This window comes from Zootoca vivipara, chromosome 4, assembly GCF_963506605.1.
Source record: "Zootoca vivipara chromosome 4, rZooViv1.1, whole genome shotgun sequence".
Taxonomy (NCBI): Eukaryota; Metazoa; Chordata; class Lepidosauria; order Squamata; family Lacertidae; genus Zootoca; species Zootoca vivipara.
The window spans coordinates 86,476,669-86,765,026 of record NC_083279.1 but is presented as its reverse complement, the minus strand read 5'-3'; the positions used below and the strand labels follow the sequence as shown (position 1 = coordinate 86,765,026).

General features: G+C 46.1%; 6 protein-coding genes and 1 long non-coding RNA gene across 11 annotated transcripts; 2 read left to right on the top strand and 5 right to left on the bottom strand.

The window, feature by feature from the left end:
- Positions 1 to 31,190: 31,190 nt before the first annotated feature.
- Positions 31,191 to 35,549, bottom strand: LOC132592016 (uncharacterized protein K02A2.6-like; the record flags this gene model as incomplete). Its single annotated transcript, XM_060273870.1, has 1 exon — positions 31,191 to 35,549. A coding segment is annotated over exon 1 (3,882 nt), but the record flags the coding sequence as incomplete, so codon positions are not given.
- Positions 35,550 to 46,843: 11,294 nt separating this feature from the next.
- On the bottom strand, positions 46,844 to 61,983 carry FAM76B (family with sequence similarity 76 member B). Of its 3 annotated transcripts, XM_035115983.2 has the most exons (11): positions 61,500 to 61,983; positions 59,146 to 59,210; positions 58,744 to 58,798; positions 57,497 to 57,652; positions 55,694 to 55,890; positions 53,509 to 53,556; positions 53,286 to 53,366; positions 52,586 to 52,742; positions 51,510 to 51,611; positions 49,687 to 49,813; positions 46,844 to 49,341 (listed from the first exon to the last, which is right to left on the bottom strand). In XM_035115983.2, exons 1-10 carry the CDS (start codon positions 61,659 to 61,661, stop codon positions 49,724 to 49,726), a joined length of 1,113 nt encoding a protein of 370 aa, XP_034971874.1. In that variant the 5' UTR covers positions 61,662 to 61,983; the 3' UTR covers positions 46,844 to 49,341; positions 49,687 to 49,723. The 3 variants fall into 3 exon arrangements, with proteins under 3 accessions (XP_034971874.1, XP_034971873.1, XP_034971875.1); XM_035115982.2 differs by having other exon boundaries at positions 46,844 to 49,813; XM_035115984.2 differs by having other exon boundaries at positions 46,844 to 49,813; positions 52,586 to 52,721; positions 61,500 to 61,979.
- Positions 61,984 to 62,528: 545 nt separating this feature from the next.
- Positions 62,529 to 80,907, top strand: CEP57 (centrosomal protein 57). 3 transcript variants are annotated; one of them, XM_035115073.2, is made up of 11 exons: positions 62,529 to 62,688; positions 65,826 to 65,985; positions 68,853 to 69,050; positions 71,319 to 71,440; positions 72,302 to 72,418; positions 73,540 to 73,617; positions 75,594 to 75,710; positions 75,899 to 75,979; positions 76,655 to 76,881; positions 78,100 to 78,244; positions 79,427 to 80,907. In XM_035115073.2, exons 1-11 carry the CDS (start codon positions 62,659 to 62,661, stop codon positions 79,631 to 79,633), a joined length of 1,482 nt encoding a protein of 493 aa, XP_034970964.2. In that variant the 5' UTR covers positions 62,529 to 62,658; the 3' UTR covers positions 79,634 to 80,907. The 3 variants fall into 3 exon arrangements, with proteins under 3 accessions (XP_034970964.2, XP_060129852.1, XP_034970965.2); XM_060273869.1 differs by lacking the exon at positions 62,529 to 62,688 and having other exon boundaries at positions 62,722 to 65,985; XM_035115074.2 differs by lacking the exon at positions 62,529 to 62,688 and having other exon boundaries at positions 62,724 to 65,985; positions 68,871 to 69,050.
- A 5,001-nt stretch (positions 80,908 to 85,908) lies between these two features.
- MTMR2 (myotubularin related protein 2) lies at positions 85,909 to 123,073 on the bottom strand. Its single transcript, XM_035115072.2, has 15 exons — positions 122,829 to 123,073; positions 117,112 to 117,217; positions 107,873 to 107,948; positions 105,897 to 105,991; positions 104,069 to 104,179; positions 102,473 to 102,574; positions 100,189 to 100,272; positions 99,018 to 99,167; positions 98,398 to 98,586; positions 97,146 to 97,331; positions 94,328 to 94,534; positions 92,510 to 92,602; positions 91,419 to 91,532; positions 88,257 to 88,433; positions 85,909 to 86,892 (listed from the first exon to the last, which is right to left on the bottom strand). The coding sequence occupies exons 1-15, from the start codon at positions 122,912 to 122,914 to the stop codon at positions 86,731 to 86,733; spliced, it is 1,938 nt and encodes a 645-aa protein (XP_034970963.1). The 5' UTR covers positions 122,915 to 123,073; the 3' UTR covers positions 85,909 to 86,730.
- A 4,956-nt stretch (positions 123,074 to 128,029) lies between these two features.
- Positions 128,030 to 271,912, bottom strand: MAML2 (mastermind like transcriptional coactivator 2). The gene is made up of 5 exons (XM_035116594.2): positions 270,695 to 271,912; positions 164,854 to 166,308; positions 137,393 to 137,578; positions 133,971 to 134,082; positions 128,030 to 130,823 (listed from the first exon to the last, which is right to left on the bottom strand). Exons 1-5 carry the CDS (start codon positions 271,160 to 271,162, stop codon positions 129,832 to 129,834), a joined length of 3,213 nt encoding a protein of 1,070 aa, XP_034972485.2. The 5' UTR covers positions 271,163 to 271,912; the 3' UTR covers positions 128,030 to 129,831.
- On the top strand, positions 248,470 to 255,830 carry LOC132592015 (uncharacterized). The gene is made up of 2 exons (XR_009557514.1): positions 248,470 to 248,581; positions 255,227 to 255,830. It is a non-coding gene; the product is annotated as an uncharacterized LOC132592015 (long non-coding RNA).
- Positions 271,913 to 276,372: 4,460 nt separating the features above from the next.
- Positions 276,373 to 284,308, bottom strand: CCDC82 (coiled-coil domain containing 82). Its single transcript, XM_035116595.2, has 7 exons — positions 283,739 to 284,308; positions 281,715 to 281,934; positions 281,465 to 281,557; positions 281,196 to 281,320; positions 280,432 to 280,602; positions 278,724 to 278,909; positions 276,373 to 277,085 (listed from the first exon to the last, which is right to left on the bottom strand). Exons 1-7 carry the CDS (start codon positions 284,306 to 284,308, stop codon positions 277,020 to 277,022), a joined length of 1,431 nt encoding a protein of 476 aa, XP_034972486.2. The 3' UTR covers positions 276,373 to 277,019.
- Between the last annotated feature and the right edge of the window lie 4,050 nt (positions 284,309 to 288,358).

Below are 288,358 nucleotides of genomic sequence, written 5' to 3'. Positions count from 1 at the left end.
ACCCTTGTACCTTTGAGCAGGCTGTTTTTAATTCAAGCTGAGGTAATAGGAAGGCCAAAAGGATGTCACAGATTTCATGTGTTTGTCTTCAGAACAAAACAAAACAAAAACACACAAAACAAAACCAGAACAACTCTTTGCTTGAATGTGTACCAAATAATCTCTCTTCTACACAGTGTCCAAGACATTCCTGTGAATGCACCATAGTTTGCATCAAGCAAAATTGCCAATAGCTTTGTAAATATCAAGAGGAGAAGGGTAGGACGTAGAACCAGAGGCGCCATCTTGTTAAGAGGATTGAGGGGGCTCGTGTGTGGCACCACGCAACGTCATGACGTCAAGCATTGCACAACTCCCTGATGCCACACTTGTAAAGCTGCAAGGAGCTGGGGGCAGAGCGGAAAGCTCCCTGAATGTTGAAGGAGATCAGCCCCCTCAAAAAATACTTTGGGTGTGCTGAAATTGCCTCGGCCCCTAGGAGATGGTGTGCTTGTTGTATACCATCTCAGGGGAGCCTGTTCCTACAAACACCCCTCCTTGGAGAAGAAGAAGAAGAAGAAGAAGAAGAAGAAGAAGAAGAAGAAGAAGAAGAAGAAGAAGAAGAAGAAGAAGAAGAAGAAGAAGAAGAAGAGTTTGGATTTGATATCCCGCTTTATCACTACCCGAAGGAGTCTCAAAGCAGCTAACAATCTCCTTTCCCCTCCTCCCCCACAACAGACACCCTGTGAGGTGGGTGGGGCTGAGAGACTTCAGAGAAGTGTGACTAGCCCAAGGTCACCCAGCAGCTGCATGTGGAGGAGTGGAGACACGAACCCGGTTCCCCAGATTACGAGTCTACCGCTCTTAACCACTACACCACACTGGCTCTCTGGAGTGCTTTTTCGAGTGCTTTTTCGAGATGATAGAGATAGATGATAGAATGATAGATAGATGATAGATAGATAGATAGATAGATAGATAGATAGATAGATAGATGATAGATAGATAGATAGATAGAGATAGACAGACAGACAGACAGACAGACAGACAGACAGACAGACAGACAGACAGACAGACAGACAGACAGACAGATGATAGATAGATACATAAGATCTTTCCCAGAGCGGATAAATCCAGATCAAATAGGGTGGGGAATACAGGCTAGCATTCTGAGGCCAGCAACATAATGCGGGCCTTGCAAAAAATAAATTTAAAAAATGCACGCATTGGAATCCCACCAAAAATACCCACCTGGGAGCACCCACAGCATACTCCAAATGGTGATTGTTATCAGTCTTTTCAGTGATTTGCAATAACCCCACACCTCAGTGTTTTCCAGCTGGCAGAGGTGTGTGTGTGTGTGTGAACAATGAAGGGGAAATTAAAACAATTTTATCTAATTCAAAGCTTCTTTTCTCTGGTTGTGTATAGCTGAACGACATAATGGGCCTCGTTCGGCATCTTTTGAAGTTTACAGCCGTTTGCAGAAAAATTCAACGGGAAAGGAACATAGGATGACGACATACTGAAGATTATAACCATTTCCTTTCCAACACATTAATGACTGCAATCACACTCCATGGTGGTTTAGAGGCTTTGCAGAGGTGGCTTTCAAGTCTATCCAAGATTTATCCACTTTTCGGAATCTAGCTTTTGCAAGAAAGCCCAGAGGGTTTGGTAAATTCGCACCTCTTCTAGCTTAGCGGGCTCCACCTTTTTCAAATTGGCCTCTCCTGAGCATTCGCTTCCTCATGCCCACAGAAAATTGATAGGAAATGTAGGAAGCTGCCTTATCCTGAATGAGAGCCATTGGTCCATTTAGTTCTGTGTTTACGGCGGAGCAAGCTGATCGGGCCCCTGGGGCAGCGCGCATGCCCTGTGCCCAGGGGCGGGGCCAGCCGTCCGTGGGGGCAGGGCCAGCAGGGGCTGGACACTCCATGGGGCCTCTGAGGAGTCTGCCTGCCTCTTCCCACGAGAGGTTCGTGTGGGTGCTCTTATGAGCTTAATGCTCTGATGTGTGTGTGTTAAATGACGTGCCATATTACGCTGCTTATCTCCTAAGATGTGCAGGGATTTCAGAGCATGACTGTATCTCTGTTATGTACTGAGCTGAATCCTAGAACAATAGGATTCAGAATCAGCGGGAGCTACCCAATCCAACTCCAGGTGGAAGTGAATCCGCAACCTGATTGGCCTGCTGGAGCAGCCAATCAGGCGGCTGGCAGAAGCGAATCTGCTACCTGATTGGCCTGTAGGAGCAGCCAATCAGGCTGCAGGCAGAAGTCAATCCACAATATAATTGGCCCACAGGTGTAGCCCTGAAGTAGCCAATCACGCAAGGCCCATTGTGTAAATAATGTATATAAGCAGATGGTTTTGGGAATAGAGCCTTTCTTCTTCTCCTCTTCTCCTTGATGACTATGAGCTGAATAAAGAGCATGAAATTCACTCTCGACTCCGAGTACATTTCACTGGCGACGAAGGTGGGATCCTGCTGAGCTGACCGCCACCACGCACTGCACCGCAGCACCGCCACCTGCTGCACCGCTGCATCGCACTGTGCATCCAGGCTTCAGCTCCAGGACCCAAGGAACCCAGAATGGCAACCGACAGCAAGCGAAAGAAGTCACCAACGATGCCATGAAGAGGGCGACATTCTTCAGCGTCTGTGGAGAGGAGACGTTTGAAATCGCCCGGGCTCTCCTTGCACCTAGAGATGTCGCTACCGTCTCTTACAAAACAATAATGGAACGGCTGAAGGAGCACTTCTCACCACAGCCCTCGGTGGTAGCTTGCCGAAATGCCTTCTACGCAAAGCGGCAAGCCCCGGGGGAAACCATAACTGGGTTTGTGACCTCACTCCGCCAAGCCGCCCGGCTATGCAACTTCTCAGAGTTGGAGAACATGCTTCGTGACCGCCTCGTCGGTGGCCTGAGGGACGAGATGTTGCAACGACGCCTCTATGCCAAAAAAGACCTCACGTTCCAGATTGCTCTGGAGGAAGCCCTGGCAACCGAAGCCGCCGAGAGGTCAACGCAAGAGGCACGACCGGCCCCGCCATCCCAACCGAGGGTCTACCACGAAGACCTCACCGACGAATCCGAATCTGACAGGGAGGAAGTACACCGAGTACAGCGGCGCACTCAAGCAGCACACACACCACAGCAGCCTCGACGAGAAGGAGGGAACTGTGCAAGCTGCGGGGAGAACCACGAGAGGAGGACCTGTCGTTTCCGCAACGCAGAGTGCAGGCAGTGCAGAAAATTGGGACACATCGCCCGGGTGTGTCGGGCTCGACTCACCCGTCGACAAGCATCAGATGACCGACCCAGGAGCCCCAGGTCACACGGCACCATGCACCAAGGCAACTCGACGGAGATCACGGACTACCAGGTATTCCAGTTGCCCCATCCCAGCACTGAGAAAATTTATATAGAGGTACAGATAGAGGGAGCCCCATGCCGCATGGAGCTGGACACAGGTTCAACTCTATCCATAATCTCGGCCCGAACATTAAGGGAACTGTGCCCTAATGGGGGTCCCAAACTAAGGCCGGCCCCATTCACCCTCCGGGACTTCCAGAAACGTAAGGTCCCTACAATGGGGGTGGGGACCTTCAGGGTGCAATATCGAGGGCGAAAGCAACAATTGGACTTGCTGGTAGTTAAGGGCCCCTACGTTAGCTTACTGGGACTGGCATGGTTTGGACCTCTGGGGCTAGCCGTTACCGGGGTGAACCGCACTAGCTTACAAGTGGACGTGGACGCCATATGCAAAGAGTTTCCAGGGGTTTTCGATGGGGCATTGGGACGATATACAGGACCCCCCATTGCCCTACAGCTAGACCCCGCTGTACGACCCATCAGGCACAAGGCTCGCCGGGTCCCGTTCGCCCTGAAACCCCGCATAGACGAGGAATTGGACCGGCTCGTGGAGCAAGGAGTGCTGGAGCCGGTGCCCAACGCCCCCTGGGAAACTCCAATTGTCACACCCGTCAAGCCTAACGGTTCGGTCCGCATCTGTGCAGACTACAAATGCACCATAAACAAGGCTCTCACGGCCCATGCATACCCAGTGCCAGTGGTCAGCCATGTCCTCGCCACCCTGGCTGGGTCAAAAATCTTTGGCAAACTGGACTTGGCCCAAGCGTATCAACAGTTGCCTGTGGACGAAGCCACAGCAGAGGCTCAGACGATTGTGACGCACAGAGGGGCATTCAGAGTAAAGCGGCTGCAATTTGGCGTTAGCGTGGCACCAGGCATATTCCAGAATCTAATGGACTCTCTCCTTAAAGGGATTCCTGGCGTCACCCCCTTCTTCGATGATGTACTGATCGCCGGGCCCACACCAGAGGAATTTGAGGACCGCCTCCGCTCCGTCCTGCACCGTTTCCAGATGGCGGGCCTCAAGGTGAAGCGGGAAAAGTGTTTACTGGGAGTGCCGCAGGTGGACTTTCTGGGATTTAAGGTGGACGCAGAAGGGGTCCATCCAACCGGTGACAAGGTACGGGCCATTTGTGAGGCCCCAGCGCCCAAGAGCAAGCCCGAACTTCAGTCATTCTTGGGACTATTGAACTTTTACCATGCCTTCCTTCCCCATAAGGCAGCGGTAGCGGAGCCCCTACACAGACTCCTAGATAAAAGGGCCCCTTGGGTGTGGGGCCAGCGACAAAGGGCCGCATTCCAGGCAGTCAAGGACTTGCTCGTCTCGAACTCGGTCTTGGCACACTTCGACGAGAGGCTGCCAGTGGTGCTGGCATGCGACGCCTCTCCCTATGGCATCGGCGCTGTCCTGGGACACCAACTCCCGGATGGAAGAGAGGTGCCGGTGGCATACTTCTCCCAGACTCTTGCTGCAGCCGAACGAAACTACTCACAGATTGACAAGGAGGGTCTGGCAATCGTGAAGGGCGTAAAAAAATTCCATGATTTCTTGTACGGGCGGCCCTTTACCATAGTGACTGACCACAAGCCGTTGCTTGGCCTGTTTGCCCCCGAGAAGCAGACCCCCCAAGTGTTGTCTCCACGTGTCCTCAGGTGGTCAATTTTCCTTGCCGGCTACCAGTATGCACTAATCCACCGCCCTGGGAAGGCGATGGGCCATGCAGACGCCCTCAGCAGGCTACCACTACCAGAAACAGGCCCCGACCCAGCGCCTGCGCAAGAGGTTATGACCCTGGAGCTGCTTCCCGACCGACCCATTCAGGCACAAGAAGTTGCGCACCATTCCACAAAAGATAGGGTCATCTCCCGGGTCCTGGACTGGGTGTGGCGAGGATGGCCCAGCAGCAGCCCCGGGCCAGAATTCGCCGGCTACACAAACCGCAAACATGAACTGTCGGCCCACAAGGGGTGCCTGTTATGGGGAAGCAGGGTTGTTGTTCCCCAGCCCCTCCGCAAAAGGGTCCTTACAGCCCTACACGAGACACACCCAGGGGTAGTGAGGATGAAGGCCCTTGCCAGGAGTTATGTGTGGTGGCCGGGGATTGACAGAGAGATAGAGGCCTGGGTCCAACACTGCAAGACCTGCCAAGAATCCCGCCCGGATCCCCCAAGGGCCCCAGTCCAGCCCTGGGAGTCCGCCCGACATCCATGGTCACGCTTGCACGTGGACTTCGCTGGCCCCTTCCAGGGAAAAACATTCTTCATAGTGGTGGATTCCTACACCAAATGGCTGGAGGTCGCATTGGTACCGTCCACTTCTACGGCGGCAGCCATCCGGGTACTACGTAAGCTTTTTGCAACCCACGGGCTCCCTGACACCCTCGTCTCGGACAATGGAACCGCATTCACGTCAGAGGAGTTCCAGACCTTCACAGCGCAGAACGCCATCCGCCACATCCGCTCAGCACCATTCCACCCTGCCACCAATGGCCAAGCGGAGCGCATGGTGCGGACCACCAAGGACAGCCTCCGCCGCATAACACAAGGGGACTGGGAATACCGCCTTGCCGCATTTCTTCTAGCACAGCACAGCACCCCAAGCACAACGACGGGCCGGAGCCCAGCTGAACTACTCATGGGCCGGCGCCTTGCAACTAGACTGGACCGACTTCACCCCGACAGAGCTCAGGATGAGGTAGTGGTGGGGAAAGGCAGGAACCCCCGGACATTTGTGGCCCAGGACGCAGTGTACGCAAAGAATTTTGGGGCAGGCCCAGCATGGGTACCCGCCACAGTCACCAAGGTGACCGGTCCCGTGTCGTACGAGGTACTAACGGAAGGGGGGCAATGTTGGCGCCGCCACTGCGACCAGCTACGGCGACGATTCCCAGGAGGAACCCGGGAGGAGAGCGGGACAGAGGGGTCCCAAGGGGACAGCAGGGCAGTGAGGCCTGTAGAGCGAGAGGGGTGGGCAGGGGAAGCAGAAGCAGTAGGTACAGAGGGGCGCCCCGAGGCTGGAAGGACACCGGAACCAGAGCCACAACCTAGTGGTTCAGTGGCGCCAGACCAGACAGCCCCGGCACAGCCAGCAGCCTCGGAACACGAGCCAGAACCAGAACCCCTGACCAAGGAACACCCCAGGCCACAACGCACACGGAGGCGGCCAGCAGACCTTGGGGACTACGAATGCAACTTCCCGGGCAGGACTGGAACTTAGAGGGGAGGGGTGTTATGTACTGAGCTGAATCCTAGAACAATAGGATTCAGAATCAGCGGGAGCTACCCAATCCAACTCCAGGTGGAAGTGAATCCGCAACCTGATTGGCCTGCTGGAGCAGCCAATCAGGCGGCTGGCAGAAGCGAATCTGCTACCTGATTGGCCTGTAGGAGCAGCCAATCAGGCTGCAGGCAGAAGTCAATCCACAATATAATTGGCCCACAGGTGTAGCCCTGAAGTAGCCAATCACGCAAGGCCCATTGTGTAAATAATGTATATAAGCAGATGGTTTTGGGAATAGAGCCTTTCTTCTTCTCCTCTTCTCCTTGATGACTATGAGCTGAATAAAGAGCATGAAATTCACTCTCGACTCCGAGTACATTTCAATCTCCTTATTTATTCTTCTCTCACTCTAACTCTCCTTTTTATAATCATTCTGGCAAGTTCCCACAGGTACCACAGTAAGAATTGTTAAGCTTTCTCCTTGCTAATCTTCATAAAACGCAGGGTTCCCCACCACCAGTCAAAGGGTGGCTGGTTTGGGTGTGGTGAAACTTATTCAGGAGCTATCTGATGCTCAGGAAACAAGATAGCGCCTTTTATCAAAGACATCCAGGATTTAAGACACCCATACTCAGTGCTTGCCCCCCCCCCAATGTAACAATTTTCTGCCCCCCCCCCCGGCAGCAAAACGTCCTGGCTCAGTTTGCTCTTCACACAGCACATACTGATGCTTCATAAAATTTAATTTTTATGACTGGTTTTTTTAAAAAATGGCTGCTCAGTTGAACTGGATTTTGCCCTCCACAGAGCTATGCGATGCCCACTTGTGTGGATGGAGAAGGCCAAGCTACACTCAGAAGAAATATGTTTTCTCTAATAGTGTGGAATGTCAACTGCAATTTTGCTTCTAGCTTAAGAGGAGAAAAGCACCCTGAGTGATAAAACAACAACACCGAAACCAGCTGAGTTCTAATGAAAAAAGGTGGTTGCCAGACTTTGACACCGGCGGGGAAGAGACATCTTGGAAGCGTCAAAGTCATACAAAGTGTGAGCTGGTCGAGCCATGCCAGCGAAGATTATTTTTAAAAACCATCGGGGAGAAAAGCAACCTCTAACTCACATGGCCTTGTGAATGGGCACAGAAATGTCTTTGTTGGCTCTGGTCCTGCCTAGCGTAGATCAAAATTCCTAAGGCTTTGTAAACACGTCACAAACAAGCTGCGTCGTGACATTTTCAGGAGGGCCTATAAAAAGAAATGTCTCCCTCCCAGAGTCACCATGTGTTTTCGATTTCATTCAGCGATGGGCGGAACAGTGGTCTTTGTTAGAAACGCACAGCACTTCCCCCAGAGACGGGCTCCTCTTTATTCTTCTTTCAAGCAGCCCAGTAGACGAAGCTGAGGAGGATGGGAGGGGAAGCAGAACGGTGAGAAGATTTGCTTGGTGTATTATTCATGCGCCACCCTAAATTATTTATCCTGATTACTTAAGAAAGTACAAAAGTCCCCCGCAAGCTACTTAAGGGAGCCAGTACTCTCCATTACAGTGTAGACATACAATTCATCGGATGCTTACAAAAAAAATAAGAAAAGCCACAATTCAACACCGTCATGTTTCACACAGATTCTCTGCCTCAGTATCCTTTTGTATTGTGATAAAGTGAGAGGGGAGGGGGATGCAAATAAACAGGGGATGAACCATAGTTTAGTGACAGAGCCCATGCTCTGTACACACAAGATCTCAGGTTGATTCCCTGCTGTCACCTGTTAGGGTTGTCAAACAGTAGGGCCGGGCCTGGCCCAAGACATTTTGCTGCCTGAGGGAAAGGACAAAATGGCCGCTTCTTTTGATCCACAATACTTCAACTCTGCATCAAACCTGTGGGCTGCAGGTTAACTTAGGGGGGCACAGGGCAGCTCATGTGGCACACCAGCTCCATCCTCCTAAGAACATAATAAGCGCCCACTGTTCAGTTGTGTGAGCGGCCTCAACCCACCCGCCAATTACCGCCATGTTGAAGTGCACCCCTGGCCTCCCCAGACCTAGTGCAGCTCTCTAACATCATGGTTAGTCTCCAGGGGCCATCCAGGAACATGGATGTAAAATCACATTTGAGATATTCTCAACCAGGGGTCCCCAAACTTACCCGGCTTTGGGCCGGTTCCTCCGGCGCAATTGCATGGCGGGCCGGAGGGGAGGGGAACGTGCTCCCATACGCGTGCGCACTCGCTTTTTCTGGAGTGGGGTGGTGCCGGAAATGGCTTCTGCGCATGCCCAGACATCATTTCTGGTGCCGCCCCGCCCCAGAGATGGACAACTGAAGAAGAAGAAGAAGAGTTTGGATTTGATATCCCGCTTTATCACTACCCTAAGGAGTCTCAAAGCGGCTAACAATCTCCTTTCCCCTCCTCCCCCACAACAGACACCCTGTGAGGTGGGTGGGGCTGAGAGACTTCAGAGAAGTGTGACTAGCCCAAGGTCACCCAGCAGCTGCATGTGCAGGAGCGGAGACGCGAACCCAGTTCCCCAGATTACGAGTCTACCACTCTTAACCACTACACCACACTGGCTCTCCTGCGGCACGCTGGAAAGAGCGGGCGGCGGGGCCGTCAGGGGCTACACAATTGGCTCGCACGGGCCGCATCCGGCCCCCGAGCCTTAGTTTGGGGTCCCCTGTAATCTCAACTGTTCCACAGTTTCTGCAGACCGCCTGAAAACAGCTTGAGGACTGCTAGTGGTCTGTGGCTGGACCACAGTTTGAGGATCTCTGCCCTAAGGCACAATGTATGCCTGCAAAACTTTGAACTTAACAATGTCAACAAGCAAAATGGTTGGCAGCTTAGCCCAATGAAGGAGATGAAAACATACACTGAACAAAGCTGCTGAGCTGTAATCCATCTAAACAAGCAAGCAAGCTTTGAAAACCAAGGGAGATTTACTAGAAAGGGGTTTATTTGTTTTTTAATAATGACGCTTTTCAGCTCTGCAACAACCTGAATCTGAGGATCCAATCCTCCTTTTCAAAAACCGATTTACCTCCCCGCTTAAATACCCAGAAGACAAGTTAACCCAAAGAGAATGAGAAGTGATTTGCTGAGTCTTCACAGCATAGCAATAAACTCTCCCAACCATTTAAGAAGAACAAGGCAGAATTGCTTAGCTAAAATGTTGTTATATTTGCATCTTGCCACTTTCATGGGAAGATCTGAAACCTGACTCTAGAGAAATCACTCTGAGAAAGTTCAAAGGTATATGTAACCGGAACACACATCCTAAGTTCACACATATGTACTGGTGTGTTTTAAATAAGGTATCACTTCCTAGAAACGGGGTGGGGTGGGGAGGGAAGCACCCTTGAGCATAACAGAAAACTTACTGGAAGCATCAGCTAAATGTGTAGGGCACATGTGTGTGTGTGTGTTTGTGTGTGTGTCAGATTCAGTGGGCTAGATTCAACTACCCCATTCTGCTAGAGGAGGTCCAGTGCTGAGGGCCTTCTGGCGGTTCCCTCGCTGCGAGAAGCCAAGTTACAGGGAACCAGGCAGAGGGCCTTCTCGGTAGTGGCACCCGCCCTGTGGAACGCCCTCCCATCAGATGTCAAAGAGAAAAACAACTACCAGACTTTGAGAAGACATCTGAAGGCAGCCCTATTTAGGGAAGCTTTTAATGTTTAATAGATTGTTGTATTTTAATACTTCTGTTGGAAGCCACCCAGAGTGGCTGGGGAAACCCAGCCAGATGGGCGGTGTATAAATAATAAATTATTATTATTATTATTATTATTATTATTATTATTATTAATCCTAGCACAATGGAGCTTTCCCCCAACCTTTTCTCCCTCTGCTCCCTCCCTGCACCCCCAAACCCAGTCTGGAGGGTCTGGAGAAACCCCCCAGTGCAGTAATAATAATAATAATAATAATAATAATTTATACCCCGCCCATCTGATAATAATAATAATAATAATAATAATAATAATAATAATAATAATAATTTATACCCCGCCCATCTGGCTGGGTATCCCCAGCCACTGTGGGCGGCTTCCAACATAAAGATTAGAATACACTAATTTCTTACAGATTAAAAGCTTCCCTAAACAGGGCTGCCTTCAGATGTCTGCTGAAAGTCTGGTAGTTGTTTTTCTCTTTGACATCTGGTGGGAGGGCGTTCCACAGGGCAGGTGCCACTACTGAGAAGGCCCTCTGCCTGGTTCCCTGCAACTTGGCTTCTCGCAGCGAGGGAACCGCCAGAAGGCCCTCGGCACTGGACCTCAGTGTCCAGGCAGAGCGATGGAGGTGGAGACGCTCCTTCAGGTATACTGGACCGAGGCCGTTTAGGGTTTAAAGGTCAGCACCAACACTTTGAATTGTGCTCGGAAACGTACTGGGAGCCAATGCAGTTCCAGGGGGTGGAAAGGGGAGATTGTTTTGCCTGGCAAGCAAAAATGCTTGCAGTGATGGAATGATCTCTTAGGCACTATGTTTAATTCCTCCCATTGTTTAGAATTATAAGTGGAACGTGCTAGAAAATGTTTCAGGGCTCCTGATCAGGCTTCCAGCCAACCAGCCATGCCCTGTTCCAGGATACTCCATTCCACCCCCCTCCCACCTGGCTCTTCTGTCCTATTCCCACCAAACAGTCAGCCATCATTCCATGCTCACTTAGTAAGCTCTGTTTCATGTTTTTGGATTCCCTGCCCACTTGAGGTTTTTCCGCCTAAATATTTTTTGTACCTCTACAAATCTCAGGGTTCCCCAAGCCTGCTTATTCTTGCCACTTGTGAACGTGTGGCAGCTACATAAGGATATACACACAAGAGAATGATTTTATGACAAGTCTATACTGTATAGAGTTAGGAGAGTTATAAAACAACATATTATAAGTCCTCTCTTGTCCCAGCAAACAAAAAAACAAAAACAAAAAACACTGTGAAAATGCTTTTTTTAAAAACGTTTTGAAAAATACATTGAATTTTGCATAGCTTGCTGTCACCATCTAGTGCCCTGTTTGTATGCACTTTACCACACATTTAAAACGTTTTATTTGCAGCTGTGTAGCTGAGTCCTCTCTGTCTGTCTCTCTCAAATCAGCTACCGTATCATCAAGGATCACGAACAAATTATTCTGTACTTTGGATTTAGCATAATCTCATGTGTTGTGAGAAGAAGTTGCATATTGGGGGAACCTTGTGTCTGGGTCATTATGCCTGCCTCTAGAGTCCTTGGAGATTGTCTCCTTCTGAATTTGAGGATAGCCAAATTATTTGTGTCACTCTCATGTGCTGCCATAGATTGCCTCGTGTTGGCATGTCATGTCATATTCTCCACACAAACTCTGCCTCTCAAAATACGATAGCTGCTTCCATCCCCCCCCAGCCCCCCCATATTTACACAAAACAGGTATTACGGACTCACTGTAAAGACTGTGTTCATGGAAGACAATCATACTCGGTTATGAGTCATTGCCAAAGAATAAATAAGCTATGTGAGCACATAAAAGAATTTTGCCCTTGAGTTATTCAATGAAAATCTCAACTCTGGCCAGTTGGGCTGATTTCCCCTCTGCCCCAATGTATGTCCGGAGACAGCTGTTTTCATGGTCTTTGAAACTCGAGGCCTCCCGGTCCCAAATCTGATGTGGGGCCCGACTTCTTTGCCTTATATAGCCAGAGAAGTGGGTCTCCAGGAGGTCACGTTCAAAATGACAGTGAAAAAATGCAGTTGGGTTGGAAAACAAACAAGTTGTGGCTTATTGCCAGTGGCTTTCTGAGTTTCCCCTTTGTTCTTCTTTGATGAGAACCATACGGCCTTGCGGGGAGAGGTGGACCTGTATATGGTGAGAGCCCTGGTATTTAAAAAGAAAGAGGTAGGCTTGTGGAGGTTTCAAGCATGCCAAGGGGCCCACGGCACATGCCCTAGAACCCCCAGCTCCTCAAGGCCTGGCATCTCTTCCTGCTCCAGTCTGATGGGACGGTTGACGCCAGATATTCACCAATGCTTCTGACCCACATCTCCCTTCCACATTTTGTGATGGCTGTGGCTATACAGTAAACTGTTTTCCGTGTAAGGCATGAACACAGCCCCTGTGAACTTTCTAACTTACTTCTCTACTTCTTGGAAACTGCAAGAGAAAATACAACTGTGTATATATGGGGAACCTGGTTTGTTGCTAATGTAACCAAGGAACTATGGGAAGGGCCAGAGCACAGCATACCTGAGCATCTTGACCTGGAAGGTGTGCAGAGGGGGGCGGCCAAGGTGATCAAGGGTCTGGAAACTAAGCCTTATGAGGAACGGTTGAAGGAGTTGGGCATGTTTAGCCTGGATAAGAGGAGACTAAGAGGAGATATGATAGCCATCTTCAAATATCTCAGCGGCTGTCACGTGGAAGCTTGTTTTCTCCTGCTCTGGAGGGTAGGACTCAGACCAATGGCTTCAAGTTACCAGAAAGGAGATTCCGACTAAACATCAGGAAGAACCTTCTGACAGTCAGAGCTGTTCGACAGTGGAAGGCGAAGGGACTCCCTCGAGAGGTGGTGGATACTCCTTCCTTCCTTGGAGGCTTCTAAGCAGAGGTTGGATGGCCCTGTCATGGATGCTTTAGTTGAGATTCCTGCATTGCAAGGACTAGTTGGACTAGTTGGCCCTCGGGGTCCCCTCCAACTCTACAATTCTATGATTCTGTGATCTGCTTTGCATGCAGAAGGTCCCCAAATTGAAATTCCTGGCATCTCCAGGTAGACCTGGAAGAGACACACCTGTCTGGAAGCCGCTGCCAGTCAAGGCAAGCAACCAGTGGTCTGACTTGGTAAAAGCCAGCTTCCTGCACCCAAAATAATATGGCCAAGTATATATAAGCCATTCCCACCATCTTCACCTTTGCCCTTCCTCCAATTTAGAAACTCCCACGGATGCTATTCATTACAAAAAACTGGGACAAGAAAGTAAACAGGCAGCTGTGTGTACTGTTTGTGGTTAGGACCTTCAATAAAATCCCGTGGTGACGGGAGGGGGAGGGGGGGGTTAAGGAAATTTGTGGCTCAACCCAAAAGGAACACAAAAGCAAAACCCAGCCTGCAATTTGGAGGGCTTGGACCAGCCAAAGCTGTTTATGGACAGGGGCAGATTCAGGATTGAAGATCATGAAGAAGTCAAACGGCTTCAGAAATATACAATCTCTCTCTCTCTCTCTCTCTCTCTCTCTCTCTCTCTCTCTCTCTCTCTCTCTCTCTCTCTCTCTCTCAAAAGGGCCTTTTATGTGGCAGGCTGTCAGCTTAGTTTTTTTTTTTGTCAACCTCCTAAGTGCTCCAGGGCTTACTGCTTTTTTTAAAAAAGAAAAAGAATACAGGTAAAACTAGATTCCTGCAGTTTCAAGTGACTTGCATTTTCTAGGTCACATCTTCAAGACACCTCACACCTGTTCCTTAGCTCTCTAGGGTATTTAATTAGAAAATAAAAATAATGACATCCAGTTTAGTGTGGAAAGAGTGTTTCTGTTTTCACTATTAATTTTAATTTGTCTCACCCACTATGTGCTTTTTGGAATTTTTTTGCACACCACTTAGAAACTGCAGTAATGAAGTGGTATAAATAGCTCAAATTAGTAAGAGACTTGGCTCAGGAGTCCTGGATTCAAATTCCTGCTCAACCATGAATCCCACTGTACAATCTTGGGCTAGCTGCTCTTTCTTTGTTAAGCCTACCTTACAGGATTGTTGTGAAGGCTGAATGGCACTTAGAAGAGGGAGGGGGGCTGGCTGGCAAAAAATGTAAACAATAAATAAGAATAAAATAAGAATGGAGATTCGGATCTGTACAAATTCACTCATATAGGATGTGGGCTCCTTTATTTAAATCTAAGTATCCCAGTCCTAAAAAAAATTACTAGGAACTGTAATTTTCTGAGAAGTTCCAAATTGGTCACGACTTTCAAAAATCTTGATGAAGAGTATATATTGTTATAGGCTTGGGGAGGGGGTTGGCCTGGATGATATTGTCTGTGGTTCCCTTCCAAGTATATGTTTCTGAATCTCCGAGGTTAGAATCTATAAGAGCTGCCAAATCACCCAAACCAGCTTCTTTGTTAAATGGCTTGATTTGGCCAGTTAAATACTGCTGCTTAAAGGTAAAGGGACCCCTGACCATTAGGTCCAGTCGTGACCGACTCTGCGGTTGCAGCGCTCATCTTGCATTATTGGCCGAGGGAGCCGGCGTACAGCTTCCAGGTCATGTGGCCAGCATGACAAAGCCGCTTCTGGCGAACCAGAGCAGCACACGGAAATGCTGTTTACCTTCCTGTTGTAGCGGTACCTATTTATCTACTTGCACTTTGACGTGCTTTCGAACTGCTAGGTGGGCAGGAGCTGGGAGCGAGCAACGGGAGCTCACCCTGTCGCAGGGATTCAAACCGCCGACCTTCTGATCGGCAAGCCCTAGGCAAACCCACAGCAACACCTGTGTCCCAATACTGCTGCTTACCTGTCCCAAAACATTGCCCTATTGCCATATAAACAAATGGATGGGCCCATTCCCACATCACCTGGCTGGTTGGCAGGCCATCCTAGGAGGGAGATCCATAGTCTAAAGGTGAGCTGTGTGAGAGAGAGAGTTTTGGTGGATGCTGGAAGCCGGAGACACAGAGGCTTGCCTTGCTCTATGCTGGAACCAAACCTTAGGCTTCCCTGGAAACTTAATAGAGAAGCAAGATCTATTGGAGTGTTTATACTGTTAGCCCCTCGTGCCTTTTATTGTAGGTCTGTACCGGGGAGCTGAATTAAAAGGGGAACCACTTGATGAAATCTGTATCTGCTTGTGTCCTCCGTAGCTGCCGTTCCTCAGAAGCTCTTCAGTTTTATTGTAGTTTTCTTTAGTGATTATACACCCCCCCTTTTTTTTTGCTCTGAAACATGTATCTAACCAGATATAAATCGGCAAACGGCATCAGGGCCACATTTCTCCCCCCTGCTCCTCCAAATACATTGTGAGTGGAGAAGCTATGGCACAATGATCGAGCCTTGTGACAGCATCACACTGCAGCAAAAATAAGCGACTGGGCATGCTTAACTGGGCAAAATTGCCATTTGGATGCAATCCTAAGCATATGTTTTCTTGCAAGCAAGTCCCGCTGATATCAGTGGGGCTTACTTCTGAATAAATATGGAGAAGATTAGGCTTAGCCCTTGTAACCTCTGCTATTTTGCTTGGTCCCTCAGCCTGAGATGCATTTGGGGTGTGTGTGCAGGGGCGGGAGGAGGTTGGAAGGAAAAGCTTAGAAGACATTTTTGTTTTTTCACTCCACTGGCGTTCCAGCCTGTGTTCAAGTTCCATAATCCTATTTAATCACAGCAAATAGCTTTAAACCTTCATCCTTCTTGAATCGTATGCTTCTAGCTCAGGCCCTGCTTCTGTAAGAGCTTAGGGACAGCTCGTTGAGCAAAGTTTGCAAAAGGGCCCAACAGCATGGTTTTGATTTCTTGCAGACTCTCTTTATTCAGTACAGTGGCAGTACAGTGGTACCTCGCAAGACGAATGCTTCGCGCAACGAAAAACTCGCTAGATGAAAGCGCCTAGCGATTCTTTGTTGCCTCGCAAGACGAAGCTTTCTATGGCCGCGTCTCGCAATATGATTTTTTTTGCCGCTTTTTTTTTGCTGTCTGCTGTTTGTTTCCGCAAGATGAAAATTTTCTAAAACGGCACGACCCGTGGAATGAATTATTTTCGTCTTGCGAGGTACCACTGTACCTCGGTTTAAGAACAGTCCTGTTCACGAATGATTCGGTTTACGAACTCCTCAAAACCGGAAGTAGCCAGGGCAGTCTTAAGTTTATCTGGCGCTGTGGTGCAAGGATCCCTCCAGCGCCCCCCACCCCCACCTTTCCCTCTGGGCAGGCAGCAGCTGGAGGGTGGCTCCTCTGGGAGGACCGAGGTTCTGCCGCGGTGTGGCGTGGCATGGCGGAGGAGGGCAAGGTCGGCGCTGCCTGTGGGGCTGGAGGGCGGCTCCTATGGCAGGGAGGAGGGTCCAGGCGCGGCGCAGCATGGCGGAGGTGGACGAGGGCAGGGAGCTGATGCCGGGAGGCACCGTGTCCAGCCTCTGCCTCTTCCCTGGCGCCCTCCAGAACTTGGCGCCGTGGTTCCCCGCGCCACTAGCCTCTATGGCTAAGACGCCCGTGGATGTAGTGTCCCGGTTTGCGAATTTTACCTCAGTCTAAGAACGGAATCTGAACGGTGGAAGGCCACTGGCGGTGGGAGGCCTCATTAGGGAAAGCGCGCCTCGGTTTAAGAACGTTTTTTGTTTAAGAACGGACTTCCACAACAGGTTAAGTTCGTAAACCGAGATACCACTGCACTGGCCATCTATTAATCTACTACTCAACAACGAGGCACTCAGGGGTGTGTGTGTGTGTGTATCCTTAGAGTGTGTCACTTTTCAAAACAGAGGATGAACATCCTTGGGGGTGCACTTCTGACATCCTGAATCCCCGACGGCACTGGCTGCCAATTAGCTCCCAGACCCAATTCAAAGTGCTGGTTTTGACCTATAAAGCCTTAAATGGAGGTAGTTGCACCAGAGGAACCAGTCTGAGGATCCTGCTGGTGAGCCCACGCTGCTCCAACCTCCCTGTTGCCTTGCATCTCCCCCTCTCCTGGAAAAGTGGCAGAGAGACAGGTCTGCTGGGATGCTATAGGGCTGCTGCTCCACCCCACGGAGCAAGTTGCTACTGCCAGGTGATAAGCATATCCCTTGGGAGAGTGCACTCATTGTAAGCCCATGCCTGACTTTGCTCCCGCAGGACTGTTTAAAGGAAGGGTCCTCGGAGTATGCCTGCATTTCCTTGTTTTTCTTGAGCAGGGACTCAGTGTTGTGGGCTGCGAGGGCCATTAACGTGGGCCCAAGCAAATGCTCGGCTTGGCACCTTTTCCGAACAGACAACAAGACAGCAGGTTGCATGGCTGATTTCCCAGCAAAGGGCAGAACACAAGCGTGACAACAGGAAAACCACACAGCGCAGGAGTGTGCAAAGCAGCCTCAAAGGCAGCCAGCCTGAGGATTTTGCAGAGAAGCCCGGCTTCATCAGGACAAACCAGAAACCCACATAGCCTTGAATTCTTCTCTTTTGTATTAATAAATAGTTTTAATTCTATAAAATGTTTAATTGTTTTTTAATTATTGGTTTTTAAAATGTTTTAGCTGTTCCTGTTTTATCTGTAAGACACCTTGAGTCCCTGTCAGGGAAAAAGGTGGGATATTAACAACAACAACAACAACAACAACAACAACAACAACAACAACAACACAGTTTTTATAATTTTATTTATAATTTTCATTTACAACAATTATTCAACAAACATTCTAACATTTCAGATTTCTACCCCGTTCCCCCCTTTTCTGCGGTTCTTTACATTTTTTTCATCATTTCCTGCACACTCCGAATTACTTAACTTATTCTTTTATTCATCTACAGTGGTGCCTCGCTAGACGAATTTAATTCATTCCATGGGTCTTTTCTTATAACGAAAAATTCATCTAGCAAATCCCATAGGAATGCATTGATTATTATTTTTTAAATTGCCCATAGGAACGCATTAATTGAATTTCAATGCATTCCTATGGGAAACCGCGATTCGCTAGACGAATTTTTCCTAAAACGAATTCGTCTAGTGAGGCAACCTCCGCTCAAAAAATCCTTTCGTTAAGCGGAAATTTCGTTAAGCAGGGCATTCGTTAAGCGAGGCACCACTGTATTCCCATGTCTATCTCATATACGTCTTTGAAACTGCAGGCTTTTACAATAATCCTGCCCATGTCTTCATCTGTTTACAATTTGTTTGTAAAAACTCAATAAAACATGTGCATTCCTTTCTAAAAAGTTTGTTGATTTCTTATTCTTCCGGTTAAGTTTCGCCACTTCTGCATCCTCCGTTACTTCCTGTATCCATTCTTCTCTCTTCGGAACTTTTTCTTTCTTTCCATTTTTGGGCAAATAACATTCTTGCAACCACAATTTTAATACTTCTAGACCAGAATACTGTTGAATGATTGTGTAAAAGTGTCATTATTGTTTCACTGTACCTTTTAGAGTCAGGAAAGATTTAATGACTGGGGCTCTGCAGCTGTGGAGCAGCTCTACAGGTGTTGCTGTGAGGCTGATGATGCAGGGTATATCAGGGGTGTTGTGTGTTGCCTCTGTGCTGGGCGTTTTCCCAGTGTGCTCTTGGTGGGTGGTTTGGTTGTGTGGGTATTTTGTGTAAGCCTAATTTAATTTTTGTTATTTTACTTTCTCCATTAAACCAAGCATTTGTTTAAGTCTTGGTCTCTATGTGTAAGTTTCTCAACCAGTTTCTGCTGATTTTGCTTTTAACCCCAACATCTTGGTTATGGGCCCAGTGGTTGAGCGTGGAACTGCACATGTTAGTTTTTGGAGAAAGGTTTAGAAAGGTTTTTTCCCTCTTTTCTGCTGCAACGGTTTTGTGGGCTGGTGGTTGAAAAGTTCCAGCATGGCAGACCGTGTTGCTGAGGCTGAGAAGGCTTTAACATTCCCGCAACTAACGGCCGAGAACTACAGTCTATGGTCCTTTCGCATGGAAGCACTTCTAACTTCCCGTGATGTGTGGAAGTACGTGACCGAGGACCCTCCTGCTCCTATGACCGATGCCTGGTCGAAAGGTGATGCTAAAGCAAGGGCATTAATTAACTTGTCTGTTAGTGATCAGCAAGTTGTGTATATAAGAAATAAGAAAACTGCCAAAGAAATGTGGGACAGTCTTACGGCAGTGCACATTAGAAAGGAGTCAGCGTCTGCTCTAACATTTTTTTAAACGCCTGTACCAGACAAGGCTGCAGCCTGGAGGCGACCTGGCAGCACATTTAAGACGTCTGGAGGCGATACGCGGCGAACTAATTCAAAGAGACGTAGATATAACTGACATTCAATATGTGTTTATTATTCTTTGTTCTCTTGGTGAAGACTATGATGCCATAGCTAGTCAGATATCTGCTGTACCTCCAGCAAAATTAACTGTGGAAGGGGTAACAGCAAGATTGATGGGCGAGCTGGACAGAAGGGAGGCTTGTGGGATTAGCACTCCTATTTCTAAAAATAATGAGGAACGCCGTATGCAAGTCTGTGGTGATTCATCTGCTTTCAAAACTTCCAAGCATTGCTGGTTTTGTAAAAAGCAGGGGCACCTTGCGAGGGACTGCAGATTTAAAAAGCAAAATGCTTCAGGGTCCATTCCATTTCGTAAATCACAGACAGCAACCCAGCAGTCGGCAGCACATCGTAAAGATGGACGTGAGCCGCGAGCATTCCATGTTCATGAATTAGGTCGTAAAGTAATTAAAGATGACACGTGGAAATCGTTTGTAGTAGATTCCGGGGCGTCAATTCATCTTTGTAACGACCAAAGTCTGTTTGTTTCTTTCGAAGAGGAAATTGGCACCATTCATCTGGCCAACTCCGACGTTCTACAGTCGCTTGGCAGAGGTACTGTGAAACTTGACTCCTTAAACATCACAATAGCAAATTGCACTTACTGCCCATCAGTGGACAATTTATTATCAGTAAGTTGCTTTGCACGCCAAGGAGTAACTGTGTGCTTCACAAAATCACTATGTGAGTTCTACAAAGGGGGAAAGCGTGTATTGTATGCCAGAGAGTCTGAAGGTTTATATAGACTATATTTTAAAAAGCATTCACAGCCACCTGTGAACTGTAGAGTAACCCAGCCAAGTCAAGGGTTGAGAAAAAGTCAGGGGCTGAGAAATGTAAAGCCTCACTCCGGATGTATTCATGAGGCGCATAGACTTTTGGGACATTTAAATTTCACAGATGTGATAAAGACAGAGAAGATTGTTGATGGACTAAACCTAAAGCCATGTAAATACTATATGCAATGTGTATCTTGTTGTAAGAATAAGATAAAAGTTGCAAGAAAGGGTAAATGCTCAGGCAGGAAAGTAACAGAGCCATTTGAACGTGTGCATTGTGATTTAGTAGGGCCACTCCCTCCTTCCTTAGGAAATTCAAAATATTGGCTTACTCTTATTGATCAGTACAGCAGATATTGTTTTGTTTACACCATTGCTGAAAAGTCACAAGCACTTGAGAAGTACAAGATTTTTTGCAACTGGGTAAAAACCCACTTTAACAAACCTATAAAGCATTTGTTTTCTGACAGGGGGGGAGAGTTTGTTTCTGAGGAATTTTCACATTTCCTGGAAGCGCAGGGGACTGTTCACGAGTTGTCCTGCCCTAGAAGTCCTTGGCAGAATGGGATTGTAGAAGTAGTGCAACGTGATTTGCAGGCAGGTGTTAAAACTTACTTGCATGATGCTAATTTGGGGAAAGAATATTGGGCGGAATCTCTTCATGCCTATCTTTTTGTTAAAAACAGATCCTATCATTCTAGTTTAAATGTTACACCCTATGAAATGTTGTTTAAAAAACGCCCTAATTTAAAATACCTACGAATTTGGGGTTCAGACGTTATTATTCACTACCCTGCTAGACACAAGTTGGATGAGCGTAGTGTTCAAGGAAAGTTTATGGGCTACCAGCAGGGGGCGTACAGAGTTTATGTACCAGCAACTGGCAAATTTCATATTACCAGAAGCATGATTGAAACTGTAAATTGGAATAGAGTTGCTATTTTTCAAGATAGTGATGGTTTAGATAATGCTGATGAGGAGGAAGTAGAAGTAGAAGAGGAAGAAGCCTTGAGCAGGGGATACTAGTGAATCTGAAGACGAAAAGCCTGTTGTGTCTGGTGATTTGTTTGAAAATTTAAAGACACAGACACCTAAAGAAAGGTTAAGTTTTTCTGAGTTTTCTGAGAGTAAGAAAAGCCCACAAGAGTCTCAACAGTCTGATGATAGCAATTTACAGTCTGAAGCTAGAAGTCCAAATAGTTCTACTGATTCTGAAGGGCCTAGCTCTTCTTCAGGACTAAGACGTTCAGACAGAAAGAGACAGGAACCAAGACGGTTTTCAAAAGAGCAGTTATACACTGTGTATGCCAATAAAGCAGTTTTTGAGCCAAAATGCTACAACGATGTTCAAAAATTACCTTTGCATGAAGCTGTAAATTGGTACAAAGCTATGGATGCTGAAATAGCTTCTTTAAAAGAGCATAACACTTGGTCTCTTGTACCACAAACCCCAGACATGAGAGTTATTGATTCAAAATGGGTTTATAAAGTGAAAATGAATGATAAAAACGAAGTTGTAAGGTACAAGGCTAGGTTAGTAGCCAGAGGTTTCCAGCAAATCCCAGGTGAAGACTATGATTTGTGTTACTCACCGAGCGTAAAATATGAATCTGTTAAGCTTTTGTTAAAAGATGCATCCCAGCGTGGACATTCTGTCTATCATGTAGATATAAAAACTGCCTATTTGTTTGCAGATTTAGAAGAACAAATTTTTATGCGTGTCCCTGATGGCGTAATCGCCACTAAAGGAGTAGTGTGCAAACTAAATAAATCTCTTTATGGTTTGCATCAGAGTGGTAAAAACTGGCATCAGACTTTAGTGAAGGAATTGCTGAATTTTGGTTTTACACAAGGCAAGGCAGATAACTGTGTATTTACAAAAGAAAATGGAAATTCTGTGACCAAATTATGTGTGTTTGTAGATGTGTTTTCTACAAAAACTAAACATGAATATACACAGATAGTGTCACTGTTACAAGAAAAATTTGATGTGGTAGAATTAGGCAAAGCTAAAAACTATATATCCATGCAAATTGAAGAAGGCAAAAATGGTTCTTATCTGATTCATCAAACTGCAAAAATAGATGATCTTGTTGAAATGTTATGTTTAAAGAATGCAAATGGGAAAGAAACGCCTATGGTATGTGGTTTCACTTTTACAGATGGCAATAACACGTTCTCTGACAAAACTTTGTATCGCTCTGCCATAGGCAAGCTCAATTTTATTCAAAGAGTTTCAAGGCCAGATGTAACTTATGCTTTTCATTTTCTGGCAAAATTTGTAGAAAAACCCACTACCCAATGCTTCAAAGCTCTTAAGAGAGTGGTGATGTACCTCAAACACACAAAACGTTACAGATTGGAATTTACACCATCTATTGACAAAGGTTTTGAAATATATTGTGATGCATCTCATGCTGTAGAGCAAAATAATTACAAAGGTACATCTGGTATGGTTTATTTTTATAATGGGTGTCCTTTTGAATGGAAAGCACAGAATCAAAAAATTAATTGTCTTTCTTCAACTGAAAGTGAGTTATATGCCTGTACTCAGGCCATCCGTGATATAGAGTGGTATTTACAAATATTTGAAGACTTAAAGATGCCAGTATCACTCCCAGTAAAAGTTTATCTCGATTCCCAGAGTGGACTTGCTATCCTGTGCTCAGAAACCAACACACAGCGCACTAGAGTGTTGAGATTACGTTTACAATTTGTAAAGAATTTGATTTCTGACAAAACAATTGTTTTTGAATATGTCCCCGGTGACAGACAAGTTGCAGACATCTTTACTAAAGCACTTCCAAAAGTTGCGCATGAAAGACATGTACAAAGTTTGTCTCTGTTTCACAATAATGAACTGCAGGGGATATGTTGAATGATTGTGTAAAAGTGTCATTATTGTTTCACTGTACCTTTTAGAGTCAGGAAAGATTTAATGACTGGGGCTCTGCAGCTGTGGAGCAGCTCTACAGGTGTTGCTGTGAGGCTGATGATGCAGGGTATATCAGGGGTGTTGTGTGTTGCCTCTGTGCTGGGCGTTTTCCCAGTGTGCTCTTGGTGGGTGGTTTGGTTGTGTGGGTATTTTGTGTAAGCCTAATTTAATTTTTGTTATTTTACTTTCTCCATTAAACCAAGCATTTGTTTAAGTCTTGGTCTCTATGTGTAAGTTTCTCAACCAGTTTCTGCTGATTTTGCTTTTAACCCCAACAAATACATGATCAGCCAAGCAGGGCCCTTGCGGAACACTGAGTTTGCTTGTATGTGAATACACACCAGCTGTGGGTTGGATACGGAATGGAAGGAGTGTGGCTCAAATAAACAAGCACAGCCCCAAGCTCAGATTCTTGTTTGTGAAATCAAGGCAAGTGACACCTACTGCAAGCGGACCCCACCCTCAATTCTGCTCACCACTCAGGGGTTATTCTACGATTTCCACCTCTACCGCACAAGCAAGTGGCACATGCCCCCGGTTCGAACGTTTTCTTACCAAATGAAAAACAGCAGGGAAGGGGAAATGAGACAAGAAGGGAAGAAAAATTACAAAGAAAGAGAGACAGGAATGTTGGGAATAAATGAGCGAGCAAGGAAGGGTGCCTTGGGGGGGGGGGAAGGGAGATATCATTGGATTCTGTCCCTTCTCATATTATTTTGGGGTGAGATTATTATGACTATATATTTAATTTCTACACCAGCCTTCATATAAATATAACAGGGCGGTTTACAATTTAAAAGCACAGAAACACAAATTGGGGTGTGTGTTAATGGGTTTGTCCTGCTTTCTTTTAACCCGGTTGCATCAGTTACTAATCCTTTGTACAGCCTTTCTGCCTAAAATATAATTTTTGCCATTTGCAGCTGGGCTCTCATCCGTGCTTGCTAATGAACATCAAGTACGTATCTGCCAAGGAGCATCAACAGCCTGCTTCTGCTGCTCAACACTCCCCTATGTGCCTGTCTCCTCCGATAATCAGGAGAAGTCAAGGAAACGCACCCTTACTGGTGGAGACGCTGACAACACGACATCTAATCCAACCATATCTGGTTGGGATGTCAAGCATTTTACCAGCTTCCAAGGTCATCGAACATGATCTGAAAGATGACTTTGAACAATTTCGCAAGAATAACAGGCACTATGTGAGATGTAGTAATGTTTCAAGCCTACAGAAACAGTAAAACAACAACAACAACAACAACAACAACAACAACAACAACAACAACAACAACAACACTGTTTTACAGCTGCTGCTAAAGTATCCCCCAGCACAAAAGAATTAGGAACTATTGTAATTAGGAACTATTGACTAGAGGTCAAAGAGAACAATTACCAGACCTTTAGAAGGCATCTCAAGGCAGCCCTGTTTAGGGAAGCTTTTAATGTTTGATGGATTTCTGTATTTTAGAATTTCTGTTTTTTTGGAAGCCGCCCAGAGTGGCTGGGGGAACCCGGCCAGATGGGCGGGGTATAAATAATAAATTATTATTATTATTATTATTATTATTATTATTATTATTATACAAAAATGAGGCATTCATAATGCTGTACACCAGGGGTGGCCAACTCCCAAGAGACCGTGATCTACTCACAGAGTTAAAAACTGGCAGTGATCTACCCCCTTTTTGGGGTTCAGGTCAAAGTTATTGAGCTTTTCTAAGGAAGGAAATCCCCATGTTTTAGGGGTTCAGGGCAAAAGTTTTGAGCTTTTTTTAGGGGAGCGAAAGTTGGTGGGCTTCTTTGGTGGGGGAGCCAGTGATCTACCACAGACGTCCAGTGATCTACTGGTAGATCATGATCTACCTGTTCGACGTGCCTGCTGTACACGATCCTATGCCTGCCTTGCAAAATATTTGCAGTATATCGTACCAATATTTTGCCCTTGCAGATGTTGTAAATGAGACGTTTTGGAAGGTCTACACCTGGCTTGGGAAGTTCAGTGGGGCTTTCTCCAAAGTAGGTGACTTTAGGGTTGCACTTCTGATTCATTGAGATACTATTCTATGTTCCCATACCTATGAGCAGCGTCTTGGGAACACAACACAACAAGAATTAGACTTGAAGAATTAGACTTGAAGAAGGAATTCTTCCTGTTTAGGGAAGCTTTTAATCTTTAAGAAATTAGTGTATTTTAATATTTCTGTTGGAAGCCGCCCAGAGTGGCTGGGGAAACCCAGCCAGATGGGCGGGGTATAAATAATAATAATAATAATAATAATAATAATAATAATAATAATAATAAGACTTGAGGAGGGTCATCTGTTGTGGATGCTTTAGCTGAGATTCCTCAGCATTCCAACTCTACAATTCTGTGATTCTAAGGAGGCACCATAACAGTGCGATCCTATGCTTCTCTACTCAGAAGTAAGCTCCATTAAGTTCAAGGATACGTATTCTCAGATAAGTGGTTACTAGGATGGCAGCCAAAGTCTTTTCATCATCTGCTAAGTCATCTCACTAACCTACCTTTGCCCCTGCTCTTCAGCTCCAGCTTTTGCTGTTTACAGCCTGTACCATATTCCCCCTCCCCCCCTTATATTAAAAATTCCATCTCAGTAATTTTCAGATCTTTTCAGCAAAAAAAGAAATGGGAGGCAGTGTGTGTGTGTGTGTGTGTGTGTGTGGAGAGAGAGAAGCTGCAGTATGAAAGATGGGTTTAAATAAGAGGCTGCTTCAATGACTAACTGTTGTTGAGCTGTAAACATTTAGCCCACTCAAGATGTTCCCAAAAAGACTTGCTCAGCATGATAACACAGGGCTGCGAGCCAAGGATGAGGTAATGTCATAATTACTTTAGCAACACGCTGGCTGAGCCAGAAGCGAAGCAAAACCCTGTGCTCTCTGCATGGGAAGCCCTTGCTGGAGTTTGCAGGACTGCGGCTCCATTCGCCTTCTGCTTCATTTGCGACCGTGTTTCATACGCTGCAGGCAGTTATCTGAATCTTTGGGGCCAAAGTAGCCGCGACATTTCTCACATACACTTTGCCGTGGCGTAGATTTCCCTTTGACGAAGCCACAACAGAACTGCGACACCCCCAGAACCAACTAGTTACAATGGGCACGGACCCAATCCAGTTCACTGCTTCCTCATATAGGCAATTTGGTCAGACTCATGTTGTTGGCTTCGAGAACAGGTATTGCTTGCAGGTATTGCTAGACTCCAACTCCCAAGCATGGCCAGTGGTCAAGGAAGAAGGGCATTGGAGCCCATAACATCTGGTTTGCTAGCGGTCCCCCAGAAGCAGTCAGCCTTCAAATTACGACTTTTGCTTCACAATGATCAGACAGCTAAGCTGCTTGCCTTTCTTCTAATGTTTTTAAATTTTATTTTTAGGTTGTCCATTTCTTTATTATTCCTCTCAGGCAGGGTTTTTTTTTTTTTTGCTATGATTTTTCTTTGCGATCCCGAGACGATGCCAAAATCAACGGATAAGTTTAACATTTGCATAGATTCTTCAGAATATGAAGGGAAATGCAATATAACTCATATTATTTTAAGAAACAACTGTGCACGCGTGCATTTAAAACGAACAAGTTAAATGCAGTCAATTGGTTGCTTATAACCAGAAGTCGCTGCGAACAAATAGTCCTGTACTGTACTGTATACAGTTTGCAAAAACATGAGGCGGGGCCCTGGGTTAGTTGTTTCCTGTTTCTTTTCTTGACATTAATGTAGCACCTTTCCTGAGTCCACCCACGCCCCCAGGCAAGAGAGAGAGAGAGAGAGAGAGAGAGAGAGAGAGAGAGAGAGTTTCAGCATGCAACTGTTTATTCTAACAGAATTGTGTATCTGGGTGGGCGGGGCTTGCACAGGTTCGGATGGGTGCCAGAACTGGCCTGGCTCCGCGCCTGAGATGTTAAGCAGAGGTAACCATGAAATGTATTTTCTGGGCAGCTTCCAACAGAAAAATGAAATAAAATAATCGATTAAAGATTAAAAGCCTCCCTAAACAGGGCTGCCTTCAGATGTCTTCTAAAAATCTGGTAGCTGTTTTTCTCTTTGACATCTGATGGGAGGGCGTTCCACAGGGCGGGCGCCACCACCGAGAAGGCCCTTATGCAATATACATGTACATATGTAAACGCACATACCCGGTATGTACATGTATATTGCATAAGACAAAGGTTAGGACTCTCTTCTTTGTCAAGGGCTACGTTAGGGGGTGGAGGGCATGGCAGTGTGGAAAGTATGCCCACAGTTAAAAGCAGGAAGACACCAGCTTGTTAATACTAACTGTGGTGAATGTTTACCAGTTCCTAGTTTGGACAATGTGGGAAACTGTGGTTAAGGAAAAGTGGCAGAGAAAATTCAAGGCTGTCTCAGCCGCACAAGAGCCCGGGTTGATGCTAGGGCTCCATCAGGACTATCAATTAAAAGCAGTATTGTGCCAATTTTAAACCATAGAATCATAGAATCATAGAGTTGGAAGAGACCACAAGGGCCATCCAGTCCAATCCCCTGCCAAGCAGGAAACACCATCAAAGCATTCCTGACAGATGGCTGTCAAGCCTCTGCTTAAAGACCTCCAAAGAAGGTAGCAAATTCCACTGCCAAACAGCTCTTACTGTCAGGAAGTTCTTCCTAATGTTTAGGTGGAATCTTCTTTCTTGTAGTTTGAATCCATTGCTCCGTGTCCACTTCTCTGGAGCAGCAGAAAACAACCTTTCACCCTCCTCTATATGACATCCTTTTATATATTTGAACATGGCTATCATATCACCCCTTAACCTTCTCTTCTCCAGGCTAAACATACCCAGCTCCCTAAGCCGTTCCTTGTAAGGCATCGTTTCCAGGCCTTTGACCATTTTGGTTGCCCTCTTCTGGAGACGTTCCAGCTTGTCAGTATCTTTCTTGAACTGTGGTGCCCAGAACTGGACACAGTACTCCAGGTGTGGTCTGACCAGAGCAGAATACAGTGGTACTATTACTTCCCTTGATCTAGATGCTAGATCAAACCGTTATGGCTTCCTCCGAAGAATCATGGGAAGTGTAGTTTGTCAAGAGAGCTCTTAGAAGGTACCTGTTCCCCTCACAGAGCCACCACTCCCAGAGTTCCCTGGAAAGAGGGAACAACTGCAAAACTGTTCCAAGAACTCTGCGAGGGAATTAGGAGGACTCTTAACAACTCTAAGCGCCCTGAACAAACTACAGTTCCCAGCATTCTTTGAGGGAAGCCCTGACGGTTTAAAGTAGTATGGTTGTGTGGAATTGCGGTTAAGAGTGTTGGACCAGGACTTGGGGAGACCAGGGTTCAAATCCCCACCCGGCCATGAAGCTTACTGGGAGACCTCGTGCCACTCGCTGCCTCTCTCAGCCCAACCTACTTCACAGGGTTGTTGCTGGAATTAAAAAAGGAGCTGGGGGCGGGGGGGGGGAACCATGTATGCCACCTTGAGCTCCATAAGCTAAAAGTGGGATATAAATGAAATGAAAGAGAAGAGAGAGAGAGAGAGAGAGAGAGAGAGAGAGAGAGAGAGAGAGAGAGAGAGAGAGAGAGAGATGCTGCTTTGACTGTATGGGGCCCTAATGTCTATTGCCCCTGCAAACCATATTGAAGGTTTTACTTATATTTATTATTAAGGGGTATCATAGAATCATCAATCGTCTAGTCCAGGGGTCAGCAAACTTTTTCAGCAGGGAGTTTGTCAACTCAACTGTCGCTCAGACCTTGTGGGGGGGTCGGACTATATTTTGAAAAAAAAATATGAATGAATTCCTATGCCCCACAAATAACCCAGAGATGCATTTTAAATAAAAGGACACATTCTACTCATGCAAAAGCATGCTGGTTCCCGGACCGTCCGAGGGCCGGATTTAGAAGGCGATTAGGCCGGATCCGGCCCCTGGGCCTTAGGTTGGGGACCCTGGTCTAGTCCAACCCCCTGCAATGCAAGAATATGCAGCTGTCCCACACGGGGATCGAACCTGCAACCTTGACGTTATCAGTACCACATGTTAACCGACCGAGCTAAGCTGCAATGGAGCCGTCTGGACCGTTTAAAATGGTGTCATGATATTTAAATGGATAGCGCAGGTGGGGCCTAAGTTTGTTTACGTGGCACACAGCCGCGGTTTAGCGTGACATCCAGATGTGGCCAAAGGGAGTTGGCGCTCGAGGGTTGGCTGCTGTGGGGGGCCTCCTTTCCTCCTCCTAATGACTCCCGGGATTCCAGTGCCATGCAGATGTTTATGAGGCAGGAGCGAAGCCCTGCGCCCGCAACTCAAAGCTACGTGAGCCATTAGCTCCTTTCTGGAAAGGCGTGCCGTCCTCTTAATTGAAGTGCAGCTGTTTTCCAGGGGCTTGGTGTCCATTTAATGACAGCATTTACAGGGCGTGTTTGTTGTCCCTGCAAATACGGGAAGGTGCCTCAGCAAGTTAGGACACTACCAACTCATTGCTCAATGCATTATCCCAAAAAAACAGCCATGGAAATAATATTCCCTGAGGTTATTTAGCTCCTCGGGGGGGGGTGGGGACAAAACAAAACACAAACCTTTCATATTTTTTATTATTATTCAGAAAGGCAAGACCTTTTCCTAAATATCCTTCTGTTAACTTCATCAAAACGGGCAGATTGAGGCTGGGGAGAAAAAGGGGAAGGTTGGTCACCTGCCAGATAAATGTCTGCAGAGAAACATCATTAGAAAGCCCGCTTCATGGCTGTTCACGATCAATCTAAAACAGGCAGCTTCCCGGTGGTCTGTCTCTTGGTCACACCCTTGACGTCACACTCTACCCTAGCATGACGGGCAAAGGAAAGTGGTAGGAATCCTGCGGCCAAATGTTCCTTCAATGTTAAATCCAAAGCACAAGAAACTCCCTGCATATAGAAAGCCTGGAGAGCAAGGGGGGGAAGGTACTAGGCCCCAGAACTCGGCCTGTTCTGTTGGTTTTCTGTTTGCGGGGAGGTATTAAACTCAAGGGAACATTAAAAAGACGTCCCGCTCCATCCACATTCTCAAGCGCTGCCAGTCCATTTTGCCATCCTATTCTGCTGCAAGCCTGTTGCCAGTTCTCGTTTCTTGGGGCGGGGAGCCGACAAATGGGATCACTTGTTTATCAGCAGTGGCCGGGAGCCATTTCGATTTTCCACAACGCTCCAGAGCGCAGAGCATAGCTCCTAACACTGTGTGACCATAATTGTTTTCCACAGCGCCCCTGAGACGCTCTGTCTGAGGTCATGCTTCTTCTTCACCCAAAAGGCCTTGCCCTAAGGAAGACCTCCTTGGACCTTGGAGTGGGGAGGAGGAGACCCCTGCAGAAGCTTCTCCCTACCATACCTGCCAAGTTCCTCTCTAAAAAATAAGGGACCGGACCGGAAGTAGCATTCCGGAAGTAGCGTGGCGGCTGTTGTGACGTGGGGTTTGTGATTTCAGCTCTCTTGACAAAACATGCTGGAGACAGTTCTCTAGTAACAGCTCTTTATTTAAGTGAACAAGACTGACTGTGAGGGCAGGAAGGCTACATTTATAGGGGCAGGGAACTAGCTAGAAGGGGATACATTTTGGAGGGAACAATATCAGGCAATCACCGTGCTGCCTTTTGGAGGGAACCAATAAGACAGAGGATCCAAATACAGCAGCTTAAATGAACCAATAGTAGCTGTACCCTCTGGAACCAAAAGGCAGTTACTTTATCCTAATGCAAATACAGACAATAATAATACAGAGATAAAATCCTTTGACTCAATACACAACACCCCTCCCCCCCTAGTGAGCACAGCAGACATAATCCCTCAGGTACTGTGGGGTCCTACAACTTCTACTTGATCTCCTGACAACAGGTGTTGCAGGTTCTGGATTGGGTGTTACCTGTGGTGGAGGGGCTGCTATAGGGGTTTCGTCAGGAACAGATGGAGTCCCAGACATCTCAGGGTCCCCTACCTGGACCTCGTCATCCTGAGGACTAGCAGGCCCTGGTTCATTTGCGGAAGCCCCTGGTGACTGCACCTCTGGGCCATCTTCACTCTGGTCTCGCAGCTGTGCGTCATTAGCCAGGGATGAATTATCTGACTCCTCCCTGCTGAGCGCCCGGCGCCTCAGCTGATCTATATGTCTCTTCCAAACTTGCCCATTTTCCAAGGTCACATAATAGGACACAGGTCCACTAGCCCGGGTGATCACACCGGCCACCCACCGTGGACCTCGTGAATAGTTCCTCACCCAGACCAGATCTTCAGGGGCGAGATACCTTGTTGTGTCAGTCTCAGCCTGGGGGGTTGCTCTTGAATTACGGTTTGGCATTTTATCTGGGTGGACATAATCCAGCACCGTTACCAGTCTTCTACCTAAGAGCAGCTCAGCTGGCGACTTGCCCGTCGCAGTACACGGCGTCGCATGCTGCAAAAATAACATTCGTGCAATGCGAGCCGACCAGTTACCCTCCATTAAGCGCGCAATGGATTCTTTGGCTGTTCTTACCATGCGCTCAGCCTGCCCATTGGAGGATGGGTGAAAGGGCGCGGATGTGACCCCTCTTATGAAGTTATCAGCCAAGAATGCCCTGAATTCTTGGGATACAAAAGCTGCCCCATTATCTGATACAATGGTCTCAGGTAACCCGTGGGTTGCAAACAGCTGCCTCAACACCTTGATTACGGCAGCTGATGCCATGCTAGGGACCATCGCCACTTCTAACCATTTGGAATATGCATCAACGATAACCAAAAAGACCTTCCCTTGGAATGGCCCAGCAAAATCTATGTGCAGCCGGCTCCAGGGAGTCCTGGACTGCTCCCACCAGTGGACTGGTGCTCTGGCCACTTCTGGCCGCACCTCTTGGCATGCCTTGCATGTTCGTACCCATTGTTCTATGTTCTGGTCCATTCCAGGCCACCACACATAACATCGGGCTAGCGACTTCATCCTGACCATTCCCGGGTGTCCCATGTGAAGCGTCTCAAGAACCCTGTTTCTCAGTGGTGCTGGGATGATCACCCTATCTCCCCATAGGAGACAACCCTTATGCATGGACAATTCGTGCTGCCTTGTCGCATAAGGCCTGAATTTTTCTTCATGCGGACCACCTGGCCACCCCCTCCCCACCCAAGTGAGCACACGGAAGAGAACAGCATCTTTCCTCGTTTTCTCAGCTATATCAGTAGCTGTTACAGGAGCCCCAGGAAGTGTTTCTAGCATCATAATGTGCTCCGCCGGAGCAGGATCCTCATTGCTCCCGCCAGGAAGGGGCAATCGACTCAGCGCATCAGCGTGGCACAACTGTTTCCCCGGCACATGGGTCAAGGTGTACTGGAACCCATTCAGGAATATTGACCAACGCAACATTCTGGGGGAGAGAATTTGTGGCGTTTGTTTGTTTGGGTTGAACAACCCTAACAGTGGTTTGTGGTCCGTTTCAATGGAGAAATGGCGACCGTACAAATAATCATAGAACCTTTTGATTCCTGACACAATTGCTAGTGCCTCTTTATCAATTTGAGCATAGTTGCGCTCCGTGGGTGACAACGTACGGGAATAGAAAGAGATGGGCTTTTCCGACCCATCCGGTTCCCTATGACTCAGCACAGCCCCCAGGCCGTATTGAGAGGCATCACATGCCAGGACCAGCGGCTTCGACTCATCATAATGAGCAAGGACGCTCCTGCTACTCAGCATTTCTCGCAAGGAGTCAAAAGCCTTCTGCTGCTCCCGCCCCCAGCGCCACACATTCTTTTTCTGCAAAAGTCTATGTAATGGTTCAGCTACCGAAGCTTTCTGGGGTAAGAATGAATGATAAAAGTTAATAAGTCCCAGGAATGACTGCAACTCCGTCTTGTTCTGTGGTCGTGGTGCCTCGATGATGGCCTTAATCTTAGCATCTGTGGGGTGGATGCCTGATGCATCAATTTTAAACCCCAAGAAATCCACAGTTGGCACCCCAAAACTGCATTTTTCTTTTTTCAGTTGCAACCCCACCTCCTTGAACTTGAGCAACACTGCACGGACACGCGCAACCAGTTCCTGTGGGTCTTTTCCAGCAATCAAAACGTCATCAAAAAATGGCAAGACCCCCGGCAGACCCCTTAACAGGCGTTCCATGAGCCCTTGAAAAATCCCTGGGGCCACACAAACTCCGAACTGTAATCTGTTAACTCTGAACGCCCCTTTATGTGTGACAATAGTCTGTGCTTCCGCTGATTGTGGGGTTACTGGCAGCTGTTGGTAAGCTTGTGCCAGGTCAATTTTGGCGAACACCTTGCCCCCAGCCAGTTTAGCCAACAGATGTGATACGACTGGAATGGGGTATGAGTTTCCCCTGAGTGCCTTATTGATAGTACATTTGTAATCTGCACATATTCTGACTTCCCCATTTGCTTTAAGGGGCGTGACGATTGGAGTCTCCCACTTAGCAGAGTCCACGGGTGAGAGAACTCCTTGCTTGACCAATTTATCCAGCTCTGCCTCGATCTTGGGTTGCAGTGCAAATGGCACTCGCCTTGGTTTGAGTCGGATTGGGGCCACCCCGGGGTCCAACTCGAAGTCAACTGGGGGCCCTTTATAACAACCCAGTTTTCCATTAAAGAGACCAGCAAATTCCTTGCATAATGTCTCACTCATCTCAGGGCAGGTTTGGATTGAATTAAGCCCTGAGATACTCAGTCCCAGGGCGGGGAACCAGTCAGTGCCCAGGAGACTGGGGCGACTGCCCTTCGCAATCACCAGTTTGAGTACAGCCTGTTTGTCCCGGAACTGTACTCTCACGGCACACATTCCCATAACATGGATGCGGCCTGCTGAGTACGACTGCAAGGTTGCCGGGAAGGGCTCCAGAGGGGGCAACTTACCCCTGGAGAAGAATGTCTTCGCGGTCTGGTCCGACACAATGGTGAATGCAGATCCAGAGTCCACCTCCATGTCGCACTGCTGACCCTCAATCTTCACCTTGACGTGTGCCTTGCCTTGCGCTGGAAACTGCACGGCCCTCCCGTTGATCTCCGTTATGTAGTGGCAGTCCTTTCGAAAATGAGTTGCTGTGGGCGGTCTGCGATGCTCCAGTATAGGTGCTCCTGTTGCTCCTGACGCCGCCGATCTACAGACCCTGGCGATGTGACCTGTCTTCCCGCACATCCGGCACATAGCATCCCTGAAACGACAACTCTTCCGCCCATGGTTTCCGCCACAACCTGGGCAACTGCCTCCGCGATCTTTGTGCACTGTGCAGGCCTGACGCACCAACTCGACCCCACGGACTGGGCTCTGGCTCGGAGTAGCCTCTAGCTCGTCCATGGCATGCGCAACTTCTATCTGTGGCTTAGTGGCCTTGCGACTGGCATCAAGCTCCTCTCTTTCATAATTCTCCATGGCGGTGGCCTCCTTCAAGGCTGAAGCAAGGGTAACCTCTTCTTTAGCCACGATGCGTCTTCTGGCTTTCTTGCTGCTCAGACCACCAATAAACCGATCCAGGAGAGTCTCTTCCAGATTTTGGAAGCCGCAGTGCTGAGCGAGCTTCCGGAGTTCAGCCAGAAATGCGGATACAGACTCCCCAGCATGCTGCTGCCTCTTATGGAACTCCATCCGCCGGGCCATCTTGGTCTCAGTAGGCGCCAAGTGGCTTGTTAGGCAGGCAAGAATATCTTGGAGAGATGTCTCACTCAGCTTCGCTGGAGCAAGTAATGCCTTGGCTAGCTTGAAGGTCTCGGGCCCACAGTAGCTCAGGAATGTGGCCCTTCTTTTGCTGGCATCGGTGATCCCTTGAGCCACTGCGAAGAACTCGAAGCGTTCGACGTAGTCTTCCCAGGTGTGGGGTTCTGATGGCTGGAAGGGCTCCAATACCCTTGGACTCTCCATTGTCCTAGCGGGCAGGGTCGTCTTCTCAGCTGGCCAGTGAGTCTTGTTCTCAGCTGCAATCCGGACTCTGAGGCAGGGTTGTGTTTAACCGCTCCTCAGCATTCCGGATCCCATCCTCGTCGCCAGTTGTTGTGACGTGGGGTTTGTGATTTCAGCTCTCTTGACAAAACATGCTGGAGACAGTTCTCTAGTAACAGCTCTTTATTTAAGTGAACAAGACTGACTGTGAGGGCAGGAAGGCTACATTTATAGGGGCAGGGAACTAGCTAGAAGGGGATACATTTTGGAGGGAACAATATCAGGCAATCACCGTGCTGCCTTTTGGAGGGAACCAATAAGACAGAGGATCCAAATACAGCAGCTTAAATGAACCAATAGTAGCTGTACCCTCTGGAACCAAAAGGCAGTTACTTTATCCTAATGCAAATACAGACAATAATAATACAGAGATAAAATCCTTTGACTCAATACACAACAGCGGCCATTTTGGAACTGGGCGGAGCATGCTCAGAAGTGACTTTTGATGCTGCTGTGCCCAGTTCCAAAATGGCCGCCGCACCAGAAGTCGCGCTGCAGCCATTTTGGAACTGGGCAGAGCAGCATCAAAAGTCACTTCTGAGCATATTCCGCCCAGTTCCAAAATGGCCGCCACACCAGAATTAAACCGGGGAAAAACAAAAAAATCCATTTTTTTCGGCTGGGGACAGCTGGAAAAACGGGGGTTTCCAGGGGAAAACGGGAGACTTGGCAGCTATGCTCCCTACCTGCCCAGGGTTGGCAGTGAGCAGGTGCCCGAGAGGCTGCTGCCCCTGTGCCTCTGCCGCCTGAGGCGATTATCTCAGACTGCTAGCTCTGGTTGCTCTGGGCTGCCATCTGTTGCCCTGAGATTGACTGCATGTGAAAAAACCTGGTGTGAAAAAAAAAAGATAGGGCAGGGCAGGTTCTAGTTCTTACAAAACTAGCAAACCTGTTTCTAGGACGCGGCACAAGATTGGGAGAGATGAAATGAGTCACCCCCCCATGTCCACCTTTTTTATTTACTTAATCGTGTCTATATTATTTTAACCTGCAAAGGAATCCAAGCTGTTCACAGCAGAATCAAAGCTAAGCATAAAAGCAAGCACTATTTAAAAAATCACGCACGTCACAAATGCAGTTTACCCAAGTGTGACACCATTAAAATCCACTTAGGCTGCATTCCTAACCACATTTACGTGGAAGTAAGCCCTATTGAATTCAGCAGGACTTACTTCTGAGTAGACACAGCTAGGATCAAATTGTTAATCTGGGAGTAAACCTCAATTTGTCACGAACAGGATTGCAGTTAAAAGCTGCTCCTTGGAGCCCTGTTGGTGGAACAGAAATGAATGAGTAAAAATAAAACAAACTTCCTTAACTTTAAGGTGGCCTTTTCATTCATTTTGTTTTTCTTATAAAATAGCAGATATATATTTTGGGGACAAGTATTTACACAAGGCCCTGCCTATCTTTTTAAAGAGTAAACTATGAACTCCTTGGGACAGAACATATAAACTCCATTTCCTTTCATTGTCCAGTTCTAGAAACAAACAGACTTTGGAAAAGGTCTCCACTGAAATTGTTTTCTTTTTGACATCTTACTCCTGCATTGGTAGGGTTGCCAGACTCAATAGTGGACAGGACCTCTGTGCCTTTAATTGCCCTGCTCTCTTTTGAGTCTGGAAACCTTAAAGAGAAACCAGCAAACCCTTTGCTTGGAAATTAAACAAAGGGTCTGCTGGTTTCTCTTTAAGTTTCCAGACTCAAAAGAGAGCAGGGCAATTAAAGGCACAGAAGTCCTGTCCTCTATACAGTGTGTGGGCCTCAATCCAAGCTTACTTCTTCCATACTAGGCTGGGTCTCTGGGTCCTCCCCCCCACAGCATTTCAACAAGTAGCTTTCAGCCAAACACCCCCCACAATTAGGGCCTTCAGGTAGCAGACCCTCCAAGGGTCCCTATTTTCCAGGGACAGTCCTAGATTTACAGAAGCTGTCACAGTTTCTAATCTGATCCCAGAATGCCCAGCTTTTCCTTAGGACATCCTTCCAACTCTACTTTCATTTCTAACTTGTAGCAGCACCCCTGAGAAAGGCTTTAACAACCCTGAGATCCCATAGCAAGCCTAGTAGAGCATTAGCCAAGCTTGCAATAAAACCCCATATGGTGCATGGCTCAAGGTTAGTAGATCTGTCCTGTTTTTTTTTGCTTAGTTGTGGTCTTTGTAGACAGATTCAAGCAAGAGATACCATTGACTAAATTAGGCTTTTGGTCCACAGCACAGAAAATGTGTTCTTCTGTTGCTCTAGGACAAGGAGAAAAAAAGTAGCTATGTTCACCCAGCTGTAACTATTATTTGCAAAGACTTCCTAAGAGCAACGCTACTTGTATTAATGATGTAAAATGAAAAAGTTTTTTTTCTGTGTTATGCTTTCAGAACTGCTGTGTCCTTTAAAATATTGTGAGGGGCTGCAATAAAATTGTGACAGCAGCCAGATTGAATATCTATATCTGTCTGTCTGTCTGTCTACTTTTTCACCTGTGTAAAAATGTTGACTTGGGAAGCAGCCCTTATGTTTTTATTCATATGGTTATTATAATGTTTGCATTTAAGAAGCAATCATTGAAACTGAAAGTCCAATCAAATCAAAAAAGATTAAGCAGCTGGCACAAAATTCTACATATGAGCATGAGACTCTTAATATCAGGGTCATGGGTTCGATCCTCCTGGTGTTGGATACAACCCACGATGTCTTATCAGTCTCAAATGTCTATGTGCATGCCTCCTCTGGTCGCATACAAAGTTCAGTGGAGTAGATGGGAAGCATTACAGTGGAACCTCGGTTTATGAACACCTCGATTTACGAATTTTCGGTTTACGAACGCCGTGGACCCATCTGGAACGGATTAATTCACTTTCCATTACTTTCAATGGGAAAGTTCACTTCAGCTTATGAATGCTTCAGTTTATGAACAGACTTCCGGCACCAATTACACCCATGCTTCGGGTTAAGTACGCTTCAGGTTGAGTACTCCGCGGACCCGTCTGGAACGGATTAATCCACTTTCCATTACTTTCAATGGGAAAGTTCACTTCAGTTTATGAACGCTTCAGTTTATGAACAGACTTCCGGAACCAATTGTGTTCATAAACCGAGGTTCCACTGTATAGGAATATGGAAAGAGGCAGGCAGGCAAGGGAAAATAAACACTCCCCACCAGACTGGCCACTTATGCTTTACCAAAAAGAGGAAAGACCTTCCTCCCTTTCCGTCCCCCATGAAAGGGACAGATTTGCATGAAGTTTGCATATGCTGATTTATATGAAGAGATGAAATTTTAGAAATTATTACTAGTTTAAAGAGAAATGCAATGCATCTCACCATTGTAGGGAAGATAGGTTCATCAAGCAAGATATTCCACACAGCCTGCCCCCAAATGTTCCTGAATCCCAAGAGAAAATTAATAATTCAACCTAATTGTTGTAGCCGCCTCCTTTGGGCTCCTGTTGGCAGTAAATCCAGATTAGCAGACCCTCGCTGCTGCCAGCGGAGGCTTTGAAGAATCCTTTGCTGCTACAAAGCTAATGAGCTTTATGAGCAGAGAACCACCTTCTAAAGTTCAGCAGAAGGTATGTTTGTGTGCTCTGATTAAGCAAGCGCGAGTGGGAGGCAATGCAGATGGCTGAGAATATGCTACTGGTGAAACACACATGATGCTTTCACCAGAACACGATCTAACATTCTGCCTAATAGTGAATAGGTAGATACTGATGGCCATGGGCGTGAAGAAAAAATATTCTCTTACTGGGCCAGACACCCAAACACCCTTGGGTAGCTGCTGCAGTTCAAACCCCCTGGGACTATCATTTGAGTTCTGCATTGTCAAAGGCAATGTGGGAAATTTAAGATGGCAGCTTAGGTAAGCCTGCTGGAAGTGACCTGTGAAGGACTCCGCCTCACATGGGTGTAGACGGGGGGGCAGGAGGGGGCAGCTGCCCCCCCCCTAGAAGCAAAAAATTATTGTATTTTACAGACCATAACCAATACTTTGCCCCTCCAAAAACTGAAGTGGAAAGGGCTTTGCTTTAGCAAGAGCAGCTCTCCACTTGCTGGGGGCGGGAACACAGCTGCAACAAAAACACATCAAATAAATAAAGCAAAGTGGCTACCAGTACTTAAGCAGTTAAGACAATGGAGCAGAATATCCCTTCAGGCAAGGTCCACCCTATTCACCCTATTGTTATTCAGTGGGAGTTGTTAATGGGCATTCAGGGATCGCATTAACAGTTCTATTGGCGATTTAATGAGGGTGCAGAGGATTCAATTTGACTAAGGTGGCCCTGCAAGGCTAAAAGGAAGTGAATAAGAAGGGGGGGGGCTGTAGCTTTGATAGACACAGTGATGTTTATAAAAAGCATTGGTGTTCCAGTCTGCCCCTCCTCCTGCATCTGTATACTGTAAATCAGGGGTGGCCACCTCCCAAGAGACTCTGATCTACTCACAGAGTTAAAAACTGGGAGTGATCTACCCCCTTTTGGGGGGTTCAGGTCAAAGCTGTTGAGTTTTTTTAAGGAAGGGAAGCCCTGTTTTGGGGGGTTTAGGTCAAACTTGTTGAGCTTCTTTTAGGAGGGAGGGAGGCCCATTTTTGTTTAGGGCTTCAGGTCATAGTTCAGCTTTTTTTAGGGAGGAGGAAAAATTTGGGTGAGCTTTTTTTAGGGGTGCCAGTGATCTAGCAGTGATCTACCACAGACATCCAGTGATCTACTGGTAGATCACAATCTACCTGTTGGACGTGCCTGCTGTAAATCAAGCAGAGAGAAAGCTGCTTACAAGGCTCCTGTACAGGTGTACCGGTATCTTCCTCTTGCTGCAGAGTTCTAGCATCACAGCGTCACCCAGAGGCACCCACAAATGTGAGTTATCCCTCTCCCTATTTCTTCCTTCCTTTCCTCCCTCTTCCATCCTCAATAAAATACTGGGGGGGGGCAGATAAGCCCCCACATAGAAAGCCCATCAACATGGGGGGGGAGGACTCTTTAAAATACAGTATTTACCAGTAATTTCTTTTGGGGGGGAGAGGCACCTAGGCCTCTAGGAGTTGGCTGCTATGCCTAGGACAATTCAAGAAAGCAGAATCATGCATATGCTATGGTAATATATCTAGAGAATCATGGAATTGTAGTCGGAAGGGACCACAAGGGTCATCTAGTCCAACCCCCTGCAATGCAGGAATTTTTCCCCAATGTGGGGCTTGAACCCACAAAATGGTTGAAATATTATGCTGATATGCAGCAACGCCTCGGAGCCATCGAGACTGCGGCCCTGTCTTGCCTCGCCCTCGCCTGCCCTGCCACCCCCTCTCCCCTGCCCAACCCTCCCATCCTCTTGCTGCAGAGTTCCAGCTTCACAGCGTCACCCAGAGGCACCCACAAATATGAGGTATCCCTCTCTCTATTATTCCTTCCTTCCCTCCCTCTTCCATCCTTAATAAAATACTGGGGGGGCAGATAAGCCCCACATAGAAAGCCCATCAAAATGGGGGGGTGACTCTTTCAAATACGGTATTTACCAGTAATTGGGGGGGGGGCACCTAGGCCTCTAGGATTTGGCTGCTATGCCTAGGAGTAGGACAATTCAAGAAAGCAGAATGATGCATATGCTATGGTAATATATCAATGGAATCATAGAATTGTAGTCGGAAGGGACCACAAGGCTCATCTAGTCCAACCCCCTGCAATGCAGGATTTTCCCCCAAGGTGGGGCTTGAACCCACAACATGGTTGAAATATTATGCTGATATGCAGCAACGCCTCGGAGCTGTCGTGACTGCGGCCGTGCCTTCCCTCGCCCTCACCCGCCCTGCCACCCCCTCTCGCCTGCCCGACCCTCCCGTCCTCTTGCTGCAGAGTTCCAGCATCACAGCGTCACCCAGAGGCACCCACAAATATGAGTTATCCCTCTCTCTATTTCTTCCTTCCTTCCCTCCCTCTTCCATTCTTAATAAAATATGGGGGGGGGGCAGATAAGCCCCACATAGAAAGCCCATCAACATGGGGGGGATGACTCTTTCACATACGGTATTTACTAGTAATTGGGGGGGGGAGGCACCTAGGCCTCTAGGAGTTGGCTGCTATGCCTAGGAGTAGGACAATTCAAGAAAGCAGAATGATGCATATGCTATGGCAATATATCAATAGAATCATAGAATTGTAGTCGGAAGGGACCACAAGGGTCATCTAGTCCAACCCCCTGCAATGCAGGAATTTTTTCCTAAGGTGGGGCTTGAACCCACAACATGGTTGAAACATTATGCTGATATGCAGCAACGCCTCGGAGCCGTCGTGACTGCGGCCGTGCCTTGCCTTGCCCTCGCCCACCCTGTCACCCCCTCTTGCCTGCCCGACCCTCCCGTCCTCTCCAGCCAAGCAGGGTAGCCACCGCCGTTGCCAGCCCCAGAAGCACAAGGTGGCCGCTGCCGCCGCTGCCGCCGCCACGATGTCGTCAGGCCAGCTGGCCCTGTAGCCCCGCCCACGTTCCCACTTTGTGGCCCCGCCCCTGAATGATCATGGCTTGCCCCCCCCTAGTTTTGATCCTGGCTACGCCCTTGCCGCCTCACTCTGCCTTTGCCCTTGACAATCCTTTTTTGATAGAAACATTTAATTGATGATTCTTCTTTTTTAAATCTTCCAGGCGATGAGCTCTGCTCCAGATCAGTCCTCTCAGGAGACTAAAAGAAGCTCTATGGCTTCCCAAAGGTAGGAAATAATACTGCCGTTGATACGAGTTATAAACTTCTGAATTCTCCCTTTCAAGGCGAGAGGCGCATAATGGGCTTTTTGTGGGCAGAGATGGCGGAGGTTAGAGTCTGGTTTCAGTTCCTTTGGCTTGAACTTGGGTTTTGTCTTCCACATCTAGGTCAGAAGAGGAGCACCCTTCATTTAAGTGAAGCTGAATCCTGAGCGGGCAGAAACTCCCAGTATTAAGAGTGTTCTTATCTCAGCTGCAGCCGAGCCGAGGTGGAGGGGGCTGCCACTAGGCTGAGGAGGGAAAGAAGGGCTCCCATTTGTGGGCGCTTTGTGTGGGGCATCTCCCCAGCTCAGAAGAGGAGGCCCTTTCCCCACAGTCACGAGTCTTCAGCTGGCTCCCTCTGCAAAGCTGACACATCAAGCAAGCATATCAACAGGGTGAACCTCCTCCTGTGATACAGGCAGGAATTTGGGGGGGGATGGCTTAATGCAGTATTCAAAATTACTGTGTTGAGTGGATGCAGGCTGTGGGTCCAAACAGAGCCACTTCGGAACAGCTCCTTGGGTATGGGTACTTGTGAGATACTAGGGCATGGACAATAGCAGCAAAATTGCAGGGGACTCCCTTTGGAAGTATGAGTTACAATCAATGAATGCCACAAAATTTTCCGTCGTGTACAAGGGATTTGATTATTTGGTAATCTGGAATATTTTTTCATGAGTGACCTCAGGAAGAGAAGGAAGCCACTGCTCAGATCCCCAAGCGATCAATTCCTATGTCACAATCATACAGAGGAAAAATAATACTAGGTTGGATACAGACTAAGGGAGCTGTAGTTCCAGTTAAAATCTAAGGACCATAAGACAAGACATGACTAACTTTATCCCATTGATTTCAATGGGAACCATGTTATTAGTTTGTGGGAGGTTGGGTGTGTCCCCATCCCCCTGATTTTTATTATGCTGTTATTGTTATTATTATTATGTTGTGAACTGCCCTATGGATAAAGGGCAGTATACAAATTTAATGAAGAAAATAATAAAACTAACAGACTGCAATTCTGTATCTGTTTAGGATGTTTAGGATTGCTACTTTTGCCTGCAGCCAAACCACTAGAATTGCCACCTAACAGATTTGTGCTGCATCTGGTCTGCGGCTATAAATTTAAAAGTAAACCTTGGAGTTGCTCTGCCCCACACCTCAAATGTACAAAACTGACTTCCCCACAATTCAAGGCTTGGCACAGAGCCCCTGGGCAAAGCAAACCACTAATTTTTAGGACTATTCAGGACTATTCAATTGCTCATCTTCTAACATTGTGTATGCCATCAAATGCCAACAGTGCCCTTCAGCTCTCTATATTGGACAAACAGGCCAAACCCTACGCCAAAGGATAAATGGACATAAATCTGACATCAGGAACCATAAGACAGAGAAACCAGTAGGAGAACACTTCAATCTCCCAGGACATTCTATACAAGATCTCAAAGCAGCTGTTTTATTACAGAGAAATTTCAGAAACAGACTGGAAAGAGAAGTTGCTGAATTGGAACTCATTACCAAGCTTAAAACCATGGAGCCACCTGGGATGAATAGAGACATCGGATTCTTATCTCATTATGCATGATCAAGCTTTCTTTAGTGCCTCAGCCCTTGCTTTCCCCCCCTAGGAATAATTGCAGTAATCAGCAGTCGTTAACAGCCATCTCAGGTTTACCACTCCCATCAGCCCATCACCCATTCCCACCCACCCCCAGTATACATATAAGGGTCTGACACTTCTGTTTCCAGTGTATCTGAAGAAGTGTGCATGCACACAAAAGCTCATACCAAAATAAAAACTTAGTTGGTCTTTAAGGTGCTACTGAAGGAATTTTTTTTTATTTCACTAATTTTTAGTCATCCATTTACAAAGTAGTTGTTCTTGTCCTTGAATCTTGCTTGGGACTTGTTAGCTAGAACATGGTAATTTTAGAGATTACATCCAAATGATGTTTGGGTTTTTTTGGTGTGTGTGCTCTTCCAAGCACAATACAGGGTGCGGTGTTGAGATTCACAGTGCAATACTAGCTTCGACTCTGTGCCTCCTTTTCTCATGCCATTTCTCTTTTATTGGCGACTGCCCAAAGGCAATTTTGAACAGAAATGACTCCCGAGAACTTCCCCCGATGACCAGCCCTCAGTTTCAGAACTACATTCACTTCGGAAACCCATCAAAAGTCCAGTCCCAACCCCAAGAGCAAATTCACAAAAAGGGACCAAACTTTAAACAGGAAAAGGCACGAGTGACGTCATCAGTTCACATATGTTTAAATGGCAATGTTTCTGTACAGTACACAGAGAAGCAATGGCAGCAAAGTGAACTCAATTGTTCGTTGTTTATTGTAAACCTAGGCACTTAAACAGATATGCACCGTTCACAATTAAGAGTGTCACATAAACTCTTGAATAAGTAGCCACTCACCTGCCTACCACAAGAAGCTGCCACTTGGCAGTAAGATCTCCTCATAGTTCAAGCACTACTTGTTCCTCACCAAGAGGCCACCTATCCACCCATCCTCCAACTGTTACTATGTGGTACTACCTGAAAATGAAAATGTTTCAAACAGCTTGGGTATGGTTATGCCCTAGTAACACACACTTTTGGGTCACAAGACACTTTACATAGGAATGCTTCTAATATTGTATGTGGGACTAAAGCAGCATCTGGTGGCCAACTGTGTAAAGGCAGTTATTTGTAAATAGTTGGCGGTGAATATTAAAAATTAGACATACCATGTGAAACTTCTGTGCCAATTTTTCTTAAATCAAGGTACAATGCCTTCACTCTAGAGTGTGCATAAATTAAGGCCGTATAATATTTCCATGGTTCCCCCCCTTTCTAATTAAGAATTTCAGAACAACATAGTAAAAACTGTATTTCAATGCAGGAAAGATTCACAGATGGGTTCAAGACATTTTCTTGTTGTTTCACGTTTAATCCTTACTAATATTCATCACTCATCTGTGAGAAGTCAGTATTTTAGTGAAGTAATGCCTGTGCTTGGGACATGTGCCATCAACATTAGGCAGGCACCTTCATTATTCAGTTATCAGTGCTTGCTGAAAACTTTATTTTGACAAGCTTATTCAGACATAATTCAGGCATGTATATTTGTTTTAAAGGGACGCAGGTGGTGCTGTGGTCTAAACCGCAGAGCCTAGGGCTTGCCGATCTGAAGGTTGACAGTTCGAATCCCTGCGACGGGGTGAGCTCCCGTTGTTCAGTCCCAGCTCCTACCAACCTACTGTAGCAATTCGAAAGCACGTCAAAGTGCAAGTAGATAAATGGCAGGAAGGTAAATGGCGTTTCCGTGCGCTGCTCTGGTTTGCCAGAAGCAGCTTAGTCATGCTGGCCACATGACCCAGAAGCTGCCTGCAGACAAATGCTAGCTCCCTCGGCCAGTAAAGCGAGATGAGCGCCGCAACCCCAGAGTCGTTTGCGATTGGACTTAATTGTTAGGGGTCCCTTTACCTTTATACTTGTTTTTGAATTCTGTTGCTCTGTATTTTACTGCTAAGTTACTCTATTGTTTTATGTAGAGAAGTTTAAGGGAATGTTTTGGTTAAGTAGTTTGCACAATTTCTTACAAGTACTGATGGGGCTTCCCCCTTTTGCCTCATTGTAACAACTGACACAACACAGCATACAGCCACCGACATACCTGAAGCCCTGCAATGACTGGAGAACCTCAGACTTAACCCTCCACCAGAATGGCAACCATCACCCACCAAACGACACCAAGACAAAAATACAGCAAACGATTGGATGACAGTCAACAAGAGAAAGAAGAAACAACAGAAACGACAGGAGAAAGCAAAGACAGTCAAGTAACACTCACAGAACAGCCCTGCAGAACACACACCACACACCACAGATTGACAACCCCTGCAACAACAACGACTGCCAAATGAACCACCCAGAAACCACCTCGAACCAATCGACTGGTGAATAATGTTGTTAACAAAACCTCCAGATAAAAACCTGGCAAGCCAAAGGCCTACACTGCCTGAAATACTTTTACGAAAACAACAAACCCATACCAACACAAGAAATACAAGACAAACTAGGTGACACCCAAATACGTTGGCTAACACACTATCGTCTACATGCCTTCTTAAACAATCCAGCAGTAAAATCAGCAGCAACCAGGCCCTTGACCACCTTTGAAAACCTCCTCCCGACAGTAGAGGGACACGGCAAAGGAATGGCATCCACAACATACAAAATACTGCTCCAAAATTCCACAAACCCCCTTGACGCCATCAAAGAACAACGGGAGCACGACATAGGCTATGAGATTGACCCCACCCAATGGACTAGAATGTGGTCTAAACCTCCCTTTAAGTCCTTATCAGCCAAAAGAAGGGAACTCACCTACAGGTGGTACTTAACACCATGGAAACTGGCACTGATATGCCCAGGAACCTCACCAAGATGTTAGAGAGGCTGCACTTCCACAGGCACAAACCTCCACATGTGGTGGGAATGCCCTAAAATCCAACCCTTCTGGACAGCAGTCCTACAAGAGATATGCAAAATAACTAAACAGGTATTAGAACTCACCCTAGTATTGGCCCTACTGAACATCTTCCAAGATCATAATGACCACTCACATTATACAGAGCTCACAACCCACCTCACAAATGCAAACAAACCCCACTGCAGCCAACCACAGCCAATCAACCACACCCTGCCCCACAATACCTCTCACTACCAAGGAAATGTAATAAACTAATAGAAAGAGAACCGACAGTTGACACTGACCCCAAACCCCACATGTACACTATATAAACACCCCACCTCTCCTGTCCCCCAACCTTATACTGTACTCAACACTAATGCCTCACAACAAATTTGTAAGAGAATGTACAATCTGAAAAAGAGACAAGGCATGTACTTTTGTAAACAAAGAAAATCTTTAATAAAAATAAATAATAATAAAAAATAGCAGAGGTGCATAATGATGTTTTAACAAGCTTTTATTGTGAAATATTGGATTTAGAAAAAAGTACAAAAATGTCAACTGTCAAATGTGTGCCAGTACAGAATTTCAACAGTATATACACATGTAGCAAGCTGAACAGCTTTACCTCAGAATGGACATCCTTTCTAACTAAAAAGAAACCGCAATATTCACAGGCTTAAAATACATAAATAACTGAAGCCCAAGTGAAAGGTTTTGTTCAATGCTAATTAACAATTGGAAAACTGACTTAAATGCACATTATAGTACAATGTATCACCCTCAAAATCTACATTAAAAAGTTCACTGTGAAGATAGCTACAACTCCAGGATTTAATTCGCTAGTTCCTAGCCTTTAAAACTCCCAAGTGAAGAGAGGGTATGGAACTTATAAAACCAGAGTGATTTCTCTTCAAACACTGTAAAGTCCCTAAATGGGTCCATACTAGGATTTGTACAGTTCTGGCAGTTAAAAATTAAAATGCTGGGTCTCTTTTTCTAGAATGTTCCTGTTGCAGCATAAGCAGGTTTCAATGAGAATGATTTGATCAGAAAGTGAATCAGAATCATGGTAAAAGTTCTGGCAGGTTTTGGTATTAAAAAAAACCACCCAAATCTACCAGTGTCAGGTAGTCATTTGACTGGAAAAAGTATCAAAATACTCTGAAATGCAAGTCAGTAATGAAAAACAACCACCACCTTCTCAATGATTAAACAGTCCAATAGGATAGCAACAGTATATTCTACCCTAGCTGTTTTATCATGTTAAGATAATCATAGTATTTATAAATTTACAAAGTTCGTCTAGTATACAAAAAATTAAAAATAATCCTCAATATTGTAGAAAGCAGCTTTTTTTCCCTTTCAAATTACATTATTCAGTAGTCTGTTGGGAACAAATCCTCCCAATCTTCAGGGAGCTGGAGGTCCAAAAACAACACATTAATGCTAGCTGAAGCGCAAGTTATTCCTTTAAGTAACTTGATAGTAACTTGAGCACCTTTGAATCAAATAGGATTTCAATTTTATGGAAAAGCAGCTACATTTTTAAGCTGATGAGACCATGCCTTCTGGAATGAACTTTGAGTTTCTAGTAATTCCTATCATGACCCCCAAAGGGAAAATTTTTTAAAAAAATTACAAATCTGAAGAAATGTAAGATAGGGATTATTGCTTTCCATGTTCAGCTGAGGGATGTCTGCCTATTTATTACTGAACTCTCATGGTTTATTCAGAATCCTGGGACTTGTTCTAGGGATGCACAGTTGAGCTTGTGCAATGCTGACCAGACTTTATGGGCTTCGCTATTCCTCAGAACAAATTCCCATAGGACTTTCTGAATGCCAGCATCTGGCTCTTTATTGAGGAATGAGATACTTGTCTTAAGAGATTTATCCAATTCCTGCTGGGTAAATGTTGTTTCATCCTGTACTGATCCTACCTGACTACATGGCTGGCCCACAGACAGTGAAGACAGTGAGGGTCCATGGGGCTGGCTTTTGTGTCCCATGTGAGAGCTTCTCCGGGGCCATTTCTTTTGGCTCCTGGGTCCTAGAGCAGTGTGACTGCACCTTTAGCAATGTGACACTATTAGTGTGGGGATGTTTGTTTCACTCTTTAGAAATGAAAAGGCATATTCTCCTAGCAGTTTAAAAAGGCATAGTACGATGAAGTGTTATTGAAAGAAATTGCCAAAGAGTTATGTTAGCTCAAATACGGTTCCTGTGTCATTCAATTTAGAACATGGCACAGGGAATATTATGCAAATTAGCACTGAGATAAAAGGTGAAATATATTTTAGAAGCCCTACAGTTTAGTGTGTGTGGTGGTAGTGGTGGTGGTGGTGGGAAATTAAGTTAGGCACAACATGAGTTAAGACAAACACCTTCTACACAGACAAATCCGTTACAATTATGTACAGCCAGTATTTGTTTCCTGCCAGATCTTAACACCTTCTCTAGCATCCTAACAGCTCTGATCTTAACACCTGGTTATTCTGTACATACATTTATTTATATACATCCACAAAGGAACATTTAAACATGATTTTTTTAAAAAAAGAAAAGAAAAACTTTATATACAAAATACCAACATTCCTATAAATAATAAACAGTTAGGAGAAAAGGCACTTGCAAGAGAAAAAGTCTACAGTAAATTTTCAAAAAACACATTTTGTTCAGATACTTACAATAGGGAATCTCTCTTTAAATTTCTATCACAAGAAATGTAAAACACCGGTTATCACTAAGAATAAAACTGTTAAAATTCTTTTACATATTTATATCGGTAATAAGCTTCTTGTCATAAAAGCACCATGATTTTAGACTTTCAACGTACTCTTATTTTGACCAAAATATAATGCACAATTGTCAGGCATCCAGTGCTCCAGTTTCTGTTTCCAAGCTAGTTGTTGCTGGAATACTGATATGGTTGACCATTTTTTTTCTTGATGTGAATCTGCCCAGCTCCTCGGCAAGTTCTGCTTTTGCCTAGGTGTCCTGCATAAATCCAATTTAGATTAATGATTCTGCACAATAGCCATACTTGATGGATTGCTCCCTCAAACTGCTGGCTTGCATATGTTATTGCATGATGTGGTTAAAAATAAGAGCACTCTTACTGATTACCAGTAACTCTCCTGTAAAAATTCTTTTTAAAAAGCATTCTTCAAGCCAGCTGAAGTATTTTAATCCAAATGGCTTAAACTTAAAAAGAAAAGAAAAAGTTCCACTGCATTATCAGTTACAAAAAGGTGTAGGAAACATGCCAACTACTCTGTGTGCAAAAATATTCCTTTTTCCTCACTCCACAGGCTTCTAAGGAGTTTCCACAGAGTCATTTACCTTTTGAATATTAACACTCATGCAAACAGCCAGCACTTCATGGTGATGTGAGCATGCTCCCACTCTTGTCAAACTTCTTGCCCTTTGATAAAGCCGCAACTTGTTTGAGCAGTTCTCGGTTTTTTGCCTGCAAAAAACAACACACCCCTTATAATTCTGTAGGTTGTATTGTACATACATTGCCATGCAAGTTTGGAAAATGCTCCATTTCCCTCTTTGCACCATTCCCATGGTAGTTGCAGAAATGTCTAACAGATGTAGACTGTAGTGGCTGTGCTACTGAAAAGGGCTCAAAGCCATGGATCCAAAGGGCTATGTAAGGTTTTGGTACTCTAGTTCCTTCCCCACCCCAATCCTATTGCAAACTGTTTGGTATGATGAGGCGATGCTTGAGAAATAGATGTCTCGAGCCCTTTTTGGAACCCTGTCAGAGCATTCGTTAAATCTTGAAGTAAAAATACTGTATTATTAGATAGCTTCTTTTGATATTTTTTAAAGAAGGGCCTTAAAGCACATTTTCAGACATAAAGATGCTTAAATGGAAAGCTGTCTCAACATGACACTGTCCAAAGCTCTCCCCCCCCCCAGCCCAGTTTAATAATTCTGACTAATTTCTGATTCTTTGGGATTCAGCTGGAGCTTTACACTGTCTGAAGAGATTGGAATGTTGATGTCACCTAAAGAAACACACTAAAAAGCAGGGGCTTTTCCAATTTCAGCACTAGCAGCCTAGGAAGTTATCCAGGCAAATATGACCACCATTCATCAAACTAAGTCCCTCTCTATAAAACACAGACACGGCTGTGTACAACACTTAAGGCGCAGGTGAAACAGATTTGCACCAAAGCAGGTCTCCTAGTTAGCTATAAGACAATTTCTTTAGTTGCTATAGCTGAAAACAAAAATGGGGAACAACAACTTTAGTACAATTGGTAAAACATATCAAAATATCATGATGAATCCTGTTCAAGTTAGACCCCTGCTACTGAAAGTCAATCAATGGGACCTAACTGATGTAAGCCTTGCTAATTATTTCACCGCTGAGTGTTTATGGATAAAAAATTGCAAACATTGTTACGAAGATCAATTACAATCTACTCTTCATCAATGCTGGGATGACTAGAGATCCAGCTTGTGAAGTTCAATATCTGCAGAGGCCTATTGTGGGTTCCTCTTCTTGGTGTGATGCCAGAATTCAATTCTGTCTTGGGGTATGATATTGATAGTTCAAGAAGAGTGAACTGGATTCAAAAGGTTGCCTATCTCATGACCATTTGTTCTTATACTGTATAAATTATATATAACAGAACTATCATAAGCATTGGGAGCCAACTAAACTGACACCAGCTTAAGTTAAACTTGCATAAATTACCCCAATTCTGTTCAGCAGTGCTACTACCCACTGAGCTGGCCTAAGCCTCAAAGAGGGAAAAACAAGTCATAAAAAGAGTGTTTGAACTGCACCTCCCTTTTTCCCAGCATAAGCTCTGTCAGGTCATTTGATCAACCCTAAACAGAGTTAGGCTCCTTCATATGTCTCCCCTGCCTGGCAGCACCCCCACCACTTCCCATTTTTTAGGGCTTATGCCAGTGTAAAAACCACATGGCTCAGTCTGAGCCTCAGCTGTGGTAATTATGCCAGCGTATCTCCAGCTAAGCTTGGATGTGGTGCTTAAGACTGGCATAGTTCAGCTATGCTTGGGAACTGGCCAAGAGGTAGAGCAACTGGATCCTAACTCACCCATCCCAGTAGATCCTGGGTTTTGAATGCTCCCCAAGTCCTTAGCCCAATAATGTTGTCTGTGAATGATTGCGGTGTTTACCTGTAGCTGTTCCACAGTTTCCTTATGAGCTCTCTCCATGCTGTTCATCTTTGTTCTCAAGTTGGACTCTTGGTACTGAAAGTCTGCCTTCAGCTCTGTCAACTAGGAAAAAGAATGGAGATCTTTAAAATACTGTTCCAGGCCTCATTTAAAGTGATAACTCTCACGTCAATAAGATAAATTCCTGGTGTCTGTCAGATGAACATTTTAAAAGATGAAAAAGCAATTTCTTTCTATGAAAATAATGCATAGCATTAAATATTATATCTGCACAAACAAAATAAGCTGAGCACATCTGTAAGACACAATGTTGTCTAAACATTTTTTCTTAGTATAGTCCAGGTTATCATCCTTATGTAGTGTTAGGAAAAAACAAACAAACCGTACAGCAGTTATTCCCAGATGTCCTTCACAACACAATCGTAAGCCAGGCACTACACTTCTCTCTTGGGAAGAGAGCAAAATACAATGAAGCTGTGTGGGAGTTAAGATGCCCCCAAATGGGGGAAACTATGGATTTGGAGTGTAAACTCCAACCTACCTCTCAATGAACGCGAGCTCAATATTGGGAAAGGATCAAGAGGGAAGGCCTTCCAAAGCATCCAGAGTAACCCATATAAACTACAAACATGTTAAAATGTATCAGATATACTTGGGAAAATATTACCTCTGGCTAATACCACAATGGCTCACCCCCCTTTTCCCGAAAAGCAATTGTTTGATGGGCAGAAATGATGAGGATACAGTATTATCCTTATCCTTATTATTATTATTTGAATTTATATACCATCCTATACCTGGAGGCCTCAACCTCCTACCCTTTGTCAGCATCAAACCTTAGCCCAGGGTAGGTTCTGGCCAGCTGGGGAGGAGGGCTTATTGTGGGGGAAGAAGATAACATTGGCCCCTCAGGGACAAAAAAAGTTCATCTAAATATAATTATTTCGAGTAACATATGACCAAAATGCATTCCAAATGAACTCTGGGTTTGGGTTGTTTAATTCATATTTGTAATGCTGATTTCATTTGGAACTAGAACATTTACAAAATAGCTACACGTGAGTTGAGGCTTTTACCTTTTTATCTTTTTCCAGAATTGTTTGATCTCTTTGTTGCAAGAGGCGTTTCAGTGACATCACTTCTTCTTTCAGCTGACTAATGAGGACAAAGTTGTCAGTACCTCCGCTGTCTGCTGACTGATTTATAGAACTACTGTAAAGCGAAAAGTGTGGGCTGTGATTAAAGGAGGGGAGAAAACTGTATGTATTTGAATCAGTTTCACAAATGTCCTAATAAAAAAAAGTACTTTATAGAAATAGATGAAAGTGGCAAATTAACTTACTAATGGCACACATTATCAATACCTGCCGAAATATAATAAAGCATTAGCTTCCAACTTTCTAAATGAAGCAGCCTTTTACACAAATTCCAACTGTTTGTCAGAGACTGTTGTATACAATCTCTCACCTAATAAGATGCACATGGAACAAAGCTTGTCCATAAGAACCAAATCAAAGCCAGTTTATAGCTACGAATAACTGAACTGTTGCTTCTAGGTGCACTGCATGTTGGGCTGTTTTCCTTCCGCTATATTTTAGTTGATTACCCCCAAAACCAGGACTGTAGAGCCATCATTTTCCACTAAAGTTTACACCAAGGCATATGGCCAAAATATTAAGTCCTGTTGACTTTTTCAGAATAAAATGAAATGAAAAAGAAAAGGAAAACGAACAATAATTTCAATGGGAAAAACTGTAAGGAAGGCTATATTTTTACCTATCTCCATTAGATGGCTTGGATTCCATTTTGGGCTTTTTCTTTGGAGTTTCATTCTGAATAGCTGCAGAGGATTTATGGCTGAAAAGACGCCAACACAATCTGTATGACTATACATCTACATTTACACAAAACAGCATGTACATAGATTTCTAAACAATTTGACAGAGTAAGGAACAGGCTGGACTTACAAATTGTTGTTTTCTTAATAGTCAACATTTACCTCTGTTTCCACAATCCCTGATCTTGCTCTGGACTCAGACTGCTGATTCTGAAATGCAGAATGTGCAATAGGCTTAAGAACGGCCACAATCATGGTTTGCAAACAAAAAACAAAAACACCACACCCTATTTTATGTACGGCTACCAGTTCTGAATATTCTTCAGAGGCAGTCACATATATAATAACACACTGCAATCCTATATGGATGCAACCAAAGCATGTCTAACACTGGGCAGACCTGTTTTTTTTTCTGCAAGCAGAACTCCAGGCACAGCTATGTAAAAGTACTGCTGGCCACAATCACTTGACCTTCCTGGAGCAGCGGCAGGTCCAGAAGTACTCCCAGACTATGAGTCTGGTCTTTTAGTTACTTCTGCCTTGTCTGAATTATCATACTGGGATGGGCTGAATGTGGATTAACAACCTCCATAAAACAATTCAGGGTCTTCACTGTCTTTGAGGACTCAAAAGGAGAGTTGGGGTGGCACCCATATACTGATGGCACCATACTTCACTCATCCAGATAACTTTTTCAAGCAATTTCATGCAGCTAAAGAATAGCATGAGGACTCCACAGGCTAAAGGAAGTACACTAATTTCCCAAAAGCTTTTGAACAGGAACATTTTCTGAAAACCTAAATCAGGGAAGGCTAACCCCCTGTTCTGGTCCCAAACAAATTTGTTTGCTACCACCCGCTCTGATTTTAATGGCGGCAACAAAAATAAAAACATTGATGTAGTTACTACACTGCGGTGATGCAAATCACCTTCTCCCTGGTCATGAGACTGCTCTTCTGACAAGCAGAGAGGGGGTGATTAGCTGGAAGTGGGGGCTATATGCCTGTGTGCCATGGGTGTGTTTTGACGACATCCATCATTGGTATTGGGCCCTTGGGAGGGTTGCGGAAGGGTGAGAGCTGCTTTTGGGGCAAAGAAGGTAAGCCATCCCCGCTCTACAGATTGATTTAGTTTAGCATGTTTATTTCACTTGGGTTTAATAAACAAAGTTAAAAGCTTTGGAACTACCAAGCTTGCCTAATATTGTATTTGCAGTTTGCATCCATTTATTGCTGCTAACTTAAGAAAAGCTTCTGTGGAATATTTTCTGCTCCACATGACTGGGCCAGAGGTTAAATTCCCCTATACAAAGCAACCCACCAGCACCATGTAGGACCAGTGTGAACTGTGTCCCTCCATCTCAACTTGACCAGGAGGTTCAAAAGGAAGTCCCAGGATGTGCCTGAAAGCACAAGTCTGCCAGCCTGGCTGAAGCCAAGAAGGTCCGAGTCTGGGTCAGTGCCTGGATGGAAGACTTCCTGGAAAACCAGGTACACTACCTTAAGTTCCATGATGAGATACAAGTATAATAAAATACTGATGGTATTGAAAGCAGCTGATGTACAGCAGAACGAACATGGAAGCCGTTGGGCAATGTCTATTAACACAATTAGTTAGCATTTTCATTTTCTCATGACAAGTGAAATCTCTCTTCAACCTCAATGTATCTTATTTGGAATGTGCAGAGATTGGATGGCTATCTGTCATGGATGCTTTAGCTGATATTGCTGCACTGCAAGAGGCTGCACTAAGTGAACCTTGGAGCCCTTTCCAATTCTACAATTCTATGATTCTGGTGCACCTTTATGCATCTCTTCTTCATTCAGAAAGGGGTCATGCCTAGCTATTAGCAACAGCATTAGAATTGAGAGTTCAGCTTGCAACTAAAATGTTTCTAAACTGTTAGTGTTTCATATAGTTTTTGTGTTCTACAAAAACAACACAGACTCCCAGCTGTACACATATGGTCTCTAAAGGTTATGGCAGGATGTTGCGCAATATTTCTTTGAATAACAGACCCTGTTATTTTGAAAACTCTCTCAAGTTTGCAAAAGAATTTGCTATGTGGAAACCTTCTTTTTCAAGAAAACAAACCCAAAGCTCCCTTGGACAATTGGAACCAGTTGGGCAGATCCTTGGATCCTAGCCTATACAAAGAAACATTATTAGACCCAAGTCCCTATCTGCCATATCACACGTTCAACCTAACGAAATATTAATAGCAGAAATAAGTTTCAAGTGCAATAGATTAAATCTACCAATTTAATAGCAAAATTCTTACTGTATCTTGATTTAGTTTCAGAGAATACAGGTGCCACCTCTATTCCACAAGTTTCACAAAACTTACTTGTGATGGCTGCTGCTGTGACGGTGGTGGTGATGGCGATGGCGCTGGTGTTTCAAATGATGCTGGTCTTTTTCAGTAAGAGATGTGGAGGAGGAATTAGAATGTGAAGACCCTAAGCTCTTCCTCTGTTCCTTGGTCTTCTGCAGTACTCTCTTGTAGGACAGCGTACAGAGCCAACACAACAGCTTCCCATCAACCTTTTGGGAAATCATTCGCAGCAAGTTATGTTACACGTACTCAGTGCTAAAAAGACATACAACAGCCAAAATAAAATTATCAAATACTTCTGCTGTCATTCTTTGTGCACACATCTTAATACAAACAAGTTAAAAATACATAGTACAGAACAGCAGCACGTAAAATTAAACATACTGGGCATTCTGCTGAAAACTGGGTGAAAAATATTGCAACCTATTTCCTTTAGGTGATCACACCTGTCAAGATATAAAAGGCCTCTTCCATGGACAGAAGGGCTCTTCATTCAGCAGAGGACCCCACTAAAGGAAGGGAAGAGAATATTTTTGCCAAAACTCCCATAACCTTTATCAAGCAGTGCCGTGTCCCATAAAATTCTCAAGGTTTCTATTTTCAGAGGCTGGAGGGGAAATAGGAATCTGTAAAAATTACCTTGCCTCTTCCGTTGAGTGGAACCCCTCTCAAGGGGTATTAGGATCCAACACATACTCATTTCATACGTATATGGTAGACCCACTGAAATCAATGAACTTTCAATGGCTCTATCTGGACTATAACTAACATTGGATGTATCTCCCCTGTACAGTATCATTTAGACTTTCACCCAATTTCCAAGATACACCACAGTTCTTAGACATGGCCAATGATTTATCTAGGATCCATCATCCCAACTGGTTGCTAACTACAATCTTGGAGGAAAAGGTTCTCAGTAGGCTTTATCAAAGAGTCTACTCTAAACTTTAATATGTGAATACTCATCATACTGTAATAAAATAAATGCAATCTAAGGGACCACTTTCAGAAACAATGGGGCATTGTCCTAGTGTGGATGACAAGCAGCCATGCTGGACTAGCTAGGTCTGAGACTGGTCAGTGCCTAAGCTGGGAGACTGTCTGATAATATAAAAGTTCTATGAAGAAATGATGAAATAAAAATGATAATACAGTGGTACCTCGACTTACGAAGATGATCCGTTCTGCAGCGCTCTTCGTAAGTCGAGGTTTTTGGATGTCGAAGTGCCTGTTCTGTGCTTGCATGGACCGCGCACGCCGCTTCTGCGCAAAAAAACTTCCGGGGTTGTCAACTTCGTAAGTCGAAGCATTCGTATGTCGAGGTACCACTATACGTATATTATATTCCATCAGTAAAACTGGGCAGACTAGGCATACTTTCAATTATCTTGTTTACTGTTTTGTGAGTTTGAATTTTTCATGGGTCAGCAGTCAAGTGCTGCTATATAAACTGATAACTGAAGAGTAACACAAATACATAATATAAATTCTATTTCTCCATAATTATTTGGAAGCCTTCACTTAAAACTGACTAAAGGTTTATTATAGAACACCTCATGCCAGAAGTGCAGGGAGCATCCAGTTACAACACTGGTGTTAGAAGTGGGATCTGTGTTTCCTGGAGGAAAGGCTCATGAGCAAGGTGTGTCTGAGTTGGGGAACCCCATTCTCCACATGTAGTTGACAGTTTCAAGGATCAATGAACAGCACTCTCATAGACCATTAGTGTGATTCAAAATACAACAATACAATGTTGTTTATCATTCAGTTACCACTTTGAGATCAAGTATGAGCAGCAGCAAGACAAAGCTGTACCTTTCTTCTTCCTTCCTCTTTGCGATCAAAAGCACATTGCTGCTTACATTGCTCACATGTTTGAGGGGGTCCATATTTCTTCTCAGAGTTTGTGCAGCGCTGACATTTTGTGCCAATAAATGCTGCAATGATGTTACAGTACTGACAAGGTTTCGGCTGAAGAAAAAGAACAACAAATTAAGAATGCCATTCCTTGGTTCAATGTCAACATTTTATGCAGAAATGACCTAGAGCCACTGAAGAAAATAAAAAGTAAAACTGCTACTTTTATACAAGCTCATTTAGACAGACTTCACTTAGTAGTTACATGCTTGATGCTGAAACTATGTTACATTTTATTAACTGGTTCAAAGTTTCTTTAAACTTTCCTGATGTCAGCTGAGGGAAAAACATTATTTTGCTAACTGAAATGTGTTTCTTTTTATTAGGAAAATGTATAAACTGCTTAATAAAAAAATAAACAGTAATACATAGTATTTCCGTTATAATTATGGAACTGCAACTATGGAGTCTATGTATTTTCATGGTGAATTAGGCTATCAATTGCTATTAAGAACAATGACTGTGCTCTGCCTCTATGGTCAGAGGCAGAATGCTTCTGAATACTAGTTGCTGAACACTGCTAGAGGGGAGAGTGCTCTTGTGCTCAGTTCCTGCTTGCGGGCTTTCCACAGGCATCTGGCTGGCTTTTGTGAGGAGAGGATACTGGAGAAGATGGGTCGTTGTCCTGATCCAATAGGCTCTTCTTGTGTGGACCCTTCTCCTACAGTGAAAGTAAGCAATCTCTAGACTTTCCAAAAAAAACTATTACAGCCTGCTGCTTAAAGATACAATGGAGACTGCAAAGTGCATCTTCTTGGCTGCCCATACTGCCCCATGGTAGGTACAATTATGTGTCATAACCATAGCTGCCAAGTTTTCCCTTTTCTCGCGAGGAAGCCTATTCAGCATAAGGGAAAATCCCTTAAAAAAAGGGATAACTTGGCAGCTATGGTCATAACCAGTTTCAGTCAACCTTAGAGCTAGACCTGCCCTCAAGTCTGGTTTGCTTCGCATCCTGTAGCTCTCCAGAATACCAGGGATCCACTCTTCAGCATGTACATGTTTAAAACTTTATGCAACTTCAACCAGTGTGGAATAAAATGTCATAGTTGTTATTTTCTTTAATCCAAATCTGAATAAGTCCCTGTAGGCCTGACTATGAACTTAGCAGCCCAGTCACAAAAAAGATTAAGAATTTAACTCACCGTTCCAAATTGCTTTACATTTTGGGCACACTTCTTGCATATTGTGTTGGTTTTGCTAAAAGAAAAGGAAATAGACTCCAGTCTTTCAAATACTTAGTTACACAGAAGTACTCATATTCAGGACAGACGGCTGGCCCTTAAAAGGTTTCTAGTTCTCCAAAAAGGTGGCACAAGTTGCTCACCAAAGGCTCTTCTTTATTCTGCCTTGCTCTTTGGCCTCCTTCATGGGACCAGGGTAGGCAGTCAACATTTTCCCCAATATGTGGATGACTTTTAGCCATATAATTCAAGGTAAACTGCATATGGAATTTGGCTGACAAGCACTGCATTTATGGGGCATATAACAGTTTTCAAGTAATAGCTGATAGTTCACAAGTGTGAAATAACATGAAAAAGACTTACCTCTCTTGTTGAAACTCTGATCGACAGTAAGTACATTTTACCATGGGATGTGCAATGCGACATTCCTAGACAAAAAAAAAAGATGAAGTCAAAATTGTTTTACTATAGAGAAACTACTGTCACTAGAAATTCATCTCATTTTATCTTATTTGCTCTGTGGGCATTCCATGGTGCTCCCATGTATAAGTTACAGTTGTTCCAAGTCACTTTGGCTTTCCATATGTGGCTCCAAACTACACGGCAAGAGAATTCCTGATCTGACTTATTATACAGTCTATGTCACCATCATAAGATTGCAATATAAAGTGCTTTATTGCTTGATTATAAGCTGGGTTTAAGAGATGGCATTTAAGGTAACTAATTAAAAAAAACCTGACAGCTAATGCTGCAAAACCAAGTATCTTTTTGATACTGTGGACTCCGGCAAGTAGAATCTATCACATAGCTGCCATAACAAGCAATGATCTATGATGACTTTGATTGCCCAGGAAAGCTTGTGCCACAACAGACTAGCTAGCTCCCAGAGTACTATAGCCTGTTTTAAAAAGAAAACCAAAACAGGTGTTTCTTCATTACTGCAAGCAAGGGACGAAGTAACACATTTAGGGTTTTTTAAAAATGTGTGCCAAAGATGCATTGAATCAGTGGTGGAAAACCTGAGACCCTCCAGATGCTGTTAAGTCTCCAGGTACCATGGACAGAAAACTATGGGAAATTGCAGCCCAACCATCATTTGGAGGGCTGCAGGTTCTGCTCTGTTTAAAATGAACAAAGTCAAAATGTAAGTCATCAAAATTTTCCAATTTGTATAACAAATTCAGGACAGAACTACCCTGAGGAGGGATTGTCACTGAAAATGGTAAACCCCATCCCATCATCATGTGATAGCTGCATACTGTCTGACAGTGGAAGGGAAATCCACTATGGTTCAGAATGGGGTTGGAGCAAATGCAAAATACGATGACACGATAGAAGGAAGAATATCATACAGTGATGACATTCTGGGTGGCACCATCATATACAAATGGGCCACAACACCTACGCCACAGGGCAGTTTTGGTGGCAGACTAGCACCTCCCACTGAGTAATCTGAAATGAATTGATCAACCTGGAATTTGTCACTAAGGCTGCAATCCTATAGGCAACCTGGAGAACAAGTATCACTGAACTCAAATGAGACTTACTTTTGGGGTTGTCACATAACCTTTCCTCATCCCTTTTTTGTTGTTTGTAAAACTCTAATAGTTTGTAATCCTGAAAATGAGGCCTGTTTTTGCGACTGATCTATGTCAGCTTCTCTGAACATATAAAGAGCCTGCTGGCTGCCCATCCAGGCCAGCATCTTGTTCTCACAGTGGCCAACCAGGTGTCTGTGGGAAACCGGGCAAGGAGGATCCAAGCACAAGAGCACCTGACCCATCCTCGACTTGTACTCAGAAGCACTGCTGCTGCCTCCAACTGTGGAAGCACAGGATAGCCATCATGGCTAGTAGCCTTCAATAGTGCTCTCTTCTTCTGAAGTCATGCAAGTTGGTGGCCATCACTGTATCCCTGAGGGAGAGTGCCCCATAATTTTAACTATGCGCTACATGGAAGAGAAGAGCTTCCTGTTATCCGTTCTGAGCTTTCCAATGTTCAGCTTCACCAGATGCCAGCAGGGACGTTTCCTTCGCTTAAAAAAGTACAGAATAAATCCTCCAAGTGAAAAAGAAACTGCACAGCAGTGTAGGAAGAGTGTTGCTTTCCTGATGCTAAACCCTTCCCTTGCCTTCACTCCTCTGCTTGGTAAGCCCCCTTGTAATTCCAAGGCCACGGCTTCGTTAACTACGAACCCCGAAATCTGGGATCCACCCCAAACCTTTCCTAGGGTTTTTGTAGACGTTTTGTAGGGTCAAAATGCAGGGTTTTCCCTTACAATACCCTACGAAAGGTTTAGAGGGGGTCTCAAATTTAGGGGTTCCGAGTTAGTTGCTGTTGAGGGGGGGGGAGAGAAAGAACCTACAAAACGCAGGATTTGCACTACTAGCCTCTACAGAACTTTGGAGTGGATGGGGCGTTGGTTTTCTGGGTGTTAACCGCGACCCCCCGTTTGATGTATCACTTACTCAGTTTGGGAGCCCCACTAAAAGCTTTAGAGGGGACCCGTGATTTCGGGGTTCGTAGCTAAGGAAGCTCCAGGCCGCCCCGTTCCCCCCTCAACCCCCTTCAGCCCCGGAGGCGGGCGAGTCCCGCCGAGCAGCCGGATATCCTCTCGCCGCCCGCTCTGCCCTCCCCACCCCACGCAGCCGTCCTCCCTCGGCCTCCCCTCCCGGCCTACCCCCGCAGCCCCCCGGCCGGAATTCGGAGAGCGGCACCTTGCAGAGCTGCTGTCCCTGGGAGAGCTCCTCGAACGGGTAGCGTTGGTTGCACTTGGTGCAGGCGTAGAGAGCCGGGGCGGCGGCGACGGAGACGGACCCACCTCCGACGACGACGGCCGCCGCGACCGCCACCCCGGAGGCCCCGGATGTTGCCGCCATCCGCCTTCCCTTCACAGCGCCGAAGGAGCCGGGAAGGAACCAACCACCGGCGGGAGGGCGGGCAGGAGCGAACGAACGACTGAGAAAGAGGGAAGAGATTCTCCCCTCCCCCGCGCGCCTGTTGGTTCCTTCGGCTCCTTCGCCGCTTCTTCCGCCGCTTAGGCCCGGTTTCCTCCTTGTGTCGGCATCCGCGTCAAGAGGCCCTTCCGTTGCCCCCTCCTCCTCTTCCTTTCTCCTCACGCAAACAGAGGCCGAGCGCGAGCGAGGGAGTAAACCGACGGAGCGCGAGCCTCGGCGCCCTCGGCCAATCAGCGCGGCGCGGCAAGGCCGCCTTCAAACCTCGCTGCCCAATGAGGAGGCGGGGGAAACCGCGCGACGTCCCTCACCCACCACGCCCGCCGTCCTTGCGTCACGTTTTATAAGACCAGACCAAGGCGGAACCAGCTCTCCGCCGCCTTCTCTCATTGGCCGGGCGCCGGTGCCCTTCGGTCCAACGAAAGTCGCAGCAATAACCGCCTGCGCGAGGCTGCGCCTGCGCAGAAGGAAGACAAGCGCGGTTCGCTTCCTTCCTCCTGCCACCCACCGAAAGCTTCACAAACAAATCCAGAGCGTAGCTTCGCCGTAGCTTCTGATTCGCTCGCTCTTGAAACCCCAAGGCGATAATAAGGAAATAAATCCGAGCGGCTGCTGTGGCTGCTTTCCCTCCCCTTCTTGCTCAACTCTGGTTGGTTAATCCGGGCGTCCATCACCGACGCGGCTCTGTGACGCAAGCGCGCCGTAAAAGGCAAAGCGGGAGGGGCGGGGAAATGTTGCTCTTGGGAGGGGCGAGGCGAGACTCCGTTGGCTGCTTCACATGTCACTCAACAGAGTGGCCTTGTTGGCGCGGCCGCGGTGTTTGTGGGGCAGCTGGAGGAGGCGGGAGGCGACAGTAACCTCCGCTCTCCGGGCCCGCTGGCCTTAAAGGGACAGGCGCCCTCCGCCGGCGCCCCTTTGCGACATGGCGGTGGCGGGGGACCTGGAGAACACGGTGAGCCCGGAGGGGAGCCTGATGGAGCGGCAGGCCCTGAAACCACCTCTGGTTTCCCTTACGGGAGGTTGGGCGCAGCTGCTCAGGGAGGGGGAGGGGGAAATGAGGAAGGCGCTCTATACATGCGCTGGGGCACGCTCGTCCGCGAGGGTGAACTTTGCGGATTCTCGGCGCTGGCACAGTACTGTATAAGGGGGATCTCCAAGCGAGCCCTTCTTCGGACCCTGAGCCCTTTCAGCTCTCAACGGTATTCATTTTGTTGCATTTGTACCCCGCCGTTGGCGGCGGGCGAGTTTCTCTTCCTCCTCCTCGTTTTATCCCCGCAACAACCCCGTGAGGTGGGGTAGGCTGAGAGAGGAAGTGTGACTGTCGCGCAACGCCACCCAAGTGAGTGGCTGGAGACGGGGATTTAAACCCTGGTCGCAATATTTGCCGGGCGTCAATAGTCGGGGCTCTGCAGGACATTAAGCACCCACTTCCAGGCCTGGTATTTGAGATCTTTCCCCACCATAACTGGGTATACTGGGGCCCATCTGGACACCTTCGCCTGCAGAAGGTCACTTGCTCTCTAACACTGAACCTTAGCCTTTCCGTAGCTTCTTCCACAGCATCTCACACCACGTTTTGGATATCTTCCAAGTTCTCTCCATCACTCTCTGCAGTTAGCTTCCTGCGTGCTCAGAAGCCCTCACTGTTAGTTTTAGTTGGTCCACCCATCGCATAGGTGCTCATAGAATTGTAGAGTTGGGTTATCTGGTGCAATGCAGGAATCCTGCCCACAGCCATCCCTGGGTTCGCTCGAACCACCAACCACCTGGTTAACACCATTGACCCATTGCACCACAGAGGGCCATCCCCTGGTCTTTCAAAATTGCAGCGTCCCCATGCTGGCGCTGCTTCACTCTCCCACCATCTCTTTGCCAAATAAATGCCCTACAAATGTCTGTAAGGACATGGGAAGAATCTGCTGGGTCAGGCCAGCAGCCCTTATAAATGTAAGGAACTGCAGAAAGAGGGAGGAGGGAGTCGAAATAGAAAATGGTTAAACTAGCTATGGTTAAACTATGGTTGTTGTTGTTGTTTAGTCATTTAGTTGTGTCCGACTCTTCGTGACCCCATGGACCAAAGCACGCCAGGCACTCCTGTCTTCCACTGCCTCCCGCAGTTTGGTCAGACTCATGTTGGTGGTTTCGAGAACACTGTCCAGCCATCTCTTCCTCTGTCGTCCCCTTCTCCTTGTGCCCTCAATCTTTCCCAACATCAGGGTCTTTTCCAAGGAGTCTTCTCTTCTCATGAGGTGGCCAAAGTATTGGAGCCTCAGCTTCACGATCTGTCCTTCCAGTGAGCGCTCAGGGCTGATTTCCTTCAGAATGGATAGGTTTGATCTGGGTATAAATTCAATAAATGAATGGATTAAAAATTAAAAGAAAAAGGCCAGTGGCTCATTTATTCCAGCATCCTCTTATCGCAGTCGGCAACCAGATAGATGTCTGTGGGAAACCAGTGAGCAGAACATTAGCACGAGAGTGCTTTCATCTCCTGTGGTTTCCAGTAACTAGAATTCAGGGCCATGCCTGTAGGGTCCTGGTGTTTTATTCTTGCAGTCAGTCTGGCTGAGAGTGACTACAACTCCTATCAGCCTTAACCATGGGCCATGCTATGCTGTTGGAAACTGGAGTCCAACAACATCTGGAGAGCCACAAGATAGCCACTGTAGCTCTTGTAAGTAAGTGTGCATAAGGTTGGCTCATGGATCCATGCTCTAATTATAATAGCTGGGAGCTATGCTCCCTTTGACTCCTTTCTGGAATCTCTCAGATTGTATGGTCAGACTACTAAAAATCCTCAGACTCCGACCTCTTTCTTTGTACTGTATTGTCTCCATGCTTTCAGGGGCTCGCTTGAGTGCTTTTGCAGAATGAATAATTCTGATTAGTTTTTCTCCTCTACCCCGTCTTGTAAGTCTCCAGTTTCGTATTCCAGGAGAGAAGCTTGGTAACAGTGTTGCATAGGGACCAGCTGAGCAACATACGGAAACTAAGCATTTATCATTTAAATTGGACTCAGGTTGTGGGTGTGCACAATAAGCCATAAAAGATGCATGTGCTGCCCTCTGCCATGTGGCCTAAGCCATTCACTGAGGGTGTGTAGGAGGCAGGCAAAGGAGTAGAAACATAGCTACAGTGAAAGCGTGATCATGGCAGCTCACTTGTAGCCATGCCCTATTTGACGACATGATCCCGTTGTTTAATTGCAACCATACTTGCAAATCAGACGAACTAAGAGGGGCTTAGTACCCTGTTCATTCACATGTACCTCATTAGTAGTCCAAAAGAAAGAACTACCAACTTTTTGTAACTCTTCTGTGCCTGATCACCTAGACTAGACACTTGCTTATCAGAGGCTATCAGATTTGGCCACCTACAAGCCGACTCAGAATCAATCTGAAGTTGTTTGGACACTTCTGAGCAGGCAGGGCTGAGGGACACAGTCATAGCATGGGTCGAGTTTGTTGATTGCATTTCCCCCCTCACCGGGAACTCAGGATAATGTTCCTGGCCAGCTCTTATCTCTGATTACCTTTCTATCTTGCCTTTCCTCCGAGGAGCTCAAAATTCTATACATAATCTCACTCATAATCTCAATCATATCCTGCAAAATCCACTTACTGGGAAAGTAATTTCTGTTGAACTTGGCGGCACTTCAGTCAAAGTAAACTTGAAGAGAGTTGAAGTGCAAGTTTCCTGGATAGCTCAGTTGGTTAGAGCGTGGTGCGGGTAGTGCCAAGGTTGCAGGTTCGATTCCCGTAAGGGACACCTGCCGTATCCTGCATTGCAGGGGGTTGACTGGGTGGTCCTCCAGGTCCCTTCCAACTCTATGATTCTAAATATTCTCCATGACCCTAGTCTGCCACTGAAACCACAGTGCCATACTTGCTTGGTGTTTTCTGTCATGCTACTCCTGTTGACTGTTTGGTGAACTCTTAGGTTTTCCTAAAGACCTGCTTCGTCATCAAAGGCTTTTTGGACACTCACTCTAATTGCACTCTGAAAACTCAGATTGGTCTTTCTGGACGGATGAGGCATCCTCTGTGTCTATTAGACAGCTCAACTGACCATTTTTCCACCTCTTTCCAGGGTGCTGCTTTCCGTACAAGTCACAGGTCCCCATCCTTCACAGATGGGCTTTCAGCAGCATCGTATACGGAGTACCCTAGGCACAAACCTTTCATTAACGCTGACTTGCGACGACCTCCTGCCAAGCCAGTAATTGCATATCCAGAGAGTAACAGCAGAGGTAACGATTGACTTGGAGGAATTGGGATAGCGTTGGGAATAAGTTTGCGGTTTGTTTGTATGTCCTTCTGGAAGGTTCGCAACCCTTGAATCTGTGTGAAAGCACTACCCTTGTTGAGGGGATGGGATGCCCGTTGTTGTTGTTTTTTAAAACAATGACTTTTATAAAATCTTATCAGCTGATCTGAAGAAAACTAAAAGGTGGATTGTTTTAAAATGCGGTGGCTTTGTAAAAAATACGGTCCTTGTGGGTTTTTAAGAACCAGTTGACAATGGGTTGCTTTCTCCCCCCCAGGCTTATTCTTGACCCTTGTTTCCTCTACAGTCCTTGCTTCCCAACTCCCCAATGCCAAGGAAAGCAGCATTTTTGGGTTACTTCAACCAATAAACCATATGTTCTTTCAATGTGACTTTGGGAGGCCTTGCTCCATGTCCCCCACCCCTCTCTGAAGTGAAGCATGTGGATATTGCGGAGCAAGCCGTTTTCTGGAGCAGCACACTCTGGAATGGTTTGCGGAAAGAGATTTGTCAGGCCTGCTTGTTAGCCATTTCTGGGAGTCCTACCTGAATCTGCTGTTGCATCTATATTAGGAATGGGGAATGTCAGGCCCAGAGACCAAATGCAAACCCTCAGGCCTCTCTTTATGGTCATTGGGACTCCCCTTGTCCAGACCATATACTTAACTGAGCCACAACCCTCACCTTCCCAGCTTTTCACCCTCTTTAGTGCTTTTGAATGGCTGGGATGTGTCACTGGACTCTGATCATGCTTTTGGCTTGATTGGATGGAGGGCAGAGGGATATGTGAGGGTAAAGAAACAAGGCTACAGTACAAAGGCAACCTTCATACTTATCGCTCTTCCCATTTCTGTCTCTGGCTCAGACATCAGCAGAGCATGTCATTGTCCACTCATTTCTTACAGTTATGTGGGAATAGTCAAATCACAGGTGAAGATGGCGTTTGAGAAACTCAGAGCTTAAAACTACCCTGCTAATTAAACGTGGGTTGTGCTGGCAAGGAGCTCCGTTGGCTATTACAGAGAAGTGGGTCTGCTAATTATTGATGAGACTTCCTTTCAGCTCTGCCAGATGTCAGAGCCTGGGGAACTGAAGCCACACAGTGTTGGTAGCCTTCTGTTTTCCTCCTTGGCAGCAGAAGGTCCGCTTGCTGAAATAATTTATCTGGGAATTATTTTATGGTGTTAATGCTGTATGTGTGGCTAGTTGCAGACTCTCAAGTTCAGAGCTTCAAATGTGACTGGGATTTGGGAATGTGGAGTCCAGTTCCAGATACTTTTACTGAAAAAGCATAGAATATACACAGTGTTTCTAAAACTTGGGTCCCCAGCTGTTGTTGGACTACAGTTCCCATCATCCTTGACCACTGGTTCTGTTAGCTAGGGATGATGGGAGTTGTAGTCCCACAGCAGCTGTGGATCCAAGTTTGAAAAATACTGCCTTAACAAAAGTTCCAGGGAAGGAGCAATAGCAATATAATATCAGGAAGCTCTTGCTGAGGGCGAGCTTTAATGCCAAAAGTCCAGCGGTCACATTTCAAATGTAAGGCTGTGCCAATATCTATCCAATTTATTGAAAAATTTCTTTCCTCTGTGAAAGCAGCTCTCCTTTTTTCCTGCCTCGTTTTCAAAGCACTTTATCCAGGGCCGTCTTAAGCCCATCCAGCGCCCTGGCGCTAGGTCCCTCCAGCGGCCCCCTCCAGAGCCTCTCCAAGGGCCCGGGAGTACCAAGCGGACCGCAGCAGCAGCGGGAGGCCACCTCCGAGGACTCCGCGCTGCGCCTCCTTCTCATTTCCCCAGCGCTGGGTTCCGCTCAGTCAAGCTTCGCCACCAGCGCGCGCACCGTGGGACCAGCAAGAGCTGCTTGGGCACTGTGCGCGCACTGGTGGCGAAGCTCGAGTGAGCGGAACCCAGCGCTGGGGAAACGAGGAGGCGCAGGCAGCGCGGAGTCCTCGGAGAAAGAGAGAGACGCGGCGCAGCCTCTCAGCTCGTGGAACGCAGTCCTGGCCACATCGCCAGAACCCTGCGCTCACTTGGCGCCCTTCCAGCGCCCTCCAGCGCCCGGCGCCATGGTTCTCCGCGCCACTAGCCTCTATGGCTAGGACGGGCCTGACTTTATCATTCCTTTAGAATTTGGGTGGGTGTTGTGTTTCGAGCTTACCTCGAAGGTGGACAAGGGTGGTAAGTATGCTTTCCTTTCCAGTAACCATTTCTCCAGCACTCCTTAAGCCTCCCTCACTGCCTGCACATCCTGATTGACAAAAGTGCAATGGGAGGAGCCACCTTTAATTGGAGAGCAGACACCTAGGGAGGCTGCAGAGTGCAGAGTACTGGGGAGATGATTTGGAGAATGAAATAAGGGGCATTCATAAGCACCTCGCAACCACCACACCAATCAGGTAAGCACAACGAAACACGCCACACACCACCCATGAGAATTTCACTGCAATTTTCTCTTCCCCATCCCACTTTTGATAATTTTTATTGCTTTTTTTCTTGTTTAGTTGTGGGAAATGGCTTGGGGGGGGGGAAACATGGGGCAGATTTTCAGCATAGTGCTGATTAAAATATCTAAGATTCACAGAAAACTGGATTTTGTTGTAACTTCATCAGATGTATAGCCTAACCCAAGGAACTGGGAACAACATACATTATATCAGCATATCGCATTTGAGCTTCAACAACCATCCTTGTGAAATAGGTTAGGGAGGGAGCTTGGGACTTGCTCAGGTCCACACATTAAGCTTCACAGCTGGACAGTCTTTGAATGCAGCTTTCCGCAGTCTTCAATCCAACCCTGTATCTGCTGCGTCATGCTAGCTCATTAATAGCTGGTTCTAATTGTATTTAGCTTTGTTGTTGTTGTTAGCAATATTCTCAGCTCTGAAGAACCTGCAAGAGAAAATACGGCAGCTGGAGCTGGAACGGATTCAAGCAGAGGAGAGTGTGAAATCTCTGGCCAAGGAAACCTCAGACTATAAGAAAGTGCTGAGCGAACAGCTGATGGAAAAAGAGCAGACAAAGTCTGAGGTGTCCAGGAAAAACGAAGGTGTGCAAACGTCTCCTTTGCTCAACTACAAATTAATAATCCTAGGGGTATTTGGACGAGCCCCCTTAAGTTATTCAGTGAGGTCACTTCCCATGACCCAGTGTGTACGCTGGCCAAAGTATACCCCCCCAAATCTGTGCATCTGGACAGCATGTGAGCCTATCAGGATCTATAGTTTTGGTGGCACCCTATGGTATACAACAGGCATCCCCAAACTGCGGCCCTCCAGATGTTTTGGCCTACAACTCCCATGATCCCTAGTTAGCAGGACCAGTGGTCTGGGAAGATGGGAATTGTAGTCCAAAACTTCTGGAGGGCCGAAGTTTGGGGATGCCTGGTATACAAGAAGCAAGAAGCAGAGGGGTAGAAGAAACAGGATAATGTCCAAAAATTTACAGTCCAAAGCATTTTGGTGCATTGAAGAGGATTCTGGCAGTGGAAGTGTTTTCCAATGATCCAGCTCCCTGTCTATCTGGGGCAGATGTATGCTATGTGATGCCTAAAGCTGAGATGCTCTGAAAGAGGTGGGGAAAACAATTTATTTTTGCACGTTGCCTTCTTCAGATCCAAAAGATCATTATTCTGCAAGTAGCAGCTGTTCACTTAGAGTAAGGGTAGGCAGCCAAGTGCCATGGAGACCTTCTGGGTTATAAATTGACATTGTCCTTGGCCAGCAAAACCAATGGCCAGGGACGAGGAGAGGTGTAGCCCAGGACTTCTGATGGGCACCGGAATGCCTAACCCAGCTCAGCATGCTGAGCTCACCCTACACAACCACGCGGATGTACATTTGAGACGAGGATCAGTTGTGATGAGCAAGCTGCCTTTCAGGGGAGCTTGCCTGCCGTTTGAGATCTCCTCCTTCAGGAGAAGCTTCCAAGGAACCCCGGATCACCCTTAAACACAGTTTGAAAACCCTTGTGTTAGAGAATCGGTGTCGTTAAGGCAAGGTTGAAGAGATCTATCCAGGAGCCTTTACTGTATTGGTAGCCTCATGGAATTAGAATGCACAGCCCAGTTCCAAAAAAACTCCAGTTACCATGATACCTAATTGTTCTTACTTCTTGTGGAACTGACAGATGGCTCCCATTGTCAGCGTACGGCTGAAGTTGGGAGCATGGCTGTGCTTCAGCTGCTGCTCGTTCTCCGCTTGCCTCTTCTGTGTTGAGGCACATCTGCAGGTGGTTTGAGTATCTCAGCTTTGGGCTCTGCATAGTATATATCTGACGCACGTACGTATGGCATCTTATCTGCCCCATTGGTGTTCAGATGAGTGCTTCCTCCACTCCATCTCTTGGGCCATTTAGAATTTTGAAGAGCCTGTCCTTGCTCTATTGTAGGGCTGGGCAATATCTGCTTCCCAGCATCGTAATATACTGCCGATATGGCGGTATATTACGACGTCAGAAAGGAGGCTGGGAGGAAGAAGGTAGTTGCTGGCCACGGAGACAATTGGCATCACCGTGCACAGTTTCTGCCTCTTACTGGTGAGGTCAGATAGGCGGTGCTGCCACTGCAGAGCCACCAGCCTCCCCGGAACTGCCAGTCACGGCTCACCCCAATGATAGTTTCTCACCGCGCAAGCAATGGGTACTGGGAGCCGCTGTTTGGTTTGGTGCAAGGAAGAACGGAGGAAGGCGGCAGCCTGCCAGCGCTCATGCAGCCAGAGAAAGAAAGCAAAGATGTTGGCAGGCAGGCAGGCAGGCAGGCAGGCAGGCAGGCAGGCAGGCAGGCAGGCAAACCCCACTCCCAAGGCTGTGGAGGGAGGGAGTGGATGAGCATCGGGTGCCCGAGGGAAGTGCGCTGTGCTGGCTGTGAGTACATTGCCTGATTGGAAATTCTGAAATCGCTTTTGTGATTTTAACTTTAAACCGGTTTCAGGCAGCGTATCAATACATTGCCTAGGCCTAGTCTACTAGTCTCTTAGGGCTGTAGCCAACTAAATTCTTCATGGAGCAAACCCATTGAAATTAATGGACCTAGGTTGGACTTTTCTGAAATTGTAGTGGTTTACTCTGAGCAGTAGGGTTGTATCCATTGTTAGTCCCACTTGGACCCATTGAAATTGATGGACACGACAGACCTAGGCCCACCAATGAGTCTACCCTGAATACAGCTGGCAATGCCCCACAGCTTGCAACCTGTATAGTCCTCACGGGGTCCATTATTAGCATTGGGGCTGTAGTGTACTCACCTTCATATTCCTAGGTCTGGAAAGGACTGGAAATTCACAGATGTGATAGCCATCTCTCATTGCCCTCCCTTCAGAGTTGGAAGCTCAGCTGGCAGGTGCCGAGACTCGCTGCCGCCTTCTGGAAAAGCAGCTGGATTACATGAAACAAATGATTGCACAGGCAGAACTCGAAAAGACCACTGTCTTGCAGAAACAGGTACATCGTCTGCCTTGGTGTCATCTGGCCTTCTTAATGTGAACTCTATTAGTGTTGTCAGCAGCCATAATACATCTGGGCTATATACACACACACACACTTGTGGAACTCACTGCCACAAGATGTGGTGATGGCCACAAGCTTGGATGGCTTTCAAAGCTGAGTGAGACAAATTTCAGAGAAACAAAATAAAAAAATTCCTTCCAGCAGCACCTTAGATACCAACTAAGTTTGTCATTGGTATGAACTTTCGTATGAGAGAAGACATACTAGTCCTGGTGGGTATTCCCTACCTCCAGTATGAAAGTGCATCTGAAAATCAACTGCAGGTGAATTCCAACCGGAGGAGCTGTTGCCTCTTCATGTCCACCATTTGGGCTTCCTCAAATGTTACATCTGGTCAACCTCTGTGGGAAACTGAATGGCAGAGTAGGTGGACCTTCAGCCTGACCCAACCAGGCTATTATTAGGTTACGTTGTGGGACTGGGTTACCAGCATGCGGATCTTGAAAACTCTTCCCCTTCATTCAACAGTTTTGCCACCCTACCTGCTACTGGGGCCTGCTGTTGACATGATACAGGCCCTAGCCTCAAATGTCACAATATTTAGCCCTAGAATTAAAAGGGTTTGACACGAGCCTTTTGTGAGCTTCACACACACACACACCCTGCTTCACCTTTCTCCCATTATGTTGCTGTTTTTAGTGAGATGTCGCAGCTGACTAGGGCTGCAGACTTTTACTGCTGTTGGCCACCCCTGTGCTTTTCAGCGGCAGGCAGAAATTCAGCTGGCGAAGCTCTTCCCGTCACTTCTTTCCCCCCTCCCCACGCCATGAATAACTCTCCTCCTCCTCTTTCCAGGCCACATTAGAAAGAGAGAGAATCCTTGATCAATCGCATGTGACATCTAAATTGGAAAGGTTGGATCTGCTTGAGAAAGAATATGAAAGGCTTACGTCTATGCAGTCTCATGCAGAGGTAGGTTGTGTTCGTTCGGACGCCCGAGACCAGGTTTGTGTGCTCATTGTGGATGCTCAGCATTCTTGTAATGTGGTGATGGAGAACCTGTGACCTTCCCGATGTTCCTGGGCTACAAATCCCATCATCCCTGACCATTGGCCATGCTGGCTGGGGCGGATGGGAGATTCACCACTTGCTAAATCCCTGTCGTCATCATGCCCCGCTAATGGGCTTTCCAGACGAGATCTGGCTGGCCATTATTGGTCTGATACAAGAAGGGCTCCCTGAGTGTTTGAATCCACTCAATTTTTATACTAGAACTTGGAGCAGAGGTATATAAATGACCTCAGTGGGACTTGCTCCCAGAAAACGGTGTCTAGGGTTAGCAGTCTGAAAGCTGCAGTATTGTGTTTCTGCTATTTTAAAGGTAAGGATGCCACGTTTTGTGTTCTAAACACTGGGATATGTTTTATCCTTTCTTTTATTCGTATGCAAATGAAATCAGTTAAATTCATTTGATGAGTTGATGTAAATATTTCTTCAATCAGTTGGCAGCCGTACTAAATAGGGTAATGTTTAGATTTCTTCTGCTGCTGTAGTTTTCTGCATGGGAACCTCCGAATCCCAAATTCTGCTCCAATAAAACATGAATTCTGCTCGCAAGAAAACCTAGAAGCTCAGCCCCAAAATTATGCTATGCCACATTTATTTAGCTTAATATGGTGTGTGTCTTACACCCATATTTAGATTCCACCCCACCCCCCAAAATTGTGCCACCTATTTTGATTTTTGTAAATTTAGTTCTCTTCTGGATCCCCCTAGTGGTTGAATATAGCTGCATAGATAGCCATGCCTCCTCCTCTTGTGAGCTGTGGCCCTGATAGACTCCAGATCTGTTTCTATTATGTATTTGTTGCCTTTGTATCCTATTTCGGGAAGGTCAGAGCAGATCTTACTCCTCAGCAACCCTAAAAGGAGGCTAGATTATTTCTTCCCCTTAAAAGAAAGAGGGTGGGCTTAGGACGAGGCTACCCCCAGACAGAACTTTCCCTACGGGACACCCCGCAGGAGGCAGGGGGCAAGAGGCAAGACTAAATTGGCTGTTGGGTGATTTTAGGTTTTGCTTTTGTTTAAACTAGAAAAAAATGAAAGAGCTGGAAGAGAAGCTCCTGGAGGAAGAACAAGCGCGGAAAAGGGTGCAGGAAAAAGCGGCAGAGGCAAGTCCTTCCGATTTCTGGCCTGAATTTCTCTGCAGAGGAAAGAACTCCTGAGGGCATGTGGGATTTGTAATGCGTTTGAGGCCTCCTTGCAGAAACATGGAATGATCAGAAACTTCATTCTGTGTAGGCTACAGTCATGGTAGAAAGCTTTTCAGAAGATTGCAAGAATCTGTCCAGACACAAGCTGCTGGGTAACATAAAGTCTTGTCTACAGGCCTGCTAGTGGGCCAGTTATTGTGGTCTGCAGATTATTATTATTAATTTTAGGACACTACAACCATTTTCAGTTGAAAACCTACATCCAGTTTGTTGGGATAGAACTCCCCCATCTCCAGCCTTTAATGCAAATGCCTCCAATTACATGCAATAGACATAGATATTTGTGTATCAGTTCCATGCCTCCATATAAAGCAGACTTCTACAGCCTAGTGCCTGAATTTGCACTACAATTCCCATCATCCCTGACTCTTGCCCATGCTGGCTTGAGCTGCTGGGAGCTGGAGCCCCAACAACATCTGGAGGGCAGCAGGTTGGGAGAAGTTTTATATAGAAGCAATGGAACAGGAGTTTGGATAGCATATCTGGGTTGTTCCTATATAAGGCTCTGGTACCATCCAAGGGCAGGCTAGACTTTTGATGGGAAAAACCAGGGCTGGGATAAATATCTAATACAGTGGTACCTCGGTTTATGAACACAATTGGTTCCGGAAGTCTGTTCATAAACCGAAGCGTTCATAAACCGAAGCAAACTTTTCCATTGAAAGTAATGGAGAGTGGATTAATCCGTTCTAGATGATGAAACCCCCCCCTAAAGCAGCAATTTAATGGAGCGCTTCCGTGGCTGCAGCCCAGTCACGGAAGCGCTCCCCGGCCTCTGGGAGGCATTGGAACGAAGTCCCGGCTCCGATGCCTTCGTGGAGGCTGGGGCTTCGCTCCGATGCCTTCGCGGAGGCCGGGGAGCGCTTCCGTGGCTGCAACCCAGTCGCGGAAGCGCTCCTCGGCCTCTGGGAGGCATCGGAACGAAGTCCCGGCCTCTGGGAGGTATCGGAACGAAGTCCCGGCCTCCCCAAAGGTATCGGACGTTCCGGTGTCTTCAGGGAGGTTTGGCCTTCGCTCCGATGCCTTCAGGGAGGCCGGGCCTTCGCTCCGGGCCTCCAGGAGCCATCGGAGCAAAGGCCCGGCCTCCCCAAAGGCATCAGACACTCAGTAGGCCTCGGGCACCTTGGTTTACTAACTTCCGGGTTAGGAGTGTTCGTAAACCGAAAATTCGTAAACCGAGGTACCACTGTAATGCTTTGCACAGTAAACACAAGACACACTATATACACCCTATAAACAGTTGCCTTAAGAAGTCCTCTCTCTGAGCCCAAAGAGGGTTTTAGCTTTCAGAATCCTTGCTTGGACAAATTCCACAAAGCAAGAATGAAGTCCGGTTGCCAAAGTCCTGCAACTACACAGTTCTTCGTCCAGTTTTCCAACCAACAGTCTTTGGAGCTTCAATTTCTCTTCCCAACAGTTTCAATGTCTCTCAGCACATCTCCACAATTTGTCTCCCCTATTCGTCTCCATGCAGGAACGCTGAAAAATGGGCCTCTTACATAGGCCGGCTCTGCATGCCAGGTTGCGTAGCAGCAGAGATAAGGAATCACAAGCCCCCTGCAGCTGCGTTTTAGGAAGGAACATTCTTAACACTTTCCTCAATGAATTGATGCCTGTGGCTGAATGTTTAGCAGTTCTGGACTGTGTCAGTGATGAGGAGCTTCCAGCCCTTGAAATATTGTTGGACTACAGTTCCTATCCCCCGACCATTGTTATACTGGCTGGCTGGGGCTAATGGGACTTGGGAGTCCTGCAACATCTTTGGGGTGACCAATCTGTGGGCTGTGCCTTAGCTGGCAACCCCCCCAACTTAATCATCTATTATTTTGAATTAAAGAAAATAATAATAATAATCCCCAGGCTTATCTTGGCAGCTTCAGACTGGTTTGGAGAAGAACAGACAGTTGCTGGAAGCACAAACGCAGCCTGTGATGTTGACGGAGCCTTTGAAACCAAAGAAGATCAAGAAGAAAGCAAAGCAGATGGAAAAGGTACATCACCGGTGCTAAAAGAGCTTAGATCGCATCCCTGTTTACCTGTGGAACCCTCCGGTGCTGTAGACTCTGCTCTTTGTTGGCTGTAGTTTCGCCCATCATCAATCCTGGCTCCTCCCACCATTTGCTGCCACCTTTGTTTGACTTCATTTTTCCTAATGTGGGAGTTTCTCTTCTCTTTTTAGAATGACCCTGGAATGGTTCACTGCCACGCACAGCCTCACTATAGGCTGCGGCTGGGGGATGTGCCTTTTGTCGCTGGAAAGGTAAGGAATCAATGACTTCCCAAGCTCTGATAACTGAATGGAGGGCTCTGTGTTCAGAGACAATACTAGGAAATGGGGCTTCAAGGTACCCTAGAAGCCACCTGGTCCAACCTTCTGCTCGGGGCGGAGAATCTTGCAACCACGGCATTCCTGAGAGTTGGCTGCTCAACCTGTGCCTCATCTCCAGCAAAGGAGAGCCTGCCACCCCCAGAGGCTGTCTCTTCCATAGGCTAACAGCTGATTCCCTTAATGTTCAGCGAAATCGGCTGTCCTTTCCACCCACTGGTTCTTCTCCACTTTCTGCGCAGCATGTTGCTGGCATTCATCTGTCTCGGGAGATGGTGGAGGAGTGTGCCTTTGGAGGCAAGGTCAAGCTGTTGGGTGGTTGGAGCTCCTGCTGTGGCTGTAGAGGCTGATGTGGGAGAGGCATGTTTTGTTGCAGCTGGGGCAGATGAAGGTGCCCAGCTGTGGGTCTCAAACCCTCTGCACAACAAGCGGCCTTTCAGATATTGGAAGGCTGCTATCGCAGCTCCCCTTAATTTCCTGTCCCAAATTCCTAACTCCGTATAAGCCAGCGTCGTATGCACTGATGCACATCCGAGGTACATTTTGCTCAGCGTTCAATTACCCAGGTCGCCTTTGTCCTCTTCACCTTTCCCCTCCCTTTACTTTCAGTCCACAAGCCCCAGCCACTCTGTGGGAGCCAACGTCCAGCATGTGCTGCACCTGATGAAGCATCATTCGAAAGCCCTTTGCAATGAGCGCGTGGTCAGCAGTGTCCCCTTGAGCAAGCCGATGGGCAGAGGAAGGAGGAATTCCAGCTCTTCCATTTCTTCCACGTCCCAGGGAGACCTTTCCGAGGTGCTGTTGACGTTACAAGACGAACTCGGGCAGATGAGCTTGTGAGTCCAAAGCACGTGCGCGCCTTGCGGATCTTCTCTGTGTTTGTTCAGTTGTTTGACTCTCAATTCCGGTAGCCACCCCAAAGACCCCTTGAGCAGAAGTGCAGGTCATCCATCACAATTCTATCTATCTGAATGTAGTTGGAAGCAAAGTCTATGTTGCTTCCTCTCGGGGAGAGGAGCATTGGATTGCAGCCTTGGGAGTGTCAAAAGAAAAGTGTTAGGGCCGTTTTGACAGCTGGGTGGGGCTACCCACCTGCCAATCACCAGGCATCGCAATGATCCCACGTGACCCAAAAGAATGTATTTTCTTTGTGAGCAGGCTGGATTGGAAGAGCCTTGCTTTGCCGACTTGAAATCAAGCTTGGCAATGCAAAGGAATATTTGTGCACGCAGCAAGCCCTGCTTTGGGAACTCCAAAGCATCAACAGTTCTTCCGGGGCTCGCTGTCACTGCTGCTAGCGAGCCCCACTTGGCAAGGAATAATGGGCGCACGCTTCAAGACTTCCGATTGTTCCTTTGCAGATGTGTCCCTACCCACTACGACATCACAGATGATGTCACGTGTAGGGCAGGTGGGCATGGTTTGGGGGAAAGGGCCTCTATATGCTGACGAAGAAAAGGCACTCTGCGCATACTCAGAGACACTCTTCATTGGGTTCCTGGAACTGGAGAGGGGGCAAAGCAAATAAAATGATGTCCAGAGGAAGAAAAAGCATGGCCAGAGTGACCTGCTACTGCAAGAAAGTTGACTAAAATCATAGAATAGGACCATCCTGGCCCTGAGAAGAACCCCTGTTAAAATGTAGCATGGTAGCTTTGCTACGGTAAAGCATCTGTTTGGGGTTTTGCCGCCCCGCCCCACACAAATGCACTTAAAAGACAGACTTCTTGGTCCCATTGTAGCTGCCTCTCTTTCCCTGCCATTCCTAACGATGATTGATAGCTGACAATTTAATCCACCAATTCTGTTTTCCTCCAATCTATCGCAAACACCCTTTTAATCTAGATGTTGGTAAATGTGTTTATTCATCTGCCTGGTAACCAGCCGAAAAGAATAATATTTTTTTGTCGCTGGTTTAACAGCCCTAGATTTTGAAGTTGGATTGTTTCCTCTACTTGCAAAGAGACTCTGAAAATGTATATGAAGCCTGTTCTTAGTGAGCAAAGAGCAAGTTTAACCCCCCCCTCACCCTGAATCTTTCTATTGCATGTAAGCGATCACCAGCAGCTGGTAAAACTCATCCATGAGGCTCCAACGATTGCCGTAAGAGAAGACCTGGAGGGGGAGCTGGAAGTGCTGGTGAAGAAGATGGAAGCCAAGGCAGAACAGATTTGTAAAATCCAGAGGCATCGGGCGCGGGTGAGTTGCCTTTTTTATAATAGGTGGGCAAACAATTATGCAGTGCCCCGCTGGCCATCCCTACACAAGGCAAATGTACAACAGATAAAGGAGGTGCATCTGAGCTCTCTTCCATGGACGGAGGATGCTGTGGTTTTTCCAGATGTTGGACTGCCAACAGCAGCAGCCAGCATGGCCCATGATCTGGGGTGCTGGAAGTTGTAGTCCAGCAACATCTGGAGGGCCACAGGTGCCTGTCCTGCTCTACTCTGACTAGCAGCAGCTCCAGATGTTTTTGGACTCCCATCGCCTGGCCATGCTGGCTGGGTCCGAGTCCAGCATTGGTGGGCTGCAGGTTCCCCTTCTCCAATTTAATGCACTTATATTCCACCATTCAAAGTGTGAATTGGTCCATTGATGAGTATTTTATATTAATATGCACCACTTAAGATATTTGTTTTTCCATTAAGCCATGTATAATGTTTTGCGAAATAAATAAAAAACCTAAAAATGAATGCCAGGTTGGCTTCGAGCCGTAACTCAGTGGTAGAACATCTGCTTTGCATGCACAAGGTCCAGTCTCCAGGTAGAACAGCCGGGATAGCTTATTTTGTACATACATCATAAGACTCGTAATCTCAGGTTTGTGGGTTCGAGCCCCACATTGGACAAAAGATTCCTGCATTGCAGGGGGTTGGACTAGAAGACTCTTGTGGTCCCTTCCAACTCCACAATTCTATGACCACTGAAATATTGAAGAGCTGCTACCAGTCAGTGTAGACAATGCTAAGCTACATGGACCAATGGGTCCAACTCTGTATAAGGCAGCTTCCTATGAAAATAACATCTAGGGCATGCATCCCCAAACTGCGGCCCTCCAGATGTTTTGGCCTACAACTCCCATGATCCCTAGCTAAGAGGACCAGTGGTCAGGGATGATGGGAATTGTAGTCCAAAAACATCTGGAGGGCCGAAGTTTGGGGATGCCTGATCTAGAGCAACCTATGAGGAAAAAAGCATGTTATAAGTAGAGTAGCTGTAGAACATAACAGGTGTGTAGAATATAGTTTTCTCGATGAGAAGAAGAAGAATATCCCTTCCCGCAGTTGGTGAAGGGGATTGGAGGAAAGGAAGAATATTCCTGAGGTAAAAAGCAGGCCATTCTGAAATGCCCTCTCCCCTTCTCCTTTTTTGACCTCACAGCTGGCGAAGCAGAAGAGGGAAGGCAGGCTCTCTTGTCCTCAGCAGCCAAGCAGAAGCTGCGAAGCGAAAACGAAGGTCAACCGGGTGAAAGACGCCGGCCTGAAGAGGAGACCTGGAGAGCAGGGCAAGAAGAGCCTGCAGTTGCTGAGGGAAATGCAAAGCATACAGACCTCCCTTCAGAAAGATGACAACAGTTGGGACCGCTGAGGCGTCTTGCGTGTGTGATTTGTCGTTGTTTTTTGCACCTTTTCTGGCTTGCTGGCTCCAATCTCAGCTGCCTTCCTTGCCGGGCAAGACTCCGGCTTTGCTGCACTTTCTCAACGAAAGCCCCTCATTCCCCACCTGTGGGCCTGATCAGATTACAGCCCCTAATCCTGATGCAGGAGGTGGGGAGGGAAGAAATAAGATAACCCTTATTATTCTTGTAGCACGTTACCAATCCCTTTGCTGTGAACCATGGTATTCTTCTTTCCCTACAACTCAGGCAATTAATCTAATTAATTGCTCACCAGGGGTGACTCTTTTCTAAGCCTAGAGGCAGACAATAGTGATTTTCTCCCCGCCCCCCCCAACAGAAGATGGTACAATGGAGGCATAGTTGTCTCTGTTATGCAGTTTTTGCAGGCCTTTGCCCTGCTTCAAAAATGTCCACTGCTGTCTTGACCAGTGGGGCGAAAGACACACAAAGGTGTTATTACATTACCTTTCAACTCTCCTAAAATGCATTTGTCTTCAGCCTTAAACTGCTCCCTCCCCTGCATTTTTTTTTAAAAAAATTGCTTTATGTGTGGTGTTGGGTGTTTTCCACTTCAGATGTTCAAACGTTCTCAGTAAGATGTTCTCATTTCGAAATATGGAAGTTTTGTAAAGAGCGACCTCTTTAATATTCAGTTGACTACCTAAAGGCTTTTACCTCAGCTTATAATTAAGGACATTTCCTTCAGAGTTTTTCCATCCTTGGAATCTTAATAATGTGGTTTCAAAGAGGAACTGAACAGCTGTTTGTATCTTCTCTCTTGGTTTTTTTTCTCCTTGCAGAAGAGTGAAGTCAATGTGTTTCTTTTTAAAAACAAACAAACAAACAAACAAACAAACAAAAAAGCACCCCCGGTCATGGCTGTTCTGGTATTGGCAGCTGGTTTTTAGCTTGGCTTTTAATAATTTTATCCTTCACTGGGCTAGGAGATCTGGTGGCTGTTGTGGTCCTATGGATTTTTATAAAAACACACACGCACAGAGATATATTATTTATTACATTAATAATGTAAAGTCTTTCCAATGATTGGAATGTAATGACTCAAAAATTGTGCCTTTTGAGGTTTGATTAGGATCCAATAAAGGCAACTTGCCAATTGAATAAATGAGGCGGAAAACGGCTTCTCTTGAACTTTTCCACTTTACAAGTACTAGTGCAATGCAGGGATGCATATGCTCTAAATTGGGTCAGCAAACTTTTTCAGCAGGGGGCTGGTCCCTCAGACCTCGTGGGGGGGCTGTACTATTTTTTTGGGGGGGTGAACAAATTCCTATGCCCCACAAATAACTCAGAAATGCATTTTAAATAAAAGGACACATTCTACTCATGTAAAACCACGCCGATTCCCAGACCATCCACCGGCCGGATTTAGAAGGTGATTGGGGTGGATCCAGCCCCCAGGCCTTAGTTTGCCTACCCATGCTCTAAACAAATCTGGAAAGCCGGTTGCATTCAGAGGTTGATGCTTTTATGTATGTTAAGTATAGCCTGTGCTTCCTGCAGTGAGACTTGCTACCATGCAACCTGGACACTATGTGCAAAATCCTTATCACCCCCTAAAGCAAAAACAAGGTAGCAAGGACCCCTGGCTGTTCTTTTCTGTGGACCGGCTGCAAGCTCCCCTCCCTCACCCTCCTTTGTGAGCAGACAGCAAGGGCGATGCTGTGTTTGCCATCTGCACAGATACCCAGAGGAATAGCAGCAGGACCCACTGCTCAGGGAGCGTCGTGCGTCACCTGGGTCCCCCTGAGCCTTTTCTGCATCATGGCAGGGCTGCCTTTGCATGAACTGGAACGAGGCCACAGCAAATCGAAAGCAATTGAGTATGCCCTTCCTTTTGTCAAGAGTTGTGTCCCAATCCCTTCTTGGCCTTCAAGCCTTAAGCAAGCCAGTCTCTTTGGCAGTACAAGTGGAATGCAAAATGTTAAAACACGTGCCAACTTTGAGATATATTTGCAATTAAGTTGCTTCCACCTTACCTTAGTTTCACCACCAATTGAGCTCAGATACAGAAAGTACCTACCTTAAGGAAATGCCCACGTGTCCAGAACAAGTGACAGCTGTACTGTACAGTCATGTTAGTGGTGAGATCAAATGGTCATTTGTCCCTGGAGCGACTTGGAAGCACCTGAACGTTGATTGCTCCTTTGGAAAGGAGGCCACAAGCAGCCCCACGGAAGACTGATGCATGAATAAATATAAGGTGCTATTTCAAAGCTAAAAAAATAAAAATCTAAATCGTACATCAGTCTGAAATGTGCAATTGCTGGTTAGTTCCTTGGGAGGGCTGGAACCCTGCAAATATGCTCGTTCTTGCACGTTCCAAGTTTGACCGTATAAACTGTTGAAACACTACCAAGAAATGGCAAGAGAACATTTTGGTACTTTGTTTATCATAGCTCTTTCCGTTTCAGGCAATACATAGTCGATAATCATGTTAAAAATACACAGCAAAGCTGCCACCCAGGGCAAGCTAATACAGACAAAGGGCCTGCAGACTACGTTTTGGTCTACACAAGGGTCGGAGACCTGTGACCTCCAGCTACTGCTTGGCTACAGCTTACATCACCCCCAATCAGTGGCTGTCCTGGCAGGAGCTGATGGGAATTGGAGTCCAGGAAGATTTGAACCGGCACAAGAGTTCCCCCACTACCACCAATGGTCCAAATAGAGAACAGAATGGTAGAATAGATTGTACCACTTCAGACTGCAGGTGAGAGAAATGGCATGTTTTAAATGCTCTGTTGCGTGGGAAAGCAAGCAGAGTTTAAAAACAACGCTAGCACAGCATGGGCTGAGCTAGGCCCTTTCCCCCCCCCCCATTTTGCTAGTTTGTCGGGAGCTTTATATAGGGAAGAAAATTACGCCCCCCCCGCCCTGCGGCCTGAAGTGGGACAATCCACTCTCCTCATTCAGCTGCAGTGCCCCGAGTTGTCATAATCAACGTCCCCCGCCAGTTCACAAATAATTCCACTCTTTTGCTTCCACATAACAAAAACCGATGCCGGCAAGTAACAAAAAAGGAACAGGATTACGTTACACTGTAAAGTCAGAGCGATGCCATACTTTGCTGTGGCCATCTTCAAAAAGATCCTGAAAACACATTTGGGTTACAGGTGGGGTGTGTTTTTTTCCAGCATGTAAACTCTGTGCACTTGGGAGCAGTCGTCATGCCTCAAATGAGATGCTGCAATCCAGGAAAAGTAGAGGCACGATGGCCAAGAAAGTCTAGAACGGGGACCTGTGGAACTCGAGATGTTGAGCTCCCAGTTCCCCTCAGTTTCTGCCAGCGGGGAGGAGGGGCATTAGAGTCCAGCAATACCTAGAAGGTTACAAGTTGCACACCTGGGGCCTAAAGAGAAAAGGATGAGTCTTGCTCAGGGCCGGCTCTTCATAGCCCCCCGGTGGCGCAGTGCACCATGGCGCGGGGCTGGTAAGCTGGGCGCCGGTCCGGAAAGGAGGGCGCCGTGCGGCAAAGCCGCGCGGAAACCAATTGCGCCCTGCGAGGGCGGGGCGGGCGGCGGAGCGATCTCCGCCCCTCAGCACCAGGGCGCGCGATCTGCTCAAGACGGCCCTGGTCTTGCTTTTAGCAGATCCAAGTTGGGCCTAGTCTCATAACATGGGGATTACATCAATTTGGTCTACCATCCCTGCTCCCTCTTCTACCGAGCCTTTTATTCCCAGGCAATCGCTTCCATCACTGATGAAGGAGACACTGCCAGAAATAGAATTGTAGTGTCCCCTCCATAATTTCTGCCATATCCATCCTGGGAAAGGCAGAACGCTGGTTTAGAACATGAAATAACAACCAGCTAGTAATAGGTACTTGGAAACACATCAAAGTCCTGCTTGAACTTGAAGAGGTGGACATGCCCAACTCCTGCTGTTGCTTAAGGGTGGGGAACCCATGGCTCCCCAAAAGTTGCCGGACTACAACGCCCACCATCCCCGCCCATTGGCCATGCTGGCTGGGGAGGATGTGGGTTGTTACCTAACAGTTGGGGTCCAAGCTTGGTGAAACATGATTTATGGCAAGCCAGGGGCATCGGCAAGGATGGGGGAACCTGCGGCTGGTGATGGAGCTGTTAGTCTAACATGGGAAAGACCGTAGGCTCCTCACCCTGGCACAACAGCAAGAGTTGGACACACCAGCTTCGATTGCAAGCAGGATAAAAAAGCTAATTGGCCTGGCAGAGCTCACCTGTTTATAAGGCATTAGACAGGTGAGAGGAAAAGCGAGGAAACAAAATGGGTTCAAGATGGGTTGGGGGTTTAGGCAGCAAGCACTCGCCCGTCACAATGCAATCACTTGTTTTCTTGCTCACAGCACCATCGGTGGAGAGGCATATGGTGACCCTTTAGTGCTTTTAGCACAATGTCCAGCATTATGCGCAGTCAAGGGGGCAGAGGGAGCAGGTTTGTATGCTGCACAGACCTGGGGGAGCCGCAATGGGTCTCTGTGCAGGCTGAGAAAGGCGCCCTGCATCCGTAAATGGGATTCTTTAGAGAGCAAGACTCCAATCCTGAAGATCACAGCAGCTGAAGATCACAGCAGCTGGAAGACCACACATTATTCCCCATCCTTGTTTTGAAGGCCAAGGTGTCCAGACTTGGGGAGTGCAGGTTTCACCCCCACTGCCGTGGCGTCCCTAAGTGAAGCACTTACGTTTTGCCCCCACCCCCAAATTAGTAAAGGTGAGGCTCAGCTTCCACAGAGTTGAGTTAGGGGTAGGGTTGCCAGACTCAATAGAGGACAGGACTTCTGTGCCTTTAATTACCCTGCTCTCTTTTGAGTCTGAAAACCTTAAAGAAAAACCAGCAGACCCTTTGTTTAATTTCCAAGCAAAGGGTCTGCTGGTTTCTCTTTAAGGTTTCCAGACTCAAAAGAGAGCAGGGCAATTAAAGGCACAGAAGTCCTGTCCTCTATTGAGTCTGGCAACCCTAGTTTGGGGATTGGGGATGTTTTTGCTCCCTCTCAAAAGCCTATAGTTTATGTTTGCTCGGCTGAAGAAGACACACCTTACCAAACCGGTACCAAGACATTGGCACAAGAAGGGCAAGCGGTGTGTCTCTCACACAGCAGAAAAACCACGCTGGCAATCTGTGGCTACTTTTGCTGCAGGAGGTGGGACTGCAGGAGGCGGGTCTGTCGTCCTGAAATGCCTGTGTTTGCATGCACACCACTGAACGCAAGGTGGCTACAGCAGTACGACTGGGATGTGCCAACACACACACACACACACAAATATACACCAATCCCTTTTCAAGTCACTGAAACAACGCAGTAGAATCCAAGCAACAGAGACTACCATCAGAAAGCAACGTCACACCACCCACGGTCTAACACTTCTGAATGCAATTCCCCGCAACTCATCCCATGCAGAAAGGAGACCTTGCCCAACACCATTGCCATAGTATGTGTGTCAGTGTGTGGGTGCAATTATTTCCCCAAAGCATATGATTTATTCTCTTTTTTTTCCTGATGTCAGGAAAGAAAAAACACGTACTCTTGGCAAGCTTCAAAGCTCCAATAGCAATGGAAACCAGAGGAGAACTAGAAGACTATGGGTTGTTGGCACCCCATAGTTCAGGGATGGGGCACCCGTAGCCCTCCTGATGTCGTTGGACTCCCATCAGCCCCAGATGGCCTGGCCAGTTGCTCAGACTATGAGAATTGTTGTCCAACAACATCTGAACGCCACAGGTTCCCCATCCCTGCCTTAGGACAGTGTTGACATTTGTGTCGTAGGGAATGATGATTTTCTTGCCGCTGCAACTGATGGGGCTGGAGAATGTCCTGTCTAAAAGAAAGGGGGACACGGGTGCAATGTGGAAACCCTTTTCAATGGAACTTTCAAATAACACGACATTTCTACTCCTATTAAGTAAGGCATTGCTTTAGCACTGGAACGTGGTTAACTATATTTAACAGCAAATTGCTAGCAAGTAGTACCCAGATATTAACAAATGTAAAGCTCTAAAAGCCTCGGGACGATGCTCCCTTGTTTTGTTTTGTTTTAACCCAAATGATGAGAATTAAACTGTTTATAGCGAGCCATTCTTCGTTTCCCCAAATCTAGATTTTCAGGTTTAATTTTCAAGTGACCACCCGCAATGGATAAATTTTGCTAGCTGTTGATGTTGCCTCTTCAGGCGAGGGCAAGCAAACTGTTGTTCATGGTCCACCTGTGGACTGCAGCTGCCTGCAGTGGTTTTTGTGTGTGTGTGTGTGGCTACAAAACCTCTCAGCAAATATGGTGGCCGTGCAGGAGCAGAACCTGCCATATAAAGCTGGCACAGAAACTGTGTTCTGCTTCATACCTATAGAAAGATGGATTGCTGTCACCTTTGCTTGGGGAATCACTGGCAGCACAAAAGGATGTAAAGCACTGCCTTAAGAACACAATGAGATTGGGATTTCCTCCCAAATAATGGGACAAGCTCCTTTGTCGACAGTGTCCGGAAACCAAATGAGCACAACTGCTTCTTTGTGCAGACCAAGATTTCCCAATTCTTCCCTTTTCTGGAACGCAGTTGTTTGTTGTTACCATTTGCTTAGGTTCCTCTGAGTTTTTGGGAGCAGCTCATCGGATGGCGAAGGAGGGGGCAGGATGATGCAAGCTGCACTGTGCTCATCCCACTGTTTGAAGTCCTCAGCTTCCAGTGTGAGAGCAACGTTCTCCGGTTCAAAGCAACACCACCGCTTTCACGACTTGAGCTCAAGGAACAAGTGTCCTGGTTTCGTCTCGGGAGGCTGTGCCAGCAAGCTTCCTTGTAACTAGCACCCCGAGTAAGATAATTATATATGATGCCTTTAAACGACAATAAGCAGAACAAAAAAGAAAGAAAAAAGGCTTTCGCTTCCTGTAGTGTTACACCATCATCATCATAATAAACCCTGGTGCAGGGACGTAGCATAATAAATAGTATGTCTGACCTGCTTTCTAAGTTTACAGAGTTTTCTCTTTTTGAAGTTTCCATTTCTGGACAAGCTGCCATTATCGCATGATTCTGGAGAGATGACAAATTGAAGAGTCTGCAAGCTGCGTCATACCACAGTCTGGACTGGGGTGGCACACTGGGCAGGAGAGCTGCCTCTCTCAGAGGAGGAAGTGGAACGGTTGGTGATCTCTCGCTGCAGCTCTTCCACCTTCTTCTGGAGCTCGGCTCGTTTGGCCAGGAGTTCCTTGTAGCGGTTGTGCAATGGCTCCTACAGCAAGACAGGAAGATTCACACTCAAGTCTTGGGAGATGGAGGACAACCACAGGGAGGAGCTTCATTTGGACCAGAGATCAGCTATTTTTAGCCCTTTTTAACGCCAGAACTAAGACCCAGAACCCAGTGAAGTACATAGCTTGAAAGTTTTAAACAATCGTATTTTGCTTTTTAAAAATGTAAACAGCGAATGGAAATTTTTCTACTAACGTTTTTCTTTTCTTTCATCTTTTTAATTTTGTTTCCCTCTTTCTCTCTCTTCTTCCTTTTTTTTTTAAAAAAACCTTTTTCATCCCTCTATCATTTCTATCTTTCTGTTATTTTTGCGTCTTAATTTTTTACTTTGCTCTTGCTTTTATAAGCCAGTCTGGGTTAGCAAGGAGATTACACACAGATGGAGGTAGTGGATGGTTGGTAAACGACCCTGTGTGAGAGAAAGGGAAGGGAAGACCTCCTAGGGTCAGAGACTGGGATAAGAAAGGAAAACTTCCAGGTGACAGAGCTGGGAGGGTCCACCTCTTTCTCTGTGGGAGAAGAGTTTAGATCAGGCATCCCCAAACTTCGGCCCTCCAGATGTTTTGGACTACAATTCCCATCATCCCTGGCCACTGGTCCTGTTGGCTAGGGATCATGGGAGTTGTAGGCCAAAACATCTGGAGGACCGCAGTTTGGGGATGCCTGGTTTAGATCTACCTGGGAGAGAAGACTTTGTGTTTTGTCTTTTTAATTATTGCAGTGCAGTATGAAAAGTCTCAATAAAACAAAAAAGAAAAAAGAGAGAACACAGCAAAGCAATAACATGTAAGCCATAGTTGTGTTTTTTAAAAAAAAGGTAAAGGACCCTTGGACGGTTAAGTCCAGTCAAAGGCAAATTGGGTGCAGTGCTCATCTCGCTTTCAGGCCGAGGGAACCGGCATTTGTCCAGACAGCTTTCCTGGTCATATGGCCAGCATGACTAAATCGCTTCTGGCGCAACAGGACACTGTGATAAAAACCAGAGTGTACGGAAACGTCGTTTACCTTCCCACCAGAGCGGTACCTATTTATCTACTTGCATTTTGACGTGCTTGGCAGGAGCTGGGACAGAGCAACAGGAGCTCACCCCGTCGTGGGGATTCGAACCGCCAACCTTCTGATTGGCAAGCCCAAGCCAAGAGGCTCAGTGGTTTAGACCACAGCGCCACACACCTGCGTCCCATAGTTAATCGTGTCTGGCAAGGCCGCGAGCCTTTGGATCAAGCAAGATTCTTGTCCAGCGGTTCTCAGCCCGAGCATGCGCTCAGGCTCTGAGGAGCATGCAATGCAGAGAATCTTTGACCTCCCCGGTTTTCACCCCTTTCCTCCCCCTAGTCACCTTACCTGTGGCTTCATCCGCGGGTTCCACCTGATGTAGTAGCCTACCCAGAGTTCCAGGTGGCGCATGCTGGCCACGGGATACAAAACGTGGTTGGTGTAGCTGGCATAGAGAGGATTGGTGAAGTCTTCGAGCTGGCTGTTTACATAAGACCACAGCGAAACCGTCTTTTTGGGAAGGCCCTGAAAAACAGGAAGGAAGAGGGAAGCTTCACTGTATTTGTGGCACGTTAGGAGAATGCCTTAGCACAGTTCTGGGGAGCTTTAGCAACTTGCAGAGTTAGGACTACTATGTCTATTATCCTTGACCAGGAGTCACTGGAGGGCAACCTGTCGTCTACCGCCTGCTTTGTAGAAGAGGCGTGGACCTTCTAAGTATTTATTTCCCCCCCTTAAGATTTTATTAAAGCCTTGGCACATGGATCCACATGTGGTGGAACTGTAAAAAGATCAGACAGTGATATAGCTGAGAAAACGAGGAAAGATGCTGTTCTCTCCCGTGTGCTCACTTGGGTGGGGAGGGGGTGGCCAGGTGGTCCGCATGAAGAAAAATTCAGGCCTTATGCGACAAGGCAGCACGAATTGTCCATGCATAAGGGTTGTCTCCTATGGGGAGATAGGGTGATCATCCCAGCACCACTGAGAAACAGGGTTCTTGAGACGCTTCACATGGGACACCCAGGAATGGTCAGGATGAAGTCGCTAGCCCGATGTTATGTGTGGTGGCCTGGAATGGACCAGAACATAGAACAATGGGTACGAACATGCAAGGCATGCCAAGAGGTGCGGCCAGAAGTGGCCAGAGCACCAGTCCACTGGTGGGAGCAGTCCAGGACTCCCTGGAGCCGGCTGCACATAGATTTTGCTGGGCCATTCCAAGGGAAGGTCTTTTTGGTTATCGTTGATGCATATTCCAAATGGTATGCATATTCCATATTCCAAGTGGCGATGGTCCCTAGCATGGCATCAGCTGCCGTAATCAAGGTGTTGAGGCAGCTGTTTGCAACCCATGGGTTACCTGAGACCATTGTATCAGATAATGGGGCAGCTTTTGTATCCCAAGAATTCAGGGCATTCTTGGCTGATAACTTCATAAGAGGGGTCACATCCGCGCCCTTTCACCCATCCTCCAATGGGCAGGCTGAGCGCATGGTACGAACAGCCAAAGAATCCATTGCGCGCTTAATGGAGGGTAACTGGTCGGCTCGCATTGCACGAATGTTATTTTTGCAGCATGCGACGCCGTGTACTGCGACGGGCAAGTCGCCAGCCGAGCTGCTCTTAGGTAGAAGACTGGTAACGGTGCTGGATTATGTCCACCCAGATAAAATGCCAAACCGTAATTCAAGAGCAACCCCCCAGGCTGAGACTGACACAACAAGGTATCTCGCCCCTGAAGATCTGGTCTGGGTGAGGAACTATTCACGAGGTCCGCGATGGGTGGCCGGTGTGATCACCCGGGCTAGTGGACCTGTGTCCTATTATGTGACCTTGGAAAATGGACAAGTTTGGAAGAGACATATAGATCAGCTGAGGCGCAGGGCGCTCAGCAGGGAGGAGTCAGATAATTCATCCCTGGCTAATGACGCACAGCTGCAAGACCAGAGTGAAGATGGCCCAGAGGTGCAGTCACCAGGGGCTTCAGCAAATGAACCAGGGTCTGCTAGTCCTCAGGATGACGAGGTCCAGGTAGGGGACCCTGAGATGTCTGGGACTCCATCTGTTCCTGACGAAACCCCTATAGCAGCCCCTCCACCACAGGTAACACCCAATCCAGAACCTGCAACACCTGTTGTCAGGAGATCAGGTAGAAGTTGTGGGACCCCACAGTACCTGAGGGATTACGTCTGCTGTGCTCACTAGGGGGGGAGGGGTGTTGTGTATTGAGTCAAAGGATTTTATATCTGTATTATTATTGTCTGTATTTGCATTAGGATAAAGTAACTGCCTTTTGGTTCCAGAGGGTACAGCTACTATTGGTTCATTTAAGCTGCTGTATTTGGATCCTCTGTCTTATTGGTTCCCTCCAAAAGGCAGCACTGTGATTGCCTGATATTGTTCCCTCCAAAATGTATCCCTTCCTAGCCAGTCCCCTGTCCCTATAAATGTAGCCTTCCTGCCCTCACAGTCAGTCTTGTTCACTTTAATAAAGAGCTGTTACTAGAGAACTGTCTCCAGCATGTTTTGTCAAGAGAGCTGAAATCACAAACCCCACGTCACAACAGAAACGATTTATAATGAACTTAAGAAAATGTTTAAATGCTCTTTCCCTAAAAAGCCTGAAGCCTTCCCGCTAGGAATTATGGGTAATGAAATTTCAAAAAGGTTAAGGAGAGCCTTTATGTATGCTACAGTATCTGCCAGGATTCTAATCGCAAAAGGTTGGAAGGGAGGGGCTACCCCATCCAAATCAGACTGGCAAAATAAATTAAGAGAGTACGCTGAACAAGCGAGACTATCAGCAAGGTTACGAGACGTTACAGATGACAAATTTACCAAAGAGATATCTACAGAGTTTATGTAAAAGAATACTGTCAAAATATCAGTCCGTTGGTAGGTATTGATTGAGTTTCTGTCCGTTGATTATTTCTGTTATAGTTTTAAAACCAATAAAAAGGCATTAATAAAAAATAATAAAAATATTTTATTAAAGCCTTTTCATGATGCAATAAGATAAAAGCAACCAATCTAAAGAAAAACCAAAGCAGAGAAAGAGAAAAGAAAACACAGGGTCCTCTCTCAAAAGGAGCTCTCAAATCTTGTCTCACCCAGAAGGTGGTGGACCCTCTCAGATCTCCCCTGGGAGCATCCCTTTCCTCTCTCAATCTCTCAACTTGGGAGGTGGAATTTGTGGAATTTGCTGCCAAGGAGTGTGGTGGAGTCTCCTTCTTTGGAGGTCTTTAAGCGGAGGCTTGATGGCCATATGTCAGGAATGCTTTGATGGTGTTTCCTGCTTGGCAGGGGGTTGGACTGGATGGCCCTTGTGGTCTCTTCCAACTCTATGATTCTATTCTATGATTCCCTTCCTCTCACTCAGGGTCCTCCCATCCACCCTCATGTGTGAGTAATCCTTGGACCCCAGTAATGGTAGGTAGGAAAGCAAAATGTTTGTTGTTTTTTTAAAGCAGCCCCTGACGGGGTTTTGGGATGGTTGTTGCTGCTTTTTACCTCTTTGACTCTTTGCTGCTCACTGTTACACAGGAACGTCCCAAACAAGCAGCTGTACAGGTGGTCCAGGACGGTGATCAAGAAGCACTCGTTGAATTCAAACGCGGTGGGAAACTTCAAAAGACAAGCGGTTGAAATTTTGTTTTCACTGGACACTTCCCCAACGGGACATGAAAACATTATGCCTGCAAAGTGTTCATACTGGAGAAAATATGGGGCTGAGGAGTATCGATTGGGGGGGGAGGGAGAAATGGACCACCCCTCTTTTGACATTCAGAATTAATTTTATTTACTGAATTAATATTAATAATAATAATAATAATAATAATAATAATAATAATAATATATTTATACCCCGTCCATCTGGCTGGGTTTCCCCAACCACTCTGGGCAGCTCTCAACAGAATATTAATAATAAAAATAATAATGAAAAAGTGATAAAACATCAAACATTAAAAAGCTTCAAAAATATCTTATTCAGGTGTTCAGCTGTTGACAGAGATGGAAACCATGGTTTTTCATGTTAATTTTTAACCAGGCTTTTTAGAATCTGTATTAACAGGGCTGCCTTCAGATGTCTTATAAAAGTCAGATAGTTGTTTATTTCCTTGACATCTGATGGGAGGACGTTCCAGAAGGACGGGCGCCACTACCAAGAAGGCCCTCTGCCTGGTTCCCTGTAACCTCACTTCTCGCATGGAGGTAACTGACAGAAGACCCTCGGCGCTGGACCTCAGTGTCTGGGCAGAACGATGGGGGTGGAGACACTCCTTCAGGTATTGACTGGTTTTCACCGAAAGATCTCAAATCTATTTTATGTAGTTATAAAAGACTATTTATACACCATTATTCGCTCTCTCTCTAAATACACACATATATAATATGTATATGGAGTGGTCATTATCACATCTTGTGGTAGTGAGTTTCACAAGTTAAATTACACATGCATACTTTGTGCTTTAAAAAGCAACAATCCCCAAACACCACCCTTGTAACTAACTCGAATTCTCTCCCAATAAAAGCCCCTTATTTTAAAAAAGCCAATAAAAAAGCCCAATCTCTGTCCCAACAAAAGCCCCCAAGAAATTTACCTGTCTTGTCATCTGCCAGACACAGTCAACAAACTGGAGGAAAACAGGAGATCGGTCTGCATCCGCATGGTTTCTGTCTCCGTGACCGACTCTCTAAAACAAAACGAGAGGCCACAGGATGCGTATCTGAAAACCAGTATCGTTTATAGAAATAGGAGTTGTACAGATTAAATTGGGCAAATCACCAGCGTGCCGAGTCTACTCTGAGGATGACTTAAATGCGAGAGGAGAGAGTAAAAAAGACCCACAGGATACAAAATAACACACAAATTCATTTGACAGGCATATATGTACGTTTTCCTACCATTTCTGTTCCATAATGTATTTTTATTCTCTCTCTGTTATAATATATTCATGCTTTTAAATGTACCGGACTTCTCAATGTATAGGACAAGGTTTTTATTATTATTATTCAAAAATCATGTTAAAAATTGGGGGTTGTCTTACACATGGATGGTTTGTGGGGACATGGGATTGGTTGCTGCCACGAGTTGGAGGTTGTTATTGGTGGCTGTGGCAAGGTGTTGACTGGCTGCCGATTGGCTGCCGATTGGGTGGGTGATTTGCTGCTTTTGTCGGTGAGGGGACAGAGGTGGCTTTTCCGACGCGTGCGAGCGGCATTGTCTGTGAGCGATTTTCGGCAATCCCCCCTAAAAAAAGGTCAACAATTCTGGGCAATTCTACCCCCCCCCAAAGCTCAACAATCTCTCCCCCCCTTTTTCTTAATTTTGAGTCCCCCAAAATAGGAGATGTCTTATACATGTATATAAAAATACGCTAAGTTGTTTGGAGAACAATAAGAAGTTGTTGTTGTTGTTGTTTTCTCCAGTCCTTGAGAAAAGTGGGCATCTAGCATTAAGCTCATAACCCAAACTTCCTTGCCTTGTTTCCCTTTCTTAGAGATTTTTGGAACTCCACCAATTCCTTACCAACAGCCCTGGAGCAGTTCCCAGTTGTCTGCCCTCCTAAACCACCTCTTAAATTATTTAAGGCAGTGGTTGCCCAATGGGTGGTCTGTGGGTCTCAAGGGGTCCGCAGAACCCACCCAGGGGGTCTGTGGCACAATTCACGCAATACAAACTACCATAAAGATATCAAAAGTTTCAAAAGTAGGGGGTCCATGGCTTGGCTTTTGAAACACAGGGGGTCTGAAGTATTTATCTAATTGGGAACCATTGATTTAAGACAGACATCCCCAAACTGCGGCCCTCCAGATGTTTTGGCCTACAACTCTCATGATCCCTAGCTAAGAGGACCAGTGGTCAGGGGTGATGGGAATTGTAGTCCAAAACATCTGGAGAACCGAAGTTTAGGGATGCCTGATTTAAGATATAGCAGAGAGGCATGTAATTTTAGGGGGTGAAACTTAATTGTTGCACATTTCTTCAATGAGGGGCCTTAAAAATATGTTTTGAGGTGTGAGGAATCTGCTACTATTTTTGTGTTTGGGGAACATTTAGCTTGGCAAGTCTTTGTCTGATGAAGAAGCACGCCAACTTCTTTTGGGAAACCAAAGAATTTTAGTTTTGCCATCCGAAAGTGTCAGGTAATGTTAAACACGACCACTACTGATACTTGCGGTTACATCATTAGTAATCTGGCAATCGTTTTTCATGATTTCTATGCAATTTTTACACACGTTCCCATTTACCAAGCAAAATGAAACTGTATGAATTTAACCAAAATATCTTTTGGATTCCCCTGGACGCGTTACAACTTTTTAGCACCCCCTCATTCCTGGAATGCGAAAGCTGAAAAATTCCCACGCACCCTAAATTACAGCAGTCAGTTTGGTAGCTCCAGGGGTTGGCAACTCACCAGCTGGAATCTGTGCCCAAAACTCAGCCATTCCTTCTCCACTAGCACTTGAAAGCCCTGGATGGTCCGGTAGTAGCCATCCAGAATAAGCATGGCAAGCGAGGTGAGCTGAGCTGTTCTGTCCCAACCATCACTGCAATGCACGACCACGGAAGTCTTCCCCGACTCCACTTTGTCGGCAATACGAAGAGCGCCGGCGAGAATCAACTGGGGAGAAAAGGGGGCTTGCAGCTGCAACATCCATTACGAACAGAGAATGGCCTGACCTAAGGCAACATAAAAACCTCCTCCCCCCCCCCACGACAATTAAAATTGAGAATGGGAACAAAGTCTTGGGTTCGGGTCTTCATAGCCAGGTTGCAGAGAAGGCGAGGACCAAACGAACGAGAAAGGATGTCTTCACTTGGTTGCAAAATGCACCTGGCACCTGGCGAATTACAAATGCTGGATGTGTGCTTTCAGCAATACAGTATATAAAAGAATACAGAGGGCTCCGCTGCTCACAATGGTCAACCAGAAGTCCACAAGCACAACCTGAGGGAAACAGCACTCCCCACCCCCCGCAATTCCCCCCAAAAGGCACTCAGAGCCACACTGCCTCCGAAAATGGAGGTAGAACACAGCCACCGATAGCCTGATCTTGCATGGATTTCTCTAGTTCTTTCCGAAAGCTGTTGGCCATTGCTACCTCCTGTGGGAGTGAGTTCCACAGTTCCAGCTAGGGGCAGCTGCTTTCAGGGCCGGAGCGTCCATTAAGATGAACTAGGCAGCTGCCTAGGGCTCCAAAATGGAGGGGGCGCTGGCCGGCCTGCCCGCCGCCCACCGCCCCCCCAGTGCTGCCTGGGGCCGCCTTAGGCCGCCAGCCGGAGGTGCGCAGGGAGCGCGGGCCTGGGGCTGCCTCCTCCGCACCTCTCACTGAACAGCTGCAGCGAGGTGGCCCCGGGCTCGCGCTTCGTGCGGGGAGCACAAGCCTGGGGCCGCTTCCACTGCGCCTCTCAGCTGTTCAGTGGAGGCGGCCCCAGGCTCCCGCTCCCTGCACAAAGCTCCGGGGGAGCGCGAGCCTGGGGCTGCCTCCTCCATGCCTCTCACTGAACAGCTGAGAGGCGCAGGCGAGATGGCCCCAGGCTCACGCTCCCCATGCGGGAAGCGCGAGCCTGGGGACGCCTCCACTGTGCCTCTCAGCTGTTGAGCAGCTTCAGGCCGCTCTCTGGAGGTACGCGGGGAGCACAAGCCTGAACAGCTGAAAGGCGGGTGAGGCGGCCCCAGGCCTGCGCTCCCCACGCGCCTCCGGAGAGCTGCCTGAAGCCGCTGAGTGACGTGCCCCTGGTGTCTTCTGGTTTCTTCATACCTCTTCCCCCTCTTCTAATCATAATTCTATAAACTCACAGATACTTGTCATCAAGGTCTTTTGTGTGCAAGGGGTGGGGAGGCAGGTTAAGAGTTGTTTTCTCTTACGGTAATTCCTAAAGTTATGTACTTTGTGAATCTAGAACATCCCTCAAGCAGAACCCACTGCCATTTTTTAAAATGTGGTCTCATTTAGCTTCCAAATCAGTCAGCACTGAGCCACCTAAATTGATTGTAGAGAGAATAATTAAAATAATCTTTACAATTTATGATAAATCTGGGTTTTTGTTTTCTTTATGGTCAAACTAAATACTTTCATGAGGGCATAATGTAATTGAATCTCCTTTCCATTTTAAAATGCCATTTATTTCATTTCAAAAGATGTGTGCCTAAAATATTCATTTGTTTTCCTTTCACATGCTTCACAATGCATTTTGTGACTGCAAACATCTGTTTTTAAAACTTCTTTCAAAAAGTCTGAACACTTTAGAACAGCATTTAAAACTACTGGATATAGATACAGACGTATTGTTCCTTTGACATTCTAACCACCCTAAGAAAAAAATACTCATTACAAGGCAGTCAATTAGCACCTGTTTCTATAAATACAGCTATTTTCATGGTTGTCAACTCTTGTGAATTTTTTATATTTTATGTGATGTACAGCTTATTAAACTGGTAGGAAACATGCAAGCCTTACTCTGTGCTCTAAGTTGTTAAACTTAAAAGATAAATAACAGAAATCTAGCAAGGCCATAAAAAGAGAGAGAGAGGAAAAAATATTAAGAATAATATTAAAATGTTTTAATTACCAGCTTTCAACCCATAGCTGTAAAATGTAAAATAATGAAAGCTTTTTTTTAAAAAAAAGCATAAATTACCATGCTGCTGTTATTACCTCCTGCAATCTATTATACACTGACATTGCTTCCCTTCCCCCCCCTTTTAATTTTTCCAAAAAAGGTCAACAATTCTGAGAAATGGGGGGAGCGGGGCGCCAGAAGGTGATATCGCCTAGGGCGCAAAAAACCCTAGCACCGGCCCTGGCTGCTTTCTATTGTCTCAAAAGGGACAACTTGTGAGCATTTCAAGACTTCCTGCTCCTAAGGCTCATTAGCTACATACTCCTCTAACAAACCACACATTTTGGAGTTTTGTCTTCTCCCTCCCTCTTTCAAAAGCAATGAGGTGGGGCAGGGGGAGAGACTTCTTTTGAAGAGGCAGCCAGGTTCCTACACAAAACACTCAGATGAATTAAGCTTCTGCTCTCAATGGTCTCTTAGCTGCAATGTTGCAGCAGCTGCAGCAAGATAAGTCACAGAATATCTAGGTTTCTGCATCTGTGACGCTGCAGTTGGCAACCATGCTGGTGCTGCAGCCTGCCATGGATGGGGGGGAAGTTGCCAAAACCACACCGATAGGAGGACCCACACAGAGCCAGTCACACACACACACACACACACCAATGTACCTTGATGTGTTCCAGCCAATGGGTGGATTCCAAATTAGACAGCCAGTGCGTCTCTTCTATGTTGGGATAGACAATCTCTTTCAGCTTCCTCAATGACTCTCTCATAACATGGATATTATGGATGTCCAGGAAGACCAGCTCTGCGTTCTGATAGGCGTCCTCACTTTCATAGCCTCCTCCTTTGGCCTGAAGAAGAAAACGAAGGTTGGACCGCCTTTGTCAAACTTTTGCCAAGTGTGTTGTCCTACAGCAGAGACAGGGAATCTGTGGTGCGGCTTATGGGATGGGACTCCAATGCCCACCACCCAACTTTATCCAACTTTTTAGAATGCCCTTTGGGGATTGAGTGCTGCATTTTCTTTTTAAAAAATTCTGCTTTGATTTACCGCTCTTTTAATTCTACTGCTCCTTTCTAATTGTATTTTTAATCGAGTGTTCTGTTGGGCTGGATCCAAGCCTACCCTCCTTGGCTCAAGACCCTGGCTGCATAATATACACAGAGCACATGGCTCCCCCCCCCCCAAATAATCCTGGGAACTGTAGTTTGTTAAGGGTACTAGGAATTGCAGCACGCTGGGGGGTAAACTACAACTCCCAGGATTCTTTGCAGGCCCAGCAAAGGCACCTGCTAGAGGAAGGACAATTATTGATCAATTCCTCCTCCTTTCCTTTCTTCAAGTTCCAGAACCATCTCCCACACTATTCCCGAGCCTCCAACCCTCCAGAGAACATTTTTTGGGAGGAAACAGGGGAGGGGAGAATCGTATATCAGATTTTTTTGGTTTGTTTGTTTTTAATTACTGCTCAGATTCCTCAACATAGTTGCTACTGAGTAAGGATGGGGATCATAGCTGCCAAGTTCTCCCTTTTTTAAAGGGAAATTCCATTATGCTGAATAGGCTTCCTCGCGAGAAAAGGGAAAACTTGGCAGCTATGATGGGGATCCTTTTACAGCCAAGGGCTTCAATTCCGTTTTTGAGCGACATTTCAAGGGTCACATGCCAGTGGCAGGCGGGGCCAGTGCCAAAAGAAGGGGCAGAAACCAAGGAAAACCTTACTTCTGCGCACCAGGTGAGGTTTTGCACACACTTATACACCCAGGCATTATCAGAGTTCAGGCAAACAAGAACAGGGCCAGTGAGTGGGTTGGGAAGAGTACCGAGGGCCAGGCAGAGGGGCTCTGAGGGCCACATCTGGTGCCCAGGCATGAGGCTCCCGACTCCTGCTGTTGGGAAAGGCACGATTATCCAACCTTGTTGGCCACAGCGTTCACACTTGGCCTGGCGTCGAAGATGAATATTTTGTGCGACTGAGCGTTGGAGTCCATGACGGACTGCAGATACTTCTCGTCCTCTTTGCTACGTTTCCCGCTCACGCCGACCATCGGCTGGCTACAGCGCGTGACCGTGGCTTGGCTTTCCGGGTGAATCCAGGACAAAACCTTTTGAGGAGAAGGAAGGCTTTATTTATTCAAAAAGAAAAAACAAATACAAGTCTGAAGAAACGGACCACATCGGCACCATACATTTAAAGCGCTACGGCGCCGCTTTACACGGCCATGGCTTCCCCCAAAGAATTCTGGGAGCTGTAGGTTAAGGGTGCTGAGAATTGTTAGGAGGCCCCAAAGAATTTTTCGAGGATTTTTTAAAGGATACCCCTAGTCCCCTCCCCAGAGCTACAATTCCCCGGAACGGTTCAGCAATCAATCTCTCTTCACAGGGAACTCTGGGAATTGAAGCTCCGGGAGGGGAATATACAGCCCTTGAACTACAACTCCCAGAATTCTTTGGAGGAAGCTGCTTAAAGCGGTACCACAGCACTTTAAAGGCATTGGTGCGGCTGTGGCCACAGTAAGAGACAACCTAAGCTTACAGGTATGCGTCCCCTGGATCGGAATGCAGCCACCCGCTTCAGCTCCTCGTCCGAGATGTTGGCAGGAACCACCAGCAGGGCAGGGTAGGTGTCGCACAGTTCGTACTGCTCGTTCACCTTGGTCACCCTCCAGCTTTCGTTAGGAATCCCCTGTTTTGGAAAGAGATAGAGGTGTTTGGGCTTCCCATTCCCATCATTCAAATGGAAGCGCTTACATCAATACCTGCCTAAAATGTAACAGGAAACAAAGGGAGTCAAATATAATAATAATAATAATAATTTATTTATACCCCGCCCTCCCCAGTGAGAGCCAGGCTCAGGGCGGCTGACATCAATAAAATTACAATAAAACGTAAAAGAAAGAAAAACAATGGATTAAAATGCAGATTTAGATTTAAAATTTAGATTTAAAAATTGTTTTAAAATGGCCCAAATCAAAACCCAAAGGCCAGGCGGAACAGCTCCACCTTGCAGCCCCTGCAGAAAGTTGTCAAATCCCGCAGGGCCCTGGTCTTCTGTGAGAGAGCGTTCCACCAAGTCGGGGCCAATACTGAAAAGGCCCTGGCCCTAGTTGTGGCCAATCAATATACTAGAGGAATGCCGGTTTTGGGGGAACAACAGCAGAAGAAGGTTTAGTGCTTATGTCCCAACTGATCCAACAGGGCTCTGATAGTAATGATAATAATAATAATAATAATAATAATAATAATAATATGCTGCCTATCTGATACGTTTGCCCCAGTCACCATAAGTGGCAAGAGCAAGGAGGAATTCTGGCATTCCTGGACTGCAGCCTTCTTCAACTGGTGCCCTCCAAATGCTTTGGACTACAACTCCCATCATCCCTAACCACTGGCCGTGCTGTCTGTAGATGATAAGGAGCTGGAGACCCAAACATCTGGAGGTCACCAGTTGGGGAAGGCTGTAGTCCAGGAGTGCCAGAATTCCTCCTTGCTCTTGCCACTCATGGTGACCCCAGAGCCAGAATTTGACCAACCAAATTAAAAATTATTTAATGCAATGCTTGATCTGGGCCCAGCTTGGACTTGGGTGTTAAGTTCACCTACAGATCAGAGGTTCCTCAACCCTACATCAATAATATACAAGTGTATAGGATGCATTTTGACATACAGGAAGGAGTGTAAATCAGAGGTAGAATGGAGGTGCCTACCTGCCTCCTGTACTCCACAACAGGATCATAAACCTTCCAGCCATTTTCTGGGAAAACCTCTTTGTATTCAAATGCAAAAAGAGACTTAAAAAACGAGAGAGAGAGAGAGAGAGAGAGACCGAAAATCAGTTCTTTTCAGCTCAGTTTCCATTTTATTTGGCATCTCAAATAACAATTTCTGCACAGTCTTTTTTGTTTCTATAACACTGAGGCGTGAACAAAAAGAAACTGTCTTTGTACATTGCAATAAATACATCAGTGCACACTTCTTCATATTCCTTTGTATTCTGATCTATTACCTACAAAACCGCCAAGGGAGTGAAAAAGGGAGAGAAAGGGGGGCTGGGAAGAAAAGGGACTTTGTGAGAAAAGAATTATTTTTCCTGGCAGTGTAAATACAGAGCAGTCTTTCAAGGCAAACACCACATGGCTGACACCTATTCCTTTTTTTGTGATGGTTGCCTATGGAGCCATTTTGTACCAGCACCCACAACACTATTATAATGATAGAATTACAGAGTTGTAGAGTCGGGAGGGACTCTGAAGGTCATCTAGTCCAACCCCCTTCAATGCAGGAATCTCAGCTAAAGCATCCATGACAGGTAGCCATCCAACCTCTGCTTAAAACCTCCAAGGAAGGCGAGTCTACAACCTCCAGAGGGAGACCGTTCCACTGTCGAACAGCTCTTATTGTCAGAAAGATCTTCCTGATGTTGAGTCAAAATCTCCTTTCTTTTAACTTGAAGCCATTGGTTCGAGTCCTACAAACTTGAATTATCATTAAAGTTATAACCTGCCCTTCACCAGCCAGTCTCAGGGCAGCTTACAACAATTTAAAATTCAAAATTAATTCACCTTACGAGTATCCGGGCTTTTTAAAACCAAAAACAGCCCTGATATGCTCATGTTTTGTGGTGCGCTATGAGGAGGTTACTATCAGTGGTGGTACCAATATTTTTCACCTCAGGAATGGCAAGGGTGTCAGGATCTCAATGGCCTAGGGTTGCCAGGCTCAGTAGAGGACAGGACTTCTGTGCCTTTAATTGCCCTGCTCTCTTTTGAGTCTGGAAACCTTAAAGAGAAACCAGCAGACCCTTTGCTTGGAAATTAAACAAAGGGTCTGCTGGTTTCTCTTTAAGGTTTCCAGACTCAAAAGAGAGCAGGGCAATTAAAGTCACAGAAGTCCTGTCCTCTATTGAGTCTGGCAACCCTACAAACTGCCTCAATTTGGATTACAGTGTGCAGTTATGGGGTAAGCTAAACCAGCAATGACTTGGAGGGTTTCTGCCCGAGTCTAAGGCTGCAAGCACCAGTAAATTTCCCCTAACATGCTCCAAATTGCCACTGGGAAGCTTGGGGAATAAAAGTTCCCAGGTCTCCCAGCTCAAGATTAAGCAGGAGCCACTGGGAATTCTTTAAAGGTGTACCAGGTTGTACTTCTTAAATAAGAGGCCTTGAGCTCTTACGGAATCCCTCCTAGCTCAGTCAGTAGAGCATGTGACTCTTAATCTCAGGGTCATGGGTTCAAGCCCCATGTTGGGCAGAAGATTCCTGGACTAAATGACCCTTGTGGTCCTTTCTGACTTTACAGTTCTTTGATTCTTTGTTCTCCCACACCAACCCTTCCTGCTGGTGGGCTTGTTACCCTCTTCCAAGGCAAACCTTGTTCTTTTTTAATTCCCTCCAGGGAGAGAGGTCAAAAAGTCCAGGAATTTTCTGTGAAATGTCAGAAAAACTGAACGAATTGAGAGATGAGCTGGGAAAGTGTGCACAACACTATTTACGATGAGATCTATTGAAAGTGTGAGCGAGGTCCCAACTAAAGAGGAATGGAAACTTAAGTTGACAGAATATTCACAACTTGCAGATTTAACATATAGACCAAGAGAGCAAGAAGAACATACATTTAAAGAAGATTGCAAAACGTTTATTTATTGAGTGTGTGGAAAATTTAGGTGTACAGCTGAAAACGCTGGCAGCATTCTTGATGGATATGATAGTAGAAAACCAATTGGAACGGTTATTGTAAAATATGCAGGGATTGCAAGATATGCAAAATGAACCATATAAAGAGAAGAAGGGAAGTTGCTGGGTATTTTAAAGTTCGTAAAATGTTTATTTGAAATCGTAAAGCAGAAAATTTAATAAAAATTATATAATTTTTTTTTTTTTACTGGTGAAAGATTGTCATCCACTATGACCCGAAGTAATTTATCTCTTAAGAATGGTTAAATTCATGTCAATTCTACCACGTGCGCTGCAAGGGCAACAGAAAAGCACTTACCAAATGATTTGACACGGGAAACGCATATTTGGTCAAGTTCTCAAATATGGACCTTCTCGTGCGGCCCTCGGGGCGATGCGCAAACCGGAGGTTCCGGACATCCTGAAAAATGTTAGGCCAAACTCAGCAGACCAGCCTTCTGCAATCGGGTGCCCTCCAAATGTCACTGGACTACAAATGCCATCATTCCTGACCACTAGCTACCCTGGTGGGGGCTCTTTCTTACCCCCAAGTAGAACTGCAATATCTTAATGGGGGAAGGAGTGGCGGAAGCGGAGAGTTAGGACACAGCAAGAAGAGCACCTACATGACTGTAAAGTTCACACACCCTACACTTGACTTTACAGTGCAGGGTAGAGCCTTCTTTGGAATCCCAAGGACCTCATACAGGTAAAGATAAAGGGACCCCTGAACGTTAGGTCCAGTCACGGACGACTCTGGGGTTGCGGTGCTCATCTCGCTTTACTGGCCGTGGGAGCCAGTGTACAGCTTCCGGGTCATGTGGCCAGCATGACTAGGCCGCTTCTGCCAGAGCAGCGCACAGAAACGCCGTTTACCTTCCCACTGGAGCGGTACCTATTTATCTACTTGCACTTTGACATGCTTTCGAACTGCTAGGTTGGCAGGAGCTGGGACCGAGCAACAGGAGCTCACCCCGTCGCGGGGATTCGAACCACCGACTTTCTGATCGGCAAGCCCAAGAGGCTCAGTGGTTTAGACCACGGTGCCACTTGTGTCCCCCTAAAGGACCTCATATTTCAGTTCAAATAAGAACAGCATGCCAATGACGGAAACAGACGAGCCGTTCCCATGATGGGCTGAAGGTCTAGAAGCCTTGGGAATGGTTTTTGCAGTGTTTCTGTGCATCTTCTGAAACCTCAGCACTATTGTTGCTGGCCTCTATCTGTCTCGAGGGACAATGGAGTGTGCCTCCAGGGGTGAAGGAAAACTGCTGTGTTAGCAGCACCAAAGTGACTTCCCAAGGGCACAAGCCTGGGCAGTGTGTATGGAGGTCCTGGGCTGCCCAGATGACAAGACTGCCCCTTTCAGCCTCACTGATCCAAAGGAAAGCAGAATAATACGTTTGGCACCAGCTTGGCTGCAGGAGTTGCTGGAAGGAGGCGTACAAGACACCATCTTCGGGACTCCACTTCGGATTTCTGTAGGGTTTACTCCTGAGCCTTTTCATCCCCCAGTGGAGGTTTAGGATCAGAGTTTTCAATACAGAGCACTGGGGGGGGGGAATATACCATATTTTTCCGTGTATAAGACGCCCCCATGTATAAGACGACCCCTATTTCTTGAGCCCAAAATTAAGAAATAAATAATTGCAACATTCCGTGTATAAGACGACTCCCAATTTTAAACTTAACTTTTTTTGGGGGAAATATAGTCTTATACATGGAAAAATACAGTATTTTCTTCTTGGTTTTGCCAAATCAGCTTCAAGTCCTACATGGTAATTTTCTGCAGGTTGGCTCTATTTAAAGTAAGCGAAGAGGAATTTAAAAACGTGGTTTTTAGGAACATAACAGACCACTGCTGTGGGGCAAGATCCTACCCATAATTCACCAACCATAGATGGATCCGCTTTACCTTACACACAATCTCCAGGCCATATGAATTTTCACCGCGGCTAGAAGCGCCTCCAATTTTCTCCACTCTGTTGATCACGCCCAGAGGACCGTCAAGAACAAACGGAGGGTCCTGGGGAGGAAATGTAGTGTGTCAGTGAAAAGTCTAAAACCTCTTAAAACAAAGGACAGTCGTACCTTGGAAGTCTGTTTGACTTCCAAAATGTTCGGAAACCAAAGCGTGGCAACTGATTGGCTGCAGGAAGCTCCAATCAGAAGTCACGGAAGCCCCGTCAAACGTTCGGGTTCCAAAAATAGTTCACAAACCAGAACAGTCACTTCCGGGTTTGCGGCATTTGGGAGCCAAAACATTTGAGAATTCAGCTGTTTGAAAACCAAGGGACGACTTTATTACTGTTAGACAGAACTTGGAGCACCCAAAAGCTGAACGTCTTGATGATGAGGCTGGAGATCCACTGATACATTCATTTATTTTCTTACAGTCACACCCCACTTTTCTTTTTCCATGGAACATGGGGTTCCCAGGTGGTTACCCATCCAGACTACTTGGTTAGAGCACAGTTGTGGCATCCGTGCCTTGAGACAATTCAATAAACTCATGAGCGTGTAAAGCTAACTCGTACCAAGTCAGAAACTGGTCCACCTAAGCCAGTATTGTCTGCTATGACTGGCTGTATATTCTAGGCTCGGCATCCACTTACAAATTGCCAAAGAAAGAAAGAAAAGCAAATGCATACTCAAGAAAAGACTCTGATTTGCCTAGAAATGCATATGCTAATTCATAAAGATAGAGGCAAATTTAGAAATCACGTGTGATACCCAACTGAATAGATCTGCTAGAGCAAGGGCTTTGGGCTTTGCAAAAGGACTTTCCAAAGGGACTTTGCAAAGAGATCTTTCCATTAGAGCTGGGCGATGTGGTTTTCAAAATGGCAATAAATCACCAGCTAAACATTGCGACATACCGATATGTCACGATGTCTGAAATAAGGATGGAAGTATGTAGCAGGGCTGGGCGATATCTGGCTTTCAGCTTCTTGATATATCGCCAGCTAAACATCGAGATACACTGCTCTATCACGATGCTCGAAATAAGGATGGCGCTATGTAGGGACATTGGCTGGCTTCGGCCCCCCCCCCCGGCCGTATTGTGATTATTGCATAGCATGCGCACCTACACACATACATCATGATTTGTGATATATTGCCAGGTCAAAAACTATGAAACCGATATCACAATATGGGCTTTGAACCGGTTTGGGATGATATACTGCCCAACCCTACTCTCAATCTATTTTTTGGGGGGGGGTGTTCCCCCTAACCCTTCAGAGCAAGGCCAGACGTGGGGAGATGGGGGGAGAAGTTCTATGGAGCAAGTGAAAATCCTTGCACTATATAGTTGGATACTGCTCAATGACTATAGTTTGACTTCGCCCCAAAGGCACACTCCTCCTTTGTCTCCCAAGACAGATGGGTGCCAACTAACCAACCAACCAACAAGACTCTTCACCACATTGGGGAAGACTATGGCCAGGGCGCTTGCTTAGTGTCCTGTCTAGGTGGCTAAGTGCTGATGGAGCCCCTCCTCTTCTCCCTTCTTAGGGTTCTCTCTCTTTAAACCAGACTTGGATGAGACAGCAGCACAAAGAATGGGATGCTTCCAAAAGAGGACCATCCTCTAAAGGGGCATCCTCATCACAGGCTAGCCAATGATTTCAAAACATGCACTCTCTACCACTGAGCTCCGCCCCTTCGAACCTTGCACTTGAAATAAATAAGGTTACCCCCCAAAAAAAAACCAATGAAAAGTTGCTCAATTTGAGCCTTACCCTTTCCATGCTTTTAAAATATAGCCTGTAATTTGTAACTGTCAGAGTTCCTCTAATGGCGCCGGTGAATGGGCAGATGTGAGTAACATCTTTTGCTGGGAGAAAGAAAGAAATATGTTATATACACACACATATTATACGTATTTCCACATGGAGGTGCTGCAATGAGGCTTGGAACCCCTTTCAATGTCTCTCAAAGCAGGTTGGGGAGGGACTTTCAAGGGACGGTGCTGAACGAACAGCCTCTGCCCCAGTGGTTCTCAAAGGCAGGAGAGGATGGTTAAGTGTTGTGGGAAGATTCAAGGGCAATCAAATAAGCATTTAAACATTGTAGTGTAGTGTAGTGTAGTATAGTATCATTTACTTTTTTTAAATCTGCAGAATATGGAGAGATATATTTTCAAAATCAAACATGGCTAGGAGTTGCTTCTTTTTGCTTCCCAGTGTTATTTCTTATATATATATATATATATATATATATATATATATATATATATATATATATATATATATATATATATTTCAGTGTGGCGCAAGCCACTTTTTATTCCGAAAATGTGGCCCAGAGAACAAAGTTTGAGAACCACGGCTATCCTTTTAAATGTGTTGTAGGGTGGGTGTGGGTGGGAAGGTTATTGTTTTGTATTTTTAATCTTGTAGTTTAATGCCATGAACAGCGTTGAGATCTTCGGAGGGAAGGCAATATACAAATTTATGGAACAATAATAAAAATAATAATGACTGAAAGTCCCACAATTCTTGGTCATTGGTCCTGTTTGCTGGGCCTGAAGGGATTTGTAGTCCAGCAACACCTGGAGGGCCAAAGGGTTCCCTGCATACCTGCCAAGTCTCCCGCTGAAAAATGAGGGATCAGCAGCGGTGCAGCACCGGAAGTTGCGTAGAAGCAACTTCCGGGGCCGCTCTGCCCATGTGTTTATGAAGGGCCGCCTTGTGGCCACCACCAAGATGGCCGCCGGGCATGCATAGAAGCGACTTCTGGTGCCGCTCTGCCCAATTTCCGGTGCCCACACATGGGCAGAGCGACACCCAAAATGGAGGCTCCCTGGCAGGTAGGAAATCCGGGGGATTTCCGGGATTTTTCTCCATTCGGGAGAACAGCGGGAAACGGATTAAAATCCGAGGATTTCCCGCAAAAAACGGGATACTTGGCAGCTAAGGTTCCCTGCTCCAAGGTGAAATCAGCTCAACTTGTGCTTTTTCTTCCCACTGAAGAAAACTTTAAAAGCCTCTTCTCAGTGGCTCTCCTTCAGTTTCACCAAGAGAAGTGGGTGCGGTAATGTAAATGATGACTAAAGAACGGGAATTTCACACTTAACACCCACGCTCAGGCATATGGGAGTAGCATCATATAACACTGTTCATATCTATCCAGCCTAAGAGTACTGTTTTATGGATAGATAATGAAGCCTTTCTGGCTTTGCTTGAACATCTTGGCCAAATGTGCTTTGCGCTTGTCCCTTCCCCCCAGCAAAAAAAAACCCCCCAAACCCCTCTGGAGTTATTTAACAACTAACCCCATCCACAGTCACACATACATGAGGGTTTTACATATATTTACTAGCTGGTTATCGTTCCTGAACACAGAAGGAATTTCAACAAAGGGAAAGAGCTTTCTGTTCAATCCTAATAAAAGAAACAGTGCATTTTGTTCCGAGAAATTTCTCTCTCTCTTTTTAAAGGGGAAAAAATGGTATCATCCCATTTCTTCTATTCCTTTTGAATAAATAAATGGTTTTTATTATTATTGATTTTTCAACAAAAGCAACAAAGAAACAGAGTACAATTAAGGTTGGGGTATGGAGGCCAGTCAAAGTACAAATGATAGGAGCTCAGTCTTGATTTAACATACAGTATGTTGAAAAATAAAAGAATATCTGTTATTAAACCATTGTGTCTGCAACCCAGTGCTTTCTACCCTGGAAAAAAAAGAGTCAAAGAGAAATATCTGCACATACCCATGTCTTTAATGGTTTCTCCTGGCAGCAATGGGGGCTCCTCCATTTCAGCCAATTTATTAGATTCCCTGAGAACCTAAGATGGAAATCAGCTACATCAATGTTAAATACTTTTTTTTTATAAAGAAGAAAATTATTTTATTGTTTTCCAGGTAATGGCAAGATGAACAAGCCCCTGCTCAAAGAAGTGCAGCACTGATTTTCATAATAAAACAATACAAATTATAATGTCCATCACACAGCAATGCCGTATTTTTCTGTCTATAAGACGCCCCCGTCTATAAGACGCCCCACCCCCTATTTTGGGGGCCTCAAAATTTAGAAAATAAGGGGGGGGGTTTGAGCTTTTGGGGAGGATTGATTGGGGGGGAATACCGAAAATTGCTCACCCGCCGAAACGCAGCACACAACCGCTCGTGTCGCAGCTGCTTGATCACTGCCATTAGCCTTCCTGTTTGCCGCTGCCGCAGCCAATAAACAGCTGCCCTCGTTGCAGCAAGCGGGAGCGTGATTGGCAGCCGCTGGTGGCGATCGGGGAGCTGCAACGCGAGCATTTGTGTGCTGCGTTCTGGCGGGTGAGCGATTTTCGGCATCCCCCGTCCCAACAATCAAGCGTCCAATCGCCGCTTACAATCTCGGGATCTCGGGCTCGCGCCAAAAAAACACATTTGTGCGCACCCCTTCAGCACCACCCGTGTATAAGACGAGCCTAAATTTTGAACCTCATTTTTGGGTCAAGAAAGCTCGTCTTATACATGGGGAAAAACGGTATATTTCTACAGGGTGAGTTACAGGTAGGTAGCCGTGTTGGTCTGAGTCGAAGCAAAATAAAAAAATTCCTTCAGTAGCACCTTAAAGACCAACTAAGTTTTTATTTTGGTATGAGCTTTTGTGTGCATGCACACTTCTTCAGATACACTTGAAACAGAAGTAAGTCCCTTATATATATACAGAGGGTGGTGGGGGTAGGTGGGAATGGGTGATGGGCTGATGGGAGTGGTAAACCTGTAGATGGCAATTCATTGGAATTTTATTGGAACTCATTGGAACTCATTACCAAGCTTAAAACCATGGAGCCACCTGGGATGAATAAAGACATCGGATTCTTATCTCATTATGCATGATCAAGCTTTCTTTAGCGCCTAAGCCCTTGCTTCCCCCCCCCTCCCCAGGACTAATTGCAGTCATCAGCAGTCGTTAACAGCCATCTACAGGTTTACCACTCCCATCAGCCCATCACCCATTCCCACCCACCCCCACCACCCTCTGTATATATATATATATATATATATATATATAAGGGACTTACTTCTGTTTCAAGTGTATCTGAAGAAGTGTGCATGCACACGAAAGCTCATACCAAAATAAAAACTTAGTTGGTCTTTAAGGTGCTACTGAAGGAATTTTTTTATTTTGCTTCTACAGGGTGAGTCTTTTAAAAGAGGCCCTGTGGAACATGTGTACTCTGTAACCACATGGCCTCTTTTAAAGGACTTACCCCGTATAAGTCTCCACGTGAATTGGGAGCTCCACATTCATGTTCTTTTTTTGAAACAGTATATGAAATAAAACTAAGCCAAGCTGAATCATATATCATCAGACTTCTGGTTGCTCCTTTGTTTGTACAGTTTGTTAGTTCTTAGTGGGGGTTAGGAATGACTAAATCCTATAGTTGCAAAGACCAGGCTTGTTCATAAACCAACCAGCTGAAGTTTTACTCTTTCCATTAGTGAAAAAAATTACAATTATCCACTGATGATTGGATGCACAATAAAGGAAATAATGGACAGTCTGCTGCCATTCTTTCAGCGTGCCCAAAATCAGTCACACGAGGCAGCCGCTTCACTCCAATTGTCACACAATTCCTGTCTGAAAGTTGCTTCTCTGTAGGACCTGCACAGCAAATTGTACGTGTAGATTGCAATTTGTGACAAACCTGTCTCCATAAGGGCAAAAATGGGGAGCATATGACCCTCCAAATGTTGTTCCAGATTGCCCAACCAGCATTGACAATGCCCTGGGGTAAAGTGTGTATGTGTTTTAAAAACACGATACTGACAACAAGGACATCTTGCACCAAATGCTGGAGTTATTCCTTTTGCACTTTTATTTTACCTACGTGTAAACTGCTGCATATTTGGACCTGCACAGAATTATCACACTGCACTACTGCAGGATACTCACAACTTTCTACATAATAGATCTGCTGCAAAAAAAACCAAAAAACCACCCCACAACAACAGAACAAAAAACCAACCGCCTTGTTTTATTATGGTGGCGAAGGGGCTTTTTCTGGGGATTAAATAAACAGATGTGGGTTGGGGGAGAATAACTCAAGTCAGAACGATCGAAGCAGCCAGAAAAATCACTAATCCCATGGAAAAGCCTCGTGTCTTAATCTTTTGGCTTTTTACAAGGGGGGGGGGAGAAGGGGGGGAAATAAAATAATGCAGGAACACCATATGCAGATGGGCTGTTTTACGATGATGCACATGGAAGAATTCTGGAGGCAGCCAATCAAGCAGCAGGCCGTAGGCTTGCCAGCCAATCCGATTCTGCAGATCATCTCACAACATCCCATTTCGCTTACAAACCGGACACAAAGAATTAAGTTGGCACCCTGCTTTGAAGTAGCAGAAATACAGAAAGTCGTCACTCAAAGAATCTTATGTTGTTGCTGCTTTTTTCTGCAAAGTGCTGCAACGCGGACTGATAAATAAATAAATAAATAAATAAATAAATAAATAAATAGTGCAAGCGCCTAATAGTGCAGACACAATATTTCCATCTTGAATGCTTGCAAAGTTTCCTAACATCATCTACAGCCAGCTACGGTGTGTGTGTGTGTGTGTGTGTGTGCAGCCAGCATAACCCAGCACACAACTGACCGGCATCTTCCTGCAATTGCCCCATTCAGTTTACTAAAACCCCAAATTCCAGTTTTGGCATAAACACAAGAGTAAAGAAAAAATAAATAAAGACGCACATAAAGTCCACCACATTTCATGGATACAGGAACCCCAACATTCCTACAGTGACTTAGGGTGCTTACAGACTCTCGCTGGATTTAGTAGCATACCAGCAAATTTGTGTGGCGTCATTAAAACTGATGCAGCGCTCTTGCACAATGAGCCCACCTATGAAAACAGCAACGATCGACTTTTTGCAGCAAGGAAAGTGGTGGGGAATTGCAGGCGAAAGTATGGGATAACACTTGGTCTACACAACATCGCACGAACAAATCGGCTTAGCGAATAGCAGGCTCAAATAACTTTTCCCATAAATTTTGTGCAACCAAATCAGGCTGACTGCTCAATAAACAGGTTGCGTAGAAGCAACCTTAGTTTTATCTGTTTTGGTTGCTTTGCCAAAGCTACCTCCGCCATATTTCCTCAGACTCCACCTTCCCCTGGGCCACACCTAGACCTTTCTTTGAAGGCGGGAAGAGAGGTGACTTAAAAGCTACATTTCTTAAAGTTACAGCTGGTGTCAATAGCAATTCTGGGTGCCTTTGATCAGCCTCTCCTCTGAAGCATTTTCTCCTAAATCAGATCCAGGAACATGTTGTTGTTGTTTAGTCGTTTAGTCGTGTCCGACTCTTCGTGACCCCATGGACCAGAGCAGGCCAGGCACTCCTGTCTTGCACTGCCTCCCGCAGTTTGGTCAAACTCATGTTGGAAGCTTCAAGAACACTGTCCAACCAACTCGTCCTCTGTCGTCCCCTTCTCCTTGTGCCCTCCATCTTTCCCAACATCAAGGTCTTTTCCAAGGATTCTTCTCTTCTCATGAGGTGGCCAAAGTATTGGAGCCTCAGCTTCACGATCTGTCCTTCCAGGGAGCACTCAGGGCTGATTTCCTTAAGAATGGATAGGTTTTATCTTCTTGCAGTCCATGGGACTCTCAAGAGTCTCCTCCAGCACCACAATTCAAAAGCATCAATTCTTCGGCGATCAGCCTTCTTTATTGGCCAGCTTCTCCAGGAACATAGTGGCAACATTTAGCCCAGGAGGACAGAAAAGCTCACGCCGCCTAGTTCTCCCCTCAGACAGTTGACTTTTGCCCCGGTACAGATCTTCGCCCATTTCCCATTCATTCTAACATTATCCTCATAGAACGGCATACATTTTCTTCCTCCGAAAACATCCCTGAAATTGTCCAAGCTGCGCCCAAATACCCACCTCTCCTGCCACTGTTAAATTAACTTCAGCATGCCAATAAGTGGGAATGAAAACCCCTGTTTCCAGCTGTCAGTTAAAGCAGAAGGGAAGTACCAAGGGGAAAAAACTGGTGCAATAGCATTAACTCATCAGACCCCCCCCAAAAAAAATCACAAAAAAGGAAGTGGAGTGGGAGCAAAGTAAAATGTCTTTGCCATTGTGTCAAACGATGGAGCATTTGGCTTCATCACCCAGGGATGAATTTCACGCGGGAATTTTGTTTGCTGACACAAACCTGGAGCCGCAAATGTGAGGCGGCAGTAGCATCTCTTTGGAAAAATTCAAAGGTGAAAACCGGGCTTCCATCAGAGGCTGCCTTACACCTAGTCACTGGTCCCAGGATTATCAGAACTAGCTAGCAGTAGCTCTCCAGGGTTTCAAAGGGCAGCCTGACGACCCAAACCTGTTTGGAGATGCCAGGGATTCAATCTTTGCGTGCAAAAGGCGCACTCCGACAGCGAGCCACAAACCTCCTTTACAAAAAGAACAATAAGCTTTCTTGATCAAGAAGGCACACAAAACCCACACATATTTGGCAATAATAATAATAGTACAGGTAATAATAATTAACCATCTACTTTTGTTCAGATGCTCGGCAGGGCTGCCTAAGCTAAAGCACAGCCCGGAGAGAAGAAGAAGAAAATCCCTTACCCCGTTGTACATTGCAAAGAAAGAAAAGGAAAGAAGTCCACAGAAAGGTTCGCGATGGGAAGGAAGGCAGACGCCTCAGAGGAAATAACGGATCACGTCCCAAGAGGACATCCCAAGGCCATGGGCGAACTCCCTGAAGCGCTCAGCTACTCGTGAATGACAATCATAAATAGTTTCAGGGCGGCTTCCGCGCGGCACATTTAGTGCCTATCCAAACATCTAGGGGACCTTGAACATTATTAAGATCACCTTCCTCTTTGGCTGTCTCTTGAAACATGAACATGCTCCGGAGGCACTTCCTTTCCCCCTTGCCTCAGAGACAGAAGATTGACCGAGTCTGGCTCTCCCTGATCTCATTTGCACTAAATCAATATATTGTAACCTGGGCCGTGGCAGGTCTATGACGAGAGAGCTATAAATAGAGGGCAGGGGAAAGGACACTTGGTATTAAAAACGAATTCTGCTCAAATAGGCAGAATTCCTCCATGTCAGGAGACCATTGGGGTGGGGGTGGGGAGGACAGACGGGCGGAGAAGAGGCAATGCTGAGCTGTCTTTGGGAAAGAAAATGCACAGAAAGAAGGCAGAGTCAGTGGATGAGCTATGCTTGCCAAGCTCCAAGAAAAAAAAGGATGAGTTAAAAAGAAATTGCTGCACGACCTTCCTTCCTGTCAGGGACATTTCAGGCAATGCAGAAAAGAGAAGCCCTTGCATAGCCAACACAGGTTCCTGAAGGGCATTTCCATGTTTGGAAATATGACGCAGCACACACGTGTGTACACATTCACCGAAGCCAGTATTGTAAAACTCCACCTCGCACCCGTTCCTCGGCCTTCAGAAACTGAGGTGAGACAAAAACCCGAGCGACAGGGCCTTGTTAGCTGTGGCATCAACAGCCATGGAATGCCCTTTCAAGAAGGGAGGTACGCAGTGAAAATAATGGTGGTTATTTTTGCTTTTGTCCTGGGAACCATAGTTTGCTAAGGGAGCTGAGAGTTGCTAGGAGACCCTCTACTCCCCCCTCCTGGAACTACAGTTCCCAAAGTAATTTAACCATCAACCCCTCTTCCCAAGGAGCTCTGGTATGTGTGAGGAGAATAGAGTCCCCCTAACAACTGCCAGGTCCGTATAGTTAAAGCTATAGTTTTCCCAGTAGTGATGTATGGAAGTGAGAACTGGACCATAAAGAAGGCTGATCGCCGAAGAATTGATGCTTTTGAATTATGGTGCTGGAGGAGACTCTTGAGAGTCCCATGGACTGCAAGAAGATCAAACCTATCCATTCTTAAGGAAATCAGCCCTGAGTGCTCACTGGAAGGACAGATCGTGAAGCTGAGGCTCCAATACTTTGGCCACCTCATGAGAAGAGAAGAATCCTTGGAAAAGACCCTGATGTTGGGAAAGATTGAGGGCACTAGGAGAAGGGGACGACAGAGGACGAGATGGTTGGACAGTGTTCTCGAAGCTACGATCTTGAGTTTGACCAAACTGCAGGAGGCAGTGCAAGACAGGAGTGCCTGGCGTGCTATGGTCCATGGGGTCACGAAGAGTCGGACACGACTAAACGACTAAACAACAACAACAACAACAACAACTGCCAGCACACTTAACGAACTACAGCTCCCAGAATTCTTTTGGGGAAGCCATGACTGGTGGGGTGGCGGGTGGGGGGGGATGGACGCGGGTGGCGCTGTGGTCTAAACCACAGAGCCTAGGGCGTGCCGATCAGAAGGTTGGCGGTATGAATCCCCTCGACGGGGTGAGCTCCCGTTGCTCGGTCCCTGCTCCTGCCAATCTAGCAGTTCAAAAGCACGTCAAAGTGCAAGCAGATAAATAGGTACCGCTCCGGCGGGAAGGTAAACGGCGTTTCCGTGCGCTGCTCTGGTTTCGCCAGAAGCGGCTTAGTCATGCTAGCCACATAACCTGGAAAAACTGTCTGCAGAAGCAGACAAATGCCGGCTCCCTCGGCCAGTAAAGCGAGGGAGCGCCACAACCTCAGAGTCTTCTGCAACTGGACTTTACCTGGGTCCCTTTACCTTTACGACTGTTTAAAGCGCTTTCCGTGCATGGCATGAGTATGGCCAGAGTCTCAGCCCATTTCAGACGCCATTGGGAGGGACATCGCTGCTACTAAAAAGCTGAAGCACAGCTGGTCTGAAGTGAAGCTCACATTTGGGGGGGACGGACCGAAATGCTGTCATGATGCGGTTAGAAATGAAGCCAAATACTGAAATACACCTAAGCTACAGTGCCGGAGAAAGGTCGCAGTAAATATCCCACCAAAAATCCGCAGTGCACGAGAGACCTGCCTTTGCTGCTCGATTCCTGTTTGCGCTGGCTCAGCGTCTCCTACACTGAACAGGCACCCTTAAATTTTCCCACATTTCAACGGATGCCAGGACTGGACATGCCTCTCCCTTCTCCATTCTGAACAGAGGAGAGAGGCAAAGAGCCACCCCTCTGCAAGGGAGCACATTAATGGCTGAAAAAGGTGCTTCCCCCCACCCCTTATTTCAGGGGGTACTTGATGTGGGTACGGCATGCCTGTTTCATTTATTTATAAGCTGTGTATTATATATACTGTTTCATAAAGAAGAAGATCAAAGTGGTTTTCAACAAAAACACACAAAACCCTACAGTAAAATAACAGCCGCCACCAATTAACCGTTGCGGTCTGGGCACTCTTTGTGTTGTGCCACACGGCCGATGGCGGCCATTTTGTCAACCACCCCAATGTCAGCCAACCCTATGATTCTATGAACACTGGAAGTCGGAAACCTTTGCAGATCTCACTGCAAGTCACCACAAGGGGTGAGCTGGCTAAAAATAGCTTTATCATGTATACTGAGATAAGAATCCAATTTCTCTATTCAGACCAGGTCTCTCAATGGTTTTAAGTTTGGTAATAAGTTGCAATCCAGCAACTTCTCTTTCCAGTCTATTTCTGAAATTCTTTTGTAATAAGACAGCTACTTTGAGATCCTGGGAGATTGAAGTGTTCTCCTACTGGCTTCTCTGCCTTGTGATTCCTGATGTCAGATTTATGTCCATTTATCCTTTGGCGTAGGGTTTGGCCTGTTTACCCCCACCTATCTGGCTGGGTTTCCCCAGAAAACTCTGGGTGGCTTCCAACAAAACATTAAAATACAATAGCCCTTCAGATATTAAAAGCTTCCCTAAACAGGCCTGCCTTCAGATGTCTCCTAAAAGTCTGGTAGCTGTTTTTCTATTAGACATCTGGTGGGAGGGCGTCCCACAGGGCGGGTGCCACTACTGAGAAGGCCCTCTGCCTGGTTCCCTGTAACTTCGCTTCTCGCAGTGAGGGAACCGCCAAAAGGCCCTTCCTTGGCGCTGGATCTCAGTGTCCAGGCAGAACGATGGTGGTGGAGACGCTCCTTTAGGTAAGTGGCTGCGACCCTATTCCTCCACACCTGCCGCTCCTGCAACGTTATCAGGACAGATCCAAGAAAGCACTTCTTGCACAGCGCCTAGTTAAACTGTGGAACTCCCTCCCACAGGAGCAAGTAACGGCCACCAACCTGGATGGCCTTTCAAAAAGGATTGAAGCCTGCCAGCCCCTACTCTAGAATGCAGATCAATCTCCTGAGCACATTTTGCGGAAGCACACAGGAACATAGGAATCTGCATTATGCAGAGTCAGATCATCGATCTGCCTAGCTCAATATTGTCTACACTGACTGGCAGCAGCCCTCCAAGGTTTCAAGCAGGAGCCTGTCTCAGATATATCCTGAGGTGGCAATACTAGATGAATAGCCATTCTACATATGCAGGAAATCCAGTTGCTTCTCCTCTCCCACTTCCAGACTATGGCATTCAGAATTTCTGTGGGGAAATATATAGGGCTGTCATACATCCAGATTTTCCAGGACACAGCCAGGAAACAAGCTTGAAAATGGTGTCCAGGATTTTTGCTGAATTGCCAAATTGTCCGGGAAAACCTAGACATATGGCAAGTAGGGTGTTTTTTTTTTAAAAAAAGGCATTGTTTTAGAATTCCAGAAAAGCCCCGAAATAGGTTTTTTTTTTGGGGGGGGGAGAAAGGGAAGGTGTTATCAACAACTAAGACAAAAAACCCAAAAACAACTCAACAACATTTCTCTGGATTTTCACATTTGGGAATATGGCAACCCTATTACATGCTTGAATGCTATCTCGTGTATTAATCGACAAACATCAGGAGAGAAGTAATCTAATTGTAGCCTCCTCTTTGCACTACTAGTTTTCTATGTATAGAAAGTTTTTCTTCAAAGAGGAGCCCTGAAACTTTAACATAACAGTACTGTACTACAAATTCAATAAAAATAAAAATGAATGATCAAATGACTGCTGCTGTACATGCAGATTAGCTTACCCTTAGATCTGGAGAAAAATTTTCTGTGGAAGTGGAGACAGAATCTGATGAGACGACGGAAGCAGATTTTGTACGCACCGAATGATCTGAATGAGAGGTGGAAGCACTAAAGGAGGAGGAATAAGGGGGAGAAGGATGGAAAAAAGGCAGTTGTTTGGTGTTGCAGTATTGTACATTCTGGATAAATTTCTTTACAGGTTTGCTGTGATCAAGAGGTCCAAGGTGTGTAGCCTTTAACTATTCTGAGGTGCACAAAGTAACAAAGTTCATCAGGCCGTAACATGAGGGTATGGTTAAGGAGCAAACATTACGTTTTTTTTGGGACGCCACAATAAACCATAGCCTATCAGAACTGGAATGAGCCTACCCTCCAACCAGGCTTGTGGATATCTCCTCTGGTGCAGTATAAAGGAAATTAATCACAGTTTAATGCTACATCCGAGCTATGTAAACTATGAAATAAGCCAGCTTTGCAAACCACAGTTTGAAGTTGGTTTCTTTCAAACAAATCACAGTTAAGATTAACCAATTTGTTGGGGTCATACAACACAACAAGCTGCGGCTGATCGAAAACGGAGGCAAGAGTGCCATGGCAAAGGAGGTAAAGTGGGTAGGAAGGAGCCTGTCAGGATAAACCATGGTTTGTTATAATGACACCTGAATGCAGGCAGGGTAATGGAACTCTAGAGCAGCCTTTCTCGACTCTAGGTCCCCATAGGTCGTTGGACTACAACTCCCATTGTCCATGACCTGCTAGCTATGGATGATGGGAGTTGTAGTCCAACAACTTGAGAAAGGTTGCTCTGTCTAGAGGTAGAATTCAATCCTTCTGTTCAGAATCAGCAATGCCACTGCTGGGGTCGGGGGGCAGCCAGCCTTCCACACCAGCCCCTCCTGTTTGGCATTACTTAGTTTAGAATAAAGGTGAGTAACGGGAGACGGGGAGTGTACAAAATTATATACGCTGCAGAGAACATGGATAGGAAGGCATTTTTCTCCCTCTCTCATAATATTAGAACCGAAGGTCATCGGATGAAGCTGGACAGATGGCGAATGAGGAGAGCAGACAAAAAACTTCTTTCTTACCCATGATGATGGTTATATGTTACATCCAAAATCACCGTCTCATCATCATCATCTTACACAACGGCGATTCCTGACCATGTGGGGATTGCCTAAACAGGAAGCCTTTTCAAACGGCTGCTTTTCAAACATCCTGTTGAATGTCGAAATTAGACGGAGGGCCAGAGGGGCATGGCAACACCAGGGGTGGGGGTGGGGTGGGAGAAGGCCAATATTTGCAGAGCCCCTCTCTACATTTAGCCTCTGTGTGGAAGGGATAGCAGAAGGGCTGTGGATTAATATGAATCCACTGTTTACAGCTACATCTTAGCATGGATACCTGCGTATTTTTATATTGTAAACCACCCTGTGGTCTTTGGAGAATTGAACATGCGGCAGAGACTGTGGTAGCCTTAAGAAATATGATTTATTCACCTACTGACGCCTTTGGTTTGCATGGAGGGAGTCTAGATCTTACAGCAGGTGAGGCCCTGCCTTGGAAAGGAGGCTTAGACCTGTATTTTCCCACTGGCCTGCAATATTCTCTTCACAAATAATCAAAATCCTACCATTTTATTAATTTCTAGGGTTTAGGGCATGGGTAGACAAACTAAGGCCCGGCGGCCAGATCCGGCCCAACTGCCTTCTAAATCCGGCCTGCGGGCGGTCCAGGAATCAGTGTGTTTTTACATGAGTGGAATGTGTCCTTTTATTTAAAATGCATCTCTGGGTTATTTGTGGGGCACAGGAATTCGTTCACCCCCCCAAAAAAAATAGTCTGGCCCCCCACAAAGTCTGAGGGACAGCGGACTACCCCCCTGCTGAAAAAGTTTGCTGACCCCTGGTTTAGGGGGACCCCCCCAAAAAAATCTATAACAATAATAGAATCGTAGAGTTAGAGGGGACCCTGTCGGTCATCTAGACCAACCCCGTGCAATGCAGGAATATGCAGTTGTCCCTTGCAGGGATAGAAACTGTAACCTTGGCACTATAGCATCATGCTGTAAACAGCTGAGCTATAACAATATAGGAAGCTTCCCTTTACCGAGTCAGACTATTGGCCCATCTAGCTCCATACTGTCTACACTGGCTGGCAGCATCTCTCCACGTTCCCAGGAAATGGTCTTCAGTCCACAAAAGCTTCGTGCCACAATAAATCTGTTAAGCTACCACAATGCTCTTTCCTCGCATTTGCTCTAGCGTATGAACACAGTTACCTGTAACATAAACTACTGGGCTCTGAAATATTTTAACTTCTCCCACGCAACTGGTCTGAATGAGGTTTGCTGCTGCTTTGAATATCTGAATCTGGTTTCAGCCCTCGAAGGCTATAAAATGTTGATTTCTGGAGGAGGCCACACCAACATCTCCACCCAAAGGTGCTTATGCATTTATTTATCTGTGACTGTTGGAGGATATAGTTTCTGTAGGATATATTTTCCCAGAGCAAATTGAGACAGGTACAGTACCCTATACTGTGACCACGGGTGAACTTCTTTCTGGCTGCGCCCATTCGATGACCACACAATAGCCTACAGTGTCCCAAGCAGTAGTCATACACTATTAGATTTTTTTAAAAAAAATACTGGATTTTGTGGGGTGGGGGGGAAGCTAAATTACAGAATTCCTGCAGCCTGTGTAAGGCGCTTGGTAAACAAAGCCTGAATTGTTTGGTCCTTTTTGCTCCACTCCAAGAACAGAAAGCCAATCACGCATTGAAATGCAATACAGTGTTCCTATGGAACAATCCTCAGGCTCGCGTGAATCAGGCCATTCATGAGCCAAAAGGCCTCTAGGAGTGCAACCCTTTGGTTTTGGCTATAGAACCCAGCTTCCCGAGAATCTTTTGTTCTCCCTTTTCTTTTAAAAAATAGCATGTTTCTAGACCTTAAGGCTATGGAAGGCAACCTTGAAAGTCGATGAAGGGGGAAGAACCTCAAGACTTAACTACACACACACATATATGTAGTGACATGACTTAAGCCGCTTGCAACTGCTTTGTATTCTAAAAGGGGGGGAAGTCAGGAAAAACAGGTGGAGTTTAGCATTTTCCAAGCTAGCAGTGTGCACTCAGAATCGCCTCCCACTCCACCTGCTTTCCCAGTCATGGGGGGGGGGGGAGAGATACTGGACGTTCAGCATTCCACCCATTTTGAGAGCAAAGCAGCTAGCTAGAAGCATTTTGAACAAACACCTGACAAGAGTAAATAAAATCTGCCTCCTTTCTCCCTTTTCCAATTCCCAGCCATCAGGTGGCACAACTTTTAAACTGCTCGTCAAGTTTATGGAGGTAATTAAGAACACATTTTTCCGCTAACGGTTAGCTGATTTCTGATTCTAACATTTTCACTTGGTTTCTATTGTACAGTTTTTTATTTACTTGATTTTTATTTATTAGATTTATATACCAGTCTTTTCATCCTAAGATCTAAGGGTGATTCTCAGAATAATTTTATATGTAGGACTTGATGTACACCATACTTGAATACACACAAGTTAAACGGGTGCAAGTTGTGGGCCTACCGTACACACCGGAGAGGGGCCTGGGACGTCTTTGCCCAATAAGCATTACTTGATCTGTTTCGTTGTGCTGAACTCCTATCAGTGAAACTGCCCGTGAATCTCTGTGTGCATTGCCACCCAGGCATGTGCTGCTTTGATCTTAGATGTACACACCTCAGGTTAGAAGCTGGTTTGAGGGGAAAATGCACCAAACAGCAGCATTTCTCAAGAAGCTGTAGAATACTTGGGCTTGCGGCTAACATCATGCGCACTCAGCTTCAAACACCCGTGGTGGGAGCACACGGGAGCCAGAGTATACCGTAATGTGTACACAGCCTCAGAGTCAGGCAAGCGTACCCTGCACAACTATTTGCCTTTCTACATCTCTATGCGGAATCTGTTCAGTTTGGTTGTATTTTTTTTTAATGCTTTATTTATTGTTGATGGCAACTTTTGCCTTGTTACGATGATGGACTTTTGTCATGTTGCAAGCTGCCTGAGCATGGTTTGAAGTATGGAGAGGCAGCATGAAAATAAAATTATGTAAGAATGGAAATAAGGAAATAAACCATCAATTTAAAGCACATTGACGCCCCTTTAACGGGCATCGTTTCCTCCCCAAATCAACTGGACTGAATCATCCAGGGGTCCTTTACCTTTTTTTTAGCATGGAAACTGTAGTTTACCCCTCACATAGCTACACTTCCCAGCACCCTTAACAAACCAGAGTCCCCAAGATTTTGGGGAAGAAAGGGGACACTGTGATTACTGTACAATGTATGGTGTGTTTGCAACCAAGGTGTATGGGGAAAGGATCGTGAAAGGGTCAAAGCTTCAATTCCTGGCATCTCCAGGTTTTGAAAAAGTAGGTAGTAGATCCTCTCCCTGGAGTCCCTGGTACCTGAAGGAGCATCTCTGCTCCTCTTCGAAGATATTTTGTTGAGGCCCTTCTCCAGGTGTCTTTTGAAATCAGTTCCCAGAATTCCCTGGGAAGAGAGACTGGTAAGCCACTCTGGAATTTGCAGCTGGGGGGTGGGTTGGAATAGGGGTCTGCTAACAGCACTCTGCACCTCTAACAAACTACAGTTCCCAGGATTCTTTGGGGGAAGCCACAACTGCTTAAAGTGGTACCATGCTGCTTTAAATGTCTGGTGCGGACAGGGCAAGTTCACCCACAACCCTGCCTTAAAATATGATAGGTGAAATTCAGCGTTCCAAATCAAGGATGTGGTCAACCGCACAAGGCAGTCGGGTCAGGAAAAATGAGGCAATATAAAGTGAGAAATAAAATAAAATAAGAAAATGTCCTCTGATTGAATAAATTAAAAGAAAAAATAAAGATATACAATCACTTCCATTAGGAATGAAATAAAAATGCTGTAAAGCAAATACACACACAGAGAGAGAAAAACACACAAACAATCCTACAAGCATTGTCCTCTATTTCCCACCAGGAGCACAGCGCAACACGGAGAATGGTCCAAAACCTCACAGCGCGCAACCCTCTCCGCATTTACTCGGAAACAAGCCCCACTGTGTTCAGCGGCACTTATTCCCAGGTAAATACTAACGGGATTGCAGCATTAAAATGCAGTGTATGGAAGCCCTGTTCCGCCCTGTTCCATTAAGCGTTCGATCCTCTGCCTGTTTACTCAGAAGTAAAGCCTCACCGAGGGAGGGGTGGGGGAACAGGGCGCGCTCCGGAGCTCAGGACCGAAGCCGGCGCTTCCTCTACGGGATGGGCTCCCCCTGTGCAAAGCGCGCTGAGGATCCCACTGCAAGGAGCGCGCTTGGCATCGGGTGCCCTGGAACCACCCGGGGGGGATGATGCGAGAGGCGCTCACCAAGATGAGTGCCTCTGAGCATGTGCAGTTCCCTGATCACACCGAGCCCTTCCCTTCCCCTGGGTTTAACTACACAGGCCACCCAGGTGCAACGGGCGCAGCGTGTGCCGAATTAGGGCACCTCTCTCCCCCGCACTGACCTGAGCCAGTTAGAAGCGCAGGTTATGGAAAGCGGAGGGATGGGATACGGGGGTCCCTTTCCTCCCCCGCAGAACGAACAAACAAAACAAAACCCTAGAGATACGAAAGCGCCAAACAACACCTCTCCTCCAGGGCTTTCCCACGCTGGAGGGTGAAGGGCGGTTTTACCTGGAGAGGGAATCCGGGCTGGGCTGGCGGGTGGCGGGCGGAGCCTCCTTGGAGGCAATGCTCTCGCAGCTGGAACTCCTCTCCATGCTGGATCCCGTTAAGGGTGTGCAGAGGTTGTGTTGTGTGTGTTGCCGGGGGCGAGCGGGAAAGGAATCCTCCCCTCCCCGGGAAATCAAAGAGCAGAGCGGATTGTCAAAGGAGTGGGAAGCCGAGAGTGGCGAAGGAAGCTGCCATGTTAGCCCACAGTGCTGTGCGCACGGCCGGGGCGGATGATGCTCCGTCCCTCCACCCACTAAGGGAGGAGGAAGCTGCATCTCTCCTGCGCCCGGGAGGAGAAGCGGGAGGGCGGGAAAAGGAGGCGGCGGAGAGGCTTGCAAGACCCGCTTGTCATCATCATCTTCATTTGGGTCCCAAAGGGCTGCCTCTGGTTTTTGTGGGTCTTGGAATTAAGCTCTGTTAGGCGTGGGCTGCGTTGTCCCCGCCCCCCACAAATCAAGTAAATAAATAAATGAATAAGAAATACTCGTGGAAAGATTTTGACACACCTTTCTGAGCACTCGGGGTCATAGAATCAAAGAATTGGAAGGAATCTTGAGGATCATCTTAAATCCAAACCCCTTGTTAGGCAGGGATATTCAGCTGATCACACCTGCAACCTTGGCATTTATCAGCACCACGCTCCAACCAACTGAGCTATGTCAAAAGAAATTAATTTAACACACCAGTCGTCGAGACTATTTCGTTAGGAATCTGCTACCGGTAGAAAGAGCCAGACAGAGGATGAGGAGAGCAGTTGGGGGTCCTGCCCTCTCCCAGCATAAATCTTGGCTACGCCCATGCCCACAGGGGCACCGTTTTGCTGCTGTTGGGGCTTGAAGAACTGGGAGTCTGAAATCCTCGCCGATCTACGGTAAATGGTGCAGCATTAAACTACGGAACTCATCGCCACAAGATGCGGCGGTGGCCACCAATTTGGACAGCTTTAAAGGGGTCTGGAAAGCTTTGTTGAGGATAAGGCTGTCAATGGCTGTACTAGCTGTGTCCTGGCTCCAGGGTCGGTGGTGATTAAGACTCCCAAGTACCAGTTGTTGGGAAGCACAAGGAAGAGAGCTGGTGTGGATTGCTTCAGCTTACTTGGCTGGCTAGAAGGCAGGATGGGGTGGGCATGCCAGTGGAACCAGTCTAGCGTGCCCTTGGTGCCCAGACCTACCCACCACTGCCACCTCTAAGCAGGTGGCTTGATTGCTCCTGAGGCCAGTTCTGTGGCTCTATCTTGCTAGCTGCTCCCGAGAAAAAACCGGGGAAAGCAGGCATGATGTGTTTCTGATTGGTTGCTATGAGAACAGGATCCCGGCCTAGAATGGGCCTTTGTATAAAGGGAGGAAGTTTAGAATGGAAGCTGATGGGACATGCATGGTGGCAGGGAGTTTTCTAGGGGATCCTGTGTCCCTAGGGCATTTTAGTGTCAGGTAACAGATATAATAATAATAATAATAATAATAATAATAATAATAATAATAATAATATACCCTGCCCATCTGGCTGGGTTTCCCACTCTGGGCAGCTCACAACAAAATATTATTAATAGAACCGATAAAGATCAAACGTTAAAAACTTTCCTAAACAGGGTTGCCTTCTAAAAGTCAGATAAGTTGTTCATTTCCTTGACATCTGATGGGAGGGCGTTCCACAGGGCAGGCGCCACTACCGAGAAGGCCCTCTGCCTGGTTCCCTGTAACTTCACTTCTCGCAGTGAGGGAACCGCCAGAAGGCCCCTGGAGCTGGTCCTCAGTGTCCAGGCTGAACGGTGATGGTGGAGATACTCCTTCAGGTATACTGGGTATAAAGAGCCTGAAACTCTGGAGAGCCATGGCATAGGAAGGAAGCTTCCTTCTGCAGTGTTCTGGTCAACTGGCATCAAGAAAGTGGGATGAATGGTAAGGACTAGGAACTTGCCTACAAACTGATTCTTTAAAATGTTTCATATGGTTCAATTGCTTTGATGGATACCAGGCTACCTGCTTCGGTTCACACAGCTTGGCCCCCTCCCCATGCACACAAGTCTGTGCACGCTTGGAAAATCTCTCTGCCACGCAGAATGCTGATGGCTGTGGAATAGCGGGATGAGACCTGTCGTTCTAACATTTGAACAATTCCTTTTCATGGAGAATTGTCAGGAAACGAAAGGGAGAAGTGGAAAGGAGGAGGAAACCGGGTATTGTGAATAAAGGATGCAGGCATTGAAGGGGAAGCCAGGAGTTCTGCCTGCACTGTTTGCCTCTCAATACCAATTTCTCAGTGGGAATTGCAAGCAAGAGTGTTCTTGCACCCAGACCCTCCTTGCAGGCGGTTGGCCGCTGGGAGAATCGGATGCTGGAGTAGATGCCCTTTGTTCTTAGGCACCTGTTGGTCATCTCTGCCCCTCTGAAGGATGAGGAGAGGTGTGTGTGGGGGGGAAACAAGACAGAATTTGGTTTGTCCTTGAGGACTTAAAATCACAAGGCTTCCTAGGTGGTTTGGGTGCTGTCTGCCATGAGTGTAATTTACATTACTGGTACCTTGAACTCATTCTGGGGAGACCACCCATCATATTTACATCTTGTGTGCCTGTAGGCTAATATAGCCCCCCAAAATGAATCACCATTAAGAGGGCACAAATTTGCACATATTAATTTGTATGTATAGATGCAGATTTAGAAATAGCTGTAATCAGTTAAATGTTAAATGGGACATCCAGTACCTCTCGGGGGACAAGACTTTGACCAGGTGATTTCTGGGTGGCTTCTCAGTCTGCTGTCCAGGTCCTCAGTGTTGATGGGCGACAGAGCGCCACCTTACCTGGTTTTGCACCCAGCCCCAGCTAAGAATGGCTTGATTTGAACTAGGGATCCAGTACAACTGTATTTGTTTTTTTAATCTGTTCACTGTTGGGTTTTTCAGTCTTCTGGTCTTCTGGCAGTTGTGCAAACTTTCCTTCTCACGGTCAGATTCCCAAATACTGTACTAATTTCATTATCCTGGTGCCCTAAATTATTAGATGCTCTGAGGATATCTTCGTGCATGATGCTAAAAGTAGGGCTGGATTATAATGGTGCAATTGGAGCAATTGTACCTGGGCTTGACACCCGCAGGGGCCTCATTGCCTGTTGTTTTGCTCCTTGTGCATCTCAGCCCTTCATCTCCATGTGTTGTAATATACTAATATGCATAGTTCATTCATTCATTTTAAAAATAAAATAAGGTTTATTTAGTTCATGCAGTCCTTTAGGGAGAAGGGGAACGTTTTTTGTAGGTGGGGGGAAAAGGTCAACTGTACCAGGCCCTCCACCATCTTGGCTAAAATACATGTCTTTGGAATCTCTCATGTTTGTGCACCCATGTGAATGTTGTTGATTTTATTCCCACAAAAATGTGTGTAAGTGCAGAAACACCGCCTTCAGAAAAAAGAAAAATTGAAAAAACTCAAGGCAGTTGTGATGTGATCAAGGTTTCAAAAAGTCCTGGTTAAATAAATGAAAGGCAGCTTGCAACAAGGGTTTAAAAATATACATGAAATGAGAACCAGAAATAACTGACGATAAGCTGGAAGCTAATCAAGCAGGGTTACAAATAACAGGAAAAACAGTTGCAGCCAGGACGAATTGCTAATAGATTGCAACTGGTTTGAATTGGTGTTAAAGGCTCAGGCGAAAAGGTGAGACTTGGCTGGCATCTAAAAGATGTAATTTTATGTTGTGAACTGCCCTGAGATCTACGGCTAAAGGGCGGCATATGACTTCAATGAAGAATGATAAGAAAACGATACATGTATAAACTCCAAACAGATGTTCAGCTGAACATATTTAGATCCTGCTCAGGTGCACTCACTCAGCAGAGTTGTATGCTTGTAGGACTACTAGGACTTTGGCATCCCAGTTGGTGGTAGAATCAAACCAAGGGCTCTAAACTTATTCGAGTGAAGAGCTCACTCGGTGTTTTCTGAACCCCTGGGGTCCTGAAGACCTCTGGGATCCACTGGGATCCACTGTGGGAGGGTGGAAGCTCTCCCCCCAGGGTTATTCCAATGTAACAGTTCGTGAGAAGAAGCCCTAATTCCGCTCCAGGAAAGATGGTCAAGTGCTGCAAAGAGGAAACAGGTCTTGAGGAAGCAGCCCGATGCAAATTTTATCTGGAACACCACATCAAATTCCCCAGACATGTCTACAGTGTTATTTGCTTTCTCAGAATGAGCTGCGCACTTAAGGAATTTGGCAAGTGTTCGAGGTGCCACTACAAAGCCGGAGATCAAATCCTCAACTTTTATTTTGAGATTCTCCTCCTGCCTCCTTTTAAGCCATTTCTTAAGTCTCAGAATGAAAATAAAACAAAAAAAAAAACCCCCACCAACAACATTGTATATTAAGATACAAAAGGTAAGCATTTTTTCCCCTTTTCTGTATAAAATACAAAGTTTGGACAGTACACTTTTATTCCACATGTGTATAAATATAACCCAAAGAATATGATTTCAGTATTCCTACCAAAATATTACATTTTTTTGTACAAAAGTTTACAAAAAGTTTCTATATATTTACAACCCAATACTGAGAAGAGTTCCTGATTCAATAATGCAAAATATAAGGGTAGTGCATTTTTACTGTAACGATACAAAGAAGATATATAACGGTATAAAAAACTGCAGGGTCTGCCTTCGTTTTCAATTCATTAAAAAAAAACACCCCAGTGTTTCCCTGTTTTGATCACGAAGGTGCCATCAATGGGTAACTTTTCTTGCACGTGCCATTCTGAAATAAATGGAAAGAGGCACAAGCCCGTGGGCAGTTTCATAACTCTGATTAATTTCAGAAGCAGATGCTCAGAATCGGTGTCTAGCATCTTTGAGCTGCTATGGGCCCCCAACAGGAGTGTTAATAGCCCCCCCCCCAAAAAAGGTGGCTGGGGCTATGAGCTGCTCATCATTTTGATCACCCACAATGCCCCCAGTAGGGAGCATTGTCGATAATAAATATGGTGGGCGGCTCACTGGCGCAGCATCCCAACTGTCTTTTGTTGGATATAGTCTCAAACTATTGTCACAGTCATGGCTTCCCTCCAAAGGACCATGGGAAATTTAGTCTGCTAAGAGTGCTGGGAATTGTGTCTCTAGGAGGGGTGTCCCAATAACTCTAAGCACCCTGCAGTTCCTTCCTAGGATTCTCTGGGGGGGGAGAAACAAATTGGTTCCCTCCCCCTTTCTCTCTCAAAATAAGAGCACTGGAATTTTGTGCGTGTGTGTGTGTTTGTAAAGAGACACCGGGATTCCCTTATGCAGAGGACAGTCATTGGAAAATTTGGATTACCCTTAAAGAACAGCCCCACACCTCAGCCCTGATTGGCTGGATAAAGTGGGGAGATGTGAGGAAATGGCTCATGGTCTAGGACTGTGAGAGGGGATGCTTTTTGGAGGTGAAAGTTAATGTAGCCAGGTGTGTTTGTGTTGGGATGGAGAGGCTGAATATTACGCTTTCCCCTGGAGCTAATTAGTTTAAATCTTAGGCTCAAGTTCTCTAATCCTCAGTCAATTTGGTACTCCGTATTCATTCTGCTCTATAAGGAAGAGACTGGGCAGGCACAGCAAAGTCACTTGGTAGACTTGGATGGAGGCACTAATATTTCAATAATCTGGCACAGGGAGCTGCCTCATTCCAAGGCCACATCTGCACTATAAATCTATGGTGCCACTTTAGCACCAGAGAATCCTGGGAAATGCGGTTTCTTAAGGGTCTAGAGCTGCAATTTCCAGAGTTCCCAGGGAAGAAGGGTTGGTTGTTAAACCAATAGCTCTGTAGCTCTGGGAGGGGAACAGGGGGTCTCCTAACATCTCCCTGAGGCCCTTAAAAAAACAAAAACTTTTTATTTATACTTTTCAAGTTTATACATTTCACTAATTTTACAATCATTTTGACATTTCAAAGCTTGATTTTCTTCCCCCTCTTTCTGCGGTTCCTTATATTCAATAAACCATTTCCATTCTTTAATATATAAAAATTTGTTATCTTGATTTCTTAATTCTTCCGGTAAGTTTCGCCATGGCGAATCTCACAGAACCATTAACAAATTACACTTCCCAGGATTCCTGAGGGCAGGGGAAAGCCATGACCGTTAAAGTGGTATCATAGCACATACTGTGAATATCAGACCCCTTATTTGCCTACCTCAGTACAGTCATACCTTGGAAGTCGAACGGAATCCGTTCCGAAAGTCCGTTTGACTTTCAAAATATTCGGAAACCAAATTGTGGCTTCTGATTGGCTGCAGGAAGCTGCCAATCCTGCAGCTAATTAGAAGCTGCGGAAGCCCCGTCAGACTTTCGGCTTCCAAAAATAGTTCGCAAACCAGAACAGTCACTTCCGGGTTTGCAACGTTCGGGAGCCAAGCTGCTCGAAAACCAAGGTATTGCCTTTGTCTACACAGGCAATCTGTGGCCTTCCAGGGTTTCAGGCAGGTCATTCTGACCTTACCTGGTGGTGGAAGGAATAAAAGCTGTGACCCTCTCTATAAAAAGTATGCACTTGACCAATGCACTTTCCCGATTTTTCACAACTGCTCCTGATAAATTAACTCAACAGTTTCAGGCTGGACGTTTTCTGGGATATACCTTTTCTTCTCTGTTCAAAATTTGTGGTTATGTGTCCGCATGCCCAAGTGAACAGCTATGCAAGCTACACAAGAGTAGGACAAGCAACCAACGTCTCCTCCTGTGCTCTTGCTTAGCTTTCTAGGTACGAAGATGGGCCTACACATTTTGAACAGGCGCAGACACCTCTCTGATTCCGCTCCTCATTCCCGACTACGAGGAGCCCCTTGAACCATCGGGAGAGCAAAGTTTGGTTTTCCTGAAAACACTCCAAAGACACGTTCCCTCTGAAAAACTTTGCGGAGTGCAATCCTGGCTTTCGGGCCTTAAAAAACCAAACACCACTGCCACCCGCTCCGTGAGTTTGCAACCGCCTGCTGCTCTGCCTCAGGAGTGGCCACCTAGGATTTCATCAAGGTTGATGTCCTTCATCCAGTCATCGTTACCCGGCTCTGTTTTTAACAAAGAATCGATGAAGTCCGGGTCGCTGTTGAGGGCCGGCCCCATGCTGTCGCCTTGCTGGTTCAGAAAGTCAAATGCCAGGTCGCTGGTGTGGTCGGTTCCCTGGTAGGCCCTGGCAGAAGCCTGGCTACTACTAGATGGGAAATGGTTTGACGGCAAGGAGTTTGGCGCTGCCATGCTAACCCCGGGTGGATTTAAGTGTGGCACTGTCTGAGCCCGTACCTGGCCAGGCCTTGCCCCCAGGGATTTTGGCGCCCCAGACGCTTGCCCATTTAGAGTTTGGTTCATTTGGCTCGTGGGCGTTCTTATCTGTGGGGCGGCCAGCTGGTTAGGAGCAGGCCCCATGGCGCGCTGGGGAAACTGCTGGTGGGCAGATGTGTGCTGCAGCGGTTGGTTTGTATAGGGGCTGCCCGCGGGGAAAGGGGACCCCACGGCCTTGCGTGTTTCCTGCTGCTTCGCTCCTGTTTCTTGTGAGGCCCAGGTTGGAGTTGCCGAATTTGAGCTGACCATGACGTTCGGAGGCCTTGGTGCAGAAGAAGTCCCTTGGTTCAAGCTGAGTTTGCCTTGCTGAGAGCTGATCCCGGGCCCGCCGTCATACGCCAACAGGCTGTTATTACTGCCTTGCCCCGGCGGCCCTTGCCGAGATGCTGCGGAATTGCTTTGCTGGTTGGAGATCATTTGGTTCGGGTTCCTGTGCTGCGACACTTGGATCGCGCCTGATGCAGCCACGCTGTATGCGCTGGGTTGGCTGCAAGGAATGTTCCCGTAGCAGACCAGGTGGCGTGTCGTCGGGAGAGAAGGCATTCTGGCTCCGTGAGTGGTGGTCAAAAGACCGGATGCCTGTGGTGAGAGGCTGGGAGTTGAAATCGAGTTGGAAAAGCAGAGGTTGGAGCTGACGCTCACGGCTGGCGATCCACCTGGGAAAAGGGTGGCGGGAGGAGAAAGAAAAATATCTTATCGATCATGTAGTTCTAGGTTCTGAACAGGACCCATGAACCAGAGCATCCATGGGAAACCCTCCCACCAGAATCCCATCACAACCCTACCGGAGGAAAAGGAGCACGACTCTCTGGACATTTCTCTTAGCCCTGCCAGGTCCTTAGAACACAAGAGAATTATGTGTTGGTCCCTAAGCATCATCATCATCATATCTATACCCCGCCCATCTGGCTGGGTTTCCCCAGCCACTCTGGGCGGCTCCCAACAGAATATTAAAAACACAATAAAGCATCAGACATTAAAAACTTCCCTAAACAGGGCTGTCTTCTGATGTCTTCTAAAAGTCAGATACAGTAGTTGTTTATTTCCTTGACATCTGATGGGAGGGCATTCCACAGGGCAGGCGCCACTACCAAGAAGGCCCTCTGCCTGGTTCCTTGTAACCTCAATTCTTGCAGTGAGGGAACCGCCAGAAGGCCCTCGGAGATGGACCTCAGTGTCTGGGCTGAACGATAGGGGTGGAGATGCTCCTTCAGGTATACTGGGCCGAGGCCATTTAGGGCTTTAAAGGTCAGCACCAACACTTTGAATTGTGCTCAGAAACACACTGGGAGCCAATGAAGATCCTTTAGAACCAGTGTTATATGGTCCTGGTGGCCACTCCCAGTCACCAGTCTAGCTGCCGCATTCTGGATTAGTTGTAGTTTCTGAGTCACCTTCAAAGGTAGCCCCATGTAGAGTGGCTTGCAGCAGTCCAAGTGGGAGATAACCAGAGCATGCACCACTCTGGCGAGACAGTCTACAGGCAGGTAGGGTCTCAGCCTGAGTACCAGATGGAGCCATAGCTGCCAAGTTATCCCTTTTTTTAAGGGATTTTCCCTTATGCTGAATAGGCTTCCTCGTGAGAAAAGGGAAAACTTGGCAGCTATGGATGGAGCTGGTAGACAGCAGCCCTGGACACAGAACTGACAGTCCCAGTAGGAAATGAGAGCACTCTTCTGCTGCTGGGTTGGGACCCACTACCAGGTCGTGGCCTGATCTAAGGGGGGCTGCAACTGCAGCACCACCACCATACAAATATATGGTAAAAGGGTTAGAAATGGGCCTGCAATATCAGAATGTAGTAAGAGCCTGCTGGATCAGGTCAATGTCCCATCTAGTCCAGCGTCCTGTTCTCACTGTGCCCGACTGTATGCCTGTGGGAAGCTCACACTCAGGACCTGAGCACAAGAGCCCTCTCCCCTCCTGCAGTTTCCAGGGGCCGAGGTCCCTTCAGGCCCCCAATAAAATATTTGAGGGGGACGGCCTCCCCAAAGCTGATGGGCATTGCCCTTCAAATGGCATGTGTGTACTGCATCACGTGATCAAGCATGGTGGGGCTTACCTGGTCCCTCCCCAATATTTTATTCAAGTTGGCACCCTTGGTTTAACTTGTATCTGAGCTGAATCCCTCAAAGTTCAGCTTCGGTGGATGTCCAGTGAGGGGCAGTGACTGGCCCAAGGTCACCCAGTGAGCTTCATGGCTCGGGTGGGGACTTGAACCCTGGTCTCCAAACTTCTAGCCTGGCACCCTAACCACTACACCATTCTGGCTAGAATCGGCTCCTCCGTCATTGGAATAAAACAACCTTCCAGACCTAGCTGCCCGTGACAGTCCATTGCAAGCAAAAGATACCAAAGTGTTTTGGAGTCTCTTGAAGACTAGCAAAGCTGGAACATGTTGACTCGCATGCCCTATATTATTTGGGTAGAGACATGAGTTGCCTAAAAGGGCACCGCGGTTCGGACACTGGTTTTCTATCTCACTCCAAAGACAAAGTTTCCTTTTTCCCCTCTGAACTGCTTGCTATTTTTAGCACGCACCCCCCCCTTTTTTTTGGCCACACTGATTTAGACCAGATGGGAAGAAATTTCATTCCAATTAGCGTCGAGCAGAAAACATAACCAGACCTTCGATACCAAGAGGAGTGAGTCAGTGATACTGGGGGATGTGCCGGTTTTTTAATTCACGCCCAGGAATGACAATCGACATGAGGGGTGAGGCATACAGCCCCTCGGGCCCCCACTCCGAGATAGGGGTGGCAGAGGATTTAGTTCAGTCTGCATTTCCAAGTGCACTGACCTTATTCGCTACTCCCAGACTTACACACAGAGTGGAACACAGCTAACCATCCAATTGCATGCGCCTGTTGATTTTGCAATACGGTTTCAGTTAAAATAAAAATGCACATATGCATATTTGGGTGGAAAAGGCATACAAAACCAAAGCGTGGAGGCCGGGTGTGTGTGTGAGGTGGGGTGGAGCCAGTGCAAACATTCCTGGACATTTTTATAAGGTCTGAGTAGGGTTTACCAGTCCTAGCCTCCAGACAAGCACCCTTAGTTTGCAAACAGATGTCTGTCACACGCCCCCTTCGTAACTGGGGCAGAGAAACTTCTTCCGCCTGAGGGTTGCATGCCCTTCTCAGGCCCAAATGCCAGTGGTGGGTGGAGCGAGAGGCAAAAGCGAGCCGAGCGATGGATGCAAATTTTGCCTTTGCATGGTAGCTTAATTTCTACACATGCATGCACATCCCTCTCTATCCTCCAGCTAGACCATTAAGAGGCGGGGGATACTTCCAGCCTAGGAACCCCTTTTAAATTTCCCCAACACCACCTCCACTTTCAGGGGTGGTGTGTTTCTCAATACACGCCACCCTGGAAACCGCAGGAGGGGAGAGTGCTGCACCACTCAAGTGCTGCTTGTGGACTTCTTGCGGGAATCTGGTTGGCTACCGTGAGAGCAGAATGCTGGACTAGACGGGTCATTTGGCCTGACCCCAGAGACGGGGGGGACGGGTCGCAAACTGTCGGTAGGGCAGAGGGCTACATTTCCTATACAATGGAACCTTGGAAGCCAAACTCAAATGTTTCGGCTCACGAACGATCAAATACCGGAAGTGATTGTTCCGCCTTTTGAATGATTTCCAGAAGTGTCTGGCGTGGCTTCCGATTTGCTGCAGGACACTCCTGAACAGACTCCTGGAACGGATTAAATTCGAAAACCAAGGTACGACTGCACTCAAAACCAGTCGAGTCATTGGCAGCTGTCCTCTTCGTTTACTGCTGCCTTCAAGCGTGTTTACCTGAATACGGATGTGTTTGCTGCATGTTGACCTGGTTCCTTCTTTGGTCTTTATAATCTGGCGGGGGCCTCGTCAAGTGCCGGTTCAGCTGATCCTGCGGAGTCATTTTCTCCTATGGGATTGGAAAGAAAAGAGAAGGTGAACCCATTCTCTCCGTTAGCCAAATGGAGAGCGATCTGAACGCGAACACAACTCGGAACGGCTTTTGTATTCGGGGGAGACTCCTGCGATGCCGGTTTCAAGGCCATGGCACAGAAGGAAGCATGGGGAGGTTTTGCAGGTGTGTCTGGCGTGCAGATTCTGCCGCCTTCCCACATGACATCAGGCGGGGTGTCAGGGAACTGGCTGGGTCAGCAAAGATAGGATGAGGGCTGTGTATAGAGAAGCTTTAAATGTTTGATTGTGCTTTTTATATTTTGCTGGAAGCCACACAGAGTGGCTGGGGCACCCCAGTCAGATGGGAGGCATTTAACTAATAAAAAATAGAATAATAATAATAATAATAATAATAATAATAATAATAATATAACTACTGCTACTACTATTGGCTGTATGCTTCAAATCTAGGGAAAATGCTAGGGAATAGAGACAAAACTACACGTGATTCTAAGGGCATAGTTAGCAACTACATCAGGGTTTTAAAGTTTTAATTATAAATGTAGTGGTCCTCCCTATTTTCATCAAGACATAGGGAGAGAGAGAGGTGGGGGAAAGGAAATTTTTAACCCTTCCACCCCCAGTCACAATTCTAATGAAAACTGCACCCCCAGTGCCATTATTAGCCTTAGAAAAACGCTCCCCTTGCTGCCAAACCTGGACAGAATAATAAACCTATACCCAGCAATTGTGTTCTAAACACTACACACAATTATTTCAGTAACCTTTGCAACAGGGATCATGGAGCTGTAGAGTTGGAAGGGACCCTTAGGGTCATCTAGTCCAACCCCCTGCAATGAAGGAAACTAAAGCATCCATGAGACATGGCCATCCAACCGCTGCTTAAAAACCTCCCACCTCCCAAGGGAGTCCGTTCCACTGTCTAACCCGAGGCTCTCCAAATGGTGTCGAGACTCCATCTCCCACCAGCCCCAGCCATCATGCCCAATGACAACAACAACTGGTTCCCTACCCATGCTTTACAACAACCTTACAAGGTAGACCGGGCTTATTATCCCCATATTGCTTGCAGATGGGGTACAAAAAAAGAGAGGGTGGCTTGCAGAAAGCCAGCTGAATCTGGGACTGTGGTCTTCTGGCTGCCAAGATCCATGCCTACTTTTGACATACTTGGCAAGGCTTCCCTGCTATAACTAACACCCCCCCCCCAAAAAAAAGGGAGAGGGGGGAGGTGAAGCCAGCAGCACGAATTGGCTAAAAACTAGTTTTTTGAATGCTTTCCCTCTCAGCAGATTGTCAAAAGGAGTTCTCTCTTCCTACAGAAGGAAGGGATTTTCGGCCCAGCTCTGCAGTCTGCGAGAGGCGTCCAGTAAGCAGAGAACGTGTCGCCCGAAGGTATGCAGGCACTGAGCATGGGTGGTCCCCGTGCGCTGCCAGCATCTGCTGAGGAAGGAAATGGAACTTGCTGCTGTGCGCCAGCAGTTTGGCTGCCCTGTAACCTGCTTTCCTTGTGGCTGAACGCACAGCCTTCCCAACCGCCCTGTGTCAGGCTGCTAACTTGCACTGAGGAATCACTGCAAGGTTGGAAAGGGGAGAAGGGACCAACGCTTGGCAAACAAACATAGGCTCCACATGCAAAAGGTGTGGCAGGTTTAATTCCTTTGCATCCCCAATTCAAAGGACCTCAAGGCAACTCCACAAGGCACCAGGAACCAAAGGTCATATGACAAAGTCAAAAGTTTTTGGGAATTAGTTGATAATGAGCTAAAAAAACTATTTAAGTATACGTTCCCAAAAAACCCCGAGACTTTTTCGTTAGGGCTGATGGGAAATGACATTTAAAAAGCAGACCAAAGACTGTTCATGTAAGCCACAGTGGCAGCGAGAGTATTAATAGCCCAGAGATGGAAAGTGCAGGAACTACCTACAATTGCGGAATGGCGAGTGAAGATGTTGGAATATATAGAGCTGGCAAATTTGACATGCAGAATTCGAGACCAGGAGGACACGAAATTCAGAGAAGAGTGGAGTAAATTTATGGACTATGCAAAGGAGAACTATAAGAATTTAAAGACTCTGGCGGGCATAAATGAGATCCTACAACATTGATTTAATACGGGTATAATCTTTGGTATTGAGTTAGCATTTAATTTTGGGAGATTGTAAAACGCGCGAGTAAAGTGAATTAAGGTATCTACTTAAGGGAGGAGGGAAGTCAAAGCTTGATAGAGCCAAGTAATGTACAAATGTATCTGTTGATGTAAAAAAATCTGAGAAAAACAATAAAAATTCATTGATTAAAAAAGAAAAGAAAATACTTTCTATGTACACAGCGACAGGCGCACGGATACTACTAGCCCAGAGATGGAAAGAAGACAAAGTCCCTACCAGGGAAGAATGGCAAACTAAGCTGTTGTATTATGTCAAAATGGCAAAACTGGCCGGAAAGCTCAGGAACCAAGAAGACCAAAACTTCAATAAAGAATGGGAAAAGTTCATAATTTACTTGAGAGACCACTGTAAGCAGATGAAAAAATTAGCAGGACTGCAATAACACTTGTAATGTAGACGATATCAAGGATAAAATGGAGAGAAATAAAATTTGGATGATGAAATAATATGCAGTTGAAAAGGTTTATAATAGGACCCATGGAGGGGGATGTGGGAAGTCAAGAGATTCAGAGAAAACTCCAAATATGGATATGTATTTTGTATTGTTATAACTCTATACTTGTAAAATCAAATAAAAATTATTTCAAACATAGGAATAAAAATACAAGACACCAGGAAGTGTAGAGAGGGCAAAGCGGCGGTCTGTCTCAGCGTATGACAGTTTGCATTGCACATAAAGTTTAATCTAAACAGCTCACCCCAATCTCCACACTCACTGGCTGTGGTTTTGCACTACTCTAAATCCACGGGAGGGTCTGTTGTGCGAATTGTTCCCGTGTACAATTAGTGCAGGGAATCTTTTTGCACTTTAACAGTCTGGATTGGGACGCTAGCATAGGGCACGGGGGTGGGCCTTCAGCCCTCTGCAACCCACTGTGTTCCTGATCAAGAAATGGCACCCCACGCTTGCAATCTGCATTGGGGAAAAAGCTCCCGTTGGAAAAAAAGCTCCCGTGGAAAACAAAAGCTCCCATTTCCTCCTGTGGGAGCTTCCCTCACCCTCCAAATACAAGCAGAGCAGGTGAAATGGGCAGACTAAGAATGACCCAGTCGCTGTTTTCGCAATACCAGCTTCTGAATTCTACACGGCACCGATTTACATAGAAAATAGAAAAGGGAATCTGAAAATTTACCGCTTCAGTTAGTATCTTTTGTTGTTGTTGCTGCTGCTGGTGCTGCAGAAGGAGTTGTTGTTTCAGCTGCTGATTCAGCAGAGCCTGCTGAGGTGAGTTCATGTAGCTGCTCGCAGCATTTGGATTCGTGCAAGCGTTTGACGTTGGATTGGGGCCTGCGCTTTGGCCCAGCACGGAGTGTTGATCCTGCAAAAGAAAGAAGAAAAAAAGAGGAAGATAAAGACTTGCAAAGATGCACATAGGCAAAAATGGAAAACCAGTGCTTCCCCAGGCTTTTGGAGGCTGATTAAAATTATATAGCAATGGCTACATCAACAAAGATGTAGAAGCTGATCGTGAAGCTGAGGCTCCAATACTTTGGCCACCTCATGAGAAGAGAAGACTCCCTGGAAAAGACCCTGGTGTTGGGAAAGACGGAGGGCACTAGGAGAAGGGGACGACAGAGGACGAGATGGTTGGACAGTGTTCTCGAAGCTACGAACATGAGTTTGACCAAACTGCGGGAGGCAGTGCAAGACAGGAGTACCTGGCATGCTATGGTCCATGGGGTCACGAAGAGTCGGACACGACTAAACGACTAAACAACAACACATCAACAAAAACCATCAACACAGTCACAGCATGACCCACTTCTGAAACTTTCTTCTCTGTGGGGTGGAGAACTTTTTTGTCTATTTGCTATCCTTTCGCTCTCTCATTATTTGTCTCAAGCCAGTTCCCAATATTCCTCCCCGCTCACCCGATACCCCATTATACTCTAGCATGGCCCACAGACAGAGCTCAAAGCAGGGTTGTGCTTGATGGTCACCGGTACAAGGATCTGAAATTAAGGTGCAATGTGTATCTGTGCCCAGAGACTGTAATACACCCCAAAAGTACTAGAACTATAGAGTTGGAAGGGATTGTGTAAGTCACCTGGTCTTGCCTCCTGATCAATGCAGGATCTACTATGCAAGATGCAACTTTGGCTTCCCCAAAAGATCATCCCAGTGCTTCGATAGGCAACCTGCTTGTTGTTTGTGTTAATTAATTACCCGCCCTTCACCCTAGGGCAGGTAGCAACAATTAAAAGACAACAACATTATAAGCCATTTAAAAACCACAAAAAATTAAACCACAAAAATATATTCTCTTTCTCTCTCTCTCAAAAAAAAACTTTCTATCTCTGTCACACACTACCGTGACCAAGAAACAGAACCATGGACAGGGCTTGGCAGTTAACAAGGCAGCTCACCCTGGTCAAGGAACCTTTAGTTCTCAGTGGCTTCCATTCAATTCAATGGGACAAACTAAGGGTTGATTCACACTTCCTCGGATCCTGCTGATCCCCCCTGGAGAAAACTGCTCTTTTGCACTCAGTGGGAACAAATGGCAATTCAGGGTTTTTCCAGATTGACATTTGCTCCAATTTAGCACTAAAGAGTGGGTTTTTCCATGGGAAAGGAGCACGGCAGGGGGGAAACCGACAGACCTGTGCTTTATAGTCATGGGACAAGCAGAAGAGGGGATGAGCCCTAAAGTGGGGAAACTGATGGAATGGGACAAAACTGACCTCCTGGTCCAAGCAGTGACCGGCAATAGGCTCATTTTATCTCCATCTAATGGTGCCCCTGAATCAGATTTGAAAAGTCCAATTTCAAAGAGGAACCAGTACCACTGGGTACACAGCAGGGGTGAGAGCAATTAGTTACATAGACGTTTTAAAAAGTGGGTGACTGATCCAAGTTAATCTTAGGTTGCAAGATATTTTAAGGTTGCTGTTTGCTAAGGTCTTGTGCAAACTACCGTCCTCCTTAAAGTATTTTGAAAGGAAAATTATGGCTAAAGAGATTGGCTTTGCATTCCATTTCCAAGCTATGCTCTTCCTATTGTTGTCTTTTTATATCCTGTAATGGGATTCATGTGGTTTCACTTTGCAGACAGTGCAGATGTCCCCCCACTCATTGCTCTGAAGTTTATGGCAAAACTAAGGAATAAAAATTATTTCATTTCTCCAGAAACTACCACACTTTGCCTTTTTTCATATAAGCTGGGCAGCACACACACACACACACACAAGTCTCTGGCCCTGCTCCTCCATCGGGCTCAGATGCTCAGCTCATAACCACCAGAAGCCATATATTCAGTATTGTCGGTCTGACTTGCTGGAGCTCCCTCCTGGCTAAGATTGAACCAGCCCCCAACTCCCTGCTCAATTTTAGGTGTTTGACAAAGAACTTTCTATTCCAGTAGGCATTCAAGGTCCTTTTCTCTCTTTATGATAATGGATTTTATCCGTTGCATATGCTTTTTTGCAATTTTATATGTACACCGCTTAGAAACTTTGGTGATTAAGACATATATCGAAGGCTGTGAAATAGACGGCAGATAGATAATCGGGACCCCAGAGAGAGAGAGAGAGAGAGAGAGAGTTGCGCCCTTCCTTAAGCTCCAGATTTGCGCTTGCGATCACGTAGCAACAGCAACGGCAAAGCAGCCCTTCGTCACTAGCCTTGTCAAGCCTTGAAAGGCGGACAATGGTTGGCCGTGATGAATCATGAAGTGGTGTCTTGTTCGCTTCTGCACGTGCTCAGTGCAGCCTCCTGCCGGGGCAGTCTGACATATTTCCTGTCTGGGCTACAGGGTACCCATGCACGATCAAACAGTGCTGCATTTATTTTATTTTATAAAATGTCCACAATGCACAACGACACACACTTTTGAATTCCCGTGGGCCAACATTTCATCATTTTCTCTGGGTAAAAGTGTCTGAAAGCATGAATCATAGGAATACAGGAAGTACCAAGTCAGACCACTGGTCCATCTACCTCAGTATTTCCTACTCTGACTGGCAGCAGAGCCAGGGAGTCTCTCGTAGCCCTACTTGGAGGTGCCAGAGATTGAACTTGGGAGCTTCTGTATGCAATGCAGAGGCTCTGCCAGCGAGCTACCACCTGCCCCTAAATTGTAAAAGACAAAACATGTGCTTTGCTTAAGTGTCTTCTTCAATACACAGGCTTATAACTGGTGATCTGTTTTACTTTCTTACCAAACTGGGGTGCAGCGAGGACGGAGGGTTTTAACTACTTTGCCACCAAAAATCCCCCATCCCTGATGCTACTACTTTCTGAAAGACAGCAGGTGGAAATGGCAGCATCAAAGAGCAATTTCTGATTGGAAAATTAAAATCTCCCTCCTCAATGAACCACAGACCCTATCTCAGTTGCGGGGTACATGGCTGACTTTGAGATATAGAACTACAGTGGAACCTCAGTTCCGGAACGCCTCCGCTGTCGTACATTTCAGTTCTCGAACTCCAAAAACCTGGAAGTAAATGCTTCCTTTTTCGAACGTTTTTCGGAAGCCGAACGTGCTACGCAGCTTCTGCCGCGGGCAAGAAGCTCTTGCAACCAATGGGAAGCCATGCCTCGGTTTTTGAACGTTTTGGAAGCCGAACGGGCTTCCGGAACAGATTTCGTTTGAGAACCGAGGTACCACGGTATGTATCTTTATCTATAAACACATACATTCTAGGGGCTGACACCCCTGCAAACTTTGTTTGCCAACCCCTCTCCAACCTCCACCACCCCACTCCCACCAAAGCCCCCTACCCTTAGTCCTTGCCTAAGCCTTTCCCCTCCCAAACCTCTGCAGCTCACCTGTGCCACTCCTTGCTCAACCTGTTATACCAGGCATCCCCCAAACTGCGGCCTCCAGATGTTTTGGCCTACAACTCCCATGATCCCTAGCTAACAGGACCAGTGGTCAGGGATGATGGGAATTGTAGTCCAAAACATCTGGAGGGCCGAAGTTTGGGGATGCCTGTGTTATACCACTGCAAGCCCAGATTCCTCATTGACTCGGCCCACCTGTGCTGCAGCACCACATCCCTTGCTTGACCTGCCCAGCCACTGCAAACCCAGCTTGCTCGCTGCCTCCACCTGCATTGCCACACTGCCCCTTTGGTCAGCTTTCACCCACTGCCACAATCTCAGCTCCCTTGCCATTCCTCTTGCTCGCCCATGGTATACCCCTGTTACGATTCTACGAGTCTATTGGTCACAGGCCTAATAACTTAGATCCTTTACCTTATACATTGAGTGTAACACAGTTGGATGTGACCCACAGATCAGCGTGGTATTTGCGTTTGCTGGTGATGCACAATTTAATCGTAAGGCATATAATGGAAACGCATTTGTGACTGCTTACCAAGACAGGATTCTAAGCCGTTTACAAGGATGGAATTCAATGAGCCAAGCATTAAAGCTCAAACATCCCTAATTAAAATATGCAATAGGAAGAACCCCACTGAAACCGCGCGGTAATTAAAGCAAAAACTCAGGACGAGAGTTTGACCGACCTAAATGTCATTTTAGGTAGCATCTGGGGGCTGCGAAACCTCAGACAACGTTCCCAAAAGGTTCCTTGTCTGAGGTTTGGGCAGGCTTCCAAGAGGCGCTGATCCAACCATGATCCCCACAAAGTCACCCCTCCGACTTGGCAGAAGCTTCCTCGCGGAGGCTGCCAGAGCGTGGCTGTGTCGTCTGTTGCGGCCCCTTGCAAATCGAGGTGTGTTCCTCCCACCAGCTCAGGAGAAGGAAAGACCCACTGCGCTGGAAGGGTGGGGTGGGGGAGAGCCTAGCTTTCTGGGTACCCCTCTCTGTTGGAAGTCACTGTCCCAATTCCACCTTCCTAGAGATTTTGTTTGTTTGTTTGCAAGATGCCTTTTCTTTATCTATCTCAAATATTTTAAAGCTGCCCCTCACCAGAGAGTGACATCAGGGCAGGGTACCATAAGATGAGTTAAAACCAAGGGGGTCTCATGGGAATATAGAAAGCTGAGTCGGAACACTGGTCCTTTGCTGAGCCAGACAAAAGGTCCTCCTTGTTCCACAGTTTGCACTAGCGATGGAGAATCACAAGCCCAGTAGCCAAAAGAAACCCTCCAAATATTTTGATCTGGACCTTGCTACTTCTCAGGCCACACTTTTCCCAGCCTTGCTTCAAAATCCCTGAGAGTATATTTGCCTGGCTGGACTGTGTCCTTGATAATGATTCTAATATCCCAAGGGCTGTCCCATGGAAGATGGAACAAGCTTGTTTTCTCCTGCTCTGGAGGGAAGCACTTGAACCAATGGCTTCAACTTCAAGTTACAGGAAAGGAGATTTCCGACTAAATACCAGGAAGCACTTTCTGATGGTAAGAGCCGTTCAACAGTGCTTCCCTCGCGAGGTTGTGGACTCTCCTTCCTTGGAGGTTTTAAAGCAGAGGCTGGGTGGCCATCTGTCTTGGATGCTTTAGCTAGGATACCTGCATTGCAAGGGGGTTGGACTAGATGACCCCCGGGTCCCTTCCAAACTTTGCTATTCTATGGTTCTCACTTGCTTGGGTGGAGGACAGGAAGGGCCATGCTTGGTATGTTTTCGGTTGTTAGTTTGTTAATGTTGCTAATATTGTTTTGAGTGCTGTAGTGCTTTGTGAACCTTATAACATGATGTTTGTTGTGGTTGTGCTGCTTAGCTTATTTTTTTTAGTTGTTTTGTTAATACAGTAGTGTTTTGTAGAAGGGGGTTGTTTTGCTGACGACTAGTAATTACAACCGATGGTTAGTTGATTGTTCTATGTGATTCATGTTGCAACTGTGGGCGTTCTTATTATTATTGTTATTGCATGTGAGCAGCTTTGTGATTTGTGTCAGTGAAAAGCAGCACAGAAATATAATTTTAAAAATGTAATGAAATAATACTTGTTTGCGTGTGTAGGTCAACAAGAAAGGAGCTGAGAGAGAAAGAAAATATTCTGACACTGTCATGTTCTTAAGAGATTAAAGTAATCTTTTATATAGCACGGAGGAACTGAGATAGAGAAGGAAAGATTACTTGAGCCAAGAGTAATGTGTTTGCATGACTCAGTTGTTTCATTTACGCTGCCTCGTTGCCATAATCATGCACAATTTCTTCCAGGGAAGGGAGAAAATGTGGCTTAAAGGAATTGTCTTTTAAAAAGCAGGGAGGAGGAGGAGGAGGAGGAGGAGGAGAAAAGCGGGACGTAAAATTATATTTCCCACCTTACAGTAAATAAAAAGATATTTGAGGCCTGATATAATACATGCCTGACTGGTGATTGTCCTCTTTTGCAGAGTTTGGAAATTAACAACAGAAAAAGTTGTACGCTTCCCTCTCTCCTTTCAGTCAGCCCAACCACAGGTATGCCTGCCAGCGTTTCATTGCACATTCTTCTCATGCTCAAGGCCTGACAGTGAGATCATATCTACATTTCGTCCTGCTGAGGCCATCCTCGGTTTGTTCCAGCAATCCAAAAAGAGGGGTGGGTGGGAGGGAGGAAAAAGACCACATGGGGGCAACAGTTATTCTTAGGAACTGTGTAACTGTCGGGCACCCAGAGGTTTTACATTGTGCCATCTTTCCCCTCGCATTGTGGGGAAGGGCAATCATTCAGCGGGAGAGTACAGTAGCAGTACCTCGGTTTAAGAAGAACCCTGTTTATGAACTATTCCGTTTATGAACTCTGCAAAACCGGAAGTAGTGTCCCGGTTTGCAAACTCTACTTCGGTCTAAGAATGGAAGCCGAACGGTGGAAGGGCACCGGTGGCGGGAGACCTCATTAGGGAAAGCGCGCCTCTGTTTAAGAACAGACTTCTGGAATGGATTAAGTTCGTTAACCGAGGTACCACTGTACATGCTTTCAAACGCAGAAGATACCAGGTTCAATACTTGGGCTTTCCGCGTAGGACTCTGGGTCCGAATTGTCGGTGTAGGAGCCCAAGGGTAGGGAATCTCAGGGTCAGGGGCGGCCCTACAATGAGGCAGAGTGAGGCAGCTGCCTCAGGCGGCAGTTGCTGAGAAGCGGGGAGCCAGAGCTATGAGAGCCCTGTATGTACCACCTGCAATAGCCTGCTGCCCTCAAGTGCAGTGGAAGACATTGTCCTTTCACTAGTATTGGAGTAAGGTTGAACTACCAGTCCAATTGGCTTCTGTGTGCGCCTTGGGGAAGGGCGCCATCTTGTCCGTTGCCTCAGGCAGCGAAATGCCTTGGGCCGGCCCTAATCAGGGGGCTAATGTAGCCCTCCAGGCTTCTCTGCCTGGCTCTTGGGACTCTCCTGCCAAAGAGCGAGCCAGCAGTAAATCACACCATTCATAGTTGGAGTTAACTCTTTATTAGCAAAAAACCCATGATCTTCCCTTGGCTGTGTGTCAGGCCTATCGAGCACAGCAGCTCATCTCCGCTAGGCCTTACAACTTGAATCAGTTGCCAAGAATGAAAGTCCCCTCCTCCCCAGGACTTTCCCCTAGCAATCAGTTTACAGTTGCTGAACTATAGCTCAGTCGGTAGAGCATTTGCAGGGGGTTGGACTAGATTGACCCTCGTGGTCCCTTCCAATTCTACAACCTAGTGCCCTTCTTAAAATGTGACATGCACCCATCAGACCTGGACACAGTATTCCAGATGCAGCCTGACATAGGAAGATACCTGCCGGATCAGAACCAATGCTTTACAACCATCCACATTCTCATCCGACCATGCCCACCACTGGAATTTGGCCCCTGGAAAGCTGCCTATGACAAAATGCGGCCCTTGGGCTGGAAATTTACCTCTTCAAACAGGGGCTTGCACTATAAGGTCTTCAATACCCCAATCCACACTGCAGTTCTAAAGGTAGTTTAAAACCCATTTATTTAAATTAGTTTAATCATGGCTAAGCCTGTATACAACCTGTGCTTTTCAACAACATGCCTGGGATCCCTGGTCGGTTAACAGCTGCCCAACTTGTGCTTTCGGGGCCCTTCCCCATGCAAAACATGCGTTCTGCGCCACTGAGCTATGATCCCCTTTCCCAGCTTGTACATCAATTCAACAGAAAAGATAGCATCAGCATGCAGCTAAAATCAACAAATGACTCTGGTAGCCTTCAGGTGACAAAGCAGTAAGTCCAAAAGATCTCAGGGATGAGTTTAACCTTCTCCCTGCTCTCTAATTTCCGTTTCTCCAATTTACGATGCCTAACATAGTCTAGATATATGGGACCAGGGAAGAAGACCCCTGCTTTAAGGGGGTCCTTGCAAGAAGCAACTGAAAAGGGACGGCTGCCTCCGCCCCCCCAACGCAATCAAGGAAAGATTCCTAATCTCCTCCAACTGAAAGCTTTCGCCCTTGAGCTCTACTTGGCAGTTTCCTCAAAGTATCTCTTGGGTATCGCTGTTGGAATCGTGGTGCTTCTTGACTAGGTGCATCTTGGTTCTGATCCGGCAGGTATCTTCCTATGTCAGGCTGCATCTGGAATACTGTGTCCAGGTCTGATGTGTGCGTGTCACATTTTAAGAAGGGCATTGATAAACGAAGGGGAAGGGGCTTTGCATTCAGAAGGTCCCAAGTTTAATCCCTGGCACCTGCAGGTAGGGCCGGAAAACTGTCCTGCCTGAAACCCTGTGTTTTCTAGCTGAAAATACAGCTAGAAGGACTAAAGTAGAAAGCTCTCCAAGTGTCCCTATTTTCCAGGGATGTCCCTGATTTAGAGAAGCCGTCCTGGTTTCTGATTTGATCCTGGAATGCCCCACTTTTCCTTAGGATGTCCCTATTTTCATTGGAGAAATGTCGGAGGGCACGGCAGGATGTCCTTGTTTTCATCAGAGAAATGTTGGAGGGTATAGTGTTATCTTACGCCCGAGCTGTCTGAAGGCAATCCTGTATAGGGAAGTTTTTTTAAAAAATAATGTTTAATGTTTTATTATGTTTTATCATGTTGGAAGCTGCCCAGAGCGGCTGGGGCAACCCAGTAAGATGTGTGGGGTATAAATAGTGAAATTATCATTATGGAATGGGACGTCCCTATTTCCATTGGAGAAATGTTGGAGAGCATGGCTTCCTATGTTCTGCAGCGCAACATTTGGGCTGCATAAACACGACACATTCAAAGCAAGCTTTAAATGCACAGCATCTGCCCAGCTCAAACATTGGCTGCCCAACTTTCCTTTCAATTCTGTTTCTGATCTTTTCCGAAAATGCCCCTCGTGACCGGCAGGTGGCGCCTGCCTCCAACATCTAGCAGAGCTCTTATTTTGAGCCAGAGGCAATTAAGACATCTCTTACTATAATTGTTCCGTGTTCATTTTTCTCCTGCCGTCTTGTTTATTTTTCCCCCTCCCACTTAATCTATGGGAAAAAAGACACTCTCTTTCTCTCTCTCTCTGTGCGCGGAAACAGTAATACGCCAGTTGCCATCCCTCTTCTTCGCTGCCTGCTAACAAACAGCCTGCTAAGTTTTCTCTCCCTGACATCATAGGCACGCAGGTATTCAGGAAGGCCAACCGCAAGTTTAAAAATAGCTGGGAGCTGACTTAACCGTTCGGATCAGGGCACTTCACCTTTTCACTCTATTTGTTGGAGCAAATTGCTGAGTTTCCCTGGAAGCGGGTTATGTAACCTAGATCGTAGTGGGAGAAGGAAACACAAAGCAGAATTGGAATAAGCAGCCCCTGCTCCCCAAACACCCACCACGAAAGCCAGCGATGGAGGCAGCAAGAAAAGGGGCAGCTTAGAAGAGAGCCACCTTTCTTCGTGTCTAGTTGTACGGAGACTCTCCCTCTCTCCTTTTTTCTTCAGTCAATGAAGACATGGGTGTGATTGAATGACTTCTAATGTTTAATGACACGTTTGCTCCCGTGCCTTGCAAACTTTACACATGGCTGCACTGATCTCTTCCCAGCCAATCCCAGAGGCCAAATTCTTTTGTGCCGACACAAAGGAAATAGGGAGGAGATGGGGTTTGTGAGCACCATGAGGTCCTTCTTGGGTGGGGTGGAGAAAGCTTCTCAAAGTGGATTCATTTTTTTTTAATGGACTTGGGGAGTGAATCCGGTTTGGAATAGATTTCAGCCACTCCAGTCTGGTCTGAAAGAATCTGAATCAGGCTTCTTGGATGCCCCAAGGACCTGATTTTATTTAGTGCTTTTCCCATGCCTACTATACCACGCTCCCCCGAAAAGAGGACACCGGCTGGCATGCAATTTGCAAATGCGCCGGTGTATATGCACAAATGTTTACACACAGATGTGCATTCAAGTGGGCGTGGGTTTCTCGGCTGCGGACTGAGCGCTGTCTCCCTACTCTTGCAATGCGGCTGCTTTGCACGTTGCCAAAAATAAAACTGCATGGACTATATTGAGCCTGTGGGTCTTTAGTGGGTGTCCTCTAAGCACGATGTCAATTGGAAGCAGAGCAGCAGAGATGCAACACTACTACATCTGATTGAGGTTATGGCTTCCAGCCATGACAGCTATGTTCTACCACCGCTGGTGGAGGCAGCATGCCCCTAAATGCCAGTTGCTGGCAGACATAAGTGGCCAGACTGCTACATTATGGAGAGGCAATGAAGCCTGCATTGTCACCTCCACACCATCGATGTTGTGTCTAATAGGCAAAGGACCCCTGGACGGTTAAGTTCAGTGGAATTCAACTTTGGGGTGCGGCGCTCATCTCCGCTTTCAGGCAGAGGGAGCCAGCGTTTGTCTGCAGACAGCCTTTCCTAGTCATGTGTCCAGCATGACTAAACCGCTTCCGGCGCAACGGGACACCGTGACAGGTGCCAGAGCTCACGGAAACGCCGTGTACCTTCCTATTTATCTACTCGTGCTGGTATGCTATTGAACTGCTAGGTTGGCAGGAGCTGGGGCAGAGCAATGGGAGCTCACTCCGTTGCGGGGATTCGAACCGCCAACCTTATGATCAGCAAGCCCAAGAGGCTCGATGGTTTAGACCATGGGTAGGCAAACTAAGGCCCGGGGGCAAGATCCGGCCCAATTGCCTTATAAATCCGGCCCGCGGACAGTGTTTTTAAATGAGTACAATGTGTCCTTTTATTTTAAATGCACCTCTGGGTTATTTGTAGGGCATAGGAATTCGTTCATCCCCGCCCCCAAACAAATATAGTCCGGCCCCCCCCCCCCAAGGTCTGAGGGATAGTGGACCAGCCCCCTGCTGCAAAAGTTTGCTGACCCCTGGTTTAGACCACAGCGCCACCCGCATCCCTATGGGGGAATACTTCACCCCCTTTCCTCAAATGAGAGGGCAGACCAATTTTTTGTTGAAACCAACACACTCCTTGGAAGTCAGATACAAAGTCTGGACGGCTTGGTTTCGGCAGGCCAGCAAGTCTATTATGTTAGCAACCGTCTCGCCACAATCACTGTGAACACAAAAGCTATCACATAATCCCCTTGCTCTGTGTGAGATAAGTACAGTTGCGATAAATGAAGTACTTCTTTTCCTCGAGGATTAAATCTCCTTTTAGAGGTAGCTTTTGTTTCTGTTTCTGATCATCCTTTTTAATCAGCACAGATTGAGAATCAAAACAGACCCATAAAAGGCTTTAAACTCTCTCTCTCTCTCTCTCTCTCTCTCTCTCTCTCTCTCTCTCTCTCTCTCTCTCTCTCTCTCTCTCTCTCTCGCCACACACATTTCTCTTAAGGTATCAATAGATACCTTCTCCTGTTGGTCACACAGAGCTTTTGCCAAACCGTATAAAACAAGCCACAGTTTTGTGCCACAGGTTTTGAAATGGAATGTGTGTACGGTAATAAATGAAACAATTCTTCCTCCCCCCCCCCATTTCCTACTTTAGGGTGGTGATGGGAATTAGCAGAATCAACAAGAGATGGATGACTTCAAATCATTATTGAACAAGGGGCGATTCCTGTCGCCCTGCCATTTTTTGAGGAGGGTGGCCAAGAGACAGGGTTTCCCTTCAGACTGCAGAACACGGAGGAAGAATACACGACCTTCCAGATGTTGTTGGACTAACAACCTCCATCAGCTCTAGGCCACCAGCCACCATAGCCAATGGTCAAGGACGTTGGGAGCTGTAGCCCAGAAACTTCCGGAACGCCACAGATTCTCTACCTATGGTGTGGAATGAAATGGATTCGAAGTTACAAGAATGGCAATTCTGGCTCAACCTCAGGAAGAACTTTTTGAGGGTAAGAGCTGTTCCGACGGTGGAACTGACTCCCTCTCGGGAGATGGTAGACTCTCCTTCACTGGATGTTTTTAAGCAGAGGTTGGATGGCCATTATGTCATGGTTGCTTGAGTTGAGTTGAGATTTCTGTGTTGCAGGAGGTTGGACTAGATCAGCGTTTCTCAACCGCTGTTCCGCGGCACACTAGTGTGCCGCGAGACGCTGGCTGGTGTGCCGCGACGTGCGGCGATGAGAAGGGCGATTTGCATTGTCATGTGCCTGGCGGCCGCCAAAAAACAACACTGACCCACGGGAAAGCAATATTTCTCCTCCTCTTTCCCAAAGCTCAGTGCAAACGAGCCTGGCGGCCGCCAATACACAACACTGACCACCCGGAAAGCAATATTTGGCAAGTGTTTCTTACAGTCATAATTATAATATAGGGTGGCACAGAGTTAAATTTTTAACTTTTTTAATGGTGGTGTGCCTCGTGGGTTTTTTCACGGAACAAGTGTGCCGTGGCCCAAAAAAGGTTGAGAAACACTGGACTAGATGACCCTTGGGTCCCTTCCAATTCTACGACTCCTAAATAGAGTGGGCTTGATCCAGTGATCCCATGTGGTAAGGTTGCATTTTATGACACGTTAAAAGCCTGCTCACACATACCCTCCAACATTTCTCCGATGAAAATAGGGACGTCCCAAGGAAAAGCGGGACATTCCGGGATCAAATCAGGAACTGGAAATCCGGCTTCTGGACTGTCCCTGGAAAATAGGGACACTGGGAAAGTTTGCTAATGTTCTCCAGGACTATTACAGTGGTACCTCTACTTACGAATAACTCTACTTATGAATGTTTCTACTTACGAATGGAGCTCCGTCAGCCATCTTGGATGCTGTTTAGATAGGATTTTTTCTACTTAGGAATTTTTAGATAGAGTTGCTTCTACTTACAAATTTTTTCGACTTACAAATGTGCATTCGGAACGCATTAAATTTGTAAGTAGATACACCACTGTATTGATTTCATTACATCAGCAATCAATCCTATGGTCCATCAGGCCACAGGAAGATACACAGGAAGATGCTGAATCTAACTCAGGCTTGTCTACACTGACTGGCAGCTGCTCTCCAGGGTCTCGGGTAAGGAATCCTGCCCAGCCCTTCCTGAAGATGTTGGGGATTGATCCTGGGGCCTTCTGCATGCTTCTGAGATACCGTACATCCCTTCCGCTAAGAGGGTGGGGCAGGGGAGAGACAGACAGACAGACAGACATGGAAGAAAGCTGCATTCCAGTTACAGCAGCCTTGCCATGTGAGACATATCTTCCCTGTAGGGTTCCAGCTTAGGATGTGGTCTTGGCAGCATTTATCAGTGCTGGGGGTGAGACAGGAGAGGGTTCATTTCTCCGATTTAGTGGCAAGCCTGGACTTCAGCAGCCTTGGGTGGAAGCCAAGGAGGAGGAGTGAAGAGAACGTTGCTTCGCCAACCTTCCTTTGTCCCAGAAAGAAAACGAAATCTGGCAACTTTTTAGACCCAAGTATGCTCACTTCATGTGAAGTAAAAGCAAGAAAAGGAAAGGGGGGGGGGAGTGGGAAAAGAAAAGGTGGAGGCAGAAATTGCCAGCAAACCAGTGATTCAGGTTTACAAGAAGTAGCGTTGCTCACGAATGAGTAAGTGATATTCTGAGTCGGAATGATTTATAGCTAAAGACATTTCTCAAGGTGAAGTTGAATATGGATGGGCCCAGTTTGATTGCCTCTGTAGTAGACAAGAGGTTGGGAACCCCTGCCCCCCCCAAAAGCATCTGGAACCACAGAGCAATATTATCCATGCTCCAGCAGAGCCACTTGTTCCATGGGTAGCATTGGGGAATCTGGCAAACAAAATGTTGGGAAGCGTGCACCTTTCGCTCTAGAAAGCAGCTGAAAAAAATTCTGAGTCAGCCCTGGTTCCCATTACGATGGTGGCACTGGCAACTCTTGAAATAAATAAGTCTGCTACTCGGGTGGAGTCCAGGCGTCTCCCAGCATTAGAGGCACCCAAGTCTCATTTCTGATATTAATTTTTTGGGCAAATACAGGAATTGCGACTCATGGCTGCTTCCAGGATATACACACGTCATTAATGCGGGTAACCTCATGCCTAACTTTAACCAAGAGCAGCTGTTAATTCTTAGAGTGACCACTTATCCCCACAAAAAGGCAACAAAAGAGGTCACAGTTCTGCACAGAATTTGCGTTTGCTGATTTATAAGCAGAGAAGCATTTTTTGTTTGTAATTACAGTCATTTAAATAGCAATGCAGGGCCTCTCGCCACTGAGAGCTGGTCTGAGCAGGCCCATTCTGCTGTCTGGGTGCTAAGTAAAAGGTAAAGGGACCCCTGACCATTAGGTCCAGTCGTGACCAACTCTGGGGTTGCGGCGCTCATCTTGCGTTATTGGCCAAGGGAGCTGGCGTACAGCTTCCAGGTCATGTGGCCAGCATGACAAAGCCGCTTCTGGCGAACCAGAGCAGCACACGGAAATGTGTGTTTACCTTCCCGCTGTAGCGGTACCTATTTATCTACTTGCACTTTAATGTGCTTTCGAACTGCTAGGTTGGCAGGAGCAAGGACCGAGCAACGAGAGCTCACCCCGTTGCGGGGATTCGAACCGCTGACCTTTTGATCGGCAAGCCCTAGGCTCTGTGGTTTAACCCACAGCGCCATCCTAAACCTCATTCCCAAATTTAACCATCTGTAATGGTTACCCTTGGCGCTCTGAGCTGCCATAGTAATGGTTTAGAAGCATCTTCTTGAGCAGTAAAACCATTTTCAGTCTCCGATTGGTCCTGTCAATCCAGGCTGGCTCCCCAGACAGGAAGGCTAGAAAAAAAAACTCCCTGAATGAGCTGGGAATTTGTCGGGGCAACACCAACTTTCCTGGTTCTCCTGTATTTATGTTTTGGGTACCATTTGCACCTTGACAACAAGAGACCCAGTGTGGGGCCGTGGTTAGGTGCAGTGAGTTTCTACGGAAACAGCAGAGCGCAAAAAGAGAGCCCAGGAGATCAGGGTTCAAATCTCCCCCTAGCCGAGGAGTTCACTGGGCGATCTTGGCCCAGTCGCAGTCTCTCAGCCTCACTGGGCTGCTGTGAGGAAGAAAACCATGAACCCCATACTTGGGAGGAAAGCGGGGATCTAAATGTAATCACGAATAAAATAAAAATCATTGGAAACAGAACATGTGTTTATACCAAGCAATGACCAGATATGCCTTTCATCTCAAGTGCACACACACAAACACACACACAAACACAATAGTTAATGAGTTTCTACTTTTCCGCTGTGAGAGAAATTCCACAGTTACAGCTCCCAAGGGATTTGTGAAAGTGTTACCTCAAAACATCAAACATACATATCTGAAGGATCTTTTTTTTTTAGTTTGCTATTAAGTCTTCTAAAACGGCTGTGTTAATGAGCCTTTTTTCTCTGATGAAGGAAAATGATACTTTCTCCCTCAAGGCTTGAAGCAACATTCAGAGAATGGAAAGACAATAGCTGTGCAATGGCTAAGAGCCTGTGATTTATGGAAGTATAACGCCCCAGATTTCATTTTTTTGTATTCTTTAGTTGGAGGAGGAAAACTACAAAAGGCCTTTGTCAGATACCTTGGAGGAAACCCGCCAATCAGAGTATGTCCCTTCCTCTTCCTCTGTGATACCAATCTGGTGCCTCCAGACCAGGCATTTAGTACATTTTTGATCCAGTTTTCCTTTTAAAGCAGATTGATCAAATTCACACACACCCCATAAACAGGAGAAGCAAACATAGCCCCATTCACATTAATCCAAATGCTGGGATTCAGTTCGTCAACCAACCACTGTTTTTTCTTCTTCTTTTTTTAAAATGCATATATTAGGTAAAAGTGTGTAAATGTATGACATTATTAGTGAAAAAAAACATACAAAGATACATTATACTGAGACAAACTGCTTGCAGAAATGCATACGTTAGTCAAAATTGCACGCAACAAGGTGTTTGCTAGAAATTGAGAAGAATTTTCATGAGCGTTAAATAAAAAACATAGAATTGTAGCGTGAGAAGGGGAGCTTAAGTGGTGGAAATTTGGGGGTGCTGAGGAACGATTAATTACTATTTTAAATCAGTGACCAAGCCATTAAGTAATGGATATTACCAATTATGATTTTTTAAAATAAAAAAATGGATTTAGAACTCTATCCTTGGACTTGCTAGGCTGTCTTGGGCAATTTCCCATCCTTAAAATGATACTCAGACCTCCTAGAGCTGTCATGGAGGTGAGAAAAATACCAAAACATGTTAGAAATGTAGTTCAGCCAAGGAACTAATAGCTCGATCCTGTAAGCTGGTTGCTGAAACAACAGCTCACAATGAAGTGCAGCGTAGTACCGTAGCTCGAAGACCGGATGATGAATCAGAAAATCCCTGGGTCAAGTATCACCTCAGCAATGAGCTCACTATGAGGCCTTTGGCAATCCTTTCTGAACGTCAGTGACCCCCCTCCATTTCAAAACAACTCCCTCTAATACCAAACTCTGGGGATGTGTGCCAACAGCGCTGGAGCAAAAATAGGGTGACTGTGTGTGTGTGTGTGGGGGGGGATCAGCATGTTTGGGGTATGTGTGCGTGTGGATTCTGAGGCTTGCAGAAGTACATTACCCAAAGTAGCTTTCACAGTCAATCCCTCTTTTCCTGGGGGATTCTGGGAATTGTAGCGCTGTGGAGGAGAATGGGGTGTGTGTGTGTGTGTCTACTAACAACACCCAGGACCCTTTAACAAATAACAGTTCCCAGAATTCTTTGGGGGAAGCCATGAGCCTTTAAAGTTGTGTTGCAGCGCTTTAAACGCAGCCACAATCGAACCAGTGGTAAGCCTTATAAGAGCAAACCAGGATGAATGCTGAACAAACAGGAGTTCGTTCTTTTGAACGGCACGTCCTCTTCTTGGCTGCTTTTGGGTGTTTTCAAAGCAGAAATCCCACATCATACATCCTACCACACAGGACCATTGTGGTTTAATGAGGTTAACAGGGAAATGTGTCTGGTTTTTTGTTTTTTGTTTTCAGATGCTAGCTCCTGGATCCGGGCCTTGGGTGTATAAACACTCTTCTTCCCCCTCTCCGTACTTAATCTCAGCGAGATGCATCGTTAGAAGGGGCTGCCCTCCTGTTTCACATACTGACACAGATCTTTCCTAGCCGCCTGCTCGGACTTCTCACAGTCGTCTCGACCAATCAGGGTTGGGATCCAGTCCCTGGGGACGACTCAGGCATCCCACTTTGGCAGGGGCTCTCATTCCCATGGAAGGAAGTGCAGTTTTTACACCCTCCGCAGCAGCATTTCGACGTTAGATGGCCACATTCTCATACGTTCTTGCTCATTTCCTCACAAACGTCCCTCCTCAGCAAGAGGAGGCAAGCCATCCTGTGCAGAGCAAAGGAATGTCCGTGGCGGTCCACGCCCCCACCCCCATTTTGCTGGAAAGTAAATCAATGACAAGAAAGCATTAAAGCTGCCAGCAGCTACGTTGTACTGCATTGGAAAAAAACCTGGGCTTTCACGGTCTTTTCACATTTTGCACTCGCCCGGGTGTGGTGGGATGGGCGGCGCATGAACCCCGGAGGTGACCTAGTGCCAGGCCCCTGATGATGCAGGAAAACCCACAATTACAACACCCCTGACAGGTAGCCCATCCAAGCTTTTTGTTATCATTTGAACCCATCCAAGCTCTTTCTTTGTTATCATCCAAGTGCCCTTTGTTATCATTTGAACTTGTTGGCCCTACCCTCCGGAACAACCGTAAAACAAATCAGAAACTCGATCATTTGTGAGACAACCCTCCGAATAAAGGGAGGGGGGGAGAAGGGGGACCCATACTAGTCGGTTCAGAAAAAAACATTTTCAATTTTCACAGTCAGCTTGGGCTGATCTTCGTACTCTCTGAGGGGCTCGGCCCCCTTTTCTGCTTCTCGGCCCTCGTAAAACTGCTCAGATGGGCATTCCCTTCCTTGCAGTTTTGCAGCGTCCCTTTATTTAAGCCTAATAAACATTTAAGGCAGGAATGAGCACAAAGGCTACACAAAGCAGTGAGTCGGGGGGGGGGGCAGGCTGCCCTGGAAGTGGGCAGCGCCAGAGGTAGCACCCCTCCCTCATCCATACAGACATACAACTTCCCCCACACCCTCTGATTCACACCCAGAGATCACGACTTTTCCTGCTCTCTCTCTCTCTCTCTGACACACAACCTTTCCTTCCTTGTCTGTCTCCCCCATTCTCTCTCTCTCTCCCCGCCCCCCACTATAAACCCACCTCCCTAACTACATCAACGGGGAGTGAACTCGACCTGGGGAATAAGTCCCTCAACACTTGAACAGAGATCTTGGGAGAACATGTTGAAGTCTGCACTCCTCTATGATCCCAGGGCAGCTAAAATTTCTGTCCTCGGCGTTTCCCCCACCATACGGAGCAGTCTTTGGGTCCCCAGGTGTTGCTGCGACTACGAATCACATCATCCCTGGCCACGGGACCTGCTAGCTAAGGGGGATGGGAGTCGTAGTCCAATGTCTGGGGGCCCAAGGCTGAGAAAGGCTGATGCAGAGGATGGGTGTGTTAGGAGTCGTCCTACACACGAGTAGGGCCTTGGCAAAGTCATATGCCCGGCTGGCATGTTGTCTCCTTCCTGGTCGATCGTTCGGGAGCTTCTAAAGCTTTCTCCTGCCCGAACATCACAGCGACAGACCTCAGCAACTCAGCATTTGGCTAATCTACTTTATTTACAGGGTGATGAGCTAGGTAGCTGGGGGAAGTGGGCCACGCTGAGAGTGACTGCAGGTTGCATGATGCCCAGACCATGTGAAAGGGATGATGGGAGCTGGAGTCCAACTGCACACTGAGAGCTACAGGTTTTGCTTCTGTGTTTTTTTTATTTTAAGGAATTCACGTGGAACGTCATTTACAGCACAGTGGAGTTCTCTCAAGGGATGGTTCCTATCTGCTTCAGCTGAATCGCCAGCTGTGTCCTCATCTGGAGAAAGCGGACCTTGCCATAGGCACTCATGACCTGCATACAGCCAGGCTAGACTACTGAAATGCGTTGTTTCCGGGGCTGCCTTTGAAGGTAGCTTGGAGGCTACAGAAGACCTTCTTCTTTCAAACCTTTTCAATACATTTATAAAATAAATAAAATAAAATAAATAAGTGGAGATCTTTATCCCCAATTTATCTGTATTGAAACTACGTTTAATTGCTTGCGTACGTGTGTTTGTTTTTAAATAAAGTTTGCATTGTTTTAAATATGCAGAATCGTTTTCAATTGTCTTTTACACATGTTTTATGGGTATATCTGCTTTATTTGTTTTTATGATTGTGTATTTCATTGTTGTAAGCCACCCTGGGATTTTGGGGTGAAGGGCAGGTGAGAATCTGAACAAGCAAACAAACTTCACCTCGCACATAATACAGCTTCTAGGTTGCTTGTGGCACCAATTTATGGTGGTGGTGATTATCTTTAAAGAGGTAAAAGTTTGGGACCATGCTGTTTGAAGGATCACCTGCTTCAGCTTGCCTGAGCTCAAAGACTGGCCACAGTAGTCCTGCTCACTGGTCAGGGCACAGCAAACAACAAACAGGGTCTTTTCTGCGCTGGCCCCATACTTACAAACTGTGCTTCCAAGGGAAGGTACACTTGGCTCCCTTAATAATAATAATAATAATATTTATTCCCCGCCCATCTGCCTGGGTTTCCCCAGCCACTCTGGGCGGCTTCCAACAGAAATATTAAAATACAATAATTTATTAAACATTTAAAGCTTCCCTAGCATTTAGTTTCACATTGTTTTAATGGTTACTTATTTTACTACACTCAAGACCCTCCTAGTGTCCCTATTTTCCATGGGCAGTCCCGGATTTACAGAAGCTGGGCCAGTTTCTGAATTGATCCCAGAATGTCCCAATTTTCCTTAGGGTGTCCCTATTTTCACTGGAGAAATGTTGGAGGGTGTGGAGTTATGCGACCCCGTAACTATACAACCTTTAAAAGACACCTGAAGTCAGCCCTGTACAGGAAAGTTTTTAAATGTTAAATTATGTTTTTAATGTGTTGGAAGCCGTCCAAAGTGGCTGGGGTAACCCAGTCAGATGGGTGGAGTATAAACAATAAAATTATTCTCATTATTATGGAATAGGACGTCCCTATTTTCACCAGAGAAATATTGGAGGGTATGGTATATAAACGTCTACTTCTGCTTCATTGACTATGCAAAAGCCTTTGACTGTGTCGACCACAGCAAACTATGGCAAGTTCTTAAAGAAATGGGAGTGCCTGATCACCTCATCTGTCTCCTGAGAAATCTCTATGTGGGACAAGAAGCTACAGTTAGAACTGGATATGGAACAACTGATTGGTTCAAAATTGGGAAAGGAGTACGACAAGGTTGTATATTGTCTCCCTGCTTATTTAACTTATATGCAGAATTCATCATGCGAAAGGCTGGACTAGATGAATCCCAAGCCGGAATTAAGATTGCCGGAAGAAATATCAACAACCTCAGATATGCAGATGACACAACCTTGATGGCAGAAAGTGAGGAGGAATTAAAGAACCTTTTAATGAGGGTGAAAGAGGAGAGCGCAAAATATGGTCTGAAGCTCAACATCAAAAAAACCAAGATCATGGCCACTGGTCCCATCACCTCCTGGCAAATAGAAGGGGAAGAAATGGAGGCAGTGAGAGATTTTACTTTCTTGGGCTCCTTGATCACTGCAGATGGTGACAGCAGTCACGAAATTAAAAGACGCCTGCTTCTTGGGAGAAAAGCAATGACAAACCTAGACAGCATCTTAAAAAGCAGAGACATCACCTTGCCGACAAAGGTCCGTATAGTTAAAGCTATGGTTTTCCCAGTAGTGATATATGGAAGTGAGAGCTGGACCATAAAGAAGGCTGATCGCCGAAGAATTGATGCTTTTGAATTATGGTGCTGGAGGAGACTCTTGAGAGTCCCATGGACTGCTAGAAGATCAAACCTATCCATTCTTAAGGAAATCAGCCCTGAGTGCTCCCTGGAAGGACAGATCGTGAAGCTGAGGCTCCAATACTTTGGCCACCTCATGAGAAGAGAAGAATCCTTGGAAAAGACCTTGATGCTGGGAAAGATGGAGGGCACAAGGAGAAGGGGACGACAGAGGACAAGATGGTTGGACAGTGTTCTCGAAGCTACGAACATGAGTTTGACCAAACTGCGGGAGGCAGTGCAAGACAGGAGTGCCTGGCGTGCTATGGTCCATGGGGTCACGAAGAGTCGGACACGACTAAACGACTAAACAACAACAACATGGTATATAAATGTCATTAAAATAAATATTATGATTTTGATTTGGGAAGGTTACTTGAGTGCTGTGTGACTTATCCGGAATATTATTTCATGTTGTTGTTGTTGTTGTTGTTGTTGTTGTTGTTGTTGTTGTTGTTGTTGTTGTTATAATATTATTTCATGTTGTTGTTGCTGCTGCTGCTGTTTTTAAAAAAATTGCAAAAAGCTGTCAAGGTCCCTTTAAGGACAGTATAATATCTATATATAAAATAAATGCTCCTCTTGAACACCCTTAGGTGACATTGACTCCAGACTTCTGTGGCTTCATCATCAGCTCTCGCTGTCCTCCAGCGTCAATAGTTCGTAGTCCCTTTTGCTCATGCGGTATTTGAGATGAACAAATTTATAATTTACGGGCCTTTTACGGACTTGCTATTTCCACACAGAGGGCCTATTCATCAATCTCTCAGGAAGTCTCAACAAAGAAAGTGATTGATGGATATATATGGTTTCTTTAGTGCTCCTGTTCTTGATGCAGTAAATGATTCTGAGCTCGCCCTCCCCTCTCCGTGGCCCACTCACTCACACAGACACACAAACACCCGCTTCAATGCACACAGCATAATTTCCATGAACAACATGACCCATTTACTCTGATGTGGCAGAAGACAGAGGCCTTAAAGTGGGCCTGCAGGTCTTGAGGCTGCAACACGGACAAGCCTTCTGAAGCCCTTTTTGCAAAACTAGCATTTTGATTCCAGGGGCAGCTCTGCTGTAGTAGAGAGAGACGACCTTGTGAACTAGAGAACTGGTGAATATATCAATTCTGGCTTCTCTCGGTTCCTCGTTCCACTCCCCCCACCCATCTTAAATTCAGTTCTCAGAACCTAAGAAGAGCTTGCGGGATCAGGCCAATGGCCCTTTAAGCCAAGGGCGGACTTTGGTCTTTCAGATTTCAGCAGCAAGGCCAAAATTCTGCTCAATTGGAAGGGCACTGGTTACCCTAAAGAGGCCAGGATTGTGACCCACATGCATGGGGGAGGCCCGTAGCTCAGGGGCAGAACATTTGCTTTGTATGCAGAAGGTTCCAAGCAACAGAGGCTGGTCCATTTGGGGCAGATGGGGAACTGCCCCACCAGGCTCAGGCTGTGCTCAGCCAAGCAGCCCCCGGGTGCCTCTCTTGTTACTTACAATCAGTCAGATCTGCCTGTCACTGGCTCTGACTCTACCCTCTATTGACTACCCTGCCGTGCCCAATGGGTCCCAGCTGCCGCTGGTTCCAAGTTCCCTGGCACCTCTAGGTAGGGGTGAGAGAGGTCTCTTTCTGAAACCTTGGAGAGCTGCTGCCAGCCAGTGTAGAGAAACACTGAACTAGATGGACCGATGAGTCCGACTTAGCATAAATCACCTTCCCGTGCGTTCCTCTGAGCATCACCCCGGAGAATCCATGTGCGAAGAAACCTGTGTTCAACCCCGTATGCTTAATTTCACTTTTCCCGAGAACAGAAGGGCCATGTTATTGCTGTTCAGGCTCAGTGTGCTGTATTGCCGGTGGGTTCACTAACTGGGAGATGGGTACAGACCTGGCCATGGTTTGTTTCGTTTTCCTTTAAAGAGAGGCCCCCGCCCCAATGGACGACGTACAGCGCACTGGAGACGAATGAAGTGACTTATCAGCTCCAGTGTCTTTTGATCAAAGCACTGCAAGCGCTGAGGACTGCTGCCCTCCGTGGAATCTATGGGTCCTCAGAGCAAACATTCCGGCCTCCCTAATTCCCCCGCCTTCCTTTCACGTATGACTTTAATGAACTATTAATGTGCAAATCCATTGGTTAATGGGTCACTAATAGCTTCTAACTTGTTTTGATCTCCTTTGGGGAGGGGAGGGAACCATCTGGGGATCATGAGAACACGAGAATGACTAATGGGTGTGTTCACAGGTGACGCTAATAATAGGGTTCGTCTCCAAAGCTGTGATCTGTTTTGTTTTTGAACTTGCCAATATGGTTAATTCGTCACGCAGCGTAGAGAAAACTACCATTTCACAAAACAGAATCATACGACGTTTTAACTATGGCTGTTTTAAGTTAGACTGAGCATATCCTTTCCTGAAATTGGGGTGGGGGATCCAGATGTTGTTGAACAACACCTAACAGGCAGCATCTCTGTTTGTGGAGTTGTAATCCACAAACATCTGGAGGGCGAGAGGTTCCTAAAAGATGGGACACTAGACTACCACAATTGGTTATTCCCTTGGGGATATAGAGCTCATAGAGCCCAGGATGTTCTGCAGGAAAAACATGCACTCTGGAAAAAAATCGACAGCAGTGCAATACCTGCACTAAAGAATCAATTGTTCTGCACATGTGTAAGTCTCCCTCTCTGCAAGGAATTCTATGCATGCAATTGCACTTTTTGCAATGCATATTTTTAAAGGATGACCGCTGCGCTGCTTCCTTCCCATAATAAACATTTGATAAGGCCAATGTGTTGTGGCTTACTCTCCCATAGCTCACTGCGACATCAGAGAAGCTCAGTCAATAGCATAGGGTCGGGGTGTGTTTGTTTGTCTCAGAGGTCAAGAAGGACCCCACAAGCAAGTTTCCAAAGGTGCTTGAACATGTACGTGATTTATATGTTATTGTAAGATAGAAGAGTTTTGGATTTGATATCCTGCTTTATCACTACCAGAAGGAGTCTCAAAGCGGCTAACATTCTCCTTTCCCTTCCTCCCCCACTACAAACACTCTGTGAGGTGAGTGGGGCTGAGAGACTTCAAAGAAGTGTGACTAGCCCAAGGTTACCCAGCAGCTGCATGTGGAGGAGTGGAGACGCGAACCCGGTTCCCCAGATTACGAGTCTACCGCTCTTAACCACTACACCACACATATTTTTTTATATGTGGTCTTAATCTCTCTCCCCTTCCCACCCTGACTTCAGTCACTTTTGAAAGGGGAGCAGGGATAAGATGACTGAAATTTCATGTGCATGTATGAATGTGTGCTTGTGTGCACACAGCTGCACACTCATGCACGTACAACGCTACCAAATCTCACCTAAATTGATATTCAAGGGAAATGTGGAAGATCACAGAGAATATAGAAATTTGAGAAAGGAAGAACAAACTTGTGGAAAGTCTCTCCTGCAAAGCAACACAGAAGAAGCAGGGGGTGGGGGTGGGAATCCTGCACGGTGGCACAAACTACTGTGTTCACTTCCCCATTTCTCGAGAAACCAAGCAGTTCTCTTTCAATCGTATGCTCAGTCCCTAAAGGCAGAAGCCATGAAGTTAGAAAATCCCTTCCTCCCCCACCCGTGGCCTGACACAAAGCGCTAGTGACAGGCAGAGAAATAAGCCTTGTGCTTTCACTTAGCAAGCCTTAGCTTGATAAAGACATGTCTCAAAGTGCTTTTTCGAGACTTTAGAGCCAGAAAATTACAGAGGGTTATCAGCTGTGGATGAAAACAATGTAAACATTTAGGAAGAGTTCCAATTGCTTCTTTGACAGGAGAGCTACAACTGTTTTTCAAGACCTGTGTGCTTAGGGTTTCTTGCTTTTTAAATAATGGTGGCCTCAATTCAGCCTCTGTAGCAATGCTTATTAAGAAAGCACTCTGCTTAGTAAGCACTGGTGGCTGAGAAATAATCTTCTGCCACAACGTTTCAGATGCCTGTTAGCGAACAAGTTTGTCACAGACAACCTCCTTCTGCTGAACGGATACTGACTCGGCTCAGACGTAATGGCAAACCATGGTTATGTATTTGCTGCTATGTGCACAAGCAAAGACGAGCATCAAACCTGCATGCTGGCCCATATCCTGCCATCCTCCTTTGCAATCGAGGGGGTGGAGATTTAAAACATCTTTTCGTGGTTTGTGGCAAACTGCAATTTCCTGCTTTTTTTCTGAATATAGGAAACTGTGGTTTGTACAAAAGACAGTTAACAAACCAGGAAGCGAACCAAGATTAGACTGTGGTTTGGTATCCTAGTTTTTTAGTAAAATTAAACAGGAAACTGTGGTTTGATACAAACCATGAACACATGAGAACAAGGGAGGGAGGGAGCAGCAGCATATAAACCTGAGGCTTATTCATATAATGCCAGACAATAGTTTGTTATTACGACTGAGTGGGAACTCCTGAGTGTTTTATGTGCTATGTTTTCTTCCTACCTTCTCTACTGGTTATTGACTGAAATAAATATAAATACATTACAACGCTGTCGGAAAGCTGAGATTGACAGGAAGATGGTAGACTTGAGTTTGTGCAGACATTTCACACATCCCACCAAATGCAACGTCACCCTCATAGTACAGGGGAACATTTCTGAACGCACAGTTAAAAGCCATTGAGGCATCAGCAGCCAGGAGACAGTCCTTGCCTTGTGCCACCTCTCTGTTTACATGTCTGAAAATTCTGAGCTCAAGAAAAAAGAAAACCTGACACAAACCCACAGGCGTCTGATCGGCCACTGTGGGAAATAAAGTACCTACTGGACTACATAGGCCCTTGGTCAGTTCCATCTGGACTCATATGTTCTTATGTTTGTGCGGCTATCATTTTGCTACCGGCCTCACCATATTTAGGAACCTAAGGAAGTGCCTTATACTGAGTCATACTGCTGGTGTGTCTAACTTCAGGCTGTCAACACTGACTGGCAGTGTCAAACACGTACCATTCCCAGACCTACAGATGTCAGAGATTGAATCTGGGATCTTTTGCATGCAAAACAGCTGCTCAACCACTGAGTGGCGAATCTGTCCACCTTGGTTTCCCTCAGTATCTCATTTTTTTCAACCCTTTGTTCATTTCTCCACATAGGTTTGAGGCTGGTTTCTTTTAAAAGTAATAATAATAATAATAATAATAATAATAATAATAATAATAATTATACCCCGCCCATCTAGATGGGTTTCCTCAGCCACTCTGGGCAGCTCCCAACAGAGTATTAAAAACATAATAAAACATCAAACATCAAAAACTTCCCTAAACAGGGCTGCCTTCAGATGTCTTATAAAAGTCAGATAGTTGTTTATTTCCTTGACATCTGATGGGAGGGCGTTCCACAGGGCAGGTGCCACTACCAAGAAGGCCCTCTGCCAGGTTCCCTGTAACCTCACTTCTCGCAGGGAGGGAACTGACAGAAGGCCCTCGGAGCTGGACCTGTGTCTGGGCTGAATGATGGGGGTGGAGACGCTCCTTCAGGTATACTGGGCCGAGGCCGTTTAGGGTTTTAAAGGTCAGCACCAACACTTTGAATTGTGCTCGGAAATGTACTGGGAGCCACCAGCAATTTCTCCTAATTTTGTCTCCTACAGATGCATTCAAGCTCCCAGCAATATCTCAGTGCAGGCCTGGCGCCAGGACGCAGGATCCTCAGGCAAATTCTAGGGTCCTTTGGTCCCAGCAGGGCACCACTGGTGCGGCTGCTACCATCTCCGCAGCTGATGTGTGACTCATTTGAGTGGCGATGAAGCCTTAGGGAATGGCCCCGCCTGAGCAAAACACCTGTACTCGCTGGCGCCACCATCTGGATTACACCGGCCTTGCCCCTGGCGCGCGCACACACACACACACACTGGGAGCAATACAATTAAGATGGCAACCCAACGTGGGTGCTTTCTGTTGAATGGTAGGACAAATGCCTTGCTGGTTAGAGCGGTCCAACAGTGGAACCGATTACAGGGGTACCTCTGGTTATGAACTTAATTTGTTCCGGAGGTCCGTTCTTAACCTGAAACCGTTCTTAACCTGTAACCCGAGATGTTTGTAACCTGAGGTACCACTGTACCTTGAAGGGTAGTGTGCTCTCCCTTGTGAAGATCTTCAAGCAGATGGCTTAAAGGCCCTCTCTTGGGGGACACTCTTAACTTGAGATTTCCTGCGTCAAGTAGAAGTGGAGGGCTTGGGCTACATCCGGTGTGGGGACCCTCTGGCCCTCCAGATGTTGCCAAACTCCAACTCCCATCGCCCCTGTTCATTGGCCACGTTTGCTGGGCCTTATGGGAACTGCAGGTCGACAACCTCCATAGGGCCCCCTATCCTGAACCAGGTGGCCTGCTAAAAGGCCCCTGCATCTCCTCCCTGTTTCTAGGAGTGTAGAAAGCCCTTCCCCTCCCAACCCTACTGATTTCCACAAATCATTGAACTATCCTGTTGAAAGAAACAAGCTTACCAGCTGGTGCTGAGGCGGGGCAGGATACTGAAGCTGGCCTTGCAGCATTTTCTGCAGCAGGATCTTCTGCTGCAAAGCTAAGGGTATGTTTGGTGGCCTCTGCAGAGGCTGGCTTTGGAGGGGCTGGGGTGGCCGTGTCTGCTGCTGCTGCTGCTGGTTCTGCTGTTGCACCGCGGCAGAGTTAGGCTGCTGCTGCTGCTGCTGCTGCTGCTGTGCATAGTGCAGAATGGAAGGCTTGTTTTGGGAACCCAAAACGGAAGGCATCTGCTGGCTGGCTTGCTCCGAGTTGAAATGAAACAAAGGCTTGATGTTGTTCTGAGGCTCTTCCAGAGACATCTGGCCGCTGCTTATATAACCCCTGTTGAGGTCCTGAGGCTTTCGCTGCATCATCATGTTCATGGGATTCCCCTGGGGCATGGAGCTTGGCCGGTAAAGGTAGTTATTCATCGCTTTCGGCTGGTTCCCATTCCCGGGGACGCCAGGCATCCCAGAGCTTTGAGGGCTGAACTGCTGCTGGTGGAAAGGTGGGCTGGAGATCTTCTCCTGGACAAAGGACCCGGGAGAAGGCTCGACGGGCCAGGGGGACGGCGGCTGGCTTTGCTGGCACTGCTGAATAAGGGCATGTTGCTGCCGGTTGGCCGCGATCTGCTTCAACTGCTGGGCATGGGAGACCTCCTGCCAGCTGGCCAAGGGCCGGTTGGGAACTGAAGACCCTTGAGATGGAGGAGTCTGAGGTGCTGAAGGAATCGGCGATGAGGCGGACATAACAGCCCCGGACATAGTGTAAGCTGAGCCCGTGGAAGGAGGCCTCATCTGGGGAGACCCCACAGAAGCTTGGTTCAAGCCTGGCGAGTACTCTTGCTTGATCACCATCTTGTCCATCTGCAAGGAGGAAGACCTGGCTGAGGGAGCTCTCTGGACCTGCTGCTGCCCGAGGTCCATGCTAAAGGGCTCGTCTTTATTGATGGTGGCGTTGATCATGTTTTCCAGCTCGAGGTCGCTCATGGGCGGCACCGAAATATTTGTCAGCTCATTGAACAGCTCCTGAAGTTCCGGGTCCATCAACTGTTCCCCTGCGTCTTCTCCGTATCGGATGGGGAAAGGATTGCCCTGGGAGCCCTGCCCATCCAAGTGCTTGCTGCAAGAGCTGGTTTCACCAGGCTCTTTCTTGACCTCCTTTAGAGTCATGTTGAACATCCCGTTTGCGTTCGAGTGGGTGTTGCCGGTTGGGCTGCCGACTTTCCTCTGAGCGCCTTGTTCAGCCGTCAAGGTTCCCAACACCGGCTGGTTTGGGCAATTGTTGCCACAGTGTCCACCTTGCCCCACAGAAAGGTTATTATCGCCCACTCGGATCCTCTTAATATCAAGGAAGGTGCAGTCGGCAATGCCATTGGACCTCTTGTTAATGGCCGGCGACAGATTCACAACCAGTTTTCTCTTCAAGGAACCTTGGAGCTGGAAGGAACAAGGAGACTCTTTACTAGGCATTCAAAAACATCACTATAATTAATGAAACCAACATGTTGGCTTCTAACATGGTGCTTACAACATCAGTGGCGAAGTTTAATTCATGAATGTCTGCCCACTTTGGACATTACAGCAGTATCTTGTGTTAAAACAGTGAAATATTATCTTGTCTGCGGTCTTACTGACTGCTCGCAAACTATCAAGGCACCTGTAAGGATCTTATAATGCACTGTTTTTCCTCAAATGTCGGGAAATCCAGTGGAGGCCCATGCAGCCAGGTTTCTAAATACCTGGTCTGTTATGCACCCACAAGCCCATGCAAATGCATCTCCTAAGCCACATATTCATCCTACCAGCTGATCACGACTTTCATGCTTCTTCCCACCAACAACTCGCAACCCCTTCTGTCCCTTTTGTGTTCAACAGTTCAACTCCCGATCAGTTAAGATGTTCATGAGCATTCCACAACACTACCGGACTACAACTCCCACCATCCCTGAACATTCTGGCTGGGACTATGGGAGTTGGGAATCTAGCAACGATAGGAAGCCTGCAGGTTTCCTGGTCCTGCTGGTTCCAGGAGTGCCTGACAGTGACTAGATTGTACCACTTCAGCATTGCCAAACCTATATTTATTTCTCCTGCTTATAACGTTGTGAAAGCGACTCTCATTTTTGTCAACTTTCCAGTGTGATGTGAATTATAAGACTTCTTCAGGATTAAATGGATAAGACCACAGCTGAGCTAAATTTTTAAGTCACCTTCAGTCCGTAGGTCCAACTCTGAACAAAATCTATCTATAATTCAGGGAAGGGGAACTGGGGGCCCTACAGATTTGCTGGACTACAACTTGTATCATCCCTGACCATGGATTATGCTGACGGGCTGATGGGAGTTGGAGTCCAACAATATCTAGAGGGTCCCAGGTTGCCCAGACTTCCTGTAATGCAGGCATAGGCAACCTTCGGCCTTCCAGATGTTTTGGCCTACAACTCCCATGATCCCTAGCTAACAGGACCAGTGGTCAGGGATGATGGGAATTGTAGTCCAAAACATCTGGAGGGCCGAAGGTTGCCTATGCCTGCTGTAATGGATTTCAGGTGCACTAAATTCAACCAAAGGTAACAGTGTGGTGATATCAGTGATCAGAGACTCTTGGTTACCTAACTTGGTAAAATTTGAACATTAAGGAGAATGAGGTAATTCACAGGCTTTGTTGATTCCTTCCATTGCATGCTTTCTTTCCCGTAAACCCGGTAAACTACATTTGCTTCATTTCTCAGTTATCTTTGCACTCCCTTCTGCTAAACCGAAATCACTCTCCAAGTCCCACATTCTTCTTGTGAAGCAAGGAAGTCTCCAGGCAACAAAAGCCATATCCTGGCAGCACATTTTGCTCCTCTCAGTCTTTATTTCATTAATTTACTTCAAAAATAAATAAACCAGCAGCTCTTCAAAATCCCAGGAGCTCTTGGAGTTAAGTGAAAATAAATGCCTAAATCGACCACAATTCCCAAGACTGCAATCATGCCACTTCTCTTTTCACTACTGTATCTCCTAGATCCAAGCTGTTCTTTAAGTTATCTAGGGTATGCAAAGCAATTTGATGGTTTGGCACCGGGAGGGAGTATAGTGATAATGAAGATTAATATCATCCCTCCCCCACGTGCACACACCACTTCGTACTTGGAACTGGCTCCATCCATCCTTGTGATCTTCTATTTTTCATCTGCACCACTCAAATGCCTTTTATCAACTTATCATATGAAGCAGCCTTGCACTAAGTTAGTTCAATGGTCCAACCAGCCCTGACTTCACCTATATTGGCTGGCAGTGGCTCTCTAGGGGAGATCTAGGCTCTACTCTAATCCTTGATCTAGGCCAGTGTTTCTCAACCAGTGTGCCTCCAGATGTTTTGGGACTACAACTCCCATCATCCCTAGCTAGCAAGACCAGTGGTCAGGAATGATGGGAGTTGTAGTCCCAAAACATCTGGAGGCACACTGGTTGAGAAACACTGATCTAGGCTCTACTCTGACATAATTTCTGACATAAGTGTGCATGCACACGAAAGCTCGTACCAATGACAAACTTAGTTGGTCTCTAAGGTGCTACTGGAAGGAATTTTTTTATTTTGTTTCGACTACGTCAGATCAACGCGACTACCTACCTGTAACTATAATTTCGCGACTCTTCTATACTCCATTTTCTCCTAGAATGTGAGTGCAAGCACTCATACACAAGCACTGACCGACAGCTGATTGTTCGCGTTTGGGAAGCTTTATCTACGTGCTTCCCAAACTGGCAATCAGCTGATAGCAGGGGTGGCGTCCCCTCTTGCGCTGCCGGAAGCAAAATGGGAAGTGCCACCCACCCTGCCACTTCCACTGCCAGCATCTGTGCCAGTTTCAGGCAAGATTCAGGGTGAGAGCTTACAGATTTTAAGCATCACACACCTCGCCTGAAACCGGCACTGATGTTAGTGTCCCTTCTCTGCCAGTGGTGGAGGCGTTAGGGCAGGTCGGACGTCTGCAGGGGTGCCAACTTGGGGGGCTTATGCCACCCTTGTCTAATGGCTGTGCCGGCCTTGGCTGATGGACAGAGGGTGGTAAGCACTGGGCAAAAAGGGTCTTGCAGAAACCACTGACTAGCTGATTGGTGGTGCGTGGAAAGCCGCTTTTGTTCAGGCTCTGCCTTTACCTGTCCAAACCTAATATCATACATGGCTTCAGGTAAATGGGACGCACCTGTGACTTAGCTGAAACAGTCTCATGGGGATTATTATCATTAATGAGAATCAGGGCCGTCTTAAGCGCCCCTGGCGCCATGGTGCGCCGGATCCTTCCGGCGCCCTCCCGCCCCGTTTCCCAGCGTGGTGGGCGGGTGGGCACAGCGCGGCTGCCACAGGCGCTGCTGCAGGGGGGTGGGCGGGCAGGCACAGCGCGGTTGCCGTGGGCGTAGCTGTGCGGTGGACCGGCCGGCCAGTGGCGGGCGCAGCTCGTGGCGCCCTCCTGGCGGGCCGGCGCCATGGTGCCCTGTGCCACCCATAGCTGGGGAAGGTGGCACTTGGGGGGGGGGTCCCAACAACATCTGGAAGGCTGCAGGTCCACCAACCCTCCAAACTAGATATTCCCTTTGTCTCGAGTAGAAAGGTAATTTTGTTTTAAAGTAAAATTAAAGAGGGCACCTGGTTATTCCTTAGCATGGGAATCAATGTCTGGGAGCTCCTGCAATAAGTGTTTGTGTAGGGCAGGGGTGGCCTTTGAGATGTTGTCGGACTCTAATTCCCATCAGGCCTAGCCAGTGGAGCCAATAATCAAGGGTGATGGGAGTTGTGGTCCAACGAAATCGGGAGGGCTGAAGGTTCCCACTCCCATGTGTAGGGGACGGGTGTATTGAACCCACTGTAGCGCCAGCACACTGAACCAGCTTGCCAGCATGTTAATTAATATATATGATTTAAACACTTGCGTCCAAAACAAAACCTGTTGTTGAGAAAGGAATAAGGACGTTGGTTTGATTTGATCAATTAAGGGCCTGCGTTGGAACCACAGTGGCGTTCCTTTTGTTGTATTAGATTAAATTAACACGGCGTACACCCCCAAATTTGAATGGCAGACACAAAAGATTCATTTCCGTAACCTCTGCCTAAGAAATCTCTCATTGTGGCTTCTGTTCCAGTTGCTGGCACGCGATAATGATATCGGTTGGACAAATACTGCAGCTGATGAACCCATAGAATGTAATGTGTGGCTCACATTGTCCGAGAAGCAACGTAAGATGGGGGGGGGGGCAGCGGCACGGACGACGACAACACAGTGCAGCTTTAAATAGGTCAAAATCGTTAATCAGGAACGGAGCATTCATTACTCTGTGCAAAACAAATGGGCACGGGCGATCGGTGCTCCGTGCCGTACGAGATGTTTCTTTCCCCCGCCTCTTTCGTCCTGGAGAACTCTCCTTCCCCTCCCTTCCCAGATCTCCTCCAACCATGAATAAATTAACAATCTCTCACTGCTAAGATCTACAGAAATTAATGTCAATTTATATAACCAGGGGATGGGGGAAGCCAGGGAGAGGAGGAAGGCAAGCTGAGCGCGGGCGAAACGCGACTGCTTAGCTGATCCCATTCGGACGAGAGGGAGAAATATCAAAGGCATTATAAATGTTGACAGGATAATTAGGCATGTAAAAGAGGTCACTCAGCACCACCCACCACTGGAAGCAGCGCAATTGTTTACCGGTTTTAGAAGTCAGCTTAAAATATTAACACATACACAGCCGTGCACAGGAAAGCTCCTAATCCTAAAAAAAATGTTGCTGCTGCCATTTGGGTTTTTGCCTTTTCGACATCCTGCGTGGCAGATTTAAAACTAAGGGGGATTACCCGGCGCAGCTAAATTGTTTGTAATCTGGGCTTCCTGCAGAACCCGCCCCCACTGCGGGATTCTGCTTTGATTCTCAGATGTGTAGAATTCCTCACGCAACCGTGCCCTCTTCTTAGAGGTCCACGCAAGATGGAATTCCCTGGCATCAGCAGCTTTCAGGTGACTGGGAAGCTACTCAGTCACAGACGAGTGTCAGGTGTTTTCTAGGGTGCATTCCCAATTCATACTGGCCTAATAAACAGGAAACTCCCCACTTGTGCGTGATTGACTCACTGCAAGGTGTTGTGGATCAATTAAACAATTCGATTCAAACCCAAAAGTGGAGCGAAAGGGGCAAAAACAGCCCCCAAAGGGTGTGAAAACGGCCTAAAAGGTGTGAACCCAGGAGCCTTTGCACCGACCTTTGAGGCCTGTGGAGAGTTGGAGTTTGGGAAAGGAGCTTCGGAGAGTGCCTTGTTAGTGCTGCTATTTTGTTTAAAAGGGTTTCCAGAGGTTTGGAGCGTGTTTACAGGCTTTTTAGATGGTGTTCCCAATACACGCAACTTCACTCACACATGCGGTACCTGGGAACGCAACCCCTGCATAAGTGGGGTGTCACCTGTAGCTTGGTGAAAGGGTACTGTTTTCCTCCCTCCCATCCTCTTCACATGGCCCCGGGCACTGGCAACCCACGCTATGCCACCGGCTTCCTGTTCTGTTTCAATACATGTCCCCTAACCTGGAGGCAGGTGTGGAAGGGAACGAGTGGGCACTTATTCCCTTATTTATTAGCCCTGCCTAATGAATAAATAAAAAAATGTAGTATAAACACTGACAACTGGGAAACCCTGGCCTGCGAGCGCTCCAGTTGGAGAACAGCCTTTATCAAAGGTGTCATGAGCTTTGAAGAAACTCGATCTCAGGACGCAATGGAGAAACGTGCTAAGAGGAAGGCACGCTTGGCAAATCCACACCATGATCAACTCCCGCCCGGAAACCAATGTCCCCACTGTGGAAGGATGTGTGGATCCAGAATTGACCTCCACAGTCACTTACGGAGCCATTGTTAAAACTGTGTTTATGGAAGACAATCTTACTCGGCTACAAGTGATCGCCAAAGAAGAAAGAAGAAGCCATGCCTCAGATGTTTCCATATATATGTGCACGGGCTGAATGTCTGAATCCTGCCTGTCATGCCAGAGGCTCAGCTGATTTCATACTGTAGGAATAATACATTATATTTTCACTTATGAGTGTTGGAATTCTATGTCCGTGGGTGGAATGCAGGCACTCTACCTCTGAGCCAGCATGCCTCTTCCTTTTCTGTGCAGTTAAGAAGCTCTCCATTCCTTTCATGGGTATGTTTTGTTACTTGAAAATTAAAACATACGGAATCATAGAATCGTAGAGTTGCAAGGGACCTCGGGGGTCATCTAGTCCAACCCCTTGCAATGCAGGAATCTCAGCTAAAGCATCCATGACAGATGGCCATCCAACCTCTGCTTTTGCTTGGCTCAACCCCAGACTTAGAAAGGCTTGAGGGGAAAAACCAAGTTTCTGAAGGGTGTTCAGGACTGCTGTCTGCCAGCCTGACTGGAACTGGTCGCAGAGGATCAGTGGGGCTATTCCTCGGGGGAGCAGATTCAATGACAGCCATTTGTAGATTGATGTTAGGCAGATATAAGCCTCCTCTCTCATCATCCCCGTTTCTAGTCTGACCCATGCGTTTGAAACGCATCTGCGGACTTGTAGGAGAGCCAGTGTGGTGTAGTGGTTAAGAGCAATAGACTCGTAATCTGGGAATCTGCTCCTCCACATGCAGCTGCTGGGTGACCTTGGGCTAGTCACACTTCTTTGAAGTCTCTCAGCCCCACCCACCTCACAGGGTGTCTGTTGTGGGGGAGGAGGGGAAAGGAGATTGTTAGCTGCTTTGAGACTCCTTCGGGTAGTGATAAAGCGGGATATCAAATCCAAACTCTTCTTCTTCTTCTTCTTCTTCTTCTTCTTCTTCTTCTTCTTCTTCTTCTTCTTCTTCTTCTTCTTCTTCTTCTTCTTCTTCTTTTCTTCTTCTTCGAAGTTTGGATTGAACTCTCTCAAGGGGGAAGAAAGCAGAGGAAGGCGGGCCCAGAAAGGATCCAATGTCATAGATTTCTTCCTGGTGTTTGGTGGAAGAAGAAGAAGAAGAAGAAACAGTTCCTTGCCTTTTTTTGCCACTACTAGGACCAGCTCACATACTGGCTAGACAGAACACCTGAGCAGGCTGCATTACTGAACACCCGAGCAGGCTGCATTACTGCTGTGTGTATGGGAAGAGAGAAGGAAGCATGTGCAGGGTAGGTGGGTGGATGCGTACTTAACCCTTCCCAACAATCTGGCTCTCCCAAACACCCCATGGTTGTGGAAAGGGGGAAAGCACATGGGGGGGGGAGAGAGATAGGTGGTGTGTAAGAGATTCTTGCCACATGCAGTGGCTGCAAAAGAAAAGAAAAAGGAACATTTGTGGTGTCAAGCCCCTGTTCTGCAAGAGTTACTTATAAGCTTCCTCCTGAAATACGGTGTTCGATGGAGGGTAGAGGATGTGTGCTTTCTACCACCCCCACCTGTCAAGATTTTGGAGAACCTCAAAAGAGAGAGAGAGAGAGAGAGAGCGCTTCGGATCACCACTCTTTGCATTGCAGAGTATATCTCTCATGTAACTACTGTACAGTGGTGCCTCGCTAGACGAATTTAATTCGTTCCACGGGTCTTTTCTTATAACGAAAAATTCGTCTAGCGAATCCCATAGGAATGCATTGAATTTTTTTGAACTTTTTTTTTGCCCATAGGAACGCATTAATTGAATTTCAATGCATTCCTATGGGAAACCGCGATTCGCTAGACGAATTTTTCATAAAACGAATTCGTCTAGCGAGGCAACCTCCGCTCGAAAAATCCTTTCGTTAAGCGAAAATTTCGTTAAGCAGGGCATTCGTTAAGCGAGGCACCACTGTATATAAATTTATGACGGAGCTGTTTGTCAACTGACAAAAGAGGAGGGAAAAGGCAACCCTTTAAGGACTTAGCAGTGGCGGACGAGAGGCAATCTGGATTAGTGGTGTATGGCTATTCTCTTCCCCCATGTTCTTAGGGGAATTAGTAATGCAATCTGGCAGACCAAAAACCACAATCTTGTAAGGCAGCGGGAAAATGGCAGAAGGACATTGTTACAATAATAAATAAATTACATTGTCAGTTTGAAAAGACTGAAAAGTCAGTTTCCAGTCTGCAGATTTACTCTTCACGGGACAATGCTGTACAGAACTGCAACAACACTAAGAAAAATGCAGTTGAGCATCTCTTCTGAGCCCTCTTTTTTTCTTTTCTTTTTTAAAAAGGGAAACGGTTTGCTTTTAAATAAAAAACAAAACCCTAAAGTCTTTGTTTTGGTCTGGAGGTGCAGTCCGAGGTTTTCAATGGATGAGAGCCTGTGGTATAGTGGTTCAAGTGTTGGACTTGAACCCAGAAGACCAGGGTCACTTGCTGGGTGAGCACTCACTGTCTCTCTCCCCACAGCGTTGCGTTGGGGGTTAAATGAGGAGGGGAGCCACCTTGAGCTCCTTGGAGAAAAAGGTGCAATATAAATCCAAAATTTTGCTAGGGTGCAGAGCAGGGTTTGGGTGGGTCAAAGGCCAGAGCCTTGTGGAATTTGGGTGGTGAGGGGTGGAGTTTTAAGTGCATCAGAATGTGGATTCAAACCCAGCCACGTGCAATTTAAAACGGGACACAGGTGGCCATGGGCGTACCCAGGATCAAAACTAGGGGGGGGCAAGGGGAGGGGCCAAGGCACGGAAGGGGAGGGGCCACAAAGTGGGCGGGAACAGCGAACTCGCGCTCCGCCGGGCTGTGCCCCTCCCTAGAAGCAGGGCTGGTGGGCGGAGGCGGAGCCCAGCCCAGCGGAGCGCGAGTTCAGCGTTCCCGCCCGCCGCGCCGCGCTCCCTGGTTCCCCGCCGCGCTTGGCCTTGCCTGAGGGCGCGCCGGGGAGCTGGAGGGAGGGTGCGGCGCGGCGGGAATGGCGAACTCGCGCTCCGCCGGGCTGTGCTCCGCCTCTGCCCACCAGCCCTGCTTCTAGAGTAGGGCAGCTGCCCTAACTTGCCGAATGGTGGGTACGCCCTTGCAGGTGGCGCTGTGGGCTTGCCAATCATAAGGTCAGTGGTTTGAATCCACGCGATGGGGGTGAGCTCCCGTTGCTCTGTCCCAGCTCCTGCCAACATAGCAGTTCGAAAGCACACCAGTGCAAATAGATAAATAGGTACCGCTCCGGTGGGAAGGTAAACAGCACTTCCGTGCACTCTGGTTTCGGCCATGGTGTCCTATTGTGCCAGAAGTGGTTTAGTGCTGCTGGCCACATGACCCGGAAAGCTGTCTGTGGACAAACGCCGGCTCCCTCGGCCTGAAAGTGAGATGAGCGCCCCAACCCCATAGTCGCCTTTGACTGGACTTAACCGTCCAGGGGTTCTTTACCTTTATACCTAAAGGTGAGTCCCTCTCTCTCTCTCTCTCTCTCTCTCTCTCTCTCTCTCTCTCTCTCTCTCTCTCTCTCTCTCTCACACACACACACACACACACACACCAGCACACCTATAAAATACCCTACAACATTTCTCCAGTAGGGACATTCAGTGCTATTTTTCTAGAAAAAGAGGTGTTGGAACTCACCACGAACACCTCCCTCATTCTCTTGCAATGGCAATGACGGCCACCTGAGAGTTCCGGGGGGGGGGAGCCCTGGGGACGTCCTATTCCAGGGGTCAGCAACCTTTTCCAGACGTGGGCCAGTCCAGCATTCCTCAGACCATGTGGTGCGGCGGACTATTTTTTTTTGGGGGTGTGTGAATTCCTATGCCCCAAAAATAACACAGAGATTTAAATAAAAGGACACATTCTACTCATGTAAAAACATGCTGATGTAAAAACATGCTGATGTCCACGGGCCAGATTTCGAAGGATATTGAGCCGGATCCGGCCCCCGGGCCTTAGGTTGCCTAACCCTGTCCTATTCCATACCTTCCAACATTTCACTGATGAAAATAGGGGTGTCTTAAGGGAAAGCGGTACATTCTGTGGACAAACACCAGCTCCCTCGGCCTGAAAGTGAGATGAGCGCCCCAACCCCATAGTCGCCTTTGACTGGACTTAACCGTCCAGGGGTCCTTTACCTTTACCTTTACTTTATGTGGAATGTGAGAAGGTTCAACAATGATTTAAAATGCTGATATTACCACCACCGCCACAAACTCTCCACCTTTGGTCACTTTCTGGTTTCGGTCAATGTCTAGCTTGGGTTTTCCAGCCCCCAAAATACACTCCCACACAACATACACCTCAGGTGACAGAAAGGTTAGTTTCTCCCTCAAAACACCTCCCAAACAAAATCCAGAGCTCAGCTGCACACAGAAGCCTTTTGCTCCGTCGATTCGAGTCCTTTGAAAGACTAAAAAAGTACATTTTTTCCCAACACAAAACAAGGGCAATTTTGCATTGTGACCGCACAATCTGCATGATGGGCCACCTAGAATTGGGGGACTAAGATACTGCAACCCATTCATTCCTGTAATGCTTTTGTGGGAATGTTCCCAGTATATTACACACACACACACAGCTAAAATTAGGCTTAAAAGTATCTAGTAGAGCAGCGGCAGCTGTTTCTGGACTACAACTCCCATCATCCCTAGCTAACAGACCAGTGGTCAGGGATGATGGGAACTGTAGTCCCAAAACAGCTGGAGGGTCAAGTTTGGCTGCCATTGCAGTAGAGTAAGTTGTGTTGTGCGCTTGATGCCCACAGCAGTTTCTCCACACTTCAAATCTTTCTATAGGTCCCAAAAGGTTGGTGCCCCCCATATTACAACTGTGATTTATATTGGCCTTCCCCCAACCTGGTGCCTTCCAAATGTTATGGATTATAACTCAATATAATTATTGACCCCTGGCCGTGCTAGGCTGGGGCTGATGGGAGTTGTAGTACAAAACACTGAGTTTAGGAAAGCTGGTTTATATCAGTGTGACCTCTTCTGGGGCAGTGTCTGAATATCACACACACATCTCAGCGACCTCTGTTTTAATTTGGAGTTTTTCACTTTTCCAAATGGAGAGTTGCCAGGGATTTTGAAAATAAAATAAAATTGGAGTTGGAACCCTTTCTGGAATAGAGGTGTATAAATGGCTTTGTGCTAATGAGAATGCAGACCTGCTAACTTAAGAAAAAGTTTCGGCTTTCTATTAAATTACAAACCCAAAGGTTCGTCCTGACCACAGAAAACAGATTTCTACATCAGAACGGAGCGAGCCACTACGGGAAATAAAATTAAAAAGTGTGATGCCCTGAAAGGAGCTGGTTGTGTTTTTTTTTTGGGGGGGGGGTGAGGCTAAATATTCAGTGTGGCCTGGCTATTAAAATGCCATCAGATCAGCAACCACCCCAATATTAAAAGTTTGCTTTTCAATAAAACCTATTCAGCTGGAGGTCTCAGCTGTTTTAAAGTTGTGAGAGTTTGTCTTGGAATAGCAGAAGCTAAGGAAGAGCGAAAGCTAACAAGCATGAACAAGCATCTAAAGCAGGGGTCTGCAAGGTTTACCTTGCCTGGGCTGGTTCACTCCAGCGGAGATCCCTCCGTGGGCTGGATCCCCGCGATTTCTGGCGTCTGCGCAGGCGTGATTTCCGGCACCCCGGAAGCAAGTCCCCGCACTGCGCTGTGTTGGTTTCGCGCAGCACACGGGGACTCGCCAAGCGGGTGGCTTGGTTCGGGGGCAGCTCGTGGCTGGTTAAACGACCCCTGTGGGGGTCTACAGGCTTACAGGCTTTAGGTTGCCAACCCATGATCTAAAGCTATAGGTGGTGTTTGGGAGGGGAGTGTTTGCAGCAGAAACTCTTAAGGTTGTTTTGCCTTGCTATTGGCAGAGGAACTAACTAGCTGCAATGCCAAATCAGGCAGAGGAGAGAAACTGTATTAAGTTTGCCTTTTAAAGGCACACCTACCTAATCTGCCCTTTCTGAAGCAATATGCAAACCAGCACAACAGCCACCCCTCGAATGTCGCTCTTCTCTGAATTTTGCAATGTTGTTCAAGCTAGCTAAGCAACGTGTGCAAAAATACATTTGCTAAAGTGTAATGCATAGATTTGTGAAAACAGCATGCAAAAAGGTGTTCTGTGAGGGGGGAACTGTTCCGTAGAAATGGACGTATTAGGCAAAATTGCATTCAGAACTACGTATGTTGAGATAAATTTGCACTAAAAGGATGGTGAATTTTCATGACTTGAAACGATAATAATAGCAGATTGATGTAGAAATGTGGAGAAGTGAGAAAGCATGGATGATAGATTCACCCATCCCTAATACAAATGAAGGAAATTATTCCGAGTTTCCCATTTTCCTGCCATTTTGACCTATTATTTCTTTTACTCAAGCATTCCTTACACTGGAGTACTGCTAACCTCAACCTTCTGCCAATAAAGAAATAACTATTCAAATAATATTGATGAACTTCCATAATTAACTGCAATGCTTTACACTGATATGCAATATTATAATGAGATTCTTGTCCAGTTCCCAGTTCCAATGAAGAATATTTTCATGCTCCACTTATCAGTCACATGAAAAACCAACAGTGAAAATGATGTGAGGTTTGTTTGTTTGTTTGTCAAACAGGGTGATCTACATAGTGATGTGAGGCGAGAATATTCTCTGCTATAAAATTCTCCGGAGAATATTCTCCACAAACTGTAAATTCTAATGTAAGAACTAATTTTACAACCCACACTTTAAAAAAATCTAGTAAATAATAACTCAAGCTGTGATATTGCCAGTGTAAGTAATGAAAAATGATGCGGTTTTGACCCAGTTACATTACTGGGCATTGTGTCATTCACCATTGGCTACAGAAAACATTTTTTTAAAAAAAAGTTTTAAAAATGCTATTCATTTAATTTGATGAACATTTGAATTCGTATATATTTCAACTACATGTAATAGCCTTTTTTTTTTTTTACTATTTTGGTGTGACCTTATTCTTAGCAATTCTATACCCTTGGCCATACAGTGTGGGTTTTTGTTTTTTGGTTTTTTAAAAAACAGAAAGTAGCTTTAATGCTTTATGCACTTTAAGTATCTAGGACAATACAATTATGTGAGTCATTCACGTTGGATTTTCAATTTCAGGTTTGGTGCAAAAAAATTAATAATCCAAGAATGTGAATTCACTGCAGTGCCCCATTGAATAAAAATATCTGTACAGTTTTTGGTTGCCATCTGAACAAGTTTACCCATGAATAAACATGTATATTAACTAATTATATAATTTTCAATGCATAAAAATTATATCATTTCCAATGCATTAAAATGAATATTCTCCTATTTTAAATGAAAATTCTCTAATATTCTCATTAATCGAAAATATTCTTGAGAATATTCTCCAAAAGATTATTCTCGAGAATTTAACATCACTAGATCTGCATTTATCTACTGAGTGTTCACTCTCTCTCTCTCCCCTCCCTAAAGTGGAGACTTGGGGAGAGAGTGACGGAGGCGATTCCCACAAAGGAACTAAGTGAGGGGGGCAGGGGGGGCAGGTTGGGTGAGAGGAGGACCACAGGTCAGCGGCAGCAGCATCTGTTGCGCTGTTTGGAACATTGGTATACAGTGGTACCTCGGTTTAAGTACACAATTGGTTCCAGAAGTCTGTACTTAACCTGAAGCGAACTTTCCCACTTAAAGTAATGGAAAGTGGATTAATCTGTTCCAGACGGGTCCGTGGAGTACTTAAACTGAAGTGTACTTAACCTGAAGTATGAGTGTAATTGGTTCTGGAAGTCCGTACTTAACCTGAAGCGTACTTAACCTGAAGCGAACTTTCCCACTGAAAGTAATGGAAAGTGGATTAATCCGTTCCAGGCGGGTCCATGGAGTACTTAAACTGAAAGTACTCAAACCGAAGCGTACTTAAACCGAGGTATGACTTTTCAGCATTACGTAGCCTTGCATCCTGGTCACATGCACGCCCTTCTATTTAAAAGCACATGGCTCCCAACTAAGAATCCTGGGAAGTGTAGTTCTGTGAGGCGGAAACTACAGTTCCTGGGATTGTTATTTTTTTGGGGGGGGGAATCATGTGGCTTAAATGTGTGCTTTAAAAATATGGTTTGGATGTGGCACCTATTTCCTACAATGCCCAAACAGATGTGCCAAGGAAGTTCCAGTTACCGCCGGAACAAACATGTGCATGAAAACGACGGAGCCACAACCGTTCCCAAAACATTTCAAGTATGCAAATATAGCTGTATCACCCTTCCCCTCCTCCTGGGTCTGCGACCGGCCGCAGCTCACTCACTGGCAAAAGTCTGTGCAGGTTTGCCTCTGTGCAGCCTGCGAATGTTCCAAATAGGAATTTTCCAAATGGTCTCCCAGGTTTCTGCTGTTACATTTTAATGAACCCTTGCTATGGCCTGTTTTAAAGGACGTTAACATTGCGCCAGGTCCATAATCTCTTTTATGAAACATCAATGGCTGGTAGCTGGAAGTTGTTTTCATGTCGGGCTTGTACAAATTGTTCGGAACATAGAAAAAGGGGGGAGGGGAGTTGCTATAGTTACTCGTATAAAACGGCTTGGCGAGGAAAAGGAACACTTCACAGGTAACCCCCCCCCTACACTAAAGAAGTCAAAGTGGCTCGTTTCCCCCCCTTCAATCAGCAAAATGAGATTCTAGATTACAGATGAACTTTGTTTTTCAAGAGGGTATATTCCTTCATCCTCAAACAGTGGGTATGGAAAGTCCCTTTAACTGAAAATGCAAGAAGCTCTTCAGTGAATTATTGTGATAATATATTTATTGGCAAACTGTCCACCACCCTCAACTATCCATTTGCAAATAAACTGATCACTTGCAAAAGTAAAAGGAAAAAAACCCTTAATTTCTTTTTATAGACTGATGAAGGCTATCATAGCTCAAAATGCATCATGTTTCGAGATTTCCCGTTAAGGATACCTGATAGTCATCCTTTTTATTTTTATTTTTTTAAAAAGTGTTTGCTATACTTGATAATGTGGGTTCACCCTTCTGGCTTGTTTTTTCAAAACGTTGAAATTGCTGCAAAAAAAGGGAGAAAACTGGTGCAAAGAGGGAAATGATGACGATAATAATAATTTGCATTGCTCATTCCCATGTTCCTTTGGGGCTCACATCAGCTGGATCTGCCACTGTGAAGCTGGACAGCTGAGAGAGGAGGTCAGAATAAAAACACATTTCAATCTTGGCAGGGATTTCTGACTTCCAGGCCAACCCTTCATTAACAGCTTCTGTACATTATTGTTCTTCCTCTAAGGGCTGTAAAAATGAACCAAACCGTTGTCCAGCCTACACTTCCTTCCCTAGCTCTTCTGTTCCTTCAGGCTTTCCAGCCTTTGTTTCCCCTTTGTTCAGTTTGGAGACTGGCAGAGCTGAAATCTATATTTTACAAGGGGGAATTGCTAGGACCAAACAGCAAGAATCAGGTGGTATAGCCTGTCCACGACTGTACCACTTTGGCAAGGGGGGACGACAGGATTTTCTGGGCCTAGTACACTGCATGTGGATTGGGCCCTCCAACCCACTCGCAACAGAGGACACGGATTTGCATAAAATGTGCATAAGCGATGGGCAACACGCAAATCTTGTCTTCTTTTTTCAGGTGAGCTGAGGGCCCTCCCCCAAATTAATCAGTAATGCAATATCTGACAGGAAGAATATAAGTAGGCGAAGCTTTCCCTCTTAATTATAACTAGAAAGGGCTCAGCCTGCTGAATTGCTGCCTGCCATATAGCTGTTCAAGGACCTTTCCCCCAATGCCAACCCTGGGGCCCTGTTGACTGTGGTCTGCCTCCTAAAGGCCCCGGGCTGAAGGTTTGAAGCTGGGTAGCCTAGGAAAAAGGATGGGGAGCCAGCTGAAATTGGTTTTTCTATGTGATTGCGGACGGGGCAGGAAGCCCTTTCCTCTTCTGCATCTGGCTAACCTAGTAGGAGGTTGAATTTTTATATACTCGTCATTAAAAAACCAGAACACCCTCTCTGCACATAGCAAAATATTATTTGATGAAGCCCCAGCCTTTTAGTAGATTAATCTATTCATTATACAATGAAATAGAAGTTAATTTGTATTTCACCTAACCCTCAATATATGTACTTATCGGAGTTACCAAAAAAAGTATAAGAAACAGTTTAATAAATAAAAGCATTAACTCTGCTGGCAGTTCCTGTGAAATTTGTGGTGTGCTGGTGCAGCAGAGGACATTTTCTGCAGTAGCCCCCAGACTGGAGAATTCCCTTCCCTCTGAAGTTCATTTGGCCTTATCATTCTAATATTTTTACGCCGGGTCATCCCTCCTATTTAATGTTTGTTTATTACATGGTTTAACTTTATTGAGCTGTATGTAACCTGTGCCCTAGGACCATATGGTGAAGGGTGGGTTATAAATGCCTATAAATAAATAAATAAATAAATAAATAAATAAATAAATTGAATGAATAAATAAATTATTCAAAGGTGGCAACATTTTAAATATTTTCTTATTCATCTCCTATTACAGAAACACACCAGCACCAAAATAGCCTAAAACAGTAACCAAGATTGCCTGCAAAGGGCATACCTTTTAATTTGCAACTCACAAAACTTTGCCCTCGGTAAGGTAAAGGTGAAGGGACCCCTGACCATTAGGTCCAATCTTGACCAACTCTGGGGTTGTGGCGCTCATCTCACGTTATTGGCCGAGGGAGCCGGCGTACAGCTTCCAGGTCATGTGGCCAGCATGACTAAGCCGCTTCTGGCAAACCAGAGCAGCGCACGGAAACGCCGTTTACCTTCCCGCTGTAGCGGTACCTATTTATCTACCTGCACTTTGATGTGCTTTCGAACTGCTAGGTTGGCAGGAGCTGGGACCAAGCAACGGGAGCTCACCCCATCGCAGGGATTCAAACCGCCAACCTTCTGATCAGCAAGCCCTAGGCTCAGTGGCTTAACCCACAGCATCACTGTGGGTTCCACAAGGGCCTCCCTTGATTGATTTACTAAGTAGCAATGCAATTCCAGGCCGCACTATTACATTTTAACTTTTAAATTACGGTACAAGCGAAACCATTTGGTTCCAATGGGTAGGATTATTTATGTCAGTTTCAAGCTTACATGGAAGGAAGGTTCACAATCCTGGTGTATCACCTGAAAATAAAGAGGCTTTGGGATCCAGTGGATTAGAGGCTGTCTCTGCCCTGCCTCCATCTTGAACTCACAAAACCAAACATAGGCTACAAGCAGTGGGAACATGGCTTCTCACCAGTTGAGTTTCTCTCTGTGACTGGATAGACACCTCTGCTCCAGCCAGAGCATTTGAGGTTTAGGATTGAGGTACCCACTTATTAGTGCAGCCTGAAAACATACAGAATATTAAAAATGTGGAGAAATCCAATGTATCTGCTTTAGAACGTGCCGTCGGCATGACTAACCGAACAGATGAAATAATTTTGCATGGAAAACGATTCCTTTCTGATGCCAGTCACGCAAATAAAATGCAACATGTCAGGGTTGATTTCTGCAAGCAAGCTTAAAAAATTGGGTTCATTGCCTATAAATTAAATTAGTAAAAGTGAAATTCAAAACACGGGGCGCAATAACCTAGCTTGATTCAGCCTGTAGGGATTGACCAGAAGGAATTTATGTTCGCTGCTTTCTTGTATGCTCACATTCAAATGTTTATAGGCCAGAAAGTACCTACAAACATCGAGCAGACCTGCCAAGTCTCCAACAGCAACGACTCTGAAAGCTCTCTCATCTCTCTCCCGACTCTGCCCATATCCCAGTAAACACCGTAGTCACTGAGGGTTTCTAAATAATTCTATTGTAACTGAAAGCTAGCTTTTCCTTGGGGACTCGGGAAGGAGAGACATATTACAGTAATGCACAGATCCTCCAAAAATCACAAATGTAGCTCTTCGACGGTTTAAATCAATGGGAGCTGTTTCATCAGAGCAGAGTTTCTAAGAGCTAAGCTCCTCACCCAGTCAAGCAATGTGGTAGTTCTTGCTCATCTGTATCCCTTTTGTCTATAGGTGGCATGTTGTTGTTGTTCTTGTTGTTGTTGTTGTTTTTAACACTCTCCCATTTCAAAATACAGTCGTACCTTGAATCCTGAACGCCCTGGAAATCAGACATTTCGGCTCCCGGAAATGATTGTTCCGGTTTGCGAACGTTCTTTTGGAACCTGAATGTCCGACGTGGCTTCCGATTGGCTGCAGGAGCTTCCTGCACCCAATCAGAAGCCACAGTTTGGTTTTCAAGCATTTTGGAAGTAGAACGGAGTTCCGGAACGGATTCCATTCAACTTCCAAGGTACGACTTGTACAGAAGCCCCTGCGTGTGGAAAATACCGCAGCAGGGAGAAAGGATCTAGCAAGCTCTGCACCCGAGATGGCACAGGGCTTTAAAACTCACCAACCAAACAGAACATGGGGAAGCATTTAAAAAAGCAATTATCAAACCTGAGTAGAACAGTCCCACTTATGAGTTGGTGGAACATAAAGGTCAGTCTTTGATATGTCGGAATATGATTTCAGACCCTCCAAGTGTCCCTATTTTCCAGGGACAGTACCCGATTTACAAAGTCGTCTCGGTTTCTGATTTGATCCCGGAAAGTCCCACTTTTCCTTAGGATGTCCCTATTTTCATAGGAAAAATGTTGGAGGGTATGGAGTTATCCGACCCCTGAGCTATCTGAAGACAGCCCTGTATCAGAAAGCTTTTTAACTTTTAATGTTTTATTATGCTTTTATATGTTGGAAGCCACCCAGAATGGATGGGGCATCCTAGTCAGATGGGCTGGGTATAATAATAATAATAATAATAATAATAATAATAATAATAATAATACGTTCAGTAGCACCTTAAAGACCAACTAAGTTTTTATTTTGGTATGATTAAAGACCAAACTTAGTTGGTCTTTAAGGTGCTACTGAAGGAATTTTTTAATTTTGTTTTGACTCAGACCAACATGGCTACCTACCTGTAACTAATAATAATACGGTAATAGGACATTCCTATTTTCAACAGAGAAATGCAGGAAGGTATGTGCTTTGTTCAGGTCCGAGGTTTTTAGCTTCAGCAATGCAGCCATTTTGTGCCGGTACTTTTTCGTAAATTATTCATTAATTATAATTACTTAATTTTATTTAGTAAATTAGTTGATTTTCGTAAACCAACACCTCATGATAGATAGGTAAAGATATGGAGATCTTTCTATGGTTCTCTGAGAACTGGCCTGGCGACAACGCCAACCAAAACCATGGGACTTTGGTTCTGACGATGCTTTCCCCGAGACCAAATGCTACAGCAAAATTCATAAACTTAAGAGGACGAAGGTCCAGTGATGCAGCGAGATAAAAACCCCTCCACAGAAACTTTATATTTGTGTTCCCTCCATTTCAGTTTCTCTGACATATGGCAAAATGTGTCAACTTCCTGCAGTTTCTCTCTTTGAGAAGAATAAACAGCGAGGTGCTAATCCCTCTTGGTTGGGTCAGGCCATTTGCAAACCACATCTGTTAAAACACAAGCAGCCCAAAGATCACACACACAGCTTACGTGGAGTCCAAACTCTTGAGGCTTCAAACCTGGCGCTTTCAAGTTTTCGCTTGCTCAGAAAATGGAATCCGTGGGGATTAATGAGCCTAACAGCCAAGACTGAGGCGGCAGTAGTTAAGAACCAATTCATTTATCACATTTGTATCCCACCCTTCCTCCAGGGTACGCACGCACGGCGATGTACTTGTGTGTGTGTGTGTGTGTGTGTCTGTATTTTGTTCTCACAATAAACATGAGGTAAATTAGGTTAGGCGAAAGGCTTTTTGCTGACAAGAGGCACAGCAGCAAAACACTGTGTTCTACCCTCCATCCCAAATCAAAGCATACGATAATCAACAACAACTTTATTATTTATACAACACAACAACTAACACAACAACATTATTTATACCCAGTCCAGTCAAAGGCGACTATGGGGTTGCGGCACTCATCTCACTTTCAGGCCGAGGGAGCTGGCGTTTGTCCACAGACAGCTTTCCAGGTCATGTGGCCAGCATGACTAAACTGCTACTGGTGCAACAGGACACGTGGCGGAAGCCAGAGCGCACGGAAATGCGTTTCGATAGGCACCATCTCCATAGTTATTCTAGCCCTCCTCTTTCAACAAGCCTTCTAACTGGAGTTCCTTATCCAAATCTGTATCTGCACTGGATTTGGAATTGTTTTTACATGTGAAACCGTTTTTAGTTGTTTCCATGCACTATATGGAATCGTGCTTAATTGTGTACATGGGATTGTTGGCCATAGCTGCCAAGTCTCCCGTTTTTCACGGGAAACCCCCGGATTTTAATGTGTTTCCCGCTGTTATCCCAAATAGAAAAAAATCCCACAAATCCCCCAATTTCCTACCTGCCAGGGAGGCTCCTTCTGCACATATCTGGACATGCACAGAACCGATTTCGGGTGCCGCTCTACCCATGTCTGGGCACCGGAAATCGGGCAGAGTGGCACCGGAACACGCGTAGAAGCGACTTCCGGTACCGCTCTGCTCATGTCGGGACACCGGAAATCGGGCAGCGCCGACACCGGAAGATGCTTCTACGCATGTCCGGTGCCGCACTGCTGCTGATCCCGGATTTTCCAACGGGAGACTTGGCAGCTATGATTGTTGGCACATACAGAATTGTTTTTACACAGGGCTTTTATCGCTGGGTTTTTTGTTTCTACTGCGAAATCACTTTTGAGACATTTTTTAATAGGAAGTGATTCATAAAAGGAATCGCACGAACAAGTAAATGTACAGTACATTTTATATTGGGCAGGCATTGAGTTGGTGCTGTTCCAGCTGCCCGCCATCTTTATTTTCCCAGAGTGCCTCTGGGTCGACGAGTGGGCAACTGGAGCAGCCTCAGCCAGCATTTCGCAGAACATCCACCTCCTGTAAAATTTGTAAAAAAAAAAAAAAAGGGGAGGGGGATTTATTTGTTTTTAAAAGGGAGGGGGAGAGGTAGGGATCACTTCCCTCCCAGTAAGCTGGGAGGAGAGAGCAAAGCTACCAGACTGGTACTAGGAGTGAGACAAACCTGGGCGACCAGGGGAATTCAGTGTGCAATGTGGAAGAAAGCTTGGTGGCCAATGCAGCTTTATATGTAGATCAATGAGGTGTCCATGATGGGGTGGGGTGTACTCACATGGCGGCGTGCCCCGATTTCCCTCTCACCTAGCTGCAAATATGCCTGTGTGGCTGCAACGTAACAAGCACTCTGCACCGTTGGAAACAATATAGAGATCAAATTGCTGGGTGGATGGGTGCACAATTAATTCCCCCCCCCCAAAAAGGAACAATAATGCAGCTGGAGTGAAAAGGCAGGAGCAGAAAAGATACCAGGAATAAGGGACCGCAACCCGTTTGTCAAAATAGCAAGTGATCATATTAAGGATTATTGGGGTATAAGACTTTTATGCCAGGCTTTACGAAACTTTACCACTAAAACTGTGCACGCACCATGTGATCCTCTACTGGAGTGCAGGTTTGAATTTGTGTGCCCACAGGACATCCTGTTAGAAAATGAGGATGTAAGTGAGAAAGGTCCAGGTTTACTCCTGACACCCCCAGCCCGACCCCGATGTGCCAATTTTGTGTTTCTGGGGAACTTTCTTTATCTTATTTAATGTGGGCATGCAACTCAAACTTGCAATTCCCCACCTACAGCAGTCTGAAGTGATGGGATCAGTACAGGTGGTCACCCAAATAGGGGTGGCTAATCTGCGGCCCTACTGTAAGTAAGTAAGTAAGTAAGTAAGTAAGTAAGTAAGTAAGTAAGTAAGTAAGTAACTTTAATACGGTCCTACTGATATTGTTGGACCCTGGCTCCCATCAGCAGCAGCCAGCATGGCCATTGTCCAGGGATGATGGGAGTTGTAACCCAATAACACCTGGAGGCTACATGGTTTAGATCAGGGTTTCCTAACCTTGTTTTGGCCTGGGAAGGCACATCTGAAAATCTAACAAATTGCTGTGAGCACCACAAAATATCTATTTCACAGAAGAAAAAACTGGAGAGGTCCAGACCCTGCCCACTGAAACAAACAAAACCTCTGCACACATCCGAAAACAAGTGAAACACAGACAAAAAAAGAGAACCTTCAACCAATAACCAAATTATATTTTCAAAAAATGTAGGGGCCAAAGACTTAGGTGAGTGCTAAGAGGGTTTACAAGGGTGCTGTGGTGCCCATGGGTGCCACATTGGGGACCACTGTTTTAGGTGACTGGAATGATGCGCCAGGTGATGAGCCTTAGGTTCATGCCCTCCCTGTCTATTTTGTTCTTTGTGTGAGCAAGGAGAATGAAAGTTTCTCCTTTCACTTCCAAACAAACCACAGTTCTCTGTACATATGCCTGTTTTCACAGAACTGTGGTTTGCTCCAACCCAAGTTTAACTACCCAAGATCAACCCATAATTTCTTTTAACTAACTTTAGAAAAGGCCAGTTTCCCGAGAATGGCTACAACAAGGAACTCTGGTTAATTCTGAGGCCTTGACACCTGGGAAGGAGAAAGAAGGGAAAGGGAGGTGCGTGAGTCCAAGGCCACCTAAGCTGATTACCTGAAACAGGCTATGTAGTCCCAGCTGAGTTGTAGCAGGAGAATATTCTGAATATATAGATCAGTCCCCCATAAGAAAAGAACTATCAGTGTCCTCGGATCATCTCCCTAACACTCCCTATATTGCATATCCTACACATAACACGCAAGCTTGCAAAAGAGAGAAAGGCAAGAAAGTTATCCAATGACACCTTTCGTCAACCATCGGATACTGCCTGGTGGATTCTGGGGCAAGACAATTCAAGTAGGAGATCTTGTCTAAATAAGATTCATGAATCAGCCAAGCTATGCTGCGGGGAAGGGAGGGAATTAGCAATACCCCTTTCAAACATTAATTTGGGCTTTTTATCGGGACACAAAGCACCTCTAATATCTGAAAGCAGGCATTGTCTTCCCCTTTTGCCTGAGCCATGGCTTTGGTCCGACACAGCAGGGTCTGTTCACTCTTTCTTTCTAAAGTTGGGTCGTTATCAAAGAGTTGAATGGAGTTTGCCAATAAGCCTTTATTTAGCCATGCTGAAAAAGTGCTGACAAATGAGATTCTTCCTGCAGCAGTAAAACAAGGCAAAACTAAAAATACCTAATTACAAAAACACACAGAAGGCCTGTTGGGAAATGCACACGTCTGGGAAGATTTAAGCGAGCTTGTTTTAATAGGAAAGCTAAGGAAGATGGCTAATATTGTAATAATAATAATAATAATAATAATAATAATAATAATAATAATAATGTTCCAGCTCAAGTGTGTCAAAGCAAAGTGAAACGCAGAAGACAATTGGATTGTTTAGCTTGGAGAAGACTGTGGGTGACTTCATTATTGCTTTTATATACTGTGGGTTGGATCCAGAGAACTGTGCGCCGTGTTCTGCTCACAGAATAGAGTTTTCCTGAACCCTTTTTCCCATGCTGCCGCTCCACCTCACTGCCCCCACAAAGCCAATCCTCAAGACTGAAGGACCTTTGGGAATAGTATGCTTAGTTTATGGCATGGCAGCCTGTCCAGGGAGGGAGATGCTGTGCAAGTCGCGCTCCCTGCTTGTGTGAGCAAAAGCGCCTTCCCGTTCATGGAAGGAACCTCTAAATATAACCCACCAAGGGAACGTCTATCCATCAAACACATGTTGGCTTTGTGCCAGTTTTATGGTTGTGGCTTTGCCGAAAGAACTCTGGGAAGTGTAGTCTGGAGAAGGTGCTGAGAATTCTGTCCGGAATCCCTAGCTCCCTCTCATAAAACTACGGTTCCCAGAGTTCCCTTCGTTCTGCCCACCTCTTTGGAAGCTCATCCATTAAGGGAACACGGCTGAAAATGTTCCTTCCCCATTCCCCGGTTAAAGTCTAAGCTGCAGATATGGCGAAAGAGCTTCTGTAGGCATAAGACGCAGTACGTTGTTGCTGACATCTGATGGCGTGTGCGGTGTGGGTTTGTGCAGAGGAGCTGACGTCAACAAGGCTCAAAAGACCGGCAAGGGCATGGCTCCATCGCAGAAAACAGATAAGTGGGTCCTGCGACAAAATATTCAGGGTGCCAACCATGTTGTCTTCTTCTTGTCATGCTGTGGTTTTTTGTTCTGAGTTTTGCTCGTTAACCACAGCATGTTTGTTAATGGTTGGTGTGCAAATACTGAAAGCAACAAGATAGTAGTAGTAGTAATAATGATAACAACAATAAGTTTATTTATATGCTGCCCATCTGACTGGGTTGCGCCAGCCACTCTGGGTGGTTTCCAATAAAGTTCTTTTTTTAAAAAAAAAGTTAAAGGTAAAGGACCCCTGGACAATTACGTCCAGTAAAAGGCGACTGGGGTGTGGCACTCATCTTGCTTTCAGGCCCAGGGAGCTGGCGTTTGTCCACAGACAGCCTGCTGGGTCATGTGGCCAGCAGGACTAAACTGCTTCTGATGCAACGGAACACCGTGATGGAAGCCAGAGCGGACGGAAACGCCGTTTACCTTCCCGCCACAGCGGTACCTATTTATCTACTTGCATTGGGTGTGCTTTCGAACTGCTAGGTTGGCCGGAGCTGGGGCAGAGCAACGGGAGCTCACCCCGGCGCGTGGATTTGAACCGCCGACCTTCTGATCGGCAAGCCCAAGAGGCTCAGTGGTTTAGACCACAGCGCTACCCACATCCAAACAAAGTATTAAAACTCAAATGAAAGAAGAACCCTGTTGAATCAGATCAAAGATCCATCTAGTATAGCATCCTAGGCTCACAACGGCCTATAGGAAGCTCAGAGGCAGGATCCGAGCACACTGACACTCCCTCTACTTGTGCTTACTTGCAACTGGTATATTGCCTCTGACTGGACAGTATCTATCTGACAATGGCTGGTAGTCAATGGTAGTTGGTCCTCCATAAATTTGTCCAACCCTCTTTTCAAAGCCACTAACCCTCTTGCGGTCTTCCCCATGGCATCTGGTTGGCCTCCATGAGAACAGGTCACTGGACACGACGGGTTTTTGGTCTGATTCAGCTGCGCTTTTTGCATGCTCCTTTCTCCCGTTAGGGCAATCCTAATTGCTCCCGTTAGGGCAATCCTAATTGTAGCTCCTTCACTCTGTTGATCAGGAACCAGGAGACAGTGATCCTGAATTTTGGAGTTTTGATCCCACACTCTGCTGTGGGGATCTGTGGACGCGAAGCAATAATTCCTCTGCATATTTTAACACCAGATTTGAAGGGGCGGGAGGAAACACCACACACACACACACACACACACACACACTTCTATAAATATAAGCTGGGGAGAGTATGCAACGGACTATCATTTGCCTTTCAATTTGCAGCGCTTTTCAGTAGAGCTGTATGGATGCAGAAAAAGGTCAGGCTGCAAAATAAATAAACAAATAAATAAACAAATAAATTTGACCCGAATTCACAATCAATTTCATGCCCCTGATTTCAGAAGGTATGAAATGTTACATTCCTCTCGTTTCCTGTTTTCAACTAGAAGTGAAAACTCCAAAATGCTCTGAGCAAATTTGTTCTCACAGAAATATCCAGCTGTGGCCAGATGAGGCATGAGTGCCAGAACTCTCATGAGAAAGAACAACTATTTCTCAGGAAATTGTCGGCCTCGTTCTGCCAACTTGGGCGATTCAGAGGAGCATCTGAGCTCCTCTCACATTACACGCAGGGAGTCCAAACGCCATGTTTTATAATGAGTGTTACACTCCCCCACTCCCCAAGTTGGGATAGACGAATCTGCCAAGTTCGGTATCTCTCAGTTTCTCATTTTTCCAATCTTAAATTCGGTTCTCCACACAGGCACCTGGCTGGCCTCTGTGAGAAGGGGATGCTGAACCAGATGAACTAAAAAGCAAAATATCAGTTTGCATTGAAAGAAAAAAGTCCATGTGAAAATTCATCAACATTTTAGTGAGTATTTTTCCAAATACCCACATTTCTGCAATGCTATTTTGCCTACCAGAATGCATTTTTGTATGCTATTTCCCCCACTAAATACCTGCATTTTTATGCACACTACAATATATGTATTTTTGTACACATTACTTGGCTGAAGAACAGCAAAATGGAGAACTCTGAATTTTGAAGAATGGCTGTGTTTTGGGTTTGCAGTCAGACAAGCTAGCCAGGGGATTCTCTGTGGTGGCCCCTAAGTTGTGGGGTTCCCTCTCCATTGACATGCGCCCGACACCTTCCTTATGTAGTTTTATTAATCGAATGCTGAAGATTCACCTCTTTACCCTGGCCTTGGACACCTGAGACATACATTTTAGGATTCACTATATTCTCTTGATTGTAATTTTTAAAAACTGCTTTTAATACTGCATTTTTCAATTGCTGCAAGCTGCTCTGGGAGCTCACAGTGAAGATGGGTAAGAAATCTAAATAATAATAATAATAATAATAGCCATTAAATATTACTTAATGTCTAATCATCAGCATCATCTAAGACATTTTCTCTTCCACACAAATACACAATCTAGGGGTTGAAAAACTCCAAATGAGCCAATAAGTATTGTCAGAGTGTAGGTCAAAGAGAGCTCTGGCTGAGTTTTGTTTTCACAGGAAATCTTGAAGTTGTGTATGTATGTATGTATGTATGTATGTATGTATGTATGTATGCATTTCTGAAACTCCATGCACCCGGAAGCCCTTGCTAACATTTCCCCTCAGTGGCCAAACCTGATTGACATACCTTGAAAATCTCAGCACATAATGTTAAGCCTTCCCTCTGAGGAGAGAAATAAGAAGCCAGGAATAGGAGAGGAAGTTAACTGTGCTGACTTTGGCTTAGCGCTCGGTACAAACACAAACACTCACACGGAGCAAGACTGTTAAGCCCCTGTTTAGACTAAACAGGAAAAAATATGTACGCTAGTACAGCCATTTGAGGCACCAACTTCTGTTCTATGGAGCTAAACAATTTAATGGCCATTCCCATGCTCTTTCTCACAGCTAGAATCTACTACCGTGGGTGTCAGGGGTGGGGAAACTTAGGCCCCGGGGGCCAAATACCGTGTTTCTCATATTATAAGACACGTCTTATATTTATTTTTTCCTCAAAAAAACACACACTATGGCTTATTTTCAAGGGATGTCTTATTTTTTTCCTTCTCCTCCTGCCGCGGCCGGCATTGCTGCTGTGCCTATCACTATGTCTTATTTTCGGGGTATGGCTTATATTCCTTGTATGCTTAAAAATCCTGCTATGGCTTATTTTATGGGTATGTCTTAAAATATGAGAAACAGGGTATGGCCCTCCGACAGGGTGGATTTGATTTAAATCAAACTGATTTAAATCATGATTTAAATCACGATTTAAATCACTAGTCAGTAAGGCTTGATTTAAATCATAGTTTCTACATAAAGACTAATTCTTGCTGGTATAACTTTAATATGCAAGTAGATGAAGATTTTTAGAATAACAACTTTTCATATTAGTTTTTTATCCCCAGTTTAATAGTTTAATCATTCATATTTGGACAACTTTACTGTTGTACTTAGGAAGGAGAAAAATAATCATTACCTTAATAATAACAATTTAAATAGATTTATTCAACTGAAACAATAACATTACAACATATGTTATATGCTTAAACAAACATCCATGTTTGTTAACTAATTTGGCTAAACAAAAACAAAATATATATATTTTAAGAAACTTAGACTGTCAGCCCAGCCTACACATGAAAAACTTAAATACTGTCCACTCCAAACAATCAGAAAAATATTGTTTCTATTCTATTCACTGAACTTCTTGAAACTTAGCCCTGAAGGGGTTGTTTCTGTATTCATAGTTTGTAGAACAATAGGATTAAGGTATTTTTCTCAACTCTGTTCGTGTTATAACATTTTTGCTGTGAAGAAGAGGCATGTGATCTCTGTTGAGTCAAATTCAGTTTTGAGAACTACAAAAGTAAACCAAGCACCTGTGATAATATCTTGTAGGCAGAGAAACTGCCCAATAATCTTACAAAAACCTCTGGAAGAGCATGACATTGTGAATGGATTAATGGAATTTATTTACCCCCAAAATTAAACATATACAAACTTATTCTACATAAATAAAAAACTAATCTTTATTTCATGATGGAATAACCTTGGATGGTAATATATTTCCCTCAAAAAGCATTTTGTTTAAAAAAATCCTATTTAAATCAAAAAAATCGATTTAAATCAAAAAAATCCGATTTAAATCAAAAAAATCGAATTTTTTTGATTTTTTAAAAAAAAAATCATTGATTTTTATCCACCCTGCCCTCCGAGCTCTCCTCAAGCTTTTAGTACGGCTCAGCCATGCCCTTTCTCCTCAGGCTGCCAGGTTGATTTGCATCCTTGATAATGTCTTTGCTTGCCCAGATGTAGGGTAGAGAGGAGTGTATAACAATTCTACTATGCAAAGGTAAAAGTCACAGTAAACAGTCACGGCTTCCTCCCAAAGAATCCTGCGAACAGTAATAATATTATTTGTATCCCGTCCATCTGACTGGGTTGCCACTCTGGACAGCTTCCAGCATACAGTGGCACCTTGGTTTGCGACCGCAATCCGTTCCGCGGAGGCGGTCGCATGCCGAAGCGGTTGCTCCCTGAAGGCACGCTTCTGCGCGTGCACGAAGCACCGATAGAGCGCTTCTGCACGAGCTGCGCAGATCGCGTCTGCACATCTGACACCACGGAACACCGGATGTAAACACTTCCGGGTCCGCGGCAGTCACTCGCCGAAGCGGTCGCAAACAGATGTAGGTGTAAACCGAGGTTTGACTGTATACAAAAACATAGTAAAACGTTAAACACTAATTTTTTTAAAAAAACAAATCCCTATACAGAGTTGCCTTCTAATGTCTTCTAAAGGTTGTAGTTATTTATCTCCTTGACATCTGATGGGAGGTGCCACTACCGAGAAGGCCCTCTGCCCTGACTTCTCACAGTGAGGGAACCGCCAGAAAACCTTCACTAGTTTTTTTTTAACGGTGCTGAGAATTGTTAGGTGGCCCCTATTCCCTTCACAGAGCTACAACTCCCAGATTTCTCTGTGAAGAGGGGCTGATTGTTAAGCCGCTCTGGGAACTGTAGTTCTGTGAGGGGAACGGGGTCTCCTAACAATGCTTAACACCCGTAACATTTCAAGGGAGTGGGGAAGCCATGGCTGTCTAGCGGTATGCATCATGGTGGTTTAAATGTAGGCTGCAAACGTGGCCTTGGTCTGAACTGGTATAAGGTAGGCTCCAGTGTATTTTCCAAATATTTTTTTAGAGGGAAGACTGTAGCTCAGTGCACTGTAGTCCAAAAAAATGTCTGAAAAGCACCAGCATAAGGAATGCTGGGGTAAATATTATTTGGCTCCAAGAACCAATGGAGCAAAACTTCATTTATTCACACGGGTGTTTCTTAACATATGCAATGCACATTCTGATGAATTTCAGCGCTCTTGTAAGTCCTCTTGTGCTCTGTCTCACAGTCAATCACAATAAACGTGTTTTTTTTTAAGTGGCATGTGAATGACAACAATAAGCAGTAGTAGAGACCGTTTTCTGATTTGATCTGGGCCTTTCTAAACAAATGTAAATGGTGAAACCAAGCTGAGGTAAAAGTTCTCCTTCAAAGATGCGTGAGGCTGAGATGCCAAAGAAGTTTCCCTGAAGCCAAATGTAACCTTGGCAGATAAGGATCTGTTCAGCCAAATGCAGTCTAGCAATTTGAAAAGTCCATGTTATGCAATTCTCCACCAGAGTTGTTCGATGGCAAAAAAAGAGAGGTCAGAGTCATGAAACAATAAATAACCCACCATAAACCCTCGGGATTTAAGAGGGCTGGCTCCCCACCCCGAAGGTTATGAAATCAAAGTTTATTCATCAAAGCTTGACAACGGCCTATAGTGGAAAGAGAAGGCCTCCCTTCTCCAAATGTTCATTGTTTTACGTATCCAGAAGTCACAGAAAAGAACAGTAATGGCAAATATCCTCTCATGTCACGGGGAAGGACAGGGCACCTGCTTTGCATGCAGGAGGTCCCAAGTTCAACACCTGGTGTCTCCAGGTACAGCTGGAAACCTTGAAGAGCCACTGCCAGCCAGAGTGGGCAATACTGATCTAGATAGACCCATCGAGATTCCTGCATTGCAGGGGGTTGGACTAGATGACCATTGAGGTCCCTTGCAACTCTACAGTTCTATGAGCCTTTTAAGCCTCTGCTCCCAGTTTGCCACCTCCAGGCAACTACTGCAATCAAGCTGGTGCCATACATCTTGCTCTGCTTCCCTTTGGACCATATCAGTAAGGCTGAAATGGGGGGAGGGGGGTCTTGTTATCTGGACAGGACAGACCTCCATACACACTGCCCAGGATTGTGCCATGGGGAAGTCATTTTGGGAGGGAGGCAGCAGTCAAGAGTTACCGGTCTCTGCAGCCACAGCAGGCGCTGTGATTATCCGGCAGCCTGGCTTAGTCCCTGGCAGTGTTAGAAACTCAGATATGGCACCTTAAGCTCTAACTTTATGGTTGCCACAAAGGAATGCCTATTTGCCAGGGGGTTGGACTAGATGACCCCCGGGTTCCCCTTCCAAAGCTACAATTCTATGATCTCAACTACACTGACTGCAGCTTGCGCTTACAATTCATTTGTCCCAGTATGCAAGAAAGAGAAGCACACACAATGGAAATGGAATCAACTATGGACTAAGGCAGAAGTTTTTTTTTAACTGCGGTTGCTCCGGAAGTAGTTGTGAATGGACCCGTGCCAGTTGTGAAACGCGTCTGGTGCCTGGGGAATTTCAAATACTGGCCCCCGGATGTGCACTCCATTGACTTTTGAGGCAGTCAGATGCCAACAACAATAATGATCCCCTCCACCAGATTCAAACAACTGAAACCTCCATGTTCAGGAGCAGTCTACCACCTGGAAACCCCATGCATGCCACCTTGAGTTCCGTGATAGACGGAATTCAGGCAGTCATAAAACAACATGTGAGGATAACATTGCTCATCCCTGCAGAGCTGTTGTGCATTATTGTGATTATTACTGAGTGCAATTGCTCTGAATGCTTGAAAGACACTATTTAGATCCAAAGTATAATTAAGCTTTGTTAAAACAAAAACCAAACTACGACAAAAGATAGCTTTTCTTAATGGCTATTTTGGCTGCCCTCTTGACTGCTAAAATGAAATAGGCTTTATCCATTTCTGACTGCATGACAAGTTGAGAAGCGAACGGTTTTCATACTGAAAATAGCGGGTGGGTTGCAGCAGCGGGGCTGGAGTAAAGCTGGGTATCAAATAACATCACATCATTTGCCGATGGTGGACAGTGACCCTGTCTCATAGGATAAAAGTCCACTTGCGCCTGAGACAAAAGGCTTGAGAAATGGTCAGCAGAAAGGCTGAGGGGGTAGACTGGAAGGATATTTTCTCTCTTAAGACCCCAAAATACAACCCCCTTTTTGGGGGAGGGGGGAAGCATCAAAACACACACACACAAAAATAAATATCAAGCTTTAAGCTCCAGCTTCAAGCTCTCATTCGCAACCCGATGGCCAGACAGCTGCAGGAACTACCAGCACAGCGAACAGGATCCATGGATTGCTGCTGTATCTGCAAAATTAAGAGCATCTTCGTATGAGACGCATCGTACCATACACAACTGCACAGTGGAGCTGGCACACATCACCTAAATTTTAAAAGCAGGATGCACAGAAGGGTGATCACAATATGTTTGTTGTTGTTTTAAATAACGAAGAGGGGGGAGAGCAAAACACTTCTTTTTTCCCCCTTGCACGTATCTCAAAGGCATTGCAATTATATATTATATGCCAGATGTTGCTTAAAGTCACAGTTTCCTATGTTTCCGTAGGAACACCAGCTTTTTGGGAAAAAAACTGACACATATCCCAATCTCTGCCTGTAGTTATTCTTAATTCCTCAAACTAATTATTTTGACAACAAAGTAATAAAGCTCTGCCCTGAGCCAGAGCTTGTTATGCGTATCCATTCTGGAAACAAAGAGCTCTTGCACGCAAGGCCGGCCCACGCGTGAGGCAAGGTGAGGCGACCGATTCAGGGAGCAGAATCCACAGGGGCAGGAGAGCCTGTCACCAAGGAATGCAGTGGCAACAGCATCCTGGAAAGTTGGATCTGTCTCCTCCTCAGCAGTCCCACCTCTACAGAGACCCCCCACTCTGTCCTAGCGGAGGGGGCGGGCGCCATTTTGTCGTCTGCCTCAGGTGCCAAAATGTCTTGGACTGTGGACCTCTCCCAACCCCTGGGAGTTATGTTGACAGGTGGGAGTTGGGCCACCTACCTATTGAGCATCTGATGTCACCATAATTTCTCTCTGTGCTCCTTGGCCCATGCAGTTTGATAGCGGCTGTTTTGCTGTTTTTTTTCTTTTTATAAAAAAAATTTGTACTTATACATCAAACGAAGAAGCATTGAATAAAACGAACAAAAAATACAAAACAGAAGAAAATGCAAAAACAAAATTACAAGGATGTAAGCATAATAACCTAATCTGCATTCAAAAATTCAAAACTTTATATTCTCCCAAAAAAGGAAAAAGAAGAACGAAAAACAACACCCAAAAAAAGAAGAAAAAAGAAATTGACTTCCAACTAACTCCATGTGGATCTTTATTCCTCATATCACTGGTTGTCTGTAATGATTAAAATTTTGGAGAATTATTCTAATTACCTGTGAGGCTTTTATTCTAAGCTAAGCCAAGTATGAATCTGGGAATCGGTTCTCTCCATGTAATTTATAGACTTCCCACTCTCTCCTCATTTTCACCTTAGAATAATTTCTTATTAAACCTGTAAGTTTGGCCAATTCAAGGTATTCTGAATTCAGAATATCTTGAACTGATAGCGGCTGTTTTGATCAGTTGATAGGCAGCACTGTTTGGACTCAAACCACAAATCAAATCAGGTGTTTTCCTGTTGGACAGGTCAAGTGTTTTCCTGTGTGGCTTGTTGTAAATGCCAATCAGCAAATTGACACAGTAATTGTGTAGAGTTGGGCAGAGATCAGCTACACCAGTGTTTCTCAACCTTTTTTGGGCCACGGCACACTTGTTCCGTGAAAAAAATCACGAGGCACACCACCATTAAAAAAGTTAAAAAATTTAACTCTGTGCCGCCCTATATTGACTATATAATTATGACTGTAAGAAACACTTGCCAATTGCTGTGTTGGTTGCAATCTCCTGTAATAAGGCTTCACAAGCCGCTGATTTCTCTGCCAGCACAATCCTTTGCTCAGCAAGTTTCAGGTTGAGCTCATCCAGCCAGCTTCTTTAAGTTTGTCTAAAACCACCCTCCAGTCGTTTGCACTGAGCTTTGGGAAAGAGGAGGAGAAATATTGCTTTCCGGCGGGTCAGTGTTGTATATTGGCGGCCGCCAGGCACGTGACAATGCAAAGCGCCCTTCTCGTCGCCGCACGTCGCGGCACACCAGCCAGCGTCTCGTGGCACACTAGTGTGCCGCGGAACAGCGGTTGAGCTACACTATGGCGTTCTCAACTTGGGACACCATTGTGTGGTCAATTCCTGTGGGGCTTGCTATACGTGTCAGTCAGCTGAGGAATGACCGCCTATAAGAGCTGCTGTAGCAGTCAATCTTATGAAATTTCAAGGCGGGGATTGGACTACTGTACAACCTTTCAGCACCCCCCAACTCAGTGATATCACATTTGACTCCAGGGCTAGAGACAGCCAGTGGTTTTTAAGGGAGCTGAAAGCGGTCTGGGGAAAGCGTAGCCACTTCCTGTGGGATGCCCATGTATTTTACTCATTCCAGAAAACTGAACTATTAAAAATGTGAGTGCATTCCTGGCTCAGTTTCTGAATTTTGGTTCCCCAAAGCAAAAACGGGAAATGATTCCTGATGAAAACAACATTAACAACCAATATGAAATGTCAGGAACAACAATGTACATTAGAAAATAACACATAAATGCTGAATTCTGAGTTTAATTGTCACATATACTTAAAATGTTTAAAACCAAAATGGGTTAGATGTTTAGGATAACAAGATTTTAAAACATGATGAGTGCTGATTCCAATAGCCAGATGCGTTTCAACCTAGCAGTCTTTGTGTTTACAAATCTGCATCTGACCACCAAGAACTGCAAAGAGATTAACCTTTCAGTAGCTTCAATTGGATTAACCTTTTGTCCAGATTTATGGAGATTTGGGAGTGAAAAATTTTTTATAAGAAGACGGTTTATTTAAAGAAATATATGACGAGTTAATATGCTCAACGCATAGTATTCTTTATAGAGAGAGAGAGACGACAAGTAAGAGTTGTACACAAGATAACAGAAATGCCAGCCACTCTGGGTGACTTCCAACATATACAAAAACATAGCAAAACATTTAAAAACTTCCCTATTCCGGGCTGCCTTCAGATGGCTTTTTTTGGTGGAGGGGGTCACATGACTCCATACCCTCCAATATTTCTCCTGTGCGAATAGGGACGTCCTAAGGAAAAGCAGGACATTCCGGGATCAAATCAGAAACCGGGACGGCTTCTGTAAATTCAGGACCGTCCCTGGAAAATAGGAATGCTTGGGGAGTCTGCCACGCGGGGGAACCAAGTGAGAATCAGAGCCTGTCACGTGTCATAATTCTCCTTCCCCTCCCGCTCGACTTGCGCTAATGTTTGTGCTCTATCTTTGCTCAATCGCTTCATCTATGTAAAGGAAAGGAGGTCTGCTGCCACATGCACGCATAAATATTGGCCGGGGTAGTTAATCTTTGCAAAGTTTGAAGCATAGCCTCTTCCAAGGCCTCAGTGACACACACATCTGAGCCGTATTTCAATGTCAGACCCTGCATTCCAGAGTTTATCGCTCACTGGGCGATAACCTTGAGAGTCCCTGTTTATGATGTCTCAACTACAGCTTAGTGGGGTTTTTTCTGTCTGTCTGTCTGTCTCTCCCTCTCTCTGGCTGTGCTCCATGAAGTCGCAGATCGCCTCTCTACACATTTTAGATTCTGCTTCTCCCAGATTGCCCATGACAGAGCCAAAACAAAAATTAGGACAATGGGGAAAACAAGCGATCTCAAGAGTTTTAAATGCGATCATCTCCTCTTGAAGTATCATAAACATGAAAGAAAACAGCTTTTAATGGAACAGGAATGAGGAATCTGTAGTCCCTTGGCTGTTGCAGGATTACATATTCCACCAGTCATGCTGGCTGAGGCTGACAGGAGCCGAGGTCAGCAATTTCTGGAGGGCCACAGATTCCCTAGCTCTGTGACAGATAGACTGGATGAAAGGCCAATAATTAGTTAGGGCCCGCCCAAGACATTTTGATGTCTGAACTAGTCAAGTTGCAGAGCACCCAAGGCCAGCTAAATTATTTCGACAGAAGCAGAACATCTCAGAACCATCTTTCCCCCTTTGATGTCCATAAAAATGCAATAAATTAAATCACTAAAAAAGTATCTTGCTCTTTCATTACACCCAAAATTAGCCGCCTGAGGCAACGGCCTCACAATGCCCAACATTAGGGCCAGCCTGATGGCATTTTGCCGCTGCTGAAGCAAAATAAATAACTTCTTCTGATGATGATCCTTGCTAGTTGTTTGCACACAAGTAGCTGAGGTGTCAAAATTTATGCTGCACATCTTTTGAAATAAAGTTGGCAGATCGTTTTATTGGTAAAATTTGCTTGTGTTTTTAACCTGCTGTGAACTGCCTGGAGAACACAGCAGGATAGGAAATACGAAAGTACAGCAATGTTCTTCTCCAAAGAAACAGTGTTTGCTCATTTGATAGGTATGCTCCAGTAGCACCCATCTGGACAGAATATAGGTGACGATACGTGGCTAAATAATAGCCTGGCCTCAATTGTCCACGCTTTGGTGACCTCATATCTGGACTACTGTAGTGTGCTGTATGTGGGGCTGCCCTTGAAAACGGTCTGCAGCTAGTAAGTAGACCAGTGATGGCGAACCTATGACACGCGTGTCAGACGTGACACACAGAGCCCTCACTGCTGGCACACAACCCACCGGCCCATTTGCGCTGTTGTTGTTGTCCCCCCCCCCCATTTGTTCTCCCACTCCTCCAACTTGTCTCCTACAGCTTTTCTCAGCTGTTGCTGGTAGCCAGAGATTGGTTTTTTAACCCTTTCTGTGCTGTTTTTTTCCTGGCGCTTTGGCAGACTATGATTGGGTGTAACAGCGTTCGTTTTTTGGCACCCCCCCCCCAAAAAAAAGCAAAGCAACTTTTGCACCCCCCAAAAAACCTCCAAAACTTTGGTTAGCAGCTCCCCCGAAAAAGCTCAACAACTCTGGGCACTTTGTGATAAATAAGCGGTTTTTGGTTTGGTTTGTTTAAATAATTAGTTTTTGGTTTATTAAATACAGTTATATATTACAATTATACATTTTTGTTATTTAAACTATAAAGATTGCAAAATTATGGGGTTTTTCTTGAAGTGACACACCACCCGAGTTATGCTTGGTTTTTTGGCGAATTTTGACACACCAAGCTCAAAAGGTTGCCCATCACTGAAGTAGACTGTGGCAACTTGGCTGGTAAGAGGTCCCGCCTGATGGGACCATGTCCTGAAAGTGTTGCACCGGTTGCCAATGTGCTACCGAGCCCAATTCAACAAGCAAGTAGTAGCACATGAAGCCATAAATAGCTTTGTACCCAAGCACCTAAACTCCCCCAGTATCAGCCATCTTGGACCTTACGTTTTGCAGGAGAGGCCTTGCTGGTGATACTACCCCTGAGGGCTGACCAGCTGGCAGTCTCTCCCCCCCCCCCATTTGTGGAATGCCTTCTCTTCCTGCCGCTATCTTTATTGACTTTTCAAGAGAAATCTGAAAATTTTCCTGCTTATCCATGCATCCAAAGTCTGAAGGGGACTTCCTGGCAATCTTGAGGTCATTGGATGGGAGAATTTCTTAACTGTGGCCCCATCTGCATTATACATTTGAAGCAGTACCGTAGAGCTTTGAACAGCCATGGCCTCCCACCAAAGGAATCCTGGGAACTGTTGTCCACATTGATCACAGACATGGCTCATAAGGCGGGTGGGTGGGCTATTCCACAACAGGAACAAGAGCTGACAACTGGAAGTAATGCTACTTTTTTGTTCAAAAACCTCAGGATAACGCTAAAAACTATACAAGTGGGTCAAATCGGGCCAATGGAAGGGGCTTTGCTGTCTCTTCCTAGCTATTCATGGGTTCTAGAAAAAACACACAACTCTTGTATGAGAAATCTGGTCCCGCAGGGAACCTCAAGGCTGCTAAAGAAACAATGATAAGAAAGGAAAGAAAGAAAGGAACATTAAATGGTTTGCAGAATGGTACTGGCGTGTAAAGGGAGAGCTGTATTAAGTGCCGCTAATTATATCACAAAAACATCCCGCAGGTGTCTGTGACACTCACACAACTGCATTCCACAAAGCAATCGCGGCAGGAACGAATGCGCCACCTGGGGAAATAGTGGCGCAGAATATCGCTCAGAAAAATGTGATAATATCCCTATCACAAAAGCACAGCTTTCAACAAAGCACATCAGGATTCAGCACAAGAAAAGAGAAACGGACGTCTGTACATTGCTGGGACATAAATCGAGGGCAAATCTGCCCTACAACCTATAATTGGGGCCATATTTGCACCGCAACCTATAATGTTTCTAGTTTACTGCAGAGGCGTCCTCCAAACAATTCTGGGAATTGCTTAGGATCCTCTTCTCAAGATCCCAAGGCCCCGATTCAGAATTACGGTACAGTTCCCAAGGCTCCCCGAGAAGAGGGAACGGCAAGACTAGTTAGGGAGCCCTGGGAACTAGTTTAGAAGCGGAATCGAGAGAACTCAAAAGTGACCTCAGACCAGCTTTCATAATTAGTTTTAAACAGGCCAAGTGGGATGTGCAACAAAATGCCACAGTGTGGAATGCTCCTGTTCAGGTTTCCGGCCGGCCAGACCCCTTTCTGGAATGTGCCGTTCCATTCCCCTGCCTTCGGTTTCCCAACCCACAACGGCCAATAGTCAAGACGGCATTCTGGAGCCACTGAGCATGATCAATACACCTCTAATTGTTTTTCTGGGAAGTTTCCCATTCAGATCCCCCCCAATAAAGGATTTTCTACATCTGCAAACTTCTTCTTCTTGAAAGCTCAGTGGTGAAGCACATCCTTTGCACACAGAAGGCGCCAGGTTAAATCCCCAGCATCTCCTTGTAGGACTAGGAGATACCTAGAGAGCTGATGCCAGTCAGATGGACCAATGGTCTTACTCTGCACAGTGGTACCTTGGTTCTCGAATGGTTCTGGGAGTCGACTTTCAGAATGGATTAAGTTCGACAACCAAGATACCACTGTATAAGGCAGCTTCCTATATTCCTATATATAATTGTGGGGTTCCTCTGCTGACACCCACCCCTTGTGTGCGGATAGCGTTATTTTGGCTACAAACTCTGGCACTCCGATAAATGAGTCTGCTACTCATGTGCTGTACATGGTAGGTGGGGTAGAATGGTGAAATGTTTATCTCTCCGTTGTTCCAAACCTGAAGTCACAAAGCGTATTTGTTGCTTCATTTTTGAAAGAGAATTTCTTGCGGACTCGAATGCGGGAGAAAAATAGGACCTAACAACGCATTCTGGAAGCGCTTCTCATGTGAAATAGTGTGCTTTAAAATATATTTGTGTTTCCTTAGGAACGAGAGTATACATTTCACTTGTCCCGGTACAACTTCCTACAGATTTGTTCAGCTGGTTTCAATTTTTTTTAATAATAATTTTTTTAAAAAAGCCGTTTCTGTGGGAGCTTTTCTGCGTGTAGACATTCTCAAGACAGCTAATGTCTCCAAACGCCAGCTGAACACATGGGCCTAGGCAGGAGGAAAGGACAAATATCATTTACTCCTCAGTAACCCCACTAAATCCAATAAGTGGGCTGAGGATTTCTGCCGGAGCTAAAATGGAATTTGAGCACAGACGAAAACTTCAAATATTAGCCGTGGCGGGATTTGCCATGGCAGCTTCTAAAAGTTCTAACCGATTTTCTATCTATTCAGCGACACAAACAGGAAGTTAGATAAAGGTTGTGTACCCAACATGCACTTGAAGTGCATTTAAAAGCACACTGCTTCCTCCAAAGAAGGCTGGGAACTGTAGCTTGCCACACACAGAGCTAAAACTCCCAGCACCCTTAACAAACTACATAATTGCCCCTTTCACCGCTGGGATGACATCTTCATTAAGCTATCTGACATCTTCATTAAGCACTTGCCTGCTGCTTCCTCCTTGTAGGCACACAGAGAGGAAGTTGCCTTCCTGTTTTCTCCATAACAACAGCTTGGAAGTTTTTTTCTTTTTAAAAAATAAAGTTTTACAGCTCTGTGCCCTCCTCTCCACATGGAAAATATACCCCTTAAACATCTGGCTCCTTTTTTTAATAGCACTGATAAAACAGATATGTTTTCCATAGACCACAGGAAGTGCTACTTGCTTGGTGAATGAGCTACTCTAGCTTCTACAATTTTTTAAAAAAGATATGCAGTGATATCTATACATTAAAGTTCTGTTGTCGCAGCACTGTGCAAATATATCCTTCCCCAAAGAGAATGATCGGCATTATATCTGCTTCCTTGTTATCATGTAATATCCTGGCATGTTAATTATTAGACATGCTTTCAAAGCGTGTGATGTAAAAGCCAGATATCGGACGGTGATTACCCTGCCCTTCATCTTAAGTGCACAAGCTGCATAATACAAAAATTGCCATTTACAGTGCTTTTTTTCTGGGGTGGGGGGAGTTACGCGGGGGTACGTATACCCCCTAAACATTTTGTGAATCTAAGTTTGGCCTCATTGAGGGGCAGTATTTCAAGATGAGTAGGAAAATGAGAGTACCCCTAAACATTTTTTTTAAAAAAAGAAAAAAAGTCCTGGCCATTTACATTTATCAACTAAAAATAATGATACTCGCAACTTATGCACATCGCGGCTTCACGTGCTTGGCCTAGAAGTAAAAATGTTCTAAAGTGGGAAGGAGAGCAGGGAAAAAACATTGGCAAACCCACTCACAATTGTGCTCACCCTGGGAAAGCATTCAGAGGTGCAAGAAGACTCTGTGGCAGCCTTGGAAGTGTGTGGCAAGTACAGTCTTTTATGGTTTTTAAAAGGTTCCTTCGACTATACATAATTTTGGCCCTTGTTTGTGCAATTTGAGAGTCAACTGTACCTCTCCTCATTCCCTACAGACCTTCTCAGGTTCTAAGCCAGGCATTGGCAACCTCCGGCCCATGGGCCGGATACGGCCCATGGAGGCGGTTTATCCGGCCCACGACCTGCCCGGTCACAGAGCCGCCCGCTCGGCAAGTCCCCTGTGCGCTGTGCTAAACCGGCGCAGCGCGGTGCGGTGACTCGTCGAGCGGTGTCGGAAATGGCGCCTGCACCTGCGCAGACGCCAGAAATCGCGTCTGCGCCTCTGCGGACGCCGAAAATCACTTCTGCACAAGTGCGGTTTCCGGTGTCTGTGCAGCCGCAGAAGCGATTTCTGGCACTGCGGACATGCGCAAAAGTGATTTCCGATGCCCCGGACATGGGCAGTGCGGCGCCGGAAATCGCTTCTTCGCATGTCCGGCCGATACCTTCCAAGTCTCCCGCTGAAAAATGCGGGATCAGCAGCGGCGCGGCACCGGAAGTTGCATAGAAGCAACTTCCGGGGCCGCTCTGCCCATGTGTGGGCACCGGAAATCGGGCAGAGCGGCACCCGTAGTCGCTTCTACGCATGCCCGGTGGCCATCTTGGTGGTGGCCGCATGGCGGCGATCTTGGTATGCGGCCACCACCAAGATGGCCACCGGGCATGCGTAGAAGTGACTTCCAGTGCCGCTCTGCCTGATTTCTGGTGCCCACACATGGGCAGAGCGGCCCCGGAAGTTGCTTCTATGCAACTTCCGGTGCCGCGCCGCTGCTGATCCCCAAAATGGAGGCTCCCTGGCAGGTAGGAAATCCGGGGGGTTTCCAGAATTTTTCTCCATTCGGGAGAACAGCGGGAAACGGATTAAAATCTGGGGGTTTCCCGCGAAAAACGGGATACTTGGCAGCTAAGGTCTGGCCTATGTCGGGCCCACGGACAATAGTCTGTGGGAATACTCTGGCCCACGGCCGGAAAACGTTTCCAACACCTGTTCTAAGCTCAGCAGAGGGGGACTTCTTGGTTGTTCCACTGCCCTCAAAACTCAGGTTCCACCCCCCTCCAAAAAAATCCAATTTGTTAATGACAGGCAATATTTTAATGGCTAAAAACCGACAAGAACAACCCCAGGATATAGAAGCCAGGAACAACAGGAATGGGAATCTAATGCTTATGAATGCATTAATGGTTCTTCAGAGGAAAACAGCTTCCTCTTACTTGGACGCAGAACACAGCCATTGTGGCTAGTAGCTGCTGGTAGCTAGACCCTCCACGAATTTGTCTAATCTTTTTTTTTAATGCCATCCAACCTGGTGGCAATCACTACATCCTGCGTAAGCCAATTCTGGCGTGTGCTGAGCGAAGAATACCTTCCTGGTTTAGCAGCCTGGCTAGCTCAGGTGGTTAGAGCGTGGTGCTGATAACCCCAAGGTTGCAGGTTCGATCCCTGTATGGGACAGCTGCGTAGTCCTGCATTGCAGGGGGTTGGAGTAGATGATCTTCAGGATCCCATCCAACTCTATAGTTCTATGATTCCCTCGCCATTGGCTGCCACTCCCTCTGATTCTGGAAGGCCATTTTTATAGTGTGTGTGTGGAGAGAGAGCGAGAGAGAGGGAGAGGGAGAATAGCGCCAAAAAACCAGAACAAAAATACGGAGGAGGGCATGCTTGAATAAAATTTGTACATTTGTGTGTGTGTTTAGATATTCTGCAAACTAGCAGGATATTTTATTAGTTAATCTTACTGGGGAAAGAGCTTATATTTACATGTCCCTTGAGAGAACAGAATTGTCAGGAAGCCAAAACAATATACTAAAGGGAAAGGTTTAAGATTGTCTGCTGTTAGTCATCTAATGGAAGTAAATTCTGCAGCTCCTCTCAGGCTGCAGGAGGCTATTTTCAGTGCTAGTTTCAAACAACAACAACAACAACAACAACAGCCCTATACTGAATAATACCCTTCTCCAGCCTACATTTGTGTTTGCTCTTTAGCTACTATTCAGCTACCAATATGAATAATAGTTTATATAATGATCTAAATCTTCCTCCTTCTTAAGCCCAAATGGCACTGCCATTGTCCTAGACAAATTGGCTCCCCAGATGTTTTGGAACTACAACTCCCATGACCCCTAGCTAACAGGGCCAGTGATCAGGGATCATGAGAGTTGTAGTTCCAAAACATCTGGAGAGCCAAGGTTGCCTATGACTGACCTAGACTTTTGCACCCAAACAGATGGCCTTATATGGGGCCCATGTGATTGGCCCATCTAGTGCTGGCTGCTGTGATTGGCAGAGGTTTTCTGAGATCACAAGCAAAGGTCTCCCTCATTTCACCATCTAAGATCCTTTAAGTAGCCCTGAGCTGACTAAGGTCTTTGACATGACATTGGAATTATATGTTATGTACAATATGGGGAAACTGTCAAAATTGGAACTCCTGTCTGAAGTCCCCCCCCTCCCAGCTCCTTACTGTTGTGATGTCATCATGTGCATGATGATGTCACAACAGCCCAAAGTGGAAGTCCTGCCTGGAGCTTCCCCTTCTCCCCCTTGCTGTTGTGATGCCACCGTGTTGTGCGTGATGATGTCACAACAGCCCATAGCATCGATTTAGGGTTACACCTGCACTGGGCCACGGTAACATTTGCATCCTTTCCTTTATTTGCAAATAACTTGTGTCTTTTCTGCTCCAGGGCTGCAGTGTGCCAAAGCAGCATTTGCGAGAGGCTGCTGTTGACCAGGTAACTGAAGCTTCCGAAGGAAGCAAACAAAAGCCATATGTGTTTGGGAAGGCAAGTGTTCAAAAGGAACACTTTCTAAGTGGAAAAACACACCATGCTGGTGTCAGATCAGGAGCTGCGCTGCTATTCAAAAGCAGTAACTCATATAGCGCAGAACAAATTTTGAGAGGGGAAAGATTTATGCAGCCTCTCAGATCGTACTTTTAGAGTTTACTACCTGGGTGTATGTACCTCAGTGGAATTAGGGCTTTTATACCTATGGGTTATTTAAGTGAGTCTGGGATTTTATCTTTTTTTTTAAAAAGAATTGTATTCTGACCCTTTTGAACACCAGTTCCAAAATTGCAGAGGTATGGGCATCAGCAAAGGAGAAACATGTCTTGTAATCCACAAGGGTTCCTCCTACTGATTTAATATTCATCCCGATTTGCTTGCATTTGCTTGCATATAGCTTATGGAGAGGTTAGACTATGACGGGTCTTTATTACACATTGGTAACACATTGGTTTGTTTGTAGGGTGGTTATATGGCAATGAACATTCGTCCCACATTCATCCTGATTTGTTTGCCTCGATGTTTACTGCATATATCTTCCCGTTAAGTCATCTGTTCACCCCACACTTTTCAATGTATTTCCCCAACACTTTCCTATCTTTCAAATGCCCCTTTCTTTCTAAAAGTGGGGATTTGATGTGCTATGGTTACTGAGCGCTTTAATCCACTTCAATTGCATAAGTCTAAAGCAGGGTCCCCCAACTACGGCCCCCGGGCCGGATGCGGCCCAATTGGCCTCCCAATCCGGCCCGCGACGACCCCCGCCGCTGCCGCCCGCTCTTACGGCGCGGCGGCGATCTTCAAAATCGGCAAAAAATCGCCGAAAATCCTTTGTGCGCATGCGTATGGGCCTCTCCCGACCCAGAAGAGGTCATTTCCGATGCACTTCCGGGTCGGGGGAGGCCCATATGCATGCGCACAAGCGATTTTTGGCGATTTTTTCCGCCCGTGTGCGTGTGCGCATGCGCACGGGCGCGCAGTCCCCCGCCCTCCGGCCCGCTGCGCGCACTCCCCTACCCTCCGGCCCGCCGCGCGGTTGGCGCGGCGGGCACCGGCCCGAAGCCCAGTAAGTCTGGGGACCCCTGGTCTAAAGTTACGGTGTGGACCTTCACCCTTCCCACAAAATGTTAATAGCCTGGAGGCACCCCGAGTGGAGCTCTGGGAAGTTTCAAATAGCTGTCAGTAACAATTGCACTCAAAAAAAAAAATTGCACGGCTTTTATAAAGTGCATTGGTTCTGTTCCTGGCTGAGAAGATTTGGATATCAGGAGGTGCCTCTGGAAACGGTATAAAAACCTGGAAAAACGGACATATTAATTACACTGCCACCAAAGGCTTGCCTTCTGCATGGACAATGGCCAAAACATGACACTATATTTATGACACAGATAGTCCTAAGCATTAGGATCTACTCAGAAGTAAGGCCTACTGAATTCAATAGGACTTCCAGGTCAGCTGCTTAAGAGCTCAGCCTAACTGACTAGATGGCACAGATAGTCTCAGGCCTGCTTCTGGATTGACACTGTTTCATGAATGCCATTCGATTATGTGCTAGAAAATTTAGGTTGTGCTGTTAAAAGTGGATTTGGTGCTCTGGGGTAACAAGCCCACTTTTAAAAAAGGGAATTCTCACAATGCATGGAGTGTTTCGAAAATGTGGGATAATGGCAACCGTGGCTGACATCATGAAACCTTTGTGCAAAAAACCCCAGGATGAATCCTTAATAAACAGAGAATCCAGAAGAGCCCTTCGTTATAGCTGGGTAAAGCCAGGGGCATCTTGTTGCTATACAGTGGTACCTCGGGTTACAGATGCTTCAGGTAACAGACTCTGCTAACCCAGAAATAGTACCTCGGGTTAAGAACTTTGCTTCAGGATGAGAACAGAAATAGAGCGGCGGTGGCAGGAGGCCCCATTAGCTGAAGTGGTACCTCAGGTTAAGAACAGTTTCAGGTTAAGAATGGACCTCCAGAACGAATTAAGTTCTTAACCCGGGGTATCACTGTACTGTTCTGGTTGAAGAGAGAAAATGAAACTCTTGTGTAGCTTCCTGAATGAGGTGTCTTCTAAGCGTTGAATAATGCAGTGTTTGCACTCAAGTTTTACACTCACGAATTCCTAACTAGTCAAAGAAAATGGCACAACTTAATAATAATAATAATAATAATTTATATACCCTGCCCATCTGGCTGGGTTTCCTCAGCCACTCTGGGTGGCTCCCAACAAAATATTAAAATACAATAGTCCTTCAGATATTAAAAACTTCCCTAAACAGGGCTGCCTTCAGATGTCTTCTAAAAGTCAGGTAGTTGTTTATTTCCTTGACATCTGATGGGAGGGCATTCCACAGGGCAGGCACCACTACCAAGAAGGCCCTCTGCCTGGTTCCCTGTAACCTCAATACTCGCAGTGAGGGAACCGCCAGAAGGCCTTCAGAGCTGGACCTCAGTGTCTGGGCTGGACGGTGGAGGTGGAGACACTCCTTCAGGTATACAGGGCCGAGGCCGTTTAGGGCTTTTAAGGTCAGCACCAACACTTTGAATTGTGATCGGATATCTTTGACTTTAATAATCCTGCAGAATGGCCTGAGTTGGAAGGGAGAAAACATTCCTTTGCCTATCCACACAGCTCCACAAGGAAGAAAGAATAGTGCAAGGAAGTTTAGTCCTTTATACTATGGAGAAAGAAGCTCGCAATGTTGGGAAATTCTTCTCCTTTGCTGAAAAGGTCCATAAGTGTTAACTATGTTCACTTTCAGATGACCTGGTTATTAAGCCTTCATTCTGTTTTTTTTATTTTTTGCAAATATATTGGGGGGGGGGAGAGGATAGACATGCCAACTATCTAGTGGGCATTCATTTCGATTTGTTTGCAGGGGTGCTATGCAACATTGTGCCAGGGAATTGTTACCCCAAACTTTTCTGTTCATTTTCTTGTCACTTATTGCAAAAGGAAGGGAAGCATATTTATTGCCAAGAGCGCTAGATCAGAATTAACTGGACAACATGTATTTGCCAGTACAGTCATACCTCGGTTTAAGTACGCTTCGGTTTGAGTACTTTCAGTGTAAGTACTCTGCGGACCCGTCTCGAATGGATTAATCCACTATCCATTGCTTTAAATGGGAAAGTTCAATTCAGGTTAAGTATGCTTCAGGTTAAGTACAGACTTCCGGAACCAATTGTGTACTTAAACCGAGGTACCACTGTATGTGATTGAATCCTGCCTGAAAATAAGTCTGGAAACGCCCCGTGAGACAGTTTTGGCAAAGTCTGTCGTCTAGGAGGAATGCAGCTTACAAAAAGGACCTGCTCAAAGAGCTCGGGAACCAGGAAAAACTGCTGAGTCACTTCTTTGGGTTTGGTGTGAATGGGCTGAACACTGTGAGTTTGCTGATTTTTAAAAAATGTGTGTGTGTGTGTGGGGGGGTAATCACCTCAGACAGATCGGTTCTTGGAATTGCAAGACAAAGGGCTTTCTGAAAGAATGCAGCTAAGGGGAGAAGCCATCTCTATCCTACTAGCCCCCTCCCCCAGCGCTCCTGGGAACAGGACATAGCATCATTCCCAGGGGGCATTCTGCCCTGAATTAGAAGGAGATGCTACTGATTTGATGAGGGCCGTCTAGCTGTTGCACCAAGTTTCTCTCTAAGAACAGGCAAAACCGAAACTTTGCATCTAGCTTTTTTTTAAAAAAGGAAAAATATACCCCCCCCAATGGAAAGTTCTGAGATCCTCTTTCACAAAAAAAATAAATGCAGTTTTCAAATGCATGGGGATCTCCCCTCCAAAAATGCTTCAAAATGTACACGACTCAACTAGTTCAGCTGCAAAGCAAGAACAGGTTCTGCATATGGTATAAACTGTGTAGTCGTAGTGCATCTCCTATCAATGTGTTAGTTAAGCTACATACGGAGCTAGCTGCCTTGTCCCTTTAGCCCAACATTCCAAATGATTTGGACTACAACTTCCATCTGTCCCAGCCAGCATGGCCAATGATCACAGATGATGGGAGTTGTAGTCCAAATAACCAGGGCTGAGTCAGTGCTGTTTAGTTTCCAGTTGCAAGCAGCAGCCTGTCACATTAGGGTGTGTCATTTTAGGGGGGTGAAACTTAATATGTGGAAATTTCTTGGGCGAGGGGGCCTTAAAAATGTTTTTGGGTGTGAGGAATCTGCTGCTATTTTTGGGACTGGACAACATTTAGCTTGGAAAGTCCATGTTCGATGGAGAAGCACTTAAACTGCTTTCTGGAAACAAAAGAATTTTAATCTGAAAATGTCAGGCAAAGTTGTGAACCGCCCTGAGACCTCCATGATATAGGGCGGTGTATATAAATTGAATTATTATTATTATTATTATTATTATTATTATTAAACAAAAATATTATTGAAATATTTTGCTAATATATTTGACTGTAAGTACTCAGCAATAATGTTGATCGATTTCTACGCAGTTGTGCAGACATTTCACATACCAAGCGAAAGCAAACTATATTCATTAAACCCAAATATCTTTTGATGTTGGGAAAGATGGAGGGCACAAGGAGAAGGGGACGGCAGAGGACGAGATGGCTGGACAGTGTTCTCGAAGCTACGAACATTTGTCTGACCAAACTGCGGGAGGCAGTGCAAGACAGGAGTGCCTGGCGTGCTATGGTCCATGGGGGTCACGAAGAGTCGGACACGACTAAACGACAACAATCTTTTGAATTCCCAAGTCATGTCCCAAAGCCTCATTTTTGGAGTTTGAAAGTTAAAAACATTCAACTCTCCCTACGTGCCACATCGTTCGCTGCCTCCATAAACCGTTTCCCATTCAGGTGGTTCTACATCCTCCGAGTAGCTTCCCCTTCATCGTACTTTTCTGTCTGCAGGCCAGGGAGAATTCACCTTTTAAGGACTAGAGTGGAGTCTAGGAGACCTGGCCTGGATGCAGATGCTTCAAAAGGCCCCGTCCACGCCCACCTTTGTAGAAACAAGCTGCTCACTCTGTGCTGCTACAACACCTGCCCTGCTCACCTCTGCAAAATGGGAGCAGAACCCCAAATCTAGTCAAATGCTTCTGCAGGTGAGAATCCCAAATACTTGACGTGGGCATGAGGGAAATGGGGAACTATCTGCAAAAATAAAGGGATAGGATTTGCACACCCCTAGACTTTCCATTCTTAAGGAAATCAGCCCTGAGTGCTCACTGGAAGGACAGATCGTGAAGCTGAGGCTCCAATACTTTGGCCATCTCATGAGAAGAGAAGACTCCCTGGAAGAGACCCTGATGTTGGGAAAGATGAAGGGCACAAGGAGAAGGGGACGACAGAGGACGAGATGGTTGGACAGTGATCTCGAAGCTATGAACATGAGTTTGACCAAACTGCGGGAGGCAGTGGAAGACAGGAGTGCCTGGCGTGCTATGATCCATGGGGTCACGAACAGTCAGACACGACTAAACGACTAAACAACAACAACAGACTGAGCTAAAATAGTCTAAAAGTCGCCGACCTTAAATCTAAAAGGTGCGCCGTGGAGTGAAAAAAGGCAGAACTTTTAGCACCAAACTGCCATCCCCCTGCCCCCAACCATTTCATTTTATTGAACAAAATATATTTCATTTTATCCATTTATGTCCCACTGTACCTCCGAGGCGCTCAAGGTGGCTTGTATGATTCTCCTGCTCTCCATATCACCCCACCCAAAAAAACCCCCCTGCAAGGTAGGTGAGCTTCAGGGCCCGGTAGGGATTCGAACCCTCCTCTCCCAGGTCCTCGTGCGACACTCTAACCATTACCGCACTGACTTGTCTTGGAAAATTGGATGCCTGCCAGATTGGAAGCTGTCAATGAGGCATGGGAGACTGCGGTGTTCATGTGGGGCTGGGGGCAGACAATGGGTTTTTAAGGGAAGTTGAAACTGTGACATCATTTCCCTTTTGGCGTTGGCAGTTTATGAATTAGCCTGATCCCCACCCCCACCCCCCTTTTTAAAGCAATCTCAGCCAACTACGCCTCATACACAATTGCACAGTATATTAAAAACATCCCGGATGGGTCTTCTCACTTCTGTACAGAACAGCAGTTTCAGGAGGCGGTTTTCTGTGTGGAAACGGAAGCAGTGAAAAAAGGGATGTGCCTTTTTAACTTCTTGCTTGCTTGCAGTTTTCTGCTGCAGCTTCTGCCCTGTCCCGCAGAATCGTCAAATACTGTATAAGAGTTGGAGGGAAGCAACTGCAGCGCCCCTGACAGATGGCTTTGCAGTCTCGGCTTAACTCTAGCGAGGGAGAAGACTGCTCTTACTATTAGAAGAATGCCGCTGGACGCCAGTGGCCCATCCAGTCCAGAATCCTGTTCTCACAGGGGCCAACCCAATGCTTATGCGAATTCCGCAATGAGCGCATGAAGTCAACGGCCTTCACGGAGCCCCTTCTGATTCCCAGCATACTGCCTCCAGTACTGGGAGAAGAACAACCTGCCTCGCAGCCACGGATGACCCTACCCTCCAGGAATTTATGAGGGTGTTTCTCCTAACATAAAATGATATATGGAAAATTTCTGTCTCAACGTTTCCAAAATGTGATACATAAAATGCAATTAAAATACATAAATATGTTGTTGTTGTTCTTGTTTCTGTGTAAACACTAGTTGCCAATTTCATTATATCGGTTATATTTTACCTGCCACTTTTAGTTCTTAAGAAAGGGTGTGAGTCCATCTACTGTTATTATTCATGCAACCTGCTTTCTCACATTTCAGTTTTGAGGATCTCTATTCCCTTCCAGTTCTTGGAACAAATAATCCTTGCAACCACTACCATATAAATATAGGGGGGGGGGGGAAGACTTATGACGACAACTAACTCATTATTTGCCTGTCTGTCAGTATGCTTTTTTATTATGTTTTTTTATCATTGATGTTCCGTAATGTGCTTTTAATGTTGTACACCGCCCTGGGATCCTTTGATAAAGTGCAGTATGGTATATAAAAATTGAATTAACAGCAACACGCAAGTGAAATCTGCTTCCTTGCTGCTCCATCTTCTGCAAGGCAAGCTGTTTGAAGACCACTGCTGTGTTTCCTTTTAACATCCAACCGTTTCTTAAAGGGCTTGGTTCCATTGCCCTGGGCACACTTCGTTTGTCAATGTCCTTCTTAAAATGTGGCACCCAGAATGGATCACAGTAACCCAGCACCTGTTGTGGGCTTGCATATTCAGGACCCATTTCTAGAGAATCCTGGATCAGGAGATAACTCCAACATCTCCTGTTAATATCCTCTGAATAGCCCTACAAGCAAGGACGAGGGACATTTGCACACCTCCATATGCTGATGAACTACAGCTCCTATCATCACTGGCCAAATGCTTGCTAGGGATGACGGTAGTTGTAGTTCATCAACGTCTGGAGGGCCAGAGGTTCCCCACCCCTGCCTTGAAGGGGCTTGTACAAGGGAAAAACCCAGTGAGTTTCATGGCTAGCAGGGGTTTTTGAACTTGCTTCTCCACAAACCGAGCCCAACCCTCTTATCAAACATCCCGCACTGCTGGAATGAGAAGTGTTTTTTTTTTTAAACACACACACCATGAAAAGCTGTCAGCCCTGGAACTGAATATATAGCAGAGTCAAAGGTTATCTCTGCCTACTCAGATATTTTACATGTAAACGGTCCCCCTGCGGGAAACAATATGGATTGAATAAAGATACAGTACCCAGATTCTGCCATGAGAAAACCAGAGGTTTCTGCATCCCAAGCCGTTCGGTGACAAAATGAAATATGGAAACCCAAAGGAAGTGAGGTAGAGACAGGCTTAAAATGAAGCCTAAAGGCTAAGGGAGCCTGGAAAGGCCTTTGGCGGACATTTAATAAGAGGCAGGTTCATATGCTGCTCTGATGGTGCCAGTTCTTGTTGCCTCACAAAGTTATGTGACAAATCATTGATCAACAGTTTTACAAACTTTTGAGATGCGAGAATTCTGTCAATATCATGGATACTGGTGGCGCCATCTCCAGCATCACAGGCCACCTGCCTCTCACCACCAGCTCCTGAGGGATCATGGCCTTCAGGCCCCGCTTATGAGCTCCCCAAGAGACACTGGGTGGGAGAAGATGACCCTCTGGGAGTTGGGAACACAGGCAGCAGTCTTATATCAAGTTAGACCATTGGCGCATCCAGCTCAATATTGTCTACAATGATTGGCACTAGGTTCTCCCTTGTGGATGATGAGGCAGCTTGATCCTCCCTTTCTTTCTTTTTTCCATTAAATCTTTATTAATTTGAATGAATGAAGGTCCTCCCTTTCAACAGCATGGTGCATCGCCAGATCGTGATGTTTGGCCGGTGATGCATCGCAATGTCGGAAACCTAACATCGCCCAGCACTACGGCCTACACAGGTAACCCACAACATTAGCGTATGTGCCTTCAGCTTCACACACTTGGCAAAAAAAAATAAATCAAAAAAGGGGGTGGGAGTCTGGGGGGGAAAGACTTTGTCAATCCCACCCGCCTGCATCGAACCCAATGTGTTTTGACTATATGAGATGTTGGCGTCATGCGATATCCCCGAAATGTTAACTCCAGCATAAGGTGAGAGTTGCCTCTAACACCGCATAACGTTGAAGCACACTATTTATCTACCTTCCCTTATAATGTCCGTTTTGACTAGCAGGAGTTCTGGAAAGTCTCAAGCAGATGCCTGCCTTCCCCATCACCTTATAATTTTTTTAACTGGAAGATGTCTGGGACTGAGCCTCGAGAGCAGGGATGGGGAACCTCCAGTTGCGGCTGGACTCCAGCTCCACATCTGCCCCAGCCAGTGTGGCCAGAGGTTCGAGTCTAGGAACATCTGGAGGGTCAAAGTTTCCCCATCCTTGCTCAAGAAGCACCTCTTAATCTAAGAAATAGAACCACAGAATCATAGAGTTCAAGGGTAATCTAGTCCAACCCCCTGCAATGCAGGAATCTTTTGCTCAACTCTCGAACTCATAACCCTGAGGTTAAGAGTTTCATGCTCTACTGTCTGAGCTATCCCTTTGATTTTGGGTATAACACAAAAGCAGGCGCCTGGCATTTGTAAAAGGCTTCTAATAAAAAAAACTAGCAACTCTTTCTAAATAATGTTGTTGTTGTTGTTCTGCAACTCCAAGTGACCCTGGCAAGTTGGCAGGTGTTCTGTCTCTCCCCCGCCCCCTCCTCCCAAAAATTCTGGCCTTAGTTTTGAGTTGGATTTACTGTTCAGGAAAATTAGCCTGCAAACCAGATGGTGGAAATAGAGACATGTGCAGTTCGGGGGTTGATTTGTGGCAAGGTTTAACATTCCCTTTCGAGTGGGAGTCGACCACTGGCCTCTAAGCAGAATAAATGGAGACCTTTCCCCAGCTGCCTTCCATCAGGGACACTGCTGCAAACAGATCCTGAGCAGGCAGGCAGGCAGGTCTTTATCTGGTGTGGATGCCGGAACTCCTGCGGATAATCCCATGCAGAAATAAGGGCCAAAGAGGGGGGTGGGGTGGGGTGGGGATCGTTATCCATTCAGGAACAAAGGAACCACGTGGCTGAAAGTTCCAGCATGACCCAATAATTTCCATCTGAGATTATTGTTTTTACGTGAAATAATTGTGTCTGAGCAAATATAAAAAGGGTAGGGGGAAGTGACAAAACACAGTGTTTTGAGGGGGATGGTTTCAAAACTCACAGACTGACACAAGACCTTTCTGAAATCACAGTTCCCATACATACATCTGCGAAGGTCAGATATAAAAGAACCAACGAGATTGCTCTAATCTTCCTGGGGAGACACCCAATCACCAGCAAAGGAAATATTAAACGACACTGGCTGTTAGCACAAGGGGGGGGGATTGTGATTTTCAGGGAAGTTCCTTAAGTGCATAGATTAACATCTGCAAGAGTTACTAAGCAAGGACCGGAAACGAAGCATTCATTTATCTCACGGTGTACTCTGGTACAGAGCATTTAAAACTGGGCCAGGCCACTTCTCCATTGCAAGTTCCTAACTGCAGCTTCATTCCAAGCGGCCACTTGGAGCACTTGAATCTTGTCCAATATTTGGACTGATGGAAATTAAGAAACAATAATATCACCATATACAGGGGTACAGAGATGGGGATACTTAGCTAGTCAAAAACAGATGTAAAATGAACCTTGGGAAGCACGCTGAAAAGGAGTAAGCGGCGTGATATGGCTGAAAAAAAGGCTATTGTGTAACTTTAAAAGGTAAAGGGGACCCCTGACCATTAGGTCCAGTCGTGACTGACTCTGGGGTTGCGGCGCTCATCTCGCGTTATTGGCCGAGGGAGCCGGCGTACAGCTTCCAGGTCATGTGGCCAGCATGACAAAGCCGCTTCTGGCGAACCAGAGCAACACACACACGGAAACCGTTTACCTTTCAAACTGCTAGGTTGGCAGGAGCTGGGACTGAGCAACAGGAGCTCACCCTGTTGCGGGGATTCAAACCACTGACCTTCTGATCGGCAAGCCCTAGGCTCTGTGGTTTAACCCACAGCGCCACCCGCAACCCAACTGCAACTTTAGGTTGTGTTATAAACTCTCGTTCTTGCGGACCGAAACCACCTTGTACATACAGAGGCATGGAATCGAACAGCAACATTTAATTATCATTGCTGTTGGCATCTAAACGGTCTTCCTTCATTTGGAACCACAGCCATCCAGCAGAGAAACTTCCTTCTGGCTTTTGTTGCAGATGAAAGAATGCGCCAAACCCAAACAGCTGGTGTTTGGTAAAGGCTGCAAAGTGGGAACACATGGTGGCTGGTAGGCCGCAGAACCCAACAGCCTCATGCAGGCAGCAGGATCCTGCCCGAATTCTCTGGCAAACCTCCTCCAGGAGGCAGCTTCCTTGCATGCCCTACAATGCTCTCAACATGGACTGTGGGGAGCGTTCCAGCGAAGGGACAGGGAACATCCTGGCCCATAGGATGGAACAAGCAGACAAGATATTGTGTGATCTTCCGTGGGGTTTTCAGCATGGAAAAATGTTGTTGTGAATTTGGATCGGGACTGAGGCTGTGGGCCTAATGCAGGCATCCCCGTAACTTTGGCCCTCCAGATGTCTTGGACTACAATTCCCATCATCCCTGACCACTGGTCCTCTTAGCTAGGGATCATGGGAATTGTAGGCCAAAACATCTGGAGGGCCGCAGTTTGGGGATGCCTGGCTTAATGCTTTCCTTCACGGTTGTGGCTGCATTTGCACGATGCATTTAAAGCCGCCATCGTACCACTTTTAAAACAGTCGTGGCTACCCCAAGGAATCCTGGGAACTAGTTTGTTAAGGGTGGGGAGAGAGGTTAGGAGACCCCCAAATCCCTTCACAGAGCTACACTTTTCGGGGTTCCCTGGGAAGAGGGATTGGTGGTTAAACCACTGTAGCTCTGTGAGGGAAATGGAAGCCTCCTAACAACATCTTTACAACACCAGGATTATTTGTGAGAAGCAATGACATTTTAAAGTGATACAACACTGCTATAAACACATAATTCTGGTCAGAATTGTCCCCCTGTCCAATACAGGCCCTGTGTATGTTTTAGCTCAGAGGACAAATGACTTTTTTGGTGGGATTTCGACCAGGAACAAGGCACAGGCAGAAATGGCTGGCCTTGATCTTACACAAACCCCAAATATTCAAGAGCCATTAGGTTATGCAGGCCTGTGCTGTATAAATGAAGTACTGTTCCTAACTGATCTCTTGATGGCAGCCGTTCGATTATGGCAGCCAAGATGTGATGTTTTCTACTGCAAACCAGAAACTGGAGGGTGCATGAAAGGAGAGCGTTGTGTAGTGGTTAGAATGTCGGAATAGGACCTGGGAGAGTCCAGGGTTCAAATCCCCCACTCCACTTCAAATCCACCATGATGCTCACTGGGTGACCCTGGGCCAGTCACCGCCTCCCACAGGGTTGTTGTTGGGGGTTAAATGAGGAGGGGGACCGCGTACCCCACCTTGAGCTCCTTGGAGAAAAAGGCGGGATATGAATGCAGTAAAAGCAACAAGCTTTCCTCAAGCTGTGCAACTCTCTGCAAAGATGATGCAAAGTGGTTCCCTCGCTTGGTGCGTCCCCAAACGGCTTCCCCACAAACAAACACTTGTGGAAACAGGCTCCTACTTTTGAGTCACAATGGTTACACAGTTATATTTGTGGGGGTGCCACAAAGTGGTATATCAGCGATGGCCTGTGAATCGTGGCTGAAGTGACGGCTGCTGTGTGTCCATGTGTGCCTTTTTGCCTGATCTGACATGGCCCGTCTTCTGTGCGGCTGGACGGGCGGGAGACAAATTAAGCTGCTTGAAAAGGGGACAAAATTAACTTCGCTGTTATCTTCACACTTCATTAGTGCAAATATTAGCGCTACAGTTCTCCATTCCGCAGAAAGCCCCACGCAATATCCCCTTTTTTAATTGCTGGCCCTCGGAGCCGGCAAATTCTTAATACTCATTACTAGGCCGGCTGATGCTCAGCCCCTCAACGCTCTCTTAAACTGCTCTTGACCACTTAGATACCAATTTGGAGGTGTCTGAATGCGCTTAGAGGAAGCGAATTGACAATGGGAGGCGTGCTGGGCCTCTAATGGTGCGTAAGGCGTTTTTAATTCCTTGTTTATGCAGGGGCTTCAACTGCTGGTTCAAACATTTCCTTCCCGTCCGGGGGCTTCATGCAGGGACTGGAAATTTGGAGCCACATCAGAAATAACTCTTGTTGGGGGGGGGGGGGAGAGATGCAACTAATTTGCAACTTTTGCTTTTGCATGGGAAGAATGTCCTTTGCATTAGCATTCCCATTAGTGTGGCGGATGGCATGCTACAGCTGGCTGTCGTGTTCTATCATATTCCTGTTCTGATACCGTAACCTCAAAATTTGGAAAAATCGTGGCTGGAGCTTTGCACAGCGGAATGAGCTGCGAATGATGGGGTAGAGCGAGGGGTTTCTCTGTTAGAATGGTGAGAGGGTGTTGGAAATCGGAATCATCTTCGACATATATAAACTCCCTCGAAATAAATCATATTCTCCTCATTGTGCTAGTTAAGCTAGAATCTTTCTCCCTGGTGTGCTACTTTTCTTCTGGCGGGGAGATCCCCATTCCCCTGCCACAGCAACTGGGGAACATTAAAAACGGCATCCCAACCTCCCATGATACAGCCGCAATTTATTTTTTAGCATGCTCCTCTACTAAAAGTACCCAGTGCATCATATATCTAGCTCTTTGGGAGTCTTACTAAGCTCATACTGCTAGATGTGAAGGTAATAATAATAATAATAATAATAATAATAATAATAATAATAATAATAAACCATTCAGGTAACAACATCCATGTAGCCTCTTCCTCCTCTCCTTGCCTGCCTGTTCCACACCTTCAAATCTACTCCGGAAGGTTGGAGGAACCTCCAGAACAGAATTAGGGGGTGCACAGGAAGAGGAGAGGGAGCAATTGTTGCATACTGAGAAATCCTTGCGCTGACCGAATGATCTGCCTCATGCTATGTTGAAAGCAATCAATGATTATCATCAGCATTGCCAGATGAGTGTCTGACTGTCTTTCACACTTTATGTTAGCACCAAAATGCCACCGAACCATTGGAAGCGCAAGTTCTAGGCGCATTTTGAGACAGGGAATTTCATTACAGCAAGCAGTTTCTGAGCTCTGGGCGCACTGCTGCACCTAAGATTTCAGATTAAAACTGCGGAGTGGAAGGAAAGGAGGACCTTTTTCTGCCTCCCTACTTCCAGCTACGCTCTGAAGACTGAAGAAGAGACCCTCTTAAGAATATTACAGAGGGAGGGGCAGGGTAAGGACTAGAACATGTGAAAAATGTACACAATATTCATTTTCAGCTTTGTGTTCTTGTTATTAAAAAGGCACGCCTAGACATTCCGTTGTCGTGCCCATAACCTAGGCTCAAGTTGCCATTTAGCTCTTAGCTTTCATATCTCTGTTTCAAACCCTGGTAAAAACCACAGCTTAAGAATTAAAAAGGGACCCAGGTGGCTCTGAGGGTTAAACCACTGAGCCTAGGGCTTGCTGATCAGAGGGTCAGCGGTTCGAATCCCTGTGGCGGGGTGAGCTCCCGTTGCTCGGTCCCAGCTCCTGCCAACCTAGCAGTTCGAAAGCACATCAAAATGCAAGTAGATAAATAGGAACTGCTACAGCGGGAAGGTAAACGTCGTTTCCGTGTGCTGCTCTGGTTTGCCAGAAGCGGCTTAGTCATGCTGGCCACATGACCTGGAAGCTGTACACCGGCTCCCTCGGCCAATAATGCGAGATGAGCGCGCAACCCCAGAGTCGGTCACGACTGGACCTAATGGTCAGGGGTCCCTTTACCTTTTTAAGAATTAAAAAGCCTGGGAAAATAAAAATCTAAAGCCTTCAGCTAGCGTCATAAAGTGGGAAGTCAGCGCCAGACATGCCTCCCCGGGGTTTGCACCTTAGGGTGTGAAGTAGCTCTTTCAATGAGGTCCCTTCCTAAAATCTAGCAGTTTCCCCATCTTCAGAGGCCCACGAACTTTGCCTCTAATACAAGTATGCCTTTGCAGCACTCTGGGTGCCTCAACCATTGCAACAGACCGTTCTCCAAAGCGTAAACTCAGCCCAGGTGTTAAAACTTAACCTGTTTCATAAAGCTGTCCTACGTGATGATCATCACATGAATGTCCTCGCTGGCAGATCAACAATAAACACCTAGACTGGTTTTTCACCTTTGGACGTATATCGAATGGGTATTCCATTCACAGCCTGAGCCTACAAATCACTGCTTTGCTTCTGGAGCCCCAAAGAACCAGGTCCTTTGTTTTTCCTACCCAAGATGTTTGCGAGGTGAACAAAACGACACGCCAGAAATGATTAGCGATTGCAGAATTCTAGACTTGACTTGCTTTAAGTCCATCATCTCTTTCAGAGGTTTTGCCTTCAAAAGTTAGGCAGGAAGCAACTGGGAAAGGGGCTTTTCAGTGGTGGAATGGCTTCTCCTTGCAGGTTTGGAGGGTACCAACATTTTATCATTTAGGTAACAGGTTAAGAAAAGGAAAAAGTTGCAGTTGCTTAATGAGCAGAGAGGAAAAGCTTGATATTTCTTACACTACCCAGTTAAAAAGGCAGCTTGATGGGAAATGAAACCATGGCATATATGACACTGCATGACAAGGAAATATTGTCCAGAACTTACGGAAAGGAGGCTCATCTGCTCCCTGGGAAAGAAACATCAAGGCCTTTTACAACTCAGTATCTCGTAAACACTTGGGCAAACATGCAAGTTATGTCTACGTGGCCTTAGCTGAGTCTGGATGGAATGTCCAAAAGTCGGTAAAAATGTCCAGGAAAACCCGGGCGTATGGCAACCCATGTCGAAAGTGTTGCTGTTGTGTTTTTTGTGTGACAAATTTCCTTAAAAATAGCTCAAAAACTTCATTTTTTAAAGATTTTGCCAAAAAGGGGGGGGGGAGGGGAGCGCTTTTGTGTCTGGGTTTTCACATTTTGTAATATGGCAACCCCAGAAGTCTTGGTTTGATTAAAAAATTAGAGACGGGAAAACCCAGAAATTGCTAGACTACAGCTCCCATCATTCCTGACCATTGCCCATGCTGCCTTGGGCTGATGGGAATTTATAGAATCATAGAGTTGGAAGAGACTACAAGGACCATCCAGTCCAACCCCCTGCCAAGCAGGAAACACCATCCAAGCATTGCTGACAGATGGCTGTCAAGCCTCTGCTTAAAGACCTCCAAAGAAGGAGACTCCACCACACTCCTTGGCAGCAAATTCCACTGCCGAACAGCTCTTACTGTCAGGAAGTTCTTCCTAATGTTTAGGTGGAATCTTCTTTCTTGTAGTTTGAATCCATTGCTCCGTGTCCACTTCTCTGGAGCAGCAGAAAACAACCTTTCTCCCTCCAGGCTAAACATACCCAGCTCCCTAAGCCGTTCCTCATAAGGCATCGTTTCCAGGGCCTTTGACCATTTTGGTTGCCCTCCTCTGGACACATTCCAGTTTCTCAGTATCCTTCTTGAACTGTGAGGTCTGGACACAGTACTCCAGAAATACAGAATACAGTGGTACTACCGGTATTACTTCCCTTGATCTAGATGCTATACTCCTATTGATGCAGCCCAGAATTGCATTGGCTTTTTTAGCTGTTACATCACACTGTTGACTCATGTCAAGTATGTGGTCTACCAAGACTCCTAGATCCTTTTCACATGTACTGCTCTCAAGCCAGGTGTCACCCATCCTGTATTTGTGACTTTCATTTTTTTTTTTTTGCCCAAGTGTAGTACTTTACATTTCTCCCTGCTAAAATTCATCTTGTTTGCTTTGGCCCAGTTCTCTAATCTGTTAAGGTCATTTTGAAGTGTGATCCTGTCCTCTGGGGTATTAGCCACCCCTCCCAATTTGGTGTCATCTGCAAACTTGATCACGATGCCCTCAAGCCCATCATTCAAGTCGTTTATAAAGATGTTGAATAAGACCGGGCCCAAGACAGAACCCTGTGGCACCCCACTAGTCACTACTCTCCAGGATGAAGAGGAGCCATTGATGAGCACCCTTTGGGTTCGGTCAGTCAGCCAGTTACAAATCCACTGAATGGTAGCATTGTCTAGCCCGCATTTTACCAGTTTCTTTACAAGAATATCATGGGGGGTCAACAATGTCTGAAATGACATACCGTAGGTTCCCTATCCCTGGCTTAGCTCTAACAGCACAGCTTTTTGCAAAGGTATCTGGCATGAGAACAATGCATATTATTCTTACACAGACTTCGAGTATTTCCTATAAATGCTTTCTAGTCCTTGCTCTCCCGTTTTATGCCTTTGGCTTCTGGGCCAATCTGTTCCGTTTCCATGTTGGGGACCAAACTCATTAATGTGTACTTAATATTAGATGGCATCTGTCTTCCTTGAAACATCACACAGATAACGTGCCCCTTGCTGGAACGAGGAGGGTTTCCCCCCCCCTTTCGCCCACAGGAGAAGTTGACTGTTGAATTTTAATGACCATGTCTGGTTATAATTACCAAGTCTCAATATTTATAGAAAACCCACTTTCCTTTACTGTGTTAGATGCTAGGAAAATTTCCACTCGTACAAAATGTTGGTTAACTACAAATTCAGAATAAAGTTTAAGAGCAGGTTTTGGGGGTGGGGGTTTAAAGGCTGCAATCCTGTGCACACTTAGCTGTGAATAATAAGCCCCACTGGGCTTGGCTAATAAAAGGTGTGTGCAGAGGATCCACTGCTGAATATCCTCCAGGTGGCTGTTGCAAGCCAACTGCAGGAGAAGAAAGGTTAGCACGAATCGTACCACGTTCATCAAGGCTGGAAAATTGGGCACAGACAAAAGGAAGTCCAGTGGTTCCTGGAAAAAAAAGTGACAAGTGGGGTGCTGCAGGGTTCTGTCCTGGGCCAGTTGCCGTTCACTGTCTGCTAACCTGACTTCCCCTTCCATGGCTACTCCCAAAATGACAAGGGGCAGAGAAGCCAAGCCCAGCTTTTCTCTCCACTGCTCCTTTCCTAGTAGCACGGCATTAATTCCCAGCCTTTCAGGACCTGGTTCCAAAATATCAACTGTCCCCAATACTCATTTGGAGGGGGGGGCAAGGATCACATTCCCTCGCTGACACATTTGGTAACTATTTGCTTAACCAAACTGCGAGGGCAGGAAGAACACGGAGCTCCCCGGAGAGCCCACTCTGCGAGCCTCACCCCGTAGCCGCCTTGTTTACTCCCGCTGCAATCCTTTGGAAGTTGTGAAATCCTCACGCTTAAAAGTCTGCAAGGGAATGTTCAGGGCGACAAACATTCCTTGGCATTGCAAGCAAACAGAAATCAATAAGGAGCAAGTCAGAGAAGCAACACCCCACTCCGTCCATTTGTAATTTTTCGAGAGACAACCTAAATCAGGACTCAGTAGATTTTTTGGGGGGGAGGGGATAGTACAGCAGTACCTCTGGTTAAGAACTTAATTCGTTCCAGAGGTCTGTTCTTAACCTGAAACTGTTCTTAACCTGAGGTACCACTTTAGCTAATGGGGCCTCCCACTGCCGCCGCCACACGATTTCTGTTCTCATCCTGAAGCAAAGTTCATAGAATCATAGAATCGTAGAGTTGGAAGAGACCACAAGGGCCATCCAGTCCAAGCAGGAAACACCAGCAAAGCATTCTTGACATATGCCTGTCAAGCCTCTGCTTAAAGACCTCCAAAGAAGGAGACTCCACCACACTCCTTGGTAGCAAATTCCACTGCCGAACAGCTCTTACTGTCAGGAAGTTCTTCTTAATGTTTAGGTGGAATCTTCTTAACCCGAGGTACTATTTCTGGGTTAGTGGAGTTTGTAACCTGAAGCGTTTGTAACCCGAGGTACCACTGTAGTCAACTCTCCAACCCTCCAAGTGTTCCTATTTTCCAGGGGCAGTTCCAGATTTACAGAAGCCATTCTGGTTTCTGATTTGATCCTGGAATGTCCCATTTTCCTTTGGATGCCCCTATTTTTATCAGTGAAATGTCAGGAGGGTGTGAAGTTATGCGACCGCCCCCCCCCCCCAAGTCAAGGAGACAAGTAACCGTAAAACCTTTAGAAAACATCTGAAGTCAGCCTTGTACAGGGAAGTTGTTTAATGTTTTTATATATGTTGGAAGTTGTCCAGAGTGACTGCGGCAACCCAGTCTGATGGGCAGGGTGTTATTATTATTACTACTACTACTACAGTCATACCTCGGTTTAAGTACGCCTCGGTTTGAGTATTTTCAGTTTAAGTACTCCGCGGACCTGTCTGGAACGGATTAATCCACTTTCCATTACTTTCAATGGGAAAGTTCGCTTCAGGTTAAGTACGCTTCAGGTTAAGTACAGACTTCTGGAACCAATTACACTCATACGCTTCAGGTTGAGTACTCTGCGGACCCATCTGGAACAGATTAATCCACTTTCCATTACTTTCAATGGGAAAGTTCGCTTCAGGTTAAGTACGGACTTCCAGAACCAATTGTGTTTGTAAACCGAGGTAGCACTGTTGCCTGGGGAGACTTTTCATGGCACAGAAAGAGGGATGGAAGGCCCCATTTGGTATGGTGGGCCTGAGGCTCCCCACCCGACTCAGATGTTTTAGGAAATGGGCAAAAAAGACAGGCACACCTCCCCCCCTTCCTTGCATCCTGATTTGGCGTTTCCCAAAATCACGCGCACATTTATGCATAGAAATGCACAACACAGCAAAGGGCATTTTCCCTCACCCTCTTCCACTCCTGGAGTACTTGCAAGGGGGGTGGGGAGCAGAATTGTGCCCCGGGCTCCCACCCCTGGAGTCACACACCCTGACCCCTGCATATTCTGTGAGATGCACAGGTGCCTACTTCAGATGTCTTGCTACCTGTGGAGGTGTTGGGGTGGGGGGCCTGCAAATCATGTCATGAGTCTAGGAACAGTTGAATATCTCCACCCCCCCCCAGTTTCTTCGTTTTTCCAATCTCAAGTTCAGTTCTTCCCATTTCCACATCTGTTTGCTAGGGAACGGGAGAGCCCTCATAGAAATTAACCAGAATTTCAGTGTGAATTTCTTCTCCATCCACAGCATGCAGTTTCCTCCAATATAATATAATATTTGCATCTGTTGTCTTCATGAATGTATGCATTAGGCACACCTACAGATTTTTGTACGCATTACTCGGCTGGGGAACGGTGTTGCAAAATGCAGAGAAGTGAGAACATCAATGGTTGGGCTGCTGTTTTCAGTTCTCGTATTGTTTTGGCAGCTGCCAATTAGGCAGACCCGCCTTTCAATGGGAACTGCACTGAATTACTTCCCCCTCCCTGAGAGACCCACGATGGTGGAGAAATGGGAGGGTGGGGCACAGTAGGGGGAAAGGGAGTTCCCAGAAAACAGGTTGACAAGAACACACCGAGTTGAAATCGTACCAAATAATGCATTTCTGAGACCCTCTTGAGTAAACGGAAACGCAAGTGACCCTCAGATCTGTAGGGAAACATCCAGATAACCACAAATACAACATTTGACGGGAGTGCTGTTTCAATCCCGGAAGAAGCCACACGTTTACAAACAGAGAAGCTTGTGGGTTTGCATTGCCGGAAGTACAGCGCCAGTTGATTTTTGTACTCTCCAAATATGGATGTGGAAAAGGTTGGTCATTAAGTTGTAATATTAAGCTGCTTTTGCTTCTTCTTCTTTTTTTTTTAAAGGTGGCCTGCAGTTGAAGAAATCACAGGCAGGAAGCACAGCTCATGAATCCAATCAAAAATCCTTTCATTTGTCACAGCCGCTTCCTGTCCGCTTTTTAAACATCTGCTTCTCCTGTTCGCGACAAAAAAGCCTTTGTTGGGAGCAATAAGCATTCATCAATACTTCCCCTTGAAAAACGGCAAGCGGGTTTGCTCCTCGTCCCGTGCCGCCTGCCCCCACCCCCTGCACCTTTCAAAGTTTATTTTATCTCCCTCTAATAGCTTCCTTGTAGTCTTCTGCTTCTTTCCGCTTCTAAATTCTGGGAAATCTCAAACTGACAGAGGAAGAAATTTTTAAAAAACGTGAACACATTTGCTGGCCTAAGCTTCTTGGTCAATTGGGAGCACAAATCTGGAGAGGCGTCCGTCTTCCTCCTCGCCTTGCTTTAAATGGGAAGGCCTTCCTGTCAGAAGGAGGCCCACATTGGCTAGCCATAATTCCGGTTTCTCAAGGGGGCGTCCGGAAACAAGAGATGTTTCTCTGATTCTCTGCGCATGTGAATTTAGCGCTGGCCTGAACAACCGTTTGCGAGAAGCGCCGCCAAGCTTTGCCCATCAGCTTACAAACTGGTGCGGGACTCTCTTTCGGACTCACCAAGGAAGGAGGGGTGCAGATGTACAGAATGCAAAAGAACCCCCAAAGCAGGTTTTATAAATATTCCATTTGCAGTTTGGGAAGTGCTTCAGCTGGAGCAGACGGAGGGTGAACCATCTGCACAGAAGATGGTCTTCTATTTGGAGGGATGTATCTGGATTCATAGAATCATAAGGAAAAGGTCAAAGGTAAAGGTCAAAGGACCCCTGAAATCCACTATGGGGTGCGGCGCTCATCTCGCTTTCAGGCTGAGGGAGGCAGCATTTGTCCATGGACAGCTTTCCGGGTCAAGTGGCCAGCAGGACTAAACCGCTTCTGCCACAACGGGACACCATGACGGAAGCCAGAGCGCACGGAAATGCTGTTTACCTTCCTGCCGCAGTGGCGGACCCCAAGGGCCACCCAGTCCAACCCCCTGCTATGCAGGAATCTCAGTTCAAACATCCATGACAGATGGCCATCCAACCTCTGCTTAGAAACCTCCAAGGAAGGAGAGTCCACCACCTCTCGGGGGAGACAGTTTGACTGCAGAACAGCTCTTAACTTCAGAAAGTTCTTCCTGACGTTGAGTCGGAATCTCTTTTCTTGGAAGCTGAAGCCATTGGTTCAGGACCTACCCTCCAGAGCAGGAGAAAACAAGCTTGCTCCTTCTTTCATGTGGTGGCCCTTGAGATACCTGTTGTGCAACAAATAATTTACCTGTGTACAGGTACTCTCGCACACCTCTCTATTCTGCAATCGGACGTGCAAGAGTTATCAGAGCTCAGTGACACATTTTCAGCCAGGCACAAACACTCTGGGTGCAAAGCAGAGCCAGGAAGGGGGGGGTGTTGCCTAGGGAGGGCTCCAGAGGCCAAACAGAGAGGCTCAGATGCCTGCATTAATATGGTCGGATGGAAATCAATACTTAATGTTTGATGTTGTATTTGTTGGGAGACACAGAGAGTAGCTTGGCGGAACTCAAGTAATAAAAATTATTATTAGTATTAGTAGCACCGGTATTACGACAGGGTTGCGGGTTTGAGTTGCACGTTGGGCAGAAGATCCCTGCACTGCAAGGGGTTGGACTAGATGACCCTCATGGTCGCTTCCAACTCTATGATTTCATGATTATTAGTTGCAGGTCTGCCCGCCGGCTGCCCATTTCCCTTCGTCAGAAGTTGGCAAACGGAGGTGCCGAGGCCGTGCCTCCTTCAAAGGGAGATCTTCTTTCAAATCATCGTTTTTGAGACCACACTTCCTCGAACCATCTGCTTGTTCTTAGAGCAGCATTGTTTGGTGTTGGCGGGTTTTCTTTTTTTAAAAAAAGCACAAGGAAATAGCAATGGGGAGAAGGGTGGCCCGTCCTCAAGGCGGGGACGTTTTCACTGCCTCCCTTCCCTTCTTGCCCTGACGATTAAGACCCAACTGAAACAAGGCCACAGGTCACACATAAGCCTCCCGCCTCTGCTTCTTCTTTTTCCCCCCAGATCTAGCACAATCAAAGGAATAAGTATACAGATTGGAATTTCGGCAAAGACTTAAACGTGCGTGTGATCGTCCCCCAGTATAAAGAACTCCCTGTCTTCTGCAAAAGGCCCTGCCTTTCGTTCTGCAGACAGACAGCCTCAAGTTACACCAAAAAGAATGTCATTATTTCGCTCCGTATACAATCCTGGTCACACACGACGACACAACCTCCTACAAACGGAGTTCATGTCCCATCTTCTCTAACACACTTACACAGCTTTGGGCAGCAGCTTTTTGACAAACTTGATATTCTTGTGGAGAAGATGGTAAAATGTGGCCTGGATGAGGCAACGGTTAGGTGGATTTGTAGCTGGCTGACTGACTGACCCCAAAGAGTACTCATTAATGGTTCCTTGACATGCTGGAGAAAAGTGATAAGTGGGGTGTTTGAGGGTTCTGTCCTGGGCCTGTTGTTGTTCGACTTGGATGAAGGAATTGAGGGGATGCTCATCAAATTTACAGACGGCACAAAACTGGGAGGGGTAGCTAAAGCCACAGAAGATTAAAGAAGACCGTAACAGATTGGAGAACTGGGCCCAAACCAGTAAGCTGCAGCCACAGAACTCCCTTCCCCAGTTTATATTCACAACAACCCGGGGGCAAGAAATTCCCAAGAAAAATGTTAATTTCTTTATGTATGCTACAACGGCGGCAAGAGTATTACTGGCCAAGAACTGGAAGACCCATGAATTACCAACAGTGGACGACTGGCAAATGAAGATGTTGGAGTATATGGAACTGGCTGAGATGACCGGGAGAATTTGTGACCGGGGAGAAGAAGCGTTAGAAGAAGAATGGAGAGATTTTAAAATTTATTTTAAAAAATATGGTAAAATTGTACATTGAGATGAGATTTAGAAAGGTGTAGCAACTGTGGATTGGAAAATTAGGTGAGGTAAACAGATGCTCAAGAGATTGTAATTGTATTAAACTTTTAATAATGAATTGGAAATTGCTAAAAGATAAACAAGATATGAACCGCAGTCGGAGGGGACTCGAGGAAGTCCCTCTTTACAATGTTATAAGATAAGGACTAGATATTTGGAATTTTCTTTTTCTTTGTGTTTTTCTTCTTATTGCCATGTTATGTTATTTGCGTATATTATGTTTTTTGTGCTGTTTGTGTTAGTTGTTTTTTTATTGTAAAACAAATAAAAATATATTAAAATATATATATATATATTCACAACAACCCTGTAAGGCAGCCTAGGTGGCGAGAAGGAATGGCTGACCCAATATCATATACCCAGTAAGCTGAGGCGGGGGGAATTCAAATCAGGGTTTCAGACCCAGCCCAGTAGTTTAACCATTGCATTCACAATGAGGCGAACAGTGATGTATGGAAGGTGTCCTGCCACACATCACTTTCCCTCTGGCTATATTTCCTTCCCATGATGCCGTCTTTCTCGTCCCTTCATTAAGCCAGCCACTGCGTCAGAGCTGCTAATCTCCCGGGCGACTCCCAGCGCAATTGCTACAGAGGTCTCGGAGGCTGTTATGGCCTATTGCTCACAATTTCTCATATTCTTCTCCGCACGCCGCTTTTTGATGAGGGAAGTTGCTTCTATTAACAAGGCACAGGTGGAGGTGGATATTAAGTTCTGATTCCAAGCTCAGAAGCCTTAGTGGGGGAGCCGCAAAGTCAACAAAATTAGCTCCCGCCACTGAAGAACTTAGCAGAACCATGGAAGAGCCAAGCTGCCTTCAGAACAGCCAAATACCACAAAAGCGGACTTCATTATGAACCGTGTTCAGTCTTCCTCAGCCTGGTGCCATCCAGATGTTTCAGACTACAACTAGTTGTAGTTCAGAAGCTCTGAAGGGCGGCAGGTTGGGAAATGGGGTCCAGTGGAAGGATGTGGTAGCAAGGTTCCGACATGACCAAGCATTCTTGCTGAGGGCTGCAACTTGAGATGAACGATCAGAGCAACTGTTTCCTAGCCAGAAAAGCATCCCCAGGCCCTCTCCCAGCCCCAGAGACCCACGCCACCTCCATTAGGGCAAAGTTCTGTTAACCAACTGGCCATTAGGTCTTGAGAAGGGTTATATGCATGACCCAACGATTGCCTGATTGTTGAGCCTTACAAAACCCTCTCCATGAGCTCAGATAACCAGCTGAGTTATGGCATCAAGTGCAGAGTAGGTGAGCATGGCTGGGCTGAAATTAGGCCCAAGATATGTGGAGGTTCCTCCATTGGTGATTTACTGTGTCTCACTTCTGTTCTGTGATCCATGGCTCTCATTCCGCAGCTGCCCACGGCCCAGAACTGACCGTTTAGGTGATTTTTGCACACGTGGAAGTTTGAGCCTATCATCACCATCTTAAGGGCTAAAAACTTTCAAGAGGGAGGGAGAGAGAGAGAGAGAAATGAGCTTGCTATTTGCGATTGAAAATGAAGCAGCTGATCCATAACGAGAAACGCTTACTGGAGAAAAAAAAACCAGCAACACAAGAACAAAAGCAAACCCCAAGCTCTCTTGCATTTGATCTTTCTCGAGGTTCGACATCGTTTCAGCTCTCCCACGTAAACCAAAACTACACTTTTAAGTGTGATAGTTGTGGGTTGTATACACATCCACAGCAGCAGAAGCACAAAACGTCTTTTTATTGCCGGACGTGAGAAAAACACACATGATTCTATAAAAAGCCACAGGAAGGAAGTGGACGAACCTCAGAGGCGAGTGGGAGTGTGAAAGGAATGTTGCTGATTTTTGGTGGTTTTTTTTTTTTTAAGCGCATTTCCCTTTTGCATTTTGTTCTGGGAGTTCATTGCAGAAACTGAATAACAACCGACCGACAACTTGAGAGTGGGTGGCACAGATTTCATTTTGTCTTTCCAAATGCAGGAGTGGTTTTTGTACAAACCCACCCTCCTTTCCCGGGGAGTAGTTTACGCTGAACTTCTACTGAACTGTGCAAAAGGTCATAGCTGCTGGCGATTGTTACTACTGACGCCAGGTCTGTACACGAGGCGGAATGAGCTGGCCGGATCCTGAGATGGCAGAAGGGGCAGCATCACTTCGTACTGGGAGCTTGGGGCCAGGTTGTGATTTTTTAGAGATGGAGGCAGTGAGAGATTTTACCTTCTTGGGCTCCTTGATCACTGCAGATGGTGACAGCAGTCACGAAATTAAAAGACGCCTGCTTCTTGGGAGAAAAGCAATGACAAACCTAGACAGCATCTTAAAAAGCAGAGACATCACCTTGCCGACAAAGGTCCGTATAGTTAAAGCTATGGTTTTCCCAGTAGTGATGTATGGAAGTGAGAGCTGGACCATAAAGAAGGCTGATCACCGAAGAATTGATGCTTTTGAATTATGGTGCTGGAGGAGACTCTTGAGAGTCCCATGGACTGCAAGAAGATCAAACCTATCCATTCTGAAGGAAATCAGCCCTGAGTGCTCCCTGGAAGGACAGATCGTGAAGCTGAGGCTCCAATACTTTGGCCACCTCATGAGAAGAGAAGAATCCTTGGAAAAGACCCTGATGTTGGGAAAGATTGAGGGCACTAGGAGAAGGGGACATCAGAGGACAAGATGGTTGGACAGTGTTCTCGAAGCTACGAACATGAGTCGGACCAAACTGCGGGAGGCAGTGCAAGACAGGAGTGCCTGGCGTGCTATGGTCCATGGGGTCACGAAGAGTCGGACACGACTAAACGACTAAACAACAACAACAAGAGATGCCCCCTTTACTGTAAAAAAACAAAAACAAAACCCGAGGGACCCTAGGATGGCCACTTACGCATTGCCAACTAAGGGGAAATGAATCACCCAAAGGGAAGAGCATCTATATTCGCTCCCCCCCCCAATAAAAGCAGACAACCCTCCCCCCAAAAAACACAGACAATCCATCTCAACAGGAAAAGAGGTGATCCTCTCAATTAAAATAAAGAATTGGGGGACAGGAGACCTTGGAGTGTACCAGGAAGAGTGTATTGGGGTGCCTTCGTGCCCACAGCTACCATGGTGGTGACCCCAGGTTTATACCCCGCCCCCCATTGCTTTTAAATAAGCACAGTGGAAGCTTTTAGAAAGGAAATCCATTCTGCAGAGGCTCTGTGGTGTAGAGTTTGCAATTCAACCAATCACTGCATTGCATTCCTGCCTGTTTGGAAATGCAAAAACAAAACAAAACAAAAAAACAACTGAGGCATGACAAAAATAACAAAACAGGACACGCAGAAGAAGTAACATAGGCGGGGTTGTTGTAAGAAGTCTGCAAGAACATTTGTGAAATGTAAGGGCAGCGGGAAGAGTTGCTGGGGAATAATACTGTGGGCAAACTGGGTTTTGTTTAATAATAATAATAATAATAATAATAATAATAATAATAATAATAATAGCATTTCCCAAATTAGCACAACTAAAAATGCACCAGGCAGAGGGACAGGAGGACCATGTTGAGAAGTGCCTTAGAAGATCTTCATATAAGCGAAGATCACATCAATGCAGTGGGTTCTGCCTGCTCCCTGCTGCCCTCCGTGCTAAGCTGTAGCCAAGCAGCCCAAAATAATTAACTACCTGCTGCGGCCCAATTATCCCTGGAAGTACAGAATAGCTTCCTGAAGGTGCTCATTTGCGGCTAAGCACTGCTACAGAATCGGCTTTAGAGGTTGGGTGGAGGGGGAGGGGGGAATTATGAGAGGATGCTGAGTTTTATGATCAAAACCGGCTCCCAAGAGGTAAAGGCTAATTTGTCAAGGTCTCGTGGCTACAGGAACTGCGCTTTGGACTCAACTGCATTTGAGAACCCCGTTTTGCAGATCTAAGTACCGTTGGAAGGGGGAATCATGGCGGGTGTGTGTGTGTGTGTGTGTGTGTGTGCGCGCGCGCACGTTAAAAGGAACCCCCAAGAGAGAATTTGGGGGTGAAGATTGAGCAGATTATATGAACAAGCCAACATAGGTGCCTTTACACCGGTAGGTTTCCTCTGGATAAAAGAGAAGTTGAAGATGATTTCTCAGGAAATTGGAAACATTTTGAAAACAGGATTTCCGCTTTGTGGAGGGTGAGCTCATTTGATGATCATCCACAGCCAAACAGACTGTGCAGGTTTGGTGTGCTTTCAAAAACCCACAAAACCTGTTTGACCCTATAGGACGGAGACCAAAAGCCTGTGCGTATTGCCTGTGAGAGATAAGCAATGCAGAAGCTGGTTCCCAGCATCTGCATGCTTCCTGAGCCTCAATCCTGTTCCATCTTGTTTATTCAGTCATTGATTTAGAAAACAATAAAACAATTAAGGAGGCGAAGACAAAGTAGTTACGGAGACGGGTAGATGGCTAGAACTGACAGCCAATCAAAAATATCAAAATCCACATTCGTCATTATACTGTCGCAGACCAAATAACACCCTCCCAAGGGGAATCCCAGAAGTGGGATGAAAAAGCAAGGTTTAGTGCCTTCCGAAAGTCAAGGTCCAGTTTTCTGACCACAGTCATTACTCCTTTAACAGTAACTGGCATGCCCTTTTAATTTCCTAAGATAAGGGCAGCTGTTCTCAAAGGCGTTCTGTTGACTGAATAATTCATATTATTATTAGATCTTCCTTTCTCACATGCACATTTCAAGGCACCTGTTTTCTCATTTTGCCTGGTGTGAAGCAGGGCTCATCCACACACATTTTTTGCTTTGCGCATCTAGGCACTGAAACCCTGTTTTACCGTTGAATCGGACCAAAGAGTGACGCGAAGAAAACCCGACTGCTGTTTGCTCCGATTCAGCAGCACAAAAAAACCCCAACAACACTCAGAGCTGGACCTGTATAGGCCAGATCTGGGCCTAGAAACATGGCACAAAACCAAGAGTGGACGAGGCCCGCAGTCTTTGCCAAAACGGGTCTGTGAGAAATGCGCCCGTCACACTTCATCCCGATTGTAAAATCTCCATTGACCGTTTTATTCCTACGATTATCAGATGTTCCTCTGTGGGAGGAACGTCTTCTGTTCAGTGGTTCGGAATGTAAACAGGGCCTCCCTTTTAGAAGAGCAAAAAAAAGTTCGCCAGAAATGCCCCCATCTGGAAACATTTACGGGCCTAAGCCATTTCGGGCTTTTTGCTGCGCTTCTATGAAATCACACTCAACAGCAGGCAAATCACTCCCATCCTAACTAAACAGGCAGGGAATGGGCGAGAGGGGATAAATTGCAGTGGCGTGGATCAAACAGGGCAGTTAACATGGCCTTGCGCGGTGCCAACATTGGGCTTCTAACTGTTCAGCCGGAGCTGATTTTGTGCGATACACGAAAAACTGGCTGCTGTGTCACCTTGCGCTTTTCTGCTCCTCTTGTCGGAGCAGCTGTGGTGTTGCAGAATGTTCACAAACACTCTAAACGCTGAGAGGGGAGGCTTGATTGCCAGAATTATTGATAAAGGATGCGGCCTCTTTAGGAGCTATAAACTGAAGATATTAACAACAACAACAACAACAACAGAACCCATGCCATCGAATGAAACTGACTGGCAGGAGATTTGTTTCTTGTATGACAAGGCAAAACTCAATGAAATATAGCTTTACTGTATTTGGTATTCGTAACTTGTTTAAAAAATTTACTTCTGCATCAGGTCAGGGCTTGTTGTTAACATCAAAATCACTGCGCAGTCTCTTGAGAATGCACTTTATTTTATGAGGTAATGGCTGTGTACCCTGGTTTTGTTTTGCACTGTGTCTCTCCCCCCCCCCCCCCGGTTCTTTTTCGCTTGTTTTACTTCATATTTCTTAATGGATTGTCATTTTAACCTCATAATAAAGTAGTGGAAATGCATGCACACACACGTGGGTGTACCCAAATATTTATGTATAGATATATCTATATGTGTGTCTGTGTGAATGAAAACGCAAGATGGCCATGGACTGTGGTTTATGTAGGGTGTACACAGCTTCAAAAAAAATGTACAAATGTGACTTGGCACGCAGCTTGGTAGGCGATGCGGGGAGAGGAGAATTACCTCACTGTGTTTTAAGCCGCTAATATGTACACAGCCACAAAGATGGGTTAGACAGGCCTTTGGTCTAATCCCGCCAGGCTCTTCTTCTTCTTCTTCTTCTTCTTCTTCTTCTTCTTCTTCTTCTTCTTCTTCTTCTTCTTCTTCTTCTTCTTCTTCTTCTTCTTCTTCTTCTTCTTCTTCTAATCATAATAATAATAGTAGTAAATGATGATGATGATACAGCATTCAAAAATTGAGATGAAGAGCAAGAGGCCTTGCTTTGCTCCCCAAGATACATTGCCTTCAAGGCTCGTGGTACGTTCTTCCTGCCCTCCTAGCCAGAGTTTGAAACCCGGTGCTCTTTCTGACTTGCAAGGCTAGAACTTTTATCTCACGCTCCTTGCAACGGTGCTACCAATAAATTATTTCTGCCGTGGTGAAACCCGAGCCTTTTATATGCACTTACGTCCAGGATGCCAAGAAGTGTTTTGAAACATTGTTCACAGATTTCCTAGGGTATTAATGGAGATCAGATGTGGCACATTCAAAATGCAGGCTCCCTTTTTTATACAGGAGGGGAAACGGCCGAGGTTCCTGGGTCCTTTGCCGGAGCAACAAATCTCCTACCCTTACTTCATCTAGTTTGTTCCTCTTGCATTTTCTCCGTGTTCTAGCATCCCTTTGCAAAACAGTTTAATTTTCTCTCCACCAACCATGACCCAAGACTGCTTCGAACAGGGTGGGTAGCCTTGCTGTTCTCTTGTTAAAGCAAACACTCCAGCAAAAGAGTCCTGTGGCACCTTAAAGATTAAGGGTTGCATCCAATCGGGTGTGGGTGTGTAGAAGGCTGTACTCCTGGGTTACAGTTTGAGTAACCATTCTGTAGGGGCCGATCAGAATCCACTGAGCATGCCCTATGCTCTTTGTGGTTTTGTTCCTTGTGCTCAAAACATCGCCTCTGCTTGGTGTCGGCTGCTGTGGGGTTTTGTGCACTGATCTGTAGCCGTCTAAGTGTGAACTTTCACTCCCCTCATTCGCTCGCTTGTTGAAAACCTCTCCATGCGGTGCTGCTTTTGATTTGCAGAAGGGTCTGCTTTGCTTTCAGATGCCGGTTCGAATCCCTGCGACGGGGTGAGCTCCCATTGCTTGGTCCCAGCTCCTGCCAACCTAGCAGTTTGAAAGCACGTCAAAGTGCAAGTAGATAAATAGGTGCCGCTCCGGCGGGAAGGTAAACGGCATTTCCGTGTGCTGCTCTGGTTTGCCAGAAGCGGCTTAGTCATGCTGGCCACATGACCTGCTGGAAAAACTGTTTGCGGACAAACGTCGGCTCCCTCGGCCAGTAAAGCGAGATGAGTGGCGCAACCCCAGAGTCGCCGCGACTGGACCTAACGGTCAGGGGTCCCTTTACCTTTACCTGCTTTGCTTACACCAGGCATTCCCAAACTGCGGCCCTCCAGATGTTTTGGCCTACAACTCCCATGACCCCTAGCTAACAGGAACAGTGCTCAGGGAAGATGGGAATTGTAGTCCAAGTATCTGAAGTTTGGGGATGCCTGGCTTACACCAATTCTCACGGCCAAGCAGGTTCTGCCACTGTATGGTGCTGCGGTGTGGAATTTAGGTTGCAGCGAAACATTTAGGTTGCATTTAGGCTGCAGTCTTTAACGCACTGAATAGGGCAGGGGTGGCCAATGGGCTGTCCCACGGATGCATGTGTGTCCACTGAGGCCTTCCCTAACTCTCAGAAGCTTCCTTTCCTGACTCCCCTCCTGCTGAAATGAGGCTTGAATGAATCGGTCTACTGTAAGCCCACGGAATAGGTGGTCCTGTGTGTGTGTGGTACCCTAAAACCGTTTATCTGGTTTGTGCAAACCATCAACGTTTGCCAACCCCTAGAAACTTAGTTCTATTGAGCTGAGAGTCAGGTCATATCGACACGAGACACTTTGTGAGTCATGGCTTCTTCCCCCCAAAAATCCTTGCAACTGTAGTTCCTTAAGAGTGCTGGGAGTTGTTCCGAGGCCCTTAAGCAAACTACCGTTCCCAGGGTTCATTTGGGGGAAGCCATGGCTCTTAAAGTGGCTCTTAAAGTGCATGAGAGGATTTCCATCACATGGCAACTAATGTCAATCAGATGGCAATTAATGGCCCTAGAACTGGACACCCCTTTCCATAAATTTCACAGCTCCATATTCAACTCCTGTTCTTTCAGAATTTTCTTCCCGCCTTCCTTGTTTGGAGCACAGATTGATTTTAAGAACAAAGAAAATATCACTTGGTGCAGCCCACCTTTCTGTTTTCCTGGTCTTGACTTTTCCCAAGTTCCATTCATTTCTTTCTTTCTTTCTTTCTTTCTGTAGTTGCCACTTTCAAGTAAGCAAGGCTCAGCTCATTCCTCGCTTCCATAACCTTCCGGAGTAATTCCTTGCATATGTTTGCGAAACATATCCTTTCTCCCCTCAAAACCATACCCTACGACTTCAGCCAGGCTCAGTGGGTCATATCTTTTATTCTTTCCAGGACATTCTTCCAGGATGAAACATTAAAAATTACACCCATCCTTAGGAGGTCTCCCAAAAGCAAATGAGAGTCCATTGCAGGAGTGAGTTCTGTGCACACAAAACACCCATTTGTTGCAAGCAACTTTTTTGGATATTCCTGGGTGCTTCTCGGGGCTTCTTTTGCAAATTGCTAGCTGGTTATTGCTGTTTAATGGCCTTTGATGGCTGTTGGCTCCTAGCTGCAGAAGAGTATCCCACCTGTTTTGGTGCGGGGGGGCTGAAAGAAACTCTTTGGTGCTTTTGAATGTAGCCTGGGCTGTTCCGTTTGTGGGGCTGATGCCAGTTGCCGTATCTGACTCTTCCCCCTCACTCGTCCAATGTGTACATTCGTAAATAAAGAGATCTTACAGGGGAAAAACCACATCTGTCTACAGTACTTCCTCCTCTTCCTAATGAAACCGACAGTGCAAAAGGCTGCCCACAGAAAACATCCAACTATTGAAGACAGCGTGAAGCAAATTCTTTACTAAGCCACTCAGCAAAGCCCCAAATGGCCAGTTTTGAAGGAAGCCTGAAGTTTGCAGTGCAACCCTATACATGTGTACTTAAAAGCATATCTCATTCTTTTCAATGAAAATTACTGTCAGGTATTCATTAAAAGTACTTCAGCCTTAAGTCAGCGATACTGTTCCCACTGGATGCAACACTGAACACAGTAAAGGCTACTTAAATTTGAGCTGTCACAATTTCTGAAAACAGATTTTCCCTCCCAGAGAGGTGTTTGTCAGTGATGCACAACACAGCTACTGGCCAATAGGCACCTGCCAACACATAGGTGACTGTAATACAACATGCACACTCCTGACATGTTTCCCTACTTTTCCTGGAACTGTGTGTGTGTGTTTGCTTCCCTTGAAACTCTTTGCTTGTTTCACCCAAGCCTTGTAGCAAGATTGCCATCGGTAGCATGGCGATGGGTCTCCCGGATTGCGCAACTCTTCCTAAAAAAGCCAATGCAATTCTGGGCTGCATCAATAGGAGTATAGCATCTAGATCTAGGGAAGTAATAGTACCACTGTATTCTGCTCTGGTCAGACCTCACCTGGAGTACTGTGTCCAGTTCTGGGCACCACAGTTCAAGAAGGATACTGACAAGCTGGAACGTGTCCAGAGGAGGGCAACCAAAATGGTCAAAGGCCTGGAAACGATGCCTTATGAGGAACGGCTTAGGGAGCTGGGTATGTTTAGCCTGGAGAAGAGAAGGTTAAGGGGTGATATGATAGCCATGTTCAAATATATAAAAGGATGTCATATGGAGGAGGGAGAAAGATTGTTTTCTGCTGCTCCAGAGAAGCGGACACGGAGCAATGGATTCAAACTACAAGAAAGAAGATTCCACCTAAACATTAGGAAGAACTTCCTGACAGTAAGAGCTGTTCGGCAGTGGAATTTGCTACCAAGGAGTGTGGTGGAGTCTCCTTCTTTGGAGGTCTTTAAGCAGAGGCTTGACAGGCATATGTCAAGAATGCTTTGATGGTGTTTCCTGCTTGGCAGGGGGTTGGACTGGATGGCCCTTGTGGTCTCTTCCAACTCTATGATTCTATGATTCCACCTTAGAAGGATTCTGTATGTATTCCCTGGATTGAGGTGCCTGTAGTTCCCTCCCCCAACCAGCAGGGAGCAAGTTATCAGTGCCTGGCTCCTTGTTGGCTTCCATCCCCCGCCAACCTCAGCCAGCCAAAGATAGCATCTGCAGTGCCAAAGGTTTGCCACACCTGAGTTATGTTTAGTTAAGATGCTAGCACATCCCAAAATTTCCTTGTTTTCAGCTAAACTATTTATGCTTTTCCGTACCTTTCCATCCTTGGAAGAGCGGTTTTGTTTTCTCTTACCATCCTTCTCTGGGAAATTCATGCAAAAGAATGTCGTCGCGAAGAACAAATTATGGAAATGTTTATTTCATCCATAGGATGGTGCCAGAGGATTCCATGTTATCTTGGGATCTAGGCTTACTTAAAATGCTTCGTTTCTGTAAGTACTGCCATTTATGAGATGTGCAAAAAATTAAAATGTGCAAGGGTTCTTGTGAGACACACACTACATGCACCCCTTTCCGCCCATTTAAATAACACAAGTGAAGTGGCAGATTGACAGAAGGCAGGAGATACTTGGAATCGGCATCTCAGTTCAGTCAAATTAAATATGTGCCTCTGTTAGCGCACAGCTGAAAAAGGTCAGATCCCATTATGGCTCTCACAAGCAAAAGTAAAGAATAAAGATGCCAAAGGCAGGCATGCAGACTACGATATTCTGAACCAGAACAGATAAGATTTTTAGATTCCAGCAGGGGTAGAGATGAAAGAAGTAGCGGTTTCAAGGGTAGTTCACATGCTACTTTCAATGAGTATATAATCTGCGTACCTGGGTATACAAATGGTTGAGTTATCACATGTAGCGTTCAATGAGTGTATGGTCTGTGTACCCATGAACACAACAGCTGACAGACTACAATTCCCATCATCCCTGAATGCTGTCTGGAACTGATGGGAGTCCAGCAACTTCTGAGGGGGCCTTAGGTTCTAATTCCCATCTGTGGGCTCAGAATATGTATTGAGGTCTGATCTAGCAGGGTTTTTCCTGTTGTTGTTGTTGTTGTTGTTGTTTTATTTATACCACACCCACCTGGCTAGATTTCCCCAGCCACTCTTGATTTCTGCACCAAGAACTCATAATATACCTACAACTCTAGAAAAATAGTTTTGAGGGGAGACTCTGTGTGTTTATGTGTACTGTACATGGCATAATTTTGCATCATTTGTTCTGTGTACTGCTAAGCTCCAGTGGAATCTTCCAGAAGGCTCTCTCTTTCGGAGTTGTGGATTCCCGGGGAAGGCCAATACAACTCTTAGCTTGCTAGTGGCTCTCTGGGATGCAGTGTAAAAATAACAGATGTGCCAGGCTTTCTGGGAAAGGGGGAAAAACGCACACACAAGCATCTGACTCTCACATCTGCCAGCTGTTGATGCTATGAGTACAGTCAGAGTTCAAGAGTGTGCAGAGGAGAAGGTGGAGGCAGAGTCTTTTCCTTCCTGCACTGGAAGCTATCGAGCTGCTGCTTTCGCACTGATCTCTCCAATCTCTCCCTGGTTTGCAAACCCCAGTGCTATCCTGCTCCATTGCTCAATCTCTGGCACCACCCCACCCCAAGTGCTCCATCAGTGCCCCATCTGCAACATACACTTCAAGAAGTGTTATACCACAGCTTCCCCCAAAGAATCCTGGGTAGGTGCATTTTGTCAAGGGTGCCAAGAGCTGTTGGGAGACCCCTCCCAGTGTAACAATTGCCAGAGTTCCCTGGGAAGAGGGGACTGATTGTGGAACTTGTAGCTCTGGGAGGAGAACGGGGTCTCCGAACAACTCTCAGCACCCTTCACAAACGACAGCTCCCAGGATCTCAAGGGCTGTGACATGGAGAATGGAGCAAGCTTGTTTTCTCCTGCTCCAGAGAGCACAATTTGAAGTGTTGGTGCTGACCTTTAAAGCCCTAAAAGGCCTCGGCCCAGTATACCTGAAGGAGTGTCTCCACCCCCATCTTTCAGCCCTGACACTGAGGTCCAGCTCCAATTGCCTTTTGGCGGTTCCCTCCCTGCGAGAAGTGAGGTTACAGGGAACCAGGCAGAGGGCCCTGTGGAACGCCCTCCCACAAGATGTCAAGGAAATGAACAACTATCTGACTTTTAGAAGACATCTGAAGGCAGCCCTGCTTAGGGAAGTTTTTAATGTCTGATGTTTTATCGTGTTTTTAATATTCTATTGCAGGCATCCACAAACTGCGGCCCTCCAGATGTTTTGGCCTACAGCTCCCATGATCCCTAGCTAACAGGACCAGTGGTCGGGGAAGATGGGAATTGTAGTCCAAAACATCTGGAGGGCCGAAGTTTGGGGATGCCTGTTCTATTGGGAGCTGCCCAGAGTGACTGGGGAAACCCAGCCAGATGGATGGAGTATGTATGCATGTATAAACAAACAAACAAACAAACAAACAAACAAACAGAAAGGAAATTCTGACCAAACATCAAGAGCTTTCTGACATTAAGAGCTGTTCGACAGTGGAACGGACTCCCTCGCGAGGTTGCTTGGAGGTTTTTAAGCAAAGGTTGGATGGCCATCTGTCATGGATGCTCTAGCTGACATTCTGGCATTGCAGGGGGTTGGATTAGAGGACCCTCGGGATACTTGTCCGATCCTACAATTCTACAAACTCTTAGGGGGAAACCATGACTGTTAAAATGGTATCATGGTGCTGTAAAGGGTGGGAATAGGAATGTGGCCCTATTCAGGTGTTCTATGCTCCCCAAACCATTAGATGAATGCCATAGATCTGGAGAAGGGAAACAGAGGCCATCCTCGCTCTACACCATTCTCAAGTGGTTTTGTCGAGCTGAAATATATCCTTGAAGCATGATGACGCCCCCTGTTTGCCTGGATGGAGGAAGGGAAGGTATGAATGTGTGCAGAAAACACAGTGCGACTGGAATGTAGCCTACTGTACAAAAGAAAGGCTCACATCCAATGCTCCTCCCATTTTTGCTTCTGGCTCCACCCACCACTGGCATGTGGCCCCTTAGAAGGCTGCTCATGTAGGAAAGCAGCCCTCAGGCAAAAGCACCTTTCCAACCCCATTTCAGATGACGTGATGGACACTGGCCAAGTCAACCCTCCTGATACTATGGCAGCCAACATCCCCACATTCCCTCGCAAGGGTGGGATGGAGGGAAATTGGAAAAACTCAGTATCGAGTCAGCAGCAAGCAAGCAGCCCTTCCTCTTGCTGCGGTGATGTCATCTGTAACCTATATAACCACCACATAGTTTTCACCAAAACCACATTAAATGGAAGGGTCCTACATCTAAATGCGCCGTTAGCTTTTTTCTTTTTCTTTTAAATGCTTGTTCCATTTGCAGACGGGTAGTGGGGAAAAACAGGCTTCTTCCCAAGCTGAAAACAAGGCACATTTTGTTCAACTGCCCTGTGATTTATGATCAATTTTGCTAGATCATCTTTATTTATTTAAAGAAAGGCATTCCTGTCTTTTAAGACTAACAGCGCCAGGTTTTACATTTCTGGCCTGTTGCAGTCTTGGGTCAGCTACGGATTCCATTTCCCCGAGCAAAACAATTCCCAAGAAAAGGAACAACAACGGTAGCTGTAAATCTGAATGGTGCACGAGTCCTGTTGGAGCAGGAGGTAACAAATTGGAATTGATCCCACGCAACTTGACTAGACAGGACTCTAGCACTCCCCCGTCCCAGCCTTGCTCCCACAGTGGAGTCTACCTCATCCCGAATCTGAGCGACTTTATCTGCAAAAAACTTTGCAAAATCATTGCAGGAGAACTCAGTGGTGCAGGTGGTTCCGTTAAATTGTGAACCACCTGAAAGAGTCTCCTGCTGCTGTTTTCTGCAGATGCAAGAGAGGTGGTGAAGAAGGTCCTCTTTGCCGTCGCCATCGCCACTTGGTAGGCTCGACACTGAGCTCTAACCTGTGTCCGGTCAGTTTCAGAATGAGTTATCCGCCACCAGCGCTCTAGCCGTCTCAGCGATTGTTTCATTTCCCTCAGATCCGTGGAAAACCACGGGGCTGTCTGGGCTCCATGCAATCGGAGAGGGTGCTTCGGAGCCAAACAGTCAATAGCCCTGGTTAACTCCATATTCCAGTGGGCCATCAGGAAATTGGCTGAAAGACCATCAACATGGGATAAAGCACCCCCTACCACTCTCTGGAAACCATTTGGATCCATTAGGGGGCGGGGGCGGACCATCCAAATCGATCCCACCTCCCTGCAGAGGAGAAGGATTGCGGAGAAGTCCAGTTGCACCAGGTAGTGATCTGACCATGGCACTTCTTTCGTTTCGATTTTAAAGGAATAAAAGTATCTTTAATCCTATTACTGTACATCCTATTACATCTGCAAGCTCTGTTACGGAGACCAGCAACGGTCCCCTGCAACAAATGGTCTTGTTATTATGGCTAATATTGTGGGCATTGCTCCTGTGAAACCTGATAGGATTAGGAAACTACCAGAGCTTTATCTACTTTTGTTGCAAAAGATGCCTTACGACATGATTTACATTGATAAGACAATAAACCTGATGCTGTTATTTGCTCTGGGAACTGCAGTGGTGGGAGCGAAGAGGGGTACGCACACCCTTTTGCTTGCACACATGCACATGCACAGACCCTCCAAATGTCCCTATTTTCTAGGGACGGGCCCCGATTGCTGATTTGATCCCAGAATGCCCTGCTTTTCCTTAGGACGCCCCTATTTTCATCTGACAAATGTTGTGCAACACCCCACCCCACCCCCAGCCATGGAGATAAGTAACTATACAACCTTTAGAAGACATCTGAAGGCAGGGAAGTTTTTTTTCCTAATGTTTAATTATGTTTTTATATATGTTGGAAGCTGCCCAGAGTGACTAGGGCAACCCAGTCAGATGGACGGGGTATAAATAATAATAATAATAATAATAATTGAAGACAGGAGTGCCTGGCGTGCTCTGGTCCATGGGGTAACGAAGAGTCGGACACGACTAAACAACAACAACAACATCAACATTATTATTATTATGGAATAAAGGTAAAGGTAAAGGGACCCCTGACCATTAGGTCCAGTCGTGACCGACTCTAGGGTTGCGCGCTCATATCGCATTATTGGCTGAGGGAGCCGGCGTATAGCTTCCAGGTCATGTGGCCAGCATGACAAAGCCGCTTCTGGCAAACCAGAGCAGCACATGGAAACGCCGTTTACCTTCCCGCTGTAGCGGTTCCTATTTATCTACTTGCATTTTGACGTGCTTTCGAACTGCTAGGTTGGCAGGAGCTGGGACCAAGCAACGGGAGCTCACCCCGTCACAGGGATTCGAACCGCCGACCTTCTGATCAGCAAGCCCTAGGCTCAGTGGTTTAACCCACAGCGCCACCTGGGTCCCTTATGGAATAGGCTGTCCCTATTTTCATTGGAGAAATGCTGGGAATATGCAAGCACATGAATAGTTTATATTGCCCCCCCCAAGCAGGAGAGAACTAAACCCCCTTGCTCAGGTGCCCAAGCAAGCCTGGTGGGGAAAGTTTATAGGAGCACGACTTGACCAGCTTTGCCCTACTCTGCTTAAAAGACATGTTTGCTGGACCTTCGTGTGGTTTCCTCCTCTAGCCAGGGAGTGGGATGTTAGTATTATTAAATTTATACATCGCCCTCCATCCAAAGATCACAGGGCGGTTTGCAGCATAAAACTACCTCACGACTGCTGCGAGGTTATCCTGGGGGAAGAGAACTTTGCATAGCCCCCCTTTGAGGAAGCGTAGGTCAAAGTTTTCTTCCATATAACAGGATGAAGCAAAGTCAGATTTTGGCTCCGCCACTTATCTGTGCCCCTGTACTATGCAACTTTTAGAAGACATCTGAAGGCAGCCCTGTATTGGGAAGTTTTTAATGTGCAATGCTTTATTATGTTTTTATAAGCGTTGCAAGCCACCTGGAATGGCTGGGGCGGTTAGAGGGTTGCCATACGTCCTCTTTTTCCAGGACACGTCCTCCTTTTCGTGGGTATATAAAATGAGAGTCGTCATAGCGATCCATAGTTAAAAGTAGGAGTCGGCAAATGTGTCCACTTTTTTGCTCTTCAAAATATGGCAACCCTACCCACTGGACTTCTCTCTGAGCAAGCATGCACAGGGGCCTGGGCTATGGTTTGTGCAAACGATTCGACTTGTCCTCCGCTGTTTCCAAATCGCCACTATGCTTTTAAAAACACATGACTGTATTGTAGGCCAGGGATGGGGAAAGTTCTTTAGCCCAAGGCTGGCATTTCCTTGTGGGCAGCATGCCAGCGGTTGGTGGGGCCAGAGACAAAAGTTGGCAAGAGCCTTTGTTGCAGCTGTGCAAGAGGGAGAGCTTCTAGGTGTTCGACATGCATCTCTGCGTCCAGGCAGGCAAGGTGTGTGACCCTTCGGTCAAATCCTGTTGTTTCTTCAACTTGCAAACCGGCTCGTGCGTGTATAGTTATATAGAAAGGCAGCATACAAATTAAAAGCGAAAATGAAGAGGTGCTACCACATTCTGGCGGCCACAACGGCCTAGCCAGTCGCAAGCACACAAGGAACAAGGCTGGGGAGGTCTAAACTAAGGGCTGAAAAGAGAAGCTTTGGGGGGCCGCATTTGGCCCCTAGGCCTGAAGTCTCCTGCTTTAGGGCCAGGGTTCATTTTAGACTTGCCTGAATTTAAACGGATAATTCTTAAGAGCATTTGAGCAGACACCTTTCCTCAATTTCTTGTCTCCCGGGGAGAGAAGTTCTGCCCCTCTCTCATGGGCTGGATTTAGTCTGACCCCTGTGTTTTCCTCCCTTGGCTTGGATTTATGGACTACTTAAAATGAGGTAATTTTAATATTGTATTTTAATCTGTATTTTAATTAATTGCTTTTTATGTTTTATTGTAATTTTATTGGTGTTAGCCACCCTGAGCCCGGTTTTGACTGGGGAGGGCAGAGTATAAATAAAAATTATTATTATTATTATTATTATTATTATTATTATTAAAATCCAAACTGGGGAGGGGGACACTCCTCAGGCCCCTCTATGTGGCCCTCAAGACCTTCTCCGTATCCACGAGTGCTTTCACCTGCCTTGAATATGCCTCTGAAAACAAACACCTGGATGGAGAATAATAAGGAAAGGGGGGGGGCAGCATGTGGGCGCAGACACCAGCCTACCATGCGAAGGTAAAACCTGCACTCCTTTGCACCGCTCGTTTTTTGCTCGTCGCCAGCATGCGGCCCCCGAGAGGCTGGAAAGAAGAGAATGCGGCCCTTGGGTTGCATGGGGGGTGGGAAGTTTCCCCATCTCTGATCTGGCTCTGCAAACATTTGTAGGGTGCTGCAGATGAAAGAGAACTTAATGCATTTGCAAGTGAGCAAATGTTCTCTCTCTCTCTCTCTCCTCCTCCTCCTCCCCACCAGCTCCTATCTCTATTGAAATGCAGACTTAGTAATGCGGAGTCGCCTGCCCAGATTAAAGCCAAGTCTCTCTCCAACCCCCAACCCCCCAAACCTACCCAGGCAGCTTTATTCTGACCGGCCCTTGGTCGCTTCGCTTACGGCTTGCAATAAGTCAGAGCGGCTTGGCTGGGGGCCCAGGAAAACACAAACTCCCCTTGAAGTCTGCAGCGTTTTTCCATGGCAACATGGCAGTCATTTGCACAGCAAACAATCGCTCCCCTTCCATTCTTATGGCGCTTTCTCTGCCGCCCCCTCCCCAACTTTTCTTTCTTTCTTTTTTTGCACTGGGGGTGGGTGGGTGGCGGTGGTGGAGAAAGGATATCATTGAACCCGGGGCCCTGGGCTTGTACTAAAAGATTGTCTGTGAAAAGAGAGACAGCGACGACAGGGATTAAGTTACCTTCAGCTCCCGGCTTTCCAAAAGAGATCAAAGGGAAAGAAAAAGAGATAGAAACACTGAATAGTTCTATGCACCCCCCCCTTTGGCCTTAAAAATAAATAAACACTTTCGCTTTAAGGAGGAGGAGGAGGGAGTGGTAAATGATTTATGGATTAGCGCAAGTAAAGCGCAACAAGGTGGAATTCTTTCAAAGCAATTCAAACTTGTTACAGAGCGACAACTAGAAGTCCTTGACCAATTTCCTTATGGGACTGCAAGCCTGTTCTGTGTGGCATTCCAGGATAGCCTTCCCCAAGGCTGCATTATTGCCTCATTTTAATGTATTTTTTGGTTATTTTTCCTTCCAAAGTAAAAAATACCCCCCCCCCAATATAACAGACTTGGAAGGAGACCAATGCAGGAATCTTCCACCCAAGTAGGGATCGAACCCACAACCCTGAGATTTAAGAGCCTGGTGCTCTACCAACTGAGCTATCCCTCCTGGACAAAACTGATGTTCTACTTACTACATCCTTGCGTGACCTGGGGGAAAACACCTGCCGGATGGACCCCAACCCCTCGGCAAACGCCGGGAACGGCCCCACCTCAACTCCCATCTAGACTGATCAAACAAAGGGAAACCCATCAGCAACGGAGGAGAACAACTGACATTTCACCATATGAAGAAATAGTCGTATCAACACCCAGTTAATCCCATCAGCACCCATTTTCCTTGTCTTTCCCGTCCCTCCCAGTCCAGGGATTTCCACGTGGGGGACAGGAGGGTATAAAAGGGAGGTCCACCATTTCCCGGGGTCCTTCTGACATTCTTTGAGGCAGGGACCCTACAGCTGTAGTTCTTTCTTTTCTGTAATAAAAAGGATCAATTTGTTTTCCCCCGACAGCATCGTGTGGTCTCTGTCATTTCCCGGCGGAGCTGAACTTAGTGCAAATTTTGGAGCTTCCGACCTGCGCCTGTCCTTCCTAAAAGGCTGCGCATTTTAGGGGCAATTTTCCACAACACTGGCTTGATCACTTCTATCTGCACTTAATGCCAGTGTCACGCAATGCTCATTTGGCACTGGTTGTGTCATAAAGCCATAGAGGAACCGGAAGGAAGTTTTTGCAGTATTTCTCTCCCACTTTGCAAATCACAGGTGGGCTGAGGGAGAGATCCGCAGGGTTTCAAAGCAGATTCGCCCTGATTCTGCTTCAGAGCTTGCAAGATCCCTTTTACAAGGTGCCTGGGAATTGCAGTGCAGTCTTGTATTATAATTTTGGGGGTCCTTTTAAAAAGCTCCAAAACCAGCCAACCCCCTGCCTCCCAGATTTGGTGCATAGCGCTCCTTCAGGTGACAACACTTTGAAATTGGGGCGACAGGACTTGATGCCGTTCTGTTGTTAGGAAAGCCATTTTGCGCTGTACATCCAGAGTTCTGAGGCCCACGCTGAGACTAAGGAGGAGGCGATGACAGCCAGGATCACCCCCTAGGACCAGCTAAAAGTAAAAAGGCGGGCAGTTGAGGATTTCCTGAGGGAAGACAGACTTTGATGGGGTGGCGCCCCATTAGCGCCAGTGGACCAGCCTCTTCCTGGAGCATCTTCCAATTAACGCAGCTTCCCAACTTGCAGAGTTGGCCTTTAACAACTGGCTTCCGTGAAATGCAGCCTGCATTTTTTTTAAATTACTTGGGAAGCAAGAGCCTGCACAAAGGAGAGAACCCCCCCCCCAAGCTCTGCTTTATTATCTCCCTCGTTCTCTCGCTTCCCCTGTGCTTATCTGTCGCAAGAAATAATAAAACTTGAAAGCCTCGCTATCGCCACAATCGCTTGCCGGCCACAAGGAGGGCCCCTCAGTTACACCCTGTTGCGGGTGACGTCATTGCTCCTGTCCTGAAGAAAAGTCCGAGCTGTGCTTTCCCCTCCTATTCCTGCTCTGCTATAATTACTGTATAGGGAAGTGGTGTTTTTTTTTTTAATGTTTGATGTTTCACTGCAGTTTTATAATTTGTTGGAAGCCGCCCAGAGTGGTTGGGGGTAACCCAGTCAGATGGGTGGCATATAAATAAATAAAACACCACGATTCAAGTTACAGGTAGGTAGCCGTGTTGGCCTGAGTCGAAGCAAAATAAAAAAATTCCTTCAGTAGCACCTTAAAGACCAACTAAGTTTTTATTTTGGTATGAGCTTTCGCGTGCATGCACACTTCTTCGATTCAAGTTAGTGTTAGGTGCAGCACACACTTCTCCTGGAATTGGGAAGACATAATAATAATAATAATAATAATAATAATAATAATTCCAACAAAATATTAAAAATACAACAAAACATCAAACATTAAAAACTTCCCTAAACAGGGTTGCCTTCAGGTGTCTTCTAAAAGTCAGGTAGTTGTTTATTTCCTTGACATCTGATGGGAGGACGTTCCACAGGGTGGGCGCCACTACCGAGAAGGCCCTTTGCCTGGCATACTTGCCAAGTCTCCCGTATTCCCCGGTTTTCCAGCCGTTTCCCGCTGGCAGCCTGGATTTTAAAAAAACCCGTAAATCCCCCGGATTCTTACCGGACTGGGGAGGCTCCTTCTGTGCATGTCTGGAGTCTCTGGACATGCGCAGAAGCGATTTCCGGTGCTGCGGCCATTTCGGAAATGGGCAGAGCATGCGTAGAAGCGACTTCCGGCGCCGCTCTGCCCAGTTCCAAAATGGCCGCAGTGCGACTTCCGGCACCGCGGCCATTTTGGAAATGGGCAGAGCATGCATAGAAGTGACTTCCAGTGCCACTCTGCCCAGTTCCAAAATGGCCGCAGCGCGACGTCTGGTGCCACACCGTGCCAATCCCGGATTTTTCAATCTGGGAGTTGGCACCTATGCTGCCTGGTTCCCTGTAGCTTCACATCTTGCAGTGAGGGAACCAGCAGTAGACCCTCGGAGGAGGACCTCAGTGTCCGAGCTGGACGATGGGGGTGAAGATGCTCCTTCAGGTATACTGGGCCGAGCCCTAAATCAGTTCTGCTCAGCCATGAAGCTTGCTGAATGTCTTCTGGCTACTTGCTATCACTCTGACCTACTCTGCAGCCAGGGCTGGTCCTACCATTAGGTAGTGTGACGTAACCTCTTCAAATGGTTCTTTCTCCTGAGCACCTTTATAACAAACCCGCTTCCTTCGAGTGCAGTGGATGAAACAATCCCCTTGCCAGAACTGGAAGAAAAATCAACTGCCAATCCAGTCTGTCCATGAGATTGGGAGGCAACCATCTTGCCCTCTGGCTCGGGCAGCAAAATGTATTGAGCCGGCTGTGCCTAGAAGAATGTTGTGAGGATAAAATGGGATAGGCACTTCCCTAAGCGACTTGGAAGCGAGATAAAACTGTAAACTAGTAAAGCACAATGTCTGAAAGGCCTCACTTCAGGACAATGCGCGCTGCTACTTCTCTCACCTCCTTAAACAAATAAAAGGGAGAGTCAGTGAGTTAACTGAGTTGCTGCCTGGACTTTAAACAGGGAAAAATACATTGCAAGAGGGATTTGTACTGGAAGGCAAAATGCTACGCTCATTTTCATCCCTTCTGCGCTCAGAAGCAATGCTTCAGTTCAGTTTGCTTCTTAAGATAATTTTCCCTCCTTGGAAAACGGATACAGGGGATGAGCTGGTGTTTGAACTTGAGGCCTACAACTGGGCCTTGGAAAACCTCACCAAATTTCATTCCAGCATCTGAATGATCAAGAAAAGAAATTCTGCCCTGTGCAAAAGCAAACAGAATGACAATAAAGGTGAACTATGGCTCCCTTCTTGCTCAAACCGAGATAGTGGTCTCAGCTGCACCATACATTTAAAGCAGTATCTTACTGCTTTTAAGAATCATGGCTCCCCACCCCCACCCCAAGAATCCTGGGAACTGTAGTTTGTTAAAGGTGCAGAGAGTTGTTCGCAGACCCCTCTTCCCTTCGCAGAGCTACAGTTCCCAGAGTGGTTTCATAGCCAATGCCTCTTTTCCCAAGGAATTCTGGGAATTCCCAGGATTCTTTGGGCATGGGAGCCACCATTGTTTAAAGAGGTACAGTGCTCTGAATGTATGGTGTGGACATCATCCCAGAAACCTCTGCAACTTTCCATGACATTCTGGACTTCTTCCTAAAGCGAGAATTTTTAATTTTTAACTTTATCTGAAGAAGTGTGCATGGCACATGAAAGCTCATACCAGTGACAAACTTAGTTGGTCTCTAAGGTGCTACTGGACGGATTTTTTTTTATTTTGTTTCGACTACACCAGACCAACAGGGCTACCTACCTGTACCAAGAAAAAGAGCCAGTTGTAAATTACATTTATTGAGATTTTGAGCAGGAGTGTCTGTCAGGAGCTGAAGTAAAAAGGTGTATATACCTTTTTTTTTACTTATCTCCCTATCTCACCCAACCACTTTACTGTTGTCAGTGGGTCTATTTACATGCTTGTTAAGTATACGCTAAGGTACACAGTCGAGATCACAAAACCTGATTTTCAGGAATTGGGGCCCTGTTCAGATAATCTCACATCAGACGCTCCTTTGAATTGTGGCTTCACCATGCCCAATCAATCACAACCTTGTCTGTCCCGATCACTAATTTCCCAGCTTTTTATGATGCTGGTGATTTAGTAGCAGTAAAGCTATTTGCCCTACCCTTTCTGGTGGGAAAATTGCCCCTGTAAAACAGTCCCGGGTAAACACAGGAGAGAGACAAAGTAGACTTTCAGCAGAAGGGAAGAGAGGGGAGGAAGGGAAGAGTGACAATCAGCAGGACAAAATAAATTGGAGAGCCCCCCCCCAAAAAAAGTCGAACAACAAGGTCAGCATAGAAACACAAGGAGTTTTTTTTTAAAAAAGTTAGAAAGCCATTTGGGAAGAAAGATGTGGAGAACATGTGGAGGCCATGTGTCCCAACAGGTCAGCGTCAGCCTCACATTCCCCCAGAAGACAAAAAAAAAATTACTGAGGCTGTGTGACACAAGCCAAAAGGAAGGGGAAAGCGAGGAATCAACTCCGCGGGGGGGGGGGGGGTTGAGGCAGGAGAGGGAAATGGGACTCCAGAGAGGGGTCAGCTACTGAAGAAGTAGACTTGAGGGAGATTCTCTTTGTTATGGCTGAGGAAGCAGATAAACAGGAGCCAGGCGCAAATTTGCTGCTCTCTGCATGTGAGTTGTTGTTTTTTTTGCATGGATTCATCCACAGAGGATGCTTCCAGACAACCAGTTCAACGATGCTACGCCAAAGCAAGAACTGCTCCACGGTTTCCGGCGCATTTCCCAGTCACTTCCCTTACAGCAAACAGCCCACTCCCTGGAGGAAGGAAGCAGGTTTGTTGCAGCAGAGTGCCCAACCAGCCGGAATTGTGCCACCTCAATATGTCAAGTATGCTGCTGAATCCCGTCCAAAAATAGCAGCAGTCCGGAAGCACCCTGAGGAAGCCTTGTCCACGCACCACAGAATCCCCGCAGGACATTTTGCTGCCTGGGGTGGAGCAGCAAATGCCTCCTTTCCCTCCATCCACGGTCAAGTTGTATAGTCTTCCCCTCAACGTGCACAGAAACTGGCTTTGAAAGGAGCATCTTCTCTCAGATACGGAGCAAAGAGATTCCACAGCTATTCCACCTGCCTGCTCTTCCCAAAAGAGTCCCCCTGTAGACCTAGCAGATCCCGTCCTAAAGTCCCAAGATGTGCTCACAGATGATCACAAAGCAACAGATTTGGCTCATTTTCACGGTTTCTACATTTTTAAATCTTTCCCAAGCAGGAAAGTACACACAGCTTTTGATTTCCCTCCTTGCTTTGGGGGGGAAAAAAAGCCATTTCGGAGATAGCCAAAGAGAAGCGGACCTGTCCATGTTTGAGGTACTGGAAACTACGGCTTTATTAAATACTCTTCTTGAATTGCCTGTGCTGTTGTTCACTTCTTTCAGCCGTTCTCCCTGGCGGGCGGACTAGGCAAACGAGCGCGTCAAAATGTTTTGTGTATGTGTTATATGTTTGCGTGTGTCTGTGCATTACCTATTTCAGAAACCTTTTGCCGCGCATAATGTTTACCCACCAGACTCGTTCAATTTGCCCGGAGCTATTTTGGTCTGCCCCGCAAATATGTGTGTTAAGCATCGTTATGAAAAGTAGCCAGTGTTCGTTGCTGTGTGCGAGAGAGAGGTGTTTCGGAGCTCAGAAACCTTCACTTGCAATTTAGAAAGGATAAAAATCACCAGAGGTTCCCCAGACTGGTTACTGGGGCTGGTAAGCAGAGAGTAAATGAATACTGAATATAAATTATACTGCATAAGTCATTAAGTCACAGCCTAAATAAAGTGGCGCTGGTGGGAAGACCTCAGGCATGGGGGCCAAATGTGACCCCGGCCAGCCTTTCCACCTGGCCTTTGACGTCTCTCCAGGCCACACCCACCACTTGTCCTATTCCCCCCCCAAAGGATTTTGCCTAGTTGAATGTACAGTATTCTTGAACTCTGATCATGCCTCTGGCTGGCCTGAATGGAGGTCAGAGAAGGGAGATGGACTCCCCCAAAAGAGGGCACAGAGATTTGCAGAATTTTTTTCAAGGGCTGATTTATGTGCATAGATGAAAATCACTATACATTTGGGAAAGCTGTTTTTTGTTTTGTTTTGCTGGGCCTCTGGACGCTTCTTGAGGTATCGCAACCAAACTTTTGCATGATGGTTCCTGAAACCAACAGGGAAGCTTTTGTCTCTGTTTGGATATGTTATAAGAGTTAAAAGGGGTCCTTCTCCGGGAGGGAGCCCGGACCTTCGGCAGAGCACAAGTGAAAGCCCCTACCGGCTAGTAAAATGACAGAGACCAGACCAGAATTCTAGTGAAAAGGAAGGCGGCTAGTTAAGCCTGATCTTTATTAAAAGCTGTTGCAACAGGGTGTGTCCCCCCCCCCCACAAGAAGGTGGGGGAGAGACCCAGAACAAAGGTGTGCAAGCTCTTATATAGAAATTTTTAATTGCCCGCCCTGGAGTCCAGGAACGCACCCAGAAACATCATAGATACATCACAGAAGAAGTGGTCTACAACAGAAATCTGAGTGTGTTGTTTTTATCCTGCCTGGCAAGTTACCTGTTAATGGTCATTTGACTGGATTACCTGGGGAGCCTGGCCAGTCTTTTGTAATGATAAATACGTAGTTCCTGAGCCAGGTCACAGGCTCACACCCTATTCCTATCTTAAATGTGCCCTTAAGACAGGATTTGTGAGGAAAGAGACAATGGGGAGGTTTCCCCACTTTGACCTTGCAGAGAAATATTTGAGGTCAATTTGTTCAGGACTTTTTTTCTGTGAAGTTTCAGACATGTGCTTTATATATACAGTTATGAACATTTATCTTTTATATATATATGTGATCTTAAAATTCTTATAACAGATACAACTGGACATTGTTTCGACTGGACCTTTTGAAACGGCGCTGATTTAATAGAATCTCAGAATTGGAGAGTTGGAAGGGACCACGAGGGTCATCAAGTCCAACCCCCTGCAATGCAGGAACCTTTTGCTCAACATGGGGCTCGAACCTACAACCCTGAGATTAAGAGTTGTTGGGTGAAAGATTCCTGCATTGCAGGGGGTTGGACCAGGAGACCCTCGTGGTCCTTTCCAGTTCTATGCGCTACCACCTGAACTATCCCAGGGATTTAAACTGCTGATTTCCAAAATGAGCTGATTTTTGAGTTCTTCATAATTCATGAGCAGGGCCGGATTTAGGTTTGATGAGGCCCTAAGCTACTAAAGGTAATGGGGCCCTTTATATGTCCAGCTGTCCTTTGTCAACAACAAATGGTCGCTGTTATTTGTGCTGCATATATGCAATATGGTAATTGATGGACCTAATAGGTATCTAAAGCCATTTGCACATGCAGACTGTAGGCACCCTTTCTATAGAAATGAGCAAACCGGTGATATTTTAGGGAGCAGGCTAGCAGGCCCATTACTTACACCATAGGAGCCTACACAACACAAAATACTGTTGCTGTATGTAGGTTTTATTTTATTGGCTTTCTATCTTATATTTTGGAAATATACATCCAGGTTTTTTCCCTTTAAATTTTTTGGGGGCCCTCAAGATAGTGGGGCCCTAAGCTATAGCTTGTTTAGCTTATACGTAAATCCGGCACTGTTCATGAGTAATGCCGGGTACGAGGCAGCTAGTTCAGAAATAATGGGTATAATTTAAACAGATATACAGTACGTCTAACCATTTTAGGGGAAGGCAACCTGTGTGCTTCCTCCAGTCCAGACACTGATGGGCAACTTAAAGAGCCTCGCTCTCCTCTTTAAACCAGACTTAGACAAGACAGCTAGAGCCTTCAGATACAGTGGAGCCTCGGTTTATGAACACCTCGGTTTACGAATTTTCGGTTTACGAACGCCGCGGACCCATCTGGAACGGATTAATTCACTTTCCATTACTTTCAATGGGAAAGTTCGCTTCAGTTTATGAACGCTTCAGTTTATGAACAGACTTCCGGAACCAATTACACCCATGCTTCGGGTTAAGTACGCTTCAGGTTGAGTACTCCGCGGACCCGTCTGGAACTGATGAATCCACTTTCCATTACTTTCAATGGGAAAGTTCGCTTCAGTTTATGAACGCTTCAGTTTAAGTACTCCACGGACCGTCTGGAACAGATTAATCCACTTTCCATTACTTTCAATGGGAAAGTTCGCTTCAGTTTATGAACGCTTCAGTTTATGAACAGACTTCCGGAACCAATTGTGTTCATAAACCGAGGTACCACTGTAGAGGGCTGTTCTCTGTAAAGTTGGACACAAGACCCTGGAGGGCCAGGCGAAAATAGAAGGGAAAAAGGAAGTCAGCCTGCACGGTTTATTCACGTTGGCTGTTATCACACTCCTGAGAAAACCCGCTTCATGCCACTTTATAAAACTTGCCTACCAATCCTCCAGACACCTGTTGAGGACACCCCTGCTCCAACCCTGCGAGCTCATTCAATATATTGGAGAGCAGCTTGGGGGCAAGCTGGTCCCAAACCACTCATCAATTCAACACAAACACCTGTTGAAGACGTCGATGGACCAGAACATGAAAACGGAAGGTCCGCAAGACTTTGAAAGTTGAGCGATGCAAAAGAGAGACCCGGCAGATGGAATGGTCCGTGGCTGGGGGCAAGAGAGGGGAACGCAGGATGTGAACTAAAGGAACAGGCTGTGTAAACACTTCTATCTGGGTAGGGCTTGCTCAAGGCCTCTTGAGGGAGCCTGGGCAACAGCAAAAGATCATCTGCAAAACTCTTTCAGGCCATCGGGTGGTTAATACATTACAGGAAGGTAAGCCAGGTCTTTCTAAGACCCTAAGGCTGTGCACAGATGTATATGGAAACAGGGTTGTTGTTTTTTGGCGGGTTGCTGTTCTGCTAATCCCACTTTCAGTATTGTGCATATGGCCTTCAGCTTAAAACCTGCCTCCCTGCTCTTCAGATGGGTTTCCTCACTTTAACTTTTGGGATTCCCCACTCCCAGCCCAGCTAGCATGGTTATCTTGCTTTAAATGTTTGTCCAGCACTTCTTCGACCTCTTTGTTTAATTGCTTCAGAAAAGGATGGAGGCTGGCCTTCTGGAATAGCATTAAGGACTAGCCAATCGACAGTGTGCTTTGCAAATGGCCAATCAGCATTGCATCAGATCCATCTTGTACCCAACCTGGAAGCAACAACCACAACCTCTTATCTGGAGGGCGGGGGTGGTATGTTTGTTCAAACTGCAGTGTCGAGGTTATCATTCCCTTTGAATTTGTATTGTTCACATGGAAAAGCATTGTCCTGCAAGTTCCCACCTGCAGGCCCAGATTCTGGTTTAGCACGAGATCTGCTCCAGAGTGTGCTGAATTCCTTTCCCTAGGAGAGACGGGTGTGCTTTCCATGTAGCTGCCTACAGCCAACGTTTCCCTGAAGACCCGACCTCTGTTGCGACTCTCCACAGGAGAAAATCCTTCTGCCAACAGCAATTATGCATGCATGTAGAAGTTTATGGTTTGCATTTGGTAGCATACGGCACAGAATGGATGCAAACCACACGTTTACCTGACCAGTTTCTTCTGAAAAGGATAAAGAAACGTTTCAGCAGAACCATGCATACACTCTGCAAAAACTACAAGGTAGAGCCCTCCTGCGATTGTACCGCTCCGGAAAACAGGCGAGGGGATTGTGTTTTTTAACAGGAACATAGGAAGTTGCCTTATATGGAAGACTTTCTCCTAATCCTACCTGGAGATGGTAGGGATTGAACCTGGGACCTTCTGCATGAAAAACAGATGCCTTTCCACTGAGCCATAGCCCTAAATAAATAAATAAAAATGGTAAAGGACCCCTGACAGTTAAGTCCAGTCGCAGACGACTCTGGGGTTGTGGTGCTCATCTCGCTTTAGAGGCCGAGGGAGCCGGTGTTAGTCTGCAGAGTTTTTCTGGGTCATGTGGCCAGCATGACTAAGCAGCTTCTGGCGCAACGCAACACCGAAACCAAAGCAGCGCACGGAAACGCTGTTTACCTTCCTGCCGGAGCGGTACCTATTTATCTACTTGCATTTTTTGGCGTGCCTTTGAACTGCTAGATTGACAGGAGCTGGGACAGAAAAACGGGAGCTTACCCCGTCGCGGGGATTCGAACCGCTGACCTTCTGATCGGCAAGCCCAAGAGGCTCAGTGGTTTAGACCACAGTGCCACCCGCGTCCCTATAGCCCTAGCCCTACCATGTTTTAAAACAAAAGCCTCACTGCTTGTAAAAAGTTTCTGTTGTTTTTTGCTGGTGGACCACTTTGGAACATGCAAAGACTTCTTGGAGGACTTCTTAAAGGTGTCCTTCCACCAACAGTTTGAAGTGGTACAAACCAGTAAGGACTCTGGCACGATACCTTCCCTCTTGCACATGATTAAGAACATAAATAAGAACATACGCCTAAGCACGATAGGGAAACAGTTTGGGAGTGATCTCTTGTTGCTTTCTCCCAAATTAACAGTAGTGTAGACGCAGCCTTGATCAGGTACTGTTTGCTTGACGCCTGCCCAAACAGTCCCAAGAGATGCCAGCAGGCCTGAAGCATTCAGGTACCAAATTTTGAGGCCAAATTTCACACCGAACATCTAAATCCGAAAATTATCATTCAGGGTTTGAGTAGCAGCCACTGGAAGGATCTGCACGTGTCTGGAGATTTGTGAACATTCGTTGTAGCTCCGTTGCCTCATCTGGATGGCGCAGAGCAGAGATTCGCGTCTCAAGTCGAAAGGTCTTAGTAACAGAAAGACACTCAAAATAAAGATATGGGGAGAGGCCATCACTCTAGGGCACAGGTTTTGAACATAAAAGGTCCCTAGCATCCTCAGTTAAAAGGATCCCAGAAGACAGGTGATGAGGAAAAGGTCGCTCTGCCTGAGAGAGATGTTGTCAATAGGGCTGACTCAATATATTTCACTGCCCAAGGCAAAGGACTGGTGGTTCCCGTTTCCCAAATATAGAAGCCACTTGGACCAGCAGTCGACACTTACTTCAAAGTAATATCCTCCATTTCAAATGAGGAAAACAGGCTAGCTCAGGAGGTATTGGGAAGGCCATACAAAACACATACTTCTATCCTGCATGTGACAAGTTGCCTCACTCTTGTCTAATGGTAGGGTCTGGTTGGTATGAAGGCATCTTCCTAGGAAGTTTCTGAGACTGCTGGTTCATTTCACTCCGTAACATTTACAGAAGTGGTAGAAATCATGGAGCCCTGCAGATGTTCCAGCACTACGACTCCCATCATCACTGGCCAGGCTGGCTGGAGCAGATGAGAGCTGTAGTCACCATGTTGGTTTGGTCTGCACTGGCTGGTGGTAGCTCTCCAGGGTTTTCAGAGCTGAGGATACCAGGGGTTGAAAACGGGGACCTTTTGCATGTGAAGCAGGCTCTCTCGACTACAAAGCCACGGTGCTGCCACCTTCCAGAATTCCCAAGACGGCTTCCAGAATTCCAGAATTCCTTCAAGGAATCGGCAAGAGAGACCTGTGTCTGGAGCGTTGCAGGTGATATTGCAATGGAAACCTCCCCATCGTCGAATCATGCGTTTCTTGGACCTTGTCCACGTGGAGGATTCTGGCACTTCTGCAGAGCCATTTGCATGTGCTGGCACGAAAGCAACCCCCCCCCCCGAGAGCAGGAATGTTGCACCTGTGTAAACTGTTGGGAGGATATCAGAGGCTTCAAATTATGACGTTTGTGGTGTGTGAGAGTATGCTTATTCCTGCCTTTCATCCCGGGCCCCCTTTGATGCCCAAATGCCCAGCCTCTCTCTCCTCCCACCCCCCAAATTCTCTTTGGTTAGAAGAGTCCTGCAGTAATGGAATGGCCGAGGATCACAGAATCGTAGAGTTGGAACAGACCACAAGCATCTAGTCCAACCCCCCCCCCTGCAAGGCAGGGGGTCATGTCTGTATGGACAGTGAGTTGACTGCACTTAAAGAACCAGGCTCTCGTATAGAACTTTTTCAAATGTATGTTGGAAGTGTAAGGAGAAGGAAAAGCATTCTGGGAAATCCTATATAATAATGTCCAAGTTGTCCCTGCGTCCAAGCTGTCCCGTGTGTCCCTGGGTCACTGCGCATGTGCCCCAGGGATACAGGGATTGGACAGCAGAGACTGCGCGCGCGCACTCTCCCCCCCCTCCGCCTCCTCCAACCGCCGCTCCCACCGGACACCGCCTCACTGCAGGGCACGTCAGGGAAGCGAGGGTGGAGGCCGGCGAAAGCCTCCTCACAACCCTCCCTGGCCGTGAGGAGCGGCAGTTGGAGGAGGCAGGGGGGGGAGAGTGCGCGCGTCCTTCCTGTCGGCGGCTGGGGGAGAGGAACGGAGGAGGAGAACGCGGCACTTTCTCCTCCTCCGTTCCTGTCCCCCTGCCGCCGACAGCAAGGACAGGTCCCAGGGTTCGGAGAAGCGCTGCGCAAGCGCTTCTCCGAACCCCAGGATTCTAGCGCCCGTTATTGAACGGGCTGAAAACCACTAGTGATATATAATGAGTTGAAAAAAAATGTTTAAAACAACGTTTGTGAAAAAACCAGAGGCGTTTTTACTAGGAATTTTAGGTACAGAGATACCAAAGGAGCAGAAACTATTATTTATGCATGTGACAACAGCAGCACGGATACTACTGGCCCAGAGATGGAAAGAAGATAAAGTCCTGACCCCCGAGACGAATGGTTGATGAAGATGATGGACTACGCCGAAATGGCGAAAATGACCAGGAAAATCAGAAACCAAGAAGAGAGGATCTTTAATAAGGAATGGGAAAAATTTGCAATGTATTTAAGAGAACACTGTAAGCAATTAAAAACGTTGGCAGGATCTGAGTAACGCTTGTAATGTACTAAAAACTAAGGGAAAAAATGGATTATTTAAGAAAAATAGAGAAAATATGTGAGGCAGTTGAAAAAGATTGAAAATGGTAACCATGGAAGGGTGGAGGGGAGTCCTAGGATTCAGAGAATCCTAAATGATGATGATGATGCTTAATGTTTGGATTTAAATGTGCAGTGTAAAACTCAATAAAGATTATACAAAAAACAAAAACAAAGAACCAGGCTCTCTGACAGGTTGTGACCCAACACCACTACGTACCATATATCTGAAGAAGTGTGCATGCACGCAAAAGCTCATACCAATAACAAACTTAGTTGGTCTCTAAGGTGCTACTGGAAGGAATTTTTTAATTTTGTTTCGACTACGGCAGACCAACACGGCTACCTACCTGTAACTACGTACCATGACTCACCTTTCAACCACCTCTGGTGTTATCACAGTAAAAAGGAGCACTTGCCTTAGGAGTCTCCTAGCAAATCTCAGCACCATTAACAAACTACTGTTTAAAGTGGCAGGATAGTGCTTTTTAATGAATAGTGAAGATGCTCCCCCTTCCAGTCATATTTCAGCATCATCGCATGGCTTCCACTGCAGTCAGTGGGGCTCACTCGGGAAAACTTCTCCTTGGATTGTATCCTACCGTGGGTTGCAGACCACGGCTGGTCCACAAACGCCATCGAGGTGTCCCAAAGAAAGACTGTTGAACAGGCAACTCCCCATTTACGTGGGGGTTGCGTTCTGAGGCACCGCACATTTAAGTGAAATCGTATTGGGAATGCCATTGAAAAAGTCTACCAACACCCTCTTAACCTCTGGAAACCCTTGAAAAACCCTTTAAAAACCCCTAAGCCACCATCACCATCGCTCCCTCCAAACCTCCCTGCTCAAACTCTACATGCTTCAAAGCCTTGTGGGATTGCTAGGTGCTATTTTCGCGCCATTTTCACCGTTTTTGTGCTCTTTTAGGGCTGTTTTTGTCCCTTTTCGTGCCGCTTCCATGTTCATAGTGATGTACACGGTCATGTGTACTTTGAATATGCATAAATGAGGAGCTGCATGTACCTGCCTTTGGCCCTGTGGGTGATTCAAACCCCCCACCCCATGATGCAGACGGCAGCCATTTTGACCAGAGCCAGATTATCGAAAAAGAGACGGCAGCCATTTTGACCAGAGCCTAGTTATCAATAAGGCCCTGGTACAGAACTTATGATTTTCATAGGGTGGCATTCAACTAAGTCTTACTCAGAGCAGACCCACTGAAATTAATGAACTAAGTTAGAGCCATTAATGGACATACTCTGAGTAAAATTTAGTTGAATACCACCCCACAATATAGTGCTGGTTTGGCCTACTAATTTTTGTCTAAACCAGTTTCTCAAACTTGGGTCTACAGCTGCTTTTGGACTACAACTCCCACCACCCCCAGCTAGCAGGACCAGCGGTCAGAGATGATGGGAAATGTAGTCCAAAAAAAATCTGGCGACTCAAGTTTGGGAAACACTGTTCTAAACCATTTTAACTGATAGAGGCCCTTCTCAGACCTTGTGGTTTCCTTAATGTGGCACCTATTTGGGTGTAGACACCAGCACTGAAGAAAACAATGTTCTTTAAAATGCAAATTCTGTGTGCATTTCTATATGCAGAACAACAAAAACGATGTTTATTAAGTGGTCAGGCCTAGACCCTCAGCGATTTTCAAGTGGAAGAAAAAGCTTGAGAACTGCTATTCCAGAGAACGGTATTATTATTTTTGCCCCATTTTGTTACTGTCATCGTTGCCTGGCTACCCTTTTTGTTTATTTTTGGTTTTAAAAAAACGAATCTAGACGTCTTCCCAGCTGCCACTCATCTGCGAGTGTCACCATTCAAAAAGTCCTTCAGAGTTCCTGCAACGCATCTCGCCGCGATAGGAGAACATATTTAGGGTCAGTTTCAGAAACTGGGAGCCTCAGACATCCCTCCGCCCTCCTTCTAGGAAACATCTGTTCAACTCAGCCACATGAAGAAACACCACTAATTTGCTGCACTTGTTTAGTGAGCTGAAAACATCTTTCTCCTTCTCTCCCTCCCAACTGCGTAAAGCTACACACACTTACTTGGGAGTAGGGATGGAGGAGAAATTTGATTCAGTACATATTTAAAGCAGACTCTCTGAAAACAACGTGAGAACCGAAAACACAGCTATCCTTGAAAATTCTCATTTCCCCGAATTTGGTGGTGCAGTTGTCCAACCAAGGATTACAGAAATGCATTCTGTTAGGGAAAGTGTGTGTAAAAATGAAGGGATTGGTGAGAATAGTGTACAAAAAAATGCATCCTATTAGGGGTAATTGCTTGCAAATCCAGGTGGCTCAGAGAGCCACATTTCAGATGAGGCAATTCCTCTAGGTATAGTTTTGCCTGCAAAATTACAGTGTTCCAGACTCCAGTATTAAGAGAGGAAACTTTGTCCTCAGAAAAAAAAGAGTGCATTCTTTTTCTTCTTCTGTACTAAGGAAGGGAGTAGAAGGATTATTTTTGAAGGTCAATGCTAGACAACTTTTTTTTTTAAACCCAACCCAAACAAACCAAGAAATGTCTTCAGCTACTGTGGGTCCTTGTGACCTCGGAGTTCTGCTTGGCAAAACATCTGTGCATAGGCTTTTAAGCCCTGAAAACTTTAATTAGTTGGGTTATCACATTACCCTCTTTTCTTTTTTGCACCTTTGTTAAAAATGCAGACCAGCCGGGCCTCTATTGCTAAACGCATTTAACTCGTATGTTGCCGCCATAACAGAGGAAACACAGCATAAACACAGATTAAGGCTGTGATTTAATCCGACATGGGTAGTACCACTATCCCCCAAGCCCTGGTGGCGATTATCAACCCCGACAGCGGTGCAAGCCACCCCACACCAAATGGCTGAGACATGCATGCAGCTGGCAGATAGCACAAGGTCAGTCACTCCCTGCCTGCAAAGGAATCCAAATCAAGGCTGTCTTTATTATGTCTTTGGTGTCTTGTGACTCCACCACTCTAATATATGGCCGGGGAGGGGGGAATTAACAGGTGTGGCCCCTGTAGGGTTTTTTCTCCCTAGTATACTGAAAGGCACAGAAACTTCTCCAAGTTCAGATGCTGGCAATTTTGGACACAGCTTGGGTGGTATAAGTTACTGGTTCACACAACACTTTGCATCTGCAGCAGACGAGCCTCCAGTTAAGACAGACAGAATCTTTATTTGCATCAGCCACTAGCTATAGCATTAAAATATAATGCACTGAGGACAGAGCTAGATGCTTAGCTATAGAAAGTACGTTCTGGAAGTTTAAAGGTAAAGGTAAAGGGACCCCTGACCATTAGGTCCAGTCGTGACCGACTCTGGGGTTGCAGCGCTCATCTCGCGTTATTGGCCGAGGGAGCCGACGTACAGCTTCTGGGTCATGTGGCCAGCATGACAAAGCCGCTTCTGGCGAACCAGAGCAGCACACGGAAATGCCTTTTACCTTCCCGTTGTAGCGGTACCTATTTATCTACTTGCACTTTGACGTGCTTTCGAACTGCTAGGTTGGCAGGAGCTGGGACAGAGCAACGGGAGCTCACCCCGTCACAGGGATTCGAACTGCCGACCTTCCGATCGGCAAGCCCTAGGCTCTGTGGCTTAACCCACAGTGCAACCCGCGTCCCGTAAGTCTGGAAGTTTACATCCATACAAATGGCAGAATAAATACAAAGTCCTTGTGCCACAGATAAAACAGGTGAACCAATAGGCTTTCTTTTGATTAAAAAACTGAGCAGTGTTAGGAAGTTAATCAAATAATAGATCTTATTCTAATTGCCCATGCTAATTTTTATTTTTGCAGTTTTTGCTGTTATCTCGATCTGCTAGAAGAAAAGATGCAGTAGCAATGGTTGAGTGCCCTGGTATGGATAGTAGCAGAAGGGTAACATCCTCACTCCTCAAATCTTTATAAAAGAGTGCAAGCTAGCAGCACATGGTCTGCTGACATTCACTTAAGTTGCTCATGTTCCACACATGGCAAAAGCAACCAAATGCTACCTTTGGCCATGACATCTACCGCGTGGTGCTGCACCAGTGGAACTGCCTAAACTACAGCCCTGCATTATTATGCATTATTTAAAACATTTACGTATACATCACTAACTATTTAAGAATATCAAAGTGGTGTGCAAAACATAAAAGTCGTACAACAAATGATTAAAAAGCAAAGCAATGTAATAAAGCACCAGTTTATAACCTGCACAGCGGCCCAACAAGTGCGCCCACCGATGTCAGTAATCAGGGGGTGCTTGGGTCAACAAGAAGGTCTTTAGCAGATGCTGAGAACCAAAAGCAGGTAGGGCGTGCTAGAATTCTCAAGGAAGGCTCTTCGGTATAGGGGGTCACCACGCTGAAGACCCTGCTCATAGCAGTCACAAGATGGATGGAAAATACGCCCTGTGCCGTTACGAGTAGCCAGGAAGCAGAACAAAAATACCCAGCAATTTTGGTGCAGGAAGGCAAGGAAGACTATATGAAGAGACCTGCTGGATCAGGCCAAAGGCCCATTTGGTCCAACATTCTCTTCTCACAGCGACCGACGAGGTGCTTAAGGGAAACTCCAAAGCACAGCAGAACCCTCCCTGTTTGCCACCCCAAGCAACTAGAATGCAGAAGCATACTTCCTTGGCAGCAAAGGTAGAAGACAGCCATTGTAAGCCACAATATTGCCATACGCACATTCATGGAGTGAAACAAAATAATCAGAGGGTTAATAATAATAATAATAATAATAATAATAATAATAATAATGGGGCATATATTAGGGCAGTTCCAAGAAGTGTCAAGAAGTACAGTACTGGGGAAGGATGTCTGCAACCCCCAACATCTGTTTTGCACGTATCAGATAACCCGCTGCTTGTTTATACCCAGCACACAGCCCCCAAAACTGAGTCTTGTACTGCTACGGTACAATCTTCCACTCATGCCACAGCTAGAAACTTCACCTGCCTGTGGCTTGTTGCAATCAATGGGACCATCTTATACCCGACACTCATACTGTCAACAGGCTGCAGACGGGAGCAGTGACATCTCGAGTATCTTTACGAAAAAGCTATGTCTAATTCTACAAACCTTACACGTCACTGTTATAGTATGGCCCTGATGGGCATTTAATTTATCCCTCTGGGTCTCTTGAAGCTTTATTTTGAGAGCTATTAATTGTGTGTATTTAAAATGGAACAAAACTGCAAACTTTGCTGTTCTATAACCCTGGCTTTGACATTTGCTTCTGGGTTTCTCAAGGTGAAACTCCCCTCTCCCGTAATGTGGTTTGCCTATACAGTAATCAAAAAACACTTACTGAAAAGAGTGCTCTTCACGCCCCAAAGTTAAGTTGGACTTTAGGGGATAAAATACACCAAATACTATGTTTAAAATGAAGCTGCGTTGGAAAGGGTTTGATTGTGAACTTCGGAAGCAAAATAATATTTGATGTAAGTAAGCAGCAGTGAAACAAGCAATAAAGGATAGAATTGTAGAGTTGCAAGGGACCATAAGGGTCATCTAGTCCAACCCCCTACAGTGCAGGAATCTTTTGCTCAATGTGGGGCTTGAACCCACAACCCTGAGACGAAGAGTCTCATGTTCTACCAACTGAGCTATCCCAGAGCTGGATGAGTCCTGCTGAATCCTACTACTGTAATGACCCACAAGCAGGGGAATAGCACTAAAGGAAGCCGCACTTAACCAGAGTCCTGCTGGATTTCAACAAAGAAATATTTATTCCAGTATCCTGTTCTTACAAGTGTCAACCAGAGGCATATAGGAAACCAGCAAGACAGAAGTAATGCTCCTCTTTTTAGTAGACAAACCACGCCAGCTCACCCATCACTTACCCACCACCATGTTTACTTAGACCCAGGTCAACAGCACCTGATGCCCAACCACATTCGTAAGGCTTGTCATCTCCTCTTCCAACAATTATGCAGTTTTCCCCTTGTTTCCAGATCTCCAGCAGAACTCATCCAACACGGGGGTCCTAACTGCTGAATTAACCTTTATAGGGTCTCATACTTTTCTCTGGGGTTCTTAAATCTCACCACCACCACGACCAAAGCCACAGATACACTGCAGGCAGAAAGTAAACAGGTGTAGCTCCCTCTCTCCCAATCGCAGGAAGCGAGGAGGCTATGAGAAAAACCCAGCTAGACCAGATTCAGTTCAGCATCCTGTTCCAAACAGCATCCAGCCAGATCCCTCTGGAAAATAATTGCATGAAGCCAACAGCCATTCCCCCGCGTCTGGTATTCATAGATACAGTGCTACTGAATGTGGAGGTTCCATTCAGTTGCGGCACGGCAATAGCCACAGATAAACAGATCACCCACTATTAATCTGTCCAAAATCCCCTTCTAAAAAGCCAACTAAGTTAGTGGGCATCACCATAATAATATAAGCTTCCAAAGCAGACATAGGCAAACTCGGCCCTCCAGATGTTTTGGGACTACAACTCCCATCATCCCTAGCTAACAGGACCAGTGGTCAGGGATGATGGGAGTTGTAGTTCCAAAACATCTGGAGGGCCGAGTTTGCCTATGCCTGTTCCAGAGTGTCTTTGAAGTGAGCCACTATTCTCTCTGCCTCAGCTTCTCGTCTGCAAAATGGGGGTAGTAATATACCTTGTCTGCGCTTACAGGCTGCTAAAAGGATCACTTGCACCCCACACGCCTTCCCCTGTTGTCTCCCCTCCTATGTCAAATTTCAGGTTGCAAGCTCCTCAGGGGCGTGACCCTGCGCTCTTGCTGACCGAGAACACAGCAATGTGCTTGTGCGCAAAACGAAACAGGTAGCCGGGCCTATCTAATGGCACGCCTCATTAACAACAGAGATACGGCTTGTAAAAATGGAGGATTGGGGGCAAGTTGGCGATGCAAAATGAGATTTTGTAATTTAAAAAACTCATACATATGAGAGACCATTGGTCCACCCTTCCAAACTTAGCCCTTGCAACTCCCCTCCCGCAGGGGCAGAATTTGCTAATATGGTGCCCTGGGCGAGGAGAAAATTTGGCGCCCCCTAAATATTTCTTATTTTCACAATAATTTCTTTTGGTACGGTTACTTTTGAAATGGATCTTCTCGAGTAGGTACCCGAATAAATATAGGTTTGGTTTTTAAAAAATAAATAAATAAATATTAGTATTTTGTGCCCTCTCAGCTCGGAGCCCTGTGCAGGGAAACTGCCCTAAATCCATCGCTGCCCCCTGAGCATGTTTGGAGGGAAGCTGAAGCAACCAGGAAACGAACAAGACTCACCGCAATCAGCGCGGGGTTCCTCTGCTCCCCTCCAGAGGCCGATCCGGGCTGCTCACCGTTGATCCCACTTCTGCCACCAGTCGTTCCGTTGCTGATCAGCTGCTGGCGATAGTAGTCCGCCGGTGGGGGCGCTGCAGCGTTCGCAGGAGGAGCCGAGGCCCCGATGCTGCCGCCGCCTCCGCTGTGACCATTGGCCGCCGCCGCCTTGCTGTGCTTCCCTCCTTTCCTGGCTGCCTGGCCGTGTTGCACCAGGTTGAGGAGTTGCAAGGTGCTCTCCCGCTCGCGGCCCGAGCTCTCCGCCCGGCCCCGCTCGTAGCGCCCCTCGCAGCTCAGGTGGTGCTGGCGGCAGATGGCGATGCGCGCCCGCAGCCGCTCCACGATCGCGCTGTGCACCCGCGGCGCCGCCACGGAGCCGCCTCCTCCTCCTCCCAGGAGACCCGGGGCTTGAGGGGGAGCCGTGTCCCCCATCCCCGCAGCCTCAGACCCCTGCTCAATCCCTCTGCTCTTTTGCAAAGGGGTTGTCGATCCACCCTCACTCGAACCAGAAACCGGCTCCTCTCTCCGGAACTGCTGCGAATCTTGCGCTCCTCTCTCCGGCAAACCGGGACAGATCGCTTGCCCGATTTAGTCCAGCGGGCTCTTTACAAAGTAGCCGCCACCGCCATCCTTTTTACAGGTCCCCGAGCAAAGCAACAGACTTCAGCAGCGGGGGGCGAAGCTGGCCAGCAGGGGCGGCTGCAGACTTGCAAGCAACAGCCATTTAAATCGCGGTGCAAACAACTGATAGGGGTTAATTTCCCCTCCCCTTTCCTTTTTTTTAAAAAAATCCACCACCACCACGAGGTCTGATTAAGGCTTGCTTAAAATCATCGCCGCAAAGTTTGTATAGCAATGCATTTTAAGAAGAATTTTTAAATAATAAATAGGCAGATATCCAAAGTTGGGTGGCGTGCTTTTTTTGGGGGGGGGGGAGAAGCCAATTGGCAAAAAAGGTATGGAAACACACACACACACCCTTCTCCTCTTGAGCGCAAAAAAGAAAGGGACGCGTGAAAGTGACCGCGAGCGTGGAGGAAGGGTCGTGCGGACGGGTGACACGAGGTTCGCCGGGCTCCCCCGCCCCCCTTTCCCTGAAGTTGCTCGCAAGAGCAGTGATCGGAATGCGCTGCTCCAGGGGGATGCGTTGGCTGGGTGCCGCAGAGATGGGAGAAGCGATTCCGAAGAGTTTTAATATTTGTTGCTTTCTCTTTCGCCTACCTCGGTCTTTAAAACCCGGTTGTTGTTGTTTTTGCACAGGCTCCTGCTCAAAGAGTATCTCCTTTTAAGTAAAAAGAAAAGCGGACGGCTTACTGGTTCCCGGTGTCATTAAGTTCAGACGCGGTTCTCCAATGAATCCAACCCATGCTTGGGAGACGCGGACGGGTAGATTGTTTCTTTGGAGGGTTGGCGATCCTTAAGTGTCCCTCCTTCTCGTGCCACAGAAAAAGGCCAGCTCCGATCTCGATGCAAAAAGCCCTCCCCGCATCCTCGTGCTCCTTTTTGTCTACTTCCAGAAAAGCTGAGCAAAGCACCCAGGAACGCGGCGGGGGAGAGAGAGGAGGCGGGTGGGGGAAAGAGTTGGTGGGAGTAAAGCAGAAATCACGACTCCCAACGACCAGCTAATTCACAAACCAGCTCGAAACTTACAAACTTCCAGCTCTCCGCCTCCAGACCCGTCCGATGCAGCGAGCTTCCTCGGTGTATTTGTATATTCCATCCCTTCCCAGACTTGGGATCTGGTGAGTTTTTGTTGCTGCTGATGATGTTGCAATGTCTCTCCAACGCGCGCTTGACGGTGGTGGTCGCTGCTGCTCCTGCTGCCGCCCTGCCCTCTGCACTTGCCGGTTTAAGAAGGGAGCAGAAAGCTTGCAATGCTTCCCCCCCTCCCCCTTTCCCTTTGCTTGTCTCGTGCTTTAAGCCGCCAGGCTGCTACGACTGCACGGCGCGGGGGTTGCAGATACACAGGATTTCATTGTGCTCGCATAGAATCTGAGCAGTGGCGGCGGCAGCAGCAGCAGCAGCAAAGCATGAGACTGACGGGGAGCCCTGGCGGAAGGCTGGCACCGTTGCGCGGAAAAAAATAAAATCGCCGTTCCCCGAAATGAAGGGCAAGGAGACGCCTACCGGCCAAACCCTCTCGTTGCAGCGAGCTTCCATTTACTTAAAAAGCCCGCTTTCCCACGTTATGCTCGGGCACTCAAGATCAAATCAGGGGGTGCTGAAATATGTGCATTTCAGAACGCTGACGCTGCGCCCATGGAAGTAAAACCCGACACAGGCCCACGCGCCACCAGGAAGCATAGCCTAGGCTGCTCCTCTACATGTGAATCGGACCTTGCCAGGTGCTTTGGGGGCATAGTAACACTGGTATAGTGCACGCACCTGGAAGGATAGAGCAAGGTGCAGCGTGCACACAAATGGCTTCCCTGTGCAAAATTTCTGCCAAGCTCTTGGAAGATGGCAGTGGAGACTGGATAAAAAGGTGCAGGCAATTTCACATTAACTTTCCTGCCATGCCCGTTAATTCCCAACCCACAAACCTTCAGCAAACAAGATAACTGCTTAAACATTGGAAGCCATTATTTTATAAATTACATAAACTAGGGCTTATGATACTATGTGGGTATATGTACGTGTACACACAAGCTGTTTGCATAGTGATAGCGTTTTCTAACATTATGTTTCAGCAAGCTTGTTGTTTACCCACATTCCTTTTAAAATCCATTATTGGAGGTTGCTGAAATGAGAATATGCTTTTCCTGCAAAAGATGCTGGAGCATTTAATGTTTTTCAGCTGTTTGGCACAAAATACAAGATGCTTTTGAAAAGACATTTGATCTCCAAAACTTTACATGCACCCATATATCATATTGCTGATGACCGAGCCTGTTTAAGAGATGGAAGAAACACTCATTAGAAGCAGCAACAAGCCTTCCACCTGCAAGGTAGGAGGGCTTCCTAAAGCAAGCCTGTAGCTTTTAATCCACAGCCTCTATTTGAGAAACCGATTTTGCTGCCTGTAAATGCAAAAGCACAATACATGACAGTACCATACCTGCCAAGTTGCTGTCGGAGAAATAAGGGACCGGGCGGAAGTAGCAGACCGGAAGTAGCGCTGCTGCCATTTTGGAACTGGGAGGAGCATGCTCAGAAGTGACTTTTGATGCTGCTTTGCCCAGTTCCAAAATGGCCACTGTGCCAGAAGTCACACTGCAGCCATTTTGGAACTGGGCAGAGCAGCATCAAAAGTCGCTTCTGAGCATGCTCCGCCCAGTTCCAAAATGGCCGCTGCGCCAGAATAAACCGGGGGAAAACAAAAAAAAATCCGTTTTTTCAGCTAGGGACAGCTGGAAAAACGGGGATTTCCCGGGGAATACGGGAGACTTGGCAGCTATGGACAGTACTCAGTGTCGGTGGTGGTGAAGACCTAACCCCCAAAGGACACTTGTGAAGGAGAGTAGGCTTGTTTTTTTCCTTTCCCAGACCAATTTGGGTACAACCAGCCTCAAAAGTGCCTGTAGGTGAACTGTCAAGCCTCTTCCAATCAGTGTTAAGCCTCTGTCCTCCTTCCTTGTTAATTTACCAGCTACGCTTGCAGGCTGGTAGGTCAACCCCAAATGCATGAAGCAGTTAGGGGAATAGGCAGGCAAGAGACGGATGGGACATAGTGAAAGAATAGTTTATTTTACAGCTTTATGTAGAGTGCAAGCCTAAGTTATGGTTGATTTTGAAAAGGTGGTGTGTCAGGATAGCGAAGGACACCATGACAAGAATGAAGGGGAGAAGCTTTCCTCTGCAATTCAAAAGCTAGGAGAAACTTGATCGCATCACAGGATGGCTTGCTCTCTTAAGGTGTGAAAACTCCCACGTTTATGCGAAGAGAACTTGATTCATATCTTTTCCTTTTCTTTACACTTAATATGCTTCTATTTACCAAGTGCAAACATGGGTGGGGTTTATGCACAACTTTGTCAAACACAGCAGGCACAGCCGAGCTGTTAAAGCGAACCAGAGCCTTAAGAATGTTAACACTGCACCCAAACTTTACTTTTACTCATCGCAATAAACCTGAATGCATTAAGGAGTTGCACACAGAGAGTCTGTGCACTTGCCTTTCCCACTGTCCCTTAGCCTCGCCTTTCATACCCCTTTAACTGCTGCTGCCCTGCTGCACCTGATAAGAGCTCCGGTGACTGGGTAACTTGTTTACCTGGCAAGTAGATGATGAACATAATATAGGAATCGCCTTATATGCTCAGACTAAAGATCCAGGTAGTCCAAAGTTCTGTTTGCAGACAGATGCCACTAGGAAGCCCACAAGCAAAATGAAAGTTTGTTCTCGGATTATCGCTGCTTCCCAACGTGGAGGTTTCCATTCACATCTGAAGCCCAAAGTTATAATAGATGCAGGAAGTTGACTCAGATCAAGTCAGGCCATTGGTCCATCTAGCTCAGTACTAGCAGCAGCTCCCAAAGGTTTCAGACAGAGGCCTCCTAGTCCTACCTGGAGATGCTGGGGGTTGATCCTGAGACCTTTTGCATGCAAAATAAGATTACCACTGAGCTATAGCCTTTCTGTCCTTACCTAAGGTGACAGGTGGACATGAACAGAGCAGAAACGCCATCTATTCAGCTTATTGGAGAGGAAGAAAGCACACATGTTCATTAAAGACCCCAGCTTACTGTATGTCTGAATCAGAGGTCAGAGGCTCCCTACTCTTCACATTGCCCACAATCGAAAACTGGATGTGTCTCTGATCTGTAATTTATATATATCAAGGCTGCCCAACTCACCTATCCAAGTTAATATACAGGAAGGTTGCTCTGAGTGAACTCTGAACTCCTCTGAAGTATGCACCGGGCCATCATCTCATACACACTTAAGAGCAAAAGCATTTTCCAAGTGTGGATCCTTGTGCAGCAGGCTTGGGAAAGGTCCACGGTTTTCAGAACGAGGAAAATAAAATAAACAGGGCAGTGGGGAAGACACTAAAGTGAGTGAAACAAACCTGAAACAGCCCAATGAGGACCAAGCATGCTCAGTAGCTATAGAACAGGGGTCAGCAAACTTTTTCAGCAGGGGGCCGGTCCACTGTCCCTCAGACCTTGGGGGGGGGGGCAGACTATATTTTTTGGGGAAAATATGAACGGATTCCTATGCCCCACAAATAACCCAGAGATGCATTTTAAATAAAAGGACACATTCTACTCATGTAAAACATGCTGATTCCCGGACCGTCCGCGGGCCGGATTTAGAAGGCAATTGGGCCGCATTCGGCCCCCGGGCCTTAGTTTGGGGATACCTGCTATAGAATATTAGTTGACTGTTGGAGCGGGGGAACCCAGAAAATAGTATATGCATGTGAATCCTGGAAAAGGGCATTGCTGGAACCCTGAGCATGATCATTGCACACTTTAAGACTGTTTTGCAGACCCCACTTGCCAGTAGTCTAACTGAAGCTGCTATCGAACAGTCAGTGTCAAGCTGATGAAGTGAGCATTCATCATATTCCTCGTCTCACAGTTCAAAATGGAAACAGACCCAACTGGGTATCACGTACGGAATGAGCAGAAGCCTCTGCATACCAGTCTTGTAAAGCATCTTCCTTTCCAAATGCTACAGAAATGGAAAACTGATATTGTTAGCAGTGCAAATATATTTATTTCTTTTACCGCTCAGCCGGCTAAATGCAAGTCCATGAATTCTGGGTCTCCAGGATGCATAAACAATGATGGCCTGTTGGTTTTAGAGAGCTAATTTGTTACTGCTCTGTGTCCTGGGGAGTGGGAATGGACCTGGTTTACAGCTGGTTTTAAACACTGTGCTGGGAAAATAGTATGCATATTACAGCTTTGGGCTTCTCACCATGTAGACCTTTCCTCTTTCAAAAAGAATTGAAGCCAAGCATTTTTCATACACTGGTACAATTCACCTGGGCATCACTGCACATAAAATTTCATTTCCTGAATGAACACCCGGGTTATTCAGAGACTGTTTTTCATTTTACATCATTAAGCTGAGCTGCCTGGTGTTCAAGAACACAGAAGAGATGACTTCCACTATAAAAATGTCCTTAGATGATTATTTTGATAATTAAAATGAACCATGAAAAAAAAATACACATTAACTTATTAGTATCCATAACAACATGCAGGCACATTGATTGTCTTGCAGTAGAAAGAAAAACAGCTGGAACGCAGCATGATCTTCAAATACTATCACGAGTCAAGGGAAAGCATGTTTGCAAGTAGATGTCTTCTTTTTTTAAAAAAAATGACGACACACTCAGTCTATTTTCTCATCTTGGAAGTTTTCTGCACTTTCCATGCAGCTCTGAAGTTCAGAATATTGCTTCAAACAAAAGAAAACAAAGTGTCATTTTAGCAGACCTAAATTAAAGGTGGAACTTTTGATGTCCCTTTTAAATTTCATTTGAACACCTATAAACCAATTAAAAAATGCACCTGGTAGCCCAGGCATAGGCAAACTCGGCCCTCCAGATGTTTTGGGACTACAATTCCCATCATCCCTGGCCACTGGTCCTGTTAGCTAGGGATGATGGGAGTTGTAGTCCTAAAACATCTGGAGGGCCGAGTTTGCCTGTGCCTGTGGTAGCCTATTGACAGCCAGTGCAGCTCCCTCAGCAGAAGCCTTATACTGCATGTTGGCAGTGGTATGTCCCAGTCAACAACCTAGCTTCTATACTGGTTTCAGTATATTGGTTTCAGATCACTAATGAATACCCCGCTTTAACAGCAGCACAGTGCACAATTTTGATAGTTACATCACACAAGATTGCACCTGTCAAAATTATCCCTTTTATACAAGTGTGAAAGGGGTGCAAGTCCTGCTCTTTTGGAAACTTTATTGATGGGGCTCATGCAAGACAAATCCCACACCTGCCTATATTGATCTAAATATACCTTTTGCAATACCTGCTACAGCTGGTCTTAAAATTCTCCCAGAAAGGAGCAATCTTGACCCCTAGGACTTTATTTCTTTTAATATAAAGCTGCCTGCTAGAGAAAGCTTTTTAAAAAGCAAACTGCTGTACTCTAGTCTTTAAATTTGCTGAAGTAGTGAAAGTAGCAGTATGACATACTTTTAGCAGGTTAAATAAAGCCTAGCAAGGAGTCTGAACAAAGTGGCACACTTGCCAGGATCAGAGAGGATGCAGCAACCTCTATACAAGGCTCCCTCTCTAATTTTATCCTTTTGTTCACTGCCTAATCAAAAGGACATACTAACAATATTGGAAACAAGTCCAGAATATTCTGTAGTCTTTTAAACAAAATCTCATTGGTTTAAAAACAGGGCTTGCTTTCTAGGATCATGGCATTGGGCAATTATTATGTTGGTACATGTATTCCCAGCAGAAATATGATCCCATTAATCATTAAAGGAGGTACAGCTGGACTAATTTCAAAGCAGGAGCTACTTTCAGTCAACTTTTTCTGCAACTGCACTTTATGAGCACTTAAATTTACCCTTTAGTTTCTTCACCCTCCACACCTGAACGGCCGACAGTTGTGTCCACAAGATACTAAGTGTGGTAAAGGAAAAGGTAAAGGGACCCCTGACTATTAGGTCCAGGCACAGACGACTCTGGGGTTGCGGAGCTCATCTCGCTTTACTGGACGAGGGAGCCGGCGTACAGCTTCCGGGTCATGTGGCCAACATGACTAAGCCGCTTCTGGTGAACCAGAGCAGCGCATGGAAACGCCGTTTACCTTCCCGCTGGAGCGGTACCTATTAATCTACTTGCACTTTGACGTGCTTTCGAACTGCTAGGTTGGCAGGAGCTGGGACCAAACAACAGGAGCTCACCCCGTTGCAGGGATTCAAACTGCCAACCTTCTGATCGGCAAGCACTAGGCTCTGTGGTTTAACCCACAGCGCCACCCGCATCCCTTACTAAGTGCTGTACTGATTATTAATTTCCCCTGCTTTCAAAGCAACAGAATTTGTGCACAATCAATTCTACTGTACCTCTTCAATCCAGCCTTCATTATACCGCTGTGTGAAAACTCTGTTCACTGTATCTTTGACTGGCGCGTCCTGAAATCTGTTGCTTGTCATTACAGAGCAGCAATTCTGATACAGCTTGTATTTAAAATGTTTCAGGTTGTGATAAACTTCAGTACGGTCGCCACACACAATGCCAACCTTCAACGCCTGTATTATTAAAAGGAAAGCTCTTTTACTGAGCAGGTCTTGGGCAATAATGGGCAATGCAATTGTCTCATCAATTAAACAAGTAAGGTATGACAAAACCTGAGCAGGACATTTATCGATATCTAACTGAATCTAACTTCCACACTCGCCACTTTTCTAAAGGCATCACTGGCATCAATGAAAACTGACCCTTTTTTTCCCACTGCTACCCTAAGAATGTCAATTCAGGAAGGCACAGAGGTGATCACTTGCTTTTATCAGTTCTAATACCGGTGCCACCGGGGCTGCGAAATGTTTGAAATAATAAATTAAAAGGATTAAATCTTTGTTGGTATGCACTTATTACCTGTAATTCACAAAGCATACCCTGTTCAACACTAGCTGAATTGCAAGGGAATAGGTTTTAAACAAAAACAAAAACCCTGGTTATAGAACATAAACATTGTAAAGCCTAGGTTTATACAGTAGAACAGTCACACCAGTGTAAATCTAAAGAGTCACTCCACTTGAGAAAGTTAGGGAATATGAAATTAGGAGCCCCACAGGTACACTAGCCCAGTTGAAACTGCACATATGTACAACAGATGTTGTCAACACACCACTGGAGTTTGACAGAATACTCTTGGAAGTATATAATTCTCGCATTGCAAAATCAAAGACTCTGGAGTGCACCAATTCAGTTCCCATGCTTAACTTATTTGTACAACTATCTAAGGCTATCTACTTGGTTTATATATGAAGTCAGATAAACCATTGATCGGTTTACACATATAGTCAAACCAACCCAAGCAGTGTCGATTTATAGGGAATTCTGATGTTCAAGGTTTTAGGGACGATTTTTCACAGATAAATAATATGCCAAGTATACAAGTTACAGTACTGTTATACTGTAAGCCTTGGTCTCTCTAATGGATAGAATTGTACAGTTGGAAGGGAACCTGAGGATCATCTCATCCAACCCCCTGCAATGCAAGGATATGCAGCTGCCCCATATGGGGATCAAACCTGCAACCTTGGCATTATCAGCACCATGATCTAACCAACTGAACTATCTTGTTGACACTATATCTCTACATCTAGATTATATCTAGATCTAGATATACACACAGAGAGAAGATGAATCTAATTTTTAAAAAAATTACACAGAATTTTATGTTAGGATTATTATTTGCAAGTATATTAATTAGCGTATAGACATCAATTATTCATAGTAAAGCTTGCTATATACCGTACTTCTTGATAGAATGTAGTTTTAAGGATATCATTATGATCAGCTTGTTTATAAACAAGCACTATAGAGGAAATTTCTCATAGCCATCTGGGATTTTCGAGTATTATATACTTAGCCACTAATACAAGCACAGAAATCTTTGAAACCACTGCCAAAAACCAATTACTCAAAAGTAGACTAAAAAGAAGCACGAGGCTAAAAAATATTAACATCAACGTCACACAAAAAATTATGCAATGCATTTAAAATTTTTGGTTCTTAGCAGTTTTGTAGCCTGGGAACAAAATTTACCTGCTTGTCATGTGACATGAAGTCGTCTACTTGCATTGTCTTACTATCGTACGAATTCCCTGACAGAATCACTGTGAACCTACAGTACCTCTGCAGTTCACAGGCCTGACAGGAACGTTGCTCTGCATTTCCCGAAACTATGCGGACGACAGGATAACTATCCACCCGTTCCTGGAAAAAAAGATATCAGGTTGGAAATTTTGCTGGTCACTTGTTCCACAGAATCAACTATTGCAATTCAATAATACTAAACATTCATATATTTATCTGTTTAATTTCAACTGCTTGGTTAAGGACCACAGAGCTCTTAATTATTAGAGTAGGCAAGTGTATTGTCTATTAATTGCACAAACGGGTGGAAGGAAGTCTGCCGCTGCACACAGCTGACACAGGATAAAGAAAGGTTTAATCACCTGTATTCTTACACTTCACTAAAATGCCTAACGATGAGAATTAAATTCTTCCTGAGGCTTTTCCCCATTGGAGAGTCTGCTAAGCCCTGCACTTTGAATACAGGTTTGCAGTCATATTCCTTTGTTCATTAACCCACACACATGGGTCTATAGAGGAGTAGATATAATTAATACATCCTCTTCCAATTCCCATCAGTTTTCAGTCCAGTGTTCCAACCTGTCAGTTTCACTTTGATGCTATCTTCTATAACATGGTGTTACCTATCCCTATCAACTTCAAGCCATCTGCACATCTGAAAGGCACTTCCTCATCAAAGTAATTTTTAAGAACATTGAACAATACCCTAATACCTTATAACGTTCTTTCCAGCGACTTCTCGCCACTAAATTGTCAAGACGAGGTTGAACAAAATCATTGTCGAAGTAACAAAGGGAAGTCAACATTTCTTTTGCATACTTCTTTTGCCTTCTCCCTGCTGTTGGAAAGAGGAGGAAATCAAATCGTCATATGCTTGGTTAGCTTCACAAAGCAACGTATAGTAGCACACTTATTTGCTTCAATAATAATTTAAAAAGGTGATTAAAAAGGCTTTTGATTAAGAAAATCCACATTTGCTCACCATATAATGACATCAAAAAGTTATTGTCAACTGCGTTGATGAGAAACGCCTTTACAACTCTTTGGAAATGGACAAAATGATCAACATGGGCCACTGTAAGAAATAAAAATATCAGTACCGGTATGGTTGTCAGACGGATGATTTACATGAGTTACCTACATGGAAAAAATAATGTTTGGTGGGGCTCTAATAAATGTTGTATTGTGGCAGTACACAAGTGATGTTAACAGGATTTTTATTTTAACCTTACAGGATGGAATGCACTTCTGCAGCAATGTGCCTGACATAGCTTGCTTTTTCTTTTGTGACTGGCTCTTGTCTTCCTCAGAGTTTTCTTGTTCCAACTCTTCCTCCTCCTCCTCAACTATGAAATCTTTCATACTGTCAACCTCAGATGCATCACTGATTTCAGCTGGTGTGAGAGATGAATGGCAAGAATCATCTTCTATTATCACATCCTCTTCAGGATCCTGGTGACATTAAGAAGCAGAGGCTTATTTGAATCCTTTATTTAAATTCATTTGTGTTACCATAACATATTCTTAATAATAATTAACTTTCCATATTGCCCATCATTCAAGGATTACAGGGCAGTTTAGAATATAAACACACAAAACTATATAACATAATAACAAAAAAACAACAACACCCCCCCAACCCCAGTTTAAAAGGCCATAGATGGTTTAATCAGCCAAAGGCTTGGGAGAAGAGGAACATTTTCACCCAGCGCCTCAAGATATGTAATGAAGGAGTGAGGCAAGCCTCCCTGATGACAGCATTCACAAATAGTAAAGGGTAAAGGGACCCCTGACCATTAGGCCCAGTCGTGACCGACTCTGGGGTTGTGGCACTCATCTCGCTTTATTGGCCGAGGGAGCTGGCATACAGCTTCCAGGTCATGTGGCCAGCATGACTAAGCCACTTCTGGTGAACCAGAGCAGCACACGGAAACACTGTTTACCTTCCTGCTGTAGCGGTACCTATTTATCTACTTGCACTTTGACGTGCTTTTGAACTGCTAGGTTGGTAGGAGCTGGGAGCGAGAAACAGGAGCTCGTCCCGTTGTGGGGATTCGAACCACCGACCTTCCGATCGGCAAGCCCTAGGCTCAGTGGTTTAGACCACAGCGCTACCCGCATCACAAACGGTAAGCCACTGCAAAAAAGGCTGCTTCTCATGCTGCCACCTTTCTGACCTCTCGCAGAGGAGGCACATGAAGAAGGGCATCAGAGGATGAGTGCAGGGTCCAGATCAGTTCATTTAGTTGCAGTCGAAATTATTCAACCCTCATTTCAAATCAGGTTTATTAACAAAATTTACAGACTTTCAGCTTTTTGCAATGAACAAATCAAACAAAAGTACAGTGGTGCCTCGCTTAACGAATTCCCTGCTTAACGCAAATTTCCGCTTAACGAAAGGATTTTTCAAGCAGAGCTTGCCTCGCTAGACCAGTGTTTCCCAACCTTGTGCCTCCAGTTGTTTTCGGACTACAATTCCCATCATTCATGACCACTGGTCTTGCTAGCTAGGGATGATGGGAATTGTAGTCTCAAAACATCTGGAGGCACAAGGTTGGGAAACACTGCGCTAGACGAATGCGTTTTACGAAAATTTCGTCTAGCGAATCGCAGTTTCCCATAGGAATGCATTGAAATTCAATTAATGCGTTCCTATGGGCAAAAAAAAAGTCGAAAAAAATCAGTGCATTCCTATGGGATTCGCTAGACGAATTTTTCGCTATAAGAAAAGACCCGTGGAACGAATTAATTTCGTCTAGCGAGGCACCACTGTAATTGAAATAGCTCAACACAACACATGCTTCAAGTGGTTTGAAGCATATGGTATTTTACACACACACACACACTTTTAAAAGCACTGGAAAACCGCTCCCAAACACCCATCACCACCCAAGGTAGGGTAATAGTCCATGACTACGTTCAACAATTGAATTAGCATCACTGCCTTGATGCAAAAAGGTGCCTGTATAATTTCAGATAACTTGTCCTAGCTTGGGAAGTAGAAGCCAAAATGCAGGTCAGTCACCTTCCTGTTTTCAGTAAAGTTATTGCCATAACAAAACCAGAGCCAAGTCAATATTATTTCTGGTTCAGGGACTGGGTCTAGTAGTACCGGTATACTGTATGAGTTCCTGCAATAAGTAGCAGCAGTTCCTTTTTACTTTTAGCATTTTCCAACAAAAGTTCTCACAAGCACCAAATCTGCACGAGAACAGCAAGCACGATGATACATTCTGCAAATGAATAAAAAATGTACCTCATGACATTCACTGAGGCCGGAACCTCGAGTAGATTGCCGTCGGGAAAGTTCCTGCAGTTTCATTAGCCTGTCTTGTTTTCTCTTTGCTTCTTTTTCTGCAGGTGATGTGTGTTCAGCGGACAAGTCGTTCTCGTCGATTATGCAACTGCGTTTGGCAAACACTTTCCTAACAATCTCGCTATTGTCACTATCGTCGCTGTCATACAGTACAGTTCTCCGAGACTTCTTGCGTTTCCCAAGGTTGATGCTTTCTTCATCTGCGTCCTCTACTGCTGCACAATCACCACCCGTCTCAACATCTGGAAGGCCACCTGCGTTAACCGAAGTTTCATCTTTATCGTCATTGTGTATGGGTTCATCTTTCTCTCTCTCATCTGAATCATCATCTGAACTGCTTTCAAGTTCTTTTTCTGATGCTGATGTAATTTCGTCACTCTCTTCCTCGCTATTAATCAATATACTACTTCTCTTAGTTCGCTGCCAGTCAATCCGAGATTTGGCTACTGGTTCTTTTCCTCTTGTATTTCTCCTCGTTTCATATCTTCTGCTTTCGGGATTTGGTTCCATAAGGACTTACTAAGAAATAAAATGAAAATGTAGTTGTGAATTCAGGGAACTGCAGGCTTGGATAATAATAGAAAGTGGGATTCCCCTAACCTGAGACTTAAATTTAATAAGTTAAATTGTGGGGAAGTTGAAAAATTTCTTCTGTTTTATCTTGCGGAGCCAGTGGAACCTTATAAGTAATGTTTTAAAATAATACCATTGCAGCCGATCTATACTGCTGGGAATCTCTTAGAACCAAGATTCAAAAAAGTTATAGGAAGCAATGGTGCCATTGTGACCACATTTGACTGAATTACTAAAAATGCATCATTCTTAAGAACTGATGTTGCAAAAGTAACACTGCAGAATACAGAATTTACCAGCTCCAGTCTGCGATCTGACAAGCATTTTGCTGAGTCCAGCAACGCTCTGGCAATACTTTTAGTGAGCTCACTTGCATCAGATTCCTCTTTGTCCACACCAAGTTAAATCAGCTAGCAAATATTTGAAAACACACTCACGACCACAAAATTAAGGAAGAGATAAGGGTGAAAGTGCTGAGAAGCCTGTTTCAGTTAATGCAAATCTTCTATTTTAAGAAGTCCATACAGCTCAAAGTGAAAGTTCCAAATCAGCTGCTGTGGTGGCATTTCCTGCCAGAAATGTACAATGATTAGAGAAATTAATTAATTACAAATTAAATTAATTACAAAATTTAATTTTTTAAAAATTATATTGATTACAAAACAGAAAATGGGTGATACCTCCTCACACTCATTGTCACTCTCCTGCTTTGTACCTCTCCATGCTTCATTGGGCTAAGTAATTATTAAGTGTGAGCTCCTAAATATAAAAAAAATTAAATACAGTAAAAAAAACCTGCTCTTTTGGAGTCAGCTGAATGTTGGAAGATTCAGGAAAGACAGAAGAAAATCCTTCTCCTAGTAGCGCATAAACTATGGACCTTGACCCTACAGGAGGCAGTGATGACCAACAGCTTGGATGGCTTTGAAAGAAGATCGGGGGAAAATAATGGGAGGATAAGGCTATCAATGGCTACTAGCCACAGTTTCCATGTTAAGCCTCTGCTGTCAGAGCCACTGTGCCGCTGATTGCCAGTTGCTGGAAATCACAGGAGGGGAGAGTGCTGTTCCACTCAGGTCCTGCTTCCAGATTTCCCACAAGCACCTGGTTGGCCACTGTGAGAACAGGATGCTGGGAAAGATGGGCCATTGGCCTGATCCAGCAGCTCTCCTTGTGTTCTTATGCCCTGCTGATCAACATCCAATGTGTTTTCTTTTAAAGTTCAGCTCAATTCTTACTTCAAACTTGCAAGATAAAACAGGGGCAATAGCCATTCTGCAACAAATGACACGAGGAATAAAATAAGCTGAGCATAAATCCTATATAATAAAGTGCAAGTGTCTCTGCGTCCAGTATTCCCTGTGTCCCTGGGTTTGCGCTACTGCGCATGTGCCCCACGGACACAGGGATTGGACGCAGAGACTTGGAACGCACACTTGTGCGCGTGCTCTCCCCACCCCCCCACCTCTCTGCCAACTGCTGCTTCCTTTGCCGCCACCGCAGAAAGAGGCCAAATCGCAGCCTTCTCCTGGGCGTCCGCTGCCCTGCTGGGCTCAGCGGAGCGCCCCGATGAAGCGGCGGCCGTGGGAGGGGCTAAACGGCCCCCCCACGCACCGCCGCCAAAAGAGGCCGAATCGCGGCCTTCTCCTGGGCGCCCGCTGGCCAGCTGGGCGCTCAAATTAAGGCCTGCAGTCAAGCCATCTGAACCCTTACAATTGTTATAAGAATTTTAAGGTCACACACACGTATATATGTGTATGTGTGTGTGTATATACGCACAGTATATATATATATATATATATGAATGATACACTGCATATATAAACCACATGTCTGAAACTTCACAGAAAAAAAGTCCTGAACAAATTGACCTCAAATATGTCTCTGCAAGGTCAAAGTGGGAAACCTCCCCATTGTCTCTTTCCTCACAAATCCTGTCTTAAGGGCACATTTAAGATATGAATAGGGTGTGAGCCTGTGACTTGGCTCAGGAACTAAGTATTTATCATTACAAAAGACTGGCCAGGCTCCCCAGGTAATCCAGTCAAATGACCATTGACAGGTAACCTGCCAGACAGGATAAAAATGCACTCAGATTTCTGTTGTAGACTGCCTTTTCTGTGATGTAGGTATGATGTATCTGGGTGGTGGTCTTGGGCTACCCTCCTTCTGTGATGTATCTATGATGTTTCTGGGGGTGGTCTTGGACTCCAGGGCGGGGAATTTAAAATTTCTATATAAGAGCTTGCACACCTTTGTTCTGGGTCTCTTCCCCCCCCCTCCTGTGTGTGTGTGTGGGGGGAGCACCCTGTTGCAACAGCTTTTAATAAAGATCAGGCTTAATTAGCCGCCTTGCTTTTCACTAGAATTCTGGTCTGGTCTCTGGAGAAGGACCCCTTTTAACTCTTATAACACAACCATTATTCCAGCTCAACCTTCATTACTACCCTATCTAGAACCCAGTCAGAATCCCACTTCTTTAAATAAATGACCTTGCTTTCAAAACAATTATTTTCCCACTGTGTTTGTTTGATTTATACACATCTTCTCAAAACAGATGATTTATTTTTATACGTGTATTAATGCAAACTGCTTTGGGAGACTCGCTTGGTAAGCTCTAATGGGTCATGGTCAGGTTTTTAGCTTAGCCTGACCGTGCCTTTTGCATATTTTTTTAGAGCATTAATATACTCTTGCCTTTCCCACCATTTTCAGTTCCCCAGGGCAGCTCACAACCAAAATGCAAAGCATCTGTAACAAGCAAAAAATAAAATTACATCATCCCACTGGAAGCAAAAAAATTAGTCCTTCCTCCCTGATTCCTACACTTTTTAAGCAGAGGTTGGATGGCCATCTGTCATCGATGCTTTAGTTGAGATTCTTGTATTTCAGGGGGCTGGACTAGATGATCCTTGAGATCCCTACCCCTAGGAGTCTTAAGATTCCTGTTGACAAGCCTACCTAGATTACTTAGAAAGCTGGGCGGATTATAATCTCCTTTACAATTTTAACTTTTTGTGTGTTTTAAAACAATACGTTTTTCTCTCTCTTAAATTTCTATACAGCCCTTCTTTAGAGGATCACAGGGCGGATTAGGGACACATGGGGTTGTGAAATGTAAGGTTGTGAATTTCTGCTGGTTTCACTTGCTTTTGTCTACTGGAAACCTCTTTTGAGGTTTTATATATTTTTTTAAAAAAATCAAGCGGTGGAATTAATTTATGAAAAAACAATAAGGGAATCTGTGGGGAGTGGAGTAAGGAAGTGCCGGCCCTTGCAGCTTTCCTCAGCTTTCACCACATGCTCAGAGGTACTCCTGGTCCTGGCTGCGTTTGAAACTACAGACTGAAACTCCATAGCTGCCAAGTTTTTCCTTTTCTCGCGAGGAAGCCTATTCAGCATAATGGAATTTCCCTTAAAAAAAGGGATACCTTGGCAGCTATGCACCTCGAGGGCTATGTGTGGCCTTTATTAATTTCTCTGTGCGTGGTTTCTGTTTCGTTCAAAGCCAATGGCCACTGAACTGAGCTTCCTCTTCCCAGCGCCCTCAGACAGATCCAGCCAGAGTCCGTCCTCGAATTCCCGCGCTCTGGAGCAACCCCACCCCGTCCCCTCTCTCTCTTTTTCCCGAGCGCGCCCTTTTCCTCTCCCTCTTACCTGAGAGGCGCCAAAGCTACGCGCACATACTAATAGCGGAGGCGGGGCGCTGAAAAGCCACGCCCGCCGCCACAAACTGCGTATTGTTTTTTCTTTATACAGTACTTTTGGTCCCGCCTCCTACGCTGCGGCCCGCGATTGGCCGCACTTTCCCGCCGGGATCGGCCGCTCCCTGCCCCACCTCCTCACGTTTATTTTTGCGCGCTGACGCACAGCCCGTGGGCGCCGCGCGACGGCCTAACCGGCTTTCGCCCCACCCGCTCGCGTTCCTTTTCCCGCTCCCCTCCGTAGAGTTGATAATGGTAGAGACGCGCAATGTGATTAAGCTTC

Bases quoted from the DNA above. Each gene is read 5' to 3' on its own strand.
- CCDC82 (XM_035116595.2), bottom strand. From the start codon at position 284,308: ATGGAACCAAATCCCGAAAGCAGAAGATATGAAACGAGGAGAAATACA. The intron at 281,935-283,738 runs GTACATTTTTTA...TAATGTCACCAG, and splicing joins GCCTCAGTGAATGTCATGAG to GATCCTGAAGAGGATGTGAT. The intron at 281,558-281,714 runs GTAAGGTTAAAA...TATTTCTTACAG, and splicing joins GCAGAAGTGCATTCCATCCT to TGGCCCATGTTGATCATTTT.
- CEP57 (XM_060273869.1), top strand. From the start codon at position 65,766: ATGAGGCATCCTCTGTGTCTATTAGACAGCTCAACTGACCATTTTTCC. The intron at 73,618-75,593 runs GCAAGTCCTTCC...TTATCTTGGCAG, and splicing joins TGCAGGAAAAAGCGGCAGAG to CTTCAGACTGGTTTGGAGAA. The intron at 75,711-75,898 runs GTACATCACCGG...TTCTCTTTTTAG, and splicing joins AAGCAAAGCAGATGGAAAAG to AATGACCCTGGAATGGTTCA.
- FAM76B (XM_035115982.2), bottom strand. From the start codon at position 61,661: ATGGCGGCAACATCCGGGGCCTCCGGGGTGGCGGTCGCGGCGGCCGTC. The intron at 55,891-57,496 runs GTACAGCTTTGT...ATTTCCCAAAAG, and splicing joins AAGAGGAAGGAAGAAGAAAG to GTTGATGGGAAGCTGTTGTG. The intron at 53,367-53,508 runs GTAAATGTTGAC...GCGTCTTTTCAG, and splicing joins CAGGGATTGTGGAAACAGAG to CCATAAATCCTCTGCAGCTA.
- MTMR2 (XM_035115072.2), bottom strand. From the start codon at position 122,914: ATGGAGAGGAGTTCCAGCTGCGAGAGCATTGCCTCCAAGGAGGCTCCG. The intron at 94,535-97,145 runs GTACATTGGTGT...TTTTCTCCCCAG, and splicing joins ATTGGCTGGAACACATCAAG to TTGATTCTCGCCGGCGCTCT. The intron at 86,893-88,256 runs GTAAGGTGACTA...GTCTTGCTGTAG, and splicing joins ACCCGCGGATGAAGCCACAG to GAGCCATTGCACAACCGCTA.
- MAML2 (XM_035116594.2), bottom strand. From the start codon at position 271,162: ATGGGGGACACGGCTCCCCCTCAAGCCCCGGGTCTCCTGGGAGGAGGA. The intron at 166,309-270,694 runs GTGAGTCTTGTT...TGTTCCTTCCAG, and splicing joins GGAACCCCGCGCTGATTGCG to CTCCAAGGTTCCTTGAAGAG. The intron at 134,083-137,392 runs GTAAATTTTCAG...CCAATCCCATAG, and splicing joins AAAAGATACTAACTGAAGCG to GAGAAAATGACTCCGCAGGA.